Source organism: Mobula birostris, chromosome 20 (genome assembly GCF_030028105.1).
Source record: "Mobula birostris isolate sMobBir1 chromosome 20, sMobBir1.hap1, whole genome shotgun sequence".
NCBI classification, from domain to species: Eukaryota; Metazoa; Chordata; class Chondrichthyes; order Myliobatiformes; family Myliobatidae; genus Mobula; species Mobula birostris.
In genome coordinates, this window is record NC_092389.1 from 8,160,339 (window position 1) to 8,427,147 (window position 266,809).

Sequence of the window (266,809 nt, forward strand, 5' to 3'; positions counted from 1 at the left end):
TAGCATTTTAATAGCAACGTGACTGACATCAATTGTGCATAGAAATGCCCCACTATCCCAAATGGAAACTAAGCGACCCAGAAATTATCACTGACACGATCTAGCGTGTGCAAAACAGCTTTGCAAACTCAAAACAAACATAAATTAGTCCAGCTTTCCGGCTAAATATATTCTACGAAACAACCTCCGCAACCGAAACACGAGGAATTCTGCAGATGCTGGAAATTCAAGCAACACACATCAAAGTTGCTGGTGAACGCAGCAAGCCAGGCAGCATCTCTAGGAAGAGGTACAGTCGACATTTCAGGCCGAGACCCTTCGTCAGGACTAACTGAAGGAAGAGCTAGTAAGAGATTTGAAAGTGGGAGGGGGAGGGGGAGATCCAAAATGATAGGAGAAGACAGGAGGGGGAGGGATGGAGCCAAGAGCTGGACAGGTGATTGGCAAAAGGGATATGAGAGGCTCATGGGACAGGAGGTCCGGGGAGAAAGACAAGGGGGGGGGAACCCAGAGGATGGGCAAGGGGTATAGTGAGAGGGACAGAGGGAGAAAAAGGAGAGAGAGAGACAAAAAACCCTACTAATAATAAATAAATAAATAAATAACGGATGGGGTAGGAGGAGGAGGTGGGGCATTAGCAGAAGTTTGAGAAGTCAATGTTCATGCCATCAGGTTGGAGGCTACCCAGACGGAATATAAGGTGTTGTTCCTCCAACCTGAGTGTGGCTTCATCTTTACAGTAGAGGAGGCCGTGGATAGACATGTCAGAATGGGAATGGGACATGGAATTAAAATGTGTGGCCACTGGGAGATCCTGCTTTCTCTGGCGGACAGAGCGTAGGTGTTCAGCGAAACGGTCTCCCAGTCTGCGTCGGGTCTTGCCAATATATAGAAGGCCGCATCGGGAGCACCGGACGCAGTATATCACCCCAGCCGACTCACAGGTGAAGTGTCGCCTCATCTGGAAGGACTGTCTGGGACCCTGCAGCCTTCTATATATTGGCGTCCCAATGCAGCCTTCTATATATTGGTGAGACCCGACGCAGACTGGGAGATCGTTTCACTGAACACCTACGCTCTGTCCGCCAGAGAAAGCAGGATCTCCCAGTGGCCACACATTTTAATTCCACGTCCCATTCCTATTCTGATATGTCTATCCACGGCCTCCTCTACTGTCAAGATGAAGCCACACTCAGGTTGGAGGAACAACACCTTATATTCCGTCTGGGTAGCCTCCAACCTGATGGCATGAACATTGACTTCTCAAACTTCCGCCAATGCCCCACCTCCCCCTCGTACCCCATCTGTTATTTATTTATATACACATTCTTTTTCTCACTCTCTTTTTTCTCCTTCTGTCCCTCTCACTATACCCGTTGCCCATCCTCTGGGCTTCCCCCCCCCCCGCACTCCCCCTTTTCTTTCTCCCTAGGCCTCCTGTCCTATGATCCTCTCATATCCCTTTTGCCAATCAACTGTCCAGCTCTTGGCTCCATCCCTCCCCCTCCTGTCTTCTCCTATCATTCCTATCCATCCCTCCCCCCCCCCCCACTTCCAAATCTCTTAATATCTCTTCCTTCAGTTAGTTCTGACGAAGGGTCTCGGCCCGAAACGTCGACTGTACCTCTTCCTAGAGATGCTGCCTGGCCTGCTGTGTTCATCTGCAACTGGAGTTGGTTTGGACCGAGAGCGCCATCTAATGGTGATATTTGGTACAACAGGCTCATCATCGAAGTTCATCAGGATGGATTTCAGTTCAAAGGGTAGAGCTGTCGGTGAGTTTACATAATACAGGCTTCAAAGTCAAAATGACACAAGAGGTCAAACTTACACCAGAACCCGTGGTTTGCTTCCAACTGATTGGTTAAAGAGAACTGATCTCCAATTGTCCCAAGTATTTCTGATATTGCTTTATTACCGATTACATTTGTTTGTTCTAGCTCTGGTAAACTCTCCGCTGTCTCTGTACTTCCATTCACCATTAGCCCTATTCTCAATGATACATCAAGTCCCAGTAAAACAAGTGTCCATTTTACAAAATTCTGTTTAATTTTCAAAGTCCTCTTCAGACCAGCCTTTTCCATCCTCCTCCAGCTCTCAGACATCATAATGTATTTCACCACTCCTTAACAACCATTCCTTGAGTTCTCAGGATACAAATCACTGGAACTGATTTCCTAAACCTTTCCACCCTCCTTCAAAGAGAAAGATTAGCTTCCCTTGTGACATGTGCATTGAAACATACAGTGAAATGCAAATTAGCGAGGATCGTGCAGGGTAGTCCGCAAGTGTCGCCATGCTTCCAAAACCAGCATATTAACTCATTAACCCAACCATACATCTTTGGAATGTGGGAGAAAACCAGAGCACCCAGAGGAAACCCACGCAGCCATGGGGAGAACGGACAAACTCTTTACACAGACAGCAGCAGGGACTGGACCCAACCCATAATCACTGTAAAGCCACACGCTCAACTGCTACGCTACCTTGCCGCCCCCAATTTCCTCATTTAAAATGTCTCTAAAAGCCTACTTCTATGAATAAGCTTTTGTTTATCTACCCTAATACCTTGTTAGATGTCTTGGTGTCCAGTTTTAGCTTGACAACGTACCCATATTGCAGATTGAAGCTTTTGTCTACGTTAAAGGTGACACTAGAACTTCATATGCTGCTGGCTAACCGCATAGATATGTCAGGTCAAATTTTAATGATGTATCTTTTGATGCAGTCCCCATCACATGGAGGATATTAACATTACAGTCCCCGTAATGCTGAACCATTAAAAATGGGAGGGATTTGAAACATGCAAATAACCTACTCTGAACGCAGCATCAACTCATCTCATTGTAACTGAAGAAATATTACCAGATTAATGACATTTTTATTTTTATATAGAGATATATACATATATATATATATATAAAACAAAGAGATATAGTATTGCATTGTTAAACAATATGAATACAGTAATTAGCAGCTCCTTAAGCAGATCTATCAATCAATAGCATTATCAGACCTGTTGTAATATTGCATGCAGTTCAGCAGCATACATTCCCAGCAAATTCATTGTAAATCTGGCAAATCCGTTACCAGCTGTCGAACAAAGTGCAAAAATGGTTCTGGAGGACAAATTCTGGGGAATACCATTTTCCCCTTCCTATCTACCCGACCCATACTCAAAACAAGACCTTTCCAGTCCCCTAAGCTCTCTTACTGCTCCCCTAAATATTCCCATCTCTCAACTGTTCTGTTCCCCAAAAGCCTTCCACCTTAGACTTCCAATTTTCCTTTCTTGTCCCTCGATTCTTTTTCCTGTTTCTCTGTCTTCCTCTGAGTTTGCCTCTCTGTGCTCCATCTCAGATGGTGGAGACAAGTCACAGAGCTCTCCATGTTTTTCCCCTTGTGCTTTCACTTGAGCTGTGTATTGCTGGAATGTAACCAATATCCTGAGGGGCAAGTTGTTGATTTCTTCTGGAACACATCCATTGAACAATTCCAAGACTGAATAAGTCATTTGCCTTTCTCATCTTCGGTATCACCATCACAACCTCCCTGGCTTAGCCAGTTGCACAGTCTTGCAGTTCCTACACCATCATCTCAGCTTCCAGATCAAGTCTTCTGTTTCCCAGGATCGTCCAAATGAGGTTTCCCATCTTCCACAGGCCTATAGACAAAGTGTCCTCAGCCATTGGACCGTGAATTCCCTTCAAACAGAGCACTCATCATTCCTCAAAACTTCAGCTAGCTCTTGAAATAAAAGAAAGCTGTTGAGTTCCATGGCAACTCCAAAAGTCATGGAGGTGTCAACAAAAATGCCCACATTTTAACAAAATCCAACCAAACACTTTGGAGATCTTGGTGTTATGAGAGGTGCTTTATAAGTGCTGGGTCTCCCACTGCTTACCTGAATGGTTTAGCATGTCTCATCGCTTCAAACGTGGAGTGTTGTGAACTAAGAAGCCGGCCTATCACTTTCTTGGAGCAGTTAAGGATAGACAATAAACACCCTCAGTTTTAGAATGAACATATAAAAGAAAATGTAAATGTTCCATTCCCTCTACTGAAAACATTCTTCTCAATGACAGAATGTAAAGAAAAACATTGAATGTTGAAAGGCTGATTTAGAAAGATCTTATCTGTCACTCAGGATAGAAAGGACAGAGCCTAGAGCAGTGGTAGCGAACCTTTTTGAGAGCATGTGCCAAAAGAGGTGATAATCTTCTAAAAAAAAATTCTTTCACCTGCCATGATAATTTTGAGTAGAGGTTATTATCATAGATTAATTAATGTAACAATAATTATGGCAAAAATTCTTTCACCTGCCATAATAATTTTGAGTAGAGGTCATCATAGATTAACTAGTAACAATAATTATGGACTTTTTTCAAGGAAAAACAATGTTTTGTTGCTTATTTATGTGCGTTAATTGTTTTGCTATTAATAAAAATATAACAAAAACAGATTTAAATAAATGAAGCATTTTAGAAAACCTATTAAAATTATTAATATTAATCTTTTAAAAAGACTATTGAAAAATAACATCATTTCTATATAGTATTGTTATTATAACTATTTACTATCCAAATACTGATGTGTACACCAGGTCTGCAAAGATTTCAAAATACATTATCCAGCATCACATGCTCTCGCAACCAGCGCCAAGCTGGCACGAGATGTTTCCGATCAAAACATCTCATCGCTCTGGGTTATAAGAAAAAAAAATCTCTGCTTTGTTTTGCAGTATAGATAATCATTATATATCTTTTTATTGTGGTTGGGGTTTAAAGAATCGAGGGGTGGCACTGCATGCCGAATGCCAATAAACCTTTTGTATGTGTCATCTTGGGCATGCATGGCATAGGTTCACCACCCCTGGCCTAGAGTGTCGTATATTGCTGTCCTGTCTGCTATTCTACACAACAGGCAAACATATTTCTGCACAATGTTCATGATTTGCACTAAGTTTTGAGGGGAAGGGGTGGGGTTGGTGGGGAGTTGGGGCAAGTAAAGTCCTGAGTGGAAGACAGAGAGTGAAGCAGGGTACTATTCGCCTTGAATCTTTGTGCCCTTACCACAGAGCCAATTCACCAGAAATGCTTCGTAAAACCTACCTCTTTGACCAACCTGCTTTTCATTCAACAACTTGTGAACTTGAGATAATTTACTTCATTAAAGTCATCAGACAAATGCAAATTATTGTTATCGAGGGTGATTAAAGAAAGCAATGAAGAAATGGAATTTTCAAGGTTTTGAATTCTTGGGGTATTGGACCATGATTCAGCTTTAACGAGTACCTTCAAACAAGATTCAAATTGATATCCATCCAAAGGACCTAAATATAGATATCACATGACTGAAAGTGATCTCTTTTTCAGAGAGGTCAGTGTTCCTTGAGTAGTTGTAATGAGTGAGATCAGGGGAGAATCCACAATGAAACAACCAGACGGGAAATAAGTGTTGTAGAACTCAACAGCATGTCACTTTTGATTTCCTTTGCACATTTAATGAGAGGGGAGACATTTATCTCACACACAGCCTTAGAGCATAAACTAGATCCTGTACTGGGGATATAAACGAGTTGCTGAGAATGTCCTTGTATTTAGAAGCAGTCCAACGTCTGAGCTCTGAGCAGTTTGAAGGTGGCCCTTGCAGTAAGATCGGCTCCTGTGTGGACACTACACGTTGCCACACAGAGGTCTGAAAGAAACCCAAACATCACTGCACAATCACCACTCATTATTAAGCCCTACCCCGATGTTTCCAACAGTGGGAGAGTCTTGGACAAAAGAACACAGACTTAGAATAGAGGGGCATCCCTTTAGAACAGCGATGAGGAGGAATTTCTTTAGCCAGAGGGTGGTGAATCTGTGGAATTCATTGCCACAGGCGGCTGTGGAGGCCAAGTCATTGGGTATATTTAAAGCAGAGGTTGATAGGTTCTTGATTAGTCAGGGCATCAAAGGTTACGGGGACAAGGTAAGAGAGTTGGGTTGAGAAGGAAAACTAATCAGCCATGATCAATTGGTGGGGCAGACTGGATGGGCTGAATAGCCTAATTCTGTTCCAACCCACCTCAGCAATGGAACACCACAGACCACCTCTTTGCACAACCACAGACCTGTCCTTGATTGTGTCTTTGAAAAAAGAGCTTGGTGACCAAGTAGCACGAATCACCATGCTTTTTCGTCACACTACCACAGACCTGTCCTTGATTGCATCCTTGATTCTTTTTGTTGCATTAAGTGATTGCATGTTCACAGTGTACTTTTCTTTTCACTGTATGGTATAAATTCATCTATAGTTTATATATATTTATATTATGTATGCTTTCTGCACCCGTGTGCCTGTGATGCTGCTGTAAGGCAGGTTTTCATTGTACCTGTACCTCACCGTAATTGTGCATATGACAATAAACTCAACTTGTGCAGTGTCTAATTCATGTAGAGTACCAGTGCGTTCAAACATAAACTTGCAAATGGTTGTAAATGAAAGCAATCTTGGTCTAGACCTTGGAAACACACAGAAGGGATTTACTCAAACAGTAGCAGGGATGGTGGATGGTGCAGTTGATAAGAGGAAATTACATCCACTCACACAGGGACCAGTGACCAATGCACGTAGACCGAGGATGATTGACGACTGGCAGAGATGGAATTGACTTTGCAATCAGCTGTGAACAACGAGATACTTCCTGAAAGGAGGTGTGGAGGCAGATTCAATAGTAACTTTTAAAAAGGCAGCTGGGTGCGTTCAAGAGACATTAGCGAGACTTTGAGGGAAAATGGGAGCGAATAAGATTAATTGAGAAGCACTCTCTAGGAGATGTCTCAGGATCACGGGCCATTGACATGGTATAATTATGCAACTCCAAATGCCTGTTCAAAACAGGTAGAAGAAATGTCTACCCCAAACTGCCTACTGCTGCTTCAGTGAATAACTGGATTGGCTCAATTGTGCCCGGGAGTTCTTATGCTTTAATAAACCACCTTTTTCCTGTTCCAGTCATTCAAAGGCACCATGAGGAATTTTGGGGGGTGGAGTTTGTGGTTTAAAATTGGCATTGTCACCTGATCCGAGTTCTTGAGTACTGGTTGGCTGGGGCTGGTAATTTGGATCCCCCACGTTCATGTCCATTAAAACCCAATCAAATTAAAATGGGGCTTAAAGCCAGATCTCATCACTGCTCATACTGGAGACTTTGTAGATATATCCAGACATTGGGAAATGAAGGAATCCTGCAGAAAAAAAGAAGAAAAGAGCTGGGTGACCAAGTACCACAAGTCACCATGTTTTGCATTTTATCTGATCCGTTTTAGTGCTAAGCGAACGCACCAGAAGAAACCCTTATAAATATACACATTCCTACTGACCCCTTTAAATATTAACATATTCCCAGTCACCCGCAATACATCCCAGCGATTCTGCTAACAGCATCAAGCTACCAAACGTGCTATAAAACCATTAGACATCGGAGCAGAATTAGGCCATTCGCCCATTGAGTCTGCTCCACTATTCCATCATGACTGATTTATTATCCCTCTCTGCCTCATTCTCCAGCCTTCTCCATGTAACCTTTTGACAGCCTGACTAACCATGAACCTATCGACCTCCACTTAATGACCTGGGCCTCCACAGCAGTCCATGGCAACGAATTCCACAGATTCACCGTTTGGCTACATAAATTCCTCATCTCTGGTCTAAATGGACGTCCCTCTATTCTGAGGCTGTGCCCTCTGGTCCCAGACTCACCCACTACTGGAAACATCCTTTCCACATCCATTCTCAACCTGTGGTGCACGGACCTATCGGTTAATGGTAGGGGTCCACAGCATTAGTTGGGAATCCCTCATCTAGACCTTTTAATATCCGACAAGTTTCAATATTGTCAAAGTTCCAACAACACCACCCAGAGGTCTGAATGTGTCTGTTTCTGCCACCATTAGAAACTTTTCCTTTAGCTAACTAACTGAAACTCAACAGTATTTCAGAATATTCTGGTCTCACCCCATCTGAGATAGTCCATTGCCCTACCCTTAATGTTCTCGCACTCTCTCCAGCTCAAGTTGCCGCTCATTTTTCTATACTCATGCTCTGTAATTATTCCCAAGAATTTCTCCCCTAGTAACTTCAACTTACTCAGGGAGATATTCTACAGATATTAATGTATTACCAAAGGTCCGCTGCAACTTTTAATGCATGTAGCAATGTGTATAAATATTAGCACACTCCTGGTGACCTCCTGTTAATATTAATACTCCCTTGGAGAAACATTTTAAATATTAACCACTGCAGAGAACCCATGGAAATGTTATCACACTCCCAGAGACTGATCTGCAAACATTCAGACTTATGGACAAGTTTATCTGCCTTTGGACCGTCCCTGGACCTGAGCTTCAGTTGACATGCTGACTGCACAGTGAACCTGCAGCGAGAGGCCGGTGCCCATACTGAACACTCTGACGGACAGATGAAGTTTGCTCAGCTCTCTTGGCAGTGTGATCTCCGGCAGACTAATCATTAGCTGAGAAGCACAGGGGTAGGGAGCTCATGCATTATGGATGGGGCGGCACTGTAGTGCAGAGGCTAGCGCAACGCTTTGCAGTGCCAGCAATCAGCGATTGTGGGTCAATTTCTGCTACCGGCTGAAAGGAATTTGTACACTCACCCCATAACCCCATTGGTTTCCCTGGGCTCTCCGGTTCCATCCCACATTGCAAAGATATATGGGTTATGGTTAGTAAATTGTGCACATGCTATTTTGGCACCGGAAGCACGGTGACACTCGCAGGCTGCCCTTAGCACATTCTCGGACTGTGTCGGTCGTTGATGCAAACGACGCATTTCACAATACGCTTCGATGATTGCATGTACAGATGACAAATAAAGTTAGTGTTTATCATTAAGTCACCTTTAGGGTCCATGGCTGCATTTTCCTGATCGGACAAATCACCACACGCCACCTTGTTTTCAGACAGATGCTTTGACGCTCCATCAGCCTCTAGTTTACAGTTGAAAGCAGAGTGCAATTAGCAACTGTCCAGAAAAGTCCAATTAAGAATTGTATTTACACTGTTCGTCATTCAGTAATATGTCAAGAGAGAAAACCAACACATTAAAATCTTCCAACCCAGTTCACCCCTTCCCCAGTTTTTGCTGACCTACACACTGGTTAACAATCAAAAACTGACTTTGTTTTCAAATTCAATGTCTTCATTTTCATCTCTCACCTTTCCCTGTCAATGTAACCTCCTCTGGTCCAACAACAACACCCAGAGGTCTGAATGTGCCTGGTTCTGTCACCATTAGAAACTTTTCCTTCAGCTTTCTAACTGAAACTCAACAGTGTTTCAAAATATTCTGGTCTCACCCCATCTGAGATAGTCCATTGCCCTACCCTTAATGTTCTCACACTCTCTCCAGCTTAAAGCTATATTTATTTTCTCACATTTCCAGTTCTGTTGAAGTGTTGTTGATCAGAAACATTAACTCTGTTTTTCTTTCCACAGGGGCTGCCTGACCTGCTGAGTGCTTCCAGCAATTTTTGTTTTTCCTTCCAAGTCTCTTTGCTCCTCCAAGGCTCTCCTTAAACCCTTGCTCTGGAAAGACTAGCTCCTCAGTGTGGAGCACGTTCCAAGGCCCAGAACCAAGCAGCATCTCCAATTTTACTTGCTCCTTAAAACCAAAAGACAAACACATGTCAGAGGAGGTCCCACAAACCCTGGCTTACCTGCTGGGGGTTGGTTCAGATCATTAACGTTCTGATACTGGTTCAGGTTTGCTTGGAGGGAGACATTCTCCCTTGGAATCTGCACTTCATCGCATTTAACACTGGTAGATTCGCTGCATTAACAAAAAGACAAGTATTTTATGGGACGAAGAAAAAATTGGAATCTGCCATCTTATTTGGTGGTGGAGAGAGAATCTCTGAGTTTGCCTGTTAAGGCTGTATAGTGGACAATGAAAAGTTTAAATTTATTAAATATATTATCAAAGTACACATATGTTACTGTATACTAACCTTAGGATACTTTTTTGCTGACATTTGCAGGAAAAATAAAGAAAAGTAATAAAATTTATGAAAAAATTCTACATAAAGAATGGCAAACAACCAATGTGCAACAGAAGACAAACTGTCCAAATAAAAATACTGAGAACATAACTTGTAACGAGTCCTTGAAAGTGAGTCTGTAGATTGCAGAATCAATTCAGAGTTCTGGTTAGTGAAGTTATCTATGAAGGATGAAGAATAACAAAGGTTATCAAAAAGTTACAGGGGGATTTTGATTAGTGGACAAAGGAAGTTTAATTTGGATAATTGTGAGGTGTTGCATTTTGCAAAGTCAAAAACCAGGTAGGACATTCACAGTGAATGGGAGGGCGACCCTGGGGAGTGTTGTAGAAAAGAGGGATTATGGAGTACAAGTACATGGTCACTGAAAGTGGATTCACAGGGACACAGGCTTTTGGCATGCTGGCCTTCATAAGTCAGGGTGTTGAGTGTAAAAATTGGGAGGTCACAATGGGATCATACAAGACATGGGTGAGGTCGCACTGCGCACTGTGTTCAGTTTTGGTCACAAAGATGTCATTAAACTGGAAATACCTTAGTGCAGAAAAGATTTACAAGGATGCTGCCTGGATTTGAGGGACAGTGTTAAAGGGAAAAGATGGACAACGTAGTACTTTATTCCTTAGAGCGCAAGACACTAAGAGGAGATTTTATAGAAGTGTATAAAACTGACAGGTGCCCGGAAGAGGGACCATGTCACTTCTATCCTGGCCTCTCTCCACTGGCTACCAGTACGGTTTAGAATTGATTTTAAGGTTCTCCTGTTTGTTTATAAAGCCCTAAATGGGCTGGCCCCCTCCTATATCACAAACCTTCTAACCCCTTCTTCTACTTCTAAGTCCCTCAGGTCAGCTGACTTGGGGCTCCTGGCTGTCCCACGATCTAAATTTAAGCTCAGGGGTGACCGCGCCTTTGCTGTTGTAGCCCCTAGACTGTGGAACAGCATTCCCCTCCTTATCAGATCTGCCCACCTCCATTGACCCTTTTAAATCCAGGCTCAAAATTTACCTTTAATCATTAGCGTTTGAATCCTCCTGATGTGGTTGATTTTTGGCTTGTGCCTAGGCTCATGTGTTGTCTATTTTGTGCCTGTAAGCCGTGTGCCTTGTTGTTTATATCTGTGTTTCTTGTATTTGTGATTTTAGCTACCTGTTATGGTTTGTACAGCACTTTGGTCAACATGGGTTGTTTTTAAATGTGCTTTATAAATAAATTTGACTTGACTTGACTTGACTAGACTAGACTATAAAATCATGAGGGGCATAGATAGGGTGAATGGACACAGTTTTTTTCCTCGGGGTTGGGGTATCAAGAACTAAAGGGCATAGTTTAAGAGGAATTTGAGAGTCAACTTTTTTTTAAAAAAAACACAAATGGTGGTATCGATGTAGAAATCACTACCATGGAAGTGGTTGGGAGAGGTACAAGAACAACTTTTAAAAGACAGTTGGTCAGGTATATGGAAAAGTTTAGAAGATTATGGACAAATGGGATGAACTTGGATGGGACATCTTGGTCATCATGGATCAGTTCAAGGTTCAAAATAAATTCCTGATCAAAGTACATATATGTCACCATATACAACCCTGAGATTCATTTTCTTGCAGGCATTCACAGTAAGTGCATAAAATACAATAGAAACAATGAAAGACTGCACCCAACAGGACAGGCAAACAACCAATGTGCAAAAGACACCAAATGTACAAACACAAAAAGAAAAATAATAATAATAAATAAATAAACAATAAATATCGAGAACATGAAATGAAGTGTCCTTGAAAGTGAACCCACCGGTTGTGGGAACAGTTTAATGACGGGGGAATGTAGTTGAGTGAAGTTATCCCCTCTGGTTCAAGAGTTGATGGTTGAGGGGTAATAACTGGTGGTGGGGGTTCTGAGGCTCCTGTACCTTATTCCTGATGGCAGCAGAGAAAAGAGAGCATGGCCTGGATGGGAGAGGTCCTTGATGATGGATGCTGCTTTCCTACTACAGCACTTCACAAAGATGTGCCCAATGGTGGTGAGGACTTTACCCGTGATGGACTGGCTGTGTTGTACGACTCTATGACACTCTCCATGGTTCCGGGTTAGATTCTCACTGTGCTCAAGTGCAAAGGGTCATAGCCTCCCAAGTTTGGTAGGTTTTAACAACAGAGAAAACTTAGAATATTTCTATTGGAACAAGAGTCCTTGGCTTCCAAATAAGGTGTCAAATAATAAGAAATGAGATGAACATCAGTTTGTTTTCACAAAGATTTGTAAATCCTTGGAATTCCCCATTCCGTGGGCTATAGGTGCCCAGTGGTCACTAAAATTGAAGATTCAAGTCAATAGACATTTTGGGCTTTAATGAGAGAAATGGCTGCTGGAATGGCACCCACTCAGCTCTGGAGACCTGGATTTGATTCTAACCTCCACTGTTGTCTGTGTGGAGTTTGCATGTTCTCCCTGCAAGCACAAGTACTCCAGCTTCCTTCCACATCCCAAAAATGTGGGTCAATTTGTTAATTAGATACTGTAAATTCCCCAGTATGTAGGTGAGGGTCGAATCTGGAGGGAGTGGATGGGAATATGGAGAGAATAAATCAAGTTTAGTGTAAGATTACCATAAATGTGTGTCTGATGGTCAGTGTGGGTTGAAAAGCTGTTTTCATGCTCTTTGACCCTTGGCTTATTTCTATGATTCAAGGAGTATGGTGGGAACATTGGATTAAGCTGAAAAAGGAGCTGTTATTGATTGGGGGAGCAGATCTGGGGTGTGCTGCATGGCCTGTTTCTGCTATTAACTGTACTGACGAGATGGTGGTGAGAAAAGAAGCAGCCAATCTGACTTGCTGAATTCCCAAGGGTTTTAAAACAGCCCCAAAGGTTATCCACCCACTCAAAGTCAACAAAGTTATATTCAATCTTAAGGATCCGTCATCCGTCCACGATCACGCACCCCCCCCCCCACCATCTGGATCCGCCCATCACCTGCCAAGTCTTGGTCCACCCCTTCCCTCCCCCTGTTCAACCAGTTATCTCCCCTCTTTCTTTGCAGCCCAGATGAAAAGTCTCGAGCTGAAATGTCAACTGTCCATTTCCAAGATTCGAGACTAAAATTTAGTTATCACGTGTACATTGAAACATATAGTGAAACATGTCATTTGAGTTAACAACCAGCACAACTGAAGGTTTACTGGGGGCAGCCCACCAATATGGTTACATTGTAGTTGTGTGGTATAGGCACCCAACGAGTTCCCCTCCACCACCTACCTCTTCCATCTGGCAGAACTGGTCCTCACCATCAACAATTTCTCCTTCAGCTCCTCCCACTTCTTCCAGACTTGAAGGTAGCCCTGGGCACCCACATGGCTCCAGCTATGCTTGCCTTTTCATTGGCTATGTAGAACAGTCCATGGTCCAAGCCTTCCCTGGTAATGCTCCCCAATTCTTCCTGTGCTATGGTGACAACTGCATTGGTGCTGCTTCATGCACCTACGTTGAGCTTGTCAATGTCATCAACTTTGCCTTCAACTTCCACCCTGCCCTTAAATTCACTTGGTCCATTTCTAACACCTCTCCCCCTTTCTTGATCTCTCTGTCTCCATCTCTGGGGACAAACCGTTGACCGATATCCTCTATAAAACTATCCATCCCCACAGCTATCTTGACAACACCTCTTCCCATCCTGTCTCCTGTAAAAATGCTATTCCCTTTTCTCAGTTCCTTCATCTCCGCCATATCTGTCCCCAGAATGAGGCTTACCTTTCTAGGACATTGGAGACATCAGGACATTATGGAAAAGAGTAAACAATCAACATTTTGGGCTAAGACTCTTCATTGAAGGGTCTTGGTCCGAAATGTCGACCGTGTACCTTTTTCCATAATTGCTGCCTAGCCTGCTGAGCTCTACCAGCATTTTATGTGTGTTGCTTTAAGAGTGATCGAGTTCCTCTTGTCCTTACCTACTAACTCATGAGCCTCAGCATCCAGCACATCATCCTCCACAACTCCCATCATCTCCGAAGGGATCCTACCAGCAAACACATCTTTACCTCCCTCCCACTCTCCACATTCTGCAGGGAACACTCCCTTTATGATGATCTTGTCTAGTCCCTGAAAGCAGCCGAGGTGCCACACCTGCCCACTCACCTCCTCCCTCACTTCCATTCAGATCCATTAATTTATGTTGGGTCTCACCAATGTGGAGAAGGGCACTACAATGATGCCACCCTCAGGGTGGATGATCAACACCTTGTATTCCATCTGGGTAGCCTCCAACCTAGTGACGTGAACATCATTTTCTCCTTCTGGATTTAAAAAAAATTCCTCTTCTTCTATTCCCCACTCTGGCCTCTTACCTCTTCTCCTCACCTCTGGTGTCTCTCCTCCTTCCCTTTCTCCCATAGTCCACTCTCCTCTCCTATCAGATTCCTTCCTCTCCAGCCATTGACCTTTCCCACCCACCTGGCTTCACCCATCACCTTCCAGCTATTCTCCTTCCCCTCCCACCACCTTTTTATTCTGGCATCTTCCCCCTTCCTTTCCAGTCCTGAAGAAGGGTCGCACTCAAAACGTTGACTGTTTATTCATCTCCACAGATGCTGCCTGACCTGCTGAGTTCCTCCGGTATTTTCTGTGTGCGTGGCACCAACATAGCATGCCCAATACAAAAGAAAACACATAAAACTCCACGGATGCTGCCTGACCCACTGAATTCTTCCGAATATTTTTGTGTTGCTCCAATATATGGAATTGGCTACTTCAACTTTATATTCCCTTAAAATGATAAAACTGAGGCATGTATGACACAGTGGTAAAATGCTGTTGCCTCTCCACCTCAAGGACACAGGTTCAATCCCTGGTACCAGGTGCTGTCCATATGGAGTTGCAGCATTCTCCCCATCACTGTGTGGGCTCCTCTGGGTGCTCCAGTTTCCTCACGTTAATTTATTTGTGGTAATATTACTTTATGCATTGTGTGTTACTATATGCACTGTGTTGTGCACCCGTAGTCCCGAGGAACACTGTTTCGTTGGGCAGTATACATGTATACGGTTGAAATGACAATAAACTTGAACTTGAACTGGAATATTTGGAATAATAATACACAGGAGGGGAAATAATTGAACTGAAGTGAGGGAATTTCAGTTTAGCTGGTATATCAGTACAGGACACTAGAGCCCCACACAGTCAGAGGTGGCGTCTCCTGGATTGTACACTCAGTGGCCACTTTATTAGGTACACCTGTGCACCTAGTCGTTAATGCAAATATCTAATCAGCCAATCATGTGGCAGCAACTCAATTCATAAAAGCAGGCAGACATGGTCAAGAGGTTCAGTTGTTGTTCAGACCAAACATCAGAATGGGGAGGAAATGCGATCTAAGTGACCTTGACTGTGCAATGATTGTTGGTGCCAGATGGGGTGGTTTGAGTATCTCAGAAACTGATCTCCTGGGATTTTCACACACAACAGTCTCTAGAGTTTACAAAAAACCATCCAGTTCTGTTGGGTGAAAGCACCTTGTCAATGAGAGAGGTCAGAGGAGAATGGCCAGACTGATTCAAGCTGACAGGAAGATAACAGTAACTCAAATAACCGGATTCTATAAAAGTCATGCGCAGAAGAGCATCTCTGAATGCATAACACGTTGAACCTTGAAGTGGATAGGCTGCAGCAGCAGAAGACCGTGAACGTGTAGAATTACACTCAGTGGCCACCTTATTAGGTACCTCCTGATAAGCTGACTCAGGGATTTGCAATGATTAAAGGACTTCCTAAAGCCAGGATTTAATCTGCTGCTGTGGGAAATCCAGAAGATGATATTGGGGTATTGAGTTCAGTTCTGGTCGCCTCATTACATATGAAGAATGCGGTGCAGAGGAGATCTACCAGGATGCTGCCTGGATTAGAGAACATGGGTCCGAGGAAGGGTTAAGTGAGCTAGGACTTTTCCCTTTGGAGTGAAGGAGGATGAGAGGTGACTTGATAGAGGTGTATATAATAAGAGGCATAGCTAGACTGGATAGCCAGTTCCTTTTTCACAGGGGGGCAATGGCCAAGACAAGGAAAGGTCATTTTAAAGTGATTGGGGGAATGTATAGTATAAGAGGATGCCAGTGGCAGGATTTTTACACATTGAGTGATGGGTGTGTGGAACACGCTGCCAGGGTTGATGGTAGAGACAGATACATTCAGGCTCTTAGATAGGCACATGGATGAAAGAAAAATGAAAGGATATGAGGGAAGGAAAGGTTAAACTGAGCTTGGAGAAGGTTAAAAGGTCAGCACAACATAGTGGGCCATATGGCCTGTACTGTTCTATGTTCCAGAGCACGCAATTTATGAATGAGACAAGGCTGTTTGGATATGAAAGCACAGGATGTCTGGAGAAGATGATGCCAGGGAACAACATGACCAAGGGCAATATCTTTCAGACGGTTCACAAAACTACTTCTCTCACTTCTTTTACATTTTCTTCACCTTTCTGCTGTTGTTAGAGCCTGTGATCTACATTTTGGTTGTGTGTTTTTGGGCCAATTGAGTGATCTGGTGCTTTGCTGTCTCCAAGGGTGTTCGGGAAGGCTTTCAGTGAAGTGTGTGGCCTCGAGGCCAAGAAACCTGGAGATGAGGCGTGAGCCCATGATAGATAGACTCCATTTCTCACTGATTAAAGCATCAAGAAAGATTGAAAATCATCAAGGACAAGAGCGGAAGACGGGCAGGTGTTCAGCACTGTCTACCTGCATTTGAATGGCCTCTCTCTCCCTCCCGCTCCAGGAGTAAGCGCCAGAGTCCTGGGTCTTGGACAAGGTTTAATTGACGCAGTTTGTGGATTGGACTCTGTAGTTCACATTATGATGTGTTTCTGTTTTCCAGTTGGTCCTTTTTTGTTGCTATTTTTGTGCGATCTTGATTGGGGCGGTCTGGATCTGTAGCCTAAGTTAACAAATGACACATCGCTAGATTGAATGGAACTGAGCTAAATTGAATATGCCTGGACTCTTCCAAGGAGTGGTGTTTTATATTCTGTGTTTTTCATTTGCTTTTCTTCCATTTGCGTGATTTGTTTTTATTTGCGCATCGGGAATTTGATGTTTTTCTTTAAACGGATTCCATGGTTTTACTCTTTGCCTTGTGACTGTCTGTAGGAAGACAAATCTCAGGGTTGTACTACATACATACTTCAATAACTGAACTTTGAATCTTTGAACTTTTGAAAGTCTGGAACCTCCGGTACAAAATTTCATGAAAACTGTGAGTCAGCAGAAATAAGAAAAAACAATCATTAGAATATGGGTATTGGAAACCCAGTTGGATATCATTCAAATGGAAGAGAAGGATATGTTATCTGTGATCCAATTAAATACCAGAAGAGTCTCAAGTGGCAGAAAGGCCTCTCCTTTCTCTTTATACCGTGACTTGGATCCCAGCTATGATTCCTGAATGAATAGGCTAGTTTTTCTTAGAAAAAAATACTGATTTGGTCATTATTTGGGAGAAACACGACAGCCTGAACAGAAACCACCACTGCAGAATGCCATCTTGTAAACAATGACCATATTTATATCATCATGCACAAAATGCTGGAGTAAGTCAGGCGGCAGTTATGGAGGGGAATAAACAGCCGACATTTTGGGCTGAGACCCTTCATCAGAAATGGATTAACGTCGACTGCTTATTCTCCTCCACAGATACTGTCTGAGTTTCAGAGTCCTTCCAGCGTTTTGTGTGCGTGTTGCTCAGACTTCAGTAAAACACATGGATGAGTGTGTCCCCACAAAATCGTTCAGGGTTTTCCCCAATCAGAAGCCCTGGATGAATAGTGAAATCCAGGAGCTGCTGAGAGCCACATCAGAAGCTTTCAAGTTTGGAGATCAAGAATGTTACAAGAGGTGCAGGTATGATCTCCGGAAAGCCGTCTCTTGGGCAAAGTGGAGATCCCGGACTAGACTGGAATCAACGAAGGATGCTCGACAGCTGTGGCGGGGTTTGAACACCATAACCTCCTATAAAGCTAACACTTGTGATATGGGGGACAGCAGAGCTTTGCTTCCAGATGAGCTGAATGCCTTCTATGCTTGTTTTGACACAAGAACAGGGAGGAACCATTGCGCACCCCATGTCTCCCGATGATCTCAGTATCTGAAGATGATGTGCAGGCTGCCTTCAAGAGTGAATCCAAGGAAAGCATCTGGTCCAGACGAGTACCTGGCCGAGTGCTGAAGACCTGTGCCAACCAACTGCCTGGTGTATTCACAGATATCTTCAAACTCTTGCTCTGGCAGTGTGTGGCACTCACCTGCTTCACGCAGGCTTCAATCGTACCGGTGCCCAAGAAGAGCATGGTAACCAGTCTCAATGACTATCGCCCAGTGGCACTTACACCCACAGTGATGAAGTATTTTGAGTGGCTGGTGTTGAAGCATATCAGCTCCTGTCTGAGTGGAGACTAGGATCCACTCCAGTTCACCTACCGAAGCGAAAGGTCTACAGCAGATGCTACCTTGTTGGCTCTTCACACAACCCTGGAACATCTGGACAGCAAAGAAGCATACATCAGGATACTCTTTATAGACTACAGCTTGGCATTTAACACCATCATCCCATCAAACCAGTAAACTCCAAGACCTGGGCCTCAATACCCCCTTGTGCAATTAGATCCTGAATTTCCTCATTTGCAGACCCCAGTCAGTTTGGATTGACAAAAACATAACATCTCCACAATCTCCATCAGCACAGGTGCACCACAGGGATGTGTACTGAGCCCCCTGCTCTACTTACTTTACACCTATGTCTGTGTGGCTAACACCATATACAAGTTTGCTGACGACTGTTGTGATGAATCAGCATACAGGAGTGAGATTGAAAACTTGGCTGAGTGATGTAATAACAACAACCTCTCACTCAGAGTCAATAAGATCAAGGAACTGATTGTAGATTTCAGGAGGAGGAAACCAGAGGTCCATGAGCCAGTAATCAAAGGATCAGAGGTGGAGAGGGTCAGTAACTTTAAATTCCTGGGTGTCACTATCTCAAAGGACCTGTCCTGGACCCATTATATAAATATAATTGTGGAGAAAGCACAACAGAGCCTCTATTTCCTCAGGAGTCTGTGGACTTTCAACATGTCATCAAAAACCTTGGCAAACTTCTATAGATGTGTAGTGGAAAGTGTGCTGACTGGCTGCATTACGGCCTGGTATGGGAACACCAATGCCTCTGAGTGGAAAATCCTACAGAAGGTAGTGGATTCAGGCCAGCATATCATGGGTAAACCACCTCCCCCCCAACTATTGAGTACATCTACATGAAACATTGCTGTAGAAAAGCAGCATCCATCATCAAAGATCCTCACCACCCAGGCCATGCCCTTTTCTCGCTGCTGCCATCAGGTAGAAGGTACAAGAGCCTCAGGGCTTACACCACCAGGTTCAAGAACAGTTACTACCCCACAACCATCAGGCTCTTGAACAAAAGGGGACAACTACACTCATTCTACTTCTGGTGTCCCACAACCAATGGTCTCACTTTAAGGGTCTTCATTTTGTTATTTCATGCTCATTATTTATTGCAATTTATTTATATCTGCACTTGCACAGTGTGTTGTTCATGGATCCTGTTTATTTGCTAAGTATGCCCACAGAAAAAAGAATCTCATGGTTGTATGTGGTGACACGTATGTACTCTGATAATAAATTTTACTTTGAACTTTTGAACTTTGAAGATTTCCAGCATCTGCAGAATCTCTGAAAGGCAAATGCAATGCTAGCATTCATTTTGAGAGGACTAGAATATAAAAGCAAGGATGTAATGTTGAGGCTTTATAAAGCACTGGTGAGGCCTTATTTGTGAGTATTTTGAATAATTTTCTAATCTAAGAAAAGATGTGCTGACATAGGAGAGGGTTCAAAGAGGTTCACAAGAATGATTCCAAGAATGAAAGGATTATCATCTGAGGAGCGTTTGATGGCTCTGGGCTTGTACTCACTGGAATTTGGAAGAATGAGGGGGGATCTCATTGAAACCTATCGAATGTTGAAAGGCCTGAACAGAGTGGATGTGGAGAGGATGTTCCCTATGGGGGGGGGGGAGTCCAGGTCCAGAGGACACAGCCTCAGAATAGAGGGACATCCATTTAAAACAGAGATGAGGAGGAATTTCTTTAGCTCGAAAGTGGTGATGCCGTGAAATTTGTTGCCACAGGCGGCTGTGGAGGCCAAGTCACTGGGTATAATTAAGGCAGAGGTTGATGGATTCTTGATTAGTCAGGGCATGAAGGGATATGGGGAGAAGGCAGGAGATTGGGGCTGAGAGAGAAATGGATCAGTCATGATGAAATGGTGGAGCAGACTCAATGGGCCTAAATGGCCTAATTCTGCTCCTATCTATTATGGTGTTATGGTCTCTTATGTAATAAAATGTACATGTCCACTGTCCAATTTTGACAACAAACCAGATCAAAAGATATCAAGACAGGTGCTCAAAACTTGGTAGGTTTTAAAGGGCATCTTGAAGGACGGTGGTGAATACCCAGAAAGAGCTGTCAGAGGTGGTGGTTGAGGCAAATATCATTACAACATTTTAAAAGTGTTTGGACAGGTAATTGGATAGGAAAGGTGGTGTGGGATATGGGTTTAGTGTAGATAAACCAGATTAGCACAGATAGGCACAGACGAGGGGCCATTTCTACATGGTACAATTCTACAAGTAAAGAGAGACTGAGATGGCATCCCAGTGAGAGGAAGCTGAATGTATATGGTCGCAGTTGGTGCAGTATTAATATTAGGGATATCTAAAAGAAGCAGAGAGATCTCAGGTAGTTAAAAATATGTAAAATAAAAGCGTGCTATGGAGAGACCTACAAACACTGCCAGACTTGGTGCCAATACACATCACCAAACACAAGAGCGAGGGGTGAATGGGACTTGGTGTGCATTAGGATATAGGCAGCTGGCAGTGGGGGACATAGGTCAGTCTCAGCTATGTTAAACTCCATGAATCATTGCAAAGTGAAGGCACGACCCAGACTCAGGATGCAACAAGGGCAGAGGAGGAAGCAAAGCAAAAATAAAACATTCAGAGATATTCAATTAATTACCTGAGAACAGCTGAGTCTCTGCTGGGTTTTAGATCTGAAATAGAATGAAGAAAAGGGGAAGTAACTGTGGATGAAACTGCAGATGCTGAAAATCTGAAATAAAAACAGAGGATACAGCAATTGCTCAGCAGGTCAGGTAGTATCTGTGAAAACAGAAACAGATTTGCTGTTTCAAGCATAAAACCCTTTGTCAGGTTTGGCTCTGTGTGGTACAGATAAACCCCAGTGTCACCCGATTCCCACTTGTCAGCTGCTCGGTCTGGGTAGCTCACAACTCCAATAATCTTGGCTTCATAAAACCGTGAGATGTAGGCGCAGAATGATGCCATTCAGACCATCAAGTCTACTCTGGCATTCCATCATGGCCAATTTATTATTCCTCTCTCCCCACTCTCTGCCTTCACCCCATAACCTTTGACACCCTTACAGAGCAAGAACCTATAAAACTCTGCTTTAAATATACCCAATGCCCAGGCCTCCATGGCCGTCTGTAACAATGAATTCCTCAGATTCACTGGTGCAGGCCCAGAGGCATCAAATGCTCCTCATACATTAACCATTTCATTCCCAGAATCATTCTCGTGAACCTCCTCTGGACCCTCTCCAATTTCAGCACATCTTTTTTAGATAGGGTACCCAAAACTGTTCACAATGCTCCAAGTACTGTCTGACAAATGCCTTTTAAACCCTCGGCATCACCACCTCGCTCTTATATTCTAGTCCTCTCAAAAGGTTCAAGCCTGGCCTCGGGTATTTTCTATATGGAGCTTGCACTCTCCCCCCACCCCCCCCCCCACCCCTGTGACCATGTGGGATCCCACCCACCGCCTGTTCTCGTTTCCCACAAAAATATCTGGGTTGGTAGGTTAATGGGCCATTGTAAATTGTCCCTTGTGTATTGGTAAGAATCTGGGTGGAACTGATGGAATGCACAACATCTATCTGAGGTGGGCTTTCAGAATGATCTCCTGTGGAGATGGTCCAGACTGTACAACCCTCATGAGTTTTTTCAATTGTATTGTGCTCTTTCTTGTAAAAATTGTGTATAATTTATCCTTAATTGATGTTTTTCTCGGGAATGCAGTATATGATGCTCTGCGCCTGTGATGCTGCAGCAAGAAAGTTTTAAATTGCACCTGTGCACACATGGACTTGTGCAAATGACAATAAACTTGACTTCTGATTTTTTGTTTTGAGTTTTGGGCTGAACCACACAGTCCAAATTCTGACCAGCTCCCACCTCAAAGGGCAATAGGCCTCTTTGTTACATCTTAACAACCAACAACAGAAGGTTTCGGCACAGAAGAGCCCATTCAGCATGATACCCCTGTGCTGGCTATTACATAGTGAAACTCTTGGGACCCTGGGGGTTATTAATAGGTGGGCAGAGCCGTGAAGTTGTATTACGCCTCGAGAAAACGTGTTTGGTCTCAGCTGCTATTTTGTATCCAATCCAGTGCTACTTTATGGTGGTTAAGAAGGTGTGGAGTGGGCACTAAAACAGTTTTATTAACAGACACAAGATGCTGGGGGAACTCAACAAGTCAGGCAGCATCTATGCAGATGAATAAACAGTCAACGTTTTGGGCTGAGACCCTTCATCAGGACTCAGTTATGTTAAAATGGTTCTAGAAGGAAGGACTTGAGAAACTGAAGTCGTTCTCGTCAGAATAAACAAGGACTTGAAGAAATTTGAGCAATGTCTTTAAAATCCTGAAGGATTTAATTAAAGAGAAGAGAAATGGTTTCTAATGGCTGCTGGGTTGAGCCAGGATGCAAGCAGCCTCGAGGCCTAGAAACTGAGAGACTGGGCACAATCCCAAGATCGACTCCATTTCTCGCCAATCTCACTGTTTAAAGTGTTGAGAAAGATTGAAACGCCAAGGCGAGTACGGAAAGTGGGCGAGTGTTCAACGCTGTCTACCAGCCTCGCGCTCGGTGCTGCCAGAGGAAGGTGCCTGGGTGTGATGGTCTCTCTCTCCCTCTTGTTCACTGCTCCTGAGGGAAGGTTCCTGCATTCAGATGGTCTCTCTCTCTCTCTCCCCCATGATGCTGTCAGAGGATGGATTGGACTCTCAGTTTTATTCTGTGTTTTTGCAGGTTCTTTCTTGTTGCTGTTTGCATGATTTGTTTGCTTTTCTGCGCCTGGAGGATTGATGTTCTTATTGCTGTTTGCATGATTGGGTTTTTGCGCACGAGGGTGCTTGATGTTCTTGTTGCCATTTTGCGCAATTTGTTTTTTTAGCGCATGGGGGTGGGGTTTATATTTTTCCTTGAGCAGCTTCCATGATTTTTGTTGTTTCATGGCTGTCTGGAGAAAACGAACATTTAGAGTTGTATAGTGCATATATACTTTGATAATAGATGTACCTTGAACCTTGGTTGTCAAAGGATGCAGACTTAAGATGGTCGGCAAAAGGCAAACGCTTTGTGTTTAGGATTGGGATCAAAGCATCTGCATAATGGAAGCAGAATCTGTGTTTTTTTAACAAAAGGAAATGTATAATATAAATGTAATTCCAGGATATACAGTAGACTGGGACTAAGTGGATTTCTCTTTCAAAGTGCCAGTACAGTCAACAGGCCAAATGGCCTTGTTCTGGGCTGTATTGATCTTTCACTTTATGAATTTGCCATTAGTTCATTAATTTCTGAATCAAGGAGAAGCTCGGCTTGAGAATAACATACAATGCAAAGAATTGAAAACAGTATTGGATGGACCAACAACCCCGGCAGGATTCGTAGATCTTCTCCGGTGTCGGACATCCTTGAGGACTGACAGACAAGAAAAGAAGCCCTTCAAATTTGTCTGCACCAATGACACTCCAAGCTGCTACTTCCTCCCAGTCCCAGTGCAACAGGTCACCAGAGGAATGTGTTCCAGTGCCCCACCCTCCCACTCAGTGTCTTACCTGCACTTTCCTTTCTCCGGTATATAGCACACAGTACAATAACGTTCAGGAGCAGGATGGCGAGGAGCCCAAGGATTCCCCCGAGGAGGATCACCAGCACAGGGACCTCAATGCGGGAATGGAGGAATCCTAGAAGGAAGAGGTGAAGAGCCAAACAACTCGAAAGTCACAGAGGGCACTTACACATCAGAAAGAAAGCCTGTATACCCTGACTTCAGCACTTTACAACCAATGAAGTGTTCTTGAATTATAATCATTGCCACAGATAACAAAGGCCAGTTAATCTTTTTCATGATGTTCATTAAGATACAAAAATTGGCTAAGGCAAGGAAAAGGTCGGTGCTCTTTGAAATAAAATCAAATTACCATGTATTTCTAATTAAAGAAGCAAATGAATGCTCAGTTTTAAGTCTCAGTTCAAAGGAGGCATCTTTAACCATGCAGCACTCCTGCCGTGATATATGCACAGTAAACCAGGGAGACGTGTTCTAGACACTGAAGTAGGCACAGAATTAAAAATGATTGATTTATGCAAATTTCATTCTCACTTGGCACAAGAAGAGGCTATTCCTTCTTTTGGAGTTACTGTGCAACTGAACATCACAGAACAGAGAACAGTACAGCATACTAGAGGTCCTTGTTGTGTCAACCGTTTAACCTGCTCTAAGATCAATCTAACCCTTCTTTCCGACAGTGCCCTCCATTTTTCTATCATCTATGTGCCTGCCTTAAATGCCTTTAATGTATCTGCCTCTACCCGCACCCCTGACTCACCATTCTGTGTAAAAAAGCTTACCTCTGACATCTCCCCCTATACTTTCCTCCAATCACCTTAAAATTATGCCTCCTCGTACTAGCTACTTCCGCCCCGGGGAAAATGTCACTGCTGTCCACTCGATCTATGCCTTTTATCATCTTGTACACCTCTATCAAGTCACCTCTCACCCTCATTCACTCCAGAGAGAAAAATCCCTGCTCGCTCAACCTTTCCTCATAAGACATGCTCGCTAATCCAGGCAGCATCCTGGTAAACCTCCTCTGAACCATCTCTGAAGCTTCCACTCCTTCCTATAATGAGGCAACCAGAACTGAACACACTTTTCCAAGTGTGGTCTAACTCGAGTTTTATAGAGCTGTAATATTACCTCACAACTCTTGAATTCAATCCCCTATCTAATGAAGGGTGGGCACGTGGCCAAGTGGTTAAGGCATTGGACTAGCAACCTGAAGGTCGTGAGTTCGAGCCCCAGCCAAGGCAACGTGTTGTGTCCTTGAGCAAGGCACTTAATCACACATTGCTCTGCGATGACACTGGTGCCAAGCTGTAACTTTAGTGTCGTGGAGAGGGGAGACTTGCAGCATGGGCAACTGCTGGTCTACCATACAACCTTGCCCAGGCCTGTGCCCTGGAGAGTAGTGAAGACTTTCCAGGTGCAGATCCATGGTCTCGCAAGACTAACGGAAGCCTATCATCTAATGAAGGTCAACATGCCATTCTCCTTCTTAAACACCCAATCAACTTGTGCAGCAACTTTGAGAGATCTATTCTCATCTTTGAGGGATCAAAAAAAACATGTGTTAACTTAATTTTTTTTTATCTCATAGTGTTAATTGGCCATGGTAAATTTTTTTTATCTCATAGTGTTAATTGGCCATGGTAAATCTCAGGTGCAGATGAGTGTCATAATCTGAAGGAACTGATGAGACTCTGAGAAGAATAAAATGGCTGCATGGTGATCAGCAGGGAATAAGTGGGATGGGCTTTATGACTCCATCCCTTCATGCCGTTAATCATTGCAGGAAACTCTCACTGACCCTCCCAACAAAACAGATTACTTTGGAAATCTAGAGCATTAGAACAGAGCCAAAAGAGAACTGATGGTGGCTATCTCGATTTTTTTTTGTTTACCTGGTAAAGCAATAGAAGAGTTAGTCACTCCAAATTCATTGCCAGCACTGAAGGAGTAGTTCTTTGCCAGGCTCGTCAGCTGCACATGAACGGTGTGGTTGGTCAACCATGGGTAACTCTTGGTGTCCAAGATCATGAAATTGGAGGTGTTCACAATAACTCCGCCACTTTCATCGACCCAGGTGATCGTGGCAGGAGGGTTTGCACGGACAAGGACAAACAGGACCAGGAAAAGTCCCGAGTCATTGTGTTCCTTGTACTCAGCATCCATCCGAACAACTTCTGGTTTAACTAGGGAAAGGTACAGAAGAGGACAAGAGTCAAAACTATTTCTACCTTTGATGCTGGAAAACTGTGAAACGAATCCAAAAGTGGGATTATTAAGAGGGGCAATGAACAGCTTGGTGGAAGAGGTTTTGAAGGAAGTTTCCAAGCTCAGGACTCAGCAGCTGAATATATGGCTGTGCATAACACAGCTTTGTCCAGGAGTTTGCTGAGATCTGCAATAAAGAGTCAAAACTCCCAAGGTGGGGATCAAGGGTGAAATTAACTGAGTTCACTATTGGAGTCAATCCCTTCCCAGTTGCATTTTGACACCACAGTATTTTTACCTTTCCTGGTAGTTTACATAGAACATAAACTCAGAATCAGCTTTGTTAACACTCACATACAGTATGTCATGAGATTTGTTGTTATGCAGCAGCACAGTGCAAGACATTAAAAAATTACTGTTACAATAAGTAAATATAAAAATATAGAAATATTAAAAACTTAAAAATAGTGCAAAAAGAGCAAAATAGAGAGGTAACGTTTATAGATTCATGGATCGCTCCGAAATATGATGGCAGAGGGGAAGAAGCCATTCCTGAAATTGAGCATGCAACTTCAGGCTCCTGTACCTCCTCTCTGATGGTAGCGATGAGAAGAGGGAATAGAACACTACAAAGGAACAATCCCTTTGACCCACAACGTCTATACTGCTCATGACGCCAATTTAAACCAATCCTATCTGTTTGTTTGTGACCTGTATCCCTCCATTTCCTGTTTGTTAGTCTGTCTAAATACCTTTTAAATTAGTTTATACCATTCATTCTTTTCATTGAGAAAAGAAACACATTTCTAGTACTAGTCGTAAATTTGCTTTTCACTTCATTCAAAGTAAATCCATTAATCTTCCTAGTGTTTCTTTCCTTCAAGTGATGCCCAAGTTTACCAGCAAACTCATTGTCTTCCTCCACATCATCATGCCCTTGGATTCGAACTCTGAGCTGACTGGACCCTGCAGCCCGCAAGATTCATCCAGTTCAAAGGTGTCCTTGACCTTCACCTCATTTGGACTGACTTCACAGTCCAAATGTCCCTTTCTACCAACCCGAATCAACAGATAATGCTCTTCAAAGCAATCAGAATGCTTTTTTGTTAAATTTAGAGATACAGCGTAGAACAGGGCCTTTGAAGCACACCGTCCAGCAGACCAGCAATTTAACCCTAGCTTAATCATGGGACAATTTACAATGACTAATCAACCTACTAACCAGTGCATCGTTGGACTGTGGGAGGAAACTGGAGCACCCGGAGGAAACCCACACGCACACAGGAAGGAATGTACAAACTTGGTACAAAGGGCACTGAAATTGAACTCTGATATACGACACCTGAGTAATAGTGTTTGTGCAGAGTGAGAAAAGAGAAAAGTCTTTTTGGATTAGGATCTACCAAGGTGTTTCTTGCTGCAGTAACATGTCTGACATGGAGGCAATCCTAAAGCTCTCATTTGAATGAAATATGATGTTCTTTTAGTCAATAGCATCATTAAAATGACCACACAACTCAATTATAATTTATATATTCACATTTCTTATGATATTAAAGGCCATTTGGCCCATTGACCCTTTGAATTGCAGAACAATTCCATTTCATTCCCCTGCTTTTTCCTGGAACCTATTCTCACACGTCCTCCATAATTCTCCCAACAGTCAGAGCAATTTACAGTAGCCCATTCATCCAACAGCTCGCCTCTGGAATGTGCGAGGAAAGCCCAAATGATTACAGGGAGAATCCGCAGACAGGCAGAACTCGGGGTCAGAGTTGAACCTGAGTCACTGGAGCTGTGAGACAGCAGTGTTAGTGCTGGAACACTGTATGCTAACCCTGATAAATGCTAGAGTTTGCTCTAACATTGTGGAAAATTCAAACTACATCAGACCACACTGCAACACACGCTATTCTTTTTTAACTGCAACAAGTAAATTGGACTGTGTATATTTAAACATTCCTGCCACACATTACTCAGCTCCACCCAAGATAGAGAAGCCTTTTTTTTAAAAAACAAGAGACTTAAAGATTTCAAAACATTAAAAAACTAATGAAAGTGGCAGAGAGATACAAAACCAAATTATGAAGAGTCATTATCTAAAGAGGCTTCAGTAGCAAGGTTCGATGCTTCAGTGTACAATCGCACCCGCCCCCCCCCACCCCGGTGATGCAAAATGCAGAGTAACTTTGTGTAGGCCTGTGCTCTGCACCACTGCATGTACGTATATACTTACCAGATATGGATAGGTTGTGGTACAAATTCAACACAGACAGGGGCTGAAAGAGTTAATCTATTAGGCTGCATCAATTACGAGTATGGAAAACTGGGGGGCGGGGAGGGGGGATTGGCCTAATTCTAGAGCGCAACATAATTAAATGATTTAATAAAATAAATAGAAAGTATTTCTTCTGCTGGAAATAGTGAAGAATAATAAGATATAACAAAATATCAGACCCTATCTACCTGTGACTCCAATTTCAATGGATTATGTACCTGTATTCCCAGATCCCTTTGTTCTCCCACACTCCTCAGTGCCCTACTGTTCACTGTGTAAGTCCTACTTTGATTGGTTCTACTGAAGTGCAACACCTCACACTTGTCTGCATTAAATTCTATCTGCCATTATTCCAGCTGATGCAGATCCCTCTGCAAGCCATGATAGCCTTCCTCGCTGTCCACTACATCCCCAATCTTGGTGTCATCTGCAAAATTTGCTGATCCAGTTAACCACATTATCATCTAGTACGTTGATATAACTGACAAACATTGACAGACCCAGCACCAATCCCTGCGGCACACCATAAGTCACAGGCCTCTAGTCAGAGAGATAATCGTCTACTACCACTCTCTAACTTCTCCCAGAAAGCCAATGTCTACTCTAACTTACTACCTCATCCTGAATGCCAAACGACTGAACCCTCTTGACCAGCCTCCTGTGCGAGACCTTGTCATTCAGTGAGGAAGGCTTCTCTATTTGAATCTTCTCCGTGGATTGTCACCTTGTTATGGTGGAGAAGCTTGTGTGGTCCTGCGATCCCGAGAGCAATGCCGTCTGGAGCTATGCTCCTGGTAGGGTCACCCATGGTGGTGAGGTCCCTGACAAAGAACAATCCAACCAAGACCTCAACGGTGGAACAGGTGGAGGAAGTTACTTCGAACTCAACGGCTGTGAAGGCGGATGAAGGCTGCAACAAATCCATCAGCTCCAATCGTCGTGGTTTCCATGCCATTGGAATCAGTTGGTCGATTTGTGAAGTATCGTGTACGGAATGGAGACCGTCACCCTCGACCTCGAGGGAAAGCCACGATGATGACGTCTATTTGAATATTGTGGGAAAGTCAGCAAAATATGCTCAGGCCTTCACAAAGAAATTGTGTGCAGTTCTGATCACCTACCTATAGAAAAGATATAAGATTGGAAGAGTACAGAGAAAATTTCCAAGAGCGTTGCCTGGACTTAGGACCTGAATTACAGGAAAAGGTTGAAAAAGTTACAACTTTATCCCCTGCAGCATAGGAGATTGAGAGGAGATGAAGTGGAGGTATACAAAATTGAGGGGTATAGATCGGGTAAAAATAAGCAGTTTTTTTTATTCACTGAGGTTGGGTGAGAATGGAACTGGAGGTCATCGGTTTAGGGTAAAAGGTGAAATGTTTAAGGGGAACCTGAGGTTGATGCAAGTGTGGAACGAGCTGCCAGTGGAACTGGTGGACGTGGATTTAAAAGAAGTTTGGGTAGATACATGGATGGGAGGGGCACGGAAAGCAATGGTCCAGGTGCGGGTCGACGGGGCTAGGCAGAATAACAGTTTGACAGGGACTAGATGGGCTGAAGGGCCTGGGACTGTACTGTAGTGCTCTATGACTCTAAAATATGAACTAGGCTATTCATGGGTAACAACAGGAAGCACAAACAAAAGCTGGTGATCAGATGAAATTTTCTAAACTGGGACTAATAAACCAGCAGCATAAAGGATAGAAGCTGTTGCAGTGAATGGGCAGATCACGACAAGTGATAAATTGACTCCTCCTGTACTTGACTTTACATCATGTGGGATTTTGATCTTATCTCTGCCAAAAGCATATCATTCATACATCTAATCCAATGATGCCGTTCTCCCTGCTGTCCAATTGCAAGTGCCTTACTTCATTTACAGTTACAAGCCTGTTGTAAAACATCAAGAGCTATTGGTTGGGTTGGTTAAGCCCATCACCCCTACTGGGACATAGGCCACCAGCAGCAGCTCATGAGACTCCTCTATCCAGGGCCAGTCTTTCAAGTTGTCCCCAGATGTACCTCATCTTCGAAGATCCTTCCTCTCCCAGGGATGAGATCTTTGGTGTTTGTGTTTCTGTAGATTTCGGTCTTTACAAGGTGGGTTTGCTAGCCCCATGCCCAATCCTTCTCCTTTCACAGCCAGGCTTGGGACCCTCCATGGTGGAGTTAAGAGCTATTAGCCTCTAAAACTTACCATTTATTGCATTGTCCTCTGGTTGACCCCAATAGATTTTGCCATTTCTATGGAGACTTTCCGCTAAATAAGGTGAGGTTGGTGGGCAAACATCGCACTGTTCTCCAGGTGCAGCCGGTGAGCAACACCATAGAGGTTCTCCAGTAGTTTTCTATCGGTGCTTTGATTTTGGCTCAGCCTGGAGATGCTAAAACAGGCACTGGATAAGGGACCAGCTGTTCAAAACTGAGGAGGAGGAGAATCTGACAGACTTGTGAATCTTTGACCTTCGCTGTGCCAGGAGGCTGCAGGTGCTCACTGGCTGAGTTTCTGGAAGCTGAGAGCAAAAGTGAAGGGAACTAGGATGCGGATACACAGCTGATTCAGCTCAGTTAAAAATCTTATTAAATGGCAGAGTAAGCTACAGGGCCCTCATGGCAGCTCAAACTCCCACTTCCTGTCCTATTTTAATGTCCAGATGATGGTCAGAAATGCAGCAACCTTTCTCATAAAGCGTAATAGAACATAGAACAGTACGGCACAGGTCCTTCGGCCCACAATACCCGTGCCAACTGTGACGCCAAATTAAACCAATCCTATCTGCCTGCACATCATCCACATCTTTGTACCTGTCTAAATCCCTCTTAAACAGGATTTCTGTATCTGCTTCCACCAGAATCCCTGACGCCCAACAATCCCTGTGTACATTTTAACATTAATTCGACCTACCAGCAACACGGACAGGGCTGACCACTGTGCCAAACTCTGTTTTGTATCATTTAAAAGATTAGTGAAATTTTCTCAAAAAAACGCTTAAAGTTCCTAGTTACCAAGGTAAGTAAATTGATTATTTACAACTTTAAATGGGAGGTTATGAAGGTCTAATATTTGTGCTTCTCTGTTAATTGGGAAAAGTTCGCTCTTGTGTAAATTAAGTTTGTATCCAGAAAGCTGGCTAAATTTATTGAGATGTGAAAACATTGGGGGTAACGAGGTAGTCGGATTTGATATAAAAAGTAAAAGATCACCAGCATAAAGAGAAACTTTATGCTCAACAACCCCCCCCCCCCCCGAATCCCCGCCAATTCAGCACAGCTGCAAAACGCAATCGACAATGGTTCTATGGCCAGATCAAAAAGTAAGGGATTTAAAATGCACCCTTGCCAGGTGCCACGTTTAAGGTTAAAGGGTTGGGATTGCTGAGAGTTGGTCAAAACAGAAGCAATGGGGCATGAATATAGCAATTTAATTCATGCAATAAAATTTTGTCCAAAATCAAATTTTTCTAAAACTGCAAAAAGATAATTCCACTCCACACGATCAAACGCTTTCTCCGCATCAAGAGAGATGACACATTCAGGAGTCCCAGCTGAAGGTGAATATAAGATATTAAATAGACACCGTATATTTTAAAAAAAGGGAGGCGATTTTTAATAAAAACCAGTTTGATCCTCAGAGATAATTGCGGGTACAATGTTCTCCAATCTACGAGCCAAAACTTTAGCCAAAATTTTAACATCAACACTTAACAAAGAAATTGGCCTATACAAAGAACACTCTGTTGGGTCTTTACCTTTTTTCGCTAAAAGAATGATACTTGCCTCAATAAGTGATGCTGGTGATTTACCATGTTTAAGCGAATCGGATAAAACTTAGATTAATTGAGGCAAGAGCAGTGAGGAAAATGATTTATAAAATTCTGCAGAGAACCCATCAGGTCCAGGAGATTTACCAGACTTCAGTGCAGAAATGGCTAAGGATATTTCCTCTCGTGATAATGGCTCATTAAGTTTTACTTTGAGATCAGGAGAAAGCAAAGGAATATTTAAACTATTTAAGAAATGCTCGACAGAAATGCTATCACTTAAAGATTCAGAGGTATAGAGTCGAGAATAATAATTCTTAAATGTATCATTAATTTCAGAATGATTCAAGGTAATATTCCCATTTCCCATTCGAATTTTTGTAATTTGTTGTTGAGCTTTTAGAGCGTCTTAGTTGACTAAAATTTTACCGGATTTCTCACCATGAATATAAAACTGGCTCAAGAAGTTGGCGTTCAATTGGGTGAGTGGAAATAAGGTCAAACTTGGTTTGAAGTTCCACTCACTTCTTGTACAGTTCTGGATTTTCGCTCTGGGCATATAATTGGTCTGTTGCTTTAATTTGACAAATCAAATCTAATCACTCTGTATAGATCTTTCTTTTCAAATTCGCAGTATATGAAATTATTTGACCCCTCAGGTATGCTTTCATGGCATCCCAGACAACCTGAGTTGAGATTTCAGATGACATGTTAGTATTTTTTAAAAAAAGTTAGCTGGTCCTTCATAAATTTTACAAAATCATATTTCCAACAACAGGGTCAGATTAAAATACCAATGTTTATTCATATGGGGGAAACTAGGAAGAATTATAGACAGGGTAACTGAGGCATGATCTGAAATCAATATACTCTGATAATCACAAGAGCGAACAGATGGAATCAGCAGGTTATCGATTAAAAAATAATCAATTCTAGTGAAAATATGATGGACATGTGAAAAAAAATAATCTCTCTCACTTGGATGGAAAAAACGCCATACATCAGAGATAGCATAAGTAGAAAGGAAGGACTGAATTGATAAAGCAGATTTACTTGATAGTCTAGGAACAGAAGACGATTGATCCAAAACTGGATCTAACCAACAGTTAAAATCACCACCCAATATAAGAGAATATAAACTCAAGTCAGGCAATAAAGAGAAAAAACGATCAAAAAACTCCACATCACCCGAATTGGGAGTGTATAGGTTAGCCAAGACCATACAGTTTCCCAGAGACAATAATAAAATGACCATTTGTATCAGATACTTTGTTGTGAAGCTCAAAGGGAACATTTTGATTTATAGGAATTGAGATTTCCCTGGCTTTATCTGGAAAAATAGAATGGAAATGCTACCCTACCCGCCTTGACATGAGACGAGAATCCCTGTGTAAAAGAACTTTTCCCACACTAAATCTTCCCCCCTCAACTCAACCTATGCCCTTTAGCATTTCATATTTCTGCCCTGACTGACTACTTACCTACCCCTTAACCCCACCTTTGCCTCTATTAACTTTATAAACTTCCATCCAGTTACCCCTAAACCTCCAAGTCTCTCCTCTCCCCTTCACCATAGCCTCCTCTCACCTCCATGCTGCAACAACCCACCAGGGCAATTGTTGGCTTCATTACTCCGCACCCCCACCCCCACAATCCCCGTGACCTGCCCCAGGCTACAAACAAGACCTCTGGGCTCCTCCAATTCTGCCCTTTCGTGTATGCATGGTTGAAGGACTTCACTCTTGGTGGCAGGACTATTAGCTGCACCAGTTCTAAGCAGCGCAAGTATCTCCCTAATGATGGCCTGCTATAGATTCAGATCTACCATGTGTACATCAAAAAATACAGTGAAATGTGTCACTTGTATTAACAACCAACACAACCTAGCACTATGCTGGAAGCAGCCAGAAAGAGCACCAACACAGCATGCATACAATACTCAGCAGAACACAACAAGTAACAGAACAACTACAGCAGAACAAGGCTCCTTAAACCTTTAACCAATGTTTGGTCAGCTGTGCCAAGTAAAGTGGAGTCAGTATCAGGTGACACACCTGTGAAACATTATTGCACCAAGGGATCACGTACATTCAGTGGCCGTGAGCTGGTATACCTAATAAATTAGCCACTGAGTGTAAATTCAGGTCGTGAAACAACGTTGGGAATTCAGAACACAAGGGAAAACAGACTGGGAAATTTGCAATGAATCCAGTCAAGAGGAGGAATATTACACGTGCCTCCTCCCAAGCGTGAGACATGATGGTCATTCCCGGTACTCACACTGCACATTGAGGATGACGCTGGCGTTCTGCGTCTTCCCGCTGACAGGATCAGTGACTGAGCAGTTGAGTTCCTTGTCCTTCCTGCGGGTGGTTATGACAAAGGTGCTGTAGCTCTGGTTCCTGCTCTCATTGGAGCTGGGAATGAGCATGGTCTGGTTGCTCTCTTGCTTCTTGCCATTCAGGTACCAGGTGACGACGGGCACCGACTTCCAGCCCTCCATCCTGCAGGTGAACTCCTTGGGCGCGTTCTCCTCCAGAGTGACTACAGGCCGCGGCCGTCCATTGATTAGAGGAAAAGGCTCGGCGATTTCTGAAATAAAGGTATAAAATACTAGTTTAAAAGTCTCACCCCCGGCATCCTTAAAAACCTCCTAGACTGTAACTCCAGGACAATATTCATCTCCACTGAATCTCACTCAAGTGACCATGCCCCAACCATGAGCCCAACAGGCCATTCAATATTCTGAGTTTCCATCCTGCATCCAGTGCAGGTTAGGGATCCTGACCGAGTATTTCAGTAATGACGAACTGCACCACCCCCAGCACAGCAGACTTGGCGCAGGCCAAGTGCAGCACAGGGAGCTCACAGCACAGAAGCCATTCAGGCCAACAAATCACCGCTAGCATTTATCTCCCCTAAGTCATCTCCCTTCTTGCTTCACCTCACCTTGAGGAGTGGGAGACTTTGAAGAGGATTGCAGAGGGGCTCATTCAGAAGATGCTGCCTGGAATGGAGACTATTAGCTACCGGAGAGGTTGTACAAACATATTGTTTTCTTTGGAGCTTCAGAGGTGGGGGGAGGTGGGTGGTAGGGTAGACCTGATGGAAGGTTATAAGATTATGAGAAACATCAATAGACATTGCAGGAAGGAGAGGGAGAGATACTCTTGCCACTGGAGCTTTTGCCTGTGGGCTAAGATTAGTATTGGAATTGACTTTATCTCGACAAGTCCCCCCCCCTCCCCCCCATACTGAAGCCAAAGGACAGGGAAATGGAAAAAATGAAAACCCAAGGATTTACTTGAAGTACCTGAGCAAACATAGGCCTCAAGTTGTAGAAGAAATATCGCCCCAACAACATGATCATAGCCAGCCATTACCATGTTGGCCACTCTCTTGCTTTGATTACATCTTCCCTGAAAATGGAACACAACAACAAAAGTTTACCACTTCCTACAGTAATAGAAGCAATTTGTTTGTACTTACAGTATATAATTTCATGATCTCAAAGTCTCCAAACACCTTGCAGCCTTTTAATTATTTTTAGAAGTGTGACTACCAGTAAAATGGAGAAAATGCAGAGGAGAAACCACAATATGGTAATGTGTTTTAGTGATGTCTGCTGCCCAGACACCAGCGATCAGACACTACCTGACAGGGTGGACAGGGGAGACGTGGGAGGCAGGGTGTGTTCATTTTTGGTCACCCTGCTATTGTATAGATGCTATTAAGCTAGAAGGAGTGCAGAGAAGATTTATGGAGGATGCTGCCAGGACCTGAGGGATTGAATTGTAGAGAAAGGTTAAGCAGGCTAGGACTTTATTCCTTGGAGCACAAGAGAATAAGGGGGAATTAATGAATAAAATAATGAGGGGCATAGATAGAGTGAATGCACAGTTCTTTTTCCCCAGGGTTAGGGTGTCAAGGACTAGGGGATGTGGGTTTAAGATGAGAGAGGAAAGATTTAATATGAATTTGAGGGACAACATTTTTTATCCAGAGAAATAGTATATGGAATGAGCTGCCAGGTACATTAAAATACTTGGTCAGGTACATGGATGGGAGAGGTTTAGAGGAATATGGGTCCAACGAGGGTAAATGGGATTGGCTTAGATGAGCATCTTGGTTGGTATGAAGGATAGCATTGTGGTTAGCACAACACTGTACAGCACCAGCAAGCCGGGTTCATTTCCCACTGCTGTCTGTAAGGAGTTTGTACGTTCTCCCTGTAACCACGTGGGTTTCCTCCAGGTGCTCCAGTTTCCTCCCACAGTCCAAAGATGTACCGGTTAGTGGGTTAATTGGTCATTGTAAATTGTCTTGTGATTAGGCTAGGGTTCAATCGGGGGGGGGGGGGGGAGTTTGTTAGGCGGCATGGCTCAAAGAGCCTACTCCACACTGTATCTCAATCAATAAGTAAATAGAGAGCCCGAGTCACAGGAAGAACGTACAAACCTCACACAGAGGTCATGATTGTCAGGAGTTGAAATAAGGGCTGTGGTGGCAAATTCCACAAGTTCACCACCCTGTGAGTAAAGGTGGTTCTCCTCATCTCGGTTCTAATCGCATTATCCCATAGCTTGAGGCTGTGAGCCCTGGTTCTGCACCTTCCAGCCAGGAGAAGCACCCTCCTTGCATCCAGTCTGTTATGCCCTGTCAGACTTCTGTTCATCTCAGTGAGATCTCCCCTCATTCTTCTAAACACTCTGGTTACAGACATGATAGAGGTATAAAACGCAGTCTTTCCTCATATCACTATCCTACTATCTTCAGTGAACTTCCTCTGTGGCAAGCACATTCTCTCTTGAGAAAGAAGGCCAACATTGCCGCGTTACTCTCCATGGTTCAACTGTTGAGTTTACCGAATTGATATCACATGTTTGATTAGTAAGCCATTTCAAATCACAGGATGAACAGATTTCACTATTGAATGATAGGAGGAGGAATTACATGATCAAAAGCTTGATCAAGGAGGGAGGGTTGAAGGAGAAATATAAAGGATTTGAGTAAATACTGCAAGTTCAACTAGGGATTTTCAAAGACTCACTTTTTAAACCAGAGATGGTTCAGGGAGTGGATTTCTGGCTGTCTGTTTCCCTCCTTAAATGAGACAGAGTCATAAAACACTACAGCACAGAAACAGGCCCTGGCCCATCTAGTTCATTCTGAGCTGGTATTTTGCCTAGTCTCACTAAGCTGCATCTGAACCACAGCCCTCCATACCCCTCCCATCTGTGTACCAATCCAAACTGCTCTTAAATGTTGAAACTGAACCTGCATCCATCATTTCCATTGCAGCTCATTCCACTCTCACATCACCCTCTGAGTGAAGAAGTTCCCCTTGAATATTTCACCTTTCACCCTTAACTTTTGATCTCTAGTTCTAAACTCAGTGGGAAAAGTCTGCTTGCATTAATCATATCTATACACTGCATCATTTTTTATACCTCTATCATTCTCCTGCACTCCAGGGAATAAAGTTGTAATTTATTGAACCTTTCCCTATAAATCAGGTCCCCAAATCCCACAACAACCTTGTAATTTTATCCATACTCTTTCAATCTTATTGATATCTTATCTGTCGTTAGGTGACCAGGACTGCACACAATACTCCAAATCTGACCTCACCAAGATCATATAAAACTTCAACGTAACATCTCAACTTCTGTACTCAATATTCTGACTCATGAAGGCCAATGTGCAAAAAGCTCTTTACGACCACTTTCAAGTGATTATGGATGTGTATTCCCAGATCACTTTGTACCACCACACTCCTCAGTGTTCTACCATGGTCTGTTTTTCCAAAGTACAAGCCAATTATAGTATCCCATCTGTCACACGGTTTGGAAGCAGTGTGGACTAATATCATTCAACTCTAGAACAAAGCTAGAAGGCCGTATTCTATTTGAACATGGCATCCTCTGAACACACCACAGAAACATTAAAACTATTCATGCTCTGCTATCTAGTAATATTAGTATGGCAGAAATATTCACACAATAACATCAGAAGAGTCACTCATAGTCATACTTTATTGATCCCAGGGGAAATTGGTTTTCGTTACAGTTGCACCATAAATAATTAAATAGTAATATGTAAATTATGCCAGGAAATAAGTCCAGGACCAGCCTATTGGCGCTCAGGGTGTCTGACCCTCCAAGGGAGGAGTTGTAAAGTTTGATGGCCACAGGCAGGAATGACTTCCTATGACGCTCTGTGTTGCATCTCGGTGGAATGAGTCTCTGGCTGAACATACTCCTGTGCCCAACCAGTACATTATGTAGTGGATGGGAGACATTGTCCAAGATGGCATGCAACTTGGACAGCATCCTCTTTTCAGACACCACCGTCAGAGAGTCCAGTTCCATCCCCACAACATCACTGGCGTTACGAATGAGTTTGTTGATTCTGTTGGTGTCTGCCACCCTCAGCCTGCTGCCCCAGCACACAACAGCAAACATGATCACACTGGCCACCACAGACTCGTAGAACATCCTCAGCATTGTCCGGCAGATGTTAAAGGATCTCAGTCTCCTCAGGAAATAGAGACGGCTCTGACCCTTCTTGTAGACAGCCTCCGTGTTCTTAGACCAGTCCAGTTTATTGTCAATTCGTATCCCCAGGTATTTGTAATCCTCCACCATGTCCACACTGACCCCCTGGATGGAAACAGGGGTCGCCGGTACCTTAGCTCTCCTCAGGTCTACCACCAGCTCCTTAGTCTTTTTCACATTAAGCTGCAGATAATTCTGCTCACACCATGTGACAAAGTTTCCTACTGTAGCCCTGTACTCAACCTCATCTCCCTTGCTGATGCATCCAAATATGGCAGAGTCATCCGAAAACTTCTGCAGATGACAAGACTCTGTGCAGTAGCTGAAGTCCGAGGTGTAAATGGTGAAGAGAAAGGGAGACAAGACAGTCCCCTGTGGAGCCCCAGTGCTGCTGATCACTCTCAATTAGCATACACCAGTCTATGTCTTGTACAAATTCCTTCCCTAACCCACTAAGCACAGCCTTCAGTCAGAATCAGGTTTATTATCACTGGCATGTGACAGGAAATGTGTTAACTTTCACCCTTATCCAACTGCCCCTTTAATGACTTCACTAAACCCTCATGGAAACAGCTCCACACTCCAACCATTCTCTGGTTAAAAATAGATTCACCAAATTTCTAATTGGATTTATTATGACTAGTTATAGGATCATTTCCGTGGAAGCAAAAGCTCTCATAAAATTTCAGCCTTCTACTAGGTCACCTTAATCTTGTCTAAAGATGGCCAGACTCCTCAATATGCTCTGATATTCATAGCCCAGCAGTGCTGCTATCTTCCTGTGAATCTCTTTAATGTTTCCTTGGTGCCACACTCCACCCTAATCTTTCACCCGTCACTTCAATACTCAGGCCATAATGGGAAATCTCTCTTCTCATCAAGAAGAGGTTCAGTGGTCCTCCCCCATGAGTGAAAATCTTGAATGTCCAAGGGACATAACAGGGATTGAATTTAACCTGTCCCCCAAAGCCATACAATTCTAGGCCACCAGACTAAGTAGGATTTGGGGGGCAGTTTCCCAGGATCTGAGTTGTTCACTCATCATTCCATCTACTTTACCACTATCTCTGCTAGGATTCCCTGGGGGAGACCTCGCCTCTGCAACCAGAGGTCAAAAGAGACAACCTGTGGTCTCTTGGCATCACCCCTAGCAAGGGGCATTGAGACAGATACGAATGTACATGATGCCCTTAAGAGAAAAACAGAACACTGTCAATTTGGCCAAGGATCTTTACTGCCAGAGCCTAGGGCTGAGCTAATTAGAAGCCATCACTGCCCTAACCTACAAGCACTTTCCCTGTACCCACAAACGAATCAGGAAGCAGGTCCAGCACTATTCAACCTGCATCATATTCTAAGTGCCCGAGCAGACTGGGTTGTTTACTGATTATAACACTGAGCCATCGCGAGCTTAATTTAATGTAAAGGAAATGCAACACAAGCTTACCTCTGAGTAATATTCCAGGGAGACAGGAAGACGGTTTTGAGCGTTATTTACCTGAATGAGGGCAAGGAACTCGGCAGTAATTTGGCTCCTTTTAAGCATGAGGAGGAATTCCAACCCCCTCCCTTACCACTGTTACTTGTGTCGCCCTCTCAGTATCACGGCAGCTGGTTCTCAGTGCTGTGCTGCAGTGCAGGCTGAGGAGAGCTGACAGGCACACACAATCAAGCACGGATTTAATGATTTTGTTTCAGCAGATTCTGTTTTTATTCCTTGTTCACAACGAGTGTGAACAATCATCAGTTACCTCTAGAGAAATTAAGAAATTATGCCCTTCTCACGCATCCCTTCAATTTAAATTCTCAAGTATCATGAAATGAAGGAGCATATACTCGACTCCTTAAGGACTGCCAACGCTGGGGTTCGCTTTTCAACCAACACGTCAGCCCATTTGCCATGCTCCTGCCAATATGGAGGTGGGGAATAAAGTACGAAATATCAAAGTGCACTAATGGCCTGAAGCTACGGAGCAATGTAAAGATTGTGAGGAAGATGGGGGAAGGTTTCAGGGGATGTAGGTTGATGGATTATGTGAAGTCATCCTCTTTGGCAGAAGAGGGAATTGGGTGTCCTTTTACGTGGATCAACAAGCATTAGAAAGGGAAATGGAAGCTGTGCTGTATTAGAAGAGTGAAAATATAGTATTCCATAAGACCATAAGACAAAGGAGCAGAAGTAGGCCATTCGGCCCATCGAATCTGCTCCGCCATTTTATCATGAGCTGATCCATTCTCCCATTTAGTCCCACTCCCCTGCCTTCTCACCATAACCTTTGATGCCCTGGCTACTCAGATACCTATCAATCTCTGCCTTAAATACACCCAATGACTTGGCCTCCACTGCTGCCCGTGGCAACAAATTCCATAGATTCACCACCCTCTAACTAAAAAAATTTCTTCGCATTTCTGTTCTGAAAGGGCGCCCTTCAATCCTTAAGTCATGCCCTCTCGTACTAGACTCCCCCATCATGGGAAACAGCTTTGCCACATCCACTCTGTCCATGCCTTTCAACATTTGAAATGTTTCTATGAGGTCCCTCCTCATTCTTCTAAACTCCAAGGAATACAGTCCAAGAGCGGACAAACATTCCTCATATGTTAACCCTCTCATTCCCAGAATCATTCTAGTGAATCTTCTCTGTACCCTCTCCAACGTCAGCACATCCTTTCTTAAATAAGGAGACCAAAACTGCCCACAGTACTCCAAGTGATGTCTCACCAGTGCCTTATAGAGCCTCAACATCACATCCCTGCTCCTATACTCTATTCCTCTAGAAATGAATGCCAACATTGCATTCGCCTTCTTCACTACTGACTCAACCTGGAGGTTAACTTTAATGGTATCCTGTACGAGGACTCCCAAGTCCCGTTGCATCTCAGAACTTTGAATTCTTTCCCCATAGTCTGCCTGTTTATTTTTTCTACCAAAGTGCATAACCATACACTTTCCAACATTGTACTTCATTTGCCACTTCTCTGCCCATTCTTCCAATCTATCCAAGTCTCTCTGCAGACTCTCCGTTTCCTCAGCACTACCGGCCCCTCCACCTATCTTCGTATCATCAACAAACTTAGCCACAAAGCCATCTATTCCATAATCCAAATCGTTGATGTACAATGTAAAAAGAAGCGGCCCCAACATGGACCCCTGTGGAACACCACTGGTAACTGGCAGCCAACCAGAATAGGATCCCTTTATTCCCACTCTCTGTTTCCTGCCAATCAGCCAACGCCCTATCCACTATGTAACTTTCCCGTAATTCCATGGGCTCCAGTTTAAATCAGAGATGAGGAGGATTTTTTTTTTTTTTTTAGCCAGAGGGTGGTGAATCTGTGGAATTCATTGCCACAGATGGCTGTGGAGGCCAAGTCATTGGGTATATTCAAGGCAGAGATTGATACGTTCTTGATTATTAAGGGCATCAAAGATTTAGGGGAGAAAGCAGGAGAATGGCATTGAGGGGGATAATAAATCAGCCATGACGAAATAGCAGAGCAGACTCTAATGGGCCAAATAGCTGAATTCTGCTCCTATGTCTTCGTCTTTATAGAGCCTTGGTGAGACTGTGTCTAGAATGTCACTTACAGGTCTGATCTCCCTATCTGCAAAGGGACATGCATGCAACAGAGAAAAACAACGAGGCAGCATCCTGACCCCAGAAAGGTGGCTTTGTCCTCTGGAGAGGGATTAAGCACATTCAGCCTGTACTCACATGAGAGGTGACCTCATTCTTGAGAAATGTACTATGTCAGGGGATTGGCAGAATAGGTGGGAAGTTGACGTTCTCCTGGCTGGAGTGGCTAGATCCAATAGCCACAGTCTCCAATAAGAGACTGAATGGGAAGAAATTTCATGTAGACAATGTTGAATCTTTGAAATTCACTAGCCAAGAGGGCTCAATAAACTCAAGGTAAAGACTGAAAGATTTTTAAGATACTAAGGTATGTGGAGTTTGAGCAGGTTTGAGTTTAAAGAGGAAGTCTATGTTAGCCATGATCTTTCTGAGTTGTGGAGAAATTGCAATAATCCAAATAGTCCACTCCTGCATTTATTTCTTAAATTCAGAGGTCAGATCCATCTTCAGTGGTGAATAGCTGGGAGGCTGTGATTCTGCACTCTCATATTAAATTGCATCAGCATTTAAATAGGGCAAATGAAATTATATTTTCTGACAACACACACACAATGCTGGAGGAACTCTGCAGGTCGGACAACATCTATGGAAAGGAATAAATAGTCAATGTTTTGGGCCGAGACCCTTCATCAGGACTGTTTATTCCTCTCCATGGATGCTGCCTGACCTTCTGAGTTTCTCCAGCATTTTGTGTGTTGTTCTGGAAATCCAGCATCTGCAGAATCTCTTGCATTTATATTTTATGAAACCAGTTTTCCCTAAATACACATTAATCTTTACTGATATAACACCATAAGACATAGGAGCAAAATTAGGCCATTTGGCACATCAAGTCTGCTCCACCATTTTATCGTGGCTGATCCATTTTCCCTCTCAGCCCCGTCGCCTGCCTTTTCCCCATAACCCTCCATGCCCTGACTAATCAAGAACCTATCAACCTCTATTTTAAATATACAAAATGACTTGGCCTCCACAGCTCCCTGTGCAATAAATTCCACAGTTTCACCACTCTTGCTAAAGAAATTCCGCCTCATCTCCATTCAAAGTTCATGCCCCTCCTTTCTAAGGCTGTAGCCTTTGTTCCTTGACTTCCCCACCATACAAAACATCCTCTCCACATTCACTCTTTTGAGGCCTTTCAACATTCAGTAAGTTTCATGAGATCCCTCCTCATTCTTCTAAATTCCAGGGAGTACAGGCCCAGAGCCACCAATCGCTGCTCATATGGTAACCCTTTCATTTCCATGAACTTTCTCTGAGCCCTCTCCAATCCTTTCTTCGATAAGAAGCCCAAAACTGCACACGACACTCCAAGTGAGGCCTCACCAGTGCCTTATAAAGCCTCAAAATTACATCCTTGCTTTTATATTCTAGTCCTCTCAAAATGAATGCTAACTTTGCATTTTCCTTCCTCACCACCAACTCAACCTGCAAATTAACCTTTAGGGAGAATCATGTGCGAGAACTCCCAAGTCCCTTCGCACCTTGGATTTTTGAATTTTTTTCTCCATTTAGAAAATAGTCTACACTTTTATTTCTTCTACTAAAGTGCATGACCATACACTTACCAATACTGTATTCCATCTGCCATTTCTTTGCCCATTTTCTCAATCTGTCTAAGTCCTTCTGCAGCTTCCTTGCTTCCTCAAAACTACCTGCCCCTCCACCTTTCTTCATATTGTTCACAAACTTGGCCACAAAGTCATCAATTCTGCCATCCAAATCATTGACATATAATATAAAAAAGAATCAGTCGCAACACAGACCCCTGTAGACCACTAGTCACCGGCAGCCACCCAGAAAAGGCTCCCTTTATTCCCACTCTTTGTCTCCTGCCAACCAGCCAATGCCCAATCCATGCTAGAATCTTCCCTGTAACACCATGGGCTCTTAACCTGTTAAACAGCCTCACATGTGCGGCATCTTGTCAAAGACCTTCTGAAAATCTAAGTACACAACATCAACCAATTCTCCTTTGTCTATCTTGCTTGTTATTTTCTCAAAGAAATCCAACAGATTTGTAGGGCAAAATTCTCCCTTCAGTTCAGCCTATGTTATCAAGTGTCTGCAAGTACTCCCGGAACCACATGCTAAACAATCGACTCCAACATCTTCCCTACCACCAAGGTCAGATTAACTGGCCTGTAACTTCCTTTCTTCTGCCTCTCTCCTTTCTTGAAGGGTGGAGTGACATTTGCAATTTTCCAGTCCTCACGAACCATGCCAGAATCTATTGATTCTTGAAAGATCATTACTAATTCCTCCACAATCTCTTCAGCCACCTCTTTCAGAGCCCAGGAGTGAACACCATCTGGTCTAGGTGATTTATCTACCTTCAGACCTTTCAATTTCCCAAACAATATCTCATTGTTTGCATGTTTTGTCACCCCAAAGTGTGTGTTACCATGAGAGATTTTGGCATTGATGGAGAGACCTTTACAATAGGTTCCAAAAATAGCAGTCATGTTAGAAATGTTGAACTCTGTCTCAGCATTCTCTTGGCTTCATCATCATTGCTTCTCTTCTGTAAACAGACTTATTTGTTCCAATTGATCAGTGGCATACCCTTCCTGGCAATAGAGTGCCCCGTGAAAGGGTAACCCACACACACCACTGAAACCTCTTGCTGTGTGAATCCCCACAGAGTCCCTCCAAGCTTAAAAAAAGATCATATAAACAATGAAATGAGACCAAATTGTAAATAAACAGACTTTATTTTACAGATAGTGTCAGAGAAATATCTATTACAAATCCACCCTTCAACATTTCTGCATAATGGTCTTTGGAAAATCTGGAAAATAATCAATTGTCCAACCTGCCCTCATTAGAAGCTGAAATCCGAAACTGATCACCCTGTACCTCTGCATTTGACTTTGCTGTCAGGCCAAAGTAAAACACATTTGATCTTGTACTTCATTTCCTTAATTGTTGGGAGATCTGGCATTTAAACATCTGCCAGTTCCTAATCTTCAGCATTGAGAGTGTAGTTTACTGAGCCACTCATCCCCTTGCTAAATGCACTCATCAGTTCCATGCTGATGATAAACAGAGGAGGCATTACAAGCCTTTTATTAGGAACATCCACTGCACAGCTTTTACTGACAAGGAGTAAACCCACAGGTCGATCCAGGTGTCCCTTGTTTAGCCTTTGTTCAGAAAGACTGAACTTAATTATATTTAATTTATAATCAAAAGATGGAGCTAAATTTTATTTTTATTTATTTTATTTCTATTTATTTAGTTATACCGTGTGGAACAGGCCCTTGCAGTCCAACGAGCTATGCTGCCCAGCAACCCACCTATTTTTTTTTATTAAATGCAATCATGAACAATAGCAAGATGAGATGTGCTGATCAAGTCAACTAGTTCCCAAAGAGAACTCTGATAGGCCAATCAGATGGTTCACTGCTGCTCAGCGATAGAAAAACATTAACAGGCACAAGGGTTGCTAGCTCCTGTACCCCAGAAACACACCTGAGCAGTGCGGCAGAGGTACGTGCTATGCACGACCTGATCTGAAAGCAAAATGTTGACTCATAACAGATTTAACACTAGACTAATCACAATTTACAATGATCAATTAACCTACCAACTGGTATGTCTTTGGACTGTGGGAGGAAACTGGAGCATCCAGAGGAAACACACGCACACACAGGAAGAACACACAGACTTTCCTACAGATGACGTCGGAATTGAACTCTGAATTCTGACACCCTGAGCTGTAATTGCGTCATATTAACTGGTATGCTACCATGGTGCCCCATCCTTGATAGGTGTCAAATACTAAAACTACAAATAAAGGTAACCCTTTCTTAGGTGAATAGTGCATGTAGAGAGATGGACCCTTATTCAAAATTTGATTACCAGTCATATAGCTGCAGACTCATAGCCTGGGGTTACCAGTTTAAGGGATGAGACTCCCTTTCTAAAGAATTGGGTAACTAGTAGTAGCAGATGCATGCCTTGTTTATAGCCCATTAACAACTAATAGATGGCTTGGCTAACTGCTACATAATTTGGCAAGCAAGATTGTGAGCCTCCATCACACAAGCTCTAATAACCAACAGTAGAGTCCTCAAAGGATTTGGTAAAGTGTGATGGGCAAGGAACCAAACAGGACTTGGTGGTGACCACGGCTCCCTCTCAAACAGTGGCATTACCCAACAGTTTAAAAGAGGGTGATGGCAGGAAGGGGGCAAGTCTAGAGTTGAAGCCAATTCAGATCAAGTCTCAAGGCCCAGGAATGGCAACTGTGAATCCACCCAAGAGCAAAGGGGGAAGCTGCTTCACAACAGATAAGACTAGAATATTAGGTCATAGGTTAAGGGTAAAAGGGTCAACCTGAGGTGGAACTTTATTACTCAAAGGGTAGTACAAGTGTGAAACGAACTGCCAGTGGAAGAGGTGGGTGAGAGTTCAATTGTAACATTTAAGGCAAGTTTGGATAAGTGCATGGAAGGGAGGGATATGGAGGGCTATGGTTCAAATGTGGGTTAATGGGACTAGGCAGATTAATAGATTGGCATAGACTAAATAGACCAAATGGCCTGTTTTGTGTTGTAGTGCTCTGAGTTCAGGGCCATAAATGTAAATTATTTCAAAGAAAATTAACAGGTGGGGAGAAGCATCAATCTCACTCATCTCAGCTACCAATGGAATAAGCCCTTCACAGAGATGGTGGTGGAGAGGGTTTGGGATTTCTGAGGTTGAACATCTCAGCCAGCATGCAGTTGCATAGAGCTGCATAGGGGTTCATGAGGGTCACTTGCTTCCTAGCGAACTTATTACCCATCCCGGCCGCCTGTCGGAAGTCTTGCAGAGCCTCTGCGTCCCGCTGGTTGAGTCTGTGGAGAAGTCCACGCTGGACCAAAGCCTGGCTGGCTGTCCACCCTCTGCCTCCACTCAGCTCCACCGCCTTGTTCAAGTCACTCAGAGCCCCTGGAGCACAAGTTATCCAGTGGTCAGTCAAATGCTTCATAGTAAATCAACACACAGAACATCAGCCAATGGAAATATTTGGACAGATAATCACTCCCCAGGCGCTTCTGACACACACACACACACACACACACACACACACATAAAATGCTGGATGAACTCAGCAGGTCAGTCAGCTTCTTATAGAGGGAAATGAACAGTCAATTTTTTGAGCCAAGACCCTACATCAGGACTCAATTCTTTTACCACTTTTCTTGGCAGTTTTAAAGCTCCGTGTTAATTGTAAGAATATCCTACACAGTCAAGAAAGCTCACCAATGGCTTACCTTCTGAGGAGGTTGAAGAGAGCTGGACTTTGCACATCCAGCCTCATGTCATTCTACAGATGTCTACTAACAAACTGTATCACTGATTGATATGGAAATTACACTGCGGCGGACAGGAAGGCTCTACATCGGGTAGTCAAAACTGCCCAATGCATCACTGGCACCAGCCCGCCCACCATCACGGACATATCTACAGAAAGGTGCCAGAAAACATAGAAACACGGAAACCTACAGCACATTACCAGGCCCTTTGGCCCACAATGTTGTGCCAACCATGTAACCTACTCTAGAGACTGCCTTGAGTTTCCCTAGCGCACAGCCCTCTATTTTTCTAAGCTCCATGTACCTCTTTAAGAGTCTCTTAAAACACCCTATTGTATCTGCCTCTACCACCTTCACTGGCAGTGAACCATGCACCCACCACTGTGTGTGAGAAAAACTTACCGCTGACATCCCCCTTGTACCTACTTCCAAGAACCTTAAAACTATGCCCCTCATGTTAGCCATTTCAGCCCTGGGAAAAAGCCTCTGACTATCCACACTATCAATGCCTCTCATCATCTTGTACACCTCTATCAGGTCACCTCTCATCCTCCATCGCTCCAAGGAGAAAAGGTCAAGTTCACTCAACCTATTAGCATAAGGCATGCTCTCCAATCCAGGCAACATCCTTGTAAATCTCCTCTGCACCATCTCTCTCTCTATATAGTGTCCACATCCTTCCTGTAATGAGGTGACCAGAACTGAACACCTCATGTGGTAGCCAGTAACACCATGAAGGATCCCATCCACCCCATTCATGGTCTGTTTGTCCCACTTCCGTCAGAGGAGACTACGTAGCATCCGTGCCAGGACCACCAGACCTTAAAACAGTTACTTTCTACAAGCAGTAAGACTGACCAACACCTCTACCATTACTTTATTATTTCCCATCAGTCACCTGATGTACAGCCTGGCGTCACTTTATGGACATACAATCAAAAAGCTATCTTGTGTATTTATGATCATTGTGTGTGTTTTTCTTGTGCTGCATCGGATCCAGAGTAACAATTATTTCATTCTTCTTACACTGGTGTACAGGAGATGACGCTAAACAATCTAGAATCTTTAATTTTGGATCTTAGTGGACAAGGAGTACAAGACTGTACAGCGCCCATGAGGCCAGGTGAAACCATCGTGCACTTCAGTTTGCATACATGATCTAGTGATATCCGCACAGATTTTAAGCAAAGAATCCATATTTGTTGAAATATCCAGTCACTGGGCTGTTGCTATCACCGTAAATCTCAGTAATAATTTGACAACTACTGACATTTGCAAATTTATAGCAAGCTGCCGGATGGAAACACTGCGCGATGCCAGCTATTCCTTAACCCATTCACCTTCATCCTACTTATCGATTGCCCCAGCTGTTCTCCATTGGCCCGTTTATCAAAGCATCTGCCTATGAAGTCAAACGTAGGTTATCCAGGCAGCCAGCCAATCGTTACCTCAGTCATCCACTCTTCACACACAGTAGCTGAGATGTCTTGTAATCCACACGCACACACAAACTGGTAGGCCCTCTGCTGATTAAAAGACAAAAGTAACTCGGGTCATTTCTCGCCTCCACGCTGTGTATTTATTTCCTGTTTTGTACAATCACTGCGTTACCTGTCGTATCTCCCTTTAGTCGGAGAGCCTGGGCGCGATTGTTGTAAGCAGATGCTCGCTCGGGAATGATTGCGATGGCCTGATCAAATAAATCCACCGCAGCATCAATATTCCCAGACTCCGCCAGAGATGCTCCGCGGAGTTCTAAATCCTTGGCCCGTTCCACCAGCAACGAATCAAACCTGCTATCTAAACACAACAATGGATAGGGTCAATAAAGCAAATATGCAAAATACCTACAACATGATGCTAGTTTGAAATCCCTGCACGGGATCCAAGTGGAGGTAGGGAAAGGAAAGAGCAACTGGTACTCAAACAGGTGGTTTGGATGATGTGCAATATTTTCTTGTGTCAGAGAACTGACAGTGAGGTTCAGGGTGGCCTGACAAGAATGGGGAATGTGAGCCCCTGGACACACACTCATTCTCGGGTACGGACTCAGCATATGCTTTATGACAGACTACAGATTTTACAGCGCTGGGGTTTTATAGAGATAGCCTTGACAAACACCATTCTCAATAGCCCAGCCGTCTCAGCCAATCCCTTGAGATTATCCCAGATGAACTTGATGCTGCCCACAACATAAAATGATAATGCTCCCTCTCTCGTACCTAACCTTCTGAGACTGAGACAGACTCACCGTCATCGGTCAGTTCGACCTCTGCTTCTAGCCAGAGCTCATCACCAAATGGGTTGTTGGGGTTGAAGATGACCTGAAGCACAGCCTGGTCTTTAAGGCTGCTCATGTCTTGTGGTTAACGTGAAGGAGAGTGTTGGTGAAATGGACTTTGGGTTGCAGAAGTTTTCTTCACGTTCAATTCCAGCCAATGGAATTGCGGGCCGAAGTCCAGTCTCAGGGCACTGACCGATGGATTGTGATAAATCTCAGCGAATCAGCCGCACACACGTTCTTGTGAAAAACAAGTCAGCCTGAAAGCATGACACAGGGGAGGTTTAAGCAGTGGCCTCATTCGTTATCATTGTCCAGTAATCCCATCCAAGTGAGGCAAAGCTGAGATATCCCACACCAGCAGATACCATTCTAGCCTCAGCAAGCATGGGCAAAGGCAAAATAAGGTCGCCGTACCTCAGCAAGTGGCAATGCTATGAGGGAAAAAAAATCTGTTTGTATGTTAAAATGACACAAAATACAACAACGAACTAGACATTGACATAAGAACACAAGTAGAAGCAGGGTTTATAGATTTGCTCTGCTTTTTCATCAACATTACCGCTGGTGATTGATCTCAGAGCCAGTTCTTTTGAATGACCAATGCCAGAGATTGTACTGGAACACAGGCCAGAGAATTCCAAAAGTTCATCACCCTGAGTTCATCACTCCCTACAGGGAGTGTCTGTTATTCTCAAGCTATGGTCAGGCTCCTCAGTCAGAGAAAATCATGTCCCCGCATCTAGCCCCTCAAGCTCCTTCCACATATTCAGCCCTGGAACCAGGTTAGAGAATTGTTGCTGTACTCCTCTGACTGTTACATCCTCTCTGAGGTAAGAAGACTACAACTGCCTGTAAACCAGTCATCTAAGGCCCGAAACGATTATTTGCTGGCTTACTCATTCCTGTAATCAAACTTTTTCATCGTAAAGCAAATACAATCTTCTGGAAGAACTCAGTCAAACAAAACATGTGAACGCAAGGGGATGGTTGATGTCTTGAATCAAGACCCTAGGCCAGGGCCATTTTCTTTTTCACTCAAGATTTCAGCATTTGCAATCACATTCCATCTTTCATCAGAGAGATTAACTTACCATTAGCGTCTGATTAATTTTCTTTTCATCCCGGTGCACAAACCATCTTAGGTCTCTTTGAACATCACAACTGACCAATCTCTCACTGTTCAAAAATACTCATTTATTTTGAGCACCAAAGTGGGCAACATCACATCTTCCCACATTATCTTCCATCTGCAATATTACTTCAGTGTATATTTGGCTAATAAATAGTACTCCCTGTTGAGTAGAACTTCAATGATTTTCAAGTTTAATGTCATTGATATTATCAAATAGTTTAATAATTGAGCTGATGTTTTTTTAAAAGATATGAAATTATTTGTCAAAGCAGGTTTTTGCCACATTGCTACACAAAATGAGAAATAACTATGTTTGGAATGATCGTGTTCTTTCTTTTCTGCACAGCAAGTCTAAGACTCTCTCCCAAACCACAGGGAATTTAATATCTTCAAAAGGAAATTGAGACAAATACCACATGCAGTAAAAATCACAAGTTTGTGCAAAAGAGCAGGAAAGTGGAACACAAAGTTTTTAACAAACGGTCACACTATTAACATTCTACGTGTTCGATGCAACTGCCACTTTGAAGTTCACCACTGTAAACGTGAAAGTATGTTACAATATATTTGTCCATGTAATGCTTTAAATTGGGTGCCAGGGTAGATTGTCACGTCAGCAGCAAGTTCATTGATAAGCACAGACTCCTAACAATAAATAAAGCCACCTCAATATTTAGTCAGCAGCTCAAGTTACATGTTAGTGATATTAAGGCAGCTTTTTATCATCTTAAAAGGTTCAAAAGCTGAATACTGTGGCTAATTATTGGAAGTGATGGGTAGGTTTGCACATGAGGAAGGACAAGAGATTGGGGCACCATTGCAGTATAGCGGTTAGCGCAACGCTATTACAGCTCGTTTAGGGCATGGGGCATTGAAGTTTGGAGTTCAATTGTGACAATGTAAGAAGTTTGTATGCCTTCCCACAAGTACATAGCTTTTATCCGGTTGCTCTGGTTTCCTCACACATTCCAAATATGTATCCGTTAGGTTAATTGGTCATTGTAAATTGTCCTGTGAGAGGCATAGCCCACTACTGCAAGATGAAACTAAATGGAAGTCAAGATTTCACAATTACTTTAAGGGCAAAGATATAATCCCTTAAATGAGAATTGCATCTATGCCCTTAGATACAAGATCAAACTGAAAACATAGCTGATTTATGAACTGATGGCCTCTGCTATTTACACACCACTAATCACGTTAATGACGTTCACCAAATGGCCAGCAGAAAATGGAGAGGCGAGATCATCATGACTATTTCATCCCACAAGCAGTGTACTGATTCCACAATACAAGTCAATCCACCAGGCTCAAAATATCAGTCCAACATGCAGGTATGATTGCAATGCAGGCGTTTTTCTTGAAACTAACTTATCTCCCCTCATTGGGAAAATGTGATAGGATGACTTCAAGACTACATTACCTGCAATCATTCCCGGATATTCCCATGCCACAAGTACCTCCTTCATTTTTGCAAATAGCAGAGGTAAAATGAATGGACTCACTCCTTTGGTTGACTGCAATGTTTTGTTGATGTGTTCAATTTATCCCATTTGCCCTAAACAAGCTTTAAGCAACCCAATCCTCTTGAAACTTGGGCACATGAAATAACCAAATTGTCATCAAGATTTATTCAGATTATCTCTTCAATATTTACCATTTTATTCCCTTCTTGTTGATTGTCCTGTCAGGAGTCCTGATGAGATTGGTGTCAATGGTCAAGATGTTCTGCATGAGCACAGTGGGTTAGCATGCCCATTTCTGTGCTGTACAACTTTATGAATGTCATTGCATTCTTTGGAGTTGAGAAGAACGAGGGGTGGGCGTATTGAAACAGAAAGGAGCAACAGTGAGAAATACTACAAACTCAGTTTTACTCAAAACCTGCATCACAGAACTGTCAAAATATAGATTTGAATTCACCCATCCATATAGGATTATCATTCCATTATAACACTTCAATAATCAAATTATCCTGATATGACCTGTGTGTGGTCTGAAGGTAAGTAATTTCATTGAGGGGTCCAGCAACATCAGAATGAACTCTGAAGTATGGGGTAGAAAGAGCAAGAAAATGGCATTTTTAATAAAAGGCAAGCCCACATGAAATACACAAAATATATTTAAAGTATCTCCAAGGATAAACTGGACATGTTTATTAATTAAACTATCACTTAAATAAAAAAAGTGCATAGAAAATGATGCTTAGAAACATTTTTACAACTATATACATATTTTACATTCATTCTTTAGCATAGCTTTCAGTTTTACTTAATAATTAAAATTCCTTCATTACCACGATAATGTTTAACACTGATGCACTAATCCAATAGTAAAGATGTTTTACAAGAGCCATGTAAAAAATAACAATGTACAGGAACGCAAAAATGAAAAAATAATTAAAAAAGGATACTATTAGCCTCCTCATGAATAAAAAATAAAAATTTCTCAAGTAAGGTTCTTCTGAACCGGAACATTTTACATCTACCACGTCTTTGTGTATTCATCTCAAAGAGATGCAAAAATATATTCACATTAACGGAAAAATGTACATATAAATATAATTCTGTTCCGGTGAGGGCATTAGGGAAGAGAAGCACTCTAGTCACAAGGAACAGGGTTGTACAGACATGACGTGTACCCTAATTTAAACAAAAATAATTTAAAAATTGTATTTCCCCACTAGTAGCTACATTGTCAGCTATCCATTTGAGAAACAATAAACAGAAATAGTGTTTAAATATCTTAACATTTTGGGGAATTATCACCAAAGTATTATTTTCTTTGGAAGCAATCACGCCCCCTCCCCAACTTTTTTGAATTAAAATCCAGAAGTCTGTACTTTTAAGCTAAGACGTAACGGTCTTACATGATCTCTGCAAACTTATCGTAAACATTGTATTGCTTTGAATTGGATGCTGAATAGATGAGAACCAGCCCTTCAAATTAACCTACTTATTCAGATTGGATTATGTATTTCATTAAGCTTTATGATGTGATGGTGTTTCATTCATTTAAATGTTCAGTCATTAGAAAAAGATACATTCATCTTAAAACTGCTGTGTCCTGTGTTGGATTGAAAAAGGAAGTTAAACCGTATTACAATTTACAAAGCAAAACCTTCCTTGTCTGACACTCAAGGGCTTGAGCCTAAATTGTTCCATGGTGACTACAGAGACAAATTTTTTAGTACTTTCAACCCTGCTGCAGTACTGCAAGGTGAAATCCTCCAGTAAGGAAATGAAACAAAAAGAGAAGACAAAAAAAAGTGCCATATGTTGTGGATTGCTAATGACAGTTATAGAACTGTTCCCAGGTTTCAATGCACTGGAACCCAAGTAGAAACCATTTAAAATGAGACAACACCCCAATCTTGAGGCAAAAAATACCAAAATAAAAGCTTTCTACAGATACTAACTGTACAGAGAATGATCCTTATAAAATGGTTCAAGAGGACAACAGCAGTGTAAATAAGTTATTTTTCAAAACTTTGGTGTTTAAACTGAAGATCAAACCACATAACTGCTGTAATGAACGCACTCGGTTTCCCTGTAACCAGTTCTGCCAGATACACAAGGGCATTGGTACACTAAGGAATCTCTTTCTCTACAAGTATATTTTGTACTGCACGCTAATCCTGCTACTGGCATTCGTGAATACGTAGTTAACACCTTTCCTTATAATCATCACCCTCAGAAAAGAGGCAGTTTGAAATACAGACTAAAATGGCTCTTCATTCACATTTGATAAACTGTCTTCAAGTTGTTATATCAAGTGTCTCTGTTCAGAAATTGGAGTGAAGAGTACATGGGGTATGCCCTTTGTCAACAGTACCCCAAAGCTATAGATAAATGCAAGATTAAATCATCCAAAAAATGACCTCAAATTAAATAAACTATCCTAAAAAAATATGCACTATGCAGTATTTTTCAATTGTTAATTGGCAGGTCATTAAACTTTAGATATGTTGTCAATAAATCCCTTTAAAAAATAACCTAACACTGAAATATATACACTGTGTGGTGCAGGTTATAATGGTTTAAAAATTTAACTGCCTGTGGAAATCAACACAATGGGATGCATGGTAGTTTTATTCCCCATCTTTGACCAGTCACATGGATGAACAAAAGCAGTGGCATTTGTAAACAAAAGCAAACTAGCAACTAGTCATCTCTTCTCACTTGCCATGCATGTTCACCACTGATCAACCCCAGCCAATAAAACTTAAAGAAAACAGGCATAATGCCAATAAATACAAAGGACTTCTCTACAAAGAAGTTCCACTCATCAGATTGCTCTCCCCTCCCCACCCCTTCTGAAAAGTAATTTTAGATTCCACGTCACTGGTCTAGCTGCAGCCTATTTCCATATTCAAATTCAATATTTTGAAGAGGAGAGGAAAGAGCAAAAACCCTCTATTTTTGTAGCGCTCACTCCGTATCACACACCATAGCTGTCTGTGCAACTGTTCCATGTCTTGACACTGAATTAAAAGAGTGGTGAACTAGTTGCAAAGATGGGGGCAAGACAAGAAGTAACTAGAACTCCAATGATTCATTTATTCCTATGAATCAAGACTTTGGTACACATACTCAGGCATCACCACCTGACTTTGCTGTGCTATTTCAGTTATTTATTTCTTAAAAACTATTTTCTACCTCTTTCCCAGTCTCATTGTTTTTTAAATACAACTATATTCAAGTTTCCTATATATCCCAATGAGTTTCAATAAATAATATATTTTTAAAAAATTCTGGTTGGGTTAGAGATAGTGTCAGTTGGAAAGAACAACTATATTAATTTTTGTTCAGTGTTTTAACTCATTACCCAGTCTATAAAAATCCCAATCTGAACCAACAGGACAAAGAGTACTACTGAAAATCTCCGTATTCCTAAGTTAAAGTAATTGGCAAAAGTGTATTTTTTCTTAAAAAAGGAGAATGAACTTTAGCCAACTTAAAGATTCACCACTACCCTGCTTCTGAAAGGAACACAGTACAGCATTTCACAAAGTGGCCCACAAAGAGAATTTAGGTTTGAAAAGTGGAAAGACCACAGAGCCGAAAGCCTGGAATCCACCACACGAAAACTAAACATTGCATTTTACAAGAATGTCAACTGCTCCCTCTTAGGGAATCTATTAAGCCTCTTATACCTTGAGCATGAGAGGCCTGTTCCAGGATCTTTGGCCAGTTTTATTATCATTTTCTGAGAACAGAACGATTCTGCTCATGGTGAGTGCACTTATTCCATTTAATGTAGCATTCCCACTAACCCAAGGTAGAATCAGGGAAAGTGAACCAAGACTTTAGAAAGCTCATACAAGAAACATCATAACCACCAAACTACTGTTTTGAAAGGGAAACTACATGTTTTTGGATAGAAGAATGTTGAAATCAAGCCTCAAGAATGTTAGGGCTCTGACTCATCTTGAATACCACTTTACATACCTTGTTAAAACCAAAGAATTTAAAACGGACTTAGCAGTATCTCTGGACATTGCAGTCATTAATATAATTGAAACTACAATTTGATGCTTCATTCAAATATCTAAAATGAAACAAATTAGCAAGAAATAAAATGAGCATCAACAACAATCTTTGCCCCTTTTTTGAAGTGTCCTACAAATCAGAAAGTGGGACAAGTGAGGAAATACATATACCAAATTATCTGCTTGTCAAGGTTTCTTTCCTATCATAGAGTTTGCCTGTAATTGCTTGGCAACAATGAAACTTAATTAAAAATAATGACAAACAAAATCTTTTCAGCTAGATGTCATTATCCATCCAGCCAGCAGTCAATAGTACAGCACATATTCGTCTTTGTGACTATCAGTGCATACAGAACTATTCCCCCCACCCCACCCAACCAGTAGAACCCCCATTACCTGAACCATTAACACCATGCTAAGAAGGTGCACCTTTCCTGTGCTCTAAGTATGCTGCCCTGGTGATTCGATCATGTACTTAATGAAGTGCATTGTCATTCATAGGTCAATCCTACCCTTTCCTACGGTAGAGGCTAGTACCCCTGTCTGTGGGTAAAAGCTGATATTGTAGCAGCGAGGAACATGGTCCCAAAAGGCAGTTAGATGTCATTAAATAGTAGCAGCAACTGAGCAACGACAAAAAGAAAAATATCCAATATCTGTCCAGAGGTGTAACTGAACAGGAATACCAGACAATGTGGACCTTACTAAAGGAAAAAAAATTCTGATAATCTTCCTTCCATCAGCTTGGTTGGCTGTTGATTATTGCTTAAAGGAACACAGCCTTTGTCTTTTGGGAGGGAAAACAGAATGGAAGGGTGGGAGACGTGATGATGGGATTATTCAAGTTTGAACAAAGACTATGCCCCTTTAAATAAGGTACAACATCCTGATAAGCCAAACCCCTTTTGAAACCAATGGGAAACTTAGATAGCAGAGGAAGCATCTGTGATCAGGATAATAGAATACATGAGATAGTTATAATCTGGATTTTGGAAAACATGGAAAACAGCTGTAACCTAAAATCATGGTACACTATTGTAGTCAGTACAAACACATTCCTTTTAGCGTTTATCTAAATAGCACACAGTGCAAAAATACAGGGGATCAAGGTCTTTAAAGTAACTGCCAGAAACCCACCTGAGATGCATTCATTTGGTCAAAAGAAATTGCCCATTTTCCAGGAGTCAGCTATGGTAGCAGTTGTCATTTTTTTTTTTTGGTTATGAATCACACAAAAATAGTCATTGCCTCCCTCAACCTCCCCAAGTTGATAATTCAGTATGGTTTAATGACCGGATTTTTTTCCCTCTGTGGTGTTTAAGCATAGCTGGGAAAGAGAAAAGATAAATTTTAAATTACCAACAAATGGGTGCTTTATGTTCTCACAGGCATTCCACTATAGCTTACTGGAACCTTTAATCAAAATAAATGGTTAAAATTGCAAAATAAGAAACACCAGATGAGCACAAACCACCCATTTGTCAGTATAATGCACAATAACAAAGTGCCTTAGTATCCTTATTTTCAACTTCCGAAATCAGTGCTTCTTCACTTCAGGGAGATTACACTTTAAAGTATTTAAAAATTTAGGTTTAAACTTTTCTCCCTCTGTCGATGTTCAATGACATGCCAATCAATTTGCCAATATGTGTTTTCTAGAATTATGAACATGACTTTTTTTGCTGAACACCAGAATTTTATTTTAAATGCTGTTAGCTTATGGTAAGTTTGGATTTTAAAAGCATGATTTTAAGAAGGGCAGACTGAGCTTTTTTAATCTACCTCCTGTAGTTTTCCCATCTTCACACAAATAAGATTGAATGTTATTCCCATTGACCAGAAAATAACAATACACAAACCTCAAACCATAAATTTATATGGTTATATATAGGTGAAAGGCAAGATGACAATTTAACTACCCCGTTGCTAATAGATGGGTACCATTTAAAGCTTAAGAGTTTGATAATGAAATAGTGCCTTTTGCATAACTCATGCACTTTAAACTAGCAGTGTAATTATCAACACTAACTAGGTGTACAAAACATATGGGGTTGTTAAGATTACAAGTTGAGTGCACACGAGCAATGCTTTACTACCTATAAAGGGGCCTGTGTTACAATTCAGCGTAGTATCCCCCTCCATCAATGCTGCCTGATCTGCTGAGCTCCTCCAGTATTTAGTGCGTGTTGCTCTGGACTTCCAGCATCTGCAGATTTTCTCTTGTTTGTGATCAACATTTTTGTTTTCTGTGGTCAACTTCCTTCCATTAGATTCTTTAAATGACCCAAGAGCAAGTGCAGTAGTTATTATACTGAAGGAGAAAAAAAAATGAATGAACCTAATAGGCAGAATTTCAATCTTTAGTGTTACTTTTATTTTCTGCCAATCCAAGTGACTCAGAGTCCAAAAAAATGCCTCACAACTTAAAATCGGAGATAACTGCCTCCTGGAAAGGGGAGTGAATTTGCCAGATTGAAGTGATTACATGGGACTAGAGACCTTTGCCAAAGCCGCACAGATCCTCCTATGATTCCGCTTGTCTTCCTCATCGTCTTTATATTAGTTCTTCTGTTGACCAGTGGCTATCATTAGATGGATTTATGAAAACATTTTCCTTCCCCAAATTTAAAACTGCAATGAAAAATCTACTGCCAGGTTAGGATCTGCATGTCACAGATTAAACCTGTATTCTCCTTGCATTTCCTCTACCTTTTCTACTGCATTACTGTTAAGGAGGTTACTTTTTAGTCAAACTTGATCTTAACTTTTGCCTTTCAAAGATGAGAATCAACTCAAGTTGCCTGCTAATTTCATATTATTTTGTTGTGGTTGGTGCAATAATTGACTGGAATTTTTATTTTATTCAGGATTGCTGCCTCAAACAAGGAACTGTACATTTTTTGGAATGGAATACGCTGTAACTGTTTAACATCCTGCTGTGTAGTTTTGGAAATGTTCAGCAGCCAACACAGTTTAGCAGTGTTTTTTTTTTAAATAGGCCTGTACGTTGGAAAACATTTGAATAGTAATTTGCCACTAGTGTTTAAAACTGTGCTCTATCAAGAATGTATGTTGTTGCACACTGGAGTACAAGTATCCCACTATTTCCATCCCTGAACTTTTATTTTCCCAGGTAATCCTATTAAATCATGGCAGTCACCTCAAGAGGGATTTTTGCCCCACACAAGTCTTTATCAGTTCAAGAACTTCCTGCATTTCTTTGCTCCACAGTTACACGGAAGTTTGTTGCTGGCATCTTCAATTGGGAACTTGTAATCATATGTCAGCTCTTCACCTCGGTAGATCTTTCGCACAGCAAAAATAACAATGTGCTTTTGCCCATCCACATTTATTACGCGGGAATAGCAGTTGGGTTCACAGGAGTGGTTGATGAAACGAGCTGCATTTCCATGCATTGTTGCATCCACCACCTCATAATCATCAATACGGAACATGTAGCAACCGATACCCTATGAGTAAAAGACAATAGCAGGAAATGTTAATAAAATGTTTGTTATTATGAGTAAATGGCTTTCCCCCAACCTTATCCAAAATGTGCCAGCACCTATAGAATGATACCTTGACTGTGGCAGCATGGTACATGACCAAGTGTCAAAACCAAGTTTGATTTTGCTCTTGTGCAATATCCAAAGCTAATTTGGCTCATCCATTCATGGGCAAAATATAACACTGTTTATTGTAACAGCACAAAAGATCAAAATCAAAGATCAGAGGCTCAATGTATCTTCAGTAAAACACCAGGCATTGCTTTATTCTTAATAGACACTGGGGATTTAACATGTTAGAAAACAGATTCAGAATCATCCAATAAAATACAATACAAAAAATGCAAAAGTAATACCAGAACTAGGTTATACTCATAGAAAAGACTGAGCATGCTGAGATTCTGAGAAAGAACGTCTTTTCAGTCAATTATCTGAACAGGTGCATGCCTGAATGGTAAATGCATTTCCTTTACTAAACTCAACAGCAAATTCCTGATGATGAGGGGAGTCAAGGGACTGAGAGAATGTACTCCTGCGCATCGTGGTCCAGCAGTGGTGCTGATTTATCTTTGTTTCAAAATAATCTAAGCCTCCTTACAGCTGCTAGATTTTCCACAGTCTAGGAAACACAGCCTAGCAAACCTATGAAGTACAGGAAATCAGAGCCTGTCAACCTCTAAAAATTTTGTAACATTATCACTCCACTCTAATCACAGTCTTGGGTTGGGTGATGGATTAGAATTTTTTTTATGTTAAATTTATCCGGGTTGGACTTGCAGCCAACCTATCCCTTTTTAGAGATTAACTTTCATTTGGCTACATCCAATGAGATAGAAGTGTTTCCACAAATTGCAGAATGAACTCATTACAAATTATACTGTTTTCACAGCTTCCAGCACTGATCATTTAATTAGTGTGCCAGCATTATCATTTTACAGTAAGAATCACAGAACAATTGATGTGCACTTCCACTGCCAGTCATAACACCACCCACCTCCTCCACAGTGACACCACAAGGTGAAGAGTTTTGTTTTTATTCCCATAATGCAGCCAAAATTACAGAAGCAAGTGAAAGTGAATCAAACACCTTTAAAGCTATTTTTTATTCAATAATTGCAGGAACTACAAACATAAAATGCAAAAGTTGATTTTATGTGACGTACCATCTGGAGTGTGATGGTGATGCTTAGTTACCAAGAATGATGCTGAATAACAGCCATTCAAGAACTGACTAATTCTTAAGAGGTTTTCAACAGGCAACAAGTGATGAGTTCAAGAGGGATTGATTATTGAGGGAAGTTTCCATGATTGGCAGTTGCATCTAAATTCTCCAGCTACTGGGGTCCTAGTCTTGCGGGGTAGGGACAACAGAATGAGGTAATTCACCCAGGAATGGGCTATCTCTATCATTATAAATAATTTCAAAATGCAGTAACTGATGGATAAGTCCTAGTCATGAGAATATTGGTATTAATGGAAGTTCACAATTTTGAAGTCTGTATCAACAGAGTAGTTACCTTATGTTCATAAGGAATTATTATCGGCAATTAAGATGACACAAAGGTAAGACTTCAAGTATATTAGATGGACTATCAGACTATTGATTAAGACATGAATTCTTCAGACTGAAATTCAATCCACGACCAACTGAATCTTAGCATTCTTTTAGTTACTGCAACTGAACACAAATAGTCCCAAGTATAAATAATCTTGCAGGGTATTTTAAAGCAGAATGAACCTCATTGCTCTCTTCATGAAATTACTTCGGCAATGTTTGAATTTGGAGAAGTAAAAGCAGTAAGTGGAAAGTCATGGCTGTGGCTGATAAAGGACTCGGAAGGAATAACATACGCAGTTATAGAACAGTAAGAAATGCATAGCATTTGAAAAAGCCTCTCCAGAGCAGAATGCTTCACCAGTCCCATAAGCAGATCGAAGATTCCATATTCTACTCATCTAAGAGCACGAGTAATGAATGTACAATAGACAAAATACATGCACAAAAAGTAGTTTTTAAAATGAATTGTGAAGTGGTATGAATTAATAATCCAAGTGGGTCAGCTAATTTACATCACAAGAAAACTGGTATATTGCTGATGCCATACATGTAGCGCTGTTTCAGAAAGGATTCATTAAATGGCGGAGAAACGATAATGATTCCCACGATGGCTATCCCCAGAGCAGTGGTTATAGTCTACTATAAACCTGCACTAGAAACTCACCTTGCTGTCATAATATTTCTCTCGTTTGTCTGTGAGGACAGATCGAATGACAGTACCCGAATATTCGATGACCATCTCACCTGCATCAATGTTTCGCTTACAGAAAAGGCCCCGTCCATGGATTGGTGACCTATAGCATTTACAAAGGTGGAAAGAATAGAAGGGGAAAAGACAAAAACCAGTTATTGTGAAAAGAAGTCAGGAGATCACAAGTTTTATTCTCAAAATCAAGCATGAAGGACACATAGTTTGTGCTTGGAATGAAAACTAAAGGTTCTTGAAAGACACTAAAGATTCATTAACACTTTCTAACTGCAAAATTACTACCATCAATGTGTTAAAGAAATGAATGGGCAGTACAATCGGAAGATAACCAGTTATTTCTGAGCACGTCTTGAAGGCACTGTTTCAAACTAGAGCATCTATCCATAGATAAGTGTATATTCACATTAACAAACCCATGTCTCAATCTAAATTTGAAATTTTAACAAGCTACTAGACAACGGGCGCCTTTTGAGAGAAGGGTAGTGCAGTCTGATGTGACCAGAATGAACATTAAATTTTCCTGAATGCTATTGGTATCACTTTGCTTTGGAAACTGAAGTAGAAAACCTCAGTTTATTAAAGAAGAATGACGCGTAGCAAAGCAAATATAGCTCCTCCTCATTTAACGAAGGACACTTTCGATGGCATCATTTCTGGTTTACCTGCCACCCTCGTGCCTCTCGTTGTCATTCAGGAGATGTGCAGCCCTTTCATCCCCCATCTCTTCTGCTGTTTGTTGTTTGTCTCTGATCCTGGAGATGTGCATGCCTCTCCTCCTCTGTCTCTTCTTCTCTCATCTTTTTTTGTCCTGACTCTTTGATCCTGGAGTCCTGCGGCCCTGGCCTCATCTGATTCTTGTTCTCTCCCTCTTCTTGCCGCTTCCCGACGACATTTGGCGTCATCTCTTGACCATAATGTCCACCTTCCCTTTCCATGTAGCATAATTAGGCTGACCATTTGTTTTTACCCTGATGCTGGATAGAAGATACGAAGCAGTAACACCAAAGGGTGCTGATTATTCTTGATGATGTGGTTGGCACTCTCCTGAATGGACGTGATACAGTCACCACTGTCCTTTACTGCAGCAAAGGGTTTTATGGGTGTCTCGAAGTACGTCATTACAATAAGATTTAATTATCTCTTATTGATGGGTGGCAGTTAGATCTGTCCCAATCCTGCACATGCTGATGGTGATTAGCAGAATAGAGCTGCCCTGCCCTTTTGCTCCAGTAGGTGTCGCTGCTGAGACTGGCCGTGCGCATACGTCAGGCTGTCGCGTCCCGATTTCCATGATGGCTGATCGGGTCTCAGGTGAAAGCCAGCCTGTTGATTTTTGACGAATGAGCAATTTTATATGAATATATAACCCTGAACTTTGCCTGCATTCTGTAAGTTAGCGCATTTTAATTCGATTTAGCCAAAAAAAGTGCCGCTGTAATGCACCGTTTGCGCTAATTGGAGGTCACAAACAGATAAACAGAGCATGAGAGTTTTAGTAGTATATAGATTTAGTTTTTGATTCTGCATGTACGACCTTAATTCAGTCTTGATCTGTGATCACATACACCTCCAGCGAGCATAAACTATCTGCTGAGGGACATTGTTACTTTCTCTCTCCTTGGCTCAGTTCCATTGAAGTTCTTTGTTTCTTGTGAAGCTTAAAAGGTATTTACATTTGAGGTAGTTCATATAGTACATACTGCTACACCTGGCAAGGAAAACTTATTCTCAAAACCAGAGCATCAAATAGTTGTTCTGGACTTTGTTTGGTGTTCTACTCAAATTAATCTCATGTGATTGATGTCTAAGTTTCCTCTCATTTTGTCTTTTAATAGTGTGAACCTTGTTCTGTCTTGATCCCAGTTTCCTAGACCAGTTACTGCCTTATATGTTCCTCCTTAAGATCACTTCATTTTCTTTCTTCTGAAGCTGTTAAGTCCAAATATACTCATTTACTTTTTTCATACCACTGACGTTAGGGACCAGCCTTGTGAACTGCCTCCAGTGCTGTATTCATGCCATCACCATAAGAGGGCACAATACTCACAGTGTAGTCTGACTAATGTATAACATTTCGAGAAAGATTTCATCTTACTTGTTATTACTTGAATTAGGTGAACAACTTAGCAATCTCCTTTGTTTTGACGATTGCTGTTCTTACGGCTGCACACAGTAAACATCCACAGAACCAATCCACAGAACATAAGAAATAGGAGAAGGAGTAGGCCATCCGGCCCATCGAGTCTGTCCCGCCATTCAATAAGATCATGGCTGATCTGACTGTAAACTCAGCTCCATCTATCTGCCTTTTCCCCATAACCCTTAATTCCCCTACTATGTAAAAACCTATTTAACTGTATCTTAAATATATTTAGTGAGGAAGCTTCAACTGCTTCCCTGGGCAGAGAACTCCACAGATTCACCACTTAGGGAAAAACAGTTTCTCCTCATCTCCATCCTAAATCTTCTCCCCTGAATCTTGAGGCAATGTCCCCTAGTTCTAGTCTCACCTACCAATGGAAACAACTTTCCTACTTCTATCTTATCTATCCCTTTCAAAATTTTGTATGTTTCTATAAGATTCCCTCTCATTCTTCTGAATTTCAGAGAGTATAGTCCCAGGCAACACAATCTCTCCTCATAGGTTAACCCCTTCATTTCTGGAATCAACCTGGTGAACAGCCTCTGCACTGCCTCCAAAGCCAGTATATCCTTTCTCAAGTATGGAAACCAGAACTGCACACAATACTGCAGGTGTGGCCTCACTAGTTGAAGCATGACCTCCCTGCTCTTGAATTCAATCCCTCTAGCAATGAAGGCCAACATTCCATTTGTCTTCTTAATAACCTGTTGTACCTGCACAACAGCATGCTGCAATCTTTCACCATTTAAATAATAATCTGCTCTTCTATTATTCCTTCCAAAGTGGATGATCTCACATTTACCAACGTTGTATTCCATCTGCCAGACCTTGGCCCACTCACTTAACCTATCTATATCCCTCTGCAGACTCTCCACATGTTCTGTACAATTTGCTTTTCCACTCGTTTAGTGTCATCGGCAAATTTTGCTACACTACACTCAATCCCCTCTTCCAAATCATCAATGTAAATGGTAAACAGCTGCGGGCCCAGCACCGACCCCTGCGGCACCCCACTCACCACTGACTGCCAACCGGAGAAACACCCATTTATACCAACTCTCTGCCTTCTATTGGTTAACCAATCCACTATCCATGCCAATACACTTCCTCTGACTCCATGCATCCGTATCTTATTTATAAGTCTCTTGTGTGGCACCTTATTGAACGCCCTCTGGAAATCCAAGTATACGACATCCACCTGTTCCCCTCTATCCATTGCACTCATTACGTTCTCAAAGAACTCCAGTAAGTTTGTCAAACAGGACGTGCCCCTTCTGAATCCATGCTGCATCTGTCTAATGGAGCCACTCCTTTCTAAATGTTTCGCTATTTCTTCCTTAATGACAGCTTCAAGCATTTTCCCGACTACAGATGTTAAGCTAACTGGCCTATAGTTGTCTGTCTTTTGCCTACATACTTTTTTAAGAAGTGGTGTAACATTTGCTGTCTTCCAATCCGCCGGGACCTGCCCAGAGTCTAGAGAATTTTGGTAAGTGATTACCAACGTGTCTCCTATAACTTCCGCCAATTCCCTCAGCACCCTGGGATGCATCCCATCAGGACCAGGGGACTTATCTACCTTCAGGCCCTCTAGTTTGCTCATCACTATCTCTTTAGTGACAGTGATTTTATCGAGGTCCTCACCTCCCATTTCGTCCATAACATCATTCTTTGGTATATTAGACATGTCCTCCACCGTGAAGACCAAACACAAAATAGTCGTTCAATGCCTCAGCCATTTCCTTATCACCCAATATCAATTTCCCTTTCTTTCAATTAAAAATAAATTCAACACTAATTATGATGTTCACGCATTTTCCATCTTCCCATTCTACATCAACATTAAATTTCGCCTGGTAGAAATCTTATTTCCTGAGCTGATTCTACAGAATTATAGATTCGCCTAGTTTGAGAACATGTGCAAAGTTGTTTCAAAGCTTTGAATTCATCAGTTTCCATGAAGCACATCACTAACGATACAAGAGAATTTTTGCTTTTGTATACCTGACAATGCTTTATCTATTATTACATAATCAAAGTTCTGACCATATGTAAATGCCTTTGGTGTGAAGCTTCCATTTCTTTTGGAAGTCTGAGCCAACCAAGGCACAAGTCTTACAAGAATGAACTGTCACAATAAGACAACCAGACCAAATGGATAAAAACAAAGTCCAGCGCTCTTTGTCCTTTACAAGGTACTGACATACTGATGCTCCCGATTTTTGATTTCATTTGTTTTTAATGGCAATAAAGGAAAAAAAAACAAGAGGTTAATCAGTGGCTTTCTGATGAGAGGTTGTTGCTCTGGGATGTTAACTCACTCTTTCCATTAAATTTGCCTGTCTTGTAGAGATTTTCTGACAATCTGCTGTTTATATTTCAGATTCCCTGCATCTGCAATTTTTTTTTTCTTAAAGATCCTGTTTTTGAGCACTCATCTCTTGATTCACAAGTTTCATCAGCAACTTGTTCAAATGAATTCTGTTCAGTACTTCCTCAAAACATGTGCAAGGAGGAATGATGTGGGATATTACATAGAACATTACAAACACAGGAACAGCTTCTTTAACTTACAATGTTGTGCCAAACTACAATTAAACTAGCAAGTAAATGCCTTCTGGATAAGTCTCCAATGAAAGAGCTTGCCACACACCTTACTAAAATCGATATAGACAACATCCAGAGCTCTACTTTCACCACCTCCTCGAAAAACTCAATCAAGTTAGTAAGACACAACTAGCCCCACACAAAGCCATGCTGACTCTCCCTAGTTAGGCCATGGTTTTCCAAAAGCTCATAAATCCTATCCATAAGAATATTCTCAATAGCTTCCCTACCACTGATTTGAGATTCACCAGTCTGTAATATCCAAGATTGTTCTTATTTTCCTCCATGAATTATGGAACAACATTAACCCACTATACTTTTCCAAGTATGGCTATTGTGGTATTATGGTATACTATTATGGTATTTTTAGCTTCTTAAAACTGTTCCACTACAGTTAAATATTGAGAGAATATTCTGTTGTTTCCTTTTTTAAAAATATAGTTTTATTTTCTGTTCTCTGCTAGCGCCACTATCTTCCTAATATAATGCTGTATATCCCTGTATTTATAATAAAAACTTTAACATTTCTCATTATAATATTGTCTTTAAATTATATTCATTAAGTACTCCTTGCATTTATCACTTAGACCTTAACTTCCAGGTATTTCTTTGTATTTCAGTACCAGTTCATCTGATTCATTGTATTAATGTTATCAAAATATGCCAATCCAATACGGTTAGGGGCAGCTTTTTAAAATCGCCACACAGTAATCGATCAGAGAAGCCTCTATCCTAGCTTTAAGATATTATGGAAGTTAGAACTCTTTGAAATACACATTTTCAGGTGGTTCAGGAGAGAAAATGAAGGATCTTGTAGCCTTTCACTTAGGTTCTTTTCTATACTCCTGTATCTTCTCTCTTTGATGGGGGCTTCTAATAACCTTGTCTTTTTCTCCCCCTCTTCCAGTGGGAGTTTAAACACAGAAGATGGTATATAAATCTATGCTAACTGTTAAGGAAGTCTAAATGAATCAGTAACTTCAGCAGTTTCCAGTCATACCCTATAAACGTTGACAGATCAAAACACGAGGGAGCATAGTTTTGAAGGGCTTGGAAGTAGATACAGAGGGAATGTCAGGGGTAAGTTTTTCACAGAGAGAGTGGTGGGTGCGTGGAATACATGGCCAGTGTTGGTGGCGGAGGTGGATACAATAGGCTCTTTTAAGAGACTCTTAGATAGGCACATGGAGCTTAGCAAAATAAGAGGGCTATGTGGTAGGGTAATTCTAGGTACATGGTCAGCACAAAATTGTGGGCTGAAGGGCCTGTAATGTGCTGTAGATTTCTATGTTCTATGTAACTAGTAAAAAAAAGTCCTTAGGTAGACAATACTCCCCATATAATGATTGATTCTGAATATACTGTCAATTGGTATTTAAATAACATGTACCAAAATATAATGGAAAGCTTTTGCTTGCATGCCATTCAGACAGTTCATTTCATATAGAATATGCATCAAAGTTTACTCATGCAGTGTTGATTTCTGTGCGGTACATAAAATGCAACATATTTGGATAATTAAATGCAACAAAAGCTCTTAAGCTTTTCACACTATTTGTAGTAAGACACCATGGGCTCTCGAGTTGTACTTCTGCATGGAATGAGAAACTTTTAAGGCTAGTGAGTAAGCTGTTTCCTAAAGTTTATAAGATTTGTCGAAAATTTAACACGATCTTCTTCACATGTGGCCAGTAGGGATCGAAGATAACTTTAGTCAGCACATTAGGAACCCAGAAACAGCAAATTATTGTTAAAAGTTACATTAACATAACTAATAATCACCATCTTAATAATGGCTTAAAGTTTTAACATAAACTGAGGGAAGTATGTAGAAATATATCTTCCCCTTACCGGTAAACACCAACAGCCTCCTTTGATGTCTTTTTCAAATGCCGGAATCGCATGGCCATAGGAAGGTCCATGCTGGTTGCCCGTCTATACGTTCAAAGAAAGAGATGTTAGCCCATAATCAGAGTTCGTTCATATAATGTACAACACTTAGAAATACTGTATTTATTTATTGGGGAAAAACTAAAGTTGCGATCACCTTATTTTACCATCCTTTTGATTGATTCAACTTTCCCAATAATTTAGTTTCTGAAACCACTTTGAATATACTTTTTTTTCCAACTCCATAATCAACTTCTGATACAAGCAAATTACAGGGAATACTTTTGTAACTAGCATATTTTAGGTACATGTTAATGATAAACTTTATTCATACCTGCCTTTAGATTAACAGAAGAATTAATTCTAACACGTCCAGCATTGGTTTTTGAACTTCAGTCAAAAATATACCCACTCATATGAAATGCCACTGTTCTTCCTGTGAAGAAGTTTAGCTGCTTAAACTAATTATTAAGCGACCTTGCATGTCTCATCATTATGCTAACTGTCACACTGTTCACAGGAGTACTTGTATATTGAATAAATTCTCTGAGATAGTGCAAATGAGTTGCAAGCTATATCAGCTTACCATCCAATTAGTTTGCTTTGGTTATTTGGTGAGTCCATATGAATAAATTGTTTATTGTTCTTTAACAAATATTCTAACTATTTAAAAATCCTAAAAAAATCCCTTAATATTTACACCAAAAAGTATATTTATCAGTTAGACGCTGATGACAATTGTCTGCATTCACATTGTAGCTTTATATCAACACTTTATTTCTTCAAAGGTGCCATCCAACTTACCAAGTATTTCTACTATTTTGCATTTGAGATTTTTAACTTTCCTTATCTGTGAAGAATACATAGTATCCACCAAAATGTCATATACAAATGCATTATGTGCATGTTTGACTTAACCCACCGTGCTGATTTTAGCTGCACCTCCTCTTCCTCTTCCTCATTGGGACAATAATCTGGTGGCTGCCGATGTTTTGAAGCCAAAAAATTGAACATGTCAAATGCTGACTTCCTGTGCAAATAAATCAAAACAATGTGTGAGCCCCTTTGAGACAATTTCAAAACACCACTTTTCTCTTCCATATAGGCGATACCTCTGATGCTCTCAGTGCTAAAAAGGTACATCATCATCATCAGGTGCCGCACCCAGTTTGAGCTTTGACTGCCATGGCCCACACACTCCTGTTTCGGGTCAAGTGGATCAATTCATTGGTATTCATTTCCAGTTCTCTGGCTGTTGTCTCCATCATCATTTGTCTTTGTCCTCCTCTTGCTTTCTTCCCTTCAATCTTTCCCATAATTACCGTGCATTCTAACTTCTCTTTCCTAATCACATGCCCAATGAAGTTACGTCACCTTTTCATGATCTCATACATTATTTCTCTTTTTGCATTTGCTCTGTTCATTACATCCTCGTTAGATATTCATTTCGTCCATGATATTCTTTGCATCCTCCTCAAAAACCACATCTCTGCTGCTACAATTCATTTCCTCATGTTACTAGATATTGTCCAACATTCTGAGCCATATAAGTCGGTGGTGGGGAAACTGCTGGAGTCAGTTATCAAAGATGTGATAACAGCACATTTGGAAAACGGTGAAATCATCGGACAAAGTCAGCATGGATTTGTGAAAGGAAAATCATGTCTGACGAATCTCATAGAATTTTTTGAGGATGTAACTAGTAGAGTGGATAGGGAAGAACCAGTGGATGTGGTATATTTGGATTTTCAAAAGGCTTTTGACAAGGTCCCACACAGGAGATTAGTGTGCAAGCTTAAAGCACACGGTATTGGGGGTAAGGTATTGATGTGGATAGAGAATTGGTTAGCAGACAGGAAGCAAAGAGTGGGAATAAATGGGACCTTTTCAGAATGGCAGGCAGTGACAAGTGGGGTACCGCAAGGCTCAGTGCTGGGACCCCAGTTGTTTGCAATATATATTAATGACTTGGATGAGGGAATTAAATGCAGCATCTCCAAGTTTGCGGATGACACGAAGCTGGGCGGCAGTGTTAGCTGTGAGGAGGATGCTAAGAGGATGCAGGGTGACTTGGATAGGTTGGGTGAGTGGGCAAATTCATGGCAGATGCAATTTAATGTGGATAAATGTGAAGTTATCCACTTTGGTGGCAAAAATAGGAAAACAGATTATTATCTGAATGGTGGCCGATTAGGAAAAGGGGAGGTGCAACGAGACCTGGGTATCATTATACACCAGTCATTGAAAGTGGGCATGCAGGTACAGCAGGCGGTGAAAAAGGCGAATGGTATGCTGGCATTCATAGCAAGAGGATTCGAGTACAGGAGCAGGGAGGTACTACTGCAGTTGTACAAGGCCTTGGTGAGACCACACCTGGAGTATTGTGTGCAGTTTTGGTCCCCTAATCTGAGGAAAGACATCCTTGCCATAGAGGGAGTACAAAGAAGGTTCACCAGATTGATTCCTGGGATGGCAGGACTTTCATATGAAGAAAGACTGGATGAACTAGGCTTGTACTCGTTGGAATTTAGAAGATTGAGGGGGGATCTGATTGAAACGTATAAAATCCTAAAGGGATTGGACAGGCTAGATGCAGGGGGATTATTCCCGATGTTGGGGAAGTCCAGAACAAGGGGTCACAGTTTGAGGATAAGGGGGAAGCCTTTTAGGACTGAGATTAGGAAAAACTTCTTCACACAGAGAGTGGTGAATCTGTGGAATTCTCTGCCACAGGAAACAGTTGAGGCCAGTTCATTGGCTATATTTAAGAGGGAGTTAAATATGGCCCTTGTGGCTACGGGGATCAGGGGGTATGGAGGGAAGGCTGGTGCAGGGTTTTGAGTTGGATGATCAGCCATGATCATAAAAAATGGCGGTGCAGGCTCGAAGGGCTGAATGGCCTATTCCTGCACCTATTTTCTATGTTTCTATAACGTAACTGGATAAATGTAACATTTCAGTACTCTGAGGTGGGTTGTCATGCCTAGTTTAGTATTGGTCAGTATACTCTTCATTCTTGTAAAAGTGTCTTTTGCCATCTCTATTCTTCTTTTAATGTCCAAGTCACACCTGCCATCTGATGTCACCCAGCTTCCTAAGTAGCAAAAGTTCTGTACTTGTCTTATGTCTTCCCCATTTATTCTCAGCCTGTAGATAGGATTTTCCTTCTTTCTGAACATCCCATACATTCTGACCTTTTGCAATTGAAAGATAAGCCCGTTTTTGCACTTTCTTCAACAATTATATCAAATAAGTTTTGTAGTTCTTCCTCCGTATTTGCAATTAACACAGTATCATCTGCATATCTGAAATTATTGATGTTTTCACCGCCAACTTTGATTCCCAAGATGTCTCTTATTTTTTGTAATAGTTTCACTGTACACATTAAATAAATAAATGTACACATTAAATAAAACAAAAAAGGTACATAGGGAGTCAAAATTGCAAAACATATTTAGTGTAAAACTCCATGATGGAGTTAAAGTTCAGACTTTGATGGGCACCTAGAGAATCAAAATGATTGCTGCTTAAATTGGGCATTGTCATTGTGGAAGCACTACAGCAATTAGATAAATATTGTCTCACTGGAGCTATGTAAGTATCAAATGGGGAGTAGTTTACGGTATACTGCTACACGCTGTTGTTTCTACATCAGGTTTGAAAAATACTTTTGAAACCCATTATCAAGACTTTCTGGGATACTTTAAGACAACTTTAAGAATAACCTTCCACATTTATTCTGAAAATCCTCAAAGAATTTCAAAAGAACAAAAGTTTGTTTTTTTACTTGACCTTTCAGGAGTCGTCAGAAAAAGGAAATACTTGGCTACCACTATGCTGGGGCACTGAAGAGGGAAAAGAGGGTGTACAGAAGGGAACAGGAGATGAAAATAGATTTGCTACTCATAGTGTGCATTGGACATCCCCACCAATCTACCCTATCCCTCTGGAGCTCTTCCACCAGAACCTGCTTCTGAGAATTAATGCATTTCCTCACCCATACAAACGAGCCTGAATTATGGATGACATTCAGCCAGCATATTTTATACTTTCAATGGAAGTAGAGAGTCTACATATAAAACTTCATGAACATTGCATCTAATCCATCGAGTCCTACACTTACAGAAGTCCAGAAACTGCATGCTAATTCAAACATTAGGTGTTGAAACATGTTTTCACCTTTTCACAAATCCCCCATCCTTATCTACCAACCCATGAGCCCCTGTATCCAACAACTCATTCTCTGCAACCTTTGCCATCTCCAAAGGGATCCTACCACCAAACACATCTTTAGATCCCCCTCACACTCCCTCAATGATTCCCTTGTCCATTCATCCCTTTCCACTAATCTCTCTTCCAGGACTTATCCCTGCAAGTGGCCAAAGTGCTACACATGCCCATTCATCTCCTCCATCACCTTCATTCGGGGCCCTAAATAGTCCTTCCAGATGAGGCCACACTTCACAGTTAATCCTCTGGGGTCACCTATTGTATCCAGTGCTCCTGATGCGGCACCTCTACATTGGTGAGACCCTTCGGAAATTGGGGGGTCACTTCATTAAGCAACTCTGTTCCGTCAAAAGCAGAACTTCCCGGTGGCTAACCAAACATTTTAATTCCAACCTCCATCCCCATTCCGACATTTCAGTCCATGACCTTCTCTTGTCCCGTGATAAGGCCACCCTCAGGGTGGAGAAGCACACCTCATATTCCATCTGGGTAGCCTCCAACCTGATAGCGTGAATATCAATTTCTACTTCTGGTAAAAAAAAAAAAAAAAAAATGCTCCACCCCTCTATTCCCCACTTTGGCATCTTATCTCTTCTCCTCACCTGCCCATCACCACCCTGATGCCCCTCCTCCTATGGTCCATTCTCCTCTCCTGTCAAGATTCCTTCCTCTCTAGCCCTTGATATATCCCACTCACCTGCCTTCACTTATCACCTTTAAGCTATCCTCCTTCCCCTCCCACCTCCTTTTTATTCTGGCATCTTCCCCCTTCCTCTTCAGTCCAGAAGGTTCTAGGCCCAAGATGTCAACTGTTTGTTATTTCCATGGATGCTGCCTGACCTGCTGAGTGCTTACTTTTATTGTTTGCACGATTTGGTTTTTCTCCTGCACATTTGGTGTTTGACGGCCTTCTTTATTTAATGGGTCCTATTGGGTTTCTTTGTTTTGTGGCTGCCTGCAAGAAGACAAATCTCAAGGTTGTATATAGTATACATACTTTGATAATAAATGTACTTTGAACTTTCCTCCAGCATTTTGTGTATGTTGCTTTGGATTGCCAGCATCTACAAAATTTGTGTTGACAAATTTTCACCTTTCAAAAAGAAACAGGCATTCCCAAATATAGTTTACAGATCACTTAATGGTATTATTGAGCTATATCATCACCTTTCATGGTGTTACATTATAAAGCACGAATTCGCAGTATTGAAATTAACAGCTCAGCTCCTCAAAACGGTCATTATTCTACCCACCATTGAAAAGGTGTACATTCTCAGAAGCAGAACCCAGCAAGAGCCTCCAGAGGGGTGAAGCTGAAAGGGAGTATGTATGCATGCAGTGGGGGAGGGTATCCATTACTACTTTCTATCTTGTAAAGTATACAAACACAGGACTGACATAATATGCTTCTCAATGTACCCCAACTTGCATTTTTTCAACCTTGGTGATTAAACTTTATCTGTTTCTTCATTTTAGAACAAAATCCAGGTTCAGGCTACTGATGCCATGAATTTCCTTTTTCTTCCAAGAAAAAGAGAAAAAAAAAGGTTTGAAAGCAAAACAACAGTTGAAAATCCTTCCAGTACATTCTAGTAAAAAATCCTTGTCACCAACATGCTACATCTAATGCCTTGATACTCCAATGAAATGTGCATTAACGTTGTTATCTGTAGTAAGCCCATGGCAATAGTGAGCAGCAGAAATATACACTCAGTGGCCACTATATTAGGCACAGGAGGTACCTAATAAAGTGGCCACTGAGTGCATGTTCGTGGTCTTCTGCTGCTGTAGCCCATCCACTACAAAGTTCGATGCATTGTGCTTTCAAAGATGCTCTTCTGCACACCACTGTTGTAACATGTACTTATTTGAGTTACTGTCGCCTTCCTGTCAGCTTGAACCAGTCTGGCCATTCTCCTCTGACCTCTCTCATTAACAAGGTGTTTTCACCCACAGAACTGCTGCTCACCAGATGTTTTTTTGTTTCTCCTACCATACTCTGTAAACTCTAAAAAATGCTGTGCTTGAAAATCCTGGGAGATCAGCAGTTTCTGAGATAGTCGAACCAGCCTGTTAGGCACCAACTGTCAAAGTCACCTAGATCACATTTCTTCCCCATTCTGATGATTGGTCTGACTAACAACTGAACCTCTTGACCATGTCGGCATTGCGTTGGTACCACATGATTGGCTGATTAGATATTTGTATTAATGAGATGTACAGGTGTACCTGATAAAGTGGCCACTGAGTGTAAGCTTCTGCCTGAGATTTACCTTTGGTGTATTTCAGCCCTTGCTGAACCATGTGGATTGACAGGAAGTTCATCTACTTCTTGGTGTTTATGGAACTTGAAGCTGTAATTCTTGCAACGTTTTGCTCCGTAAAGCTGCTCAATTAGGAATACCACTGCATCATGGGAAATGCCCAGCATTTTTAGGCCATTTACCGCTGAAAATTGAAAAGCAAAAGCATAAACTGAAGCATGCATATAACCAGCCTGAGATCTTAAAGTTCTGGCTCTGCAATCAGACTGCACTAGTTAGAACTCAATTAATTAGTCCAAACAACAATTCAATCTGCCCATTTCTATTATGCTAATTCTAGTGAAATAAGAGAATATCAACAGAAAGCACGATTGAAATTTAGTTATGAAAAGCGTTCTGATCAATAGAAGATTAAAGGGTGATTTGATTGAGATTCAACAGATGATCAATTAAGATTATAGTGAAAGTGGAAAGAAAATATTTCCTCTGGTTAGAGACCAGAAGTAAATGACAGCTTGGTCTTGGCTGAGTGACAGAGGAAACATTTATCCACATAACTTAAAATAAGAAAACCTCTGCCTAAAAAAGCTATCTGGGCTGGGTTGGGAGAGGAGGCAATGGGAGAATGGGAAGCAGATGATTGAAATTTTCAAAACTTGAGATTAAAGTAACAGAACGACAGCAGAAAGGTAGGATTCACATACAGATCAATAGTGATCAAACAGAATATTGGAACAAGCTCAAGGAACTGAATCACCTCGTCCTTTGTCTAAATCAAGCAAAAATCATTCATAGAAACGTGATCCTCACCAAAGCAACACCATGCACGCAGCTGGATGCCGAACAATTGAAGAAAGAAAAATTGGGATTTAAATACGGAAGGGTAAATGCGATTTGTGCAAAAAATACCAGAAGCACCATGAATAGTGTTAAAGCCTGAAGAGCAAGCTTTTAACAAATTGCACGTTATGACACTGTACTTTAAAATCCCAATTTTCACTCATGTTGTCAATTAATGGATGAGCACAATAGCTCTTGAAGCCTTTGGCATTAGGATGCAAACTGACTGCCCACCTTCCTTAAAGCAATGCTCCATCTGCAGAATCTATGTACCAAGTACCTACCATGTCAGGCAGTCAAATCATTGTAGATGGGATAACATTTAATTACTAGAATGCACTGGCTATTTTTTCTGCTCTGTAGGGTAGATTTGATGTGCCCAAGCATAAAGTATACATTTTTTAATTCACCACCTTAAAGATGGAATTCCTTTTGCAGTAAATGCTCCTTACCAGAAAATGATATGTGCTTCAGACGGGCATTTGTTCGAGCTTCCTGCACTTTATCTGTTAACACCTTCCAACCTTCTACAAAATAAATGTTAACAATCAGAAGCAAACAAGCTGGGCTGATTATTTTTCCCCATCATTACAACAAAATTCAGTTTCCTATTACATAGATCCATAATACCACTTGCTAAATGAAAGCAAACTTAATCGAACTCATGGTTTGATTACATTTTCTCCAAATTGGAAACCCAGAAAGGGTGCTACACACTATCGATGTTGATAAGATTAGAAGACAACTTGCATTTAAGTTGTGAGTTTCATGATCTCAGGATATTCTAATGTGCCCCATAGTCTACTAAGGGCAACACAGATAAATCAACTGTCAACGGGTAGAAAGTAACATCTCAGCAATGCTTATCACTAGATTATTGGTTATAGAATGCAGTTTGAGGGTGAATTAAACTGGCAGAATTCAACTCCTCTCGATCAAATATTGCCACAGGATCTTTAGCCTCCACCTATAAGAGCAACTGAAGGTCTTCAACATTTCACACAAAACACAAAAGATTCACTTGTCCATTAGTTCAAATCCACAATCACCAAAGTACAATCAACTGAACTGTGAACTGGGTATTAAAATCATTGGGATCGAGTAAATTAAGAAAACTGCTTGATGTATTTTGATTTTTCAGGGAATAGAGTCTAAACAACTGCAGTGTGCCAAGTAAACCGAGGGATCACTGTTTTAACCCTAGTCAAAAACCTTGTCCAGCAACTTCAAATCTTTATTGCACTGCCTCACTGAATGTTTCACTTGTATTGAAGACCATTTCTCTCAAAAGGCTTTACAAATTCCTCCTCAATTAAACTTTGATTTTAAGTATAAGCCTCAAATTTACGTATGAAAGTTCTTTAAAAAGCCATGCAATAATTGTGATCAGAACTACCCAGTATTTTGCTCTGGATAATTTTTATTGTCAGTCTCAACTAATTATGAGGAGGCATTTGGAAATGCAAAGATTTCTTTGTCCTTGGTAGCATAACTGTGATCATAATTTAAAAAATGAAGAATTACAGATACAAATCAGCACTCATATTGCTTATCACTTTGATATGGATTACTTTCTTGTCCTTAGGAACAAAGCCCTCATTTCAATATCCATGCTCAGTAAACTGAATCTACCTTCAATGTTATCACACTGGATCTGAAACCCATCATCACTTGTGATTTGAAATAGGAGGCCTTTCTTTGATTTCCTCTCACTCCTGATCTCTCTTCTCTTTTCTTCTTGCTCAAGCAAAGCAAGTAGTGGAGAAGTGAAGGTGTCATCATCATCTGAACTTTTAGATTCTAATGGAAAAAGAACAAAAATTAGCAGTAAAAATGTTATTTCTGGCTTTCAAATATCTGAGCCAGGCTCCATTACTAAATTACTAAAACTTAATATGGATGAAAGGAATTGAAGAACTTGCTGGAAAGTACAGGTCGACCTTCACTTATCTGGCATCATTGGGACCTGAGGAGTGCTGGATTAGTGAAAATGCCGAATTATAGAACATATAACCATATAACAATTACAGCACGGAAACAGGCCATCTCAGCCCTTCTAATCTGTGTCGAACGCTTACTCTCACCTAGTCCCACCGACCTGCACTCAGCCCATAACCCTCCATTCCTTTCCTGTCCATATACCTATTCAATTTTTCTTTAAATGACAACATCGAACCTGCCTCTACCACTTCTACTGGAAGCTCGTTCCACACAGTTAACATTCTCCGAGTAAAGAAGCTCCCCCCATGTTACCCCTAAACTTTTGCCCTTTAACTCTCAACTCATGTCCTCTTGTTTGAATCTCCCCCACTCTCAATGGAAAAAACCTATCCACGTCAACTCTATCTATCCCCCTCATAATTTTAAATACCTCTATCAAGTCCCCCCTCAACCTTCTACGCTCCAAGGAATAAAGATCTAACTTGTTCAACCTTTCTCTGTAACTCAGGTGCTGAAACCCAGGTAACATTCTAGTAAATCTTCTCTGTACTCTCTCTATTTTGTTGACATCTTTCCTATAATTTAGTGACCAGAACTGTAAAGAAGGATCACATTAAGCATAATCAGTGCTGGATTATCGAAGGAACCAGATTACAGGTAGTCAGATTAGTGAAGGTCGACCTGTACCCACCAAATAGTACAACAGGCTTTCTCCTGCACAATATAAGGTGATCATTTTGCTCTCTCTGTTTATAGTCAATTGGGGGCTTTACACTTGGCTCTCTTGTGAAGTCGGAACATTTCAAATAACCTGTTGTGTCTCCTCACCTAATACCTTCAAGTGCTCTAAGGCTGACTGAAGTAGCTGCTTGCAGTCAAGTGTTCCCACTCGAGCAAAATTGGCCCGCTCCAATTTTAAAAACTCTTCATTAATTAATTTAGGAAATCTGTTCTCTTATAAGGACTGAATCTTAAGGCTTACCAGTGACAAAGTCATCTTGTCCTTCTGTATTTGAGGTTGCTGTGTTCACTGGTTCCATGGGTTGCAGTACTCCCATTTGACTGAGAAAAGAAAAGACTTTAATCAATGTCTCAAAGCAGATTTGCAGATACTTAGGTAAAACACATATTTAAACTCTGAATGTTCAAACATTAAATGTTTTGTGATGCTTTTGACATTTATTTTAAATTATGTATCAATTGCAACTCAGCTTGAAGCAGACTCAACTCCGACTAGAAACTGCAGCTTCAACTTCAGAGACGTGAGCACAGAAATCGATGTCAGCATCTGACTGTATGGAAAGCATATTACAGTACAGCCAAAGGTGCTATCTATCAGATGAGACATTAAATTGAGGTTAATCTGTATCAATTTTGTAGCACTACTTGAAGCCCAATAATGGTTGATGCCCTGGTTATATTTTTCTGTTCAATTAACATCATTAACAATCTGCTAATTATCACAATGTTGTCTGTGGAACATTGGTTGGTACTGATCATTACATTTCCTACAGTATTATAGTAGCCACATTATGAAACTTCTTAATTCCTTCAAACTGAATTGTTATAAGTGGAAATTCTTCCTCGTTCATTTATAAATAAAAGGTAGACCTGAATAGTGTGCCCCCACAAAATAACTCTCCATCTGTAACTTATTTCACAAAGATCTGCATTTCCTTCTTAAACTCTCCGAAATGAACAGGAAGGTTAAAAAGATACAATAATCAGGGTGGCTTCAAATTCACTGGTGTGTCCTAAGACGAAGCATTTTTAGCTGTTTCATCAATGACTTTCTTTCCAATATATGGTCAGGTGTGGAGATTTACTAATAACTGCACAATATGCAATTACATTTGCAACTAGTAAATGACAGAATCTATCCCTGTATGTTACAATAGTCAGTCAACATTTAGGCAGCGGCAAGTAAAATTCTTGCCACAAAAGTGCTGGACAAACCTCCAACAAGGGAATCTAACCACTTACCCTGACAATCAACAGCATTACTATTACCAAATTTCCCCTTATCAACATTATTGGGGGAGGGGGCAGTGTTGGAGGGTTATGAAAGAAGATCAGGGTCTGGGCATTCAAAGGTAGACATCTCCAAAGACTTTCCATCCATAAGGCTAAGTCAGAGTGTTGGAATACTCATCACCTGTCTGGATGAGTGGAACTCCAACAAAAATGTTGGAGTTTGAGATGTGTCTATCTCAGGGGGTCAAAAGAGGTGGGGGCGTGGCACTGCTGATCAGAGATAGTGTCATGGTTGCAGAAAAGGAGGAAGACATGGAGGGATTGTTTACTGAGTCTCTGTGGCTGAAGGTTAGAAACAGGAAGGGGTCAATAACTTTACTGGGTATTTTTTTTTTATAGACCACCCAACAGTAACAGGGACATCGAGGAGACAGATTCTGCAAAGCTGTAATAATAACAGGGTTGTCGTGGTGGGACATTTTAAGTTCCCAAATATTGATTGGCATCTCCCTAGAGCCAGGAGTTCAGATGGGGTGGAGTTTGTTAGGTGCGTTCAGGAAGGTTTCCTGACACAATACATAGATAAGCCTACAAGAGGAGAGGCTGTACTTGATTTGGTGTTGGGAAATGAACCTGGTCAGGTGTCAGGTCTCTCAGTGGGAGAGCATTTTGGAGATAGTGATCACAATTCTATCTCTTTTACCATAGCATTGGAGAGGGATAGGAACAGACAAGTTAAGGAAGTGTTTAATTGGAGTAAGAGGAAATACGGAGCTCTCAGGCAGGAACTTGGAAGCATAAATTGGGAACAGATGTTCTCAGGGAAATGTACGGCAGAAATGTGGCAACTGTTCAGGGAATATTTGTGTAGTGTTCTGTATAGGTACGTTCCAATGAAACAGGGAAAGGATGGTAGGGTACAGGAACCATGGTGTACAAAGGTTGTTGAAAATCTAGTCAAGAAGAGAAGAAAAGCTTATGAAAGGTAAAAAAAAACAACTAGGTACTGATAGAGATCTAGAAGATTATAGGGTTAGCAGGAAGGAGCTTAAGAAGGAAATTCAGAGAGCCAGAAGGGGCCATGAGAAGGCCTTGGTGAGCACGATTGAGGAAAACCCCAAGGCATTCTACAAGCACGTGAACAGCAAGAGGATAAGACATGAGAGAATAGGACCAATCAAGTGTGACAGTGGAAAAGTGTGTATGGAATAGGAGGAGATGGCAGAGATACTTAACGAATACCTTGCTTCAGTATTCACTACAGAAAAGGATCTTAGCAATTGTAGGGATGACTTAGAGCTGATTGAAAAGCTTGAGCATATAGACATTAAGAAAGGGGATGTGCTGGAGCTTTTGGAAAGCATCAAGTTGGATAAGTCTCTGGGACTGGATGAGATGTACCTCAGATTACTGTGGCAGGCGAGAGAGGAGATTGCTGAGCCTCTGGCAATGATCTTTGCATCATCAATGGGGACAGGAGGGGTTCCGGAGGATTGGACAGTTGTAGATGTTGTTCCCTTATTCAAGAAAGGGAGCAAAGATAGTCCAGGAAATTATAGCCCAGTGAGTCTTACTTCAGTGGTTGGTAGGTTGATGGAAAAGATCCTGAGAGGCAGGATTTATGAACATTTAGAGAGGCATAATATGATTAGGAATAGTCAGCATGGCTTTGTCAAAGACAGGTTGTGCCTTATGAACCTGATTGAATTTTTTGAGCATGTAACAACAAACTCCATTTCCAGAGAAGTTGGGATATTTTCCAAAATGCAATAAAAACAAAAATATGTCATATGTTAATTCACGTGAACCTTTATATAACTGACAAAAGTACAAAGAAAAGATTTTCAATAGTTTTACTGACCAACTTAATTGTATTTTGTAAACATACACAAATTTAGAATTTGATGGCTGCAACACACTCAACAAAAAAAAGTTAGGACAGAGTTAAAATAAGATTGAAAAGTGCACAGAATATTCAAGTAACACCGGTTTGGAAGAATCCACATTAAGCAGGCTAATTGGTAGCAGGTGAGGCATCATGACTGGGTATAAAAGTAGCGTCCATCAAAGGCTCAGTCTTTGCAAGCAAGGATGGATCGTGGCTCACCCCTTTGTGCCAAAATTCCTGAGAGAATTGTTAGTCAGTTCAAAAGGAACATTTCTCAACGCAAGATTGCAGAGAATTTAGGTCTTTCAACATCTACAGTACATAATATTGTGAAAAGATTCAGAGAATTCAGAGACATCTCAGTGCGTAAAGGGCAAGGTCGGAAACCACTGTTGAATGCGCGTGATCTTCGAGCCCTCAGGCGGCACTGCCTAAGAAATCATCATGCTACTGTGACAATTATAGCCACCTGGGCTTGGGAGTACTTCGGAAAACCGTTGTCACTCAACACAGTCCGTCGCTGCATCCAGAAATGCAACTTGAAACTGTATTACGCAAGGAGGAAGCCATACATTAACTCTATGCAGAAACGCCGGCGAGTCCTCTGGGCCCAAGCTCATCTCAGATGGACCGAAAGACTGTGGAACTGTGTGCTGTGGTCAGATGAGTCCACATTTCAGTTAGTTTTCGGAAAAAACGGGCATCGAGTTCTCCATGCCAAAGATGAAAACGACCATCCAGATTGTTATCAGCGAAAGGTGCAAAAGCCAGCATCTGTGATGGTATGGGGATGCATCAGTACCCACGGCATGGGTGAGTTGCATGTATGTAAAGGTACCATTGACTCTGAGACATATATTAGAATTTTAGAGAGACATATGTTGCCATCAAGGCGATATCTCTTCCTGGGACGTCCATGCTTATTTCAGCAGGACAATGCCAGACCACATTCTGCATGGGCTACAACAGCGTGGCTTTGTAGACACAGAGTCCGTGTGCTTGACTGGCCTGCTGCCAGTCCAGATCTATCTCCTATTGAAAATATATGGCACATCATGAAGAGGAGAATCAGACAACAGAGACCACGGACTGTTGAGCAGCTGAAGTCTTATATCAAGCAAGAATGGACAAAATTTCCAATTGCAAATCTACTACAATTAGTATCCTCAGTTCCAAAACGATTAAAAAGTGTTATAAAAAGGAAAGGTGATGTAACACAATGGTAAACATGCCTCTGTCCCAACTTTTGTTGAGTGTGTTGCAGCCATCAAATTCTAAATTTGTGTATGTTTACAAAATACAATTAAATTGGTCAGTAAAACTATTGAAAATCTTTTCTTTGTACTTTTTGTCAGTTAAATAAAGGTTCATGTGAATTAACATATCACAGACTTTTGTTTTTATTGCATTTTGGGAAATATCCCAACTTTTCTGGAAATGGGGTTTGTAAACACATTGATGAAGGTAGAGTAGTAGATGTAGTTTATATGGATTTCAGCAAGGCTTACTGAGAAAGTAAGGAGGCATGGAACCCAAGGGGACATTGCTTTGTGGATCTAGAATTGGCTTGCTCACAGAAGGCAAAGAGTGATTGTTGATGGGTCATATTCTGCAATGGAGGCCGGTGACCAGTGGTGTGCCTCAGGGATCTGTTCTGGGACCTCTACTCTTCCGGATTTTTATAAATGATCTGGATGAGGAAGTGGAGGGATGGGTTAGTGAATTTGCTGAAGACACAAAGGTTGGGGGTGTTGTGGATAGTGTGGAGGGCTGTCAGAGGTTACAGCGGGACATCGATAGGATGCAAAACTGGGCTGAGAAGTGGCAAATGGAGTTCAACCCAGATAAATGTGAGGTGGTTCATTTTGGTAGGTCAAATATGATGGCAGAATATAGTATCAATGGTAAGACTCTTGGCAGTCTGGAGGATCAGAGGGATCTTGGGGTCCGAGTCCATAGGACACTCAAAGCTGCTGCGCAGGTTGACTCTGTGGTTAAGGCGGCATACGGAGCATTGGCCTTCATCAACCATGGGATTGAGTTTAAGAGCCAGAGGTAATGTTACAGCTATATAGGACCCTGGTCAGACCCCACTTGGAATGCTGTGCTCAGTTCTGGTTGCCTCACTACAGGAAGGATGTGGAAACTATAGAAAGGGTGTAGAGGAAACTTACAAAGATGTTGCCTGGATTGGGGAGCATGCCTTATGAGAATAGGTTGAGTGAACTCTGCCTTTTCTCCTTGGAGCGTTGGAGGATGAGAGGTGACCTGATAGAGGTGTATAAGATGATGAGAGGCATTGATCGTGTGGATAGTCAGAGGTTTTTTCCCAGGACTAAAATGGCTAACATGTGAGCGCACAGTTTTAAGGTGCTTGGAAGTAGGTACAGAGGAGATGTCAGGGGTAAGTTAGTTTTTTTCTACGCAGAGGGTGGTGAGTGTGTGGAATGGGCTGCCGGCAACGGTGGTGGAGGCAGATATGATAGAGTATTTTAAGACACTCCTAGATAGGTACATGGAGCTTAGAAAAGTAGAGGGCTATGGGTAACCCTAGGAAATTTCTAAAGTACATGTTCAGCACAGCATTGTGGGCTGAAGAGCCTGTAGGTTTTCTATGTTTCTAAAATCAAGAGTTCAATGCCATCCAGATGAATCAGCCCACTTAAAGAGTACTCCATTTGCCACCCTTAATATTCAACTACCCAATACCAACACATTGTACCATCTACAAAATGCATGGCAATTACTCCCAAGATTACTTCAGCAACTTACCCCAAATATAACTAGCAAGGAGGGCTTCAGGTGTATGGAACCACCAAATGCACATATTACTCCCAGTCACACAGCATCCTATCATGAAAATGTTTCACCAATCATTCATCATCATAGGTATAAACACTGAAATTCCTTACCTGACAATACCTCAGAGTACCTACTCCAGACTACCTACTCTTCTTCAAGGCAGCAGCTGGGCAATTAGCACTGGCCGAACACCCAGATTCCAGTCACCTCTTAAACGGATACTGGTTAGCCATGGCTAGACTAGATAGACTGCTCTGAGATGAAGTGCACTCACATGAAGGACATAGATCAAAGACGTCTTCTAAGTGTTCATTCCAGCAGGTGCATACACCCTTCTGTCCCTAACATGTTCATCTCCATTCCAGGCTCTTGGTAGGGTCAGGCTTTTGATAATGGATTCATGGGTGGTTTCTATATTACTGAAAAACCTACATGTCATGGCTGATTCTTCTGTACTCCCTCCATTCACCAAGTTTTCTTAAGGTTCTGGCATTTCTGCTGGACCTCTTGCTTTGAGTGCCAATAAAGCCTATTATTTTCACTTGAGAGAATGGAACTTCTTGACGAGGAACACCTTACACTTGCAGTAGTTTAAATGCAAACATAATCAATCTGGTATTGCATGATGGGAATGGTTTTGGTAACAGTTGCCAGTTGTATCCACATAACTAATATTTTCCACTTCCTTTTTTCTCAATTCAACTTCTACTGATTAGGCTGCAGATGCTGTTAGTCTGCACCTATTACACTGTTCCTAAGGAGTAGAGGCCATTGGGAACAGAAGTATTTTCCCACCTCTGCCAATCCATCAACACTTTTCCTGTAGGATGCCAGCTCAGCCTGCTGCTAGCCATACTGGAAGCAATCAATTCAGGTTACACACTCTTTCTTCACTGAAACATTTAGCTAACTGCGCACCACTCTCACTCAATATCAGCAAGACCAAAGAGCTGATTATTGACTTCAGGAAGATCCTCATCGGGGGAATCAGAGGTGGAGAGAGTCAGCAACTATAAGTTTCTCTGTGTTATCATATCAGAGGACATGTCCTGAGTACAACACATAAGTGCCATTACGAAGAAAACATGGTATGCCTCTACTTTTTTTAAATAAGTTTGTGAAGATTCAGCATGATATCTAAAACTTTGACAAACTTCTCTAGATGTGTAATGGAGAGTATATTGACTGGCTGCATCATAGCCTGGTGAGGAAATACAAATGCCTTGTATGGAAAATCCTACAGAAAGTAGTGGATACGGCCCAGTCCATCACAGGTAAAGCTCTCCTCACTGTTGAGCACATCTACATGGAGCACTGTCACAGGAAAACAGCATCCACTATCAAGGAAAGAACAGGTGCTGTTTTCTCCCGGTAGGGATTAGTTTTTAGTTCCAAGTGCTCCTGCCACGTCTTGTCACCCTGCAACCTTATCCTTCAAGCTCTTTGAATTATGGAGGACAGCATGTGTCTTGATGTCTCTCTCCGGCAGACTGCATCATGATCATCGTGATTCCAGTATTTCTACTATTTTTTAATGTTTCTTAATTGTACATATGATTTTTTTTTGTGTTCTATCGCTGAGCAGCAGTGAACCATCTGATTGGCCTATCAGAGTTCTCTTTGGGAACTAGTTGACTTGATCAGCATTTCTGATACTGTTCACGAATGCACTTAATAAAAAATAAAATAAAATAAAAGAATCTCCACTATCCAAGCCATACTTTCTTCTCACTCCTGCCATCGGGAAGGTGGTATATGAGTCTCAAGACCTGCACCACTAGGTTCAGTAACAGTTATTGTCCCTCAATCATCAGGCTCTTGAACCAGAGGGGATAATTTCACTTGCCCCATCACCGAACTATTCCCACTATGGTGTGGTTTCTCATTGATTCCATTGTTTCTTGCATTTGCTATGAATACCCGCAAGAAAATAAATCTCAGGGTTGTGACATGTATGTATTTTAATAATAAATTTACTTTGAATTTTAAATCCTGTAATAAACACAGCCCTTAAACTCACTCTGCCTGCTTTTCTCTGACAAATAAGAATGATAAAATCATTACAGCAGAGATGATATCACTAAACACATCAAGTCTGTACCAATTCCTTACAAAGCAATTAGTTAATGCTATTCCCCATTGCCCTGCAAATTTGCTACCTTCAAAAATTTACCCCAAACACCCCCACCCCTTGAAAGACATAACTCAACTTCTGTCCCCCATAACAACACACATAAAATGCTGGAGGAACTCAGCAGGCCAGGCAGCATCTATAGAAAAAAGTACAGTCGACGTTTTGGCCTGAGACCCTTCGGCAGGATATCTAGGTGGTGCAAGATAGACTATAACTAGAACTAGAATCAGAATCAGGTTTATTATCACAGGCATGTGACGTGAAATTTGTTAACTTAGCAGCAGCAGTTAAAAATTATGTCAAAGCAAAAATGTCAAAATCTATTGCAATACTGTACAAAGTGCAAGATTTCTTAAATCAGGAATCTTTGTATACATTATACCGTTCACTTATAGTCCCATACATGACTTACTGTGTAGAGGTATGGGGAAATGCATACAAAACAAATACAAACTCAATTTTTTCTACTCCAAAAGAAAGTCATACGAATTGTAAATAAGACAAGTTATTATGAGCCAACCAATCCACTATTTATTTAACTAAACACTTTAAAATTCAGCGATTTCGTAGATTTTAAAATAATACAAATTATGTATAAAGTAAAAAATGGACAGTTACCACAAAGTATCCAAAGGTTGTTTAAAATGAGAGAAAGTCAACATGATTTGAGAGAAACATGTATATTTCAAAAACAAAGGATAAGAACAAATGTAAAATATCATTGTATTTCAGTCAGAGGGTGAATCTATGTAACAGTTATAGTGAGAATTTAAAAATATGCACCACACTTAAGTTAGAAAAATTATTTAAAAATAATTTAATGAACAAATATAAAATACATGATTTAAAATGAATGGGAGTAATATAAATAAATGATACTTGGAATTGGATTTTGTGTTAAAAGATTATGAAATTTTTTGTTTTGATGTGATGATTGATGCCAAATATGTTGTTGTATAAGTAAGGGGGTAGGTGTTGTAAGCTGTAGCTTTAGCCTACACCCTTTCGGTCTGTTTTAAAGAATATCTATGTTTTTTTTTGTTGTAATTTTGTCCTATGAAATCATCGTTGAAAATGATGCTTTTTGTGATGTTTGTACTGACTGAAATAAATTTCATTCATTCAGTTCAATGCAGTGCATAATATAGAAGAAAAAATAAGTAAATATTATTCAGTATACTTTATACAGTATACATATATTGAATAGATTAAAAATCATGCAAAAATACCAGAAATACTATTTATTTTGTTTTTAAAAATGAGGGTGTTCAAGGGTTCAATGTCCATTTAGGAATCTGATGGCAGAGGGGAAGCAGCTGTTCCTGAATCGCTGAGTGTGTACCTTCAGGCTTCTGTACCTCCAACCTGATGGTAACAGTCAAAAAAGGGCATGCCCTGGGTGCTGGAGGTCCTTAATAATGGATGCTGCCTCATGGATCTTGTAACGTTCATCGTCTCCTCCAGCCCTTGTACATTATGCTAGTGATAACTATACCATCTTTATATGTATATGTAATCTTAATAATTTTCCCATTAGCTCTTCTCACCTTGGTGAATTAGAATCCTGGTGACAATCTTCATGCTGCTGCTGCTCATCAAATTCCATAGCATCTTGTACTGCTGCTTTTAGTTTTACATGAATAGAACTGAAATAACATTAAAGGTTACAATTGGGGGTAGTATTGTCAGATTTATTTAACAGTATGACAACAGTATTGAGGCTATCAAATTTATTTATTTAGATACATAGTGCATAACAGGCCCTTCTGGCCCCATAAGCCACACTGCCCAGCAACCCACCTATTTAATCCTAGCCAAATCACAGCATAATTTACAATGACCAATTAACCTACTAATTGGTACATTTTTCAAATGTGGGAGGAAAACAGAGCACCCAAAGGAATCTCATGCACTCACGGAAAAGCCATATAAATTCTTCAGAATTGAAATCCGATACCCCGAAGTGTAATGGCATCGTGCTAACTGCTACGCTAAAGTGGCACCCCTTGCTTCAATGTGCTTGTGTGATCATAAATTTTAAAACTAAAGCATCTGGCTATGTTATTCCTGCTTAAATTATTTCTTGCTTATAAACAACATTTTCCCAATAATTTGAAATAAATGAACTATATTAACTGAGGTAGGATCGTATTCTGCCAAACTACAACACCTCTGAACTTTGACACTGTAAATCTCTGATCTCCTATCACTAGGTAGCTGGTAAGTTCCAATGACATACAGTCGGCCCTCCTTATCCGTGAGGGATTGGTTCCGGGACCCCTCGCGGATACCAAAAAACGCGGATGCTCAAGTCCCTTATTCAACCTGGCTAAATGCGGTGGACCTTAGAACCCTGCGGAACCCCAGACCTTATTTAACCTGTCTCAGTGTGGTGGACATTAGGACCCGGCGGCGGAGCTCTGAATCCGCAGTGTTTCTGTTCACGAAAATAATCATGAGCACGATTTAAAATAAAGTGGAAATAATAAAGCGATCGGAAAGAGGTGAAACCCCATCGATCACTGGAAAAGCGTTAGGCTACAGTCGGTCAACAATTGAAACAATTTTAAAGGATAAACTGAGAAAGGCCCTGTCCCAGTGAAAGCTACAATTATTACTAAGCAACACAGTGGTTTAATTATTGGATTTTGAGGTTTTGGGTTTTTGATCTGTCACATCAACACGGCACAGATAGAGAGCGTGCTCGGGAGCGATCTGTCACTGGATCAAACTCGGGAACTTCCGTTCCCGAGCCCGGCACTGAAACATACATTTCTTAAGTGTTTTATATGCATAGAAAGGTGAAATATACACTATATACTAAGACAAACGTTTGACTGACGCTAAATAATACCAGATGTACCTGTTCCGACTTACTTAGTAAGAGAACTTCCAGCTTCTTTCGATCCCGATCCACGATAACCTATGCACATCCTCCTGTATATTTTAAATCATCTCTAGATTACTTATAATACCTAATACAGGTGTCCCCCGCTTTTCAAACGTTCGCTTTACGAAACCCCACTGTTACGAAAGACCTACATTAGTTCCCTGTTTTCACTTTCAGAAGGTGTTTTCACTGTTACGAAAAAAAGCAGCGCGCGCCCTGAGCAGCCGCTCTCCCCCGGATTCGGAACGGCATTCTAGCCAGCATTGCTTAAACACGTGCCTGTGAGCAGCCGTTAGCGAGATGAGTTCTATGGTATCGGAAAAGCCTGAAAGAGCTCGTAAGGGTGTTACGCTTAGCATAAAACTAGACATAATTAAGCATTTCGATCGTGGTGAACGAAGCAAGGACGAAGTGAGTTTGGCTTGTGGAAGTTGACGAAGATGATGTTGAAGAGGTTTTGGCATCCCATGACCAAGAACTGATAGATGAAGAGCTGATGCAATTGGAAGAAGAAAGGATAACAATCGAAACCGAATGCAGTAGCGAACTGAACGTGAAGCAACTGCGTGAGATTTTCGCTGCAATGATAAAGTACGACTTTAATTTTGAAAGGGTATGTAGGTTTAAGGGATATTTGCAAGATGGTTTGAGTCCTTACAAAGAACCATATGATAGAAAAATGCACGAGGCTCAACAGTCAAGCAAGCCTTCCACATCAGCCACAGCAGACGATGAACCTCGACCTTCAACATTGAGGCGGGCAGTCATAGGAGAAGTTGAGCGGCCTGCTCTAATGGAAACAGACGACGGTGAGATGACACCCCACTGTCCCACCACCCCAACACCCAGGCCACGGGCAGATACCGATTCGCGGAGAATGCAGCAGTAGCCGGGAGACACACAGCACATCCTTAGGAAAAAAGCTGAAATAAACATGCTAATTAATTAGGTGCCGCCCCACACATAACTGTCAGCCCAGATCAGAGACGACGTAATCGGAAATCGGCACTGATCTGGGCTGACAATTATGTGCCGGGCAGCACCTGATTAATTAGCATGCTTATTTCGGCTTTTTTCTTAAAGATGTGCTGTGTGCCTCCTGGCTACCGCTGCATGCTTCGCGGCAACATATCGGTCAGCGGCCTGGAGGGTGGGGGTCACTGCACCACCTAACCTGCGACGACTCAGTCTAACACACCATCATCAGTGTGCTTGGCGCTGTCTTCCCAATTTCGGTAAGTGATACTACACTGTATATACATTATTTCTACTTTATATAGGCTGCGTATTTTTACGTGTTATTTGGTATGATTTGGCAGCTTCATAGCTTAAAGGTTACTGGACAGCACTTGCGCCGTGTTTTTGCCAACAGCACTTGCGTGAGATTTTCTGCCGACGGCGCTTGCGCGAGATTTTCACTACAGAGAACAGTGCAGTAATGATTGTGGAAAAGTATTTCTACTTTATATAGGCTGTGTATTTATCATATCATTCCTGCTTTTACTATATGTTACTGTTATTTTAGGCTTTATATGTTATTTGGCATGATTTGGTAGGTTATTTTTGGGTCTGCGAACACTCACAAAATTTTCCCATATAAATAATTAGTAATTGCTTCTTCGCTTTACGACATTTCGGTTTACGAACCATTTCATAGGAATGCTCTACCTTCGGATGGCGGGGAAAACCTGTACAATGTAAATGCTGTGTAAAATAGTTGTTATACTGCATTGTTTAGGGAATAATGACAAGAAAAAAAAAGTCTGTACATGTTCGAACAACAAGTGCTAGAAGGGCACTTCTGGGTTTTCTCGATTCGCGATTGGTTGAATTCGCGCATGCAGAACTTGCAGATAAGGACAGCCGACTGTTTCTGTCCAAGCATCAGATGAGTAACTACCTCCAAAATGCCCACTCTCTCCATAGACCTCTGGTTTTGGAGAAACCTTGTATGAGAGTACTTGCGTTAGCTGAGAAAAATGAACGCACAATGGACATAAACTAAAGAGTCTTTAGTTGAATTTGTGTTCAGATCAATTTGCAATTCACTGTTATAATGCTTCCATTCCAAAATCAGTTGACCAGATGCCAAGAAAGCTCATTTAGGAGTTGAAGCATTTGGCATTCAGAAACATCAGAAATCTTTCAGCAAGAGAGGCATAAGATTAACATAATACATTAACAGTACTGCCTCTATGAATTTTATATCAGTTTTTGCTCAAAGATATGTAATCCTTGCAGTAACTTGAATTAAGCAATTAAGAATATCCACAAAGGATCTTTTTAATGCAAGATTTCAATTCAACTGAATTAAAATGGAATGCTTGGAGAAGGGAAAAATATGGACTGAATGGGAAATATATTTTGGTACAACCGGCACAGTAACTGCTGGAGTGGAAGACAACAGACATATGCTCTGTGCTGGAGATGGGGGTCCAGTGTTCAGACTATGTGATAGTCCTAGATGTTGAAACATTCCTGTTCCAGGCAATGATACTGCTTGATCAGAAAGTCCTAAGCTCTGTTGTCTAGTTTTGATCAACAGATTTCTTATTGAGCTAGTGAACAAGAATGAGTGATATGAAAAGTGCCTACTGTTTACAAAATTTGGTAAAATGTCTTCTGGTCTGGTTTACTATTAACCATTATGTTAGCTGATAATCAGACAAATTCCTACTTCACAACTCAAGCTAATTATGTAGGGGGAAAAGAACATGGAGGATCACTATTTAATGCAAGCAAGAAATTTATATTAAAATGAATACACCTTTTAGTAAGTTTGAAAAATTGCTAAATGTATTAGCAGTTCCCAAATTATTTTCCAAGATATTAAAGCTTCTTAAAATCATAAGGAAAATAAGACTTTGAGAGTTATACAACATTGAAATACATGGTTTTTATGCAAACCATCAATATTAATCCTATTTCCCAATTCAGTCCATAGCCTTCTAAGCTTTGGCAATTCAGGTGCTTGCCCAGGTACTTCTTAGATGTTGTAAAACAGTCAGTGTATTCTAAACACCTTTTTGAGTAAAAGAATATACTCAGATTCTCCCCAAACCTCCTACCCCTTACTTTAAAACAAATACTCTCTGGATTTAAGCACCTACTATGGGAAAAGTAATTCCTATCATCTAAGCCCCTCATAATCTGCATACCTCTGTCAAGTCTTCACTTGACTTCTTTCACTGAAAGGGAAGTAAATCCTGCCTATCTTGTCTCTTGCTGTAAATGGAAAAACTCCATCTCAGGCAACATCCTGGTCAATTTCCTTTGCACTTTCTCCAGTGCCATTATGTCCATCCTGAAGAGTGACAACCAGGGTTATAGTGCATCTTTATAAAATACTACTTCAGCTGTGGCTGTATCTTTTATAAAGATAACCTCCCTCCTTATACATACTATACCCCAGCTAATGAAGGAAAGTATCCCCGTATGTCATCGTCATCATCTTATCTACCTATGCTACTTCCTTCAGGGATCTTTGGATGAATAACACCACTTTGGACTAGCACACCAAGGTTCTTCAATTGCTCATTAATCCAAAGATCCAACCATATGTAGGACTGTAACACTCTCAAGATTTGGTAAAAGGTGAATTAAATAATATCTTTATTACTCACCCTGCACTAGAAGGTAGGGGCACATTGGCCAAATCAGACTCCAGAATATCTTGATGACCTCCACAAGATTCAGTCATGACATGTACCACCTTGTGCTTTTTATTACTTGGTTTGTCAGAAGAGGATGATGTCCGTTTTACCCTGGGCTTGGATCTTGGAGAGCCTGGAGATAGTACAGGCACACTACTGACAGAAGACTGGTCCGTGCTGGAGGAAAACACAGAAGCTACTGGAGCTGGCGAAGTCATGCTGGTGTTTGAAAATACAACTGGGTTACTCATGACACTAGACGACATGCACAATGTGGCAGTTGATAGTTGGTCACCTGAAATACACACAGCATCTAATTGAGCAGTTGCTGCTACACATTTGTTTGGCAACAGCTGAGTTCTCTGATGAAGTTGATAGGTCCCTTCCTGGTCAGGTGGACTCGGTACAACTGGTACAGTAACTGCTGGAGTGGAAGGCAGCAGACATATGCTCTGTGCTGGAGATAGGGGTCCACTGTTCGGACTATGTGATGGTCCTAGATGTTGAAACATTCCTGTTCCAGGCAATGATACTGCTTGATCAGAAAGTCCTAAGCTCTGTTGACTAGCTTTGATCAATAGATTGCTTATTGAGCCAGTGATATCTGTCGTCCCTAGTAACATGGGAGCAGCTAAGGTGACTGAACTCTGACCCAGAATATGCCCAGTTACAGCAGCAGCACTGGTTGCTGTTGTTGTTGCATGCATAGAAACAACATTTAAAACAGACTGACCTGATCCCAATCCTGACACATTTCCAGCTGCCAAATGACTGTTTTCTGGACCAATGATGTTTGTGGACCCAACTGCCCCCAGCGTTTGCTGAAGCTGAGGCACAGCTAATGATGCCTGCTCAAAATACATTACAGCAGATTTTGGACGTTTGATTATGTTTGGAATTGTTCGTTGGGGTCCTGTGTTTGCAAGTGCTCCTAAATCCACTAATCCTGACTGGTTGGCAATCCCTCCAGGGACCTGAGAAGATGGAAAGTTGATTGAAGTCATATTAGGTACGATTTCTGAAGAGCCCGAAGTTTGCTGGTATGAAGGTGCCAGTTTCTTGCCCTTTTTAGAAGGCAGCCGGTTAATTGGCCTTTTCTTGACTTGAGTGGATCCAGGACTAGAGGTCATGGCAGTGACAAGCTCTGGCCTCTGACTGGGCTCTGAGCTTAAGAGCTGAGGATCCTGAGGCGACTGGACTCCAATAAGGAGGCTGGAAGCAGAGTTAGCATTGTTAGGCTGAAATGCTGATGCGGAGGGCCCCGCAAAGGAATGTAACTGAGGGTGCTGTGATAAAGTCATCAATCCACTGCTGTTGGTCATGGTAGCAGAAGTGTATATCGACTGTGAAGCTGGCAAGCTAACATTTAAACCAGTTGCCAAAGCTAGGCTACATCCCATAGAAACATTCTGCCCAAGAACTGCATTGTTTGTTTCTATAACTGCTTGTGCAGTTCCTAATGAAGGTGTTAGACTTATCTCTTGTGTAACTCCATTGGGAAGCGTCTGGAGAACATATAGTGGGTGTCCATGTTGATTAACAATAATGAGGTCTCCTGTTCCTGGTTTCGGGATTGGTGTTGCAGCCTCTGTCGTAGAACTTGCAACGGGAGTAGACCCAGGACTATCCGGACTCGTGACATATTTCTGACCTTGGGGTAGCACAGAAGGTGAAACAGATACTGGAAGGACAACTGGTGAGCTTGCAACAACCCCTGTCAGATCCTGGCTGTTAAGTCCTTGTTCTACCTGAGTGCAGGTTGGGGAAGTAAGCTGATCTGTGTCTATGTGGCTTTGGATGAATTGATCTGATGCCATGTGACTTTCTCCAGATGGTTCCACCACTTGATGTCCTATCAAAGAAACTTCAGGTTCATTCACTGTCACTGATTTCTCCCCAGTCACTGTTACCCCTTTTTCCACCGTCTCAGAGGCAGGTAAATTTAATACTGATTGATCTTCTGATGGGGTCAGCTGGGATGTTGAAATAACAGTAAGGCTGCTGTGGCTTTGGTTAGAAACAGCTGGGCTGCACGTCGTTAAAACAGAAAGGTCCGACGGCAACTCAAGGGGCAGTTCAAATGGCTCCTCAGCAGGAATGGAGGCCGAGACGACACTTTCCACAGGTTCTGTGCTGGGCAATGGCTGGGAAAATACTTCAAACAGACTGCCCATATCCTTTCCTCTGTTACTAACCAAACCTAAACCCTCACTCAGTGTTATCAGTTCAGAAGATGACGACTCTGGGCTTTCCCCTAGTGCTTGCATAGACTGTGTATTCTTCAGAACAAAGTCCATGATGTCAGATGGGAGAATATTGCCACAGTCATCACTGTTATTATTGTCTGAATCATTAGCAGCCTTCAACAGGTCTGTATTGAAACTATCTAGCAAATTCTTCTCAGAAGTCGTGCTGGAGTGGCCTCGTCTTGGAGTGTCTAATGAGGTGAGAGAAACCTCCCCTAAGGAGTCCTGGCCCTGAGACTTCACTCTACTCACTGGAATGCAGTTATCTAATTTTGAATCATTACTTTTCAGGTCAGAAACTGATTTAATCCCATGGTTCTCCTTTTCTCCATCAACAGTACCACTGTTAATTGCTCCATCAAGGTTGAGGCTTTCAGTTCCATTTTCTTTGGATTTTATTTTATTCACCTGTGTTGCTTTCCCTGCTGTTGTGGTCACACTAACATCACTTTCTGCGTCATCATCAACGCCATCAAGTTGACTTATCCTGGGTATGCGGCAATCTTCCTCACCATCAAAGAAATTGCACGGCTCAAGTCTTCCTTCTCTATCAGATGTGATAACTGTTCTTGTGAAATTGTAGTAGTATTCCACATCTTCATCAGATGATGTACTTGGATCATCAGCTCCATCTACTTGTCCTTGAGTTGACTGCTCTCCACGTTTTTTCCCAGAGGGATCTCGATAGAATGGAAAATCTTCTTCACCATATGATTTTACACCATAAAAGGGAGTCAACCCAAAAAAGGTAGTTGAGCGTGCACGGGCACTTCTTCGGGGATACCTCCTTTTGTTTGAATCATTGTCCTGAGTTTTGTTCCCATCACCATCTTCCTGTGTAGACTGATTTCCACACTGCAGCACATGCTTTTGAAACAGATTCTTCACCCTTTGTTTGTAGACTTTGTTACACTTTGGACACCTCAGGTTTTCCCGCTCGCTTTCTGGACTTCCTGTCATTGAAGGTGGCATAACAGAGGACAATGGCTCATCACCTTCCTGAGAACTGGCCGACATCGATGTGACTAGATTTTCATCATGATCCTCATCAATAAGGTAATCAGATTCTAAGTATCCATGAACTTCTTGCTTTTGTGAAGTATATGTTTCTTTTTTGCGAATATCAGCCTGGATCTTATCAGATGGAGGTTGGATCCCTTCACTAATACTTGCAGGAAGATAATGTTCAGTGCCAGCAGATTTGTCATTAAATATTTGTTTAGGTTCTTCAATAATTTGAGTGTTCTCAACTAGTTCAAGTAGTGAATTGCTGGATACTTTTGGATTAACCTTTAGATCTGCAGCAGGATCGGAACATGGGCTTTCCTCAAAATGCTTTCCTGTCTGTACTCTACTGTTTCTGGGAAAATCTGCTGAGGTCACTTTAGTGACTAGTCTCTTCTCTGTACAGTTTGACTGAGGGTATTCATTGCCTGTAGTCACTGTATGGCTAGCTCCAGCAGACTGCAACCTTGTCCTCTCAGTGCCTTGACTGTGAGAGTGCTCCTTGTTTGATTTTCCTGCATGCACAGTGTCCTTGGACTGCTCGTTTGGTCTTCTAGAATCTTTTTGTTGAAAAGATAACATGCAAGTTTTAGCTTCTTTGGAGAGTGGTGTCACCGAGTTAGAATTTGTAAGCAATGCACTGTTGTTACGTGCTTCTTTTTGTGCTGTACGTGATGCCGTTATTGTGGGAACTGAGGTAGACGTCGGTGGTAACACTGACGTTGTCACTAAACCATCTAATGTACTTACAGGTAGACTGGTCTCACTTCGAGAAAGGTTACCAGATAAAGTTAAAGAACACTCTTTAGAACTGTGATGCCCAGTACATGTTGGCTCTGTCCTGTTAGGCTGTAAAACTAATGTGTGAGAAACCCCTGTATGGTGTACAGGGATAGAATCAGCACTACCAATTCGCTGGCGGCTAGAAGGTCCCGTATATGCTTGCAGTGGAATACCAAGTTTATCTGACTGAAGTGCTTTACGAAAAGTTTCACCAGACTGGCTTCCTGCGTCTGTATCCGGTGATACACTGAGGGAAGTCAGTGGAGATGTATTGATATTACTACTTGATCTTACGTATGTTATGCCCATTTGAGAAGGAGAAGCCATCCTGTGCCTTGAATGTTGGGGCGATACTGAAGTTGTACTATGTCTCCTAGAAATGGTACTCCGTCTCCCTGATGACAGTAGGGCATCAGCAAATGTGACTTTCTCATGAATCAGTGGTGTGGGGCTCCCTTAAAAAAGAAACAAAAAAATTATAAATAATGAATATTTCAGATCTTATTTCTACATTTGAAATTTGTTTATCAAGATGCAGGGACTGGAGAATCATCTATTACTTTCTATTTTGGTTCCAAGAACCTGTAACACCATCAACAGAACAGCCTTTCCACTAATTACATGAAGGGCATCTGAACTGCCACTCCATTTATTCTTTAAAACTCATGGCCTCCAGGTGCGAATGCCAATTTATTACAAGATGTTATGCATTTCTAAGCAGTCAGATAGATTGCGATTATTCAACTAAATAATTTCCAGTCGAAGCTACTCTGATGATAAAGAAAACCTTCTTATTGGAATGGGCTACATTCAGAAGTAGGCCAAATATAGCAAAGTACAGCCCCAAGACTACTACTACTACTAGTAAAAATGAAAGCACATGCTGATGTACCACTTTAATAGCATGAACATTCCTACTCAATACATTAAATGATTCATAGGGAAACTAGAGGATGAATGAAAACATATTTTAATATCCAGTATCCTGAAGTGCCGATTAAGAATCTTAGGAAGAATCAAAATGTGTAGTATTTTAAACAGAATGTTGCCCTTACAACCAGCACTGCAATACAACAAAATCATGGGTAATCTAATTGTGGGCTTCAACAATTGCTACCTTAGTCCTCTAAACTTGTAATTCATATTGTCACATAATCTAAGTAATTAATGACTTCAATGCACTCATTTTACATATGCCAAAGAATCTAAATAGGGAGACTGCAAAGAAGTGCAATTTTTGTACATGAAAAACAAAAATTTTGCATGCAAAAGGTGGCAAATGGTACAGTAGTTTTAAAGATAAAATTAGAGAAGTATTGTTCTGATTGTACAAAGAATTGGCAAGGCAATACCTGGAGTGCTCTATACACGCTATGTAGCTATGGGTATATTGTGCAGTTGTGAGCATGCTATATTGGTGCTCAAGCATAGTGACATTTGCAGACTGCCCAAGCAATCCTCGCTGATTTGACGACAACAGCACATTTCACTGTATGTTTTGACGTATATGTGACAAATAAAGCGAATCTTCATCTTTGTAGATTTGGTCCCCTTATTTAGGACGGACAACCAGCATGGGAGAAAATCCAGAAGATTTACTCAACTTTTTAGGGTTGTTTTCAGTAGGACAACAAATTCATTCCAGAAATTAGCTAAGATTCTTCAAAATTTAGGAAAATGTGGTGTGGTCTTACTGAAACATACAAGATCCTTGGGGGGTGGGGGGCAGGGAGGTGGGGGGCCATGATAAGGGAAATTCAGAAACAGAGGCACAAATAACGAAAAATAGCAACAAGGGCAGTTATTTGTAACTCAGAATCAGAATTAATATCACTGGCATATGTCGTGAAATCTGTTGTTTTGCGGCAGCAGTACATTGCAGTACATAATAATAAAAAACTACAAATTACAGTGTATGTATGTGTATTCCACATACATATACACATATTATATACATATACGTACACACACAAATACACACGCACATATATATAAGTAATGCAAAAAGAGAAGAAAAATATAGTGAGGTAGTGGTCATGGATTCATTGTCCATTCAGAAATCTGAACTTCTTCCTGCAGGTGGTAAAGTTCTGGAACAGAGGGCTGTTGAGGCTCAGACAGAGGAGCTATTTAAAAAAAGATAAATATTTGAAAGATCAGAGAATTGAGGGCTTTTGGAAATGCCACAGAAGAAGAGTTGAGAGTTGAGCCGTGAGCCAGATTCACCATGATTGTATTGATGGCAGACTTGAGGAGACCAAGTGGCCAACTCCTGCTCCCATTTTCTTGTACGTTCCTGTGCAACATAAGGTACCTGGTGATGGAAGGGGCCTAGATCCTGTGCTTGTGGATCGACGAGACGGGAAAAAACTAGATATCTGAGTCCTACTACCAGGCTGCGATCTCGGAGGTATTGGCCCAGGTCCGTGAGGGGTTGGATAACGATCTGCCATTTCAGATGAACCAGTGTTTTGATTCTCTGTTGTGTCAATTTCTGTCAAAGAGAAACCAAGACAATTGTTAGCATTTGCCCAAGGAAAATGGAACACTGCAGGATCACAGTATGACACAGCAAAGAATAATGCCATCTCGACACAGTCAATGTGAGTTTTAAAAGTCCATACTGTTAGTGCATTGTTTGGTAAAGGTTAAGGGCCTTCATCAATATAGATAGCTTATTTCAATTGACTGTACTTTTGAATGCAAATTTCTCTACATCAACTACTGATAAGAAACTCACGCAGTCCAAAAATGGACCCTTCACCTAACCAAGTCCAAGCTGACTCTAAAGGACCAACACCGAGATCAATCCTGCACTCAACTCATTTTATTCTCCCTACATTTCCATTAACTCCCCATAGATTTTGCCACTTACCTACACTTCAGGGGCAATTTTACAATGGCCAATTAACATTCCAATTCTCATGTTTTTATAAGAACATAAGAAATAGGAGGAGTAGGCCATCCGGCCCACCGAGCCTGCCCCGCCATTCAATAAGATCATGGCTGATCTGTCCGCAAACTCAGCTCCATCTACCTGCCTTTTCCCCATAACCCTTAATTTCCCTATGTAAATATCTATCTAACTGTATCTTAAATATATTTAGTGTAGAAGCCTCAAAACTGCTTCCCCGGACAGAGAATTCCACAGATTCACCACTCTCTGGGAAAAACAGTTTCTCCTCATCTCCGTCCTTAATTTTCTCCCCTGAATCTTGAGGCAATGTCCCCTAGTTCTAGTCTCACCTACCAATGGAAACAACTTTCCTACTTCTATCTCATCTATCCCTTTCAAAATGTTGTATGTTTCTATAAGGTCCCCACTCATTCTTCTGAATTCCAGAGAGTACAATCCCAGATGACTCAATCTCTCCTCATAGGTTAATCCCTTCAACCCTGGAATCAAGCTGGTGAATGTCCTCTGCACCGCCTGCAAAGTCAGTATATCCTTCCTCAAGTATGGAGACCAGAACTGCACACAGTACCTTAGGATGTAGGAGGAAGCCCACATAATCACAGAAACAATGTGCAAACTCCACAAAACCAGCACCTGAAGTTAGGATAGAATCAAGATCATTGGCACTGAGAGGCAGTGGCTTTACTAGCTGTGCCACTATACCACTTCTTTCTACAAAAGGATGAGCTCTACTTCAGATTTTGACCATTACTTTCCTGGAAAATCCTATATTCTGAGCTGGTGCTTGGCATTCACTCACAGAATTGACATATATTTTAGTATAAAGCAGCCAACTGGGACTGTAGACATTTCTGCTGACACATAGGCTCAGAAACCTGAGTTCAACCCTACCCAGGGCGCTACACAAAGCAATGGAGGAACTCAGCAGGTCAGACAGAATCTATGGAGGGAAATGGACAGTTGATATTTCAGGTCAAGATGAAAACTCTCAACCTGAAGCGTCAACTGCCCATTTCTCTCCATAGATGCTGTCTGTCATGATAGTTTCATCACCACTTTGTGCATTGCTCCAGATTCCAGCGTCCGCAGTCTCTTCCCTGGGTACCTGTTTATAGTTTGTATATTCTCCCTCTGATCACATGGGGCTGCGCCAGTTTCCACCCACGTTCCAAAGATGTGATGGTTGGGAGGTTAACTGGCTTGTAAACGTTACCCTTGGTGGAGGTAGGTGACAGGAAAATCAGAGTGAATGGGCATATGAGAATAGTTTATAGGGAAGACAATGGGGTGACCCGTTGGGGCACCCTTTGAGAGAAGGGTAGTGCAGTCTGATGTGACCAGAATGAACATGAAATTTTCCTGAATGCTATTGGTATTGCTCTGCTTTGGAAACTTAAGTAGAAAACCTCAGTTCATTAAAGAAGAACAACGCGTAGCAAAGCAAATATAGCTCCTCCTCATTTAACGAAGGACACTTTTGATGGCATCATTTCTGGTTTATCTGCCACCCTCTTGCCTCTTGTTGTCATTCTGGAGACGTGCAGTCCTTTCATACCCCGTCTCTCATCTCTTCTGCTGTTTGTTCTTTCTCTCTGATCCTGGAGACGTGCATGCCTCTCCTCCTCTGTCTCTTCTTCTCTCATCTTTTTTTTGTCCTGACTCTTTGATCCTGGAGTCGTGCGGCCCTGGCCTCATCTGATTCATGTTCTCTCCCTCTCCTTGCCGCTTCCCGACGTTTGGCGTCATCTCTTGACCATAATGTCCCCTTTCCCTTTCCACACAGCATAATTAGGCTGACCATTTTTTTTTTACCCTAATGCTGGATAGAAGATACAAAGCAGTAACACCAGAGGATGCTGATTATTCTTGATGATGTGGTTGTCGCTCTCCTAAATGGACGTGATACAGTCACCGCTGTCCTTTGACTGCAGCAAAGGGTTATATGGGTGTCTCGAAGTACGTCATTACAATAAGATTTAATTATCTCTTATTGATGGGTGGCAGTTAGATCTGTCCCAATCCTGCACATGCTGATGGTGATTAGCAGAATGTGACCCCTCGAAATAGAGCTGCCCTGCCCTTTTGCTCCGGTAGGTGTTGCTGCTGAGGCTGGCCGTGCGCATGTGTCGGGCTGTCGCGTCCCGATTTCCATGATGGCCGATCGGGTCTCAGGTGCAAGCCGGCCTGTTTATTTTGGCGAATGAGCAATTTTATATGAATATATAACCCTGAACTTTGCCTGCATTCTGTAAGTTAGCGCATTTTAATTCGACTTAGCTAAAAAAAAAAGTGCCGCTGTAATGCACCATTTGCGCTATTTGGAGGTGACAAACAGAGCATAATGGTTTTAGTGGTATATAGACTAGGTGGGACTAATAGGATTGATCTGAGAGCTGTCATTGGCTCAATGAGCCGAACGGTCTCCATACAGTACACTTTGCAAGAAAACACAATGTGAAAAATGCAGGGTCTGTTGCAAGGACTTGCTACAAAACAATGAGAGGGTCTGAAGGAGGCTTCTGATTGCAGACACAGAAACAAAGTGCATGTGATAAAAGTATCCATGCCACTGTATTACACAGCTTTTGACAGTTGAAGTAATTTTCAAGTGCCTTAATTTATTTTGCAATGTAATTTGGTGCACTTAATTTCCAAGGCCACAATCAAAATAAGCTACATCTTGCTTGAAGCAGTCATTTTCCTTTCCATATTCTTTTATAACAAAGAGCATTCAAGTGATCATGCCTTGCCTAAGAGGTTGAATGAAGTTTCTCTTTCCAGGCAAAGAAAGCATGTGGGTTACGTATTGTCCAACTGGATACACTTGATAGCTTGGAGCAGATGTGGAAGAGAAGCAGCGCACACTGCAATCATAGGCAGGAAGCTAGTAAACAGCTTCAAGTCATACTGGACAGCCACTTCATTTGACTCTACCTACCATACTGATATATCCAGCTTAATTATGGAGTACCTTCTTTTCACCAGCTGAGTGGCCTCACAGCATTTTCCTTCTGCAGACAATGTTCCTTACTTGCATCATCTACGTACCTGCTGGGCTGCTTGGACTATGTGCCACGGTTCTGTTTTCATTGTGCTCTAAAGTGCTGTTTTCTTCTGCTTCCACAGGAGGGGGTCTATGCTCCAGAATCTTACACGTGTACACACATCGCTTCCTAGCATCAGTTGTGCTCCAGTACACCCTTGAACACCTGAAAATATATGCAACATCTCAACAAAAGTTATCAGAAAGATATGCGATAGAACATGGAAGCAGCCCAGTTCGGATTTAGGAAGCCACTAAATAAAAGTACTGATTGTAATTTCTTCCTAACCACACCTGAACTTTCTTTTTGGTTGAGCAATTGAGGTAAATTCCCACAGCCCAACATAAAGAACTCTACTAAGGCTGAAAACAGTGGAAAAGGGTGAACCAATTCACGGGTCAGACTGACTCCTATACCTCTTACTATGTCAGGTATTTTCCAAAGTGACTAAATCATAAAAATAAATGCAGAAGTGATGACAGACAAGTGAACGGTGGAGGATGATTTTGCAACAATGTGCTCCCAGCAGCAGGTCTGGTGCAGAGATTGCAGGCCATGCAATCAGGGATATGGTGTTCCATCTCCAACTCGAGCCCACTTCCTTCAGATGGGGATTATGCATTTATTGTGGACTGCACCATTGCCTAAGATAATGTGAGCTACTTCAATGACTATCGTCCGGTAGCACTCACATCTACAGTGATGAAATGCTTTAAGAGGTCGGTCATGACTAGAATGAACTCCTGCCTCAGCAAGGACCTGGACCCATTACAACTTGCCTATCGCCACTAGAGGTCAACAGCAGATGCAATCTCAATGGCTCTCCACACGGCTTTAGACCACCTGGACAACACAAACACCTACGTCAGGATGCTGTTCATCGACTACAGCTCAGCATTTAATACCTCAGCATTCCACAATCCTGATTGAGAAGTTCCAGAACCTGGGCCTCTGTACCTCCCTCTGCAATTGGATCCTTGACTTCTTAACCAGAAGACCACAATCTGTGCGGATTGGTAATAACATCTCCTCCTCGCTGACGATCAACACTGGTGCACCTCAGGGGTGTGTGCTTAGTCCACTGCTCTACTCTCTATATACCCATGACTGTGTGGCTAGGCATCGCTCAAATACCATCTATAAATTTGCTGATGATACAACCATTGTTGGTAGAATCTCAGATGGTGACTAGAGGGCGTACAGGAGTGAGATATGCCAACTAGTGGAGTGGTGCCACAGCAACAACCTGGCACTGAACGTCAGTAAGACGAAAGAGCTGATTGTGGACTTCAGGAAGGGTAAGATGAAGGAACACGTACCAATCCTCATAGAGGGATCAGAAGTGGAGAGAGCGACCAGTTTCAAGTTCTTTGGCGTCAAATCTCTGAAGATCTAACCTGGTTCCAGCATACTGATGGGAGTTATAAAGAAGGCGAGACAATGACTATACTTCAGTTGGAGTTTGAAGGGATTTGGTATGTCAATAAATACTTTAAAACTTCTATAGATGTACCGCGGAGAGCATTCTCACAGCCTGCATCACTGTCTGGTATGGGTAAGCTACTGCACAGGACTGAAAAAATGCTGCAGGGGGTTGTAAATTTAGTCCGCTCCATCTTGGGTACTAGCCTACAAAGTACCCAGGACATTTTCAAGGAGCGGTGTCTCAGAAAGGAGGCATCCATTATTAAGGACCTCCAGCACCCAGGACATCTTCAAGGAGCGGTGTCTCAGAAAGGCAGCGTCCATTATTATGGACCCCCAGCACCCAGGGCATGCCCCTTTCTTACTGTTACCATCAGGGAGGAGGTACAGAAGCCTGAAGACACACACTCAGTGATTCAGGAACAGCTTCTTCCCCTCTACCATCCGATTCCTAAATCGACATTGAACCTTTGGATACTACCTCACTTTTTAAAAATATATAGTATTTCTGTTTCTGCGTGATTTTTTAATATATTCAATATATGTATGCTGTAATTGATTTACTTATTATTATTTTATTTTGTGTTTTTTCTTTCTATATTATATATTGCATTGAACTGCTACTGCTAAGTTAACAAATTTCATGTCACATGCCGGTGACAATAAACCATATTCTGATTGCACCGTATTTGTAACTTTAAATCCATAGTTTTATTAATGAAACTCTCAATAACTCAGAAAAAATTCTCAGGTGTATATATTTTGTTATCGGGACAGCCTAAACTGAATCTGTATGGTTTAGATAATAATAATCTAAAGGAACAACAGAAGATAATGCAAATCTTCCAAACGATATATTAATATCTTAATTTTCAAACACCAGAGTGGCTGTGAGCATCTGTTGCTTAATGTGGTACCTAATGTTCCTGAAATTTGGAACAGGGATGTCAACAATATTAAACAACACTGTAGAGAAAGCATCCTGTACCACTTTTACAATAGGAATACAAAGAAAACTTACTGATAGCCAATGGGAAAAAGTTTTGCTTCACAGTCAGAAAGATCATTGAGTATCCCCAAAGAATCTATTGTCATAGAACCTAGATTAAGAGACGGAACAAAATTAATATTGTAGAAAACATCTTCATCAGTAAATAGTTCAAACCAGTTACTATTTTGCGAATGGTGACTTATGCTTATTGGTTTTAAATCCAAGATAAAACCTTTGGTTAACAAAAATACATTTAAGAGATATAGGACAAAGATGCATATTTCAGAGATTACAGATCAGCCGTGTTCACAATAATAGGCAGAAATGTATCAAGCAGCTGATTGGCCTAGTCATCTACGTCTTTACACAGATGCTTTCACCAATTTATCGTCAATATTTTGATAAATATTTTGCATCTGTCTAAAATTTTTTCCACACATCACATTCTGTATATATATATATATATACATACCATATACATACACACACACACACACACACACACACACACACACAGTTTTGACATTTTACTAACCAATCATCATGTGAATACTCTCTGGCTCCAGGCCTGTCAGAAACTTCCTTCTTAAAGTGATGTCCTCAAAGTCAACAAAAATCCTTCTTAAAACCTCAAATCCATCCTCAGCCACAGTCTGTAAGAAAGAATGCATGGTATGTCAGATATAACTGAGAACATTTCCCTGCATATGGAAAATAATGGTAATCTAAATACATTTCTACGTCTTCACCTCAAAGCAAAATAATAAACGGAAGATTTCACTTGGACCTCTAAAATGACTACTCAGCGTTCTCTTCCAAAAATAAATCCTCATAAACCAGAGTGCATTTCTCAGAACAAAGCCAGGACAAACTTATGATGACTCTGTTATCAGTGAACACAACCTTTTTCCAATTATTTGAATGAAATCAAGTCGGACTCAACCGCATAAGTACTCACAGATCTTTCAGCAGCTGCTGCAGAATGTTACTGACATATATCTGCAAGTCACATGATCTGTCCGTATTTTCGGTCACAAATGGGTAAATTAATTTTCAACAAGGGGAAAATTTGAGTGCAATAGGGAAAAGTGGGACAAACTGAATAGCTCTTTCAAAGAACAAGGCAGAAATTAGAGTGGGAAACATTAATAATGAGGAAAAAACTGCAAAAAAAACTTACTCAAAACATCAAACAGTTGTTTACAAAGAACAAAGCAAAGTATGCCTCATGATCAACTCCTCTTGGCGCGCAAGTATATCAGTTCTGTCCTAATTCTGCTTACCAGATCTGGAATATCTTGCAGTTAAGTGCCATCCATTTTACCTGATTTCTGTGATCATTTTGGCAGTGGTGTACATTCCACCTCAGGCCAATGTCAGTCAGGCTCTAGATGATCTGAGCAATGGGATCAACATGCACGAAACAGCGCGCCCTAACAGCTTCACCATTGTTTTGGGGGATTTTAACCAGGCCAGTCTGAAAAAAATCACTAAGCAATTACCATCAACAGATCACTTGTAATACCAGAGCAAACAACACACTGGACCATTGTTACACCACCATCAAGAACGCCTACCGTGCTATTCCACGCCCTCACTTCGGGAAGTCTGATCACCTGGCTGTACTTCTACTCCGAGTATAGGCAGAGACTGAAGACCAGTACTGAGGACCAAGCAGGTATAGGCAAGGGAAGCATAGGAACACTTATAGGACTGCTTTGAATCGGTCGACTGTATTCAGGGATTCATCTTCGAACCTGGATGAGTATGCTGCAGTTGTTACCGACTTCATTAAAACCTGTGTGGATGAGTGTGTGCCTACAAAGTCTTATTGTACATTCCCAAACCAAAAGCCATGGATGAACCAGGAGGTACTTCGTCTGCTGAAGACTAGATCTGTGGCATGCAAGTCTGGCGACCCAGGCCTGTACCAGAAACCCAGGTATAATTTGCTGAGGGCTATTTCAAGGGTGAAGAGACAATTTCAAATGAGGTTGGAGGCAACGTCGGATGTATGACAACTTTGACAGGGTCTGCAAGACATTACTTCCTACAAAGCGAAACCCAATAGCATGAATGGCAGCGATGCTTCACTACCAGATGAACTCAATGCCTTCTATGCTCGCTTTGAAAGGGAGAATACAACTACAGTTGTGAAGATCCCTGCTGCACCCGGTGAGACCCTGTGATCTCTGTCTCAGAGGCTGATGTTAGGCTGTCTTTAAAGAGGGTGAACCTTCGGAAGGCCCCGATGGACTATCTGGTAAGGCTCTGAAAACAGGTGGGAGTGCTCAAGGACATTTTCAACCTCTCACTGCTACGGGCGCAAGTTCTCACTTGCTTCAAAAAGGCAGCAATTATACCAGTGCCTAAGAATAATAATGTGAGCTGCCTTAATGACACACCCGGTAGCACCCACATTGACAGTGATGAAATGCTTTGAGAGGTTGGTTATGACTTGACTGAACTCCTGCCTCAGCAAGGACCTGGACTCACTGCAATTTGCCTATTGCCACAATAGGTCAATGGCAGACACAATCTCCATGGCTCTCCACATGGCTTTAGACCACCTGGACAACACAAACACCTGTGTCAGGATGCTGTTCATCAACTATAGCTCAGCATTTAATACCATCATTCCCACAGTCCTGATTGAGAAGTTACAGAACCTGGGCCTCCGTACCTCCCTCTGTAATTGAATCCTCCACTTCCTAACCGGAAGACCACAAACTGCCCTCTCCACTATCCTATACCCGAGAAACCCTTCTAAACCTTCAATCTAGCAAGATCAAGATCAACAACACCCTGGAGAAGCTACTGACCCAGCTGGAGACCACCGTGCCAGAACTGCTTCTTAAACTCCAGACGGCACCTGGACCCGACCAGCGAGGCCCACCACGCTCCTGGAGACCCGCAGTCTGCAACTGTGCCGGAGCACTTGGAGACGTGGCCCATTCCGACCAGCACCTATCCGGAGCAGACAACCACACGGAAGTGATGGCGGAGACCTCAAGATGCCCCAGACGCTTCCCCGGAGCAACCACAGTAAAGCCCCGTTGGTGGCCATCCACAGCTACCGGAAGTGAGGCCTCTGCCGCCGACCTCAGAAATCGAGCCCGAGGCTCGGCTGGAGCGGAGACCTCCGCAACCGTGACTCAGCTTAAGGACTTGTTTCAGCCAGGAGCCCAGCCATCCGGGGTTAAGTGTCGGCTTCGGGGCCCGACCCAATTGACAGCCCAGGCACCCGGAAGTGGCAGTGGTGCCTCCCCCGTCACTCGGCCCGACCAGGAGTGCCTGACGACGCCACCCGCCGATCGATCCCCGCGGGATGCTTCCACCTACCTCAAAGAGCTGACAATAACACACTGCATCGATGGAAACCTGGAAAGATGCACTATTTACCGAGGAAGCGTGGGAAAAGAGCTGGGATGCTGGTCAGATTGAAGCTGAGGGGCTTCAGGGTCCCTATGCCCACCATCCTACTAACTAATGTGCAAGCCATAAAGAACAAGGTGGATGATCTTAAAGGGAGACTCACCTACTGCAGGGAGATGCAGAACTGCTGTGTATTCTGTTTCACCGAGACCTGGTGTTTCACCGAGACCTGGCTCTCCCCCGCCACCCCTGACTGTGTCATCCGACCGGAGGGATTTTCGATCCATCGGATGGACTGCACGGCGTCTTCCGGCAAGACGAAGGGAGGTGATGTCTGCCTACTGATCAACACTGCGTGGTGCTCGGACGCAGTGACACTGACAAGCTCCTGCAGCCCAGACCTGGAACACCTGTCGGTGAAATGTCGTCCCTACCATCTGCCACGGGAATTCACCTTGGTCATACTGACAGCGGTCTATATTCCCTCCCAGGCGGACGTGGAGTGTGCTCTGAACATACTGTATGCCAACATCAGTGAACTTGAGACCAGGTATCCGGAGGCTTTGCTCATTACAGCTGGGGACTTTAACCAGGCCAACCTCAGAAAGGCGCTGCCAAAGTTATACCAACATGTCTCCTGCCCCACTAGAGGCCCGAATATACTTGATCACTGCTACACAGCAGTCAAGGATGCCTACCGTTCCATCCCACGACCTCACTTAGGAAAATCGGACCATCAGGCCATACTCCTCCTCCTGGCTTACAAATTGAAACTGAAGCAGGAGGGCACGGTGTCAAAAGTAGTGTCGCGTTGGACAGAGGAAACGGTTGAGGTCCTCCGTGACTGCTTTGATTTGGTGGACTGGTTAGTATTCAAGGACTCGGCAGCTAACCTCGATGAGTATGCCTCAGCTGTCACGGACTTTATTTGGAAATGCACGGACGATTGTGTCTCTCGCAAGACGATCCGGGTATTCCCTAAACGGAAACCTTGGATGAATTATGAGGTCAAGTCCCTTTTAAAGGCTAGAGCTGTGGCTTTTAGGTCCAGGGATACCAGTCGCTACTCGGAATCCAGGCGTGAACTCCGGAAAGCCATTAAGGGTGCCAAGAGGCAATATCGAGCCAAGTTGGAAGCCCAGGCTCACCAAAGGGATGCCAGTAGACTATGGCAGGGTCTAAATGAGATCACTGGGCGCAAAGAAAAGGCTGGGAATATCAATAACTGTGGCGCTTCTCTTCCTGACGAACTAAACGTATTCTACGCAAGATTTGAACAGAAGAGGAGCATCCCGCTCCCTCCAGATGAACCAGACCTGGTGGCATCGAGATTCATCGTCACCGAGGAGGACGTTAGAAGGGCCTTCCTGAAGATAAATCCAAAGAAGGCGACAGGCCCAGATGGCGCCCCAGGACGGGTTCTCAGGGCCTGTGCAAGCGAGCTAGCTGGAGTGTTTGCTGACATCTTCAACTGCTCCTTGCTTCAGTCTAAGATCCCCTCATGTTTTAAGAAGGCAACGATAATCCCAGTGCCGAAGAAGAGCAAGGTGGCATCCCTGAATGACTATCGACCTGTGGCTCTGACATCAATTGCTATGAAGTGCTTCGAGAGATTGGTTATGGCACACATCAACCACAGCCTACCGGTCAACCTCGACGTTTTGCAATTCGCCTACCGGAGCAACAGGTCAACGGCAGATGCCATCTCTCTGGCCCTACATTCCTCCTTAGAACACCTGGAGAATAAAGACACATACGTAAGGCTCCTTTTCATTGACTACAGCTCTGCCTTTAATACCATCATTCCAAATAAGCTGATTCCTAAGCTCTGGAACCTGGGCCTTAGCACTCAGATCTGCAGCTGGATCTTCAACTTCCTCACAGACAGGACGCAGGCTGTAAAAATAGGAGACAAGCTCTCCTCTACAATCACTCTGAGCACCGGTGCCCCACAAGGCTGTGTACTCAGCCCCCTGCTGTACTCACTGTACACCCATGATTGTGTAGCCAAGTTTCCATCAAGCTCAATATATAAGTTTGCTGATGCCACAACAATTGTAGGCTGCATCTTGGGTAATGATGAGTTTGAGTACAGAGAGGAAATTAAGAACCTGGTGGCATGATGCAAAGACAATAACCCATCCCTCAGCGTCAGCAAGACGAAGGAATTGGTTGTTGACTTCAGAAGGAATAGCGGACCACACGACCCAATTTACATCGGTGGTGCGCAAGTGGAACAGGTCAAAAGCTTTAAGTTCCTCGGGGTCAATATCACAAATGACCTGACTTGGTCCAACCAAGCAGAGTTCACTGCCAAGAAGGCCCACCAGCGCCTTTACTTCCTGAGAAAACTAAAGAAATTTGGCCTGTCCCCTAAAACCCTCACTAATGTTTATAGATGCACTGTGGAAAGCCTTCTTCTAGGGTGCATCACAACCTGGTATGGAAGTTGTCCTGTCCAAGACCGAAAGAAGCTGCAGAAGATCGTGAACACGGCGCAGCACATCACACAAACCAATCTTCCGCCCTTGGACTCACTTAACACCGCACGCTGTCGGAGCAGTGCTGCCAGGATAATCAAGGACACGACCCACCCAGCCAGCACACTTTTCGTCCCTCTTCCCTCCGGGAGAAGGCTCAGGAGCTTGAAGACTCGTACGGCCAGATTTGGGAACAGCTCCTTTCCAACTGTGAAAAAGACTGCTGAACGGATCCTGGTCCGGATCTGGGCCGTACCCTCCAAATATCTGGACCTGCCTCTCGGTTTTTTTGCACTACCTTACTTTCCATTTTTCTATTTTCTATTTATGATTTATAATTTAAGTTTTTAATATATACTAATTTTTACTAATTTTAATATTTTTAATATTTAATATTTGTAATCCAGGGAGTGGGAAGTGCAGAATCAAATATCGCTGTGATGATTGTACATTCTAGTACCAATTGTTTGGTGACAATAAAGTATAAAGTTATCTGGATTTCTTGAAGATAGTTGTAGGAGATGTAACTAAATTCACAGATGAGCAGACTTGCTAAGGAATAAAATCTGTCAAATGTCACACTGGATAAAATACCCATAATGCAAGAATACTATACATAAACCAAGAAGAGAAACTAATGAGGGTGAATGTGGTGAATTTTATGGAATGCTGGCTTCTATATTAGATGGTTTTAAGTAGCAATAATTCATCGGCTACTTCTGAACCTCCCAAAATTCACATTTCAAAATAGTTCCTTAGATTGTAAAGTTATAAATGCCAAAATATATGCTAAATAGCATTTACACCCCTATTTTCCTAACTCTTAGAACAGGGTGGACAAGCATTTGGATAAATGTCAGCTGATCAAGTAAGTGCCAGCATTTGCAATGGACAAGCCCAGTCTAACAAACCAAACTGAATCTTGTAAATGACAATGAGAATGGTAGATAAGCAAAGTCTATCATAAAATATAGGAGCAAAGGAGGCCATTCGGCCCATCGAGTCTGCTCCACCATTCAATCATGGGCAGATCCAATTCTTCCAGTCATCCCCACTTCCCTATCAATTTTATTAAAGTAGACTTCCAAAAGGTATTCAACAAGACCAAGAAGGAGACAGTTCACCAGGATGTTGCCCAAGTAGGGAAGTTTCAGTTATGAATAGAGACTGGATTTCCTCATAGCAGAAGAGGCGAAGGCAGGTTGTTTGATGGGGGCAAAGTGGGGTGGGGTCATGGGAGCCTGATGGAGATATACGAAATTATGAGAGACATAGATGGGAGGAGATGGTTTAGAATAAAAAAATTCCTAGGGGGTCTAAGACCAGATGTATAATTTTAATGTAAGTTGTAAGAAGGAACTTGAGGAAGCTTTCTTTCTCCAAGGCAGTAGTTGAAATGGGCCAAAGGGTCTGTTTTGATACTGCATGACTTAATTAAGGCTGGAATAAAAAAAATGGTAAAAAAAGTTATATTATTGTTAATGTAATATTGATGATATTATAATATCAATAATAATATTGTCAATATTGTAGTGGAATGCCAACTTTTAATTATCCAAATCTAAAACCATGCAACTCCAACCAGAGTGCTGCCCAATGACTTCCAGTCAGATGGCAGCACACTCGGACTCAGTGGCCTCTCCAGGTCCAGCCAAAGGTGCAATTGCTTGTCCTTTACATCTTTTTCATGAATATTAAGAACACCAAGTACTACAGGTGCACCCCACCAGTGAGTTGCTGGATAATGGTGGAGCTCGACTTGCTGCGCACCATGTTGCGGCCTGCTTCAGCAGCTGAGTTCTGCTCTGGGTTGTGGGCTGGCTCTCCTGTTGGTGCTGCCCTCCAGTGTTCGCTCAGTGGAAGACAAGTTGGAATGCCTTTGTCTGCAACTGCAGTGAGCAATATGAGGAACTGCTATGGGTTTGTTCTGCAGAAATGTAGCTCCAGAACATCCATGCACCAATCTACAGGCCTCTTCACTGCGGGATTTGGGCTATATGATTTTTAATACATTTTTCTGTTATCATAATTATATGCACTACAGTATATGTGCTATGTGGTACTGTGTTTTGCACCTTGGCCCCAGAGGAACACTGCTTCATTTGGCTATATTCATGTACATTATTGAATGACAATTAAACCTGAACTTGAGTCATGGCTGATGCAGCTCGGATTATTGAGAAAATAGAAGTAAACCCAATGACTCCTTGAAGCTGTTGACTCATTCAATAAAGCTGAATTTCAACCACCAACACCATTTTTCCTAATATTCTTCATTCCTGTGCAACAACAATCAAATAAACACACAAGCAGATGAAGAGCTACTTTTGTTCCACATGCAACAGCAAATAATACCAGCCTGATGAGCAAAACATGTGCTATGTTAATTTCCTGATTAGTTTTCTAATAAAACAAATTAAATCATTCAGAAGATTTGTTTTAAGAAAAAAAATGAAAAAGAAAAGCAGTATTCTACAGCCCTAATTTATTGTCAATTAGATTTTTCTCTATACAAATGTGCTACTTGTTATGGCTTATAATACCAGTAGGTGCTTCAGTGGATAGACTGAATTATTGAGGTAAATTGCTCGTATACCTTGAACCTACCTCTCCTTTGACCAGATCTTTATGCCGCTGACAGTATACTTTCTTATCATCCAGGAACACACAATTCTTTGCTCGCGCACACATGAAGTGATAGTTGCTCTGGCAAGACGAAAGGCAGCAGCCAACAGTAGCCCCGGCTTTCTGGCAACGTTCACAGCGCTGAAAAAAGATAAATTTCCATTAGTTAATAAATGGAACCACTTTGGACAGCCATTTGTCATGTTAGCGCTTGATAAAGTTTGAGTTTATAATTATGCTATCAAATTATCATCACAGACAATTGTTGTTGGATTGAACGCTCCTCACACAAGTTTTCAGTGCTATGATTTTTTTTGTCCCAGAATGCTCAATTTATCTGTATAAGTGAGGAAAATGATTAGTTTCCCAGGTTATTAAGATTCCCGACTGTAAGTGTTCAGTAGTTCCAGTATTTTCTGTTCTCAGATCATCTGCACTTCATGGTTTACTGTTTATTTAAAACTTCTGCTATTTACAGAGCTTATTTCCATCATCGTGATAGAATGACTAATCAATTAGATCACCTCCAGCAGAATGTGGGGAATACGGAGAGACAGAAAACTACCTAGTAAATGTTTTAAAAACACACTTAATAGATACAATATCTGGTGAGACTATCATTAACAATAAAATGAACTTATCATTAACAATGAAATCAACTTTATTCTGTCAGCATTATGCTGCTTATTCATCAAGGCAGCCCTCTCTATGGATCACTGGATGAACATAGAAATCCTTCACTCTTTATTTTATACCAGGTTAGGAAATTCCTTTGGAACTACTGGAGCTCACCAGTTGTTTGCCTCTGATAACAGCCATATGGACATTCTTCAATGACCCATCATCATCCTCGAAGACTTCCGCTGACCACAAGGCACAGTTTATGTGTGTCCATTCATTCTGACCGATGTACAGAAGACGTCCAGCATCCTAAAAGATTCAGTTATATCAATACTTGGATTCAAGATAGATTTACAACACCACTGGAATCGCCATGTCCCAATGGTTAGTTATTGTGTAAGCTGAAGATATCCTTTGAGATAACTCAAATGAAGTACTGTTTTCCCTCAGCCAGCTTTAGTGAATCTGTAAATAAAAAACTGAAAATGCTCAGTTCTATCTCAACAACTTTCAGAAGGCAGTAAGAACCAAACATTCTTTAATTTGTTAATAACGTTAAGGAAAGAAACTGGTTACTGATCAACCAACTTTCGTTTTCTACTGCATCTGTTCACAATGTGGGTAATTCAGGCAAGGACACATTTGCTTGGTCTTGCTAGTGTCCTGAGATTGCTACAACTTTATGGTGATGTTAAATAGGAAAATGCTGGTTAAACGCAAACATGAGGAAATTAAAAAACACAGTGACAATGCATAAGTTATAATGTATGCCAAATTTGGACAGAGGAAAAAGGAGGTATAATTCATGCTGATATAGGCCAGAGCAGGGTGACGCTGCTGATAATGTATCCTGTGGTTCATGCAGGTGATCAATGTAAAACAAGGTAGAATCTAGTGACAGGGATTCCAACAGTGATGCATCTTGTCTAGGAAGGAGCTAACTTTCAGGTACTGATGCAGTAGCACTCATTCAGACAAGATTACTGCATTACACTTCTGACTTAACAACACAACAATATTTTCTATCTTTGTACATTTAACTAGAGCTCATCAGGCAAAGTCTTGCTTTCCAAAGTGAACAAGGCAATGAAAGTTATATTTTAGAACTGTCAACTGATTTTTTTTTAAAGTATACATTAAACCAGTTTTACCTTGTGACAAAAGAAACAACATCTGATGAAAATCACAGAATTAGTATGAGAAGGCCTTGGCGAGTAGGGTAAAGGAAAACCCCAAGGCATTCTTCAATTATGTGAAGAACAAAAGGATGACAGGAGTGAAGGTAGGACCGATTAGAGATAAAGGTGGGAAGATGTGCCTGGAGGCTCTGGAAGTGAGCGAGGTCCTCAATGAATACTTCTCTTCGGTATTCACCAACGAGAGGGAACTTGATGAAGGTGAGGACAATATGAGTGAGGTTGATGTTCTGGAGTATGTTAATATTAAGGGAGAGGAGGTGTTGGAGTTGTTATAATACATTAGGACGGATAAGTCCCCAGGGCCTGACGGAATATTCCCCAAGGCTGCGCCACGAGGTGAGGGAAGAGATTGCGAAGCCTCTGACTCGGATCTTTATGTCCTCATTGTCCACGGGAATGATACCGGAGGATTGAAGGGAGGTGAATGTTGTCCCCTTGTTCAAAAAAGGTAGTAGGGATAGTCTGGGTAATTATAGACCAGTGAGCCTTACGTCTGTGGTGGGAAAGCTGTTGCAAAAGATTCTTAGAGATAGGATCTATAGGCATTTAGAGAATCATGGTCTGATCAGGGACAGCCAGCATGGCTTTGTGAAGGGCAGATCGTGTCTAACAAGCCTGATAGAGTTGTTTGAGGAGCTGACCAGACATACAGATGAGGGTAGTGCAGTGGATGTGATCTACATGGATTTTAGTAAGGCATATAACAAGGTTCCACACAGTAGGCTTACTCAGAAAGTCAGAAGGCATGGGATCCAGGGAAGTTTGGCTTGCCTGCAGAAAGCAGATTCAGAATTGGCTTGCCTGCAGAAAGCAGAGGGTCGTGGTAGACAGAGTACATTTGGATTGAAGGGTTGTGATTAGTGGTGTCCCACAAGGATCGGTTCTGGAACCTCTACTTTTTGTGATTTTTATTAATGACCTGGATGTGGGGGTAGAAGGGTGGGTTGGCAAGTTTGTAGAAGACACAAAGGTTGGTGGTGTTGTGGATAGTGTAGAGGATTGTCGAAGATTGCAGACAGACATTGATAGAATGCAGAAGTGGGCTGAGAAGTGGCAGATGGAGTTCAACCCGGAGAAGTGTGAGGTGGTACACTTTGGAAGGACAAACTCCAAGGCATAGTACAAAGTAAATGGCAGGATACTTGGTAGTGTGGAGGAGCAGAGGGATCTGGAAGTACATGCCCACAGATCCCTGAAAGTTGCCTCACAGGTAGATAGAATAGTTAGGAAAGCTTATGGGGTGTTAGCTTTCATAAGTCGAGGGATAGAGTTTAAGAGTCGTGAGGTAATGATGCAGCTCTATAAAACTCTGGTTAGGCCACACTTGGAGTGCTGTGTCTGGTTCTGGTTGCCTCATTATAGGAAGGATGTGGAAGCATTGGAAAGAGTACAGAGGAGATTTACCAGGATGCTGCCTGGTTTAGAGAGTATGCATTATGATCAGAGATTAAGGGAGCTAGGGCTTTACTCTTTGGAGAGGAGGAGGATGAGAGGAGACATGATAGAGGTATACAAGATATTAAGAGGAAGAGATAGAGTAGACAGCCAGCCCCTCTTCCCCAGGGCACCACTGCTCAATACAAGAGAACATGGCTTTAAGGTAAGGAGTGGGAAGTTCAAGGGGGATATTAGAGGAAGGTTTTTTACTCAGAGAGTGGTTGGTGCGTGGAATGCACTGCCTGAGTCAGTGGTAGAGGCAGGTACACTAGTGAAAGTTAAGAGACTACTAGACAGGTATACGGAGGAATTTAAGGTGGGGGGGGGTATTTAGGAGGCAGGGTTTGAGGGTAGGCACAACATTGTGGGCCGAAGGGCCTGTACTATTCTATGTAATTTCTGATTTTCAATTGTGTGCCTATGGAACTATTTTACAGTCTAGGTATTTAAACAATTTAAAATCAAAAAAGTAAACTAAATTTACAAAACAAATTGCAAGCAAACTTGCATGCAGTAATTCAATCACAACAATGTTCAATCTATATTTGGTAGAATACATTTAATATACAAAAATAAATGACGTTTATAACTTGCAACAAATAAATTTCAGCAACTTTGAGTTAGCTGCAGATACTCACATTTTTGTTGTCATCTCCATATTTCAGGCAAAGTACACACTGCCTATTGTCTTCAACATCTGGAGGAGGGTCAATATCTGGGCTCTCCTCTCGACTTCTATCTGAACCTTACCAAGAAAACAAACTCAAGTTATACCATACTTCACTGAAAGAATGTTGTAATTATTAATCATGAATGTTCCTCTTTAAGCACTTCCAAAACTTCCACAAACTACTAGCCAGTTTTAAATGAACTGACCATAACGTAGTGGTATAAATGTAGTAGTATTTTGACAACAATTATTCAGAATTCTTATTTGCCTGGAGACACGTAGAAGTATGTTGGACTAAGTAGGTAGTTAGTGATTTGACATAAACAACTCTACAGGGATCTCAATAAATCCAGTTAAATGAATACAGGCTTCTGGGTTCTGTTGTCGAGAACTACTCTACACTGAACAGCTTGCAAATCAGAAATAAACAAAAACAGAGTATGGGAGAAAATCAAGGAAGTATGATGGGAAAGGAAGCGGGTGTAGAAAGAGTGGCTACCAGCCAACTTCACCGACTCAGTGAGCCAATGAAGTTGCTCAGCACTCCCAGCTCCGCTCAACTCGATTTCTGTGGCTCAAGTGAGAGAAAGCATGTGGAAATACCCCATCCAGCAAGACCACCTTGCTGCTCATACATGTGGGCTGTCCATAAGTGGGGTATTCATAACTTGAGCAGATCTTCAGGGCATAGAAGTCTCTCTGCAAAATGCAGAGATGGTAGACAAGTATCGATCTAGTTCAGTTGTTCGTAATGTGAATTTGTGGTAGAAATTGCTCTTATTTGGCATTTGGTTTGTGGCCTCATGGCCTGAAAGACCAAGTGTTCCAAGGCTTATTTGTTATGCAGGACAACTTTATAAATTTGTATTCAGTAAGGGTTGGAGGGCTTATGGATGGAGAAAGAAAGGACTAGATGGGATAGAGTTTGTCAAATGCGTTCAGGACAGTTTCTTTAATCAGTACATAGGAGGCCCAACAAGAGAGTGTGCAAGAGAATGAGACAGGGCAGGTGACAGAAGTTTGCATACAGGAACACTTTGCATCTAGTGATCATAATGCCATCAGTTTCAAGGTAATTATGGAAAGGGTGAGCCTGGTCTTTGGGTCAAAATTCTAAATTGGAGAAAGGCCAATTTTGATGTTACCAGAAAGGATCTGGCAAGTGCGGATTGGGACAGACTATTTTCTGGCAAAGGCATACTTGGTAAGTGGCAGGCATTCAAAAGTGAAATTTTGAGAGTACAAAGCTTGTATGTTCCTGTCAGAATAAAAGCAAGAACAGGTTTAGGGAACCTTAGTTTTTAAGAGATATCGAGGCCCTGGTTAAGGCAAAAAAAGGGGTACATAGCAGCTACAGGCAGGTAGGAACAAATGAGGAACTTGAGTAGTACAAGAAGTGCAAGAGAACACTTAAGAATGAAATCAGGAGGGCTAAAAGAAGGCATGAGGTTGCTCTAGCATACAAGGTGAAGGAGAATCCTAAGGGATTCTACAGATATATTAAGAGCAAAAGGATAACAAAGGACAAAATTGGTCCTCTGGAAATTCAGAATGGTAATCTATGCGTGGAGTCAAAGGAGACTGGGAGATATTAAGTGGATTTTTTGCATCTGTAGTTACTCGGGAGATGGACACAGAGTCTGTAGAAGTGGGACAAAGCAGCAGCAAGCTCTTGGACACTATACAGAAATTCAGAGGAGGAGGTGTTTGCTGTCTTGAGGCAAATTAGGGTCCAGACCAGATAAGGTGTTCCCTTGTACGCCATGGGGGGCAAGTGCAGAAATTGCAGGGAACCTAGCAGAGATATTTAAATAGTCCTTAGTGACAGGTGAGGTACCGGGGGATTGGAGGATAGCTAATGTTGTTTCATTGTTTAAGAAAGGCTTTAAGTGCAAACCAGGAAATTATAAGCCAGTGAGTGTAAAGTCAGTAGTGGGAAAGTTAATGGAAAATATTCTAAGAGATATGACTTTGTGCATGGTAGGAAGTGTCTAACCAATCTTACAGAATTTTTTTGAGGAAGTTACCAGTAAAGTTGAAGACAAGGCAGTAGATGTTGTCTACCTGGACTTCAGCAGGGTATTTGACAAGACCCGCATGGGAGGTTAGTAAAGAAGGGTCAGTCACTTGGCATTCAAGATGAGGCAGTAAATGGGATTAGACAGTGGCTTTGCAGGAGAAGCCAGAGAGTGACTGGAGGCGTGTGACTAGTGGAGTGCCACAGGGATCAGTGCTGGGTCCATTGTTATTTGTCATCTATATCAACGATCTGGTTGACAACATAGTTAACTCAATCAGCAAATTTGCAGATGACACAGGATGTAGTGGACAGCAGGAAAACTATCAAAGCTTGCAGCGGGATATGGACCAGCTGGAAAAGGGGGTTAAAAAATAGCAGATGAAACTTAATGCAGACAAGTGTGAGGTGTTGTACTTGGGGAGGATCAACCAGGATAGGTCTTACAGGGAGTGGTAAGGCACTGAGGAGTGTGGTAGAACAAATTGGGGATATTGGTCTATAATTCATTGAAAGTGACATCACAGGTAGATAGGGTCATAAAGAAAGCTTTTGGCACATTGGCCTTCGTAAATCAAAGTACTGAGTACAGTAGTTGGAATATTATGTTGAAGCTGTATAAGACATTGGTGAAGCCTAATTTGCAGTATTATGTTCTGTTTTGGTCAGTTACCTGCAGAAAAGATGTAAATAAGGTTGAAAGAATACAGAGAAAATTTACAAGGATGTTGCTGGGACTGGAGGACCCGAGTTATAAGGAAAAATTGAATAGGTTTGAACCTTTATTCCACAGAATGTAGAAGATTGAGGGGGGATTTGACAGAGGTACAGGTGTCCCCTGCTTTTCAAACGTTCCCTTTATGACACCTCGCTGTTACGAAAGACCTACATTAGTTACCTGTTTTCGCTAACAGAAGGTGTTTTAACTGTTACAAAAAAAGGCAGTGCGTGCCCCGAGCAGCCAAGCTCCTCTCCCGCAACTGCATTCTAGCTGGCATTGCTTAAACACGTGCCTGTGACCATCTGTGCTTTATGTCGATTTATTTTGAGCATCTGTTTGCAAGATGAGTTCTAAGGTATCAGGAAAGCCTAAAAGAGCTCGTAAGGGTGTTACACAGTGTAAAACTAGACATAATTAAGTATTTCGATCGTGGTGAACGAAGTAAGGACAAAGCGAGTTTGGCTTGTGGAAGCTGACAAAGATGAAGTTGAAGAGGTTTTGGCATCCCATGACCAAGAACTGATAGATGAAGAGCTGATGCAATTGGAAGAGGAAAGGATAACAATCGAAACCGAATGCAGTAGCGAACTGACCGAAAGTGAAGTCGTCCAGGAACTGAACGTGAAGCAACTGCATGAGATTTTCACTGCAATGATTGCAGAAAAGTACAACTTTAATCTTGAAAGGGTATGTAGGTTTAGGGCATATTTGCAGGATGGTTTGAGTGCTTACAAAGAACTGTATGATAGAAAAATGCACGAGGCTAAGCAGTCAAGCATACGGTTGTTTCTCAAGCCTTCCACATCAGCCACAGCAGACAACGAACCTCAACCTTCGACATCGAGGCAGGCAGACATAGAAGAAGATGACCTGCCTGCCCTGATGGAAACAGACGACGATAAGATGACACCCCAGTGGTTCTCAGCCTCCGGGCTGCGGACCGATACATTGTTGCGAAACGTGCAGTGGTGCAGCGGTAGCCGGGACGCACTCAGCACATCTTTAAGAAAAAAGCCGAAATAAACAAGCTAATTAATTAGGTGCCGCCCGGCACATAAATGTCGGCCCAGGTCAGAAGCGACGTAACACTGCATGCTTCGCGGATCGGTATCGGTCGGCGGCCCGGGGGTTGGGGTCCACTGCACCACCCCAACCTCCGACGACTCAGCCTAACACATCATCATCAGTGTGCTCAGCGCTGTCTTCCCGATTCCAGTAAGTGATACTACACTGTACATACATTATTTCTACTTTATAGGCTGTATATTTTTATGTGTTATTTGGTATGATTTGGCAGCTTCATAGCTTAAAGGTTACTGGAGAGAGTCTTTCTGCCGAGAGCGCTTGCGTGAGCTTTTCGCTACGGTGGACAGTGCGGCAATGATTGTAGAAAAGTATTTCTACTTTATATAAGCTGTGTAATTATCATATCATTCCTGCCTTTACTATATGTCACTGTTATTTTAGGTTTTATGTGTTATTTGGCATGATTTGGCAGGTTATTTTTTTGGATCTGCGAACGCTCACAAATTTTTCCCATATAAATAAATGGTAATTGCTTCTTCACTTTACGACATTCTGGCTTACGAACTGTTTCATAGGAACGCTCTACCTTTGGATGGCGGGGGAAACCTGTATACAAAATTATTATGAGGGGTATAGATAGTAAGTAGTCTTTGTCCATTGAGTTTGGGTGAGACTACAACTAGAGGTCATGATTAAAGGCTGAAAGGTGAAATGTTTAAGGAGAACATGGGGGAAGGGGATTTCTTCACTCAGGAGGTGGTGAGAGTGCAACTTCAATGTCAACATATAGGAGAAATTTGGATAGGTGCACTGATGGAAATGGTATGGAGGGCTATGGTTTGGGTGCAGGTTGATGGGGGCCTGTTTAAATGGAACAGCCTGGACTAGTTGGGCTGAAGGACCTGTTTCTGTGCTGTAGTTTCAAATGACTTTATGACAATGGGAAAGTGAGTTTCTAAATATTAGGTGAGTTATAATTTGATCAGTATATAAAGATACAAAGCATAAATTACACACAGATTTGCAATTTTAATCCCATTTCAAAACTAGGAAGATGGAAGGAATATTATTTAATGTCTATGGGTTCAACTCAAATGCTGAGTTGAACCATTCATCAGGACTGGAAAAATAAGATGAGAAGTCAGAGTAAGAAGGTGGGCGGAGGAGAAGAAGTAGTACAAGGTGGTAGGTGGTGGGTGAAACCGGGAGAGGGGGGGAGGGCTAGAGTAAAGAGCTGGGAAGTTAATAGGTGAAAGAGATATAGGGTTGGAGAAGGGGAAATCTGATAGGAAAGGGGAGAAGACCATGGAAGTAAGGGAAAGGGGACGACCACCAGAGGGAGGTAACAGGCAGGTAAGGATATCAGGTGAGAGAGGGCAACAGGAATAGGGAATGGTGGGGGGTAATACCAGAAGTTCATGCCATCAGGCTGGAGGCTACCCATACAGAATATATGGTGTTGCTCCTCCACCCTGAGTGTGGCCTCATTGCAACAGGAGAGGAGACCATGGACTGACAGCATCAATTTCTGTATTACCTTGCAAATTATGCCAAATCCAAAAGCAAACTGGGACATGCCAATAACTTGCTCACATACTGGCTTGCATGCAATGGTTTAATTGACCACACTGAATGTAGCTTCATTACTTTACAATGTATTGAAGACACGATGGTCAATGCTCCCTGGATGCAGCTTTGCTTTCTGAAGATATGCAAGAAGAAATTATAATTTTAATAATGTTATGCTGACTGAATACAAAAAGGTCGAAAACCCTCTGGGATAATGGCAGAATGTTTACTTCCATGGGACATTCCATCAGCTCTTGCTTTTGAGAAATTCTTCAGTATAATTTGAAAATCTCTATTCGCAGCCTCAATTAAAATAAGCAATACGATAATACACCACTAGATGACTAACATGAACTGTAAATACAGGTCATTTACAATAATACATTCAGCTGATACTAGAAAACCAGTATTGCATATTTTCAAAATAAACTACAATAAGGCAACACAAACACCTTGAGCTCATCCCAACCCCCACTGAACAGACTATATCAGTTTGATCTTCCAACTTCAAGAGCTCCTTTCAGGTGTCCACAGGCACTAAATCAGCCATAAAACATAACCAGAGCCTGGTTACCTCACCCAAATCAGGCAACACCCAAGTGGCAGTGCTGAGCTTAGGTCTGAAAAAAAAAAATCTAGGCCCCAGGCTCCCTCTTATAAATGAATGCAACAAGCAGCAGAACCTCTACAAGATTACTGCAAGAGCTGCCCTTAGTCCATCGCATGACTGTGTCAATACCTATCATAAGGTGAGTTTACCTCTTAAAAGGACACTAAAATAGTCCATTAATGTTCAATAAATGGTGAATTTATTTATGAGCCGCTTTCTACATCTTACACAGAATAAAAAAAACATTTAAATAACCAAAAGCTATATTAAGGAAAACAAAGGCAACTGCTGTTGATGCTATGATTTTTTTCAAGCTTACAATACCACTGTGCCCACTTATGGAAATGTTCACAATTGTGCCCAAATTTTCCCTGAACCCTTGGCCATTTGCCTGGATTCATTTCACAGAACATGTCTGCATCAACCATTATTCCAATCTATTTAACCCCATCTGTCAGTACATGGTCCACATTCCTCCATTTCCTGCCTGTCTATCTAAGTGTCTCTTAAATGTTGCTGTTCTATCTGCTTTTACCACTTCCCCTGGCAGGGTGTTCCAGGCGCCTATCAACCTCTGTGTAAAACAATACCTTGTAGAAATTCTTTACTTTTCACATCTCACCTTTTGTATTTGACATTTCCACTCTGGGAAAGAGACTGACATTTTATATACGATCAGCTGCATCTCAATCTGACATTTCAAAGAAAACAATCAAAGTTTGTCCAACTCTCCTTATAGACAATACAATCCAACTGACTCAAAGACAAAATGATTTTAGTAATCTGGTCATACCAGCTGTTATTGCAAACGGTGGTGGAGGCAGAGGCACTGGTAAGTCGGGATCTCCTGGTCCTTTCGGCTGTGGTGCAGGTATAATCTTCTTAGTAAGCGCTGGCTGTTCAGTACGTGTGCTATCATCCCGCTCTTGCCACTGAGCATAGTTGTGATCAGATGATGGTGGCAACACAGCATTGGGAAGCATTCCACTACTGAAATACATCAGGTTTTGACAAATAATAATTTTGAGAATTTGCTGTACTAAACTCAGAAGCAATTTAATCTATTTGGCTATGTCAATGGCCACCCTCTTGTTTCTGATATACACATAAAATGCTTTGGGGTTCTCCTAAATCCTACTCGTCAAGGACTTTATCCCTCCTAATTCTTAAAGTTATTTCTTTATATTCCTAATAAATACACTTCAGACCATCAGTCCACACCAAGTTCATTAACCTGACCCTGCCAGTTCTTTCAATCAGACATACTCAAGCTAAGCAACACACATCAAAGTTGCTGGTGAACGCAGCAGGCCAGGCAGCATCTGTAGGAAGAGGTGCAGTCGACGTTTCAGGCCGAGACCCTTCATCAGGACTGCACCTCTTCCTACAGATGCTGCCTGGCCTGCTGCGTTCACCAGCAACTTTGATGTGTGTTGCTTGAATTTCCAGCATCTGCAGAATTCCTGTTGTTTGCGTTTACACTCAAACTAACCTCTATCTTCACCTTAACCTCTCCATGTACTGTTCTGAAGCCCTTTCTCCTGCATCACTTTTTTAGCTACATCTTAAACTGGACTGTCTTCCTCTTTCTTTTTAAACCTTGCGAGCAGGTGGCACAGGGAGTAAGCTCAAGATTATAACCCTGGAGGCCTTTCTTTGAAATTTTTAGCCTAACTTCCCAAATTACTTTTGCAGGACTTCAATTCTCTACCTGCCCATGTCATTAGTAGTAATATGGGCCACGATCTCTGATTGTTCACATTTCCCTGTCCGAATACAATGTACCTGCTCTGACACATCCATGATCCTGGTACCACAAAGGGAACACACCACCCTGAAACTGCACTCTTGGCCACAGGAATGCTTATATGTGCTCTTGACCAGTCTCCTATCACTAGCACTCACATACATTTCAACACCTCTTGCTAAATAACAGAGTTAGTTGCGTTGCTACTGCTCCAGCTGCTGCTTTTGTGTTCCGCTGAAAAGCCACTCCAACAGTATCCAAAACAGTATACTTGTTAAATACAAACTAGTTCCCAATTACAAAGAAAATACAACTCAAAAATAGATGGTGCAATGAAATTCATCTATGCTGGTGTTTATCTTCTCCCATTCCATCCACCATATTTTGAACAACTTTTAGTTTTGATTCACATCCACAGAGTAGTCAAATTAAAACACTTACGTTTACAAATATTTAATTACGTTCACAAAAACATAACTCAGGGATTGGCAAGGATGAGAGGGTGCTTGTGGAATCTCAAAAATAATCAAAATTTAAATTCCTGCATACGTTCTTGCTTGTCCATATTGTGGACAATAACACCAATAATGAAAACCTCAACATTTCAGTGACAGTAGTTTCACAGCTTCAAGCCTCAACTCAAATAAAACCAGAAACATACTACTTTCTTTATTTACAAAGGCCAATAATGACAATAGTACTCACTTTGGAGTGACCCTATTAGGCTCCCAGAACTTGGACTCCTTCACACTAAACCATGGGAAGAATCGTTCCATTTGCTACACAAGAAGCAAACACAGGTATTGTTAGATTAAAGGCTGTCCAAGAATTCAATTAAATGCACAACATCAGATATGTGAAGCTATCCTTTCAATTATCACACCCTCTCAAATCTGAACCTAGCTGGTAAACACACCAGGCAAAAAGCCTCTTCACTGATGCTGAGCAAAAACAAACAAAAAATGTTGCAATACACTCAGCCAGTTAGGGTAATGCCTGTGAAAAAAAAAATCAAATCATTAACTTTTCAGGCACTTCTGTTTTAAGCATTTTGTAATCTGAAGTATGCAAGGACAGTCACTGGGACTGTTTGAAGAGACTGGTGTCAGCTATGAAAGTAAAAGCTTATACTTGACATTGCTCGACCATCCAGGCTTAATATATCTTCAGCAGGATAACAAAATTTCATAATTAAACAAACTTGCAATGACACACAGTAATCACCTTAACCCCCATGTCAATTATTGTTTAGTTCAGAAATTTGCAAACAGAAGGGCGATTATGAGATTCAGGCTTTGGCAAGGAGACTCAAAAATTACTGGTGTTTATTTTTCATAAAATTATATTTCTGTAAGCAGCTGATTGCAGCATCTGAAACAAAGGCTCACTATACAACACTTAACATCACATGCATACAACAAACGAATTATACAGGAGTATAGTGAAAGGATTTATCAAATGATATAAAGTAAAAGAAACAAAGCCAAACTGCACTCCTTTGTAGTTTAAATAGACAATTTAAGTACAAAATGGCAAAGTGAATATGTAGTCTCCAAACTCTGAATACTCAAATTTTTTAAGCTTGTAGAAAATTCTGGAAATAAACATATCTGCATCTGAGAAGAAAAAAAGGATATTTTTTCATCCACTCTTTAATGACATTGACTTTGTGTCAAATTATTTACTTTCAAACAAATGTTCTCTTTAGTTGTGAATACCATAAGAATTGGGAAAGACTGTCTAGCCTATCAAGCAAACCTTTATCAGTGAAATAGCTAAATAAACTGTTGTTCACTTCTGGTGATAAAGTTGAAGCAAGAGCAAAAACATCATTTGTTGGAACATGACATTTATCCACATTTCAAAATCTAGGCAGAATTAGATGAGAGTTGCCAGTCTGCATCATTGCAGTTCTACAGATGAAATTACTGCCACAATGCTGTATGGGTGGGGAGTTCCAGGAATTAGCCAGCAATGAAGGAGTACAGTACAGGCCCTTTGACTCACGATGTGGTGCTGACCCTTTAATCTACTCCAAGATCAACCTAAATCTTCCTTCTCACATAGTCCTTTAATTTCATTTCATCCATGTACCAATCTAAGAGTTCTCTTAAATATACCTGATGTATCTGCCTCAACCACTACCCCCAGGCAGCGTATTCCATTCACTTATCATTCTGTGTAAAAAAAACAACACATACCACCTCTTACATACTCTCATATTTAAATCTTAAAATTATGGCCTCTTGTATTAGCCAGTTCCACCCTGGGAAAAAGCAATAGCTCTCTATCTATACATGTTTCTATGTATACATCTTATACACCGCTATCAATTCACCCCTCATTCTCCTTTTTTCCAAAGACCTATGCCTCTTATCTTGTACATCTCTATCTATCAAGTCACTCTCACCCTCTTTTCGTCCAAAGAGAAAAGCCCTAGCTTTTTCAACTCTCCTTGCAGGCCATGCTCTCTAATCCAGGCATCACTCTGGTAATCTCCTCTGCACCCTCTCTAAAGCTTCCACATTATTCCTATAATGAGGCCACCAGAACCAAACACAATATTCCAGGTGTGGTCTAACCAGGGTTTTATAGAGCTGGAATATCACCTCACTGGTCTTGAACTCAATCCTCCCGTCTAATGAAGGCCAGCACACCAAGCGCCTTCTTAACCACCTATCAATTTGCACAGCAACTTTGAAAGATCTATAGATGTTGACCCCCAAGATCCTTCTGTTCCTCCACACTGCTAAAAATCTTGCCATTAACTTTGTACTCTGCCTTCTGAAGTGTATCCCTTCACATTTCTCTGGACTGAACTTTATCTGGCACTTCTCAACCAAGCTCTGCATCCTATCAATGTCCCATGGTAACCTACGACAGCAAGATGTTCAACTTGGAGGGGAACCTACAGATGGTGCTAGTGCTATTGTTCTTTTTTGGTGTGAGTAAACGCAATCCCTTTTTCAGATGGCACAAACTGAGATGCAACAGAGATGCACTGAGATGCAACACAGAGCGTCATAGGAAGTCATTCCTGCCTGTGGCCATCAAACTTTACAACTCCTCCCTTGGAGGGTCAGACACCCTGAGCCAATAGGCTGGTCCTGGACTTATTTCCTGGCATAATTTACATATTACTATTTAACTATTTATGGTTTTATTACTATTTATTATTTATGGTGCAACTGTAACGAAAACCAATTTCCCCCGGGATCAATAAAGTATGACTATCACTATCCTAACTGTAGCCATTCTCTACCTTTGATGTAAGGAATTAATGTTTAATATGTGGATGGGACACCAGTTGAATTCCAATCATACAGTTTTGTCCTGGATGGTAACACATCTTGGAGCTACACTCATATAGGCTTCTAAACCCACCTCTGCAGGCTCTTGCTAATAATCAGTACTTATGTGAGGAAAGAGGAGGACAAGGACAGATTCTTGGGAAGTTAAGAGGTAAAAATACGTGAGCAAGATATGGGCGGCTAGCTAAAAATAAGTCACCGAGTACAGGAGGAGAGTGTCAAATGTGGCATGGTTAGTTACAGACGATGCAAAGGAAGAAAATATTGACATTAAATAGGATTGCTAAAATCCTATGGTAGACTTGGAAACCTGACTGCATAACTTAAGCTGCGAGAAAGAAAATCAAGTTTGAGGAACTTTACTTCTCTTTCCCTTCAAGCTCCAATTTAATGGGCAAAGATTGGGAGGTGGAGTGGGAAAGGCAGGGGTGAAGGAAGGACAATTAGGGGAACTTACTTCTGAGAGCCAATGACAACATATTTCAAAGTGAGGAAACAGTACCTGAAGAGAGTGATCCAAAAGAGTGGGAAGGGAAGGTTAGTGGGCCAGCATTTTAGTGGAAATGCAGTCTAGGGGTCAGAGTTGGGAAAATTAAAAAGATGAGTATGGAGGCATCATGAAATGAGATAATGAGATAAAAAAGACCTAATCACAACATAAACACCACCATTTTAAAACTTTAAAGAAAACTTAAGTGGGACTCTGGAACTGAACAATCTCAAAAATACTGCTGAAATATTCTTACCAAGAAAGTCAGGAACATTCAATCACTCAACAAGAGAAATAATACACAAGTTGCTATGATTAACCTGTGATAACAGTTGGTGGTTGTTGCTTGGAGACATAATTTTTTCAGCATGATTGCATCTTAACGTTTTAATATTGCAAAATTATTTTGCATTGATATGCACTCTAAAGCACATAGAAATTACCAATCCTCCTTACCCGTATAAAGAACGCCTTGACCATGCTATTGGCTTTTTTGTTTTCAGGCTGCCCTCCATCACAGTTCATTGCTGTTTGAATGATCTTTACAATGTCATCACTGAACTCCAGCTGAACATAACAACAGTAGATAATCAGGCATTACAGCATTTGTCAACAGATTGCATATGTTAATTTTAGGAGTCTGACCCATGTGAAGATACCATATGATGCAGAACATAGGGCAAGTCATAAGTCTTTCGTCATGGACTACACATTATTTCAAATATTTTTCAAAATTTCTCGACCGGCAAATAAACCAGAATCTTACCACCGAATGGTATCTCTCCTGATCCATTTTCCTCTTTACTCCTTCCAGATCAAGAGGTTGTTCATCCTGCTGGTTTACTTCTGTAAGAACTGGAGGATCAGGGCCTTCTGGTGAGCTTCTAGCAGGGACAGCTTCTTCAGTCTCTGGATTTAGGTCAGGAGGTTTGGCTGCCTGGTAAAAAGACAGCAAGTGGAACTCAGCTGTATAATGTTTCACTTGCCTACTATTTGCACTTCAATTTCTGCACTATGAAAGCTTCAAATCACATGTGCAGTTCTGGTCACCCAGCTATAGGAAGGACATTATTCATCTGGAAAGGGTGCAGAAAAGATTCACAAGAATATTACCAGAACTGCAGGGCTTGAGTTGCAAGAAAAGATAGATCGGGACATTTTTACCTGGAGGACAGGAAAGGGGTGACTGTATAGAAGTTTATAAAATCATGTGGGGTGTAGATAAGGTGGACTGTCATAGTCTTTTCCCCCTGGGTAAGTGGGGGGGAGGGTGTTCAAGTAGGGTTAAACTCACCTCAACATGTCCTTTACAGTTAGGGTTGCCAACTTTCTCACTCCCAAATAAGGGACAAAAGTAGCACTCAAATCCCGGGACACTTTACCCCAGGAAGGACTACCATGACCATGAAGTCTTGCGCGGGCACCTGTGTGCACATGCATGACACGCGCATGTGATGTGCGCATGCGCGTACGTGCCGAATTTTTCCCCCTACAATCGGTTTTGCCTTCATCATCCCGACTGTAGTGTACGTACATTATTTCTACTTTATATAGGCTGTGTATTTATCATATCATTCCTGCTTTTACTATATGCTAGTGTTATTTATTTTCGGTTTTATGTGTTATTTGGCATGATTTGTTAGGTTATTTTTTGGGTCTGGGAACACTCAAAAATTTTTCTCATATAAATTAATGGTAATTGCTTCTTCGCTTCACACCATTTCGGCACGAAATGTTTCACAGGAACGCTCTACCTTAGCGGGGGAAATATGGGACAAGCCAACCTAGCCCAATATATGGGATGTCCAGGCAAATACGAGACAGGTGGCAACCCTATGTTCAAGTTCAACAGTGTGTGACAGGGAATGAGGAAAGGTGCAGCTGACTCATATTGTTTCCTCACGGCCAGGTAGCACATGCTTTGCGGCCCGGTGGTTGGGGACCGCTATGGTATGGAATGAGCTGCCAGAGAGCGCTGAAGAAGTGGTTACAAATACAATGTTTCAAAAATATTTGGACAGGTACACGAACAGGTATGGTTAAGAGGGATATGGGCTAAATGCATATAAATGGGACTAGCACAGATAGGCATCTTGGTTGGAATGGACTGGCAGGGCAAAGAGTCTGTTTCTCTGCTCTATGACTCTATGGCTATGGGGTGACACAGTAGTGTAGTGGTTAGCACAATGCTTTACAGTACCAGCGACCTGGGTTAAATGCCCGCTGCTGTCTGTAAGGAGTTTGTACGTTCTCCCTGTGACCACGTGGGTTTCCTCCAGTGTTTCAGTTTCCTCCCATGATCTAAAGACATACTGGCTGGTAGGTTAATTGAGCATTGTAAATTGTCCCGTGATTAGGGTAGGATTAAATCGGGGGTTACTGGGCAGTGCAGCTCGAAGGGCCAGAAAGGCCTATTCCACGCTATATCTCAGTGAGTAAATAACTAAGGCCTGATTTTATAATCGAAATCAAATACTGATACCCAAATAACATAGAACATAAATCAGGAAAGGACAAGTACAAAATAATTGTTCCCTTCTGTTCAATGTTCTTTTACTTCCTATTGTTCCTTTCGAGATTCTCGTTCCCATACACAGATGAGAAAGGCACTTTCGTTGGGCATTTTTGGTGAATTTAATATTACATCCACCAGCTTAAGCACTTTAATTAATACAAAAGAACACTCCAGACTCGCTGAATTTCAAGGCAAAAATTTAAATGAAATTAGACTTTTAGCACAAACAACAAGACTTGGAAATTCAATCCTGCAGAGCTGTTTCCTTATAACACACATGCAAAAGTCAAAATTTTCCCCAGAGTGGAATGTAGTTTGATTGTTTCCAGGCTGCACCATGCCACTTTGGAAGGCTAACTTAGCAGTTCCTGTCATGAATCATGGTTAATTCTTTTTGGCATCAAAGATACAAGCAAAACAGAACATAGAAGAATACAGCATAGGAACAGACCCTCTGGCCCACAATGTTGTGCCAAACTAAATAAATTAGTAATCAAATGGCCAACTAAGCTAATCCCCTCTGGCTACATAATGTCCATAACTTCCATTTTCCTCACCTTCTTGTGCCTATCTAAACATCTCTTACAAGTACCTAATGTCTCTGCCTCTACCACCACCCCAGGCAGCACTTTCCAACCACCCACCACTCTTATGTAAAAACAATCTTGTCCTCACATCTCCTTTGATATTACCCCCTCTCACCTTAACTGCATGCCTTTCAATCCTGGGAAAAAGATACTGTCTGTCTACTCTACCTATGCCTCTCATAATCTTATAAATCTCTATTATATCTCCCCTCAGCCTCCATGGCTCCAGAGAAACGATGTCATATGCTCAGGATCTGATCATCAGACACAATCCCCCAACACCCACCCACCCCTGCTCCAAATACAGACCCTTGACTCATAATCACATTCATGGGCACCTAGCTCAGGGTACATCATCATCCAACTTTCCTCTCACCTTGCCCTATCAAAGATCTTCTGACATCGTTGGCCTCAGCCCCACTATAACTCCACAAAGTGGTCCCCGCCTCCAATTTCCCCTTGTGCACTCCACACTTACAGAAAGGCCAATTCTGAAGCGCCTAACACCTTGAGCACTTCTGAATTCTTAACGGTGAGTGCACAACCAAACCAACATTGGCTTCCCACACTTCAAATGATTACTGCATCATCGTGGGAAATGAATTGCTATGCCTTCAACTTTACAATCCTCTTTGGGTAGGTAACACAGTTAGATAATCCCTTTAACATGCAACAACATTCCATAAATTTGAAAAATTCACCGAGGAATGGTATCCAGAACCCTATAAAGAAGGAATATCTGTTTAGAATACCTAAAATAAATCTACAGGAATGCAGGGTTCTTATAGGAATAAATAGCCAATGAATAACGGACAATAAAAACAATCAACTTCTATGCCCTCTGGGAACTTATGGGTTTCTATATTTATCAAATTTGTTCTTTGAAGTGCATCACTTGTTGTAATGGAGTTAAATATAGCAGCCAAGCTACAAACAAGGTCTCACAAATGTGAACATAATGAGCACCTAAAGAAGAATGTTTCCCAAGGCTGTAGAAACCAGCTATATCATACCACTGCTCCCCTTCCTCCAAACAGTCTTCTTTAAATAATGCCATAGAATTTATATCATTTTAATCAGACAAACTCTAGGATTTAATTTCACTAAAATGGTAACAACTACACTCATGCAACCTATAGCATGAGTTCAATTTCTCAGCTTATCTTGGGGATACAATCTGCTGCTTCAAAAGTTGACAGTTGTACCAACTGTGCTAAGCAGTCAATAAAACAAACCCAGAGAGAGACCAATGTTTTATTCTCATTATCTCCAGATGCTGTGTAAGTCATGCACACTTCTGAACTGAAGATGAAGAGAAATCTCGGCTGGATCATAAATGGTGTCCAGTTACTTGTGCCAACAAGTGCATGTGGACAGTGAGTACACAATTATGATTCTCTTCAAGGTAAATGTTTTCCTTTAACATAAACAAAGACTATGAGAGCACAATGAGGAGTGGTAATCTAACCAAAGGAAAGAGAAACACAAAATGAAAACATCCATCAAATCAAGCCACAGCTTTAAGATTAAAATTAAAGGCTGGGAAGAGAGAAGCAAAGTTGAAAATAAAGTTGTTGCATTTTGTTAATTAAAAAATAGCATTTCCATTTCATCTTACGACAAAAGAGGAGACAACTTTGGCCTATCAAGTCTATGCTAGCTTATAAAGCATTCCCATTACCCCACTAATTTTCCCCGTTACCTATTCTTCCCCATATTCCTAACAACTCCCTCCATATCCTACCATTCACTTAAGGGCAATTTAGGGAAAATCAATCTACTAGCATATTTTTAAGATGTAGGAGAAAGCCAGAGCATCCAAAAGAAAGTGCAAGTTACACACAACACCAAAGATGAGGATTGAACCTAGGTTGCTAGACCTACAAAGCATATACATACCAGTTGGATAGATTAAAAACAAAGATTATGTAACGTTTCCACAATGATAGGTTTTATGGTATTTGCCTGGGGAAGGCCAGAACACTTTTTAAAAATAAAAAACAAATCCTCTTCCCCAGTTTACAAGAATGAATAAAATCATTACTAAGGGAACATTTGGAAACACTACGATTATGAATTATTAAAATAATACTTTATTTTCAATTACCAGATATGGGATTGAGCTAAACTTTTACTATGAAGCACACTGCATAGTAGTTAAAGTTGAAATCTCTCAGATTCATCTGTTAATTTATTTCTGAATGCATAAAACGCAACAATCCAAACATAAACAAATAACAGGAAACTTACAAATGAAATTCACAGCTGAAACTATGTAATGTATCCCTTCTAACTGTCTGTTTGACACCATTTTAAATGAGCAGCTCAGACTTACCTGCCTGCATCGTAGCAAGTGACTGGTCGTTCTAGAATTTAGCAATGCAGTCAAGACTTGCTTTAAAGAGATCTGCAGTTCCTTGCCTAGTGCCAGTCGCCATTCTGCAGGGTGTTGCTCCGTGCAATTTATGCATGTGTATGCCACACTTTCTGGAAGATTTGACAAGATTTCATACATCTCATCTGGATGAAGATAAAATCAATGGTAAAAATTATCATGCACAGCAAGACACCATTCTGAATAGAATAGATTCTGTAAACTTTTCAAATCAATATATTGGGACATAACACAAATGAAAAAGACAATGCAGAGGATGCAGAACACTATTATCTCTACATGCCGCACTAAAAAAGGGCTTATTAGCTTTGACCTTCCTGGCAACTGAAATTAGCAGAATCCAACCAATCCAAAATACACGTGAAAATTAGCTGGATAATCAATCACGTCCCTTTAAGTAGTACAACTTTTATAAGGCATGGCTAATAACATGATCACAATAGGCTCCCAAACTTGAGCCTGAACATGGTGTCATCTGTCAATTATATAGTTTCAACATGGAACAACTCCTGATGTTTAAGTCGTCACTGACTCAAGGCTGCACCATTCTCCCTGCTGCTATATGAGCTTCTGATAATTTTCATCAACTCTACACAGGATGGGGGCAAGTAGGCCTATTCTATTGTAAATGAAAATTAGGGAACAGTTGGTGGGAATGTGGGGGGGGCGGAGAAAGAAGAAGAAAAATTATCAAAAAGCAAACAACTATTTGCTGCATTCATTCATTCATTATAAAGGCAGGGTTCATTCAGATTTAACTCTATCTATCTATCCTGACACCAAAATCATTATTCCCCAAGAAAAACAGTCAATTAACTATAAAGAAACAATCACAAAACAGCAAAGAACCTGGGTGAGGAAGTCTGAACCAATGCAGAAATCCATGCTGGAAAATGCCTAAAGTAACAAATGAGACATAACCAGGATTTGCCTTATTTTTAAAATATTCAGTTAACAGAATTTTTATTTAAAATATATCAAGACATTAGCACCCCCCGCAAAAAAAAAAACAAGTTGGGAGGAAATTATAAACGGCAACTTAATTTAAATGGTTGTTAATGTCAGAATTTGAGATTCTAACAACTTACATGACAAGAAAGGGGTTTTCTGGTTACGTGACAAAGAACGAAACAGGAAATCAAGAGGCTAATATTATACAATGAAGTTAGAAGGAATTCTAATGTGAAAAACAATGTAGACTGTGCTCACATAAGAAAAAAACATGAACTTGAGGGACTAGTTGCACAACATTTTATGCATTTATACTTTGTACTAAGAGCTCTAAAACAAATCAAATCTAAACCAAACAAAAACACATCAACCAACAATTGTATCTTCTTAGTATAAATTGTCAGTTTTCAACCAGGGGAAAAAAAATTCTTCACTTTAAAATACCTGACAAGCTTTCACACTTTGCATGAACCCAACGATCACACTTTCCACACTGCATCATCTTGCTCTCATAATCATCATCATCGTAGCACTTATCACACAGTGGGCAGAAGTTTCCTAAATATAAACAGCAATTAACATCAACACAGCGTGCATCCTTCCAGTATTCTTGACGGTCCTCATCAGCACTGACACATGCTTTGTTCAGTATTTTACAAAAATGGGTTCCAACATATTTAGATTTACACAATCTTATAAAGCATACATAATGGAATCTAATTGACCAGCTGCAATGTTATGCGATCAACCAATGACACACTTAGGAAAACAAAAATAGCTCCTTGCATGGATGTTCATGAACAAACAGAAGGGAATCACAAAACAAAAATCTCTCAAGTTAAATTTAATTAAGTCAGAACATTGCCTTATTCTTTCAGTGGAAAAGAATGGACTCAAGAATACCGTTATGCCTGTTTTATCCACCATGAATGATATTGGTTCCAGCTTACTCAAGCTAGTTTTCTGTTTAATAACTACTAGTTACAGCATACCACTTGGTGAATGTCATGTCCCTCATCAGTGATACAGTAATCAAACAATTTAGTCAGTGAAAATGACAATAATGACCAACTGATTTCAACTTTTATAAGGCAACAAGTGCATTCCTCAGTTGCTCACGATTTAGACAATGAGCAGCTGTTGACACCAATCAAACTACAAAGCTCAAACTCTCAAGCTATCTTCCCATCCAAATGCATTTCCAATCAACTTACAATCTAATGCACAATAAAGTACAGAATGAGGCCCAGCCATGATTACCCTGGCATAGAATAGCCTGGCATCTCACTGGCTCCTTGCTAGGCGGGCAAGGGTCAGAGGGATAACCCAAGACCCGAAAATAATCCAAATAATGAATCAAAACCATGAAAAGAACGGGAAGAGTTAGCATCTACTTGCTATACCAGTTTCAAAACTACTCAAGTTATTTATGTGACTTGTGGAACTTCCTCCCAGATCTCATTAGCTGGATCCTCTTCACTTCTAGACAGGCACTTAAAGGTTGAGGAGTTTGAGCAGACCTCCAAACTACGAATAGTCTCTGAATTCCCACTTAGATATAATTGTAACTTCAGCAGTTTTCTTGTCTCTATGTAGCTTTTAATGAGATTTTTTAAAAAAGCAATCAGGTGCAAGCTTCTGTAACGCACAAAACATTTACAGAGAAAGCTAAAGTAATTTTGTAAAGTGTAACACCCTCTAACAATCCCATCAAATACTTAAAAAGTATTGGTGTCAACATGCCCAAGGCTCCTGACCTTAGCAATCACATTTTCTTAATACATGAAAGAGGGTGCAGTTGTAACATAAATAAAAACCATGCCCTCAGCCAACACTTGCGTACCATTTGTTGTCTTAAAGGGCCTTTCACTCAAGAAGAGAATTTTCCACAACGGGACAAATCACTACGCACAACTAATTTGCTGTGAGCAAAGCTTTATTAGAAACCTCCAATTCATTGTTTGAAAATTACTTTACTTCAACTGCTGTAGGACCAGTAGCCAGGAACGGTAACCTTGGTGAATATAACAAATATGCATGCTTACCTTTATCAAAAAGCTTCTCGCATTCATGACATAAAGAAAAATCATGTGACCACTGTGCATCCCAGCCTTTCCCTGGCGTTGTAGCTCCACAACTCTTGCACCTTACACATTTGGTGCATATCTACAGAGGAGATCTTTATTAGAAACCATTAAAGCAGAAAATGACCAGAAGCAAGCACAGCATCACCCATCTGATAGTGGAGAGAAAAATGATTGCATTTAAGGGATAAATAATCTACTCTGATATAGAAAGTAACTAAAATGGCAGCCACCTTTCACATTCTGACCAGTTTGCTGTGTATTTTCAGTATTTGCTACTTCAGTTCAGATTTTTGCATTTTTCTTTTTATAGCCTTTTAATAAATCATGAACACATAACTATCTAGAACTTTAAGCCAAAACTAGAGGGGTTATCAATTTTTCTTCCTATGCCTAATCATGAAAGCAATGCAAGAAATCACTTCAGAGTTCAACTCTGATCCTCAAACTCTATGGCATTTAAAGTGAGGCAAAACATGCACTTATCGAGTTCTTAACTTGCTCAATGAAAGCTGCAGCAATACTAATAAGCTAACAAATAAACTCTTCTCAGGCTTCCAGCCGGGCACAGGTATCGAGACCTGTGCCTGGCTGGAAGTCAGAGAAGAGTTTATTCATCATTACATGCCAGAAAAGCACTAGATTCTTTTTCTAATAAATTAAGTTAGTTCATCCTCCAATTTTTACATGACTTCAGTAAAAAATTTTATTGGCTAGCTTGGTAGCTCGCCCTACGGAAAGTGGTTGCTATTCAGATGCACATTACATGAACACACCAATGTGCTACTTCACCATGCCCTTGGTTAATTTTGTCCTATGTAGGGAACAGAACCTTACTGACAATTGCAAAAAGAAACCTGGCCTCAACTTGCCGATGCACAAATAAAGAGAAAGAAGATTGGTACAATGATAAATCTGCTGGCAATGAAGAACAGAAAGCAGAATCTTTATCCACAGGCAACAGAAATAGAAATATGTACAAAACCAAAACAGGGGATTTTATATGCATGATTTGGAAGAGTCAAATCAATGTTGTTTGAAGTACTAAACAGAGTTCAATGAAATGCTCCTCACCAAGAGCCTGAGTTGATCCTGCCATATGTATTCAGAATGAATGATATTAATATATTCAAATAATAAGACTTCCTTGATTACAGTTTCTTGATGTCTCAAACATTCATCTTATCTATGTATAGTCCAGAATAAAACAGAGGCAAGTTACAGACATTGATCGTGTGGATAGTCAGAGGCTTTTCCCCAGGGCCGAAATGGCTAATATGAAAGGGAACAGTTTTAAGGTGCTTGAAAGAAGGTACAGAGGAGATGTCAGGGTTAAGGTTTTTTTTTAAAAAACGCAGAGAGTGGTGAGTGTGTGGAATGGGCTGCTGGCGATGGTGGTGGAGGTGGATATGTAGAAAACCTACAGCACAATACAGGCCCTTCAGCCCACAATACTGTGTTGAACATGTACTTACTTTAGAAATTACCTAAGTTTACCCATAGCCCTCTATTTTTCTAAGCATGTATCTATCCAAGAGTCTTTTAAAAGACCCTATCGCATCCAATGGATACAATAAATATGATACAATAGGGTCTTTTAAGAGACTGTTGGATAGGTACATGGAGCTTAGAAAAATAGAGGGCTACGGGTAACCCCAGGTAATTTCTAAAGTAAGTACATGTTTGGCACGGCATTGTGGGCTGAAGGGCCTGTTTTGTGCTGTAGGTTTTCTATGTCCACACTAAGAAATTAAATGGAGATAAAGTAGTCAAAACTTTTGCACGAATTAACAAATCTTACCCAGACTTTCTTTTTCTTAGTTGGTTTTGTTGGATAGTTTGGTCCCAGGCACTCTGGGTGATAGCTGTTTCGACATTTGCCACACTCAAGAAGCTGCTGCGTGAAAAGAAATGTCTTAAGTTCTCCCTAGAATTAACCATGAGAAGGTCAAAACAAACTAAAACATCCTAACTGGAAATTGTGTGGGCAAGCACCAGAGCTCTTTAGAAAATGAACCAAGCAATGAAGGAACATAGAAAATCATAAGGAAGTCTAATTAAACTATTTTTATCTGAAAAACTCAAAGGTGCTGTATAGATAGTATATTATTACAGTTGACTATGATGAATCTGGATAAACTCATGCTGTTTAATCAGATTGATGCACTATAACACTCAATTTATTGATTTCAACTGGGCCTTTTTGAAAAAATTGTGCAGTGAAGCACTTTCCCAGGCAGACAAAAAAAATCCCAGTGTTTGGCCCCCTGTGTGGCCTTATCCCTTAGTAGAAGAGACCAAAGACAAGTAATTCTGATTTTTCTAAATCTAATGTTCATAGCACGTGCTCAAATGTAATTCATTTTCCTGATTCACCATTACATACTGCATTAATGTACTATCTTGGACAGGTTGCATTTGAATCTGATGGAACCAATATTCTTGCAGGCAGGTTTGCTAGAGCCGTTGGGAGTAGTTTAAACTAATATGGCAGGGGGATGGGACCAGTATGATAGAGCCGAGGATGAGCCAGCAGGTTTAATAGTAGATGATGTCATACGTAATGTGAACTCAAGGAAGGACAAGCCAGTGATTGGGAACATCTGCAGACAAAGCAAAGAGTTAAGTTGTATTACAGAGGTAAAATTCATAAGGGCGAAGAATGCAGGACTGAAGGTGCTGTATTTAAATGCATGTAGCATTTGGAATAAGGTGGACAAACTCATGGCACAATTAGAGATTGGTTGGTATGACGTTGTGGGCATCACTGAATCGTGGCTGAAAGAAGGTCATAGTTGGAAGTTTAACATCAAAGGACATACTTTGTATCGAAAGTCTAGGCCAGAAGGCATAGACGGTAGTGTGGCTTTGTTGGTAAGAGATGGAATTACATCTTTAGAAAGAAGTGACATAGGGTCAGAGAATGTTGAATCTTTGTGGGTGGAATTAAGAAATTGCAAGGGTAAAAATAATCATTATGGAAATCATATATAGGCCTCCAAATAGTAGCCAAGATGTGGAGTTCAGATTATAAAGGGAGCTGGAAAGGGCATGTAATAAGGATAATGTCGCAATTGTATTAGGGGACTTCAATATGCAAGGAGATTGGGATAATCAGGTCGGTGTCAGATTGCAGGAGAGGGAATTTGTTGAAGGCCTTTGAAATGGCTTTTCAGAGCAGCTTGCACTTGAGCCTACTAGGGGAAAGGCTATCTTATATTGAGTGTTGTGTAATAACCCAGATTTTATTAGGGATTCATACCGCATTTGAGAGGGAGAATCATAAGTCACATGTATCAGTATCACAATGGAATAAAGGGAATTACAGAAGAACGAGAGGGGAGCCTGCCCAGGTGGATTGGAGGGGGATACTGGCGGGGATGATAGCTGAACAAAGGTGGCTGAAATTTGTGGTTATAGTTCACAAGGCACAGGATAGATACGTCCCACAGAAGTTCTCAAATGGCAGGGTCTAGGCAACCGTGGTTGACAAGGGAAGTTAAGGACTGCATAAAAGCCAAAGAAAGGGCATATAAGGTAACAAAAGTGAGTGGGAAGTTGGATGATTGGGAAACTTTTAAAATCCAACAAAAGGCAACCAAAATAGCTATAAGAAGGAAAAGATGAAATATGGGGGCAAGCTTGCCAATAATATAAAATAGGATACTAAAAGGTTTTTTTCAGTTATATAAAGAGTAAAAGGGAGGTCAGAGTTGATATTGGACCACTGGAAAATGATACTAGCAAGGTAGTAATGGGGGACAAAGAAATGGCAGATGAACTTATTAAGTACTTTGTCTCAGTCTTTACTGTGGAAGATACTAGCTATGTGCCAGAGGTCCGTGAGTGTCAGGGAGCAGAAGGGTGTGCCATTGCAATTACAAAGGAAAAACTGTTAGGGAAACTCAAAGGTCTTAAGATGAATAAGTAACCTGGACCAGATGGACTACATCCCAGAGCCCTGAGAGAAGTTGCTGAAGAGATAGCGGATGCATCAGTCATGGTCTTCCAGAAATTATGGGCCAGTTAGCCTAACCTCAGTAGTGTCAGAATATATTATTAAGGATGAGGTTTCGGGGTACTTTGGAGACTAATGATAAAATAAGTCAAAGTCCGCATGATTTCTGTGAAGGGAAATCTTGCCTGACAAATCTGTTAGAGTTCTTCAAGGAAGTAACAAGCAGGATGGACAAAGGAGAGGCAGTGGATGTCATTTACTTGGATTTTCAAAAAGGCGATTGATAAGGTGCCTTACATGAGGCTGCTTAACAAGATAAAATCCCATGGCATTACAGGAAAGATACTAGCATGGATAAAGGAATGGCTGATGGCAAGAGGCAGCAAGTGGGAATAAAGGAGTCTTTTCTGGTTGGCTGCCAGTGACTAGTGGTGTTCCTCAGGGGTCAGTATTGGGACCACTACTTTTCACATTGTTTGTCAGTGATTTAGGTAGTGGAATTGGTGGCTTTGTGGCAAAGCTTGCAGATGATACGAAGGTAGGTGGAGTGGTAGGAAGAATTGAGGCAGCAATGTGATTGCAGCAGAACTTGGATAAATTGGAAAAATGGACAAAAAATGTGGCAGATGGAATACAGTGTTGGGAAATGAATGATAATGCATTTTGGCAAAAGGAACAATAGTGCAAACTATTAAATAAATAGGAAGAAAATTCAAACATCAGAGATGCAAAGGGACTTGGGAGTCCTCGTGCAAGACTCCCAGAAGGTTAATTCACAGGTTGAGTCTGTAGTAAAGAAGGCAAATGGTATTCATTTCAAGGGAATAGAATACAAAAACAAGGAGACAGTGCTGACGCTTGATTAGACATTGGTCAGGCCGCACTTGGAGTATTGTCAATGGTTTTGGGCCCTTTATCTCAGAAAGGATGTATTGTCAATGGAAAGGTTCGAGAGGAGGTTCACAACGATGATTCCAGGAATGAAAGGGTTAACAGATGAAGAGTGTTTGCCAGCTTTGGGCCTGCACTCACTGGAATGTAGAAGAATGCGTGGGGATCTCATTGAAACCTACTGAATGTTCAAATGACTAGATAAGGTGGATATGGAGAGGATGTTTCCTCTGGTGGGGGTATCCAGAACTAGAGGGCACAGCCTCAAAATTGAGGGGCAACCTTTTAGAACAGAAGTAAGGAGGATTTTTTTTTAGCCAAGGAGTGGTGAATCTGTGGAATGCTCTGCCATAGATTGCAGTGGAGGCCAAGTCCGTGGGTATATTCAAAGCAGAAGTTGATAGTTTCCTGATTGGTTGAGGCATCAAGGTACGGTGACAGGGCAGGTGTGTGGAATTCAACGGGATCCGCGATCAGCCATGATGAAATGGCGAGCGGACGCAATGGGTTGAATGGCCTAATTCTGCTCTTATGTCCTATTGTCTTATCTCTACAACACCAATGTATTTTACAGATGAAAATAGGAGAAAATACATATATTTTTCAAATGCCAAGTATTCACCAAAATAAATGACACTAGAAGAAACCAATGGAATTTTCTGTTTGGGGGAAGAGCAGAAGGGCTTGAGAAGGCAAGATAGCCATATAAATTTGAGGTTAGATTAAGGCTTAATTTCTGATTAGTGTTTCATTTTAAAAATATTAAGAGTACTCTTTGTGACACATTTACTCCATTCTTAAAGTTACTGTAATGAACATGAAGGAGGAAGGGAAAGAATTAAAAATCCAAATCCTATTGGTATGAATACAACAGGATATACCAATCAAGCTTGTTCTTGTAGGCAATTCTAAGTAATGAATTAAGGCCAGGCAGACATTTTGCACTACACTAACCACAATGACTCATCTGAAATTTTCAAATGTAGCTTATTATCTGATACTATTACCTTTGAGGACTTATTTTGTCGGCAACAAACGTGGCAGAATTTGCAGCGCCGACAACACCAGTTCTCCCACTGCTCCTCCAGGGGGCGCTCATTCTCCTCCAGGCAGAAAAGGTGGAAGGGTTCACAGCAAACCTGACAGTAAATAAACTGCAAAGGAATTGAAACGGAGAATAAATCAGCAAAGAGCACCCCTGAAGCAAAGTAATACTTGCATCGATACAGCACCCTTCACAGTGACACATTATTTGTAATCATCACATACCACATCATTATTTGTAATAGACCTGGTAAAACAGCTGATGGCTTACTGTTTAAAAAGGTTGAAAATTCACACACAGCAAGTTCCCTCAAACAATAATGAGATTACAAACATACAATCTATTTTAATTAATAATGACAGAGATAAATGTTAGCCAGGGAACTGTGCCACAAATCTTTTGCAAAATACTTCACACTCACTTAGTTATAAACAGGACATCATTTTAACATCCACAACAGTGACTCCTGATAGTATAGCACTCCCTCAAGTACTGTATTGGTATGTTTGCTAAAGTTCTAAATCAAAATCCATGGAGGATTTTCAGATCATGATGTATTCACCCAAGGTGAACACATCACCACTGTGCAACAGCTAGGATTTCATATTCAGTATTACTGGAAGCTCCACAGTGGACATTCAGGTGTGCAAACCATTATAAAGTCCACTGTGAAGTTTACAAATGATAATCATCAAGACGTCTATTCTCTCATGTGATTAACATGTCAAATGTCACACAGCATTAAATAGAACTAGATGAGTATATGTTAGGTTAAGAGAAATCAACTACTTCAGTGGTTTCTCACTAACATTCCAATCCCCAGGAAGTTTAAATATTATTTTCTGAAATCTTGCATTCAAACTTAGTAAGCTGTAGAGATTCCGCTAAAACTCAATTTTGAGGTATGCTCTCTCAAACAGTTTTACTTCTGTCAATGCACTGGGTAATATCTGATATCAAATCCAGAATGACATACAATTAAATAACCGTAAGCAGGAAACCATACCTCAACTTGTCCGCTGCTGGCGCAAAGGAAGCACACCACCCTGGGAGTGATGGGTACAGAAGTCAGGATGCTAAGTCCACCCATTTCCCACACATTTTCCACATCACAGTCTTCCTACAAAGAGTCAGTAGATTTACATCAGAAAATAAACAGCAAAGTTCAATTATTCTCTGTGGATCAAATTCAATTAAAACTTTGCAAATATTGCCACAAGTACTGGAAGGTTAGGTTGCAAGGTAACCAGGAATAGGTAGCTTACTGGTTTCATAATTGGCTTGATGGTAGGAAGCAAGAGAGTAATGGTTGAAGGTTGTTTCTCAGGTGGTCCACTGGCCTGTCACAGAGGGTGATGCTAAGACCTTTGTTGTTCATTATTTATCCAAAATATCTGGATATACATGTAACAAAGTGTGATTAGTAAGTTTGACGAATGATACCAAAATGGTGGTATCGTGGACAGTGAAGATGGTTACCAAAAATTACAGGGGGATATTGATCAGTTAGGTAAATGGCTCGAGGATAGTACTAAGTGTTGCATTTTGGGAAGTCAAACTGGGGTAGAACCAATACAGTGAACAGTTGGACCCTCAGGAATGCTGTGGAACAGAGAGACCTAGTACAAGTACAAAGGCGGCTGAAAGCAGCATCACAGGTAGACAAGGTTGTAAAGAAGGCATGTGGCATACCGGCCTTCATCTCAGGACACTGAGTACAAGAGCTACGACATTATGGCGCAGTCGTACAAGACGTTGGTGAGAATGCACTTGGAGTATCTGTACAGTTTTGGTTGTCAAGTTACAGTAAAGGAGGAGAGGTATGCTTCATGGTCAACAATGCTTGGTGTGACCCCCAGAATGTGCATACTCTCTGTTCCCCAGACCTAAAATACATGCTGCTGCTGCTGTGTAGACCCTATTGGCTGCCTAGGGAGTTAACGGCTGTTATCATCACAGCTGTGTACATTCCGCCACAGGCTGATACTGACCTCACTCTCAAGGAACCCTACGAGACCATCAACTCACTGGAGACTGCACACTCAGAAGCTGCCTTCATCATCACCGGTGACTTTAATCGAGCGCCACTGATGAAAGTCTCTCCGAAGTTTTGTCAGCACATCCAGATGAGCACTCGTGGAGATTAAGATACTTGACCACTGTTACACTCCCTTCCGCAACGCTTACAAAGCTCTCCTTCGCCCAGTTTTTGGAAAAACAGACCACTCTTCAATACTGCTTTTGCCGACGTACAGGCAGAAGCCGAAACAAGAGGCGGCCATTGTTAGAACCGTCCACTGTTGGTCTGACCAATCGGCCTCCATGCTGCAGGACTGCTTCAATGATGTCGACTGGAATGTCTTCCGTGATGAGGATGTCTGTGAGTTCACGATGGAGTCACATGTTTCATTAGAAGTGCATCGACGATATTGTCCCCCAGAACGTGGTCAGGGTCTTCCTGAACCAGAAACCCTGGAACCATAGTTCTGTGTGAGCAGCACTTACTGCGCAACAGAGCTTAAATTGCCAGCAATCAGTTCAAGAAAAGCAGCTATGATCTGCACAAAGCTATCAAGGGTGCAAAACAACAACACAGGGACAAGACTGAGTCAAGATTCACAACAAATAGCACACGTAACTTGTGACAAGGGTTGCATACCATCGCAGACTTCAAAGCCAAACGTCGTGGTGCCGCCAACATCGCGACCTCTCTCCTAGATGAGCTCAATCGCTTTTATGCTTGGGTCGATGTCACTAACTCTGAGCCTTTGAGGAAAGCCACCGCTACAACCTACAACCTGGTCATCTCTGAGGCTGAGGTACACAGATGTTTCCAACGAGTGGACAGTCGCAAGGCTGCGGGACTGGACGGCATCCCAGGGCAAGTACTCAGGATGTGCGCAGCACAACTGGCAGGTGTGTTTACTGACATTTTTAATTTCTCCCTCTCCCATTGTACAGCAGCCTCCTGCTTCAAATCATCCACCATTGTCCCTGTACCAAAAAAGACCAAGGTAACATTCCTGAACGACTGGCATCCTGTCAGCCTCACCTCCATAATCAGCAAATGCTTTGAGAGGCTGGCTACCACTCGAACTGGACCCCCTACATTTCGCCTACCAACACAACCGATCGACAGATGACGCAATAGTCACTGCTCTACATACCGTCCTTACACATCTGGAGAAGAAGGATGCTTATGTGAGAATCCTGTTCTTGGACTACAGTTCAGCATTTAACACCGTTAATTCCATCCAGGCACGACAAGAAGCTCAGAGACCTTGGCCTTGACCCTACCTTGTGCAGCTGGATCCTGGACTTCCTGTCAGATCGCCAGCAGGTTAAGAGTGGGCTCTCTCACCCCCACCCCTTGACTCTCAATACAGGAGCCCCTCAGGGCTGTGTACGGAGTCTCCCCTTTTACTCTCTGTCGCCACCCACAGGTCTAATCTGCTAATTAAATTTGCCAAATTGGCCTAATCTCAAGCAATAATGAGGTGGCCTACAGGGAAGAAGTCATCTCCCTGACACAGTGGTGTCAAGAAAACACATCTCTTCCTCAATGTCGCAAAAACAAAGGAGCTGGTTGCAGATTACAGGAGGAATAGAAATGGGCTAACCCCTATTGACATCATTGACATCAATGGATCTGGGGTTGAGAGGATAAACAGCTTTAGATTCCTCGGCATCCACATCACAGAGGACCTCACGTAGTCTGTACACACCAGCTGTGTGGTGAAAAAGACACAACAGCGCCTCTTTCACCTCAGACAGTTGAAGAAGTTTGGTATGGGCCCCCAAATCCTAAGAACTTTCCACAGGGGCACAATTGAGAGCATCCTGACTGGCTGCATCACTGTCTGGTATGGGAACAGTACCTCCCTTAACTGCAGGATTCTGCAAAGAGTGATGCGGACAACCCAGTGCATCTGTAGACGTGAACTTCCCATGATTCAGGACATTTACAAAGACAGGTCTGTAAAAAGGGCCTGTAAGATCACTGGGGACCTGAGCCACCTCAACCACAATCTATTCCAGCTGCTACCATCCAGGAAATGGTACCGCAGAACAAAAGCCAGGACCAACAGGCTCGGGGACAGCTTCTTCCACCAGGCCGTCAGACTGATTAACTCATGCTGATTTGAGTGTACTCTATATTACATTGACTGTTCTATTTATTACAAATGACTATGATTGCACATTTAGATGGAGACATAACGTAAAGATTTTTACTCCTCGTGTATGTGAAGGATATAAGAAATAAAGTCAATTCAATTCAATTATAGGAAAAATATAATTAAAACTGGAAAGAGTGCACAGTAGATTTATGGGAATACTGCTGGGACACAAGGTCCTGAGTTATACGGAGAGGTTAGACAGGTTAGGACTTCATTCCTTGGAGCATAGAGGATTTCAGGGGTGCTGTTAGAGTTGTATAAAATCATAACAGAAATCAATAGAGTGAATGCACACAGGGAGGGGGAACTAAAAACTAAAGATAGTGAGAGATAAATAGATAGATTGATAGTGAGAGGCAAAAAATTTAAAAGGGACCTGAAATACAGATGAGGTGCGGATATGGAATGAACTGCTAGAGAAAGTGATTGAGGTGGTACAATAACAACATTCAAGACATTTGAATAATTCATGGAATGGAGGGTTTTAGAGGGATATGGGCCAAATGCAGGAAAATGGGACTAACTTGATGAATGAGCACCATGGTCAGCATGTACAAGTTGGGTCAAAGAGCCTATTTTCACACTGTATCGCTCTATGACTCTACATCAACATCAGGAACTCCTTATGAACCCAAATTCTTGCAAAAGATTTCTGAATACATTGCTTGGTAAAAGACTGAATTCCAATGGGAATATCTTGACTCAAACAGCCCTTCACAAGAAGATTCTGAATAACATACAATAAATATGACCAAATAAAATTCCAGATGAATACAGACTAATCAGCAAGCCAGGATGTATATGAATCCACGTAGAGAACCAGTAGGGTGATGACTATTCTCATTCGCCCAAAATTTTCGAGAAGTTCATATGGAGGGCGTCTTCATTTATTTAGCATGAACTGAAGGTTTTATTCCAGTCTTCAGTTCAGATTACAGTGGTGCCCATCAGAATCTCCAAAACATTAACCAATATTCATTGTATTAATGTAAAAACTAATCATATTTTTCACTCATACACATACCTTCTAAGCCAGAAACAAGCTCAATGTAGATCAAAACAATGCTGTCTAGGTGATGGTAGAGCATGAACGAATGAAAGTTTCCTACAAAATCAATTCTAGAAGTTACCCAAGCAACATATTACAAAGTAATAACTTTGGTGGCATGATAAAATAACAAAGTAAAAAGAATAATCATGTTTTGCTTCCTTACACATCCTTACACTAACATGTAGGTGCAGGCAGGTGTTTGCACTTGTTCAGTAGTGCTATTGAAGAGTTTACTGCTCTACGTTACTTTGGTTTCAAAGGTTCAAATAAGTGTATGTTTATGCTCGTAGACGAGGGTGGTTGTTGCTGGTGGAAGAGAATATAAATGAATATCATATTATCAATTTCCCTGAGCCAATACAGTCAATAGTGCAAATGTGAAGCCTTAGATTTCTGTTTCTACCTTGAAATCCACTCTGATCCTGTGGACTCCATCCGCCACTGGCTTCTGTTTTCCACAACTAACATTTGTGAACGTAGTGAGGAGATTCAGAGTACTGGGTTCAAACTTACTGACAGGAACCACTTTGTCCTAAAAATAAGAAGCATGAAAACAATGAGACTGTTCTGTGTTATGCTATATCTGTTACTAATTATAAAAGCAGTGCCTCTGTAGGTAACACTACTTCAAAACATTTCTAAATGTTTACCTTTACTCAGGTCAATATTTTCAAAGCACAATTTCCTTAAGCATGTTCAACTACAGTAGATCTCTATGCAAACTAATTTCAGTACAATAAATAAAAATAATGAAATTTGAATGTGGTTTATTTCTAACCCCTCCCCCAACAAATAATTTTTTGCCTGTTCTAGTCCAGAGGAATTGAGACCATCTGCAGAGGTTTAGTTGCTGTCCCAGCTGAGATCAGCTCAATCAGCAGGCATGACTCAGTATTACAAAATGCAGTTTCATCCAGGGGAGCATTTGTGGTTGCCATTAATATAATGGGTGCAGGAAATTATATTTCTAACTGAGCAAAGCAAGAAGGGAACATTAAATTCCAAACTATACGGGAGGCATTTGGCACCCTTTTGCTAACAAAAAGCTGGACTATTTTTGAATCATTTTGGAAAAAGTACTCTGGGAAGATATTACATCAAACTTGTCTTGTAGACAATTGAGAGCTGACTGCTCTGACAAACTGCTTCAAGAACATATTCCTATAATGTATCATTGTGGCCCTTTTTGGCTGAAACAAGATTCCAGATTTCTTTTTAATATCATGCACTGCTCTGCTCCAGATTGCTGTATACTATTACCATCATGTTTTGTATTTATTTATTGAGATAAAATGCAGAATGGCCCTTCCAGCCCCTCAAGCTGCACCCCACAGCAACTTAATCATATCCTAATCACATAACAATTTACAATGACCAATTAAACTACCATCCAGTATATCCTTGAACTGTAGGAGGTAACCCACATCGTCATGGAGAAAATGTACAAAACTCCTTACAGGCAGAGGCAGAAACCACTTTTAACCACTTAAATGCTCATCATCATGTTTGACACCTACCCCCAAAAATGATTATCAAAAGACTCTCCAATCATCAAATTGCTGGGAACTCAGCAGGTTGAGCAGCACCTATCGAGACAATGGGCAATTCCTGATGCAAGGTCACCGACCAAAACCTCAACTATCCCTTTGCCTTCACAGATGGTGCTTGATCTACTGAGTTTCTTCATCAGTTTAGTTGTTGCTTCAGATTCTGGGACCTGCACACTCCTGTGTTTTTCAAGTATGTAACCACCTAGATCTCTTTTCAAACCTTGCACCCGCCCCCCCCCCACCTCCCAACAAAATTTCTTTTCTCTGGTTTCCTCAAACTACCGCTTAGATCCTCTCCCTAAATTTGATCTCAACACCAGCCCCCAAACTTTAACTCAGTCCCCAGTTACCCCTGAAGCTGCCATTTAATGGAAACCTGCCATTACAGTTTACCCACATTAATCATACCCCAAAGACATGGATACCACTGTTTGAAAATCCCTGCGCTGGGAATCAGACTTGTGGAGCTATGAGGATGTTATGGTTCTTCCTCAGAGCGGAAAATTTCAAGGTGTTCAGTACATTTGATCCAGTATCACCAATGAAGACTTGAAATCAAGTCCAATGCCACAAGAATAATGATATCTATCCTTCAACTGTAGCATAAAGGAACTTAGTTCCATGTATCTTTGTTCTCTATTCAAAGCCTGCCCTGCAGTGGAAGTGAACGTAAAATAGATTTAATATAGCTAAGTACCTATACTCCAAAGCAAGTGTACCCTAAAATTGGAAGAAACCAATCTATTTGCCATTTGATTTAATATTTCTTTCCAGTAGAGAAGTGCCAGATCTCTGCTTCCAGTGACCAAATTCAAATTAGGATTTCACCATTACAAGTCCACAACCAGTCACTCTGTGGTAGAGCTTATCACACAATTCTGCAGAAAATTGCTCAATAAAGAGGGAAAAAAAATCAAAGGTAGCATGCTCAAGCAACGAATTAATGTGATACTCATAAATTAATGGTGCTCATCAATTAAGTATACCAGCACTCACCAATCCAGTGCTAATAGTAGAAACTAATTATCATTCTTTGTTCAATTCCTTATGAATATGTAAATAATACAGTTCAATGCATTTAAATTTAAGGGACACAGTAAAGTCAAAGGAAAGTTTCTTCAAGATAAGAGAATTACTTAACTAGGAATCAAGTGATATAACACTCATTTGTATTTATGCTGACACGTCTCCTGCGTCATAGTGAATATATGTCCAGCAAAAAGCCAATTACAGTGGTGGTACATTAGCAATAGCTGTTTGGATATGTTGAAAATTAAATTTTAAACTTCATTCTTCCAAACCCATTTGTGATCATCGCTCCTCACTTTATACTTGCTGTTGGGAGCAATAATAAACAGATAGTGAAATGGGATTGTGGGCTATAAAACCAAATCACAGCTGGCCCTTCCTAATAATAAAAATTATAATAGTTAGCAAGCATTATTGGCAAAAATTTAGGAAAGCACTGTGCTCTTTCAAGGGATTGTACATGGCATCCAGTTCAGGTTGTTATACTTAATGAATAGGAAGGGGAAAAAAGATCACCTTAGACTAATAAATGGGTTGATAAAGATTGGGAAATGATGCTGGCACTTACAGAAGCTTTACTCCTCCAAAGTACAATTGAAGTTTAGTATTTCCTCATCTCTCTCTTCTAGACTTCTCCTGTACCTTACTTTTTATATATTTATTTTAATTCTCTACTCTCTTGTGCATTTATATCTCAGTTGAAACTTTCTAATTCATGATTCCTTGTTGACTGTCTTTCTTGATCCTCTTCTCAGTATCCCTTGTTCTCACGTTACTTCTGCCTTAGTTTTCTCCTCTTAATTTTCATGCTTTTAATTCTGCTCTCTTTCTGCTCCCTCTGCCTACTCAACAGGTACCTTTCATCAAGAAGCCTGGCAGTCTACTAAGACTTTATATGAATATACTGCTTCTTACATGGTAGGACATGTGTCCTCGACTGACCCAAGCCAAGCAGCAGGAGACATTAATCTTACAGGTTTGAAGGAATATCAAACAGAAAATCAACTTGAGCCGCACTTGTACAACTGTTTGCAGAACAATGGAGTGGCTCCGGCAAATTGCTGAAAGGATCCTGTCCTGACAGAAAGACGCTCAATAAAAGGGACAAGCACAACTCATAAAAGTACGCAAATTAATTCCACCGCCATGTCGTTTTCTTTCTAAATTGGTGATACATGGGCAAGATAAAGCAGTGCAGACAGAATAATCCATTCAGTTATTTCAAAGCACTGTGGGAAAAACATGTTAGCATCATGTTCACAGGTTGAAAAATTCCGTTTTTAAAACAAGCTGTTCTGTAACATAACATCAAACTTCAGGATCTAAGTCACCAGCAACCATGAAGATGTCAGTGATCCTCTGCCTATAACAGATGAATCCTATAAAAAAGATTTGGCTGATCCTGCAAAGAAAAAAGTATGCAATTCTGAAAAGCCCAATTGAAGTCAAAAGAGGAATTATACACATCAACAGCACTGTCCTACAAACAATGATACCCCACTTGAAAAAAAATCTTAATTTTCAATGCTTAAAGTAAACGTCCTTTACATTACATATATCCTCTTCAAATTTTGGTTTGTCTACTTTACCAAGATGTGAAATCACTCTCGAACAATGAAATATTACTGAACGTGTCAAATGTGCTTCCGAAAGTAATAAAGTCTGAGGTGAGCAAGGACATCTGGAGTGTAGACTGGGAAATCACAGATTTGGTCTCTATGACCTCCCATTTGGCTTCAACTGCATGCAATACTTTCCTAACAGACAACACTTGGTTAAGTTGTGAAATTAACTCAAAAAAGCTAATCAACAATAGATTACATTTCAAAGATTACCACAACTGTCCACATAGATAAAGGCACTACTTAGTACTGGACAAAGCCATATAGGCCCAGAATGTGCTGTCAACTGCTCTCAGCCAGGGCAACAGTTAGGAAGCTACAAATGGTCTCAGTATCAGGTCACAAATGTACGATGTAAATTATCAATGCTCCATACAGTCAAGGAGTTTATTGCACTCACTGTCTGGATTCGCATACATTAAAATGCACATTTGGCAATGCACCAGGAAACTGCCAGCCTTAGTGGAACTGTACCTGCACAAAGTAGGAGGTGGGAAGGAAATAAGGGAATTCATTTTAAAATAAGGTAATCTCCCTTTCAAACCATAAAGTTTCTACGTGAATGAAAATAACAACACAAGTTTCCCCAAACCCACCAAATGATTTTCCACAGGTGGGAAAGACTAAGGAAGACATCAGGAAGAGACATGATGCTTTCCTTCAAGTAGTGAATAAAGTCCCAGGGAAAATCAACTACAGGCTTCTCTTGTACATCTTGGACAATGCTGATCAACCACATATCGTGGCATGTTGAAAAAGAGAATGGCTTAGCAAAGAAGTGAATATGGCTAAGAGAAGCACAGCAGTACAAGCTTTACAATTGGATACTCCTGAACAAAACCTAGCACAAACATGGTCGACAAATGCAAATACACACGACTTGTGGCCTACAGTTATCTGTAATAACTTTAATAGATGAAAATTGCAGTAAATATGCCTGGCACACTGGTCATCATTTACCAGAATTCCCAGCAAAAGTTAAATTGCACTGGGAATTCTAAACTGTGAAATCTAACCAGGGTAACACAGAAGGAACTTTTGGTTTCAACATGAGACAGAGTTTTAGGACGTTTTAGGACACTGTTCAGAACAGTACAGTCAGAAGACCAACTGATATCTGGGACCTACAGAAGACATCTTGGGCAAATGCAATCATCAAAAGATTTGATACAGTGACTTAATCTTAATGTTAAAAAAGCTAGAAAAAGCTAGAACACATGTACAAAAGAATAAGCTAGTGTCAATTGTTAAGGCAGAATTAAAACCCTAGGATGAAAGTTTAAATCTCACCTTTTCTTTCGGCTTTTTAGTTTTTAACTGAATATTGAAACGAGCAGGGGCTTTCTTCTGCTTGCTCAGCTCTATTGCTGGGGAAACAAAGATTTTATTAAATGACAAGCCAAGATGAACCTTTCAATGAGAACAGGTTCACACTGTGAACCATTTTCCCCACTAAATATGAGAAATGCAGTAAAATCCTATTAACTGGCAGAAAGTACTGCTGTTTTTTTTTTGACTGAAAATGGCAGGAACTTCATGGAACCTTTAACAGACATCAGGGAGCTCCCTAATTAATAAAATTATAAAAGCAGAATATAACAGTCACATGGACCACAAGATCCCAATCCAGTATCAGTATGTTTAATTAAAACATCACTCAGTACAACATTTGATGCTCTATGAATGGTCTCAACACTTCAGAAGAAGTAACAGAAATAAAATAAGGCTCCAATTTTAGTGACTCACTCTAGGCATGGGATAGAACATGATCTTTTCAAGTCACAGAGTTTTCCAACTTGGAATATCTTTTGCAACAAACTCGTGGCTACACATTCACCAGGTGGACTGCAATAATTCAATGAGATAGCCCACATCATACTGCTCAAAGCCAGTTAAGGTTAGGCAATACACATGCCCCTCATAAGTGATGTGCACATATACATTTATTTTTCCTAATGGTGGGAGCCCAGCTTTGTTAGGGTGAGCTGCTATGTACTGGCAGGTAAATAAGCCACATAGAAAACTGAAATGCACCCCAAAATTAGAACATTTCAGTAACTAGTCCACCTGCCTGCTGTTTTTGTCAGGAAATAGTATGTTGTTCAGGAATCCTTGGCAAGAAGGGAATGTTATTAAACAACTAAACTATAAAATGTATCATATATTTCAGGTCAACAATCAGGCATCTTGTATTGGATTATTAGTCATATTTTCCCAATAGAAAATGCACCAATGAATGGCAGCAAAGTGAAGATGACTAGACTTCAAAGAAGATAGGAGAGATAAATTAATTAAATAAATCTTTTCTTCTAGTACCAACCTGCAAGGATAACCTTCTCAAACTCCATCCTGTAACAGAGGACATTTACTGTGGCAGAAGACACATAACTAGTGTGAATTAGTTCCATGGTGTGATAAAAGCTACAGCAATGCTTAGCCACGGGACACAAACAAGCAAATTACAATGCTGCTTGCAGGGGTGATAGATCTGAAAGCAATGTCACTCTATCCACTCCCACTCATCCATGCACTGATCCCCACTTGCAAGTAATCAAGCCTATATCTAACTTGGAATAGGCTAATCAGTGGGAAAATAATCACAAAATACCACATATGGGTGCGGATGAAGTGGAGGGAAGCACCAAATTAGGATGAAAATCTGCACTGTGAAATTTAAGCTGTGCAATGTTGATAAATGTGCTCATTTCAACTGAGTTGGTGTCTTCTTAGAAAATATGGAGGAGCTTCCTAAGAATTTAGTACTAATACTACTGAGCAAGAGATCCCAGCAACAAAATGGCCTTGCCATGTTCAGATTACCTGATTCAGTTTGCAGTGGCTGTTTTTTCTTTGGGTCATTCAGCACAGACTTAGTTGATTCTTTCTTTAATTGCACGTGACCTGGCTGTAGAGGCACACTGGGTTCAAGTGGCTGTGGAAGTTGTTTGCTGGGTTTCCGCAGAGGTGAAACCAACGTAGCCTGTTGTTGAGCTTCTGAAGGTGGAGAGGAGCTGCCTTCCTCAGACTGCTGCTCACTCTGTTGATGAGGAACCTGATTTACTTTCTGTATGTGATCTTGTGAAATACTCTGTGGAGAGTTCTTATGGCTGGTGTCGATCTGCTGCTTTTCTGGTGGAACCTCCTTTTTCTCTTGTAATTTTGTTTTCTTTTCCTTTTTCTTCACTGAGAATCAAAGTTAAAATTTATAAGCCAATTTACAGAACTGACACAATCCTAGTTAATCTCACCCAAATTCCTCTTAACTCTCCTAAAGAAGGTGATCAAAGATAGAATATAGTTTAACGTGTCTCAAGTGCCACACCTAAATAGCCATTCTTTTTGGTGGGCTCATGTATTCAGCTTCTGTATCAACTGTTTGCCAATTCCGTAGTGTAACCTACTGGCTCTGGACAATGCTCACCTTTATTAACTGGCTTTGGAGGAGGTACTTTAGAAGGCATCCATTGAAGGTTTTGACATTTCCGCATTCTGTATTAAAAGAAAAGGTATTGAGATATAATGGATATGACATAAAAGGAAACACTTTGATTTGCAGACACAATTTTATTTCAAATTTGATAGCCTGGCTAATGAGAGCATCCTCACAGAATTAAGTCAGCAATATTACAAATCAAATGAACTGTCTAAAACAGGGATTATACTCAAATACACACTGGTTCTACATAAAGTACATTTGAGAGCCTGAAAGCTCAAAAGGGCTGGTAGTTAAAGGCAGACTCTTCCACTATTCCAGTTTGATTAGTCTCTACAACTCAAGATAAAAAAATTTTGCCCTAAAGAAGCAAGCAAATCTGTGACTTATGGCACCACTGTGCGCATACATACTAATAAAAAAAAGGAGTAGGATTTGGCCACTTGAACTCTCAAGCTTGTTTTGCTATTCAATAAGCCAAGGGCTAATCTGGTTACTAGCTTAATCCCCAATGTTCAGCCTAGCTCAGAAACCTTACACTCCTTCATTTATCAAAAATAATTCAACCCCACCTTAGAAGTTGACAAACACTATTTCTACAACCGCTCAACAAAAAAGAGTTCCAAAGGCACAAGACCATCTGAGGGAAAATACTTCACTGGTCAGCAATCAATGCTTTCTTTTCTTACTGTCAAAATTGAAAATTTCATATTTTCACATACTATATAAACTGCATTTTACAGATAACTCCCATTGACTTAATGTCTTTTTGTCACCTCTTATGTCCTCTTCACAACTTATCTTTGTATCAAAGATAGTGTAACACGCTGTAAGGTTTCACTGCTAACGTAATGGTTTCTCTGTAGCAGCAATGTTTGGGTTATGACTAGAGGTAACGGGGTCATTGGAATGTGCGCTGGCCAACGAGGGAAGATGTTTTTCTTCTTGTGGGCCCGAGCGAAGGTTTTGTGGTCTTTTGTTCAGTGGAAGATGGAGAGAGAAGATGGCAGAACAGGGAAGTTGTAGTCTGCAGGACAGAGTGGACTTGGAATGGGGTCGGGAGTCGACACCCAAGGGGAAAATCGATGGCTCAGAACTGACAGACAGGAAAATAGTGAGCTCCAACGTTGCACATTAGACTATTTCATGAGAATGAGCCCTTTTTCTTTTTTGTTTCTTTACTAACCTATAGTCAAATTACGAATTATAAGGCTCAGTCGCTTAATTGCATATTGTGTACTGTTCGTTATTTCAGGGTACTGATTTGTAACAGGGAACACATCACACAGCATCCACCCAAACAAGATTTCTCAAGTCTGGCGGGGCCAGAGGCTGTCGTCCCCTAGATTAAGCCACTAGCCGAACCTGAGGGTTACATTAGCAACTGCACATTTGATGACTTAAAGTCATTTAGATAAATTGCAAATATTTGAAGCCCAAGCACCAATTCCCATAGCACATCGTTTGTTACATCTCCCCAATTCGAAATAGCCAACTCGTGCCCCTTCTCTGTTTCCTGCTCATTAACCAACTTTCTATCCACACCAATACATTGCCACTTGCACACAGAATTTTTGTTTTCTGAAAAACTTCAGAACATCTGTCAAATGCCTTTAGGAAATTGAAGTGCAATACATCCATCTTTATCCGTCTTTTATCTACATCTCTTCAATAAACTTGAATAAAGTGGTTGAACATGGCTTCCCTTTAACAAAACCATGTTGATTTTACTGAATTATCTTTGCCTTTGCTTTGTGCCCTTCTATAACATTTTAGCTTCTAACATTTTTTCTATGACTGGAACTAACCTAACACATGGTGCCGTTCTTTCTCTCTCTCCCTCCCTCCCCCTTACTGAAGTGTACCTACAGTTTTCCCACCTAATAGAACTTTTCCCAATTCTGTGGGACTTTGGAAAACTGAAGCAGGAGCTATCACACATCTATGATCCAGTACCACTTCCTCATCAATTCTCATTTTTGCTGAGCTCTTCTTGAAATAGTGAATATAGAACATGGTGCAGTATAGCATAGCACCTGGAACAGGCCCTTCAGCCTATTGCATCTGTACCGACTATAATGCAATCCAAACTAATGCTATCTACCACCACGTGGTCTTGCTGGTCTGTCTAAATGTACCTTGCATCTCTGTGTAAAAAGACTTGCCTTGCACATCTTCTTTAAACTTCCCTGTTCTAACTTAAGCCCACGCCTCTAGTATTTGACAAGATTCTTGACTACCTACTCCATCCATGCATCTCATGATTGTACATATACTTCTATTAGGTTGCCCTTTAGCCTCTAACATTCTACAGAAAACAAATAACATTTGTCCAATGGTTTATAGACAATGGACTCCAATCCAGGCAACCTCATAGCAAACCTTTTCTGTACCTTCTCCAAATGGCTCCACATTCTTCCTATACCGTGGTAACTAGAACTGCACAAAATAATCTAAATATGACTTAACCTAATTTTTATGCAGCTGCAACATGACTTGCCAACTTCAAAGTTCAAAGTATATTTATTATCAAAGTACATATATGTTACTATATACTACCTTGAAATTCATTTTCTTGCAGGCATTTACAGGTAAAAGAATTTCACAAACATTTGCATATAAACAAAGACTGACAAAAATATTCATTAATTATATCTTCTTGACATTAAGTCCCAAGCTTTGCTTTCTAACAATTTATTTAATTCCCTATTAATTTTAGTTATTTTCTACTTTTATTCAAATTTTCTCCAATCAGCTGGCGAGAAGGCAAGTGTATGCAGTTGAGTAGGATCCGCGATCAGCCATGATGGAATGGCAGAGCAGACTCGATGGGCTGAATGGCCTAATTCTGTTCCTGTGTCTTATGATCTTATGGACCTGCCATCTATCTTTGTGCAATTTATTTTTACTTTTAAGTTTAGTATTTCCTTTAACATTAGTTAACCACAGATGGTTGGTCCTCACTGAAACTATTCTTTCCAGTTGCATAGCATCTACTCTGTGTATACTGAAAGATCCACTTAAATATCTGTCTCTGATTCTTAATTGATCTATCTTTCATCCTAATTTGCCAGTTCAATTTAGCCAGCTCTGCTTTCATACCCTCATAAATGCCCTTACTTGAACACTCAAATTAAATTCAATCATATTAAGATCGCTTTTACCAAAGGGTACCTTCACTATGAAGTCATTAATTAGTCCTGCCACCGTTTACAACACCATATCTAACAGAACCTGCTCTTGAGTTGGCTCAACGAAACTATCCAAAAAAAAAACTTTTTTAATATATTTTTCTGCTATCATCCCTCTTTTTTTCCTAACTTCACTATCATTGGGAATGAAACCGTGGATATCAGCATCTATTCCATTAGTCATACACTTAGTCAAGATATAGCTGGCATGCCATCCAGCCATAATACACTACAGTAAAATCTAACACCAAGCCATGTCAAGCGATCTATGTAAAAATTTTCATCGAAGTTCAATAAATTCGGATCAAAGGAAAGCTCCATAATTGACTTTATCCCAACCTATAGTGGCATGAAAAGGTTTGGGCACCCCGGTCAAAATTTCTGTTACTATGAACAGTTAAGTGAGTAGAAGATGAACTGATCTCCAAAAGTCATAAAGTTAAAGATGAAACATTCTTTTCAACATTTTAAGCAACATTAGTGTATTATTTTTATGTACAATTTTAGAGTGGGGGAAAAAAGGAAAGGAGCACCGTACAAAAGGTTGGGCACCCCAGAGATTTGAGCTCTCAGATAACATTTACCAAGGTCTCAGACCTTATTTGGCTTGTTAGGGCTATGGCTTGTTTCACAGTCATCATTAGGAAAGGCCAGGTAATGCTAATTTCAAAGCTTTATAAAGACCCTGACTCCTCAAACCTTGTCCCAACAATCAGCAGTCATGGGCTCCTCTAAGCAACCACCTAGCACTCTGAAAATTAAAATAAATGATGCCCACAAAGCAGGAGAAGGCTATAAGAAGATAGCAAAGCACTTTCAGGCAGCCATTTCCTCAGTTCGTAATGTAATTAAGAAATGGCAGTTAACAGGAACGGCAGAGGTCAAGTTGAGGTCTGGAAGACCAAGAAACCTTTCCGAGAGACTGCTCATAGGATTGCTAGAAAGGCAAATCAAAACCCCCATTTGACGCAAAAGACCTTCAGTAAGATTTAGCAGACTCTGGAGTGGTGGTGCACTGTTCTACTGTGCAGCGACACCTGCACAAATATGACCTTTATGAAAGAGTCATCAGAAGAAAACCTTTCCTATGTCCTCACCACAAAATTCAGCATCAGAAGTTTGCAAAGGAACATCTAAGCAAGCCTGATGCATTTTGGAAACAAGTCCTGTGGACTGATGAAGTTAAAATAGAACTTTTTGGCCGCAATGAGCAAAGGTATGTTTGGAGAAAAAAGGGTGCAGAATTTCATGAAAAGAACACCTCTCCAACTGTTAAGCACGGGGGTGGATCGATCATGCTTTGGGCTTGTGTTGCAGCCAGTGGCACAGGGAACATTTCACTGGTAGAGGGAAGAATGAATTCAATTAAATACCAGCAAATTCTGGAAGCAAACATCACACCATCTGTAAAAAAGCCGAAGATGAAAAGAGGATAGCCTCTACAACAGGATAATGATCCTAAACACACCTCAAAATCCACAATGGACTACCTCAAGAGGTACAAGCTGAAGGTTTTGCCATGGGCCTCACAGTCTCCCAACCTAAACATCATCGAAAATCTGTGGATAGACCTCAAAAGAGCAGTGCATGCAAGACGGCCCAAGAATCTCACAGAACTAGAAGCCTTTTGCAAGGAAGAATGGGTGAAAATCCCCCAAACAAGAATTGAAACACTCTTAGCTAGCTACAGAAAGCGTTTACAAGCTGTGATACTTGCCAAAGGGGGTGTTACTAAGTACTGCCATGCAGGGTGCCCAAACTTTTGCTTTGGGCCCTTTCCCTTTTTTGTTATTTTGAAACTGTAAAAGATGGAAATAAAAAAAATAATCTTGCTTAAAACGTTAAGGAAATGTGTCTTCTTTAATTTTATGCCTTTCGGAAATCAGGTCATCTTTTACTCGCTTAGCTATTCACACAGAAATTTTGACCGGGGGTGCCCAAACTTTTGCATGCCACTGGAACCAGTGTTGGAATATAAAATTTAGCTCTCAATCAGTCATCCTGAACGAGACTGGTGAAGCCTAATAAACAAGGATAAAATCTGGAAATCTGCTTCCACACAAAAAAGCGATAGTTTTTAAAATTTCTCAACCAATATCTTCAGTATATAAATTGGAGATCGATTATTATACTGCGATCAGCATGCTTGTTAAACTGGGCAGTAAACATTTCATGGCTCTATTTGAAGAATCTTCAATTTTCTACAACAAATACCTCTCGACCGATACCATATAACTGATCATTTGTTTCCTTTACTGTCTGAGAACACAAATTGGATACAACATTGCTCGGGTAAGTCTTACCATTTCAGAAAAACATATTTAATCCATTCGCATTTTCAAATAGTCATATATGAAACTTTACTCACTTGCAGCATTGCTTTTTCACATTTCGACCACCGAATTTGGGCTTATCCAAGCAATTTGTACACTGGCCACAGTCATCCGGAACTTGGCAGCCTGGACACTGCCCACACCTACGTGACCTCCTCCCTTTTCGAACAATAGGCTCCTGTGGGACTTTGTGTTTGGCCACTGGTTTAATCACTGGTGTTGGTGGTTCAGCATCTTCTGACCCAGCTACTGATGATTTATCTGCAAGACAGAAATGGTTTCATATTGACTGTTTCCTTCGGCACAAGTGGTTAAAATCTCATTTAATGAATTTCTGTCTAACAGTGTCTTTCAAAGAAACATATCATTAGAGACACTGCTCACTCTGATTCATTCCCTGGGAATATTTTAATTTCCACAGGGAAACAATCACCTAAAAATACACCATGAAAATATATTGGTTTCATAATAAAAATATTATCAGGTGAACAAATTAATAAAAACAGGCAATCTGCCATATTACAAGGAGGTTGCATTCCTGGGATAAAAAGTCCATAATGTGATTTTCCACAATGCAAAACCACATCATCTAAGCAAGTGTCAAGAATGAAAACAAATAATATTTTGTGCAGAAATTTCATAAGAACAATTTTTTTCCATACCCTAGGTTTTCTGGTGATTTGTTGATTCCTAGAGACAAATTTTGTTTGCCTTTATGCATTAACAAGGGGAAGTTACATGCACAAATCATTACGTTCACCACCCTAAATACCCAGCTACAGATGTCAGAATTTTTACATCAACAACCAAACAAAACTTTATTACTTTTAGTTCATTGGAACTTTATTTTTAAAATTTATATCTAACTCACTCTTTCTAATATATGACTCAGACATGTACAAATAGTCAAACGAAGGCAGAATACATATCTTTTGATGCCAGCAGCTAAATATTCAGGAATTCAAGCATGTCTTCAAAAGTCTGTGTTCTGCGATACTTTTTTTTATTTGTTGGCCTGATGTTACTTAGATTGTGAACTAATAAAAAAAAACCCCATATTCAATATACTAGAACTGCAGAAAACTGAACCCCCAGTGGGATAGAACTCCGAAACATTGATGGACAAAAAGTTAAGAGCGCTCATTATATTGGCTGTCCCAATATGTGACATGTCCCTATACAATCTGTACACTTACGAACTCAATCTTCATACAGAAGCAACATTCTAAATGAAGGTGGGACTGTACATGAGACCATCCCATTTTACCTGCTGGTCCTGAAGCAAGCATGAAAAATATAAGACTTTAATTTCCCTTAAAAACTTTCAGTTACTTTCTCTAAATATCTACCCAGTTCCCATGTGAATATTCTTCACTATTTCTGCTTCATCTTTGCCACTTAATCACATTAACTATTCAACATTCTCCCTACTCTCTCAAATAAAATCTTCTGATTCAAATTTCTCTGGATCCAATGACAATACCAATGAAATCAAAATCTTCCATTGTCCCCGTGCATTATCACAAATTTAAATACTATTGTGCTTTACGAAGTATTCCAAATTGAGCAGTATCCCTCTCATTTTGTTTATATTGAATATTACAAAAGTCATATGTTAAATTGCTTGGAAACAATGAGCTGACTGTAACTATGCTCAAGCGATGCCTTGTTGGGGGGGGGGGCAGAGATAGGATCTAAATTGTTTTAAAATGAGGTCGGTGGCAGGAGACTCAGAGGATAATTAATGTGTGACAGGGAAGTGTGGGAATGTACCTGATAGGAATACCAAGATCCAGCACTGACCCTATGGGCCAAATAGCCACCTCTTATGTCATGAGGAATACAAAAAAAAAAGAGGAACTAAAAATCTTTCACTAAAAAAAAGCTTAACAAATTAACAGGACTAAATGCTGACAAGTCACCTGGACTAAATGGCCCACTTCCTCGGGTCTTAAAGGAATTGGTTGCAGAGACAGTGGAGGTAATCTAACAAAATTCCTGGAAAGCTCCAGAGGATTGAAAAAGTTGGCAGGTGGAGTTCAATCCAGAGAATCTAGAATCCAGAGGCAGGTGAAGTTATACACTTTGGAAAGTTACACTTGGATGACAGGATTCTTAGCAGTGTGCAGAACAGCGTGATCTTGGGGCCTATATGTTAATATCCGACAAAGTCGTCGCGCAAGTTGGCAGGATGGTTAAGAAGGTGTGTTAGCCTTCAATAATCCAGTACTGAGTTCAAGAGCCCCAAGATAATGTCGCAGCTCTATAAAACAATGGTTAGACCACATTTGGAATACTGCGCTCATTTGTAGTTGCCTCATTATAGGAAGGATGGGAAGTTTTAGAAAGGGTGCAGAGAAGACTTACCAGGATGCTGCCTAGATTGGAGAGCATATCTTATGAAGATTTGTTAAGCAAGCTAGAGCTTCTCTCTTTGGAGCATAGGAGGATGAGAGTTGACTTGATAGATGGAAGTGTACAAGATGGTAAGAGGCATAGATTGAGTGGACAGCCAGAGAATATTTCCCAAGGTGAAAATGGCTAATATGAAGGTACGTAATTTTAAGGTGACTGGAGGAACGTATATGGGGAATGTCAGGGGCTACAAGAAAATGCTGGAATCCATTTGAGAAGAAGAAATAGCTGATCATATAGAAAATTATAAGACAATCCAGCTGTGTCAACAAAGTTTTACAAACGGGAAATTACATTTGGCAAATTTGCTAGAGTCCTTTGAAGCTGCAAGAAACAGGGCACGTTAAAGCAGTAGCTGGGCAGGTAAATACAGTGTGTTTTGATTTCTAGAAGACACTTCTAAAGGTGCCACATAGAAAGTAACTGCAGAACATAAGCCACATCTGGTACTACACACAGTTTTGGTTGCTAGTCTAAGAAAGCATGTACAGTGCAGAGAAGGGTCACTTAGTTGATTCCTGGAATCTAAAGCTGCCATGTAAAGACAGGTTGTGCAGACTGAACCCAAACTTTATGGAGTTTAGAAATGAAAATCTCCTTGAATCATATTAGATTTTAAGGAGAACTAACAGGATGAAATGATGCTTCCCCTAGTGGGCACATCTAAAACAATTTTTCAAAGAGGCTGCAAATTTTTTAAAAATAGTGAAGAGAAACTTCACTCATAGGATTATGACTGCAAAATTCTCTATACAAGTGGAGATGAAGTCATTGGATATATTCAAGGAAGGTAATGACAAACGTTTAAAATACAAAGGAGCCAACGACAATCAGGAGAGATCAGGGAAAAAAAAGTGGTGCTGAGGCTAAGATTTAAATCAGCCATGGTCTTACTGTTGGAACAGGCTTGGACAAGACATTGGACTGCTTTCAACCTGCTTTTTAATGCTCTGTGCCTGTTGATGTGCTGAACAGTGACCTGATACGGTGCAAAGTTTTGAAAATATTTGCCAAAGTTGATCAGAAAAGGATATTCATTCTACAGGCAATGACACAGTGAGAAATTTTATTACTGATTCCACTAAGGAACCAAACTCCCGTGTCAGTAAAAGAAAACAAACAAGCCATCAGATTAGCAGATCATTTCTGGAACCCACTTTCAGACAGACTATAAAGTGGGTTTACTTTGACTCCAGTGAAACTTTGAATAAAACATAAATGACTGCATCCTCTACCTTGTTAAAGTGAGGTTTAATCACAGGGACCAAAAAGTGGCAGGGGTTCAATACATGAAATCAAAATCACAGAACACCCCTGCCTTGCAGCCTGCAGCAACAGAAAATTGCTCATTGATCAATTTTGTCCAACAATAATAAAAAAAACACCCTTGAAGGGAGTCAGAAAGAAAAAACTTTAAAATTCAAGTGCTCAAATCAAGCAAGGACTATTTGTATTTCATAATGCAGATAGATACTTACAGCTATAATCCTTACACTGCCTTTTGAAATAATATCACTCAAATATATATGGAATTAAAAAACTCAGGATGGATTCATCGTCATTAGTCAACTGAAAAAATATCACCATACCAAATATTAATGCAATGACAATGTATCACAAAAGAACAGAGTATGTCCTTGGTTTAGCCAGGTTATAATACCCAATTATTTTTGCTATCACAAAGATCACACCTCAACCATAGAAATGACCTGGCACTTCTGCGTATTTTTACTGAATGGAAAAAAAATGAATACACTTATAGCTAATTGCTTTTAGATTGACATATTATAATAGACTGATATCATGTTGAGCAAGTCCAGGCTTGTTGGCATTAGTCTTCATTTGCAAAGAATTCAAGCCACCAAAGGAAATAAAGACTCTACATACTAAACACGAGAAATTCTGCAGATGCTGGAAATTCAAGCAACGCACATCAAAGTTGCTGGTGAACGCAGCAGGCCCAAAACGTCGACTGTACCTCTTTCTAGAGATGCTGCCTGGCCTGCTGCGTTCACCAGCAACTTTGATGTGAGTTACTCTACATACTAGCCTACTCTGAGAGACAAGACAATTCTTTACTTACAGAGCTTTTTAGTAGCTACTCAGACATTTACACTAACACAATCCTCTTTCTACAGAGTGAACTACCTGAACTTCCCGTAACAAGTGAAAGCTCAAAGCAGTAATAATTTAACACAATTTACATTTTCTGTCTGGAGTGATTTAGCCAAAATGTTTATCTGCAATGTTTAAGCAATTGCAATATAAAACACATAGCCGAAGAACTCCATACTCGGTCACATCAGAATCACCAAAAACAATTTGTAGGAAACAAAAATCGGCACGTACACACATGCCCACACAGGTGCCCGCGCAAGGCTTCATGGTCATGGTAGTCTTTCTCGGGGTAAACACAATGTATTTGACTGCTACTCTTGTCCATTGGTAACCCTACCCCTGGGTCGTACACACATGCCCACACAGGTGCCCGCGCAAGGCTTCATGGTCATGGTAGTCTTTCTCGGGGTAAACACAACGTATTTGACTGCTACTCTTGTCCATTGGTAACCCTACCCCCGGGTCGGCCGGTCCGCAAGAATATTGTCAATAATAAACCGGTCCGTAGTGCAAATAAGGTTGGGGATCGCTGTTCTATCTATTAAACTGTCTCATCATTGTTGTTGATGAGCCTCACCACAGTTGTGTCATCAGTGAACTTGATGTGAATGCTCAGGTGATTAGCCATACAGTCATGTGTGAGCAGAGTGTATAGCAATGGGCTCAGCACACAGCCCTAGGGGGCACCGTGTTGAGTAAGATGGTGAGGGAGGAGCAGTTGTGCATCCTGACTATCTGAGCTTAAGAGAATGTATGCAGACATCCCACCCTGCAAAAACTCATTTCAGGGAGGTAGCACCATCAATTTGCGGGAGACTTCCGGGAGAGGTGGGACGTCTGCAGTAGAGTAGCTCCTGAGCAGCTAGCCAGCTAGTTTAAATAACGTTAGCTATGCTAATGAACGAATGACACCTGTTAAACTCACCTCAACATGTCTTTTACAGTCTTAACCCATCATGGGCAATAGAAAAGTCACTGTTGCAAACAGTGCAGCAAGCAACATTGTCATTATTTCTGACCCCTATTAGGCAGGGGTACATTTTAGGGTAGTCTGGGGTGACGTACATTTTATATTTTAATTGGGTCGTACAGAGAGGAGAAATTCCACGTTCCTGGAGAGAGACGATTATCTCAGTTATTCCGAAAGAGGGTAAAGATAAACTAGAATGTGGTAATTACCGGCCAATCAGTGTTCTTAACTTGGACTACAAATTATTTACATCTATATTAGCTCGTAGACTGTAGAAGCTTCTACCTGGCCTCATCCACTTAGACCAGACTGGATTCATTCAGCAAAGACAAACTCGAGACAACATAAGGAGAATTTTACACATACTAGAACAGGTTATTAAGAACGGGGCAGAGACAATGGTAGTGAGATTAGATGCTGAGAAAGCTTTTGGTTCAGTGAGTTGGGTATACCTATATGGAGTGCTAGGAAGATTCAGCTTTCAAGAAAAGTTTATTAAAGTAATCCAGACTTTATATGACAGCCCTACAGCTCGAATTAAGATAAATGGGGACCTCTCTGACTCTTTTATTTTAGAGAGAACTAGACAGGGATGCCCAATTTCTCCTCTCCTTTTTGCACTATACATTGAACCTCTTGCCCAACTAATAAGACAGAGCGAAATTGTAAAAGGTATCAAGGTGGCAGGGATTGAACAGAAGGTGGCGCTATTCACAGATGACATTTCAGTCTATTTGAGTGAACCAGAAAAATCATTTATAGGATTGTTTACACTGTTGGATGAGTTCGGGAAAATATCAGGTTATAAAATTAATGTAAAGAAAACGCAGATTTTGTCCTTAAAATATACAGCATCCAAAAAACTGCAGGATACATAAGATCTTAAGTGGGAAGCTAAATCATTAAAATATTTATGAATAACCCTGCCAAAAGATCTTTCAACATTGTCACAGGTAAATTATGGGCCATTAATTTCAGAGGTACAAGCAGATATACATAGGTAGAATCTTATCCCCTTTTTAAGTTTAAATTCAAGGATAAATACCATAAAAATGAATATTCTCCCTCGGTTACTTTACCTTTTCCTGACTTTACCTGTGGAGGTGGACGATAACCAACTCAGGGAATGGGACAAATGGATTTCCTGCTATATCTGGCAAGGAAAGAAACCTAGAATCCGATTTAACACCTTACAGTTAGGAAAGGAAGGAGGAGGTAGGAAGGAGGAGGTATGGCACTTCCTTGTTTGAGAAATTATTTTTATGCTTCACAGATAATCCCTCTGTTATATTGCTGCAATAGGGAATATAAGGTTAGATGGAAGGAAATAGAATATGGATTGATTGACAGTTTTCCTCTACAGGCCTCAATAGCGGACAAAGGATTGATGGCCCAGTTGGAAAAGATTAAAAACATCTTGATAAATCTCACATTCAAGGTATGGCAGAAGGTGGCTAATTCATGTGGAATCAATAACATGTTAAAACTTTTCAGATGATGTGCTTCTGATACCGAATTTCTTCCCAGCAGACGAGATAAAAGATTTGAACGATGGATAAAGAAAGGCTTTACAACTTACCGCTCATTCATACATAAAAGTGTATTACAAAGTTTTCAATTCCTGCAGGACAAACATGGCCAAGAACACAATAACTTTTTTTTTAAGGTATCTACAAGTACGACATCATGTTAACCAGAATTGTAGATATACAGACTTATCAACAGTAGAACTAGAATTTTTCAACATTCTGAATTCGGCTTACAGTTTAATACCAAGTAAATCAATTTCTCGATTATATAATGCCCTCTCTCATGCCAAAAATGAAAACACATTGTATATTAATGAGAAGTGGGAGAAAGAAGCGGGGTTGGTACTTTCAGAGGTGGCTTGGGGGAAAATATGCAGCTTCCAGTGGTCTTCGACTAATTCTTTGGTTTGGAGAGAACATTGCTGGAAAAATATTATAAGATACTTCAAGACCCCATAACAGGAAAAATATAAAGACACAAATGTGGCATGTTGGAGAAGGTGTGGCTCCAAGGAGGCAAATCATTTCCATATTTTTTGGGATTCCCTAAATTAAGTTTATATTAGGAACGTATTCACAGAACATTAGTTAAGGTATTTAAGACTCAGATACCTCTGAACTTTGCGACTCTCTACTTGGGGTATGTATTGTTTTTGGAACAGAAGAAAGATATAAAGCTGCTGCAGGCCCTTTTAGTGGCAAGTAAGAAATCAATCACCAGAAAGTGGTTTGATCCAACAGCACCTACATTAGAAGATTGGCATGAAATCATTTTGGAAATATTTAAAATGGAAAAGATGACCTACTCTCTGAGAATTCAAAAGGAAAAATGTTATCAAATTTGGAATAAATGGATTGAATTTATAACCCCAGAGCGAGCAGACTTCAGATGACTCTCCTAATGGTTTATACTGTTCCCTCACCAACGTAGTAATAGTGTTAATGTAAGCACCCTTGGCTCAAATGTTTACTGTTCTTTTCTTTTGGAAAATGTGGAATTAGCACAAGTAAAGAAAAGATCTGGGGAAATTCTGGACCAGAAAGAAATAGACCAGAAGAGATACATGGAAATTAGTATTCAACCACTATTATTAATACTTTTTATAATAACTATTATTATTTAGTTTAAGAGAGTGGAATTACAATTGCACATAAACATCTATTTGAGTGCCTAATTATTTTCTATATTACAGTCAGATCTCCTTATCCGCGAGGGATTGGTTCTGGAACCAAAAAACGCGGATGCTCAAGTCCCTTATTCAACCTAAATGCGGTGGACATTAGGACCCGGCGGCAGAGCTCTGAATCCGCAGTGTTTCTGTTCGTGAAAATAATCACGATTGCAATTTAAAATAAAGTAGAAATAATAAAGCGATCAGAAAGAGGTGAAATGCCATTGGTCATTGGAAAAGCGTTAAGATACAGTCGGTCAACGATCGGAACAATTTTAAAGGATAAAATGAGAAAGGCCCTGCCCGATTAAAGCTACAATTATTACTAAGTAATGCAATGGTTTAATTATTGGGTTTTGGGTTTTGATCCTCCACATCAACCCCGCATGGATGGACAGCGCGCTCAGGAACAATGTGTCACTAGATCGAACTCGGTGCTGAAACATACGTTTCTTAAGTGTTTTATATGCATGGAAAGGTAAAATATATACTATATACTAAGACAAACATTTGACTAACTGATGCTAAATAATACCGGATGTACCTGTTCCAACTTACTAAGAGAAATTGCAGTTTTTTTCCGATCCTGATCCACAACAACCTACACACATCCTCCCGTATACTTTAAATCATCTCTAGATTACTTATAATACCTAATACAATGTAAATGCTATGTAAAATAGTTGTTATACTGCATTGTTTAGGGAATAATGACAAGAAAAAAAAGAAGTCTGTACATGTTCAAACAACAAGTGCTGGAAGAGCACTTCCGGGTTTTCTCAATTCGCGGTTGGTTGAATTCGCGCATGCAGAACTCGCGGATAAGGAGGGCCAACTATATATCAATGTACACTTGTGAATGTACAAATTAATATAGATTTACTCACATAAAAAATGGAAAAGGTTATATACGTAAAAAAATGTTTATGTATTACTTGTGAATACCTTATCCAAATAAAAATAAAATTTAAAAAGAGAATGTATCAATACACTAAACCAATGTAGCTGTTTACATTTGCCAAAACAACTTGGAATAAGGATAAAATGCAGACAGACATAGTTTCAAAGTTTTACTTGAAGCAATACATCCAGTTGAGGCATATGTCCAATCATCCCAGTGGTAAATTAGCTCATTTTCAAACCCAGTTTAGCAGCGCTCAATTAAAACAATACCAGGGTCGGAGTATAAATAAGTGTTTATAATTGAGGCCTTATCCAAAGCAATGTTGTAGAGGAAGCAGACTAACAGCATTTCTCAACTACAGTACATGAAGGGAACACTCAACCTGGCTTACAAACATTCCAAGAGCTTGGTAAAATCAGTTTAAATATTTAAAAGTCCAGCTTCTCAAATACTTGAATTGTAAACTGCTGGAAGACAGCTGTGTCCAGACATGCACATAAGCTTCCAGGAATAGCTATCAAACTTCGGTCAGACCTTGTGAACACTTCCGCATGGCTGAAACAGTAACTGCAGAACTATTCCCAGCTCACAAATAAACTATAGTTTTAAACCAATTTGCAGGCACTAACTTCTGCATGCTTGCACATTCTCATTCACTACTGTCAAATTTTTGCAGCAAATATCACATGCCCTCCATTCTACAGTGGAGTGATAAATCTTAAAAATAATCCACGTTCAAATATATCCATCATTCAACAAATTAAGCACTGGCTACCGTTCATGACTAACAGAATGTGATTCAGTAAAGCTATCATAACATTATGGAGATAAATTATAAGGGAGGAAGAACAACTGCTTTTCAAGCAAGTAAAAACTATGGCTTTCTATAAACGCGCATTAACCATATAACCATATAACAATTACAGCACGGAAACAGGCTATCTCGGCCCTTCTAGTCCGTGCCGAACTCCTACTCTCACCTAGTCCCACCCGCCTGCACTCGGTCCATAACCCGCCATTCTCTTCCTGTCCATATATCTATACAATTTAACTTTAAATGACAACATCGAACCTGCCTCAACCACTTCTGCTGGAAGCTCGTTCCACACAGCTACCACTCTCTCAGTAAAGAAGTTCCCCCTCATGTTACCTCTAAACTTTTGCCCTTTAACTCTCAACTCATGTCCTCTTATTTGAATCTCCCCCACTCTCAATGGAAAAAGCCTATCCACGTCAACTCTATCTATCCCCCTCATAATTTTATATACCTCTATCAAGTCTCCACTCAACCTTCTACACTCCAAGAATAAAGACCCAACTTGTTCAACCTTTCTCTGTAACTTAGGTGATGAAACCCAGGTAACATTCTAGTAAATCTTCTCTGTCTCAATTTTACTGACATCTTTCCTATAATTCGGTGACCAGAACTGCACACAATTATTTAATAATAATAATTAATAACATTAAATAATTAAACTAATACAAACTTTAAGTGACTTCCTGAAAATGACAATAACAATGTTGGCATTTTTTTTTTACAATTAATCTGCATACTATTTGAACAGTTATATATTTTCTGAAGTGCCTATCTTCATTGGTTCAAACAAAACCATGCCCTGGAAATAGCACTTAGACACCAGTTGAATAGGATCACAGACAACTAATGTATAGCCTAAGTTCAGTGAATATTTCACAGAACAAAATATGTGCAAACGGCTTTCTCCAGATAATGTCACTTGTTTAGGTTATCTGGATGAATCGTGACATGAAATTTGTTAACTTAGCAGCAGCAGTTCAATGAAATACATAATATAGAAGAGAGAAAAAAAAAATCAATTACAGTGTACGTACATTGAATAGATTTTTAAAACTGCAAAAAACAGAAATACTGTTTTCGTTTTTGAAAAAGTGAAGTTGTATCCAAGGCATCAATGTCCATTTTCGGATCGGATGGCAGAGGGGAAGAAGCTGTTCCTGAATCACTGAGTGTGTGCCTTCAGGCTTCTGTATCTCCTACCTGATGGTAACAGTGAGAAAAGGCATGCCCTGGGTGCTGGAGGTCCTTAACAATGGACGCTGCCTTTCTGAGACACCGCTCCTTGAAAATGTCCTGGGTACTTTGTAGGCTACTACCCAAGATGGAGCCAACTAATTTTACAGCCCTCTGCAGCTCCTTTCGGTCCTGTGCAGTAGCCCACCCCCCCACCCCGCTATACCAGACAGTGATGCAGCCTGTCAGAATGTTCTCCACAGAGCATCTATAGAAGTTTTTGAGTGTATTTGTTGACATACCAAATCGCATCAAACTTCTAATGAAGTATAGTCGCTGTTTTGTCTTCTTTATGACTACATCAATATGTTGGGACAAGGTTAGATCCTCAGAGATCCTGACACCCAGGAACTTGAAGCTGCCCACTCTCTCCACTTCTGATCCCTCTATGAGGATTGGTATGTGTTCCTTCGTCTTACCCTTCCTGAAGTCCACAATCAGCTCTTTCATCTTACTGACGTTGAGTGCCAGGTTGTTGCTGTGGCACCACTCCATTAGTTGGCATATCTCACTCCTGTACACCCTCTCATCACCATCTGAGATTCTACCAACAATGGTTGTATCATCAGCAAATTTATTGGTGGCATTTGAGCTATGCCCAGCCACACAGTCATGGGTATACAGAGAGTAGAGCAGTGGGCTAAGCACACACCCCTGAGGTGCACCAGTGTTGATTGTCAACGAGGAGGAGATGATAGCACCAATCCCCACAGATTGTGGTCTTCCTGGTAAAAGCCAAGGACCCAATTACAGAGGGAGGTACGGAGGCCCAGGTTCTGTAACTTCTCAATCAGGACTGTGGGAATGATGGTATTAAATGCTGAGCTATAGTTGATGAACAGCATCCTGACACAGGTGTTTGTGTTGTCCAGGTGGTCTAAAGCCATGTGGAGAGCCATGGAGATTGTGTCTGCCGTTGACCTATTGTGGCAATAGGCAAATTGCAGTGAGTCCAGGTCCTTGCTGAGGCAGGAGTTCAGTCTAGTCATGACCAACCTCTCAAAGCATTTCATCACTGTCGATGTGAGTGCTACCGGGCGATAGTCATTAAGGCAGCTCACATTATTATTCTTAGGCACTGGTATAATTGTTGCCCTTTTGAAGCAAGTGGGAACTTGTGCCCGTAGCAGTGAGAGGTTGAAAATGTCCTTGAGCACTCCCACCTGTTTTCAGAGCCTTACCAGATAGTCCATCGGGGCCTTCCGAGGGTTCACTCTCTTTAAAGACAGCCTAACATCAGCCTGAGACAGAGATCACAGGGTCTCACCAGGTGCAGCAGGGACCTTCGCAGCTGTAGTTATATACTCCGTTTCAAAGCGGGCATAGAAGGCATTGAGTTCATCTGGTAGTGAAGCATCGCTGCCATTCATGCTATTGGGTTTCGCTTTGTAGGAAGTAATGTCTTGCAAACCCTGCCAGAGTTGTCGTACATCCGGTGTTGCCTCCAACCTCATTTGAAATTGTCTCTTCGCCCTTGAAATAGCCCTCAGCAAATTATACCTGGTTTTCTGGTACAGGCCTGGGTCGCCAGACTTGAATACCACAGATCTAGCCTTCAACAGACAACATACCTCCTCGTTCATCCACGGCTCTTGAATTGGGAATGTACAATAAGAATTTGTAGGCACACACTCATCCACACAGGTTTTAATGAAGTAACAACTGCAGCATACTCCTTCAGGTTCAAAGATGAATCCCTGAATACAGTCCAGTCCACCGTTCAAAGCAGTCCTGTAGGTGCTCCTGTGCTTCCCTTGTCCATACCTTCTTGGTCCTCACTACTGGGGCTGCAGTCTTCAGTCTCTGCCTATACTCAGGGAGTAGAAGTACAGCCAGGTGATCAGACTCCCCGAAGTGAGGATGTGGAATAGCATGGTAGGCATTCTGGATGGTGGTGTAACAATGGTCCAGGGTGTTGTTTCCTCTGCTATTGCAAGTAATCTGTTGATGGTAATTACTTCGTGATTTTTTCAGACTGGCCTGGTTAAAATCTCCGAAAATGATGGTGAAGGCATTAGGGTACACTGTTTCGTACATGTTGATCTCATTGCTCAGATCATCTAAAGCCTGCTTGACGTTGGCCTGAGATGGAATGTAAACTGCTACCAAAATGACCCCAGAGCACTCCCGTGGTAGGTAAAAAGAACGGCACTTCATTGAGCAGAATTGGGACAGCACTGATATATTTGTGCACCAAGAAGAGTTGATCATGAGGCATACTACTCCACCTCCGTTTTTGACAGACTTTACAGATCTATCCTGAAGGTATATGGTAAACCCGTTGATCTGAATCGCTGCAACCGGTATGGAAGGGGTTAACCAGGAATCTGTGAAACAATCGACACACGTGGTCCTAATGTCCCTCTGATTCAGCACCCTAGCTCTGAGATCATCCATTTTATTCACCAGAGACTGCATGTTTAATTACATTACTTTAATTGTTTCATAATTCTGGTTAGGCGAGTAACTTGGAACAAAAATTGAACACTAATTCAATTTTGATTAAAACTTTATTAATAGTTTGAAATAATCCCTTATGCTCCTCAGACTGAAATTCCAAATTAAAATAACTTCATAAACTTTCATATGTCAATATTTTAAGACTCATGTTTTAGAAACCATAGTAGCATAATTCAATGAATATTCAGAACCAGAAGTTTTTAAAATTGCGCTTGAGAAACAGACAAACTGAGGTCCAATTTTGTACAGGCTTACCATCATTTCCCATTGAAGATAGTATCTTTTCTCGCTCCTCCCAAGGCAAGGCACTCAGGGTAGGCATGTCATCAGGAAACACGGCCCTTTTCCGACCAAGTGCTACAGCAGCCCGTCTACAAACATGTTTTATTCGAGGGCCTGGTATTGATGTTTCTGAAGAATCACTTTCTTGACCCTGATATATTCAACAAAATATTAGGAAAGATAATTCATCAGAAATACTGAAACAAAAGAGATTTCTGGTTCATTTTCATTATGTATGCAAACCTTAGTGATATCAATAATCTATAATACATATGTAAAATTAATCTCATATTTGTCAAAGAAGATTCCAAAAGTACTCAGAACATAATTGATAAATAATCAGATTAACATTTATTGATAATCACTAGCACTGTCAGAAATGTTTTTTTTTAATATTCACTCTCAGGGTGTGAGTGTCACTGCCAGAGTCAACATGTATTAAACCAGAATTGATTAGAAAGCTGAAGGTAAAAGAACCCTGAGGGAAAAGTGATCATAATACAATCGAATTCACCCTGAAGAAGCTGACGTCAGATGTATCAGTATTACAATGGAGTAAAGGAAATTACAGAAGCAAAAGAGAGGAGTTGGCCAGAGTTCATCGGAAAACAACACTGGCAGGGATGGCAGCAGAGCAGCAGTGGCTGGAATTTCTGGAAGCAATTTGTAAAGCGCAGGATAAAGAGGAAGAGGAATAAGTATTCTAAAGGCAAGATGACATAACTGTGACTAACAAGAGAAATCAAAGCCAAAGACAGGGCATACAATAGAGCAAAAATTAGTGGGAAGTTAGAGGATGGGAAGCTTTTAAATACCAGTAGGCAACTAAAAATGTCATTAAGGTACAGATGGAACATGAAAGTAAGCTAGCCAATAATATTAAAGAGGATACCAAAAGTTTCTTCAGAGACAAAGTGTAAAAGAGAGGCAAGAGTAGATACCGAACTGTTGTAGAATGATGCTGGAGAGGGAGTAATGGGGGATAAGGAAATGGCAGATGAACTGAATAAGTATTTTGCATCAGTCTTCACTGTGGAAGACACTAGGAGTATGGTGGAAGTTCCAGGTGTCAGGGGTCATGAGGTGTGTGAAGTTACCATTACTAGGGAGAAGGATCTTGGGAAACAAAGGTTTTAAGGTAGATAAGTCAACTGAGCTAGATGGTGTACAACCCAGGATTCTAAAAGGAAGAGACTGTGGAGGCATTAGTAATGATTTTTCAAGAATCACTGGATCCTGGAATGGTTCCAGAAGACTAGAAAATTATAAACTTCACTCCAGTCTTCAAGAAGGGAGAGGCAGTAAAAAGGAAATGGTTGGGAAGACGTTGAAGTTGATTGTTAAGGATAAGGTCTCAGGGTACTTGGAGGCACATGATAAAATAGGCTGCAGTCAACATGGTTTCCTCAATGGAAAATCTTGCCTGACAAATCTGTTGAAACTCTTTGAAGTAAAAATAAACAAAGGAAATTCGGGTGATGTTGTGTACTTCAATTTTCAGAAGGCCTTTGACAAGGTGCCCCACATCAGGCTGTTTAACAAGTCTATGGTACTTCAGGAAAGGTTCTTGCATGGACAAATCAGTGGCTGATTGGCAGGAGGCAAAGAGTGGGAATGAAGGAAACCTTTTCTGGTTGCCTGCCAGTGACTAACAGTGTTCCACAGAGGTCTGTGTTGGGACCAATTCTTTTTACATTTTTGGATAATGTAATTGATAGCTTTGTTGTAAAGTTTGCAGATGACACGAAGGTAGATGGAGGAACAGGTAGTTTTGATGAAACAGAGAGGCTATAGAAGGAGTTAGACAGATTAGAAGAATGGGCAAAGAAATAGCAGATGGAATACAGTGTCAGGAAGTGTATGGCCATGCACTTTGGCAGAAGAAATGAAAGGGTTGACTATTTTCTAAATGGAGAGAAAACACAAAAATCTGAGGTGCAAAGGGATTTGGGCGTCCTTGCGCAGGATTGCCTAAAGGTTAATTTGCAGGTTGAGTTTGTAGTGAGGAAGGCAAATGCGAACTTAGCAAGCATTTCCAAGAGGACTAAAATATAAAAGCAAGAATGTAATGTTGAGACTTTATAAAATACTGGTGAGGCCTCACTTGGAGTATTGCGAGCAATTTTGGGCCCCTCATCTCAGAAAGGATGTGCTGAAACAGGACAGTATTCAAAAGGGGTTTACAAAAATGATTCCAGGATTAAACAGCTTGTCATATGAAGAGCATTTGGTAGCTCTGGGGCTGTATTCACTGGAATTCATTGAAATCTATCGAATGGTGAAAGGCCTTGATAGAACAGATGTGGAGAGGATGTTTCCTATGGTGGGACTGTCTAAGACCAGAGAACACAGCCTCAAAATACAGGGACATCCTTGTAGAACAGAGATGATGAGGAATTTCTTCAGCCAGAGAGTGAAATTGTGGAATCCACTGCCACAGGCAGCTGTAGAGGCCAAGTCTTTATGCATATTTAATAAGGTAGAGGTTGATAGTGTTACATGCTCAAGGAGATCTGTTATTTTTTGTGAGAATGATGTACTGGTCTTTTGGAGGTCACCTGATGTGACTTTCCCGCCGATGTGAGGTCACGTGACGACATGTGCCCTGTGACTATATAAGGGTCAACCCAGGTGACGCAGTTAGTTTTTGAATTTGTAGATTTCCAGGTAGAACGTGCTGTGCCTCTGTTTCTGTTGCGTTTGTTTTTGTGACGCAGTTTCATTTTTAAAATGGTTGTACGTTCTGTTGAAAGATTCCATATTACTTGGACTGGAAATTTGTGGCTGGAAGTGCCAATTTACTCAATTCTGACAGTTTTGAAGGGAGAGTGAAGAATTCATTGAAGTGAAGGATCGAGAGAAGTCGGCATCATTTGGCAATTTAATAAAGAATCGACCTTATTGAGTCTTCGTTGGAGGAGAACCTGCATCGAGATAACTTGCAAAAGCGCAATGAGTTCATGCAAAAAGGTGCTCTCTCTCTCTCTCTCACTAAAAGGAATTTAAGGTCAGTCGATTTAAACTGTTCATTTTCGGCATCGTGAATCCTGTGGACAGAACCAGCAGTACAGGTGCGTCTGTGAAGAAACACTTCTCCAGAGAAGTCTCTCCCAATTGAATGTGTAAAACTGTTGGACTTTCGAAGTTATCGCTTTAAGAACTATATCTGACTGTATCGCTTTAAGAACTGTTTTCGCATTTAACGCTTTAAGAACCAGAGCCCAGTGGAGTTGGTAAAGGGCTGCGTACCTGTTAACCTCTGGTTAAAGTTTTCCTTTGTTTTTTTTTCCTTATCGTTTATACGTGTTTGGTTGTTAATAAATGTTTGGTTGTTTTTATTTAACCTGTCCCGATTAATATTCATTGTTGCTGGTTACGTAACAATAGATTCTTGATTGGTCAGGATATGAAAGGATACCGGGGGTGGGGGGGGGGGGGAGGAGGAGGAGGAGGCAGGAGATTAGGGCTGAGAGGAAAATTGGATCAGCCATGATGAAATGTTGAGCAGACAGTGTTAAGAGTGATTTTTGGGTTTAGGCCATTTACATTTAGCAAATGTATTGTGGATTCAGTTTGGAACAATGTATTCCTCAAACCTGTGGATCCCAATCCAGACTCTGCTGGCATCTATGGGCTGGATGTGAATCAGAAGGTGTGAAGTTTGTATGTAGTTTCAAAAGAAAGCATTGTCTATACTTTGTAAATATGGAATTGTCCTTTGTGTTTAGCAAATAAATATTGAGCCCCACATTGGGCCAGCAGACCTTTCCACCAAAAGCGTCTCCATATGATCCCTGCTGTACCTTGTTTTGTCGAATAAAATGCTGTTTTGCATCTCCCAGTAATTTTCTTCAGCAATGTCATTCATGCAACAACATTTGGTGTCAGGAATGGGATACCTTCATGACTCGTCACGTGGCCAGCGATCTTAGCAGTCTAAGTGGGTGAGTATTTTCTAAATTAGTATACACGCTTGGACCTATTCAGGTCGGTGGTGCACGGGAACACAAGGTATCACGAACACGGATCTGGTAGATATAAAAGTAGAGTGTGCACATGCATGTGTGTTTACATAAGCGAGGAAACTGCGTGCTAATTTGCTAGGACGGAGCCACCATTTGCTAAGGGTGGTTACCGACAGTTCAGGATGCCAGAATGGGGGCGTGTATACTCGTTTGGGGAGCTGCATTTTAAGCGTATACATTTTACAAGTGTGATTCAAAGGAATACAGCAGACATCATGAGTTCAGATGCTAAAAAGTGGCAGATTGAGGAGTACATACTTTGCGATTTTAAGTACATGCTGTTTAACTGGTACCCGTCTCTAATATTTTGCGTGGTGTGGAAATTAGTATGGAGGTATCTCAGGAAGAGGTTTTACCCAGATACCCAGATGTCAGGATGGCATCTATTGAGATCAAGTAATGTCAGGTCAAGAACCCTAATGATCCAAGCCAGCCCTTGACCTGATTACGACCATTCATAAACCCTTCACCCCCGGAGAGAAACAAGAGCATTTTGTCATAGTTGCCCTCAGTTGCAGGTGGGAATTCAGAATTCTGGCGTAAGCTCAAGGAAATGGTTGAAATTCACCAGGTGCACCCTAAAGATATACACGTGTTGGTAAAAGTGAAGTGCCCGAGCAATATGTGGGACAAGATGACCCAAGGGGTGCGGGATGGTCTCTGGGCAACTACCAGGAACACCAGGAATGAAGAAAAATGTCACTTTTCTGAAGGGGAAGTGAGGCAGCGACTGGGAGGAGGTGAGTAACTGGGGAACGATAATGGCAGTGATTCAAAAAGCTGATGAGACAGCCATGGATTATGCAGAACGCAAATATCAAGTGTATGAGGAGAATTCCGGGCTGGATAATCCAGGGAGGGACGACCAAGTCTTCCTGAAAATGATGAACGTCACCTGTTTTTCTTTCCTCTTTTTTTGGACACTGCCTCCAACCATGTCCCAACAGGCCGCACCTGTAGCATATCAACTCTACCTTCCCACGTCTATTCCAGCAGTTCCTTACTTCGTGCCCTGGCTGACAGCAAACAAAACAAACTCTGGGACATCACAGCAACTGCTTCCACTATGGCCACTTTACGATTTCTCTTGCACTTTCTTTGATCTATTTCACTGGCCCATGAAACTATCACAGAGTGGGTCGACCGCACCGTTATGCCTAAATCTAAAACTTCCTGGCGGGCTGAGCTCAGGCCTTCCTTCGTCATTTTCAGGAAGACTTGGACTGCACACAGCATCTGAAGGCAGTTACCCCCAGTCTGAATGACGGAGGAAGGCCTGAGCTCAGCCCAACAGGAAATTTTAGGTTTTGGCATAATGGTGGGGTCGACCCACTCTGTGATAGTTTCATGGGCCAGTCTGACCAATCTGACTGTTAATCAGATCATAGAGCTAGTAAAGACGGCTCCTAGGTCAGAAAAAGATGTGGCAGCGGGCTCCACTGCCAGCGCTGGTGACCCACAGATGTACACAACAGCATTGTTAGGGGGCCAGCAATGCAACCTGTTAGTGGACACAGGAGCATCTGTATCGATAACTGACCTACCCTTGCCAACAACCGGACAGGCTGTTTATTTTCGGGGTGTAGGAGGGAAAACAGCGAAAACCAGAAAGAAGGGAGTCACAGATATGCTAAATCAGGGGAGAGCAGCTTCCAGTTTATTTCTGGGTATGTACAAATAATGAGGGCACCATCCTTGGAATAGACATACTAAGGGAAGCAGGGGCCATTACAGAGTCAGGAAAGGAAGAAATAATATGGACAAGTCACGGCAGCAAACATGTACACCCAATAGAATACACAACCTGTCGCATAGTCGCAGCTGCCCCGATCATTAGAGACTGGAGCTAGCAGTGTGGGGTACACACAAGCAAGATCGTGGTCGAGTAAAGATAAACCCAGTTAAAATAGAGGGGGACATCTGTATAAACCTCATTAACCAGTTTCCTATAAAACTGATGCACTGACCGCTGTTCAGGGTAAAGTGAAGGAACTAAAACACTTGGGGATACTGAGGGAGACTGTGGTGACTACTAACTCTCCTATATGGCCAGTAAAGAAGCCCAGTAGATCATATTCATTAACAACAGGCTATATCACCCTTAAGACCATGCTGAGATTGCATCCCATAGTAGCAAGCCCTGTAGCAATCCTGAATGGTCTGTCTCCAGAACATAAAGTTTCTCCAGTCGTAGATATCGCTAATGGATTTTGGGGGCTCCCCTTAGTATCTGAGTCTCAACACCAATTTGCCTTCAACTTGGGTGAGCAGCAATATACACGGGCCAGATTCCCCCAGGAATTCCACAATAGTCCAGCCCTTTTTCATAAAGTCACAGCGCTGACTTTGGAAAAGTTCAATCTAACATGCACCGCCAGCACTGCTGAACAGATTTTAGTTGAAGAATTCCTTCCAAGGTGGGGAACCACAGTTCAGGTGGATACAGATCAGAGAGCACATTTCACAGGGAAAGTGATGCAGGAAATGTGCCGACTGCTAGGATTCGACAATGGTTCCACATACCCTACCACTCCCAGAGTTCAGGGATGGTAGAAAGGTTGAACCGAACCATCAAGAATGCCTTAACCAAAGCTATAGCTGAGACAGGAAAGACATGGGCTGATTATATTACCAGGAATCTTGATGAGATTGCACACAACCCAGAACCGCACGTTGGGTCTCAGTCCCTATGAATTATTGATGGGGTGAGCAATGTGACTCCCTTATGGGGTAATTATGGGTTGCGGGAAGCCCGGGGCTTACAGGGATAGAATGACAATACGTGAAAGAGCTTTGTAACCAACTTAAAAGTGTTGAAGGACCAAGCGAAACAACAGCAGTGCATCACTGATCAAAGAGAGCCAGAGGGAAGGGAGATGGTCCTTCCACAGCCCGGCGACCACGTCATGGTGAGGGCGATGCCAGAAAGGCCAGGGTTTGTCACCAGGTGGATAGGACCACAGATGGTACTCTTAACCAACGATACTTGTGTCTGTGTGCAGACTCAGTGAGGCAGCCAGTGGAAACACTGGACTCAGGTTAAAGCATGTGACTCACCCTCTTGTTGCTCCCACAGACAGGGCGAGGGACTGAGTGTACCCAGTAACTATGTAATTACAGAGAACCTAAGAGAGGAACACCAGCTGGCCATGCCAGACCTGACCACAGCTGATGAAAACATACCTGGGGGAAACGCAAAGGCAGAAGCCCCCAAAGAGCGTGGCACAAGACACTGAGAGCATGACAGAAAACCGTGAATAGCATGCTAAAGCATGACGATGATGGTACTCTGTAATAAAGGCTAGTTGCTGAAGGTAGATGATTAGTTTGATAGCATAGAAAAGATATTCGAAAATAGATGGGGAAGGATTTTTAAGTTGAAGCAAAGACCGCAAGTTCCACAACTTTGATGGCATTTCAGACTGCACACAGCATCTGAAGGCAGTCACCCCCAGTCTGAATGAGGAACAAACCCAAATGAGCTGGGCTCTTTCAGCAGTCGGGCCAGTGATCGACTGGACAGTTCAGAAGGCCCTTGCAGTTATTTACATAGAGACCACCCCAACCCCTTCCTGTACTTTGATGAGAGGGCCTGTGGTTGCTCCTGGAACAAAAGTGTTTCAGCGACCAGAGAATGAAGGGGTGAAGACAAGGAATGTGATTAAGCTGCAATCGGACTGCAGGGAAAGAGCCGACAGGCATATGAAAGCTGCTGCATTTCTAAAGACTTGTTCAAATTTCTGGAACAACCTCTCTGCTTAACATTTGGTAGTTAGCAATCAGGAAATGCTAGGGTAGATATCAAGGAACACAAAATTGGAGGGGGGGATTTCGAGGCAGGGCGTTTTTGCTGCCCTATTTGAGTAGATACTCTTGGTACAAATTTATTTTTTTTCCCGGAGGGCCAAAAGAAGGGACTGTTAGAGTGATTTTTGGGTTTAGGACATTTACATTTAGCAAATGGTTTTGGCTACCAGTCTTCTGTTCCTAGATAGTGCATTGTGGATTCAGTTTGGAACAAATGCATTCCTAAAACCTATGGATCCCAGTCCAAACGCTGCTGGCATCTGTGGGATGGATGCAAATCAGAAGGTGTGAAGTTTGTATGTAGTTTCAAAAGAAAGCATTGTCTATTCTTTGTAAATATGGAATTGTCCTTTGTGTTTAGCAAATAAATATCCAGTCCCATGTTGGGCCAGCAGACCTTTCAACTGAAAGCATCTCCATATAATGCCTGCTGTACCTTGTTTTGTCGAATAAAGGAGCTGCTTTGTATCTACCAGTAATTTTCTCCAGCAATACCATTCACACAACTAGACACGATGGGCTAAATGGCCTAATTCTGCTCCTATAGCTTATGGTCTTATTCTTTATCCCGAAAATGACTTTGAGAAAATGACTGAGATACCTTCTTTAATGACCACAGTTTTTGTGTTGAACAAACACCCATGGTGTTGTTAGGGAGACAGATTCAGGACTTTAACCCAATGACAATGAAGTATTGGAAGATAGCCTGTGACATTGTAAGGAATTGTAAAACTGATGTTTCCATGCACCTACTGTCTGGACAAGGTAATAACTGGCAAGATCCTATCATCACAATTACAGAAAGCCTGATACTTAGGAATCAGCAAAAAATATAATGTTGTATTTGGATCTGGATACCACACTTAATATAGCAAGGTAAGGCAGCATATGGTATTAGAGTAAAGGAACAACAGTTTAAACCCTCATCAAGAAACAGCCATGGGACGTACTTGCAGCCAAAGTATTGCTGAGATCTTCCTAGAAGTTAGCTCAGGTCCAGTGCAAGAACCTATTGAGAAGGGATCATTCGCCTTCATCAATAATGAAATAGTTTGTGCATGAAGCCAAAGGATGTGTGTGATGTTCTGAATGAACAGTTGCTGTCTATATTCACAGGGGGAAAGATGGAAAATTAGTGTAAGTGTATCCTAATAACCTGGGACACTTGTATCAGGAAAGAGGAAGTGTTAAAGATATTGAGGAGAATTAATGAGAACAAATTCCCAGATCCTGATGCAATCTATCCCAGGATGGTTGGAAAGCAAGCAAAGAGATGGCAAGAACTCAGACAGAGATTTTTGCATCATCCTTATCCAGAGATAGGGTGCAAGATCAGATGACAGCTACTGTTGTTCCCTAATTCTGGAAATGCGCTAGTTGTAAGCCAAGAAACAGCAGAATGATCAGCATCAAGTCAGAATAGGGAAAGTACTGGACAAACTACTGAGGAGTAGGATTTATTTGGAGGTGGAGGGGCAGGTAGTGTTGAGGAATAGTGAGACTGCAAACGGAATCAGACAGATTTGGAAATGGGCAAAGAAGTGGCAGACGGAATAAAGTGTAGGGAATGTATGGCCATGCACTATTGTAGAAGGAATAAAGGCATAGACTATTATTTAAATGGGAAGAAAATTCAGAAATCAGAGGTACAAAGAGACTTGGGAGTCCTTGTGCAAGATTCCCTAAAGGTTAACTTGCAGGAACTAGAATATTAAAGTAAGGATGTAACGCTGAGACTTTATAAGTCATTGATCAGACAGCACTTGGAGTATTGTGAGCAGTTTTGGTACCCTTATCTAAAAAAGGCTTGATGGCATTGGAGGTTCACAAGAATGATCCCAGGAATAAAAGGGTTAGCATTTGATGGCTCTGAGCCTGTACTCGCTGGAGTCCAGAAGAATGAGGGGAGATCTCATTGAAACCTATCGGATATTGAAAGGCCTTGGTAGAGTAGATGTAGATAGGATGTTTCCTATAGGGAGTAAGTATTTGACCAGAGGGCTCCACCTCAGAATAGAAGGATGTCCATTTAGAACAGAGATGAGGGAGAATTTTGTTAGCCAGAGGGCGGTGAATCTGTGGAATTCACTGCCACAGATGGCCATGGAGGCCAAGTCATTGAGTATATTTAAAGTGGAGGTTGATAGATTCTTGATGAGTAAGGGCATCAAAAGTTATGGGGAGAAAGATAATAAATCAGTCATGATGGAATGGCAAAGCAGTAATGTACGAGACTGCTGAATGGGATTATATAATTACTAACAGTGCACCCAGATAAGTTTGTCAGGATAAAAATTTTGGCTGCAGGGAACAGAGAAATAAAGGGAGGAATATTATGTCAATATTCACAGGGGGAAAGATGGAAAATTAGTGTAAGTGTATCCTAATAACCTGGGACACTTGTATCAGGAAGGAGGAAGTGTTAAAGATATTGAGGAGAATTAATGAGAACAAATTCCAGATCCTGATGAAATCTATCCCAGGATGGAGAATTTATTGTGTACAGTTCTGGTCACCGAATTATAGGAAAGATGTCAATAAAATTGAGAGAGTACAGAGGAGATTTACTAAAATGTTGCCTGAGTTTCATCTCCTAAGTCACAGAGAAAGGTTGAACAAGTTAGGTCTTTATTCTTTGGAGCGTAGAAGGTTGAGGGGGGACTTGATAGAGGTATTTAAAATTATGAGGGGGATAGATAGAGTTGACATGGATAGGCTTTTTCCATTGAGAGTGGGGAAGATTCAAACAAGAGGACATGAGTTGAGAGTTAAAGAGCAAAAGTTTAGGGGTAACATGAGGGAGAACTTCTTTACTCAGAGAGTGGTAGCTGTGTGGAACGAGCTTCCAGCAGAAGTGGTTGAGGCAGGTTCGATGTTGTCGTTTAAAGTTAAATTGGATAGATATATGGACAGGAAAGGAATGGAGGGTTATGGGTTGAGTGCAGGTTGGTGGGACTAGGTGAGAGTAAGAGTTTGGCATGGACTAGAAGGGCCGAGATGGCCTATTTCCATGCTGTAATTGTTATATGGTTATAATATGGGTTTTCTCCTGAGAGCTAGCATGGGCCTCTATTTAGTGCAGACATCTGGCCTGGACTAGGCTAACCAAAATTCATTACTTCACTCTCGTCTGAGTTAAATTCCATTTCCCAGACACCAGACGATTCTGAAAAAGCCCAAGACTTTTGCACAGTACTGTATTGCACTGCACTGCTGCTTCAAAACAAATTTCATGACATATGTGAGTGATTCTGATCTGGGTCTCTATTCTGGACTGAGTGGGAAAGGGGCAGGGAGAGGGGAATCACGGTTGGGAAAAGGTGAAGGGAGAGGGGAGGGAGCAGGAAGTACCAGAGACACATTCTGTAATAAACAATAAACCAATTGTTTGGAAACAAATGACCTTGCCTGGTGTCTCAAGGCATGGTGTGTCAGAGCACCACCCGCCACCCCTGGCACTCCTTCACCACCTGTCCCACACCCCTCCTGCGGCATTCCATCCTCACCATTCTCAACATCCTTTGCTCCCACTAGATTTGTAAACTTGCTCTCCACGCCTCGCTGACAAATACAATACTGAGCAAAACTCTAAGGCACTCTCACTATACATGTGCCTAACACTTTCGCACCACACTACATTTCAGATTTTGGTTCGGGTAAACATCAATCTTTACATGGAGGTATACAACAATAGGCATGGGTCTAACAACTGAATAATATTAGGGTACAGTTTCCTGATGGCACAAATAACAATTTCAACAGTCATGAAGCAGTTGGCACAGGCACAATATGATGTAAAACTCTGACTACCACACCTGCTAGGCCTCTTCCCAGATTTTAACCTTGATAAAGAGAGGAATATGTGCATGACCTTTAAGTTGTGCACTATTTTGCTAGTTGTACCCCCAAAACTGAAAGGAGTTACAGTATCTGGGGGAAAAATAGCCAAATTCTTCATCTATAAGCACCATTTAAATTTAACACTCTTGTTTTCATCACTTTGCATTATTTTTCCTTGACTTTTATTAACCCAGCAATTTGTTTTGGTGACTTTATTTTTTAAAGGCAAGGTAGCACTTTCCCTAAAGAAATATATAGAACAGAGAACAGTACAGCACAGCACAGGAACAAACCTCTTGGCTCCCAATGTTGTGCTGAACAAATTAATTTAGTAATAAAATGCCAACTAATCACTTTTGCCTACACAATGGCCATATTCTTTTTCCTGCACATTTATGTCCCTATCTCAAAACTCTTGAATACCTCCATCATATTTGCCCATTCTACCACTCCAGGCAGTCCATTCTAGGCACCCATCAACCTGTGTAAGGAGGGTGGGAGAGAAAAAATAATTGGTCTGCACATCCCTTTTGAACTTACCCCATCTCAACTTAAAAGTGTGCCCTCTTGTACTTGTCATTTCAACCTTAGGAAAAAGATACTGTCTCTTCTATGCTTCTTATGATCTTATAAATCTCTACCAGCTCTCCCCTCAGCCTCTGTTACTCCAGTGAAAGCAACCCAAGTTTGTCTAACTTCTTCATATAGCATCCTGGGAAACCTCTTCTGCGCCCTCTCCAAAGCCTCCACATCCTGGTAAACCTCTTCTGCACCCTCTCTAAAGCCTCCAGAATTGTATGCAATACTCCAGATACAGCCTTAAGAATTTTATAAAGCTGCAACATAACTCCCTGGCTTTTGAACTCGACGCCTCAACTAATAAATGCAAGTATTTCATTAGCCTTGTTTACCACCCTCTCAACCAAGTAGACAGTGTGTGGATTCCAAGATCCCTCTGCTCATCAACATTTAAGGATCTTGCCAATACAGTGTACTGTCCCCTTACATTTGACCTCCTAAGTGTAGCACTTTACATTGGGTTGGATTAAATTCCATCTCCCATTTCTCCACCCAAATCTGCAACTAATCCATATCCCGCTGTCTCCTTTGCCGGTCTCCCACGTTATCCACAACACCATCAATCTCCTTATCGTCTGTAAACTTACTAATCCACCTGTCTACGTTTTCATCCAGGTCATTTATATACATCACAAATAGCAGAGGTCCCAGTAAGGATCCCTGTGGAACACCATCAGCCACAGACTTCGAACCAGAATAAGTCCCATTGACTACTCAAACTCAAGCCAATTCTGAATCCAAAGTGGAAAACATCTGATCAGACATAACTATACATGCTACAGAAATCTGAAACTCAGCCTTGGTTTGATATTCTCCTCATAGCAATGCAATTTCTTCTGTTTCAAATATTCGTCAATTTCCCCTTAATAATAAGCAGTGTTCTTTTATTCAAATTTGTAACAAAGTCTTCCTGATCAGCATATTCTCTTTCTTGCATATAACATGTTTCCAAACTCTTGCCCTCGTTGGTAATTTTGCATTGATGATTAATTGTCACCAACTTGCCAGCCAGAGGTAATTTGTTTCTGTTCTTCATATCAAAATCTTTCACAATTTTAAAATCATTTATCCATTAAGTCCTCTGTTTTTCTCTATCTCACAGACATGATTTACTGCACTTCAAGACATCCCTTTTAAAGTTTTCCAATCAGTAGCCTCATCTCAATGATTTAACACGTCCATTCTTTTATGACTTCAATATTGCTTCTATAATGAAGTTTTAAAATCTTCACAATACTTTTAACTGCTATCCAATGCTCACTTCACACTATCCTCCCACCCCCTACATGTGAATGTTTCTCAAAAATATGTGACAATAAAATTTCAACTATACAAAAGGTGAACATTTCTTCAAATATAGTCACCAAGAAATTTTGTATTGCACAACACACCTCTCATATATTAACATACTTCAGAGTGGTGGTAATTACTGTATAATGCTTCAGTTAAGGCACACTCTCAGTCAATTCTTTAGCACAGTATAAATATCATTGACACTGACAAAGTGCAATGAAGGGAAAATAGTACAGGAGTAAAGTAATAAAGGGTGAAGAAGGTATAATAGTTTTCTTTATAAGTTTTCTTAAATGAATTGCTCACTATCATATCAAATGATTGCGCGAATAATGTACAATCTGAAATGGAGTGAAACCAACTGGTGAAAAGTTGACTTAAAATAATAGAACTCCTAAATATTTTATTGAAGGATTACTGAAGAAAATAATAGAAGTAACAATACAAGATTGAGCAACTCAAAAGTTAAATGCAGTACTTTAACACAGTAAAATATTACTATTTTCTGAAACCACAGTTAGCTCAGAGACAGATATTTAAATCTAAACATAAAGAAAACAACGTACCTGAGATTTTGTTGGGTTAGCAATTTTTAATGACTTGTTCTTTTCAATCTTGCAAAGCTGTGCTTTAGCCTTTCTTAAAAGGTTTGCCACTCGTTTATCAGTTGTTGGCATTTTGTCTGCTTGTGCTAGCATGCTACTAATAGCGGGTGCAGAATGCTTCAGAGTGCCAGATGAGAACATAGAGGTTATTGAAGAATGTCGAGGAGGCTTGTCTTTATTGCTTATGGACGCAGCTGTACTGCTTTCTGTCCCACCAGTTACTGGCACTATCTCTTCAGCTCCCAATCTGCCTTTCTTTGTACTTTTATTCTTCCCATCAGAATGTGTGGAGGAAGGACCATCCCCCAAAACCCCTGAACCTTTATCAGTTGAACTTGTCCTTTTGGCTCTTCCTGAAACTTTTTTTATTGAAGATGAAGCAGCCACATCCTCCACAACAGATCGTTCTTCTTCTACCGCAACTGGGAAAAGGAACAATGGTGCAGGACTCTGAGGCTCAGTCCCTTTGCTCTGTAACTTCTTTTCCTTCCTTGTTTCTCGTTTATTTTCCTTTTCCTTATCTTTTTCTCTGTCTTTCTCTGACCCTTTCTCAAAATCTCTCTCTTTGATTATTTCTTCGGTTTGCTTGTCCTTGCTTTTGCCCTTGTCTTTTTGGGTACTGGGTGTTAGTGATGGAAACAATGGAGAAGTTGGACTTGCTGACTCTGCAGAGAAGCTGTCCCCTGGAGTGCTGGTCTGTCGAGCTACGAGTTTTACTCTACCATCTTTATCTTTTGTTGCTCCTTCAGACTGCACCAAACCACCAAGAGGGGGAGTTAAGGCACCAGTTAGAATGGTGCTTACAGGAGGTGAGGATATTATAGGAGTCTGTGGAGTGATTGGTGATAGATCTGCAGAAATCAGTCTTCCACTTCTGGTTCTCATGGAGTGTGAAGGAGATTTTGGATCAATACGGCTTGAAATATGCAACTCTCTGTTCTTCCGTTTGGAAGAATGCCCTTTACCCGAGACAGAAACTGAAGATCGAATCAAATTGCGTGGTGATACAGTAACAGACTCAAAAATCCTGGAGTGGGCTTCACTAGGAGTAAATCGTGGAGCACGAAGCAGAGGACTTCTCTTATGAGTATCAAACCTAGAAGTAGGATGAAGCGAGGAGAAAAATCGAGGTGGTGTTGAACTGGTAGATGAATGAAACCTGGATGACAAGCCAACATCTTCAGGAGTTAGGGGTGATGTTATGAAGTTATCGAATATTGGCTTGCGAATAAGTCCTTCTTTGGCATACTTTGCTGAGGAGAAATATTGATGCGATTCTGGCCTCAGGTTTTTGAGAGATGTCCACTTGAACGTTGGCTCTCTTAAGATAGACTTCCGTTTTTCTGGAAGACCTGTTGGTGGCGAAATAAATGGTATGGTTGGAGGCATCAGCCAGGGAGAATGATCAGATATGTTTGAAGTTTGCTGCAGTGGTGGAGGAGGAGAAAGCAGAGGTGGTGGAGGAGAGGCGGACGTTGGCTGTGGTGAAGTTGGCAATTTCTTGCTTGTTGTAGTATTGCTTCTTTCTGGCATTGAAAATCTGTGACCCTTTTTATCTGTGCCTCCTGGTTCATTGGACTGTGAGGCATTTAAGCAACTGTGCATATCAGTTGTCTGAGCTGTTACTTCAGAAAGAGTCTGCAATTCATCAGACACCTGTGAATCAGTGGAGGTAACACTGGGGCTACTTGATCTTGAAGAATCAGAAGACATTTGTGAAGAATGCTGTGAAACAGCACTGGATTTCTCGCTCGACCCACAAGATACCGAGCTGAACCGACTAGTTGGAGTTGACTCTAGGCGTGGAGCTTTGATAGGAGGTACATAGCTATCATCTTCAATAAATCGTTTTGGGGTTTTAATTATCCTTGAAGAAATGGCACTGATAACTGGCATGATAAACTGACGAATATTTTTCAGCTGAGGTGAAGCCATGCGCTTCTGAGCTCCTTTTTTAGCTCTCTGCAAAAGTTGTTTTGCAATAGCTGCATCAGTCCTTTTTGTGACAGGAACAACTCTAACTGGTTTGGTTATCCTCCGGGGTCTCTGTCTGACAGCAGACTTCATCTCTTTTGTCGCAGACGATTTCTGTATTGGTGTTCCATCTTTCTCCTTACGTAGGCTTTTTTGTTTCTTGGTTTGTGCTGGAACAAGGAGTTTTGGAATAGTCTTCAATCGCTCTGAAGAAGGTGGTCTCCCCCTCTTCCGTTCAATCTTTTCCACATTGCTATTAATCTGTAGTTTAGCTTTTTTTAATTTGGACTGCAAAGGTGACAATTTGACTACTCTTAGCTTCTTTATTTTTGTCACCTGTTGCAATAATGCTGGTTTCTTCTTCACTTTCTTTTCTCTTTCATTTTTTTGTTTCTCCGTTTTCCCACTGGATGCATCTTTCTTGTCTTCTGTGATATGAAGCTTTGGACTGCTTGACACTGGAGGCCGACCTCTCTTCCTCTCGCTGCTATTCAATTCTTGCTTCTTTTCTTTTTCAACAGGCTTCGACTCAAGCTTGTTCGGAGGTGACAATGCAGAGGACGAGTCTGATAACACATCCGAACTTTGGGAAGAAAATGTCCGCTGTCTTCCTCGAAGCTTCCTTTGAGGAGATTCAACTATAAATTAAAGATATTGTTAATTAGAAATAATGAAAAAAAACAACCATTGCATCTATTCAGTATTAATACTTTTATCCACAAATATCAAAGCTCTGAAACAGCTAGTCAAAGAGACTGTGGAGGCATTCATAGTGCTCCTTCAAGAATCACTAGGCTCTGGAAGACTCTAGGTTCCTGACAACTGGAAAATTGCAAATGTCACTCCACTCTAAGAAGGGAGGGAGGCAGAAAGAAAGGAAATTATGGGCTTGGAAGCCTGACTTGGAAACACATGATAAAATAGGCCAAAGTCAACATGGTTTCCTTAAGGGGAAAATCTTGCCTGACAAACCTGTTGGAATTCTTTGAGGAAATAACAGACAGGATAGACGAAGGAGAGTCGGTGGATGCTGTTTACTTGGATTTTCAGAAGGCTTTTGACAAGGTGCCGCACGTGAGGCTGTAGAACAAGAGCTCATGGTATTACAGGAAAGATACTATCATGAATAAAAGATTGGCTGACTGGCAGGAGGTAAAGAGTGGGAATAAAGAGAGCATTTTCTGATTGGCTGCTGCTGATAAATGGTGTTCCGCAGGGGTCAGTGTTGGGACCCCTTTTTTTCTCGTTATATGTCAATGATTTGGATGACGGAATTGTAGCGTTGAGGAAGCAGGGAGTCTGCAGAAGGACTTGGTTAGGAGAATGGGCAAAGTAACAGAAGGAATATTGTGTAGGTAGGTGTATGGTCATGTACTTTGGTAGAAGGATTAATGGCATAGACTATTTTCTAAACGGGAGGAAATTCAAAAGTCTGAGGTGCAAAGGGACTTGGGAGTCCTCATGCAGAATTCCCTAAAGGTTAACTTGCAGGTTGAATTGGTGGGAAGGAAGTCAAATGCAATGTTAGCATTCATTGTGAGAGAACTAGAATGTAAAAGCAAGGATGTAATGATGAGGCTTTATAAAACATTGGTCAGACAGCACTTGGAGTACCGTGTGCAGTTTTGGGCTCCTTATCTAAGAAAATGTGCACTGGCATTAGAAAGGGTCCCAGAGGAGGTTCACAAGAATGATTCCTGGAATGAAAGGGTTGATGTATTAGGAGCATTTGATGGCTCTGGGCCTGTACTCACTGGAGTTTAGAATAGTGAGGGGAGATCTCATTGAAACCTATTGAGTACTGAAAAGCCAAGATACAGTTGGCTACGGAAAGGATGTTTCCTATAGTGGGCAAGTGTAGAACCAGAGGGCACAGCCTCAGAAAAGGGGGGGGGGGGGGGGGTGTCCATTTAGAACAGAGATGAGCAGGAATTTCTTGAGGCAAAGGGTGATGAATTTGTGAAATTCATTGCAACAAATGTCTGTGGATGCAAAGTCATTGGATATATATTTAAAGTGGAGGGTGATAGGTTCTTGACTAGTCAGGGTGTCTAATGTACAGAGAGAAGGCAGGAGAATGAGGTTGAGAGGGATAATAAATCAGCCATGATGGAATGGTGGAGCAGATTCAATGGGCCAAATGACCTATTTCTGCTATGTCTTATTTTCTACTAAGACCATAAGTAAACCAAGGCTGAAAATACAATGAAGTTTGCAAATCAGTGCAAAATGCAAACACCAGTCCTGTACATCCAAAAATCAGAAGCAAAGTCCAGCCAAGCTGAGTCAGTAATCAGAATTGAGCAAAAACAATTTCACCTATCATGTTTAGATAATTAAATTAAGGCAGAAAAGGTGGCCATTAAAAGTCAGTGGAGGTGGTAATTATTGATAATTTTTTAAATTCCAATATTACAACCTGAATTATGTTACTTTAGTGACAGAAGGGTCCTAGATTAGCCTGTGAGTGTCAGCAAGATGTTTTCATGATCCAACTATCAGAACTCTTGTGTGCCATGTAGAAAACTCAAATTCACACACCCATTAATTTCTGTTTACCTCAAACTAACAGCTTTTTGTGGTACATTGTATTAAGTTACCTAGCTCTAAGGTAACAGCATCATGAAAACTCTGTCCATGCCTCTGGTTACTGACTTTCAAACACGGCAACTACAAGGTAAACAAACAAGCATAATGGAATTCAAAGACATTACTGATCAAAACCTACATGAATTCACGGATTAAATCACAGCCTACAATTCCAAGACACTTAATTTACACTATTTATCCAGTAACTGCCTACAATTAATTTATGCATTCAGAGTATTGCAGAAAATATTCCTATCAAATTTTAAGGATAGAAATAAAATAAAATAGTGAACCATAACAAGAAATTTCAGGGAAATGAACAGATCAGTGACTCAAAAAAATTGTTTTCTGGTTATCATAACGGGACTGGACAAGTTTAGAAAGAGAACCAATGGCAAAGATGCAAAGTTTAAGCATCTGGCTAAAATTAACAGTTTTGATCCTTCTGTTCAGTTGATAGATGCAACTCGTTTATAACTACAATGCTATTGCAGTTTAGCTATCTCAAACACTGACATGATATCAGAATGATGAAAAGGTAATTCTGGACATGAAAACACACCTGTGTCTAAACACTGTATCATTAAGGCAAAGGTCAAAATCTATGGGAAATTACACAGGAAAAATAGATTATGCTAGACTATTTAACATTGCTGGAAATACTAAAAAAAAACAATAGAGCAGATCCTATAGAGATGAAAAAGTGAATATCTCTATTCTTGTATTATTTTACAGAAGCCACCATTCTAACTCACTCTCATACTAACTACTCGCTGTTCAAAATCTATTTTCCCATGTAACATACCATTAGCCTTTCACAGTGAGCACAAATGTTCTAATTTAGGCAGAAAAACAGAAAATTGTACATAGATGAAGGTAGAACTGGGGCATAAAACTCAGACAGATCTTAAAGAAAGCCTATAGAAGGTGGGGCAAATAGGCTCCTTTTATAAAGAGTAATTACGTTTTTATTTTAATACAGGTTCACTAATTTCAGATTATCAATATCTGAAGATATATAGAGTAAGCTGGAATCCCAAAGGCAGTCCTACACTGACTGGCAACTCCTGCCAAACTTTATCAGTCTCTGCTGTTCCTTTGGATTCATCAGCTGCGTGGAGAGGGGTATCCTGCTGCACAGGCAATGGCCTACTCTCCATATCGTATTACTTGAGTATCAACATAATTAGGATATAACGTCTCTGGTTCACCTTGACCAATGGAGGGCCTTTTATTAGACAATATTCAGGTATAGACCAGAAATATTAATCTTTTGCCCCTCTTTGCATAATTTAACCTTTACCTCCTAGTCTTAGATTCTCATCTAATATACCAGTACCCCCTAATTGCTTGAACTTTAATCATTTAACACCTTGAATTTAAACTGTCCTGCTAATACAAGCAACATTTTGTAGCTGGCTTTATAAAAAGGTCCTCATGTGTACACCTACTTCTAACATTAATAACCCTGAATAATGGTTATTAAACAGCTGTATAATGGCTCACAATTCATATTTTAATCTTAAAAGAAATAATCAGGGCATTTGATAATAAGCAGCAGCTTCAAGCTAGCGCATTGCCCCAACCATGATAAAAATTCCTCTTCCAGCATTATTGTTGGCTGGCTACTTGAAGAAACCAGTTAAGATTTTTTTTTTTATAAACACACTCCAATCAACCATGCCTCATCTACAGTGCAACGAACCAAAATTAGACAAAACAGTTTAGCCCCAGTATTTTTAAATAAATAGCAAAATTATTCAAATGCTATTTTCAATACATCCAGTTGATAAATTTCATGATGGAAATTTAGATGGAGCTTTATTACTGTTTGCACAAATATGCAGAGGCTCGATGAGTTTCACTAACTTCAGAATTCCTGAAAGAACAATTCCTGGTATATTCCTGCGACAATACCACAGGGGCTAGAAAAGATTACTGTTCTGTTACAAAACTGAAATTCTTTCCCCTAAATATGCAGGTTCCTATTTATGGATATTTACCACTTAAAGTGATTAATGACTCTCTTCCATATTTAGGCGTTAAAATTATGAAAAAGCATAAAGATTTATTCAAAGCTAATTTTTTTTTAACCTTTAATTGATCAGATTAAACTTCTGTTTACTAAATGGTCACCAATGTCTCTGTCACTGATCGGTCGGATCAATGCTATCAAGATGATTATTTTGCCTAAACTTTTTATATGTATTTCAAGCAGTGCCAATTTTCATTCCAAAATCCTTTTATGATAATGTTGACTCCAAAATCTGCTCATATATATGGCAGAATAAAAATCCTAGGTTAGGTAAAAGACATTTACAGAAATCTAAAACGGAGGGGGGTTTAACTTTGCTGAATTTTAGATTTTACTATTGGGCAATTAACATTCGATATTTAAAATTTTGGTTATGGGCCTTGGACGTAACTTCAAGTCCACATTGGGTAAATCTTGAATGTAATTCTTTACAAGGGTTTTCACTGGGTTCTATTTTAGGGACTTCGCTTTCCTTTACTCTTTCTCAATTGTATAAACAAATGGATAACCCAATAGTTAAACATACTTTATGTATATGGTTTCAATTTCAAAAATATTTTGGGTTGAATCAATTTATTTTAGTAAGTCCTATTATATCTAATTTCTTTTTTCAACCCTCTACTATGGATCAAGCATATCTGGCTTGGAAAATTAAAGGCATAGTACGATTTTGTGATCTATTTTTGGATAATTGTTTCTTGTCCTTTGAACAATTATCTAATAAATATAATTTGCCTAGATCTCACTTTTTTAGATATTTACAGGTTAGAAATTTTTTAAATACTGTTTCTCCTACCTTCCGGAATTTATATTCAATGGATATTTTGGGAAAAAAATTTACATTTAAATCCTTTTCAGAAAGATGTAATAGCAATTATTTATAATACAATTATGAAAATATGTCCAGACGTATCTAATAAAATTAAGTCTGATTGGGAAAGGGAACTTAAGATTACTGTACCAACTGAAAAAGGGGAAAAAATTCTTCAATTAGTTAATTCATCCTCTATATGTGCTAAACATGCGTTGATACAGTTTAAAGTAGTGCATAGGGCTCATATGTCTAAGGATAAATTATCTCATTATTACTCTCATATAAATCCTATATGTGATAGATGTCACTCCAAAATAGCTTCTCTAACTCGTATGTTTTGGTCATGTCCTTTGTTGAAAAAATATTGGAAAGATATTTTTGATATTATCTCAACTGTTTTGAATATTGATTTACAACCTCATCCTATTACTGCCATTTTTGGGTTACCAATGATAGAATCAAGTCATTTAACCTCTTCAGCTCGTCGGATGATTGCATTTCTTACATTAATGGTTACAAGATCCATTTTGCTGAACTGGAAAGAGATTAATCCTCCCACCACATTTCTCTCAAACTATGTTGTGTTTAAACTTGGAAAAAATTGGAAGTGTTGTTTATGATCCCTCTATTAAATTCCAAAAGACTTGGAGGCCATTTATTCAATATTTTCGTATGATGTAATTTGAACTTTTCCAAACTTATTCTATTTCTTTGTAACATATGTTGAGAGGAACGGAGTCGTCAACACTAATGGTTTAACAGCCCATGTCTTTTCTTTCTTAGTTTAATTGATTAACACTGTTTAGATTAACTTTTTTTTTGGGGGGGGAGAGATATTTTTTCTTTTTCATGATTTTTAAAATTTTTTTGTTTTATATTGTTTATCTGTACCCTGTATGATTGGGAGATTTAACACACGTGTTAACTGGGTTTATATTTAAATATGTTAATTACAACAATGTATTCCCAATAACTTTGTATCAATATTATGCTATGTCTATTATTATGAAATAAAAAGATTGAAAAAGAACAAAACTGAAATTCATTCCTTTCTGCTATACCATTAAGACTAAACCCTTATAAAAGAGTAGAATCACTTTAGCTGCAACATTCCCTACGAAGAATTAAACCAGGTAAACTAGGGTAGGGGAAAAAAGAACTATCAGCTTCAACTAGATCAAGATACTAATGTGGCAACATTTGCTAAAAAGCAGGCATATAAGATAGCAAATGAGGTCTCAACTTTGATGCAAATGTAGGACTCTCCAGTTCCCAAGGGATGACTAGACACTTGGATTTAGTATGCAAGCTGTTAATGCCTCTGAAGTTATACTCAGGGGTAATAAGGATCAGCAGCAAGCAGAAATCAGAGGGTCAATGGAAAGGCATTTATAAACTAGCTCAAACTCTAGAAATTAAACCTAACTTAAAAAGAAGCTTTACTGGTTGAATTTTAAAGTTTGATGCATTATTTTGATATAACAGAAAGGCTGAAAATTACCTCGCAGAGATCTGAAGTGACACCTTGCAGGGCTTCGTACGCTGTTGTCATCTGAACAGAAACCCAAAAACTGTTCATCCTGAAAGGAAAATATAATCAAAAAGTAGTATAAAAAAACATTTCAAAAAACTTGATTTCTCTTAGATCAAACTTAATAACTTGTTTTAACTTCTGTATATCTGGCAGAATGGAATTACCACTAACAGTGGAGAAGCTCCAGCATCATTTAAGCATGGCAAGCAATCAGAATCAGGTTTATTATCACTGGCATGTGTCATGAAATTTGTTAACTTGGCAGCAGCAGTTCAATGCAAAATATATAGAAGAAAAAATAAGTAAATCAATTACAGTATACCGTATATTGAGTAGATTAAAAATCATGCAAAAACAGAAATAATATAAATTTAAAAAGTGAGGCGGTGTTCATGGGATCAATGTCCATTTTGGAATCGGTTTGCAGAAGGGAAGAAGCTGTTCCTGAATTGCTGAGTGTGTGCCTTCAGGCTTCTGTATCTCCTACCTGTTGGTAACAGTGAGAAAAGGGCATGCCCTGGGGTGCTGGGGGTCCTTAACAATGGAGACACCGCTCCTTGAAGATGTCCTGGGTACTTTGTAGGCTATTACCCAAGATGGAGCTGAATAGATTTACAACTCTCTGCAGTTTCTTCCGATCCTGTGCAGTAGCCGCACCTCATCCCCCCCCCCACCCCCCCCATACCAGACAGTGATACAGCCTGTCAGAATACTCTCCACGGTACATCTATAGAAGTTTTTGAGCGTTTTTGTTGACATACCAAATCTCTTCAAACTCTTAATGAAGTATAGTCACTGTCTTGCCTTCTTTATAACTGCATCGATATGTTGGGACCAGGTTAGATCCTCAGAGATCTTGACACCCAGGAACTTGAAGCTGCTCACTCTCTCCACTTCTGATCCCCCTATGAAGATTGGTATGTGTTCCTTCGTCTTACCCCTCCTCAAGTCTAAAATCAGCTCTTTTGTCTTACTGACATTAAGTGCAAGGTTGTTGCTGTGGCACCATTCCACTAGTTGGCATATCTCACTCCTGTACACCCTCTCGTCACCACCTGAGAGTCTACCAACAATGGTTGTATCGTCAGCAAATTTATAAATGATATTTGAGCTCTGCCTAGCCACACAGTCATGTGTATATAGAGAGTACAGCAGTGGGCTAAGCACATACCCCTGAGGTATGATAAAGTTTAAGGGAATTGGGGGATTCTCAGATTCCTGTAAATTATGTGTTAAATACCAACTATGTCTGTGTATTTTGTGAGTAACTGCAGTGTGTTTGAATAATGTCTCACAGCTGCTTCTTTGGAGCAAGATAAGGGTTAAAGTTCACACAGATCAACATAAGATTTCTCCTGATTTTTCACAACTTTTGGTTTCGACAAAAGACGGTATCTGATGGAAATTAGACAGGATATTCCTTTCTTAATTAAAGCATAAATTGGTGGATGTTCTTATCTTTGTAATTAAGTTTTAGCTCCAACAAACCAGGTAGGACATTCCTTTAAACAACACACATCAAAGTTGCTGGTGAACGCAGCAGGCCAGGCAGCATCTCTAGGAAGAGGTGCAGTCGACGTTTCAGGCCGAGACCCTTCGTCAGGACTAACTGAAAGAAGAGCTAGTAAGAGATTTGAAGGGGGAGGGGAGGGGGAGGGGGAGGGGGAGGGGGAGGGGGAGGGGGAGGGGGAGGGGGAGGGGGAGGGGGAGGGGGAGGGGGAGGGGGAGGGGGAGGGGGAGGGGGAGGGGGAGGGGGAGGGGGAGGGGGAGGGGGAGGGGGAGATCCAAAATGATAGGAGAAGACAGGAGGGGGAGGGATGGAGCCAAGAGTTGGACAGGTGATTGGCAAAAGGGATACGAGAGGATCATGGGACAGGAGGTTCGGGAAGAAAGACAGTGGGGGGGGGGGACCCAGAGGATGGGCAAGGGGTATATTCAGAGGGACAGAGGGAAAAAAAGGAGAGTGAGAGAAAGAATGTGTGTATAAAAATAAAAATAAGTAACAGATGGGGGTACGAGGGGGAGGTGGGGCATTAGCGGAAGTTAGAGAAGTCGATGTTCATGCCATCAGGTTGGAGGCTACCCAGACGGAATATAAGGTGTTGTTCCTCCAACCTGAGTGTGGCTTCATCTTTACAGTAGAGGAGGCCGTGGATAGACATATCAGAATGGAAATGGGATGTGGAATTAAAATATGTGGCCACTGGGAGATCCTGCTTTCTCTGGCGGACAGAGCATAGGTGTTCAGCAAAGCGGTCTCCCAGTCTGCGTCAGGTCTCGCCAATATATAGAAGGCCACATCGGGAGCACCAGACGCAGTATATCACCCCAGCCGACTCACAGGTGAAGTGTCGCCTCACCTGGAAGGACTGTTTGGGGCCCTGAATGGTGGTAAGGGAGGAAGTGTAAGGGCATGTGTAGCACTTGTTCCGCTTACACGGATAAGTGCCATGAGGGAGATCAGTGGGGAGGGATGGGGGGGACGAATGGACAAGGGAGTCGCGTAGGGAGCGATCCCTGCGGAAAGCAGGGGGAGGGGGAGGGAAAGATGTGCTTAGTGGTGGGATCCCGTTGGAGGTGGTGGAAGTTACGGAGAATAATATGTTGGACCCGGAGGCAGGTGGGGTGGTAGGTGAGGGCCAGGGGAACCCTATTCCTAGTGGGGTGGCGGGAGGATGGAGTGAGAGCAGATGTACGTGAAATGGGGGAGATGCGTTTAAGAGCAGAGTTGATAGTGGAGGAAGGGAAGCCCCTTTCTTTAAAAAAGGAGGACATCTTCCTCGTCCTAGAATGAAAAGCCTCATCCTGAGAGCAGATGCGGCGGAGACGGAGGAATTGCAAGAAGGGGATGGCGCTTTTGCAAGAGACAGGGTGAGAAGAGGAATAGTCCAGATAGCTGTGAGAGTCAGTAGGCTTATAGTAGACATCAGTGGATAAGCTGTCTCCAGAGACAGAGACAGAAAGATCTAGAAAGGGGAGGGAGGGGTCGGAAATGGACCAGGTAAACTTGAGGGCAGGGTGAAAGTTGGACATTCCTTTCTTTAATTAAAGTGGCTGAAGTGTCTATCAAACTGATTGTTCTTTTGTATTGGTGGCCTTATAAATTGTAACAGAAGGCGAACAGTGAACTTGTTGAGCCGGCGGAGGGATGAGAACGCTTCTCCCCTGATGTCAGGACAAAGTTCACTCGCCGGCTGAGCTCGAAGAAATAAACCGGTGAAAAGATAACTAACGATCCTTTTGTGCTGTCGTTATTTGGTCATGCGTTTTTTTTAATTTTACAGGTACATCAGTGTTGATCGTCAGCGAAGAGGAGATATTATCACCAATCTGCACAGATTGTGGTCTTCCGGTTAGGAAGCACAGGATCCAATAGTAGAGGGAGGTAGAGGCCCAGGTTCTGCAACTTCACAATCAGGATTGTGGGAATGACGGTTTTAAATGCTGAGCTATAGTCAATGAACAGCATCCTGATATAGGTGTTTGTATTGTCCAGGTGGTCTAAAGCCGTGTGGAGAGACATTGAGATTGCGTCTCTCATTGACCTATTGTGGTGACAGGCAAATTGCAATGAGTCCAGGTTCTTATTGAGACAAGAGTTCAGTCCAGTCATGACCAACCTCTCAAAGCATTTCATCATTGTAGATGTGAGTGCTACTGGGCGGCTCACATTATTCTTCTCAGGCACTGGTATAATTGTTGCCTTTTTGAAGTAAGTGGGAATCTGATCAGCAAATGAGTCAAAAGGTCTAAAAACTGATTATACCCATTAATACAGAATATTTGCCAAGGACAAAATTTCTTTGATGGTACCTTTCATATCTTCAGGTAATTCCAAGTTCATGGTGCACAGCTAATTTCTGTTAAGGTATATTCACAGTTATGTTAGGAAGTTCAATATGCAAAAAGTCATAAAACCTAAAAGCTATGAAAGGTCTGTTCATTGGCATAATGTTTAAAAGACTAGTTTGCAGTAGCTGCCAAGTCTCAATCTAATTAGATTCCAATACTCATTTCTGGAGTTGTCCTACTTTATATTCTATTGTCGCCAAACAACTGATACTAGAACGTACAATCATCACAGCGATATTTGATTCTGCGCTTCCCGCTTGCTGGAGTATAAATCGATAGTAAATATTAAAAACTTAAATTATAAATCATAAATAGAAAATAGAAAATGGAAAGTAAGGTAGTGCAAAAAAACCGAGAGGCAGGTCAGGATATTTGGAGGGTACGGCCCAGATCCAGGTCAGGATCCGTTCAGCAGTCTTATCACAGTTGGAAAGAAGCTGTTCCCAAATCTGGCCGTACAAGTCTTCAAGCTCCTGAGCCTTCTCTCGGAGGGAAGAGGGAAGAGGGACGAAAAGTGTGTTGGCTGGGTGGGTTGTGTCCTTGACTATCCTGGCAGCACTGCTCTGACAGCGTGTGGTGTCAAGTGAGTCCACGGACAGAAGGTTGGTTTGTGTGATGTGCTGCGCTGTGTTCACGATCTTCTACAGCTTCTTCCGGTCTTGGACAGGACAACTTCCATACTAGGTTGTGATGCACCCTAGAAGAATGTTTTCTACGGTGCATCTATCAAAATTAGTGAGGGTTTTAGGGGACAGGCCAAATTTCCTTAGCTTCCTCAGGAAGTAAAGGCACTTTTTACTTGCAAAAGAATCTAAATGTTTCTCTCTGTTAAAGATGTCGGAGAGAAAACAGGCAAGCCAGATCAGTCTACCATAAGCAGCATGACCCATAATGGTCCTGCATGTAACATTACAAATGTACAAGCTCTCCTACGACTCCTATAATCAAAGGCAGTGACAAACCAGCATATAGGAGGAAGACTGAAAATCTGGCTGAGTGGTGCCACAGCAACAACCTCACACTCAATGTCAGCAAGACCAGGGTGTTGATTATTGACTTCAGGAAGAGGAAATCAGAGGTCTATGAGCCAGTCCTCATTAGATCAGAGGTGGATCAGCAGTAAATTCCTCGGCATTATCATTTCAGAAGGTACAGCAGTGCTTTTGCTTTCTTAGAAGTTTGCATAAATTCAGCATGTCATATAAAACTTTGACAGATTTCAATAGGTGCATGGTGGAGAGTATACTGTCAGGTTGCATCATGGCCTGGTATGGAAACACAAATACCCTTGAACGGAAAAACCTACAAAAAGTAGTGGATACAGCTCAGGCCATCACAGGTGAAGCCCTCCCCACCACTGGACGCATTTACAAGGAGTCCTGTCGCAAGAAAGCAACATGCATCGTCAAGGACGTCCACCATCCAGGCCATGCTCTCTTTTCACTGCTGCCATCAGGAAGGAGGTACAAGAGCCTCAGGTCCCAACCACCAGGTTAAGGAACAGTCATTATCCTTCAACAGTCTGGCTCTGGAACCAGAGGAGATAACTTCTGTAGTCACAGTTTAATTGATTCAATTATGGTTATTATTATATTATGAATCTATTGAGTATGCCTGCAAAAAAAGTGAATCTCAAGGTTGTATATGATGACATATGTACTTTGAACTTTAATATAAGCTATCTATCACCCCAACATTGAAATGATTCCACAATATGTGAACTCACTCTGCAAACTACAAGTTGTGTTTCAATACCATATCAGCATTATATTTTGTATTTGCACAGTTTGTCAACTTTGCACTTTGGTTGTTCCTCCAAGACTTTGTTTGCACTGCTCCAAGTTTCCTTTTTAGCTTTGGCCTCTGTATTTCTATTCACTCACTTTCATCCAGGATTCATATCCTTTAATAGTTTTTGAGGCTAGAATGACCTTTATTCATAAATTAGATCAAAACTGCAGGAAATGAGGACAGAACATTCTGTATGTTACTTCACTCTTAAATCTTCTCTTAGTAGGCCCCATTGCAATTTTCTGGACACAGTCACCAAAATTTGTGGTTGCTTTCGTATACCATGACTATTGCTCTATGGCCTCCAAAAATAATTACAGGTTTCCCCCGCCATCCGAAGGTACAGCGTTCCTATGAAACGGTCCGTAAGCCGAAATGTCGTAAAGCAAAGAAGCAATTATCATTTATATGGGAAAATTTTGTGAGTGTTCACAGACCCAAAAATAACCTACCAAATCATACCAAGTAACACATAAAAACCTAAAATAACAGTAACATATAGTAAAAGCAGGAATATGATAAATACACAGCCTATATAAAGTAGAAATATTCCTCTACAATGATTGCCTGCACAGATCTCCGTAGCGAAAATCTCACGCAAGCGCTGTTGGCATAAACGCGCTCTCCAGTAACCTTTAAACAATGAAGCTGCCAAATCTACCAAATAACACGTAAAAATACACAGCCTATATAAAGTAGAAATAATGTATGTACAGTGTAGTATCACTTACCGGAATTGGGAAAACAGCGCCGAGCACACTGATGATGGTGTGTTAGACTGAGTCGTCGCAGGCTGGGTGGTGCAATGGCCCCCACCCTCCGGGCCGCCGAGCGATACATTGCCACGAAAAATGCAGCAGTAGCCGGGAGGCACACAGCACATCGTTAAGAAAAAAGCCGAAATAAACATGCTAATTAATTAGGTGCCGCCGACACGTAATTGTCGGCCCAGATCAGAAGCAATGCAATCGGAAATCGGCACTGACCTAGGCCAACAATTACGTGTCGGCGGCACCTAATTAATTAGCATGTTTATTTCGGCTTTTTTCTTAAAGATGTGCTGTGTGCCTCCCAGCTACTGCTGCGTTCTTCGCGAATCGGTACAGTATCTGTCCGGGGCCCGGGTGTTGGGGTGGTGGGACACGGGGGTGTCATTTCATCGTCGATCAGGGCAGGCAACTCATCTTCTCCTATGACTGCCCACCTCAATGTCGAAGGTCGAGATTCATCGTCTGCTGTGGCTGATGTGGAAGGCTTGCTTGACTGCTGAGCCTCGCGCATTTTTCTATCATACAGTTGTTTGTAAGCACTCAAACCATCCTGCAAATATCCCCTAAACCTACGTACCTTTTCAAGATTAAAGTCGTACTTTATCATTGCAGCAAAAATCTCACGCAGTTGCTTCACTCTCTGCATTCGGTTTTGATTGTTATCCTTTCTTCTTCTAATTGCATCAGCTTTTCATCTACCAGTTCTTGGCCATGGGATGCCAAAACCTCTTCAACATCATCTTCACCAACTTCCACAAGCCAAACTCACTTTGTCCTTACTTCGTTCACCACGATCGAAACGCTTAATTATGTCTAGTTTTACGCTAAGTGTAACACCCTTATGAGCTCTTTCAGGCTTTTCCAACACCTTAGAACTCATCTTGCTAACGGCTGCTCAATGCAACGTGTTTCAGCAATGCTGCTCCGAATCCGGGGCAGAGCGGCTGCTCGGGGCACGCACTGCCTTCTATCGCGCACTGATTTTTTCTCGCGCTGATTTTTTATCGCGCGTGGCCTTTCTTCGTAACAGTGAAGACACCTTCTGAAAGCAAAAACAGGGTACTAATGTAGGTCTTTTGTAACAGTGAGGTTTCGTAAAGCGAACTTTCGAAAAGCGGGGGACACCTGTACCATTATAACAGCAAGATCACATCCAGTGGCTGATCTTGAGTTTTGCACTTGAATCAAGATTTGTAGACTCAATTTCTAAACAATCAAAATTAAATACATCCAGTCCTAGCCACATAATGAGACACACACACAAAATGCAGGGGAAACTCAAATAGTCAGACTGCACCTATGGAGGGAAATAAAGAGTCAATATTTCATGCCGAGACCCTTCAAGACTAGAAAGGAAGGGGGCAGAAGCCAGAAAAGCAGATGGGAAGGAGTATAAGCTGGCAGGCGATAGGTGAGATCAGGTGAGAGGAGGGATATGAAATAAGAAGCTGTGACATGATAGATTGAATCTTCCAGATCTTATCCTGACCCCAGCCTCCAGAAGGTCACAGTCTCCATCACTTCCGGTTCTGATCTCAACCCCACCCACCTCCAGCTCCTACCTCAGCCCCACCACTTCCTTTCTTATTGTGCTAGGTCCTACAGCTCCAGTTCTTCCACAACTACTTGCCACCAACCACTAGAATCTCAGACTACCCTCTACACAAGATGAGAAAGCCCTCATCTGCCTCCCATCCCACTTCCCTTTAACACCCTAATCCTCCCCTCTGACCTCTCTACCTCTCCCCTGACTCTAGCTCTAATCCTCAACATGTCTCTCATGGTTTTCCCTCAAACGTCCCTTTCAAGGCAGAATGCTCAGTACTCTATCCCGATGCCGCACCTCAAAAATTTCCACGCCCGTCCTGACACCCTTCTTCTGTCACCTGTCTCCAAATCTACTTCTATGGCAAGATTACCCTTGCCCCACCAATGACCCCTTTTCCAATCTTCAACCCTCCTCCTCTTCTAGGACACCCCACCCTGGTCTTCCGTCCACTATGGATATTTTTATCTCTAACTGCTGACAAAACATCAACCTTCTTGACTTCAGCACTGCTCTCTCCTATTCGGACTTCATGCCCTGAATGCACCGCCCTCCACTCTCCGCACCAATCCCAACCTCACCATCAAACTGTTGACAAGGGGGTGCTGTTGCATGTTGTTAGTATGGCTAACTAACCTCTGCCTGGCTGCTGCATAACAGCAACACCTCTACTCACTCACCCCTTGAACAGGACCCTGCAACATCACCAATCTCACTTCCTCTGGATAACTCCCATTCACTGCAATCTAGCTCATAGTTCCCATACCCAGCACTGCTAGTTTCTATCTTCTAACCAAGATCAACAAATCTGTCTGTCGCAGTAGGCCCATTGTTTCTGCCTGCCCCAACTCCATTTTGTCTCCCTTGGTTTAATCCATACCTACCAACGTCCATGTCACTTCACATGCACTTGATCACTTCAAGCACATTAAGTCTATGAAGGTTCTCAGTCATCCAGGTCATTGTACATCAATCAGTAGTAAATCAAGGCAACTGGACTTCCTGTGTTGTCTAGAAGACATTTCGCCACTCATCGGAGAGGCTTCTTCCGTTCTAATTTACAGTGGATAGTTTTCTGGTTTATAAACTCTGAGTTGTTTAAAGGTATAGCAATCACGAGGGTCGTTAAGAGGCATCGAGATAACGATGAGAGGATCATTAGTCTTCTCTCCGCATGAATAGAGATGTGAACTGTTGTGGAGACGCCAGGTTAAAGATGTTCCGACTACATTGTAAGTAGCTGATAGCTGGTGTTGTACCCCAATCCCCTCTTTTCACAGATGGGTTTTCCAGTTTGATAAAGATAGCTTCTTTAACCCCTCTTTCAAACCACCCGTCCTCCCTGTCCAAAATGTGCACATTGTTATCATTAAAGGAGTGTCCTTTGTTCCTTAGGTGTTGATATACAGCTGAGTCTTGAACTGAGGTGTTAGCCCTCCCTCTCCGGCTACTGTTCATCAAGACAGCAACAAAAACCAGCAGGGACAACAGCACAACAGAAGTAAAGGGTAAAGCAGACAGAAAAACATAGTCATCCCATATATAGTTCAAGTTTTAGAGAAACTCAGAAGGATTTTCAACAAACACCAAATCCCTGTGTTTCTCAAAGCTACAAACACACCTAGACAGAAACTCATCCACCCCAAGGATCCTACGCCCAACATAAACGGAGCAATATTGTATATACTATCCAATGCAATGAGAACTGCACGGATTTGTATATCGGCGAGACAAAACAACCACTACACAAACAGATGACCCAACGTAGGAGGCATAGCACCTCAGATCAAGACCAAGCTAGATATCTACACTTAAAGGACAAGAGACACTCTTTTGATGATAACAATGTGCATATTTTGGACAGGGAGGACAGGTGGTTTGAAAGAGGGGTTGAAGAAGCCACCTTTGTCAAATTGGAAAACCCATCCCTGAACAGAGGGGGTGGAGTATGACACCACCTATCAGCTACGTACAATGTAGTCCTAACATCTTTACACTTGTCACACTTCACAGGATAAGTGCCAGGAGGGAGTTCAGTGGAGAGGGTCAAGTACTACATCTGCTCATACACTTCAGGCTGATTTATATTTCTGTGTAGGCTGTACGCTGTAGCCTACGCAAATGGCCTATGCCGTTGTGAGCATTTATACTTGTGCGTTGGTGTGTCTGCGTTGCTCTGCAATTCACTGCCAAAACGCTAGTTGGCGGTGGGGTTTCTATGCCACTGTGTTGAGTTTCTTCATGTTGAGTTTCTTTGTGTTCAGTTTCTTTATGTACTTTAAACAATGGCGACTAAACTGAGCGCATCATGTTGGAGTTGGAGCTAATAAATGTTGAACAAGAGCTACTTTTATTGAAATTAATGCAACGCAGAAAAGAGAGAAGACGTCAGAGATGATGTGTATGACCATTGAACGGATCGAGGCAGAAGGAGGGTGAATTTTCTGTGCTTGTCTGGCCACTGAGAGACATGGACGAGGAAATGCATTTCAAATATTTTTGGATGTCCGCACGTCGATTTGACGATTTGGTTCATCATCTCCAAGCGATGCTACCAAGCAGACCAATCACAGTTGTTGCGGTCTGCGTCGCCGCGACTCGTAGTTACATTTTTGGGGAGGTGCGCGTCAGGCTACGGCGTAGGGTACACAGCTATGCCGTACCTACGACATAGATTTGACACATAAGTATAAATTGGCCTTTCCACCCTCACCACCATTGAGGACCCCAAACAGTCCTTCCAGGCGACATCGCCTGAGAGTCTGTCAGGCCAAACTTAGCGAATCTATAGACTGTAACTATAAACTGTAAATATCAGGAACTGTTGACTACAAACTGTGCAAATGCAGAAATAAATAAATAGCAATAATTACCAAGTATGAAGTAACAATATAACAGAGTTCTTAAATGAGTGTAGATATCCCTTTTTGTTCAAGGGCCTGATGGTTGAGGGGTAGTAATTGTTCTTAAACCTAGTGGTGTGAGTCCAGAGGCACCTATACTTTCTACCTGATGGCAGCAGTGAGAAAAGAGTATGCCCTGGGTGGTGAGGTTTTTTGACGACGGATGCTGCTTTTCTACAGCAAAGTTTCATGTAGATGTTCTCAAACGTTGGGAAGGTCTTACCTGTGATGCACTGGGTCGAACCCACTACCTTTTGTAGGATTTTCCACTCAAAAGGCATTGGTGTTCCTATACCAGCCAGTAAGCACACTTTCCACCACACATCTATAGAAGGTTAACAAGGTTTTCGATGACATGCCGAACCTCCACAGACTCCTGAGGAAGTATTGGTTGGCTCTGTCGTGCTTTCTTTGCAATAATATTTAAATAATGGGTCCAGGACTGGTCCTCTGCGATAGTGACAACCAGGAGTTTAAAGTTACTGACCCTCTCCACCTCTGATCCTCTGACAATTACTGGCTCCTAGACCTCTGGTTTCCCTCTCCTGAAGTCTACAATCAGTTTCTTGGTCTTGTTGACAGTAAGTGAGAGGTTGTTGTTATTATACCACTCAACTGTTTTCAAACTCCCTCCTGCATGCTGATTCATCACCCCCTTTGATACAGCCCACAACAGTTGTCAGCAAACTTGTATATGGAGTTGGAACTGTACTTGGCCACACAGTCATAGGTGTAAAACAAGCAGAGCAGAGAGTTAAGTACACATCCCTGTGATGCTCCTGTGCTGATGGAGACAGTAGAGATGTTTTTGACAATCCAAACTGACTGAGGTCTACACAAGTGAGGAAATCCAGAATCCAATTGCATAAGGGGGTATAGAGGCCCAGGTTTTGGAGCTTACTGATTAGCTTTGAGAGAATGACAGTGTTGTTAAATGCCGAGCTGTAATCAGTAAAGAGCATCCTGATATTTCTTGGTACTGTCTCAAGTCAGAGAGAGTAAAGTAACAGAGTTATGAAGACAAGAAAGAATTAGGAAATAAATAATGCATTTATAAGATAAATATTGCAAGTTAAAGACATAAGATGTTTTGTATGAAAAGTACTGCAGATACCAATATATTAATGATAGGATGAAACTGAATGTGTAGCTCTACAAATGGTGTGGGAAAAAATCAGTAACAATTGCTGGGGAAGTAGCATCAGTTCTAGGGAAAGAAGGTGTTCTGTGGCATAGGAATGGGATGATGTGCGAGTAAATCAACCATCTAGGGCTGCAAAAAAAAGCTTTAAACTAAATAAGGAGAATTGGAGGGGAATGGCGAGAGTGAATTGAGAAAACTTTAGATTAAAAACAAGGTAGTAAAGTAAGGTAACAATAATGGTACTTAGACACCGAAGTATACTTCATTTAGTCAGAGAAGGCATACAAAAGAAAATTGAAGTTCCTTTACATGAATACAGAATACACAGCACCTGCACTGAGGTGGAAATGACAGGTATTATCATTGGAGTGATATGTTTTTAAAGTTCCAAGATACTCAATTTAAGAAAAACAAATGGGTAAAATGGAAATAGATAATAAAGATTGGGAAAATGGCTATAAGGATTGAAGTTCCAAACAACAAATGATCAAACTGATTTGGGTGGAGCTAAGAAACAGCAGCATACAGATTACAATGGTGAAAGCTGCCTGCAGGTTCCAAACAGAAGTGGTAGAGCAGGGCTTATATAAATCAGGAAATCAGTTGTGTTTTTTCTCCACAAAGGTACCAGATGATTAATGGTCCAGTCAATTTCCCTTCCCCAATGAAATGCATGGTTTCAATATGGCCCACACTAATTTGCAAATTCTCTTTTGCTTATCTTTATTTGATTTCAAAGCTTAATGAGTAAATGCATTGTTTTGTACCATCAAACTACCTAGTGCTACGTGCCAGTAGCAACAGACCACAGACACAGATTTTTAATGTTAACAACTATATTTTCAATTTAATAGTCAATTAAAACTTTAATTAAAGAATTACTCACCTAACCAAAAATTAACAGTGCAATGCATCTTAGCTCACAAACTGTGGAGGTCTGGAAACAGTTCTTCCCAAGTGTTACTCAACCCAAAATATAGACAATTTAAACAGAGTCCCAGGATGGTGACCCGGCTGGTGGTGTAGTGGTGTCAGCGTCGGACTTCAGGACGAAAGGTCCTGAGTTTGAATCCAGCTCCAGCCGGCCACCCTGCACACTTTCCATTCATGCTGGATTACGAGCTGGTGATCTCTTAGAAACTCACCCAGCAGAAGGCAATGGCAAACCACCTCATACGTGGTTCCCCACTATGTCAGAGAGGCGTGGAGGGAAAATCGTCCGCTAACTGGAGAAACTCTGGATGCGACGTACCTTTCTTTCTTTTCTAGGATGGCAACCCAGAAGGTTCTGAGATCCACTGGAACAGGTACAGGTGTCTGTGAGGAAGGGTTCATAAAATCCACATTATGATGACGCAAGGTGGCGGTCACAGAAGATTCCAGAAGTCGAGTGGTCGACACTTAAATACTAGAGTCCACACAGCAATAACAAGGTGACAGTCACGGAATATTCCTTAACACAAGTGGTCGCCACGTAACACACCCGAATCCATGTACAGGTTAACAAAATGTAGTCGCCACAGAATACTCCAGAAATCCAAGTACGGATCATACAAAGTGACAGTCACGTATCCAATATGCACTGTGTGCCGCAAATTATCACAATCTTCTGACACGGAGAAATATTGGGACCGCCCACTGCTGTAGTGAACTCTTCAACTCACTCAACTCAATTCACTCCCTCGCTGGTAGCTCACAGTCCATTGAATCGTTTTACTGATGAATTTTTCCAGAAACCTCTCAAATCAAATAGAAAGAACCACCACACATTTGTTATAATGACGTCATCTACGCGCCTAAATGACGCTTACGGTTAATAGGAAAAAAACGTTGACATGTAACACTAGAATAACATAGGATCAATCAGGGCTGAGTAAGCGTAATGTCCATCAAGTAATGAAATGAAATACAAAAAGTTACTGAAATTGATGGATGGGTAGTTGAAAAGGGAAAATACAGAAAGCGGCGGGAAGACGTAAAACTGAAAAACTTAGAACAGTCAAGCATCCAATAAAAGCCCAGGCAGACCACGTAATTTATTGTAGACTTCAGGAATGGAAGTTGGGAGAACATACAACAGTCGTCGTTGAGAAAAGATTATTGCTGAGCAGCAGCATTCTGTATTGGTTTGGTAAAATATTGTTGAAGAAAATATTTTCTAAGAATTAGGTTACAAACTTTGCTCAGGGTATTATCATGTGCCACATTTTTGCTGACCACTAAATGTGGTGACAGACCTGTTCTCCAACAATTCAAATGTCTCAGTTTTCATGTTTAATAGTGTTCTGCAATGTGTTACAAGGTGTGGATGCGAACATTAGATTATTGAGCATTCTAATATATTTAGTGTGATAGAACTCTGCCAAATGGTGCCCAATGAAAGCAAAACCTAGTGAGCTTGGTCTCAGATCATACAATTTCCTTAAAAGAAAAGTAACCTACTCTTATCCCTCTGTAGAGGAAAGAGAGTTAATATATAAAGTGATGAAGCAGACTCACAACAGCATTACAACTTCCTCTATGGGCAACAGCATCAGGAGATCTCCTTTGAACAGTATCCAAATACAACATAGACAGAGTTTCCTTTCCGGTTCATTATGAGTAGCTGTCAACCAGCTACCAGGAGATCTGGTCCATGATGCACCTGCTTTTGGCATACACAAAAAAGAGTAATGATTTGTGACCAAGACACTTCCTCATGTAAAATTCCTTAATACCTTTGTTTTAAAAAGCAGAATGCCTACACCATCACCTCAGGTAAATCATTATAGATTTTCCCCATATGACAGATTAGACCTGAACTCCTATTGCTTCCACTGCACAGAATACAATTAACATGCAGCTTTGCTTCCAAGCTCACTGGTGACGAACTACTTTTTTTTGCTCATATTCTGAATGTTATTTTAGAATTTAATGTATTCTACAAATTTCAGATGGTTTAGGAAGTTACATCTCCCTTTTAAGCTCAAACAGTACATGTGCAATATGATTTCCAAAATGTAATATTTTTTCACTCTTCTGTAATATATAGTTTTATAGCTTGTACCACAATTACAAAACTTTGAATATTAATGACTCAATATTACAAAACTTATGCACACTGTTCAATTTATTTACACAAATCAGACAATTAAGTTGACATGTATGTACCACAAAAACAAAAAGAAATGCACTAAACTTTTACAAATGGACATTCCTTGCTTCTGTATTGTCAAATCCACTAAGTAAAATTACAGATTTTACTGGTTTAGATTCCAGAATCTAATTCGTTCTATTAGATAACCTCAGAAGTTAGCATTAGTGTAAGCAGCTTTAGTTGGGGACAGATTTTAAAAAGAGAACATCAGATAAAGTAGCAAACATACTTACGCTGTCCACCCAAGCAAGCAATGTCTCCCTCCTGAACATACCATCACTACTATTCAGACAACTTTGGCAAAAAAGAGCAATCACTTCTCATGAAGCTCAGCCAGTATGACAGACTACGTTCAAGGGAAAAACACTGAAGATAGAAAGTATGAGAGTTTGTAAACGTTACTTGCTTTTTACACTTTACTCCAGCTGAGGCCAGAATTTTGTCTCATAGCTAGAAATATGCATTGTACAAGGACGAAAAGTTGAAAACTGAGTAATTATTTAATGTACTGGTGACTTAAACTCATTGCAACTGAACATCAAAGACCATTTCTTCTGCAAACTCTGAACAAATCTATGAATTCTACTGCAAGAACTTAAACTGGTTAAGTTCTACATAAATTTTCTCTGACAGATGAACAGAATATCTCTTTATGGCAGCATAAAGATCACTAGATTTCAGTGTCATTTCCAACTCAGCTAATGGCATCATTTACCCAAAAACAGCATGAGAATTCTTGGGGAAAAAAAATCACTTTATAATTATCCCTCACCTCTATTTCTAACCAAATTATTATTAAGTAGATTCAAAACAATCCTTATTCAGGAGTTGTTTGATTGATTCTAAAATATGTGCTTACTACACTAAATGAATTCTAAAATACAAATTAAGTATGTATTTTAGAATGAAGTTTAGAATTGCAATCAACGTTGGATAAGAAATGGCTTTCTGATGTCAATCACTTCGATGTACGCAAATGCAACAGCCCAAATATACCATGTGTAGATATACAAATGTGCAACGAGATGCAACATAGAACAGTACAATGTTGGACAGGCCATTCAGCCTTTGATGTTGTGCTGATCTTGATGCCAACATGGTAAATAAATGTCCTCTCCTGTGTATCATCCATTTCCCTCCATTCCCTTCAGATTCATGTGTCTATCTAAAAACCTCGAACTCCAAACTGATTGATTCCACTGCAACACACACAAAATGCTGTCTCTTTTCCATGCTACCTGGCCTGCTGAGTTCCTCCGGCATTTTGTGTGTTCTTTGGATTTCCAGCATCCGCAGGTTTCTCATGTTTGTGCATGATTCCACTATTACCCCAGTAATCTATACTAAGGACCTACCATACTGTGTAAAATACTGGCTCCTTACAATGCCTTTAAACTCTCCCCCCTCCAACTTTAAAAGCATGTCCTCTCGCGTTTGAAATTTCTATCCTTGGGAAAAAGATTCTGACTGTCTACTCAATCTACGTTGCATATAAAGGACTGTCCTCCACACTTCAACAATTCCACCAGTCTTGGTGTCATCCACAAACTTGCTTACCCACCTATTTACATTTTCATTCACATTATTGATATATATCGTAAACAATCCTTGCAGAATACCATTGGTCACAGAACCTCAGCCAATTCTGAATCCAAACTATCAATTTACCCTGAATCGCATGCATCTTCACCCTCTGAATTAACTTACAATGAGGGACCTCATCAAATACCTTATACATCCATATAGATAATGCCCACTGGGCATTAATTTGTCACTTCCTCAAAAACTCGAGCACTTTTGTAAAGCATTAACTACCCTGCACAAAGCCACACTGACCGTCCCACAGCAGGCCATGCCTTTCAAAATGCTCATAAATCCTGTCCCTCAGTATCCTCTCCAATAACTTCCCAACACTGACGTGAGCGCTACTAGCCTACAATTATCTGAATTATTCCTACTTCCTTTCTTATACCAAAGCACATTTGCTACTTTCCAGTTCTCTGGGACCTCACCTGTTGCTTGTGAGAACGCAAAGATGTTTGTCAAAGGCCCTGCAATCTCCTCACTTGCTTATTTCAATATTCTGGATATATATTTGCAAGAAAAAGTTTGTGAACCTTTTGCAGTTACCGGGTTTTCTGCATTAATTACTCATAAAATGTAGTCTGATCTTCATCTAAGTCACAATAATAGACAAACACAATCTGCTCCAACTAATAACACAAACAATTGTACCTCTTCTTGTCAATACTGAGTACACCATTTAAACTATCAGTCTAGGTTCAAAAAAAGTATGTGAGCCTCTGGGATAATGCCTTCCACAGAAGCTATTTGGAGTCACGTGTTCCAATCAATGAGATGAGATTGGAAATGTGGGTTGGAGAGGTGCCCTGCCCTATAAGAAACATACAAAGTCAGGTTACTGCCATAGCCCGATCTTCTCAAGAAAGATCTGTTTATGTTCACCATGCCTCGATCAAAACAACTTTCAGAGGACCTTAGAAGAAGAATTGTAGAGATGCATGAAGCTGGAAAAGGCTACAGAAGCATTTCTAAATACCTGAGTGTTCATCAATCCACAGTAAGAGAAATTGTCTACAAATGAAGAAAATTCAGTACTGTTGCTACTCTCCTGGAGTGGGTGTCCTGCAAAGATCACAGCATGCAATGCAGAAAAAGAACCCAAGGGCAACAGCAAAAGTTCTGCAGAAATCTCTGGAACTTGCTAAAGTCTCTGTTCATGTGTCCACTCTAAGAAAAACACTGAACAAGAATGGTGTTCATGGAAGGACACCACAGAGAAAACCACTGCTCTCCAAAAAAAACATTGCTACAGGTCTCAAGTTTGCAAAAAACCACCTAGATATTCCACAACACTTCTGGGACAATGTTCTGTGGACAGATGAGACAAAAGTTGAACTTTTTGGCAGAAATGCACATTGCTATCTTTGGAGGAAAAAGGACACTGCACAACACCACCAAAACCTCATCCCAACTGTGAAGCATGGTGGAAGGAGCATTATGGTTTGGGACTGCTTTGCTGTTTCAGGGTCGGGACAGCTTGCAATTGTTGAGGGAATAAAGAATTCAATAGTATATCAAGAGGTTTTACAACAGAATGTCAAGATAGCAGTCTGTAAACCTGAATCTTAATAGAAGTTGGATAATGCAACAAGACAATGATCCACAACACAAGAATAAACCAACAGAATGGTTTAAAAAGAAGAAAATTTATGCTTCGGAATGGCCATGTCAGAGTCCAGACCTTAACCCAATTGAGATCCTGTGGCATAACCTGAAGATGGCTGTTCATGCAAAGTATCCTAGAAATATTGATGAACTGAAACAGTTTTGTATGGAGGAATGGTCTAAAATTCCTCCTTACCATTGTAAGTCTGATCAGCAGCAACAGGAAATGTTTGGTGTAGGTTATTGCTGCTAAAGGAGGTTCTACCAGTTAATAAATAAACGTTCAGATACTTTTTCTAAACAATGCGTTCAATAAAGACGTGAAAAGTACAATTGTTTGTGTTATTACTTTAGGCAGATTGTGTTTGTCTATTATTGTGACTTAGGTGAAGATCAAACTACATTTTATGAGTAACTAATGCAGAAAAACAGGTATAGCAGCACATTAGCATGATCCACACTACCTTCACTATCCTCCAATTCCCTCTCTTCAGTAAGTACGCAAAATATTCACTTAATACCTCAACCATTTGGTGATAGTAGTCTTTCTTCTTTAAATGATGATTTAAATGAACATGGCCCGAACAGCATAAGAAATCCACTGTTCTTGAAAAGTACCATGGATCCTTATGCCAATTTGAGCAGGTAGGCAGCATCTCTGCACAAATCCTTAGCTGAGTACGAGAAACTTCACATGCTCCTTGTACAGTATTGAATTCAGAAGAGATGCAATTTTAAACTCTAGTATTAGAGATGACAAGATCTGCCTAAAAGGGAATATGCTACATAACCAAAGACACACCCTTCTGATGCTGAAGTTACATAAATTGAACTGTTGTGTTTATGGGAGAACTAAATAAGCAAGATTACTTTTAGAGCTCTCATAAAACATAACAATTCAATTACAAAGCTTCCCAATCAAAGTACCATGGAAGGCTCTTCCTCAAGGTAAGGATATTCCCCAGTTCAGTAAATAAGCATGAATTAATAGTCTTATTAATTTATTTCCTACATCCAAGGGAGTAAAAATCTTTATGTTGTGTCTCCATTGCAATGTGCAAGCAATAAAGAGGGGAAATGTGCCCAAGCACTATGATTTTATGCACAATTGTTTTGTATACATGTACAGTCAGATATGCAATCAGATCAATGTGTATTGATAAATCTGATGGCCTGGTGAAAGAAGCTGTCCTAGTGCCTGTTTATCCTGGCCTTAATGCTACAGTTTGTGGTTGAGGTGGCTGGAGTCCCTGATGATCCTCTGGGCCCTTTTTACACACCCGCTGCTGTAAATGTCCTGAATAGATGAAAGTTCACAGCCACAGATACACTGGGCTGTCCACATCACTCTCTGCAGTGCTCATCGATTGACGGTAGTACAGTTTCCGTTCCAGGCAGTGACACAGCCAGTCAGGATGCTCTCAATGGTGCTCCTGTAGAAAGTCCTGAGGAGTTGGGGAGTCATGCCAAATTTCTTTCGCTATCTGAGGTGAAAGAGGCGCTATTGTGCTTTTTTCACCACACAGCTGGTACATACAGTCCAGGTAAGATCCTCGGTGATGTGTATACTGAGGAACTTGAAATACTCACCCTCTTAACTACAGTCTCACTGATGTTAACAGGGGCTAGTCTGTCACCATTCCTCCTGTAATCCACGATCAACTTCATTTTTTCCACATTGAGGGAGAGGTTGCTTTCTTGGCACCACTGTGTCAGGGCGTTGACTTCTCCTCTGAGGGCCTTCTCATCATTGCTGGAAATAAGGCCCATCAATGTCGTGTCATCTGCAAATTTGATCAGCAGATTGGAGCTGTGTGTATGGCAACACAATCATGGGTGTATAGGGAGTGGGGGGGGGCTCTGGACACAGCCCTAGGGGGCTCCTGTGTTGAGGGTCGGGGGGGGGGGGGCAGGCAGAGGTGCAGTGATCAGACAGGAAGTCCAGGATCCAGCTGCACAAGGCTAGGTGCAGGCTAAGGTCTCTGAGCTTCTTGTCAAGCCTGGGAGGAATTATGGTGTTGAATGCTGAATTGTAATCCAAGAACAGCATTCTAATACAAGCATCCCTCTTCTCCAGGTGAGCGGGGATGGTGCGCAGTGCTGTAGCTATGGCATCGTCTGGTGGTCGGTTATGTTGGTAGGCGAATTATAAGGGGTCCAGTGTGGTTGGTAGCATTTACAGATGTAGTCCTTGAACAGCCTCTCCAAGCATTTGCTTATGACTGAGGTGAGTGCAACAGGATGCCAATCGTTCAGACATAATACTTTGGTTTTCTTGGAACAGGAAAATAGTGGATGCTTACAGACCAAAAAAAGTTAACATATAACAGAATCAAAATAACTTCATGTGAAATAAACATACATACACATTGCTCCCTCTTCTGGAAGATTTAAGTCATATGACATTGAGTAAAAATAGACCCTTCTTCCAAATCAGATAACCCATCAATACACCTAACACAAATAACTAAGTGAAGAGGCATCAAATGACGTTCAGATCTACAACCCAGCATCAATCGTCACTTTCAAGATGGAAATAATTACAGAGCTATAATTGCAAAAAGAATAAGACTGTGTAAAAAAGTAAAAACATTTTACAACATTTAAGCATTAAGAGTTATTTATTTCACTGTATTAAAACTAGTTATAATTTCAAACTGTGGCTGAGTAAGTAATTGGTCCAACCCAAACATCTCAAACCGAAAGAAAAATATTTCAATGTTTCCCTTAAAGTCAATCTCCAATTTCAGCCACACCAAAAGAAACCCTAAGCTTAACACACCTAGACTGTCCCTGCCCCCAAAAATCTGAATGGAAAACATAATGCTGTTGAGAACACAAGGCACTACTGTGAAGCATTCCCCACTCTCTGTACCAACATTAGCTACCCTCTCATGAAAACTGGGAACTTGAACAAAGTCGAAGGCATTCATTTATTAAAAATCACGTGCTCTGAAGCAAACCACACTCTTGAGGAAAACAGGGAACTGGAAAAACGCATGCTGAAAATGGGCACATTCGAGATTTTGATTCAGCTTGGTACCATTTGGCTACTAATACTTTAGCATATGCAGGTTTTGTAAGGCCTTAACTATCAAGTTATGATAATAAAATTGGCAGAGGCTAGAAATACAAATAAAATTAACGTTTCAAGTCAGAGACATTCAAGCTGTGAGTGGGTATAGCAGGTACAATAGACAATAGGTGCAGGAGTAGGCCATTCGGCCCTTTGAGCCAGCACCACCATTCACTGTGATCATGGCTGATCATCCACAATCAGTATCCAGTTCCTGCCCTATCCCCATAACCTTTGATTCCGCTATCTTTAAGAGCTCTATCCGTCTCTTTCTTGAAAGCATCCAGAGACTTGGCCTCCACAGCCTTCTGGGGCAGAGCATTCCATATATCCACCACTCTCTGGGTGAAAAAGTTTTTCCTCAACTCCGTTCTAAATGGCCTACCCCTTATTCTTAAACTGTGGCCTCTGGTTCTGGACTCACCCATCAGCGGGAACATGCTTCCTGCCTCCAGCGTGTCCAATCCCTTAATAATCTTATATGTTTCAATAAGATCCCCTCTCAGCCTTCGAAATTCCAGAGTATACAAGCCCAGTCGCTCCAATCTTTCAAAATGTGACAGTCCCGCCATCCCGGGAATTAACCTCGTGTACCTACGCTGCACTCCCTCAATAGCAAGAATGTCCTTCCTCAAATTTGGAGACCAAAACTGCACACAGTACTCCAGGTGTGGTCTCACCAGGGCCCTGTACAACGGCAGAAGGACCTCTTTGCTCTTATACTCAATTCCCCTTGTTATGAAGGCCAGCATGCCATTAGCTTTCTTCACTGCCTGCTGTACTTGCATGCTTGCTTTCAGTGACTGATGTACAAGAACACCTAGATCTCATTGTACTTCCCCTTTTCCTAACTTGACTCCATTTAGATAATAATCTGCCTTCCTGTTACCACCACCAAAGTGGATAATCTCACATTTATCCACATTAAACTGCATCTGCCATGCATCTGCCCACTCACCCAGCCTGTCCAAGTCACCCTGCATTCTCATAACATCCTCCTCACATTTCACACTGCCACCCAGCTTTGTGTCATCGGCAAATTTGCTAATGCTACTTTTAATTCCCTCATCTAAATCATTAATGTATATTGTAAACAGCTGCGGTCCCAGCACAAGGGACCAGTTAATCGCTACTCTTTGTTTTCTGTCAGCCAGCCAATTTTCAATCCATGTCCGTACTCTGCCCCCAATACCAGGTGCCCTAATTTTGCCCACTAATCTCCTATGTGGGACTTTATCAAAGGCTTCTGAAAGTCCAGGTACACTACATCCACTGGCTCACCCTTGTCCATTTTCAGTTACACCCTCAAAAAATTCCAGAAGATTAGTCAAGCACGCTTTCCCCTTCATAAATCCATGCTGACTCGGACCGATCCTGTTACTGCTATCCAGGTGTGTCGTAATTTCATCTTTTATAATTGACTCCAGCATCTTTCCCACCACCGACGTCAGGTTAACCGGTCTATAATTCCCTGTTTTCTCTCTCTCTCTCCCTTCTTGAAGAGAGGGACAACATTAGCCACCCTCCAATCCACAGGAACTGATCCTGAATCTATAGAACATTGGAGAACATTGGAAACATTGCGTCCACGATTTCTAAAGCCACCTCCTTAAGTACCCTGGGATGCAGACCATCAGGTCCCAGGGACTTATCAGTCTTCAGACCCAACAGTCTATCCAACACCATTTCCTGCCTAATATAAATTTCCTTCATTTCATCCATTACCCTAGGTCCTTTGGCCACTATTTTATCTGGGAGATTGTTTGTGTCTTCCCTAGTGAAGACAGATCCAAAGTACCTGTTCAACTCGCCTGCCATTTCCTTGTTCCCCATAATAAATTCACCCGTTTCTGTCTTCAAGGGCCCAATTTTGGTCTTAACTATTTTTTTTCCTTTTCACATACCTAAAAAAGCTTTTACTATCCTCCTTTATATTCTTGGCTAGTTTACCTGAGGTACCATACCTCAGTGTGTGAATTAACCATGACCAGATCACTACTCAATTATTCAGCAAAGGAATAGTACCTCCGGCCCAATTGGCCAACGCTAACCAAGAATCCCATCTAAACTAGTCACATTTACTTGTATTTCAAAGGTTCGAAGGATTATTTATTATCAAAGTATATAACTCTGAAATTCTTCTTCTCCAAGTAACCATGAAACCAAGAAAGAAAATAGAGATCATCAACCCTCAAATCCCTCCTCTCGCACAAAAAATACGAACAAAAACAGAACTGGCACATCAACTCCCGATCCCTCCTTCTGCACAAAAAATAAAAAGAAAGATCAGGCAAGAAACACAGAATATGAAAACACCTGTGTTTGAAAAGAAAGTCCATAGTTCAAATCCACATCGAAAACGCAGAAAACCTGGGCAACACACTCCGAGCACAGCGGCAGGCTCTCCCCTCCACGGTACATACCAATCGAAAGACAGGCAGCCAGTGCTCACCCTCCGCAGTTGCCTCAATGCTTCAATCAGCACATACAGGTTTCACCCACTATCCGAAGGTAGAGCGTTCCTATGAAATGGTTCATAAGCCAGAATGTCGTAAAGTGAATAAGCAATTATAGATGTCCCCCGCTTTTCAAACGTTCGCTTTACGAAACCTCACTTTTACGAAAGACCTACATTAGTACCCTGTTTTCACTAACAGAAGGTGTTTTCACTGTCACGAAAAAAATCAGCGCGCGAAAAAATCAGCGAGCGATAAAAGGCAGCGCGCGCCCCGAGCAGCCGCTCTCCCCCGGATTCGGAACGGCATTTTCACTGGCATTGCTTAAACACGTGCCTGTGAGCAGCCGTTTGCAAGATGAGTTCTGAGGTATTGGAAAAGCCTGAAAGAGCTCATAAGGGTGTTACATTTAGCGTAAAACTAGACATAATTAAGCGTTTAGATCGTGGTGAACGAAGTAAGGACAACATGAGTTTGGCTTGTGGAAGCTGACGAAGATGATGTTGAAGAGGTTTTGGCATCCCATGACCAAGAACTGATAAATGAAGAGCTGATGCAATTGGAAGAGGAAAGGATAACAATCGAAACCGAATGAGTAATGATAAAGTACGACTTTAATTTTGAAAGGGTACGGAGGTTTAGGGGATATTTGCAAGATGGTTTGAGTCCTTACAAAGAATTGTATGATAGAAAAACGCTCGAGACTCAGCAGTCAATCAAGCCTTCCACATCGGCCACAGCAGACGATGAACCTCGACCTTCGACATCGAGGCAGGCAGTCATAGGAGAAGATGAGCTGCCTGCTCTAATGGAAACAGACGACGAGATGACACCCCAGTGTCCCACCAACCCGCAATTCGCGGAGAATGCAGCGGTAGCCAGGAGGCACACAGTACATCTTTAAGAAAAAAGCCGAAATAAACATGCTAATTAATTAGGTGCCACCCCACACGTAAATGTCGGCCCAGATCAGAGGCGATGCAATTAGCAATGATCTGGGCCGACAATTACGTGCCAGGCAGCTCCTAATTAATTAGCATGTTTATTTCGGCTTTTTTCTTAAAGATGTGCTGTGTGCCTCCCGGTTACTGCTGCACCCCTGCATGCTTCGCAGTTCGGTATCTGTCAGCAGCCTGGAGGGTGGGGGCCATTGCACCACCCAACCTGCGACGACTCAGTCTAACACATCATCAGTGTGCTCGGCGCTGAACCAATTCTGGTAAGTGATACTACACTATACATACATTATTTCTACTTTATATAGGCTGTGTATTTCTACGTGGTATTTGGTATGATTTGGCAGCTTCATAGCTTAAAGGTTACTGGAGAGCGCTTGCGCTGTGTTTTTGCCAATGGCGCTTGCGTGAGATTTTCGCTTCGGAGAACAATGCAGTCATGATTGTGGAAAAGTATTTCTACTTTATATAGGCTGTGTATTTATCATATTATTCCTGCTTTTACTATATGTTACTGTTATTTTAGGTTTTATGTGTTATTTGGCATGATTTGGTAAGTTATTTTTGGGTCTGCGAACACTCACAAAATTTTCCCATATAAATAAATGATAATTGCTTCTAGGAACGCTCTACCTTCAGATGGCGGGGGAAACCTGTATCATTTATTAATATGGGAAAAATTTTTTGAGTGTTCCCAGACCCAAAAAAATAACCTACAAAATCATGCCAAGTAACACATAAAACCTAAAATAACAGTAACATATAGTAAAAGTAAGAATGATGATAAATACACAGCCTATATAAAGTAGAAATACTTTTCTGCAGCACTGTCTAGCGCAGCGAAAATCTCGCGGAAGCACTCTCAGCAGAAACACTCTCTCCAGTAACCTTTAAGCTATGAAGCTGCCAAATCATACCAAATAACACATAAAACTAAACAGCCTATATAAAATAGAAATAATGTATGTACAGTGTAGTTTCACTTACCGGAATCAGGAAGACTCCAATAAATTGCAGTTTCATCACAGTTAAACACTTGCTTATACAAATAACCACCTGACGGAATCGGCAATCGCCTCTGATCTGGGCTGACATTTACATGCCAGGCGGCACCTAATTAATTAGCTTGTTTATTTCGGCTTTTTTTTAAAGATGTGCTGGGTGCATTCTGACTACCGCTGCACAACTGCATTCTTCGCGGCAACGTATCGGTCTGGGGCCCGGAGGTTGGGGACCACTGCTTAAACTATGAAGCTGCCCTCACCTCCGAAACCGATCAACCACTCGTGACTACCTTTAAATTCCACTTTCGCAACACTTTCATCACCATCGTCCAGTACTTTCTGTTTCAGCTTATTAAAAAGACTGATTTCTCCTTAAGTATAAGAAAACTTAACGGAACACCATGCTTTGTACACCCATCAATCCACTCAAGCAATAGACTTTCCATTTTATCCATTATCGGATGCCGACTAAGAGAGACCACTTTGCTAAGAGCAGAACCAACAGTAACACTCGGCAGCTTACAAAATTCTTTCTCTGTGTATAAGTAATGCGAATGGTGGACGCAGGCAAGTTCAATGCGCAGACAATGTCCTTACTTCGTTCACCACGATCGAAACGCTTAATTATGGCTAGTCTTACACTAAGTGTAACACCCTTACGAGCTCTTTTAGGCTTTTCCGATACCTTAGAACTCATCTTGCTAATGGATGCACAAAATAAATCGAGATAAAGCACGTGTTTAAGCAACGCTGGCTAGAATGCAGTTCCGGGGGAGGAGCCTGGCTGTTCGGGCACACGCTGCCTTTTTTCGTAACAGTGAAAACACCTTCTTAGCAAAAGCAGGTAACTAATGTAGGTCTTTCGTAACAACGAGGTGTCGTAAGGCGAACGTTCGGAAACGGGAGCCACCTGTAATGGAAGATCTAATTGGCGAAATGGAGTCAAACATCAGCTTGCGCCCCATACCACAGCCTAGCGCTGGAAGACCCAAACCATCTCCAAACTTCTGCATTCGCCTTGTTTCAATCTCCCTCATCGCCTTAATCAGCAAACGATGGAAGCTTTAATCGGCGAAATGGAGTCAAACAACAGCTTGTGCCCCACAGCCTGCCTACCATGAAGTTCATTCATGCTGCCTGTCTCCTGGAACCCTCTCAGAAACTGCAGAGTGCTGGAACACCCAAATAATCTCCAACCAGCAAATCACAGGCTCCAATCATATCCAAGACGAAAAACAAACATAAAAGACATAAAAGTGAAATATATGGTTTCGTGATCTATCCAGAGGACGTCAGCCGAAGGAGCATTATACGCAGGCACCATCTTGACCAGAAGGTCTTTCGTACGCTTGGCCCATATCCCTCAACCTTTCCCATCTTGTACTTGTCAAAGTGTCTTTTAAACATTGTTAGTGTGCTTGTCTCAACCACTTCTTTACCAGCTCATTCCATATATGGACCACTCTCTGGGTGGAAACCTTGCCCATAAAATTCCTTTTTTTTTTAAATTTCTCCCACTTATCTTTAAACCTATATGCTCTAGTTAGCAAGACACCAAATAGATCAGGTTGAAATCTAAGCATAATAGAATGTACGACTATGTTCATTTAATAGGAAATTCCCAAAACTTAGCCAACAATTTTATGAATTATAGACTGTTTTTGACACTGGAGATTGTCATTTGGTCAAAGGCCTAACAACCTTTAATCCTACTTCCAATACTTGGTCTGTAAATTGTACAGAGTTATTGCTCTTCAACAACACTTCAGTTTGTTTTAAAGATGCAATGATGGTTTCCATCTCAAGCCATTCAGATAGCAAGTTCCAAATCCTTATGTTACTATTTTCCTGTTTCCACCAATTAATTTTCATTTTCACTCCCTAATTGTTGGCATCTCATCTTCCACCCTCTCTGCCCCTATATATAACGGGATTCTCCATTTGGTGTTCTCTGCCCCAAATAAAGTCACCCCGACCTATGCAGTCTTCCCTCAGTTAGTTTCCATGTCCTGGTAACATTGTCTTAAATCTCTTCTGTACTCCTTCCAGTACAGTCACATCTTTGCTGGAATGACCAGAACGGTACACCAAGTTCTAGACATTGCCTAACAAGAATTGGATGTAACTACAGCACAGTCTATTTACTCTTGTATTGTCTCCATATATCAAGAGAAGCATCTTGTATACATTTTTAAATCAGCTTACCTCTCTGTCCAGCTACTTTTAAAGTTTGTGACAATGCACTCTAAATCTCTTGGTCCAATATTCTCTTATTACATTTCTTTGTCTTGTTACACCTCCACAGCTGTTTTATATCACAAAAAATTAGATTAAATATAATTTGCCATTTTTCTTCCCAACTAATCAGATCATGCAAATGATTAGTTGGGCAGATCTTGCATCAACTCAAAACACCAACAATCCCTCACAGATGTTGCTTGACTGAGAGTTTTCCAGCATTTTATTATTTGCTCCAAATTCCAACACCTTCTGCCTTATGTCTCCATACTACTCCACAGCTCTTCCTCTCTGACAGGGTTCTACAAGTCCCTCTCACTGTCCTCCCTCTGTTGTTTCCACTTCTCTTCAACATCGTTACTGATCCTGATGAAAATCTCAACCTGAAATGCCGACCACTCCTTTGCCTCCACAAATGCTGCAAGACCTGCTGAGTTCTTCCAGCAATTTGTTTTCTGAACCAATTTTTGTATGGGAAATTTTTGTATTATTGACAAAGTTCTTCATCATGTCCCCTACATACAAATCTGCCAATATGTACCAACAAAAACGGATCAATTACTGAGCCTTGGCAAACCCCAGTGCAAATAGCCTCCCAGGCAAAAAGAATATCCATCAACCCTTACTCTCTTGCTTTGTGCCAGTGATCAGAATTTGGATCAAAATTAAGACTCTCCTTAGATTCCCATGTAAATTTACTTTTCTGAGCAAAACAGAAAATGCTGGAAGTACTCAAAAAATCCTCAACTGAAACTCTGACCATTTCACTCCCCTCAGATGCCACTTGAGTTTTTAATTATTTTCAGCATTGTTTTTTTTTGATAACTAGCATTTGCAACTTTTTGATACAGTAACTTTAGATCAGTCTGCTGTGTGGAGCTTTTCTACAATTAATTATTTCATCCAAGACAGGAGATAGCCATATAGCCCAGAGTCCCTACAAGCTCCCACAAACTAATCCCTTCAGTCTCATTTCCCAACAGCCTTGCAATTGGACCTTTCTCATGTGCTCAATCACCCTCCCCCAATTTGTTCGCCACTTACTAATGTTAAGGGGTAATTTAGAGCAGCCAATTAACCCAACAGCATATTTTTGGGATAACGGTGCTTCAAGAGCAGCCAAACTCAGTCACAGGGCAAACACACCACCAGAACTCAGAATCAAACCCAGCACCCCAAAGCTGCAAGCCTACAGAACTCAACAATGCCACACCACATTACCTAAAATCATATAAACCGTATCAAAAATAAGCTATCATAGAATTCCTCAAAATAAATTCAACTAGACAAGGCCTTGAATCTATGCTGTCACGGTCAGTCATAGAGCACTACCTTTAATTTATTGACAACCATCTAAATAATCACCATCCCTCAGAACAGATTCTGAGAACATGCCACAACTAAAGTTAACATAACTGCCTTGTAATGTGGGTGCATCTTTGCCTCTCTTTTAAAGCAATATAATATTAGTAACCCTACAATTTACTGTGGATGGAAATCACTAAAACAGTCAGAGTCTCCTTCCCCTCAGAGGGATCTAGGCCACATGCATCAGAGAGGAATTTGTTCTCCTGCTTCTTTTAAAAGGCTTGGAATACAATTCATCTAGGCGTAGGAATCTATCCACTTTCAAAGATGCTAAACCCTTAACTTAATACTTCCTTTTTTACTCACCCCATCCACTGTCTCACACATTACTACATCAACACTACCCAGTTCTTTTGCAGTTATTTTTATTAAGAACCTTACCCACATGCTTAAGGCCCATATTGGATATTGTTTTCACCTTACTGATTCTCTTATTCATAGCATACTCAGAAATTCTCTTTGATTTTATTTTTATGTCTTCCCTTTGCTTTAATTTCCCTTGCACCCTAACATTGCCTATATTATTCTAGGCTTTCTACAATATTAAACCCCTTTTGATGCCTCATTCCACCTGCACAGCTCTCATCATTCAGGGAGCTTTGAATACAGCAATCACCAATGTAAATATGCAAAGCAGCACAAGACCATAGGGCATAAAAGAATCAGGCGATTGAGCCCATTAGGCTTGCTCTGCCATTCTACCATGGCAGATTTATTTTCCCTCTCAACCTAATTTTCCTGCCTTCCTGACCATCCCCCCCCCCAGTAACCTTTGACATCCATAGTAATCAAGAACCTATCAACCTCGCCTTTGAGGATGGCTCTGTAGAGTGGTTAGCAAAACACTATTACAGCGCCAGCTACCCGGGTTAAATTCCACTGCTGTAAGGAGTTTGTACACTCTCCCCGTGACTACAGGGGTTTCCTCCGGGTGCTCTAGTTTCCTCCCACATCCCAAAGGTTAAAGGTTAATTGGGCAATGCAGGCTCATTGGGTTAGAAAGGCCTGTTACCATGTTACATCTCCAAACAAACTAAATTCAAATAAATATTTCCAATGACCTGCACAGCTGTCTGTGGCAATGAATTCTACAAATTTACCAGCCTCTGGCTAAAGAAATTCCTCTGTTATGTTCTAAAGGAATGCCCTATTATTCTGAGGCTGTTCCCTCTGGTCCTAAACTCTCCCACTATTGGACACATTCTCTCCATCAACAGTCAAAGGCTCCTCATGCATTCATCATTTAATTCCCAGGACCATTCTCTCTAATTGGACCAACACATCCTTTCTTAGATACGAGACCCAAAACTACCTGCAATACTCCAAATATTTTTGACTAATGCCTTATAGAGCCTGAGCATTACATCCTTGCTTTTATAATCTAGTCATTTTAAAATGAACGTCAGTATTGTATTTGCTTCTTACTACTGACTCAACCTGCAAGTTAACTTTTAGGGAATCTGCACGAGGATGCTAAGTCCCTTTGCACTTCTGATTTCTGAATTTGTTCCCTATTTAGAAAAGTCTACACCTTTATTCCTTCTACCAAAGTGCATGACCATACATTTCCTGACACTATTCAATCTGCCACTTCTTTGCCCATTCTCCTAATCTGTCCAAGTCCTTCTGCACACTCCCTGCTCCTCCAGCTACCATTGTATCACCCGCAAACTTGGCCACAAAGCCAATAACTCCGTCATCCAGATCATTAACATATAACGTGTAAAGAAATGGTCCCAACACTGACCCCTGCGGAACACCACTCGTCACCGGCAGCCAACCAGAAAAGACCCCCTTTACTCCCATTCTTTGACCTGTTAATGAAGTGAAGAAACTCCCTCAATCATTCTATCAATTAACTTTAATTCATATTGCAGTTAGTAACTTTTTGGAAGGAAATAAAACCATCTGCTCACTGCATCTATGCCTCAATTTTATGCCACTTAAATTTTGCTCAGTCTGCGCTGTCTCAAAGCAAGTAGTCTCACTTAGTCTCTCCTCTGAACTTTAATTCTCTAGGCCTATAAACATTCTCATAAGTTGCCTCTCCAGGATTATCACGTTTTATGCATTATGGCACACAGATTTGTACAAACTATTTCAGCTGTGCCCTAATTCATTATATAGATCTAATATAATCACTTTTCTCCTTCTATGCTTTACAGTATGAAGTTTTCAGTATGTGAAAGTAAGTCAACTGGACATCTGAAATCAACAACCAAATGCTTGAAACACTCAGCATCTGAGGAAAGAGAAAGTAAGTTGATGCTTAGGTTTTCTTTTCTACAGATGCTGGCCAACCCGCTGAGCGTTTCTAGCATCTTCTCTTAGTCAGCGTCCAGTACTTTTATGCAGTTATACTGCTTGGGGCATCTGAGTTTAATTTCAACATCATCTATAAGGAGTATGTAAATCCTCCCCATGGAATCATGGATATTCTCTGGGTGCTTTGGTTTCCTCCAACAGTCCAATGACATAGGTTAATTGGTCATTGTAAATTGTCCTATGATTAGGCTAGGGTTAAAGCAGGGGTTGCTGGGCAGTGTGGCTCGAAGGGCCGGAAGGGCCTGTTCCGCACTGTTTCTCAATAAATAAATAAAACATATATAAATTTATCTTCTGAGATTAATTCTCCAAAGTGTTGCTGTATCTTGCTACAATGTGCTGAATACAGATCAATAAATTCACTTCCGGAGATGTAACCCCTGAATCATTATTGTAGTTACAAATTTAAACCCAAGTGAAAAGTGCATCAGTAAGTGACAGATGATGTTATTTTAAAAATGCACTGGGTAGATGGGGAAAAAAGGCAAGAGTGTCATTGCAATATTCTGAAATCTCATCTTTAAACAAATAGGTTTCCAGCACTCTATTCAGCATTCCATCCTAGATACTGCATCATTCAGATTGAAAGGTTCCACTTTTTAAAATCACCTGTATATTATCCCAGCTGATCTCAGCCAGAACATGATTTGCTCTGAAAAATGCTGATTTGAAGGAGTGTGATGTTGTGGAAAGAAGGTACAATTTTAAAAAATCAAACTAGATTATGTAGATCTCAGAGAAGTGTGGGATTGGCATCTGCTAAAATACAAGTCATTTAAAATACCAATGAAGCATTTTGTTCTCCAAAATCTGTGGGGCTGGGTCAATAAAAGTTTATTCACAAACAGAAGATACAAAGTAAACAAATAGAAAACCTACATCCAAAAACACTATATACAAAGCTCAGTATAAAACTTATTGCTTTATGTCCTTGGTCAAGTGGATGACAGAGTTTTCTGAAAACTGTTCCACCCCTTATAGCACAAGTATTCAGTATTTGTGAAACACTCCAGTACAAGTAATTACTTTAGGTTCCATCACTGGATTTTGATGATGTCAGCAATGTCAGAGGTCATACTACAAGTCCCAGCATTCCAAGATTACAGCTGTGAAAAGTGGGTTCCCAAACTTGGCTTCTTTCTAAAAATATTAACAAAAGTGTGACTGTGTGATATAGATCAGTGGCCGTAAACTTCAAGTTAGTAATGGCCTCTGGCAAATCAAACTCACCTGCCAAATTCAGACATGCAAAAATCAGCTGAATAATATCAAAAAAGTCTGACAAAGGATTGAATATTTTCATCATGATCAACAGAAGCTGGCCACATATTTTATTTCACATCAAACCTAAGATACTGTCAATGACAGTTTGTAGGAATATGGAAAAATGACAATTCTGCATTTTAAGGTAATCAGATGATACATCATGGACAGTACATTGCAGGAAATATAAACCCCCTGCCCTTTAAATGGATACTCCAGAGCTACTCATCAATAGACTTTTCTTAAATACTTAGTCACAAATATATATACATAGTAGCACTCCATGTTCCTATACTTGTTGCACATCATTTTAAGATTTTCCCTACTGCACTAACTTTACTTTAACAAAAAAACTATTCACTTTTACAATGGTGCTTCCTCCCCCCCCCCACCATTTTATTACGCCCACAACCAGACCCATCTGAAAGCATATTTAAGAAATTCTAAGGTCATTACAACAATAACATCTACACACAAGCATTATAAGCATTTTGACACTTGATACAGATTAAAATTGAAGTACCTTGACATGGTACTTCTGCTGAAAGTTAAGTCTGTGAAGCACCTTCTTCAATGCCAGTAAATAATATCCTACTAAACTAGTTAACATCGGTCTCAAAAACTTGTACCTAAAACCACAAGAACAGCAATGGGGACTACTCCAAGCAAAATTGGGCTAATACACATTCTGCAAAAGTGCAATACAAGCTGCTCAATACAACTATATGCAAGGAATTAAATTTGTTTTAAACAGTACCAAAAGGGGCTTTTTCCAATTTAAGCTGCAACAATCTAGATTACTCAAATTTCAATTTGAATCGAGTCATAACAGTATACAAAATTGAATCATAAAAGCACTGAAATACTGGACAGGGGGGTGTGGTTAGGAAAGGGTTTGCAAAGAATTCACCAAATTAAAAAGCGAACTCTATTCCCTGTCAACTCTAAAGCATGAGTCAAGGCTAATGAGACTGTACTAACAACTACAACCCCTACCCCGAAAAATCCCTGACTCCACTGAACGTAGAAACAAAATTAATTTCAGTTTGAAGTTGATGACCGGATATTTGCAAATGCTTCAGAAAATATATGGTGAATGGAAAATTAATGATGCAATTTTAAAATGCACATTTGCATACACAAGCATTGAAAGTAAGTGGATGAAGCGAGTGCAAAGGCAGTATATTTTAAAAAGCTAGGCAGAATTTGCATCATGAACATGATGGCGGTCGCTGGAGGAAAGCCCGCCAAACAGGTGATTAGAAATGCAGGAGCCAGGGTGCAACTCCAGCTCAAGGTAACGTAACGTTAATATATTGTAGGATACAATATTTTGTTTTTAATAAGCAAAAAACTTTAAATGGAAACACGTTCCCAATAGAAAACGGCGTTTTTTACTGCCCAAAAAATCCGACCACCTCCCCTCTTGGTGCCTGGATGTCAGATCTGTCACACAGGCCGGTCCTAACCAACACCACTTACTGAAAAATCTTACTGAGATTTTTCCCACTTCAGTAAATGCTGAACCTATGAATTTCCCGTGCATTCCTCAAAAGGACTATTTAAGAAAAAAAATCCTTCTTCAAAAAAAATTACCTCACTGCTGCTGCTTTCTCCGAAGAGGTCATGAAACTTGTGAAGGTTTTTGCTGATAGCTGCAGAGACTGGCAATGCGGCGTCGAAACCGCATTTAAAATCATTTTTCAAGCCCAGAATACGCGAGCGTCCTGATTTTTTCCAGGGCCGAGCTGGGAAACGAGTCCGAGCTGTGTGCGCCATTTTAGGGAGTCTGTTTGTGTGTGTTTTGGGGGGGGGGGGGGAGAGAGGAGGACCGCCGCCCCGCACTCTGAATTACGCAGCAACCGCGCAGCTGCCGTCACCGGAAGGCAAATGCCTCATTCATCTTCCGGGACCAGAGAGGAAAGTCGAAGGGAGACACAAGATAGAACTGATCACCCCGCAATCTGAATAGCCCAGCAGACAAATGAAAGCCTTGAAATTGTATTATTCAGAATTCTGGGACCAAAGTGGGAGGGATTTAATAGTCCACCCCGGAACCTGAATTGAATCACTATGGATACACGTGTTGCTACAAGAGGCGACGTTAAAATTCAGCCTTCTGTGCCCCCAAGGAAAACCATAGGATGCTGAATAAATATTCGATACATCGAAACTGTCCCTGGAGAAATTATACAATAATCAGCAGCCGGGGCCACGGTACCGTTAACCTTGTATCAGTGTAGTTCAACACTAAGCGGTAGTAAATAGGTACAATTTTAATATACACTAGTCGGGCACTTGGCCACATTACGACATCGTTATCTCAACAGAATAACGTAGCGCAGATATGGTGTCAACTAATAATAATTCGGCGTTATACACTGTCCGGGGTCCACGGGGAATTCTAGAATATAAATTACTCCAAACTATTAATGTATATAATTTATACAAATATTTACACTGTAAATAGAGTGGACTGTTAGAAGCATTGCCTAGAAATGCAGTTATTCCAAAACTGTCATTTTAATATTGCGTTTGCATGCGTTTCTGGGTGCAAAATGCAGTTTAAGGCTATTTTCTGGCGAGAACACGGGCGGAATAAACGCGCCCTGTGGAAGTTCTATTGAGTCAAGACTTAGCACTTAAGACCAAATCTTAGCACTTCGAATACTTGCACTCTAGCTGCTACTGTGCTGTGGCGCAACTTAGAAAGCACCAACGCAAACAGAAAAATAGGGTTGGGCTAAGATGCAAATTAAGACGCAGACGCCTTTAAAGTTAAACACAGGAACAGATGGAAACCTCCCGCCCCACACACCATCATCTATTGATAGGAGCAGAGTCTGGGCGCACTGTTCCCTTCGCGGCGAAGGAAGGCTGGTTTTGATTTTACATTTGAAAAGTGATTACCTTCTGTTCCTCTCGAAGTATAAAAAAGCTGCATAGCAGTCAATTTCAATACAAGGACCTTATTATTCTTATTAGGTAGGAGGCACATCTTAATGACCACCTGTCTAAACAAAAGTTATTTTTAATAGCATAAAGATTTCAGTGATAACTTCAAGCCTTCAACACAATCATCACTTCTGCCATCATGTCTTCCTCTTGCAACCCCTTCCCCACCAATTCTAAACAGTGCAAGTTCAGAAACGGGAGGGACCAAATTTCCTGGATTACAAAAACTTGGCAGGGTTGGGGGCGAGGATTGCTGGGGAAGCAAGGACATTGAAGTAAAGCCTTCATAAGCAAATAAAACCCTGAGAGCATCACTAATAACATTGAGCACAGCTTCGGCCTGTTGGTTTACATTCTTTCCAATAAACTCAAGTGCCACTGAAGGCCAGTGCCCTGAAGGATACGAAGGGATGGACAAGTAGTGGGAAGTACCAGGTCCTTTGTCAGTTTGATTCATAGCTGTAGCTGGTGTAGCTCCAGTAATACTCTTTAGCATACTGATGATTTCCCAGATTTTTGCTGCAGACAAAATAAATTCTCTGCTTTGAGAAGCAAGTTGTTGAAAGATGTGTGTTCTCCCTTCTAGCAAAATGACAAAATTAAGTATTTGCATTATTTCTACATGGTAGACACAAAAGCACAGAATTCACTCTTCATCCTTCAAGTTACAGAAAATAGCCTTGAAGTTCTTCATGGGCATCAATAACTTTGGCATGCATCACTATTTCTTCAAGAATATTTTATAAATGATATACAGTCTAAATAGTATGGCAGATGGGGAAAAATACCAAAAGCATCAACCATATACCTTCCAATACGAGAGGAATTTATCAGGTGATCGCTTGCCTTACAAAAGGCAATGGGAAGGAAACCAATATCAATTACACCCTGGGGAGGGCAGCTAATGGCATAGATCAGGACTTAAATTGTCACTTTGCTGATCTCCAAAACAGTAAATTTCCAGACAGCAATGTGACATGCAATGAAATGTAAGGAGGCATAATAAAGTTGGCAGATCATACTAAAGTTGGCCAGATGGCTTGCAATGAGTAAAGCATTGAACTTCAGTAGAATATCCATCATCTGTTTAGATTACCAGAGAAGCAATAAACAGGATGTAATAGAAAGAAATGGAAGGAAATACACTGAGAGAAGCAATAAAATAAGTGAATAAATGAGAGGATTATGAGAAGCATAGAATGTATGGCTAAAGTTCTTAACAGTCTATCACAGCCTTCCCCACCATTGAGCACATCTACAAGGATCATTGTCACAAGAAAGGAGCATCCATCAAGGACACCCACCACCCAGGCCATGCTCTCTTCTTACTGCTGCCATCAGGAGGAAGGTAGAGGAGCCTTAAGTCCCATGCCACCAAGTTCAAGAACAGCTATTACCCTTAACTCATTAGGCTTCTGACCCTGTATAGATAACTTCACCCTCAACGGTGAACTGTTCACTGAACATGACTATGGACTCATTTTCAAGTACTCTACAACTCACTTCCACGGTATTATTTATTAATGTTTGTATTTGCAGTTTTTCCTTTTTTGCACATTGGTTGTTTGTTTGTCAGTGTTTTGTGTAGTTTTTCATTGATTCTATTGTATTTCTTTGTTCTGGCAAAGAATTCCACAGATTCACTACCTCTCTGGCTAAAGAAAGTCCTCCTCATCTCTATTCTAAAAAGACTCCCCTCTATTCTGAGGCTGTGTCCTCTGGTCTTAGATATTCCTACCTTAGGAAATATCCTCTCCACATCCACTATCAAGGCCTTTCACCATTCAATAGGTTTCAATGAGGTCACCCCTCATTCTTCTGAATTCTAGTGAATACAGGCCCAGAGCCACCAAACGCTTTTCATATGACAAGCCGTTCAATCCTGGAATCATTTTTGTGAACCTCCTTTGAACCCTCTCCAGTTTTAGCACATCCTGAGGGGCCCAAAACTGCTCACAATACTCCAAGTGAGGCCTCACCAGTGCTTTATAAAGTCTCAACATTACATACTTATTTTATATTCTAGTCCTTTGCCTTCCTCACGACAGACTCAACCTGCAAATTAATCTTTAGGGATTCCTGCACAAGAACTCCCAAGTCCCTTTGCATCCCAGTTTGTTGTGTTTTCTCTCCATTTAGAATATAGCCAGCCCTTTCATTTCTTTTACCAAAGAACATGGCCATACACTTTCCAACACTGTATTTGATCTGCCATTTCTTTGCCCATTCCCCTAATCTGTCAAAGTCCTTCTGTAGCCTACTTCCTTAAAACTACCTGCCCCTCTACTTATCTTCATGTCATCTGCAAACTTTGCAACAAAGCCAATTACATCATCCAAATCATAGACATATAACATAGAAAGAATCGGTCTCAACACAGACCCCTGCTTTATCCATGTTAAAATCTTTCCTGTAATACCATGGCCCTGGAGCCTGTTAAACAGCCTCATATGTGGCACCTTGTCAAAGGCCTTCTGAAAATCCAAATACACAACATCAACCAACTCTCCTTTGTCTATCCTGCTTGTTATTTCTTCAAAGAATTCCAACAGATTTGTCAGGCAAGATTTTCCCTTGAGGAAACCATGCTGACTCTGGCCTATTTTATCATGTGCCTCCAGGTACCATGAAACCTCATCCTTAAAAAAAAAATCAATTCCAACATTTTCCCAACCACTGAGATCAGACTAACTGGCCTATAGTTTCCTTTCTTCTGCCTCTCTGTCTTTTTAAAGAGTGGAGTGACATTTCCAATTTTCCAGTCTTCTGGAACCATTCCAGAATCTAGTGATTCTTGACAGATCATTACTAATACCTCCACAATCTATTCAGCTACTTTTCAGCAGCCAGGGTGTTCAGCATCTGGTCCAGGTGACTTATCTAACTTCAGATCTTTCAGTTTCCAAGAACCTTCTCCCTAGTCATGGTAACTTCACAAACTTCATGACCCTTGACACCTGGAACTTCCACCATACTGCTAGTGTCTTTCACCATGAAGACTGATGCAAAATACTTATCAGTTCATCTGCCATTTTCTTGTTCCCCATTACTACTTTTCCAGCATTGCTTTCCACTCCCTCCTCTTTTTACACATTATGTATCTGAAGAAACCTTTGGTATCCTCTCTAATATTATTGGCTAGCTTACTTTAGTATTCCATGTTTTCCTTCTTAATTACTTTTTTAGTTGCCTTCTGTTGGTTTTTTTTTTAAATATAATTTTTATTGAATTTTCAAAATGAATACATGAAAAGATAGTGTCTACCCTCCCCCCTCCCCTTAACCCTCACCCCCCATATATAGTCCTACCTAAAAAAGAAGAAAAAAAAGAACCGCCTGGGTGTTGGAAGGTTTCCACATGCTCCATGGAGTTCAAAATAAATTTGGTATACTTATTCATTACTTTCCCCAAGGGACCAAGATATTTATCGGAGCACTTAAATATGCCATCCTATCTTTTGTAAATAAGGGCGCCAAATATTCAGAAATGTTACATATTTATCTCTTAAATTATAAGTAATTTTTTTGAGTGGAACAGAACTAGCCATTTCATTATTCCAACGATTCATACTTAAACACGAATCAGATTTCCAAGTAACTGCTATAGTCTTCTTAGCTACTGCTAATGCAATTTTTGTAAATTCTTTCTGATATTTATTCAATTTAAGTTTCGGCTTTATCCCTTCAATATCACCTAATAGAAATAATACAGGGTTATGTGGAAGTTGAGTTCCAGTAATTTGTTCCAATAAGACTCTTAAATTTATCCAAAAGGGTTGAATTTTAAAACAAGACCAAGTAGAATGTAAAAAAGTACCAATTTCTTGATTACACCGAAAGCATTTATCGGATAGATTTGAATTTAATCTATTTATTTTTTGTGGTGTAATATATAATTGGTGTAAAAAATTATATTGTACTAATCTAAGTCGAACATTTATTGTATTTGTCATACTGTCAAGACAGAGAATTGACCAATTTGTTTCATCAATATTAATATTCAGATCTGTTTCCCATTTTTGTTTTGACTTATGGATTCCTTGTTTAATTGTCTGTTCTTGAATCAAATTATACATACAAGAAATAAATTTTTTAAGTTTCCCTTTTTGAATTAAAGTTTCAATTTCATTAGGTTTTGGCAAAAACATTGTTTGACCCAGCTTACCTTTTAAGTAAGCCCTTAATTGAAGGTAACAAAAGAAAGTATTATTTGATATTTTATATTTATTCTTGTTGGTTTTTAAAAGCTTCCCAATCCTCTTCCCACTAGTCTTTGCTCTATTATGTGCCCTCTCTTTGGTTTTTATGCTGGCTTTGACTTCTCTTGTTAGCCATAGTTGTGTCATCTTTCTTTAGAATACTTCTTCCTCTTTAGGATGTCTATATCCTGTGCCTTCCGAATTGCTTCCAGAAATTCCAGCCGTTGCTGCTCTGCTGTCATCCTTAACATTGCTCCCCCCCCCCCCAAAACAATTCTGGCCAACTTCTCTCTCATGCCTCTGCAATTTCCTTTGATCCACTGTAATACTGATCTATCTGATGATAAATTTGTTGAACTTTGAACTTTAAGATAGCATGATCTGCTGATAAATGTGGTTAAAAAAAGAATACTTTTCTTTATTCAGCAAAACACAACACAAGAGTAGAGAGGTTATGACGGAATTACGTTCAATGCTTGAGGACTGCAGTTAAAGAACGTGTAAAGTTCTCATTACTGCATTATGAGAAAACCCGATGTTGTTTGCCTAGCTATAGGAAGCATGTCATGAAGTTGGAAAGGGTGATGAAAAGTTTCAGAAGGATGTTACTGGAACTTAAATTTCTTGGGCTGTAAGGAGAGGCTGGGACATATTTCTCATGAAGCATGAGAGACTGGCAGGTGATCTTAAAGAGATACACAGAATCATGAGGAATGTAGAAAAGGTAGATAAGTCACAGTCTTTCCCAGGGTAGAAGAGTAACACCAGATGACATAGATTTAAGACAGAGGGTAAAGTTTTAATGGGAACTCAAGGAGAAACTTCTTCCATACAGATAGAGAGTGAGTATAAAGAAAGAGCTAGAGAGGAAGTGGTAGAGGCAGGTACAATTATGACATTGAAAAGACATTTGGACAGATACATCAATAGAAGAGGTTTAGAGGGATATAGGTCAAATGCAGGCAAATGGGACGAGTTCAGTCAGACAATTTGGTCAGAATGAATGAGTTAAGCCAAAGGGCCTGCTTCCGTACTCAATGCTCAATGGCTGTGACTCCAGAGACTACAGAAGTTTGAGGGCTGTAAACTTATAGCCATGATGAGAGGTAGAATAAGCAGTGGCTCTTTTGGAGCCAAGGGCAAACGTCATTAATATATATATAAAGAGGGGAAAAAAAAGAGGGAATGAAAGCTCAAACAGAATAAACAGGGACTTACTTCCTTTAGCTGAGGTGTTAAAGATTTAAATTAAGAAGGGGAATTAGAGAGAAGTTTTTTTTTAAACCAGGAGGTACATAGGTGTAAGAAGCTCACTGGCGGTAAAAGCAGAACCTGCCTCACATAAAAAATGCCTGAAATTGTCTGTGAAGAGCACTATCTTCCAAAGTAAATTTATTATCAAATTACATGTCACCATATACTACCCTGAGATTTGATTTCTTGTGGGTAAATCCAAGAAACACAATAGAATCCATGAAAGACCATACCCAACAGGACAGGCAAACAAATTGATTCAAATTATTTGTTTCATACTTAAATAAGATTTTACGGTTCTTTCTTGTAATAATACCTAACCTACAGGCAATGATATACAGTGTTTCAATTTCAAGAATGCCAAAAAAAAATTCTTATTAACACACAAAATGCTGGAGGAACTCAGCAAGTCAGGCAGCATCTATGGAGGGAAATAAACAGTCAATGTTTCGAGCTGTGACTCTTCATCAGGACTGGAAAGGAAGGGGGCAGAAACCAGAATGGCGGAGGGGGAGGGAAGGAATACAATCTGGCAGATGATAGGCGAGACCAGTTGAAGGAGCAGGTGGGTGGATAGGGGAGGGGGATGAAGTAGGAAGCTGGGAGATGATAGTTGGAAAATATCAAGGGCTGAAAGAGGAATCTGATAGGAGAGGACCATGGACCAGGGAAGAAAGGGAAGGCTGAGGGTCACCAGAGGTAATGAGCAAGTAAGGAAAAAGGAAGGGGTGAGAGTGAAACCAGAATGGGGAATAGAATATGAGAGAAGAGGGGCAGGGGAGATTACCAGAAGTCAGTGTGTTCTTATTAATCAGCCAGTTGCAAAAGCTGGAAAAGCAATACAAGCACATTAAGTTTGCCAATCCACAAAACAACCACACAACTGAACATCAAAATAGGCAAAAGTCACCCTGGAACTTAGAAAAAGCCTAAAGTATAAAAAATTCAAAGTTAAAAAAAAAACTTAAGACTAATGGTTTTGGAACAGGAAAGATACAGGGGAACAACACAAGCACATGCATCATGTGCTAACATGAGATCTGTATAACATGCATCATTGATCAGAATAAATCAACAATTATGTGAAGCCAATGTCCAGTTTGAAACTTCACTTATATAATTAGTTGATCTCAGAGAACCTGAGGGAACATCCCAATTAAATGTTATACATTTGCAATATAGATAAAAGAAAAAGGTCCATGTCCTGAACCAAATCCTATTGAAAAGTACATACACACACCAGACATGCAAAGTAAAATAAATAAATAAACCAGCCCTGATAGTGATGTTCTCAATTTAAAAATGAGACATTTTACACAAAAGCAAAACCATTTCGGTCATCAAAGTTGGCAGCCACATGAAACCATTCACTAACCCATTACCCAAGAGCAAATTCGGGGCATGGGAACACAGAACCCAATGCTAACAAATGTAATGAGTTATTGAAGATGCTGGAGAAAAGGAAAGACTGAAATGTTTCCCTTTAACTTGAACAATTTAAACCATTTTTCAAGGCTTGCACTGTAGCCATCTTAAACTGAGTCACATTTATGAACCTGGTGTCAATGATGCCCAAAATATTTCCTTGAGGCCATGATACTCACCCAAAAACAACTATAAAAAATTGTTGTGACCTTTTACACTGTTTACCAAGCCTAAACTGATAATGAAAACTATTAAATGTTTATAATATTAATACAATCATCCAGGATGCTTTCCAAATCACCTTTTCTCAAAGATCTCTTGTTACAACCTCATTTTATATTTGAATTTTCAATTAAGAGCAATGTGTTTTAGTGTCTAAGTACCTTAAGAATGTCAGTATGAGGAATAAAAAAAGTCACTGATCCACTTGTTTTTTTTAAATGCCTTGAAATGGCAAATTCTCTTCACCAGTTAACAGTTTAAAAAGGACTGGTATTGAATCACAACTCACCGATTAAATGACACGCCAAGTCCAAATCCAAAATAGAAACTTAACTTGTTTTAAAAAGCCTCTCAAAGCTCTGATATATTCTAGATTATTTTACACTACAACAAATGAAATTGCCAACTGCTGCAGGATCCCACAAATAACTTCATGGGAATGCTCATTAATCAAATTTTTAGTGCATACCCAACAGAAAATTGTCAGAAATGGTGCCATTAATACTAAATTAAATAGCTTGACATTACATTAAAAATGATGAACCAGTCTGGTAAATGAAGTAAACCTACAGGTGAGATCATTGTCAAAAGAGGCTCAGGTCCCATCAGGTGTTCTGTTTGCAATGAAAACAAAGATTCTCCGTACCAGATAACAGATTACCAACAGCTACTGAACTACATCATGAATCAATATTTTCAGAGAAAATGAAGTGATGGTAGCAGGGAGAACCTTATTTCACATCTTAAAATTACAATCCAAGACCCTGTAATACAGTGAAGTACAATCAGCATTACTTGCACAGTACATGTTTGAGATGGGTGGGAGGAGCAGGGGATATGGCTGGGTCTGTCAGTTCAAATTACGTACAAAACAAGTTATCCCAAGGACTTCCACATTAGCCAGAGCTACCACAGAACTGCATCCCAATTTTAAAATGCTAGTATTGTGGCGACCCACTTTCTAGCACACACGAACCGGCTCACAACAGCGCGCGCAGGCAGAGGGCCGGCCCCAAAAAGGGCGCTAGGCCATCTTCACCAGCAGGGGGAAAATCCTGCACGCAGAAAGGGTCTGGGAATATGCATTCCCCACAGCAGTCCCGCCCCAGGTAGGGCGGGAACGGGAAGGCTTTAAAGCAGGCCGCGAAATTTGAATAAATCTCTTTCATCGCAACTCTAACTCGCTGACTCCGTGTGGTTATTCTAGCGCTGTGTGTAGCACACCACTACAGTATCATGAAACCTTTGTTGAAAGTGCTAGGAAAAAAAAGTTGTGTGGTAAATGATAGCTGCAGGGAAGTCACATGCAGCAACTTGAAGTGCAACTAACTAACAGTTGCATTTGGGTACATCATTAGGAATTTCATAAGTACAAGTAGCTTGCCAGAGGGCAAATGCTGATACATCTTGTTTACAAGTACTTTGTGGTGGTACATAGTAACATTCCAACACTGGTAGCATCCAGAGATTGTAATATCTTATCCAGCCAGGCTTATGCAGATACAGTATCAGACTAATTTCTGAGATCAATGAACATGACAGAATAGGCATTAACCTAAAGACGGGAACACCTGAGACAATCCCATCAAGGTTCAACTCAGATCTGTGTGTTTAATCACTGATTCCTGCAGTACCCAAGGAGCATTGGGCCCAGTGCTCATTTCGACTATCCACTTTTTAAACTCAGTCCTTGGTTGCGGGGGGCAGGGGGAATCACTTGCTAGCATTCCAGAGTCATTAAAACTAATGAACTTCAGCTATGTTAAGAATGTATTACTAGTAGTTAGCAGTAATTTAAGTCAAACTCACATTTTCCTGGACCCATTATTTACAAATTCAACGCATCATATTATAAAGATGCCATACAATGACAATTTTCAGTGCCCACATTGTCTAATTGCCATGTAATGAGGCAGAGAAATCACAATATCCTGATTTTCTTCCCACTTTGGATCTGTGTCCTTTTCAACTCTTCCAATATACTGCATTTTGGTATCTTGCCAGTTTCAAGCAGCCTTATGCTCTTCACCCACTGACATCCTTGATCTTGTCAGATATATCTAATAAAGCCCCTTTTTTCATCAAAAGCCATCTCCCTCCAGAATTTTAAATCTAGAAAGCTAACATTAAATTTGTTCTCCAACATATCAGAAGTTTTGCACTCTTTGTGGGTGAATGTGGGCATTTTCCTCTTACATCTTGTCTTTTACAACATTCAACAATTTAAATTGTATTCACTCACTCCTCCAAATACATTACTGGTATCTCAATGAAAGCAAGTCAAAGAATTCTTCCCCACTTCCCACCTTCCTCAAAATAGGCTGCTTTCTGTACTGATACATAACCAAGAAATTGAGGCTCTTAAAACTGTCAGATTTTCCCCAATCATCCCTCCCCTCCCCCAGTAATTTATAAATTTACTCCCACCACCCTTCTTGAGATCCCACAGTACTAAACCAGGCCAAAAGGTAAGATTATTTGGCTTCATTACCTCAACAAGCCCAGTTTTGCTTACCTCATCTCACCGCAATTCTAGCTAATGAAGGCCCAGCAAAGAGAATGCATTAATAAATCTGGAGCTTAAATATCCCTCCTCTCCTAAAACTTCCAAAGATTAACAATGTTGTGTGTAAAAATCCTTCCCACATTATTCAGAAGCATCAAAAGAAAGCATTATTGAATCAAATTATAAGTGGGGCAAATTAGTAAAATATCAATTATCAGAATCCACTAACCATTGAACATGTATAAATTCATAGATTAAATATATGTTGGCACCATCTTCAGCTTTTCAAATTCCAGATAGATGTCACATTACAACAGACAAAAATCCATTGTGCCTCAACTCCAATGCTCACAGTCTAGTAAGAAAGTTTAAAAGAACTGCTTCTAATTTGGCCCCTAGAACTGCCTCTAATGGCCTTATCACCATAGTGCAGCACTAGCTTAATTAGTGTTTTGACATAACTGTAGTGAAATAAATGCATCTTGTGCCTTCCTTGAAATCTACTGGTAGTGAGTGTCAGAAGGGTAAAAGTACCCTTCTACGCATCGTGATGAGTATAAAATGATTAATCAGAAGTGCAGTGCGTGAAGCAAAAGTCAGCACCAGTATTTCAGGTCTTAATAATAGGTTTGTTTATTTTGGAATATTATGTTCATTCATATACAATGGAATGCTGGGTCAAACAGAGGAGCTCAGACATTATATCCAATCAGGCTTCCTCGGCCAATGACCTCACCAATGAAAAACCACATCAGAACTTCTGTGGCCACCAATGTGTTTCTCAAGGCGTCCTGCAAAAGAGACAATAGAAAGGTTAGTGCAATTATACTATGTTCAAATGTTTAAAAACCTGAAGGTTGTGGAAAAGAATGACAATACTGTAAACCTTGAATTTAACCTTTGATCTGTAAGGACATCATTATATCGGCAGCAAAAACACTACCCAAATTTCAAAAATAAGAATTTTCCAACAAGAAACCAGCCTGGAGATTTGAATGTAATTCTCAAACTGTTATCTATTGTTAACATTTCAATTCATATGTAAATTAACCCCTTCAGCTGGTCTTTCTTTGCTCTGCAAACCCTAGAAATCACAAGAAACAGCTGTGTAAAAATCTTCCTATAAACATTTGTTAAAATCGAATTATTAGTAGGGAGGGGAAAATCAGAAATTCTGATTCACTCAGCACTGACCTAAATAAATAGTTTGAAATTTCAAAACCCTTAAGTGGAATCCTCCTATATTTGTGCTCCAATGTTCATGATAGCTAAATATCACATTTGTATAGTTTACTTAACAAGCCCTTATTCCATAACCTGGAATGTCAGCAGGCAAGAGCAGATGGCAGAGACCATTTACATATGAATGAAAAAGATGACAAAGACAGACTACAAACTTTGAAAAATAATATCTTCTCAGGGAAAAGGGATGTCACGACAGTTTTCTCATTAATCTCAAGTTTAAGGGAAACTATTATAACAAATTAGCTCTGGGAGTCAGGATCTTTGACTAATATGCTTATATTCATATTATTCAAAAAGTTAGAAGGCATGGGATCCAGGGAAGTTTGGCCAGGTGGATTCAGAATTGGCTTGCCTGCAGAAGGCAGAGGGTGGTGGTGGAGGGAGTACATTCAGATTGGAGGATTGTGACGAGTGGTGTCCCACAAGGATCTGTTCTGGGACCTCTACTTTTCGTGATTTTTATTAACAACCTGGATATGGTGGTAGAAGGGTGGGCTGGCAAGTTTGCAGAGGACACAAAGGTTGGTGGTGTTGTAGATAGTGTAGAGGATTGTCAAAGATTACACAGAGACATTGATAAGATGCAGAAGTGGGCTGAGAAGTGGCAGATCGAGTTCAACCCAGAGAAGTGTGAGGTGGTACACTTTGGAAGGACACACTCCAAGAAGAAAGAGTACAAAGTAAATGGCAGGGTACTTGGTAGTGTGGAGGATGTGGAGGAGCAGAGGGATCTGGGGGTACATGTCCACAGATCCCTGAAAGTTGCCTCACGGGTGGATAGGGTAGTTAAGAAAGCTTATGGGGTGTTAGCTTTCATAAGTCGAGGGAGAGTCTAAGAGTCGCGATGTAATGATGCAGCTCTATAAATCTCTGGTTAGGCCACACTTGGAGTACTGTGTCCAGTTCTGGTCACCTCACTATAGGAAGGATGTGGAAGCATTGGAAAGGGTACAGAAGAGATTTACCAGGATGCTGCCTGGTTTAGAAAGTATGCATTATGATCAGAGATTAAGGGAGCTAGGGCTTTACTCTTTGGAGAGGAGGAGGATGAGAGGAGACATGATAGAGGTGTACAAGATAATAAGAGGAATAGATAGAGTGGATAGCCAGTGCCTCTTCCCCAGGGCACCACTGCTCAATACAAGAGGACATGGCTTTAAGGTAAGGGGTGGGAAGTTCAAGGGGGATATTAGAGGAAGGTTTTTTTACTCAGAGTGGTTGGTGCATGAAATGCACTGCCTGAGTCAGTGGTGGAGGCAGATACACTAGTGAAGTTTAAGAGACTACTAGACAGGTATATGGAGGAATTTAAGGTGGGGGGTTACATGGGAAGCAGGGTTTGAGGGTTGGCACAACATTGTGGGCCGAAGGGCCTGTACTGTTCTATGTTTTATTTCTATGTTCTATGTCACTTTGGTTATGAGACTTCCAACTGTAATGTAGTGGTTAGCACAATGTTATTACAACTTAGGGCACTCCAGAGTTCAATTCCAGTGCCATTTGTGGGATGCGTGGGTTGACTCCAGGTGCTCCACTTTCCTCCCACAGTCCAAAGACATATCAGGGTAGGTTAAATGGTCATAGTAAAGGTTTGGGTTAATCGGGGGTTTCCTGGGGCGGCGTGGCTCAAAGGGACAGAAGGGCCTACACTGTGCTGTATCGCTAAATTAGATTAAAGAGCTCAAATTTTCCAGGAAATAAATATATATTTTATATACAAATAAAAATTCAAGCAGTTTACAGGTACAATATTTAATAACTGAAATGAGAACTAATGAAATACAAGTAAGCAGCTTCAACAATTTGATACACATTCTTGCATTACAACTCAGGAGCCGGGGTACCAGCATGAAAACTAAGTTTTGTTATCTTGTTCCCACTTCATGGGAAAATGTTCCAGAGGAATTAGTAGCCTCATTTTTTATAGAGAAAAAAAACTGATGGAAAGGCACCTGACAAATGGAGAAATGAGCAGGGGCATGAAATAGATACTATTCATTTCCCTGTCAACACACCTTATAGAAATTATTTTATAGAAATGAATAAAAATGCAGCAGGTCCCAGTGCCTTAATCACCCAGGGACACTACTCAGGTAAGTTAGCTCACCACCACACTGATCAAGATTAGAACCTAATGGCTCCATCAAACACCAGATAGTGCAATTACTTATAAGATCACTCTTAACATTATTTTTGTTAAATGCTTTGTTTGATTTATACTTTTTATTTTTTATACTTTATACTTTATTGTCACCAAACAATTGATACTAGAACGTACAATCATCACAGCGATATTTGATTCGACGCTTCGCGCTCCCTGGAGTACAAATCAATAATAAATATTAAAAATTTAAATTATAAATCAAAATAGAAAATAGAAAAGGGAAAGTAAGGTAGTGCAAAAAAACCGAGAGGCAGGTCCAGATATTTGCAGGGTACGGCCCAAATCCAGGTCAGGATCCGTTCAGCAGTCTTATCACAGTTGGAAAGAAGCTGTTCCCAGATCTGGCCGTATGAGTCTTCAAGCTCCTGAGCCTTCTCCCAGAGGGAAGAGGGACGAAAAGTGTGTTGGCTGGGTGGGTCGTGCCCTTGATTATCCTGGCAGCACTGCTCCGACAGCGTGCGGTGTAAAGAGAGTCCAAGGATGGAAGATTGGTTTGTGTGATGTGCTGCGCCGTGATCACGATCTTCTGCAGCTTCTTCTGGTCTTGGACAGGACAACTTCCATACCAGGTTGTGATGCACCCTAGAAGAATGCTTTCTACGGTGCATCTATAAACATTAGTGAGGGTTTTAGGGGACAGGCCAAATTTCCTTAGTTTTCTCAGGAAGTAAAGGTGCTGGTGGGCCTTCTTGGCAGTGAACTCTGCTTGATTGGACTAAGTCAGGTCATTTGTGATATTAACCCCGAGGAACTTAAAGCTTTTGACCTGTTCCACTTGCGCACCACCGATGAAAATTGGGTCGTGCGGTCTGCTACTCCTTCTGAAGTCAACAACCAATTCCTTCGTCTTGCTGACGTTAAGGGATAGGTTATTGTCTTCACAGCATGCCACCAGGTTCTTAATTTCCTCTCTGTACTCAAACTCATTATTAATTTAATTTTAAGTTAATGTATTGCTTTTCTTCATAAATTGCTAGTATAGGCTGAACATGTTTGTTATGTTACATGCCCGAATTTTCTTTTCCAGCAGCAGCTGATGCTGACAAAACTGAATTACCATTTGTTTCCAAGCTAACTATTGATTCAAGTCATCCCAATGCTTGATATTCAAATGGACGTACAATATCTTAATAATTTTAAGAATGACAATGCATTAAAGTAGGAGATAAATATGAAATGATACCAACAATGAATGAAGTATACGCTACTGTGCAAAAGTCTTTAAGCACATATCTATAGCTAGGGTGCCTAAAACTTTTGCACAGTACTGCAGTAATTTATGTATTGCACTGTACTGCTGCTGCAAAAATAAAAAAATTCATGACATGTGAGTGATGACGAACCTGAATCTGATATGGGTCTCTATAGTGGACTAAAAGTGGGAAAGGGGCAGGGAGAGGGGAGGGAAGAGGAAGCATCAGAGACATTCTATAACTGTACAAGGAGGGATTATAGAAACCGAAAGCATTTCCTTTAGCATAGTATCCCAAATCATGAAACACTTTGATGGCGTGAACCAATTTCCAGAGTGATTAGTAAATAATTTCAGAGTAACTTGGCAAGGAAGCAAAAACAATTGTAAAAGCATGAGTTACTGTGACCTAAACCCTACAATTTTAAAAGAAATTACCCACATAAAATTTTCAATGAAACGGGTGCAAGGTAATGAATGAACTGAAGATTAGATACACCGAGTGTGCCAGTTTGATGTGAGAAATTACTGTAAGTAGTGCATTTTTATCTTTCAATGCACAAGTGAAGCTGCCACGATTAGAAAGTACTTCCTATCTCTTAGTTACCTTGACAGTTAGTTGTTTGTAAGTCCCAGCCTTGAAAGATGCAGCAAGTCCCTTAAAGCTTTCGACAGCCACAGGGATTTCACTGGGTGTTGGAGGACTCAGCTCTACCCGAGCATATTTCCAAAAAGTAGCTAGACGAGGCCTCGAATACTTAACAGCAGCTGCAAAACAAATATGCAACCAGGTTTTGTAAAATTCAATACAAAAATCAATGAAAGAAAGTAGATAATTGCACCAAATATGGAAAATACAGGCCAGCAATTATCTAAAATAAGACAAATACCCAAACACAATATTTAGTAAAATTTTAAGGGGAAAAAGCACACGTGACTGAAATGGGGAATTCAAATCCTTTGTTCAGACACTTTCCAAGCCTCCTGATCCCACTGTACCCTAGCAATACAATCCACAATAGGGGTAAATCACTGTATGAAGAAACTCAGCAGGTCAGGCAACATCTACGGAAAGGAATAAAGAGCTGATGTTTCAGGCTGAGACCCTTCATCAAAACTCATCTTCAAAAATTGACTATTCCCTTTACCCAAGATCAGAAAGCAAACGATGTATGTAACTTGCTCAAGACTGAATAATCTATAACACTTCTTGAAAACTTCTCTGCCATAAATCCATTTCACTGACATACAATGTGCCATGAACTAATAAAGCACAGTGACACATAATAGTTTAAAAATGCATGAACACCTCCATTCATGCTGACAAACAGATGGCCCAACATACGAGAGCTAACACTTCAGGTCAAGACCTAGCTGTATATCTATATCTAAAGATCACTCCTTTGATGATAATGTGCACATTTTGGACATGGAGGACAGGTGGTTTGAAAGAGGGGTTAAATAAGCTATCTTTGTCAAACTGGAAAACCCATTCCTGAACAGAGGGGGTGGAGTATGACACCACCTATCAGCTGCTTACAATGTAGTCCTAACATCTTTACCCCGTGTCCCCACAACAGTTCACACCTCCATTCAAGACTAATGGCCCTCTCATTACTCTCTACAACTCTCATGTGATTGCTATACCTTTAAACAACTCGAGTTTATAAACGGAAAAATCTACCCACCATGGATCAGAACTGAAGCATCTCGGATGAGTGGTGAAATGTCTTCTGGACAACACAGCAAATCCAGTTGCTCCAACTATTAACCTCTCTGGCCAAGATATGATCAGTTATATGACACAGCATTATGCAGTTATTGCCAGTCAAAATTGGTGACAGCACCTTTCTTCCAGTTCTCTCAAGACTGTTCCAATTTTCAATAAAATTACAGCTGATTTGATCTTTATGCTCAACTCTGTTTTCTTGCCTGATTCCACTGAAATCCAAGAATTCAATATACCCCACGAGCATAAAGCAAAAACATAACCAATTGCATTTTAGAAAATGCCCAAAAGCCTTAAGAAAATGTGTATCCATCTTGTGGCCAACCTTTTAAGACACTGTTTTTCATAGAAAGGAGTTCACTCTCGCAGCATCTGTTCTATCAAGCTCACATAGAAATCAGCATATTTCTATGTGAGCTTGATAGCACTGCTTGATCTTGAATACCAAAAGGCAAACACTCATTGTGCACAATTTTCCTTAATATAATCAAGAATCTTGCTCAATAAATAAGAACAGAAGTGCTGGAAATACTCAGTAGGCCGGGTAGTATCTGCAGAAAGAGAACTTAATCAATGGTTCAGGTCTGCAGCCCTTCATTTTCAGGAATTAATCTGGTGAACATATCAGCACCCAAAAGCAATTAAATCCTTCCTCATACAAGCAGAGCAAAATTGTACTCAACACTCAAAGTGCAGTTTCATTAACACCCTGTACAGTTGTATATAGCCTTCCTCACTTTTATACTCCATCCATCCATCTTGCACCAAAGGCTCACATCCCATTTACTTACTAAATAACTTTTCCAATTCTTAAAGCAGGATACCCAAACTCCCCTTAGGACCAATTTTAACAGGCTCACTTATCCCACTTTGTTCTACAGTCCTCAGATTTCTCCTACATTTTCATACACATTTAACTAGTCTGGATATTTTAGGAGACTGTGTCCAGCTGACTATTTTCCTTTTCATCTATTCTTAGGTGAACAAACATGTAATATTTGCTTCCTTCAAGAAAGTCATTAATATAGATTGTAAGGACCAACACTGCAGCAATAATCCCAATGCTGTTTTACAAGATGCAAGCAACACATACAAAATGCTGGAGAAACTCAGCAGGCCAGGCAGCATCTTATAGAAAAGAGTAAATAATCAACGTTTTGGGCCAAGACCCTTCAACAGCACCAAAACGTCAACTCTTTACTCTTTTCCATGGATGCTGCCTCGCCTGGTGAGTTCCTCAGGCATTTTGTGTGTATTGCTTGGATTTCCAGCATCTCCAGATTTTCTCTTGTTACAAGATGGTTGTTGGGTGACATGAATATTTTCTGTTAACTGGTTGCCATCTTCCAACCCCCAAGAATAACAAGCTATTCTCTTCAAGAACAGGGGGTTTCATGGGCAGATCCCAGGCTAGGCTTTAAGAGAGACACACGCACACAAGAAACTGCAGCTACTAGAATATTGAGCAAAAAGAACATTGCCGAAGGAACTGTGAGAGACAGCGCCTCCACAGATGCTGCCTAGAAAATGTCGACTGTATTTTCCTTCCACAGATGCTAGCTAATGCGCCGAGTTCCTCCAGCATCTGCAGTCTCTCGTGTGACTGAAACAAGTCATGTCTACTAAAAGACAACACTGCTGTCAGCGAGGGGTTATGGTCTTGGTTAACAGGGAGAGAGGCCGAAGCACAGAATACGAGCGGGTTCTGTGGCGAGGACAGGCCCAGGCCCACAAACGGATGACCGCGCCCGAAACGGGGTCAATGAAGATACGGCCCACCATCGCCGCAGCAGCACCCAGTGTGCGCGATTTCTCCCTCCCTCACACGCGGCGTAACCGACCCAAAGGCCCGCGGTTGCTCCCAGCCTCCTTGCCGTGGCTCCGGTCTAGGGCCGTCTAGTACCTGGTCAGCCGCGGCCTTCCCTATCCTATCCCACAGCATCTTGCTGTAAAACTGAGCCTGTTCACTCGCTCAATCTCCCCGTCCTCCCAACCGTCCATCATTACCGCTGGCGAGCATTGGGGTCCCGGTCACCACCCTCTGCACCATCCGCCTCGCTGCCTGTGCCATCTTCACAAAGTCACCTCCGTGGGCCGCTGAAAGTCCCCGGCTATGAGCTGTCTATACCTCTGCCTGACTGCCCGCCCTATGTTTTCAATGATAGCCCATCAGGCGCATCATTGGGCAGCTAAATCACTGAGTTTAATGTCAGTGTCTGGATTCAAGTAATTCGAGGATACAACTTTTCAATAAGTGCAGGTAAATAATAACTAAAAAGTTAAAGTATTTGTAATTTAAGTGGTACATTAAACATAAAAGTAATTTCAGAAGTAAGAGTAAAACTTTCACTCAATCTTTCTCAGACTCACCTCAACACTGAACTGATTCCACAATCTGTGGACTCACTGTCAATGTCTCAGTATTACTTAATTTCTTATTATTATATTTTTTATCTCTTCTCAGCTCAAGCTGTTAAAGCCTAAGGTTGTCAATTGCTATGAACCTTTGGATTGTTCTAATGGTGTTTAGTATTATTGCTTTCTGAATATTTACATAAATATTGCCGTGTAGGCTTAATTGTTTAATATTATCGTGATTTTCGAATGATACCAGTTGTAGAAATTATTATTGGGACTTGTTCATGTTCCAGAGTGTTTCAATTTCCTCTTTTAATTCAGCATATTTCTGGTGTTTTTCACTTACTGATTTCTGTACGTTATGTGTTTAGAATGGCTACATCTATTAAGTAAGTTGTTCTTGCTCATTTATCCTGTAATATTATAGCCAAATGGTTATTATGGATGGTCCTATCTGTGTTGGTGTGTGGCCAAGTGGTTAAGGCATTCGTCTAGTGATTTGAAGGTCATGAGTTCGAGCCTTGGCTGATGCTGCGTGTTGTGTCCTTGAGCAAGGCACTTTATCACACATTGCTCTGCAACGACACTGGTGCCAAGCTGTATGGGTCCTAATGCCCTTCCCTTGGACAACATCGATGGTGTGGAGAGGGGAGACTTGCAGCATGGGCAACTGCTGGTCTTCCATACAACCTTGACCAGGCCTGCGCCCTGGAAACCTTCCAAGGCGCAAATCCATGGTCTCATGAGATGAACGGATGCCTAAATATATCTGTAATAATCGATCGGTCGTAATATAATTTGTGGCACTCTGACTCTAAAGCTGGATCAGGCTTGTATTTATAGTAAGTTACGGAGTCTTTTATGAGTTTGTATTTTAAAGCAAGATTTTGGTGAATGATGTTTGCCACTTGATTGTGCCTGTGTGAGTAATCAGATTGAGTTAAACTGCTGCAGGATCCTGTAATGTGTTGGATTGTTTCTGGTTTCTCTGTCACACTGGGGTGCTGGGAACGGACCCAAAGCAAGACACAGACACTGAAGTACAAGGACAGGACTTGACTAGAGTAGGGATGTGACAGGATCCAGACAAGGAGCAGGGACAAGAATGCAGACTTGGGCTTGGACCCCGAGCCAGAGACTGGACAAGGACCCAGAACCTGGGTCTTGCCTTGGGCTCGGGCGCCAGAACCAGCCAAGGACGTGACATGACTACAGGACAGGAGGCTGGGGTCTTGAGGCTTGAGCTCGGAGACGGGCTGGGGTCTTGGATCTTGAGCTTGGAGACAGGCTGGGGTCTTGGATGAAACAGGACAGTACATAGACATAGAGCCGGGACTTGTAATAGACAAGCCGGGTCTCAACTTCTCCACACCAAGGTGGGACAGGACCATCCGTTGGGTAACGGCGGAACGGCCAGACTTACCCAACAGAGGCAAAGACAAGACAAGACAAGACAAGACAAGACAAGACAGGTCCCCCCGCAGGGCAATGGCAGAACGGCCTGACTTACCCCACAGAGGCGAAGACAAGACAAGACAAGACAAACACCGAAGAACGACAGGCAGTTCCATCTCTGCATCAGGATTGCTCTGAGTCACAGTTCGGCCAGCAACCTCAGCTGGCTACAGAAGCAGCCGGATCCCTACCTAGCTCGGAGTGGCTGGCAGCCACTCAGCTGGCCCGGGAAATAGCCGAATCCATACAGCAAAGGCAGCTCCGACTACTGACAGCAAGGTTCCATGAGGGGATGGTTCCCCAACGTGGCCTAAAGACGGCAAATGGCCACTCTAGCCTTCCACCGCCAGGTTGCTCCCAGGGGATCTTGATAAGACAAACCAGCAGCCCACACTCAACCCCAAGGCTACTTGTATTCCAAGCCCCAAGATGGGAATCAGGTACCTATGAGTAACTCAATCAAAACAAGGGACAGCTGGAAGACCCGGAGTCCTGAATCCACGGACCGGACCGTGAACCGGAATGCAGACTTCACGGACCGGACCATGACATTCTCTTGGCATTTTCTGCATTTATCATTTTGAATTTGTTTGTCTTTCATTATGTATTTTTGATTTTTTTTTGGGTTAACCACCTGGTCCTGTATTGCCACAAGGAACCCCTCTCTTTCTGGGAAGAGGTTGTCAGCACTGAGCCAGGCGTTCAACGCTTCCTTGTCGACATCTAGTCTGCTCGGATTGTGGGGATGTCTTCCATGGAGGGTCATGCTCTTCTATTGGTTAACTTTTTCTTCTGTAGTGATAATTCTTCAGTTTTCTGTTATGTGCTTTCATTTAAGTTTAGTGGTGTATACTTCTTGTCAGAATTGCATATACTTGTGTGGAGTGTTGAATCCTGTTTTTGTTGATGAAAATATATCCTTAGAAGTTTTATCTGACTGTTATGTAAAGTTTTATGTCTGTTATTTCTCTTCCTCTTTCTGTCCTAATCTAAGTGTGTTCAAGTGTACGTAGTGTTTTCTAAAATTTGTTTTTCAATTGTGATGATATCCTGAGGTATTCATTATGGATTGTGCCTTTAAAAAGAGAGAGGGAGCGTGCAGCTGTACAGCACAAACAGCTTGTTACAGAGAGAGAGAGGCAAAGACTGCTCACAGTTTGTTTGGGATTTCTGCAAGGACACGGCCAGCTTCTGAGTTCCTACAGAGAGAGAGAGGAGGAGCTACTTGATGGACAGCTGGTGTTCAGCACAACAGTATTTAAACCAGTATAGTTGCTTGTTTCACAGGACACGCAGACACACTAAGGTGTGGGGAAGTTACCACTATCCTTTTCAGGTGCCCACGAGTGTGGGACTGAGGATCGATTGAGAGGAATCGATCTGTGATTATCAGTACGTGAAAGAGTGACCCTGTGGAGTCTACCAGTGTGTCTAACCCTTGCCTGGGTTGGTAGATTATCACTTGAAGAAGGTGCCCTTAAGTTGATCAAGTTTGGCTAACTTGGAAGTTTCGGAGGACAATGGGAAGAATTGACGGAATTGGCTTACGTGGACAACAAAACACCCCTCTCTCTCTCTCTCTCTCTCTCTCTCTCTCACTCTCTCTCTCTCTCTCTCTCTCTCTCCACCACTACTCAAGTCAATAACATGAACTGAAGTGACTTCATTTACCCATCGTCGTAAGACTGTATCCATTTACCCCTTAAGCTCGAAAAAGCTTGGCTTTCCTCACTTATGTATGCATGAATTTTGCTAACCTGTTTGATTTATCTGATTTTTATATTACTGTATTGCGTAGTTACTAATAAAATAGCTTTAGTTAACAGCAATATCGGGCTCAAGGTGTTTTTCCATTTCTGCTGGTTCTTTAACCCGTTACAGGGTACATAACACAGTTCTTATATTTCTTTGTAAATTTTCCACATCGGTTCAAACCAAGATATTATGCCAAAAGAATACGTTAATATGGGTGTACCAAAAGTGTTTATTGCCTTTGTTATATTTTTACTATTAAGCTCTGCTCGTGTGTCCACTATAAGAAAAACACTGAAATGGTGTTTATGGACGGACACTACAGAGGACACCACTGCTCTCCAAAAAAAAACATTGCAGCAAATCTCAAGTTTGCAAAAGACCACCTGGATGTTCTACAATGCTCTGTGAACAGACGAGACAAAAGTTGAACTTTCTGGCAGAAATGCACATTGCTATGTTTGGAGAGAAAAGGACACTGCACACCAACACCAAAACCTCATCCCAACTGTGAAGCATGGTGGAGGAAGCATCATGGTTTGGGGCTGCTTTGCTACCTCAGGACATGGACGGCTTGCAATTGTTGAGGGAACAATGAATTCAAAATTGTATCAAGACATTTTACAAGAAAATGTCAGGGTAGCTTAAGAAAAGTTGGATAATGCTACAAGGCAATGATCCAAAAGATGAGAGTAAATCATCAACAGAATGTTTAAAAAGAAGAAAATTTGTGTTTTGGAATGGCCAAGTCAAAGTCCTGACCTTATTCCTACAGAAATGTTGTGGAAGGACCTGAAGCAAGCAGTTCACGCAAGGAAACCCACCAACATCCCAGAGTTGAAGCAGTTTTGTAAGGAGAAATGGCCTAAATTTCCTCCAAACTGATGTGCAGGACTGATCAACAGTTACCAGAAATGTTTGGTTGAAGTTATTGTCATATATGGGGATCACACCGGTTACGAAAAGCAAAGGTTCACATACTTCTCCAACAAATACATGTAATATTGGATCATTTTTCTCGATAAATAAATTAACAAGTAACAACACAAAAAATGCTGGTGAACGCAGCAGGTCAGGCAGCATCTCTAGGAAGAGGTACAGTCGACGTTTCGGGCCAAGACCCTTCATCAGGACTAACTGAAAGAAGAGGTAGTAAGAGATTTGAAAGTGTGAGGGGAGGGGAGATCCAAAATGATAGGAGAAGACAGGAGGGGAGGGGTGGATCTAAGAGCCGGAAAGTTGATTGGCAAAAGGGATACCAGGCTGGAGAAGGGAGAGGATCATGGGACGTGAAGCCTGGGGAGAAAGAGAAGGGGGGAGGGGAGCCTGGAGTGTGGAGAGCAGGCAAGGAGTTATAGTGAGAGGGACAGAGGGAGAAAAAAGAGAGAGAGAGAGAGAGAAAAGGGGGGAAATAAAAAATATTAAAAATATATTAAATAAATAAATAAGGGATGGGGTGTGAAGGGGAGGGGGGGCATTAGCGGAAGTTTGAGAAGTCGATGTTCATGCCATCAGGTTGGAGGCTACCCAGACGGAATATAAGGTGTTGTTCCTCCAACCTGAGCGCATGAAATTAACAAGTAAAATGTTTTTTTGTGTTATTTATTTAATTGGGTTATCTATCTACTTTTAGGACTTGCATGAAGGTCTGATCACATTTTAGGTCGTACTTATGCAGAAATAGAGAAAATTCTAGCACCACGGTATATGTTTTATATTCATCCATGGGTTGTATTGTACCCTGCTGCTCTGTTTTATATTCTACTAACTCTGTTGCACCTTCCTTTATGTTTTATGTTCTGCACTTATCTAGTCCAAAGTTTATATTTCTGAAAATAATTGTACTACATGAATTAGTTGCTTTAGCTTTACTGATGAAGGAGCATATAATTTCAAATTGTCCATGTATAAAAGGTGTGTCGTTTGGTTTTTACAGGGGCTCACATACACAGGGCAAATGCAGATTTAAAGGTGAAACTTGCAGAAAATGTACCAAAGTAAGACACATACAAAGGACCATGCTGCTCAGAGGAAGAGTGAAAGTGACAAAAACAGTGGTCCGACAACAACAGTGGGATTGAGTTTAAGAGCCGAAAGGTAATGTTGTAGCTATATAGGACCCTGGTCAGACCCCACTTGGAGTACTGTACTGTGTTCAATTCTGGTCGCCTCACTACAGGTAGGATGTGGAAACTATAGAAAGGGTGCAGAGGAGATTTACAAGGATGTTGCCTGGATTGGGGAGCATGCCTAATGAGAACAGGTTGAATAAACTCGGACTTTTCTCCTTGGAGCGATGGAGGATGAGAGGTGACCTGATAGATGTGTATAAGATGATGAGAGGCATTGATCGTATGGATAGTCAGAGGCTTTTTCCCAGGTTTGAAATGGCTAGCACAAGAGGGCATAGTTTTAAGGTACAGTCGACGTTTCGGGCCGAGACCCTTCGTCAGGACGAAGGGTCTCGGCCCAAATCGTCGACTGTACCTCTTCCTAGAGATGCTGCCTGGTCTGCTGCGTTCACCAGCAACTTTGATGTGTGTTGCTTGAATTTCCAGCATCTGCAGAATTCCTCGTGTTATAGTTTTAAGGTGCTTGGAAGTAAGTACAGAGGAGATGTCAGGGGTAAGTTTTTTTACGCAGAGAGTGGTGAGTGCGTGGAATGGGCTGCCAGAGGTGGAAACGATGGGGTCTTTTAAGAGACTCCTGGATAGGTACATGGAGCTTAGAAAAATAGAGGGCTATGGGTAACCCTAGGTAGTTCTAAATCAAAGGAGATATGAAAACAGAACTCGTCAGATGTTATTGTGGATGAGGAGAGCTCAGATCATAAAGGAGGCAATAGAAGGGTTAATAAGAGAGTACTCCAGTGAACTAAATGCACATTCCCAAGATCAAGATGCACAAACTAGAAAGAAGAAAATGAAAGGCGATGAAAAGAAAGACAAAAAGTTGAAAGTAGAGAAGAGATAGAGAAAGAACGTGAGCGAGAAGGAAAAAGAGCGGAATAAAGAGAGAGAGAGACAGAGAAGCCGGGATCGGAAGGAAAGCAGAGATAAAAGTAAATCCAGAGAGAAAAGCCGAGAAAAGGAGAAGAAAAGTGCCCTGAGCTGTCAGAACCACTTCCTGCAGTCTCAGAGTCACCTCCTACAACCACCACAGAGATCCTAGAACCTGAGATTGTTTCACGGCCACAGATCTCTCCTGCCAAGCAGAGAGACCTTCCCCTTCTTGACAGAAAAGACATTATCCCACAAGAGTAAGAAATCTTCCACAGCGATTAAATCTTGAGGCCCGAGTATGACAATTTGAAATTTACTACGCTGTGAGGTGTTTATAGTAGTTGTATTATATAGTATACTGTGTATATAGTTGAGATGCATTCTATATTGAGTTGGCATTTATAGCTAAACGGGAAGGAGTGTTGTGTATTTAATAGTTTAGTAATATTTGAGTAACATTGTAAATATATTGTTTGAGTAAGTAGTCACTGTTTACATTATGCATTGCGGTTATATGAAAAGAACGTAAATTGTACGTCATCACGTGATAAGTGCGCGCCTCGCTTCAAGTTAAAAACACAATTAAGACGCGTCTTTCAGGCTTCTCATCTCGATTAGTTTTATTTTGGGGGGGCAGTTTACAAAACATAACAAAGTTGTCATCAAATTAAACTTAAATCTCCACCAGAAACAATTTTACAGGGTGGCAGCGATCCAATATAATTTGCCTTCAAGTTAGTTTAAGGGCTTTCAACTACAGTGTATGGCAATATTTATCTCATGTTCCCAGTCATCCAGGTCATTGTACATTAATCAGTAGTAAATCAAGGCAACTGGACTTCCTGTGTTGTCTGGAAGCCGTCTCACCACTCATCCGAGAGGCTTCTTCTGTTCTAATCTACAGTGGGTAGTTTTCCGGGTTATAAACTCTGAGTTGTTTAAAGGTACATTGTAAGTAGCTGACAAAAGGACGGTCCAACATTTGGCAGGGGGATGGGAACCGGAGTGATAGGGCTGAGGAAGGGGAAAACAGAAAAAAATCAAAGATAGCGTGCAACAGAAATTATAGAAAGAACAGGCAGGAGATGAGGCTTAATCATACTGATAGTCATAGTCATACTTTATTGATCCCGGGGGAAATTGGTTTTCATTACAGTTGCACCATAAATAATTAGATAGTAATAAAACCATCATAAATAATTAAATAGTAATATGTAAATTATGCCAGGAAATAAGTCTAGGACCAGCCTATTGGCTCAGGGTGTCTGACCCTCCAAGGGAGGAGTTGTAAAGTTTGATGGCCACAGGCAGGAATGACTTCCTATGACACTCTGTGTTGCATCTCGGTGGAATGAGTCTCTGGCTGAATGTACTCCTGTGCCCACCCAGTATATTATGTAGTGGATGGGAGACATTGACCAAGATGGCATGCAACTTGGACAGCATCCTCTTTTCAAACACCACCATCAGAGAGTCCAGTTCCATCCCCACAACATCACTGGCCTTACAAATGAGTTTGTTGATTCTGTTGGTGTCTGCTACCCTCAGCCTGCTGCCCCAGCACGCAACAGCAAACATGATCGCACTGGCCACCACAGACTCGTCGAACATCCTCAGCATTGTCCGGCAGATGTTAAAGGACCTCAGTCTCCTCAGGAAATAGAGACGGCTCTGACCCTTCTTGTAGACAGCCTCAGTGTTCTTAGGCCAGTCCAGTTTATTGTCAATTCGTATCCCCAGGTATTTGTAATCCTCCACCATGTCCACACTGACCCCCTGGATGGAAACAGGGGTCACCAGTGCCTTAGCTCTCCTCAGGTCTACCACCAGCTCCTTTTCCACATTAAGCTGCAGATAATTCTGCTCACACCATGTGACAAAGTTTCCTACCGTAGCCCTGTACTCAGCCTCATCTCCCTTGCTGATGCATCCAACTATGGTAGAGTCATCAGAAAACTTCTGAAGATGACAAGACTCTGTGCAGTAGTTGAAGTCCAAGGTGTAAATGGTGAAGAGAAAGGGAGACAAGACAGTCCCCTGTGGAGCCCCAGTGCTGCTGATCAAAGCCAGTGGCATGAGTTACAGGGCAATTAAAACAGAAAGCAACAAATACTGGACTGAGAGTGGAAAGAGATGACATAAGATTGGAAGGTGTAGAGTCTCTATGGGTTGAGTTAAGAAATGACAAGGGTAAAAGGACCCGAATGGCAGTTGTATACAGGCCTCCAAACAGCAGCAGAGATGTGGATTACAGATTACAGCAGGAGATAGAAAAGGCATGTCAGAAAGGCAATGTCATGATAATCGTTGGGGGTTTTAACATGAAAGTGGATTAGGTAAACCAGGTCAGTACTGGACCTCAAGAGAGAGAATTCGTAGAATGTCTAAGGGATGACTTTTCAGAACAGCTTGTTGTTGAGCCCACTGGGGGGTTGGGGGTTCAGATGTGCTGGACTGGGAGTTGTGCAATGATCTGGAGGTGATAAGAGAGCTTGAGGTTAAGGAAGTCTTAGGGAACAGTGATCATAATATGATCGAGTTCACATTGAAATTTGAGACAGAAAAAATAAAATCGAATGTGTCGTTAATTCGGTGGAATAAAGGAAATTACTATGGCATGAGAGGGGAACTGACCAAAATTGACTGGAAAGGGACATTTGCAGAGCAGCAATGGCTGGAGTTTCTGCGAAAAATGAGGGAAGTGCAAGACAGGTATATTCCAAATAAGAAGAAATTTTTAAAGGGAAGAAGGGCACTACTGTGGCTGACAAGTGAAGTCAGAGCCAAAGTAAAAGCAAAAGAAAGGGCATCCAAGGAAGCCAGAGCTAGTGGGAAGATAAGAGGATCAGGGAGTTTTTAAAAAACTTGCAGAAGGAAACTAAGAAGGTCATTCAGAAGGAAAAGATGAATTATGAGAGGAAGCTGGCAACTAATATCAAAGAAGATACTAAAAGCTTTTTTAAGTATATAAAGTGTAAAAGGGAGTCGAGGGTAGATATAGGACCAATACAAAATGACGCTGTTGATACTGTAATGAGAGATGCAGAGGTGGCAAAGGAACTGAATGCATATTTTGCATCAGTCTTCACAGTGGGAGACATCTGCAGTATACCGGACATTCAAGCGTGTCAGGGAAGTGAAGTTTGTGCAGTGAAAATTACGACTGAGAAGGTGCTTAGGAAGCTTAATGGTCTGAGGGTGGATAAATCTCCTGGACCTGATGGAATGCACCCTCAGGTTCTGAAGGAAGTAGCTGGAGAGAATGCAGAAGCATTAATGATGATCTTTCAAGAAATTGATAGATTCTGGCATTGTACCAGATGACTGGAAAATTGCAAATGTTGCTTCGTTATTTAAGAAGGGTGGGAGGCAGCAGAAAGAAAACTGTAGACCTGTTACCCTGACATTAGTGGTTGGGAAGTTGTTGGAATCGATTGTTAGGGAAGAGATTACGGAGTACCTGGAGGCACATGACAAGATGGGCCAAAGTCAGCATGGTTTCCTGAAATGAAAATCCTGTCTGACAAACCTACTGCAGTTCTTTGAGGAAATTACAAGCAGGGTAGACAAAGGAGATGCAGTAGATGTGGTGTACTTGGATTCTCAGAATGCCTTTGACAAGGTGCTGCACATGATGCTGTTTAGCAAGCTCATGGAATTACAGGGAAATTACTAGTGTGGGTGGAACATTGGCTGGTCGGCAGAAAACGGAGAGTGGGAATAAAGGGATCCTATTCTGGCTGGCTGCTGGTTACCAGTGGAGTTCCACAGGAGTCATGTTGGGACCACTGCATTTTACGATTGATGTCAATGATTTGAACTATGGGATTGGTGGATTTGTGGCTAAATTTGCCGACGATACAAAGATAGGAGGAGGAGTGGTTAGTGTCGAGGAAACACAGAGTCTGAAGAGAGATGTAGATAATTTCGGTGAATGGGCAAAGAAGTGGCAAATGAAATACAATGTTGGAAAGTGTATGGTCATGCACTTTGGTGAAAGAAATAAATGGACAGACTATTATTTAGATGGGTAGAGAATTCAAAATGCGGAGATGCAAAGGGACTTGGAAGTCCTTGTGCAAGATACCCTAAGGGTTAACCTCCAGGTGGAGTCAGTTGTAAAGAAGGCGAATGCAATGTTGGCATTCATTTCTAGAGGTATAGAATATAAGAGCAAGGATGTGATGTTGAGGCTCTATAAGGCACTCGTGAGACCACACTTGGGGTATTTTGTGCAGTTTTGGGCTCCTTATTTTAGAAAGGATATGATGACATTGGAGAGGGTTCAGAGAAGATTCACAAGAATGATTCCAAGAATGAAAGGGTTACCGTATGAGGAACATCTGGCAGCTCATGGGCTGTATTCCTTGGAGTTCAGGAGAATGAGGGGCGATCTCATAGAAACATTCCGAATATTAAAAGGCCTGAACAGATTAGATACGGCAAAGTTATTTCCTGTGGTCGGGGAGTCCAGGACAAGAGGGCATGACTTCAGGATTGAAGGACATCCTTTTACAACTGAGATGCGGAGAAATTACTTAAGTCAGAGGGTGGTAAATCTGTGGAATTTGTTGCCATGAGCAGCTGTGAAGGCCAAGTCAGTGGGTGTATTTAAGGCAGAAATAGATAGGTTCTTGATTTGCCATGGCATCAAAAGGTATGGGGTGAAAGCAGGGGAGTGGGGATGACTGGATCAGCCCATGATTGAATGGCGGAGCAGACTTGATGGAGCGAATGGCTGCAGAAGGTTGTAAATCTAGTCAGCTCCATCTTGGGCACCAGTCTACAAAGTACCCAGGACATCTTTAGGGAGTGGTGTCTCAGAAAGGCGGTGTCTATTACTAAGGACCTCCAGCACCCAGGGCATGCCCTTTTCTCACTGTCACCATCAGGTAGGAGGTACAGAAGCCTGAAGGCACACACTCAGTGATTCAGGAACAGCTTCTTCCCCTCTGCCATCTGATTCCTAAATGGACATTGAAGCTTTGGACACTACCTCACTTTTTTTTTAAATATACTGTATTTCTGTTTTGCACAGTTTAAAAAAATCTATTCAATATACGTCATTGATTTAGGCAACACACATCAAAGTTGCTGGTGGAACACAGCAGGCCAGGCAGCATCTCTAGGAAGAGGTACAGTCGACGTTTCGGGCCGAGACCCTTCCTGCCTGGCCTGCTGCGTTCACCAGCAACTTTTATTTGTGTTGCTTGAAATTCCAGCATCTGCAGATTTCCTCGTGTTTACGTCATTGATTTACTTGTTTATTTATTATGTTTTATTTCATTTATTATTTTCTCTCTCTCTGCTAGATGATGTATTGCATTGAACTGCTGCTGCTAAGTTAACAAATTTCACGATACATGCCAGTGATAATAAACCTGATTCTGTACCACTCTTTCAGAGCTTCTTATTTCACTCCACTACTGCTCATATTCCAGTGCCTAGTCTTCGCTAATTGTTTATCGCGCTTCTTACTCTCCCTAAACCCTGCATCTCGGTCTGATTAACAGCATCGTGGATCTCTCTGATTTCTTTCCCTTTCACTTTCCACTGCATTCCATACATTACCTCTTACAGCTCAACAAACAATCTGCTGGAGGAACTCTGGGTCGTCAGCCTCCACACGCAGACCCGTTGTCACCCGAACCGCTGAGTCCCTCCAGTAGATTGGTTGTTGCTCTAGATTCCAGCCTCCGCAGTCTGTCGTGTTCTCTTCCTGCTCCTTTGGTGGCTACTTCCTGTGCCCTCTCAGTTCCTGGCGGACTGTCCTCTATTATCAACACACAAAGCACTGGAGAACCTCAACAGTGTCATGCAGAGTGTCAATGGAGGGAAATGTCTTCTGAGATTGATTGACAAAGAGTCTGTAACGAGGATTTATAGTTTACAGACACAAACCTTCACCCATAGGGGTAGGTTCAGTCAGGTTGTTGCGTATCTCACAATCCGATTAGTATCAGCAGGAGGGATAAAAACCTCGAGGCCAGGGATCTTCTCGCAGCCATTGATACTGACAAAAGGGTACCGTACCGCCCCTTTCTCAAGTAGTTATTTGCCTTGTCTTTCTCCTCATTCTGTCCTGTTAGCACAATTACCTCATCCTGCCCATCGGACACTATTGTTGCAGATCCATTCTTATCCGCATTTCCGCTACCCTCCCGTCTTATCCTTGACACAAGCGGTCGCTTGAGGGCTTTTGCTGTCAACACAGAAAAATAAACAAAGGTTCAGTGAATGGCAGTGTTCAGCGACTAGAGCTGCAGCCTTGGCTTCAATCCTGATCTCCGGTACTTTGCGTAAAATCTCAGTGTGATCGCGCAGTTTTCCTGCAGACAGTCTTGTCTTCCCAAAGGTGAGCAGGTTTGTAGATCATTTGGTCTTTCCTACTGTGTGGGTGAGGGGCAGAATCAGGAAAGTTATTGGAAATGTGGAGAGAATAAATGGGATTAT

At 41.1% G+C, this 266,809-nt stretch overlaps 4 protein-coding genes across 12 annotated transcripts; all 4 read right to left on the bottom strand.

The window, feature by feature from the left end:
- Nucleotides 1–4,585: 4,585 nt before the first annotated feature.
- Nucleotides 4,586–40,479, bottom strand: LOC140212764 (transmembrane protein 25). Of its 2 annotated transcripts, none has more exons than XM_072283953.1 (9): nucleotides 40,384–40,479; nucleotides 35,642–35,747; nucleotides 34,609–34,920; nucleotides 25,977–26,267; nucleotides 24,068–24,196; nucleotides 21,156–21,189; nucleotides 9,728–9,840; nucleotides 8,909–8,998; nucleotides 4,586–7,235 (listed from the first exon to the last, which is right to left on the bottom strand). In XM_072283953.1, the coding sequence occupies exons 1-9, from the start codon at nucleotides 40,429–40,431 to the stop codon at nucleotides 7,162–7,164; spliced, it is 1,197 nt and encodes a 398-aa protein (XP_072140054.1). In that variant the 5' UTR covers nucleotides 40,432–40,479; the 3' UTR covers nucleotides 4,586–7,161. The 2 variants fall into 2 exon arrangements, with proteins under 2 accessions (XP_072140054.1, XP_072140053.1); XM_072283952.1 differs by having other exon boundaries at nucleotides 40,333–40,479.
- Nucleotides 40,480–45,218: 4,739 nt separating this feature from the next.
- Nucleotides 45,219–50,282, bottom strand: ttc36 (tetratricopeptide repeat domain 36). Its single transcript, XM_072283954.1, has 3 exons — nucleotides 50,081–50,282; nucleotides 49,441–49,629; nucleotides 45,219–47,461 (listed from the first exon to the last, which is right to left on the bottom strand). Exons 1-3 carry the CDS (start codon nucleotides 50,184–50,186, stop codon nucleotides 47,190–47,192), a joined length of 567 nt encoding a protein of 188 aa, XP_072140055.1. The 5' UTR covers nucleotides 50,187–50,282; the 3' UTR covers nucleotides 45,219–47,189.
- Nucleotides 50,283–53,117: 2,835 nt separating this feature from the next.
- Nucleotides 53,118–234,678, bottom strand: kmt2a (lysine (K)-specific methyltransferase 2A). 8 transcript variants are annotated; one of them, XM_072283962.1, is made up of 38 exons: nucleotides 234,496–234,678; nucleotides 199,850–199,928; nucleotides 190,898–193,548; nucleotides 176,761–176,938; nucleotides 162,923–163,148; nucleotides 157,352–157,419; nucleotides 156,751–157,113; nucleotides 155,221–155,297; nucleotides 150,133–150,261; nucleotides 145,507–145,620; nucleotides 144,463–144,609; nucleotides 140,408–140,503; nucleotides 138,568–138,688; nucleotides 136,967–137,080; nucleotides 135,512–135,696; nucleotides 130,841–131,011; nucleotides 130,531–130,641; nucleotides 126,979–127,052; nucleotides 125,320–125,516; nucleotides 118,552–118,658; nucleotides 115,449–115,586; nucleotides 114,639–114,797; nucleotides 106,712–106,829; nucleotides 106,207–106,285; nucleotides 103,765–103,925; nucleotides 100,114–100,293; nucleotides 94,499–98,254; nucleotides 93,736–94,060; nucleotides 90,100–90,159; nucleotides 88,770–88,868; nucleotides 79,407–79,486; nucleotides 78,116–78,283; nucleotides 76,936–77,010; nucleotides 75,653–75,827; nucleotides 70,072–70,179; nucleotides 69,111–69,194; nucleotides 62,465–62,594; nucleotides 53,118–60,206 (listed from the first exon to the last, which is right to left on the bottom strand). In XM_072283962.1, the coding sequence occupies exons 1-38, from the start codon at nucleotides 234,676–234,678 to the stop codon at nucleotides 59,931–59,933; spliced, it is 11,562 nt and encodes a 3,853-aa protein (XP_072140063.1). In that variant the 3' UTR covers nucleotides 53,118–59,930. The 8 variants fall into 8 exon arrangements, 7 of the variants coding, with proteins under 7 accessions (XP_072140063.1, XP_072140057.1, XP_072140060.1 ...); XM_072283956.1 differs by having other exon boundaries at nucleotides 93,736–98,254; nucleotides 140,408–140,500; XM_072283959.1 differs by having other exon boundaries at nucleotides 93,736–98,254; nucleotides 135,512–135,663.
- Nucleotides 234,679–246,067: 11,389 nt separating this feature from the next.
- Nucleotides 246,068–253,921, bottom strand: atp5l (ATP synthase, H+ transporting, mitochondrial F0 complex, subunit g). Its single transcript, XM_072283963.1, has 3 exons — nucleotides 253,797–253,921; nucleotides 250,668–250,828; nucleotides 246,068–246,250 (listed from the first exon to the last, which is right to left on the bottom strand). Exons 1-3 carry the CDS (start codon nucleotides 253,858–253,860, stop codon nucleotides 246,152–246,154), a joined length of 324 nt encoding a protein of 107 aa, XP_072140064.1. The 5' UTR covers nucleotides 253,861–253,921; the 3' UTR covers nucleotides 246,068–246,151.
- Between the last annotated feature and the right edge of the window lie 12,888 nt (nucleotides 253,922–266,809).

What these genes read in the sequence shown, in the direction of transcription:
- ttc36 (XM_072283954.1), bottom strand. Translation starts at nt 50,186, where the DNA reads ATGAGCAGCCTTAAAGACCAGGCTGTGCTTCAGGTCATCTTCAACCCC. An exon ending in GGTCGAACTGACCGATGACG is followed by an intron (nt 49,630 to 50,080) that starts GTGAGTCTGTCT and finishes TGTTGTGTTTAG; the next exon opens with ATAGCAGGTTTGATTCGTTG. An exon ending in ACTAAAGGGAGATACGACAG is followed by an intron (nt 47,462 to 49,440) that starts GTAACGCAGTGA and finishes CTTGTGCTCCAG; the next exon opens with GGGCTCTGAGTGACTTGAAC.
- kmt2a (XM_072283955.1), bottom strand. Translation starts at nt 234,678, where the DNA reads ATGGCGCACACAGCTCGGACTCGTTTCCCAGCTCGGCCCTGGAAAAAA. An exon ending in CTAAAAAGCCGAAAGAAAAG is followed by an intron (nt 150,262 to 155,220) that starts GTGAGATTTAAA and finishes TCTTATTTTTAG; the next exon opens with GACAAAGTGGTTCCTGTCAG. An exon ending in AAGATCTGGTCAAAGGAGAG is followed by an intron (nt 106,830 to 114,638) that starts GTAGGTTCAAGG and finishes TCTTTCTTACAG; the next exon opens with ACTGTGGCTGAGGATGGATT.
- LOC140212764 (XM_072283952.1), bottom strand. Translation starts at nt 40,431, where the DNA reads ATGCTTAAAAGGAGCCAAATTACTGCCGAGTTCCTTGCCCTCATTCAG. An exon ending in AGAGACTCAGCTGTTCTCAG is followed by an intron (nt 9,841 to 21,155) that starts GTAATTAATTGA and finishes TTGTTAATGCAG; the next exon opens with CGAATCTACCAGTGTTAAAT. An exon ending in TCTGAACCAACCCCCAGCAG is followed by an intron (nt 8,999 to 9,727) that starts GTAAGCCAGGGT and finishes ACTGTAAACTAG; the next exon opens with AGGCTGATGGAGCGTCAAAG.
- atp5l (XM_072283963.1), bottom strand. Translation starts at nt 253,860, where the DNA reads ATGGCACAGGCAGCGAGGCGGATGGTGCAGAGGGTGGTGACCGGGACC. An exon ending in GACCCCAATGCTCGCCAGCG is followed by an intron (nt 250,829 to 253,796) that starts GTAATGATGGAC and finishes TTTGTTTTGCAG; the next exon opens with CTGCTGTTAAGTATTCGAGG. An exon ending in ACAAACAACTAACTGTCAAG is followed by an intron (nt 246,251 to 250,667) that starts GTAACTAAGAGA and finishes TCTCTTTTGCAG; the next exon opens with GACGCCTTGAGAAACACATT.